This window comes from Acomys russatus, chromosome 1 (assembly GCF_903995435.1).
Source record: "Acomys russatus chromosome 1, mAcoRus1.1, whole genome shotgun sequence".
Classification (NCBI taxonomy): domain Eukaryota; kingdom Metazoa; phylum Chordata; class Mammalia; order Rodentia; family Muridae; genus Acomys; species Acomys russatus.
In genome coordinates this window covers 43,565,488-43,853,845 of record NC_067137.1, presented here as the reverse complement: position 1 = coordinate 43,853,845, position 288,358 = coordinate 43,565,488, and the positions used below count along the sequence as shown (strand labels likewise).

Here is a 288,358-nt window from a genome sequence, read left to right as displayed (position 1 = left end):
ATATGACTAAAATGTATAAAGGTGCTAAAGGCTACCCTAACCTCTTTTTAAGGGGCTCTGCCATCATGATCTAATTAAGCTTCATCTTCTGTATTGGTCATCCCCTTGTTGCTATGACAAAATATGAGAAAATCAGGAGGAAAGACATGTTGTCTCACAGGTGAAGGGTCTTTCTCCACCTGTTGGGCATCAAGCCTTAAACAAATAAGCTTTTACGGTTATCCTGATCCAGACCACAATGACATGATTGTATTATTAATAAGGTTTAATGTATAAGTTTGGGGGGGGACATATTCAGCCTCTAACCAATAATAACAGATTCTTTCCCATCTTTTCTCTTATATGGGGCAATACAAGGGTATTTCCTTACTCTGCCTTCTCGTGGGAGCTGGGCTTTCTGATGGGCTTTTGTGAATTTCTCTCCTGTGTATTCCCAAGACCCACATGCTGGGTTCTAGCACTCAGTGTGGGCTAGGGTGAGGGAGTGAAAACTAATGGGCAGTGACTGAGCCGTGTGAGCTCCATCCTAAGAAACGACGTGAAGTTGCTTAGAGAAGAGTGAAGGAGGAGCCTCTCTTCCCTTTCCTCAAGCAGATGTAAAATGCAGTTATACTTAAGCTACCTGAGTTCTAGATACGCAGCCATGGTTCCAAGCCCACCACAGTCTGCACCTCCCCTCCTGTTGGCCCACAGTGTCCTGACTTCCTTGAGCACTCCCTGGTCCCTGCCTAGGATGCTCTTTCCCCTGATTCCCTGCAATCTTCAATCCAGACAGACTGAAATGTGTAGATGCTTTTACAAACCGTTTGTGGCAGCAAGCAGTCTGTCTCACCTGCGTGCAGCCCGAGCAGGCAGCAGAGGAAGTGAGGTGAGAAAGTAATGAGCACAGGGCAGAAGCTCAGCAGAGCCTGTCAGAGTGACACCTCTGCTGTGCCCTGAGGCCCCTTCTGGCACTTGATGAACAGATAAGCGGACGGGGACAATCACAAACCTTCACTTGTTCCTATCACCTCTGTCCTTCAGTTCTCTCAAGTGACACTTCCTACAGAAAGCTTATCACATCCTGTCTTCTAGAATGTAACTTCAGTCCAGCTTCCCGCCTGGGCAGTGCAGATGTTTTCCTGGTAATGCACTGGATAAGAGTATCATGAAAAGACATGTCTGAGTCAGAAGCAGGTAGTGGTTTTAAAGGCTGCCAAATCCCCACTGAGTGGAAGGACCCGAGCTCAGTGCTTCACTGTGTGTGGAAGAAAAATGTGACAGCTACTCTACTCTCTTTGGGTTCAGGAAGTGCTCTCCACACTAAAGAATTTGCCTCCAAATCAGTATCTCCAAAACAATAAGACTCTTCTGCCCATGTCCAATTTACCCACAAAACCTGCAGAAAATGAAAGCATTCCACAGAAACCTCCCACACTCTCTGTCCAGACTGTCAATGGAAGAAGGGTTTCCCTTTAGCCATCCTCTCATAGCACCAAGAATGAGGTTTCAAGGAGAGTGTCTCGTTTGGAAATGTTAACTAAACATCGTCATCATGATGAGGTCTCTAATAACAACTGGTGAAATATGCAGAATGCAGAGGTATATAAGGCCTGTGTCTGGTTAACTGAAGCTCAGTGTGCTCACAGAGTCCTCCTTTTCTTCTTCCATCTCTCTCGTCCTCCTTCACACATGTTCTTGGTTCCCCTTTCTTTCCCATGGAGAGTGGGTCAAAGGTTAGTATAGCAGGAGGGGCTATCAAGAGCAAACTGCATAAACCCAAACACAATGTCCACACTTGTCCACAGCAAGAGCCCATTGTCTATAGGTACGTGAGGCCTCCTACATCACCCTCTCCAGAAATAAATCTCTAGAAGGAAACTGGGGCCAACTGTGGCATTGCAGGGCCCAAGCCCACAGGCACAGATCATGGCTTGGGTGTTCTACACTGTCACTTTAGTAGGTAGCACTCTACCTGCAGACTGCCTTCAGGGTTCAGGGTACAAATTTACTCTAATACGAATTCTGTATAAAACATCCACTTCAGCCACTGCTGTAGGTGACAAGGTAATTTGTGCCCTGCCCGGGCTGGAATTTGAATGCTGAGAGGAAGAAAAGATGAGTGTTTCAGTCAGTGTGGGGGCACTCACCTCTAGCAGGTATGAGGGGTATTTATGCATAGAAATGTGATCCACAAAAAGGTGAGGGTTCTCCTTATGCAGGCCTCTCAGGAGCCATGCTAATGTGAGTTTAGCAGGCACAGGACACAGTCCAGAATGGAATGATCATGTATACAGACTCACCAGAGATAAGCAGGAGAAACCTTGTCATTGTGACATGAGGTGAATAACCGTGAATGAGACGAGTGAAGAGGTGTCTCTTTAGCTAGGTCATTGTAGTTTAGGTGTTTCCTGGTGTTGTACAATATCATCTCCATACTGAATTGGAGCAGTTGTGAGACCCACAGGAGTCAGCATTCCCTCCTGGAAGGGAGTTCCATGAGTTTCATGAGACACTTATGAGACCCTCAACAGACCTTACCCTTTCTGTGGGTCATATAGAAACAAATGAATTCTAGGAGGTGGTACTCCCATATGCTGTAGATGCCTGAGAAGTGTCACACTCTTTTTTTTTTTAAATTATTTCTTTATCCATTTTACATCCTAGTAATAGCCTCCCCCGTCTCCACTTCCCAGTCCCACATTCCTTTCCTTGCGCCCTCACCCTATTCCTCAGAAAACGGGAGTCCCCCTACCCATGTACCTCAGCTCATCAAGTCACATCAGGATTCTGTTTGTCCTCTTTCCCTGTGGCCTGGCGAGGCAGTACTGTCACGGGGAAGTGATTGAAAAAACTGGCAACAGAGTTCATGTCAGAGACAGCCCTTGCTCACATTACTAGTGGACCCATATGAAACCTGAGCTGCCCATTAGCTACCTAGGTCAGTCCATGCATGGTCCTTAGGTGGTGCTTCAGACTCCACAAGCTCTGTTTGTCGTTTGTCTTCTTGTGGAGTTCCTGTCATCTCTGGGTTCTTCACACACACACACACACACACACACACACACACACACACACACACACACACACACACACACACTTTTTCACTGTTTGGCTGTGAATCTCAGCATCTGGTTCGAGGTGCTTCTAGGTGATGTCTCTCAAAGGATAGCTCTGCTAGATTGCTGTCTGCAAGCATAGCATAGTATCATTTATAGTGTCAGGGTTGGTTCTCTCCTATGGGGTGGGTCTTGGATTGGGACAGGCATTGGTTGGACATTCCCTCAGTCTCTGCTCTGTCTGCTCTGTCTTTATCCCTGCACATCTTGGAGGCAGCATGAATTTTGGGTTGAAGTTTTGTGGGTGGGTTAGTGTTCCCCTCCTTCTACTAGGAGACTTCTCTAATTAGAGGGTGTCCTCTTCAGTCTATGGCCCCTGCTACTAGGAGTCTCTGCTAGTATCTCCCTTTCATAACCCCCCAAGAGCCTACCCTGACTTAGGTCTTCAGGTTGTCACAGAGATGCCCCCACCCAGTTTCTTTCTTTCTTTCTTTCTTTTTTTCTGTAGTCCTTCTATCCTTCCGCCCTCGTTCTCCCCAGGTCTGGCCTCCACCTTCATATCTCTCTGTTTCCTCTCCTATCTTTTTCCCTCTCTTCAATAGATACCTCTGTCTATTCTATTTCCCCTTCTGGGTGATTGTAAGCATAATCACTTGGGTCTTCCTTGTTATTTATCTTCTTCAGGTATGTGCATTCTAGTATGTTTATCCTATACTATGTGACTAAAATCCACTTATAAGTGACTACATACCATGTGTGTCTTTATGGGTCTCGTTTACCTCATTCAGGATGATATTTTCTAGTTCCATCCATTTGCCTGCAATTTTCATGATTTCTTTGTTTTTAATAGCTGAGTGGTATTCTATGGTGTAAATGCATCACAGTTTCTTCATCCATTCTTTGGTTCAGAGACATTTAGGTTGTTTCCAGATTCTGGCTATTACAAATAGAGCTTCTGTGAACATAGTTGATCAAATGTCTTTGCTTTATGGTGGAGCATCTTTTGGGTATATGCCCAGGAGTGGTATAGCTGGATCTTGGGGATAGAGTTATTCCCAGTTTTTTGAGAAAGCACCAGGTTGATTCCCAAAGTTGTTGTACATGTTTGCATGCCCGCCAGCAATGGAGGAGTATTCCCTTTATCCACATCCTGGTCAGCATGTGCTTTGACTTGAGTTTTTTTATTTTAGCCATTCTGACAAGTGTGAGATGGAATCTCAGAGTTATTTTGATTTGCATTTCCCTAATGACTAAGGACATGAGCATTTCTTTAAATGTTCTTAGCCATTTGCTATTTCTCTGTTCAGAATTCTCTGTTTAGCTCTGTGCCCCATTTCTTAATTGGGTTATTTTGTTTTTTGGTGTTTAACTTTTTGTGTTCTTTATATATTTTGGATATTAGCCCTCTGTCAGATGTCCTTTGCTTACAGACACTTTCAGTTTCATGAGGTCCAATGTATTGTGTTGACCTTGTAGCCTGTCAGGAAGTTATCTCCTCTGTCAATGAGTTCAAGGTTCTTCCTCATTTTTTCTTCTAGTAGATTTAGTATATCTAGTGTTATGTTGAAGTCTTTGATCCACTTAGACTTTAGTTTTGTGCAAGGTAATGAATATGGATCTATTTGCTTTTTTCTACATGTAGACATTCAGTTAGACCAGTACCATTGGTTGAAGATGTTGTCTTTTTTCCATTGTATGTTTTTGGCTCCATTGTCAAAAAGCAAGTGTCCATAGGTGTGTTTTTATTTCTGGGTCTTCAATTTTATTTCATTGATCAATTAGTCTATTTCTATGCTGATATCATGCTGTTTTTATTATTATGGCTCTGTAGTGTTGCTTGAAATTGGGAATGGGTATACCTCCAAATGTTCTATTGTATCAGATTGGTTTAGCTATTCTGGGTTTGTTTGTTTGTTTGTTTGTTTGTTTGTTTGTTTTCCCTATGAAGCTGAGAATTGTTCTTTCAAGGTTTGTCAAGAATTGTGTTGTCATTTTGATGGGGATTGCACTAAATATTTATATTACTTTTGGCATGATGGCCATTTTTACTAGGTTAATCTTACCAATTCATGAGTATTGGCCGTTTTTCCATGCTCTGATAGTTTTTTCAATTTCTTTCTTCAGAAGCTTGACATTCTTGTCATACAAGTCTTTCACTTGTTTGGTTAGAGTTACACCAAGATATTTTATATTATTAAGGCTATTATAATGGATGTGCTTTCCCTGATTTATTTCTCAACACTGTCATAGGTAATTCCAAAAGAACTCACTGTCTCATTAAGCTGGACTTGCATAGAAACCTTGCTCTGGTCTCACTGGTCTCTATCTGAGATGACAGGGCATTTCTTTTTTTTTTTTTTTTTTTTTAGAATTAGTTTTTTTATCATTTAATTAATTTATTCAGATTACAACTCAATTGTTATCCCATCACTTGTATCCCCCGATTCCTTCCGCCCTCCCACTTTCACACTATTCCCCTCCCTTAGGTCTAAGACTGAGGGGGACCTCCTCTCTCTCTATATGGTCATAGACTATCAAATATCATCTTGGTAGCCTACTTATTCTTTCTTTGAGTGCTTTCAGGCCTCCTCACCTCTGATCTACCCAATGAACAGGACATTCTCCACAGTTATGTGGAGAGCGGAAACTGACTCTGACATGAACTCTGGTGCCCCATATTTGACAGGGCATTTCTTTAGCCCACTCCTATAGTGAGAATTTTATTTTCTTTAAAAATCCAGTTATTCTATGTAAATATGTTTTTGTTTTAATCTCAGGTGTGGGATATGGGGCTGCTTCAGGTAGACCACAGCCATTAATTATGTTTGTCTCCTGCTCTAGGAGGGGTGTAATTTTTGCTAGCAGCAGATTCTTTAATTATGGGGATTCTGGAGAGGGTATAAACTGGAGAACCCTGAGAGGGCCATGGCAGCTACTGCTGCCCTTGCTCCTGCTGGTCCCTGCTGTTTTTGCTTCCTGATGCTGTGTTTGCTGTTATGTTTGCTTAATTGCTGTGTTGATATTTTGCAAATGAATATTGGACTTTCCCCTAGGAACTGGACACCTGTAATGAATAGAAAGTAGTCTAAAGAGGTCTATACCCCATTTTACTCCTAACCTTTTTCTCCTACCTAGTATTGGTGGGTTGGAAGGGATTGGGGTGGAATAAGAGTTGGAAAGTAAACTAATAAGAACCCAATAAAAATAGGTTTAAAAAGTACACTAGAAGTGGCACCCACTAGGCATAAGGGAAAACTGGTTTCTCATGTTGTAGAGCAGATGATGAGATATGAAGGATACGCTGTTTCAAGACATCAGAAAAATGTTTATTGGAGCTTCTGTTTATTTAGCTTTGCTCCAAGAAAGGAATTCCTATTTCCTCTTCTTTGTTTTCTTCTTGTATTCCATTTCATAAAAGTTTGGGAGAATGACTGAGCAACTGGAAAAGTTATGAGTGGATTTGGAGGCCTCTGAGAAACAAAAAAATAAATCAAATAGGAAAGTCAGAAAGGTCACTCCATTCTCTCATTTTTTAAAGTGTTTCAGGGCTGCTGTGCAACTAGAGAAGTTATAGGTGGAAATGGAATTGCTTGGGAAGTAAATAGCACCAGAGAGCAGCACAAAAGTATTCAGACCTGGTGCCTGAACGCTGGCGCTTCCTGCAAGAAGAAGAAAAAGGGAAGCAGGCTAGACTAGAAGGCAGACTGCCACCCCACTCTGTGCCATGCACTTTAAATTTCAAGTCTCTGTAGCCTCTTGGTGGAGCTGGGAAGGGGAGGCTGAGGAGGGCAACAGGTTTAAAGGGGAAAAGTCAGCTAATCTTGAGCCAAGTGTGCCACCAGCAGAATGGCCTGGGATTAAGAAGTCACTATTGGTTTTCCCAGTAACTGTGCAGCACATGCTTGTTAACGGTGCTGACTGTGGTTATGATGAGAACACATGGCATCCAATAGAAATGATAGATCTGAGGCATTTTTAAGAGGCTGTTGTTTCCTGTGAAATCCACTCTGTTAAACAAATATTAAGTAACTGGGCTACCCAAAATAGAATTATTCCCCAAGATTGGAAGAGATTGGTGGCAGGTGTGCTAGAGGTCAATCAGCTGTTACAGTGGTTAATGTAGTGAAGGGAGGAAGCCACAAATATTGAACAACAGTAATAAATATTGGCAAATATCAGTTGCTTGATGATGGGCTGTATTCTGACCTACAAGAAAAAATTTGATTTGATGATGCCATTATAGAACAATGTCACTTGGTGGCTTTAAGAGCTTGGGACAAGGTTGAGGATCCAGAGAAAATATCCACCTCATTTACTAAGACAAGTTAGGGGGAAATGGTAGATGCTTTTGGGGAAAGTGTTGATATGTGTCAGAAAAATAATCACAAGCTGATCCCACTTTCCAAAGACAGGGTATCACAGGGATTGAATTTTCAAATTTATAGGTAGTCAGTGGGGGGAGGGCATTGCTGAAATACCAACAGCCCTACCCCTAATGCAAGGCTCTGGAGGAGTCTTCACAGATTTCCTGCAAAGATTGGTTTCAGCTTTAAACAAAGCCATTACAGAACCTGGTGCCAAAGAGATATTGATAGAGATCTTGGCATTTGAGAATGAAATTACCAAATGTAAGAGAGTAGTGAGACCATTAAAGGCACAAGCAGCATCAATGGATGAATGGATAAGGGATGCAACTGATATTGGTTCTCATGGGCATCATACCAATGTCATTGGACAAGATATAGCTAGAGGTCTCAGATATCAAAATACTTGGTGCTTTAATTACTGTTAATTCAGCTATTTTCAAAGAAATTGTAAGGCTTTTAATCTGAGGCTTTTAAGCCTCAGAGCTAAAAATGTCTGGTGTGGTAACTGTGAGGAATAGGTACTTTCCCCCAGGGAATTGAGACATTTCTGGTGGCAATGGAATACCTAGGCTTCCCAAGGTTTTCAGAAATTGAGGTGAAAGGAAACATTGGACTAATGAGTGCAGGTATAGGAAAGACATACAAAATAATCTTTTGCTGTCAGGAAACAAAATGAGGGGCCTGCTTAGGCACACAGAAAAAAAAAAAAAGAGCCATTTTCCTCTGGTCAGCCAGGAGGTAACAAGAAGGCAGGGAAAACATGACTAAGTATTGCCAATCTCATGCACACTACTGAAGGCAGTGTGACTTTTGATTTGGCCAGAGATATATATCTTGTCCTATCCCCCAAAGTTCAATGTTACAAAATAATCACTGGTGTTTATGGTCCTTTACCTTCAGGGACAGTAAGTACAGCCTTGGGAAGAAGTAGATTAACTTCCCAAGGATTTGTTGTATATCCAAGAAATTAAAATTGTGGCATATGTAAAAAAAGAGATGCAAATTAGCACAGGGGATAGATTTGCTCAGCTATTACTGTTTCTCTATATTAAGGGCAAAGCAACTACAGTAGAAAGCACAGGGGGATTTGGGAGAACTGGAAAACATGTGTTCTGTCAAAAGTAGTTAATAATCAGAGACAAAAATAAAAATACCAAGTGGGTGGTGTTGAAATAGTAGGTTTGGTGGATACAGAAGCTTATGTGACTATCATTTCCCCAAACCCTGAAATCCAGAATGGCCATTTCAGAAGGGTTATACACAGTGTATATGAATTGATAAGTTATCTCAAATGAAACAAAGTGAACAGTGGGTTAAGTGTGTGGGACTATAAAGGCAAACAGGGAAGTTGAGTGTGTGGGACTATAAAGGCAAACAGGGAAGCTGAGTGTGTGGGACTATAAAGGCAAACAGGGAAGTTGAGTGTGTGGGACTATAAAGGCAAACAGGGAAGTTGAGTGTGTGGGACTATAAAGGCAAACAGGGAAGCTGAGTGTGTGGGACTATAAAGGCAAACAGGGAAGCTGAGTGTGTGGGACTATAAAGGCAAACAGGGAAGCTGAGTGTGTGGGACTATAAAGGCAAACAGGGAAGCTGAGTGTGTGGGACTATAAAGGCAAACAGGGAAGCTGAGTGTGTGGGACTATAAAGGCAAACAGGGAAGCTGAGTGTGTGGGACTATAAAGGCAAACAGGGAAGCTGAGTGTGTGGGACTATAAAGGCAAACAGGGAAGCTGAGTGTGTGGGACTATAAAGGCAAACAGGGAAGCTGAGTGTGTGGGACTATAAAAGCAAACAGGGAAGCTGAGTGTGTGGGACTATAAAGGCAAACAGGGAAGCTGAGTGTGTGGGACTATAAAGGCAAACAGGGAAGCTGAGTGTGTGGGACTATAAAGGCAAACAGGGAAGCTGAGTGTGTGGGACTATAAAGGCAAACAGGGAAGCTGAGTGTGTGGGACTATAAAGGCAAACAGGGAAGCTGAGTGTGTGGGACTATAAAGGCAAACAGGGAAGCTGAGTGTGTGGGACTATAAAGGCAAACAGGGAAGCTGAGTGTGTGGGACTATAAAGGCAAACAGGGAAGCTGAGTGTGTGGGACTATAAAGGCAAACAGGGAAGCTGAGTGTGTGGGACTATAAAGGCAAACAGGGAAGCTGAGTGTGTGGGACTATAAAGGCAAACAGGGAAGCTGAGTGTGTGGGACTATAAAGGCAAACAGGGAAGCTGAGTGTGTGGGACTATAAAGGCAAACAGGGAAGTTGAGACCTTATTGAGCAACACATCCATACGTGTATAGGCAAGAGATCTTTTACAACAATGGAGTACTAATATCCCTGCAATCACAGAGACAGCTCATGATGAAATTATTAGGGAAATGATATAGGGGAAATGCCTCCTGGGGAAGGCATTTATATGTGTCATAGAAAACATTCATAAGCAGTGCCCATTGTCCAAACATAGGATAACAAACTCGTGTGGTAGATCAGTGGTCATTAACTAAGGAAAAATTAAAGGTGCTTGAACAGCTGGTACAAAAGCAGCTGGATGCTCAACATATAGAAGAGTCTAGAAGCCCGTGGAATTCCCCTTTGTTTGTTACAAAAAAAGAAACCAGAAAAAATGGAGGATGGTAACAGATTTAAGAACAGTGAATAGAGTAATTCAACCAATGGCTCCTTTACAGCCTGGAATTCTTTTACCTCCTTTATTACCTAAGTCATGGCCTATGATAGTAATTGATAGAAAAGATTGATTTTTTTCACAATCCCTTTGTGTGAGCATGATAGGGAAAGGGGTACTTTCTCCATATTTATGTGTAATAATGATGGTTTAATAAAGAGGTATCATGGGAAAGGACTTCCACAGGGAATGTTAAGTAGTCCAACTTTATATCAACATTTTGTGTGACAACCACTACAAATAATTTGTAGACAATATCCTCAATCTATTGTTTATCATTACATGGATGGTATTTTGTTTTGTGGTTCTAACTCAGACTTTAGAGAAAATGGTTGAGGAAACACAAAGAATTCTGCAATGCTGGGGGTTACAGATTGCTCCTGAAAAATACAGAGAGGAGATTCTATTAACTTATAAAATAAGTCAACAAAAAATTGACCACAGGAGCTGCACACAGACTACAACTTCCTTCATCCCCAACCAGAGCAGGTCTGCTGGGTTTTGAGCAATATTCAGTGTAGAGCCCTCCCGGTCTATTCCTTATCTGCCTGATCCACCTGGGGCACAGCTGTCAGTGGTGAGGTGTTCACCACCCTGCCCTCTATTGTCTGCCATCCTGAGGAGGTCTGTGGGGGGCCTGAGCAACATTCAGAGTAAATCCCTGTTTGCCTACTCTCTATATCCCAGATCCACCTGAGGCATAGCTAGCAGAGCCAGCAGAGGCCTGCAGTACCCCAGAAACATTCAGGTTCATCTGAGACACAGCCACCAGAGCTAATGCCAAGGACATCCAGATGGCTAAAGGCCAGTGTAAGAACACAATCAACAAGAGCCAGGGCAATATGGCACCACCAGAGCCCAGGTATCCTACTAGAACAAAACCTGGATATTCTAACATAGCTTAAACACAAAAGGATGACTTTAAATACAACCTTATAAAGATGATAGAGGCCTTTAAAGAGGAAATGAATAAATTTCTTAAAGAAATACAGGAAAACACAATTAAACAGGTGAAGGAAATGAATAAAACAGTCCAAGATGTGAAAATATAATTAGAAGCCATAAAGAAAAACAATCTGAGGAAATCCTAGAAATGGAAAACCTAGAAAAGAGAAAAGAAATAACAGATACAAGCATCACTTACAGAATTCAAGAGGTAGAAAAGAGTATCTTGGGTGTAGAAGATAAAATGAAAGAAATTGATGCATCAAAAAAGTGTTAAATGTAAAAAATTCCTGAAAAAAAAAAAACATCCAGGAAATCTTGGATCTATGAAAAGACTTATAGTAGAAGGCAAAGTGTCCCAGCTCCAAGGATCAGAAAATATCTTCAACAAAATCATAGCAGAAATTTTTCCCAACCTAAATAAAGAGATTCATATAAACATACAAGAAACATACAGAACACAAATTAGAAAAGAAAACTTTGCTGCCACATAATAAACAAAGCAATAAACCTACAAAACAAAGAATATTAAAAGCTGCAAAGGGAAAAGGCCAAGTAATTTACAAAGGCAAACCTATCAGAATTATATCCTACTTCTCAACTCTTAAACCTAGAAGTGCCCGGACAGATGTCTTACAGCCTCTAAGTGTCCACAGATGCCAACCGAGACTACTATAACTATCAAAACTCTCAATCACCATAGATGGAGAAAACAAAATATTCCAAGACAAAAGGAAGTTTGAACAACATCTATGCACAAATTCAGCTTTACAGAAATACTAGAAGGAAAACTCCAAGCCAAGGAGGTTAATTACATTGAAGAAAACACAGGAAATAAATAATATCACACCAGCAAAAAAAAAAAAAAAAAAAAGATAAAATATCTCAACATAAAAACAGATACACTAAATCTATTAGAAGAGAAAGTGAGGAATAGATTTTAACTCATTGGCAAAGGAGATAATTTCCTGAACAGAACATCAACAGCTCAGGCACTAAGATCAACAATTAATATATGGGACCTCATGAAACTAAAACTAAAAAGTTTATGTACAAAACAGCAGCCTACTAAATGTCAAAGATCTTCACTAACCCTACATCTGACAGAATGCTAATATCCAAAATAGATAAAGAATTCAAGCAATTAAGGACTAATAGACCAATAAAACCCAATTAAAATGGGGTATAGAGCTAAACAGAATTCTCAAGAGAGGAAAATCTAATAACTGAGAAACAGTTAAAGAAATATTCAACATCCTTATTCATCAGAGAAATTCAAATCAAAATGACTTTGAGATATCATTTTACACCCATCAAAATAGCTAAGATCAAAAACTCAAATGACAACACATACAGTAACGAATATGCAACCAGGGGAACACTCCTCCACTCCTGGTGGGAATGCAAACTTTTACAACCAATTTGGAAATCAATCTGGTGGCTTCTCAGAAAGTTGTGAACAGTTCTACCTCAAGACTCAGCCATACCACTTCTGGGCATGTATACAAAAGATGTTCCACCATACCACAGGGACTCTTGCTCACCTATGTTCATAGCAGCTTTATTCATAATAGCTGGAAAGTAGAAACAACCCAGTTGTCCCTCAAGTAAAGAATGGATAAGGAAAATGTGGTATGTTTATACTAATTAGCTATTAGAAGAAAATCATGTGAATATCAGGCAAATGAATAGAACTGGAAAAGTTCATCTTGAGGGAGATAACCCAGACTCATGAAGACATACACGGTATGTACTCACTTCATTTCCTGTACTGGAAAGCCACACTACAATCCACAGACCCAAAGAAACTAGGTAAGAAGGATGGTCCAAAGGAGGAGGATGCTTGAATCCTACTCAGAAGGCAAAGTAGAGTGGACGTTGAAAGTGAATGAAGAGAGGAAAATGACCAATTATTAACAGAAAATGTGTTGTGTTAGAAGTCTAAAAATTACATGAAAAAACACCACACCATGTTAACAGTAAATATTTAAAAGAAAAATTTTCTACCACTTGGCAAGAAGCCAAGGAAATTATAAGAAAATGCCCTACTTGTTCTCTGTATAAACAACTTTTGTTACCCACTGAAAGTTACCCTAAGGGTACCAAAATATGAAATCCAGCAAATGGATATTTCATTTTGCAAAATTTGTAAAATGAAAGTTTGTTCACAATACCATTGAAACATATTTGGGATTTCAATGTGAAACTGCTCTATGTTCTGAAAAAAAGCTGATTCCGTAATTACACACTTATTGGAGATAATGGCAAGGATCCTTGTACAAGTATCCTTGTACAAATTAAGACTGATAATGTCCCCACATATGTATCAAGTAAAATGAAACAATTCTTTGTACAGTATTATATAAATCACATTATGGGTGTACCACACAATCCTACAGGACAAGCAGTTACAGAAAGATGTAACCCCACTTTTAAAAAGATGGAGGCAGAGTAGAGGGCAGAGGGTAGGAAGGATGGACCAGCAGGAAAGAAGGGACTAGACTACAATTGGGATGTTAAGTAAATATATAAATTAAAAATAAAAATTTAAAAGGGACTAGTGAAGACCCCCAAGGACAGACTGAATAGTGCTTTGTTGCTCTAACAGTGGCTTGAAAGATTTAGAACTCTCCCTTTCTGTCTCTATCCCTGCCCCTCTATCTCACATGCTTGAACTTGTTTTACCTGCTCATAAGCATCTTTTCTCTCAGAATTTTTCAGCCCACAGTCATTAATAAAATAGGTTGTGTGTAGGAGTCCAAAAAAATAGTGCTTTGTTAACTTTAAATTTTCTTAAAGTTAATGTAAAGGGACAACAGCAGCTGAGAGACATTAGGGTTATAGAAAAAAACCTGTGGGATTAAATCAACCTATGTACTATAAGGATGTGCTAACAGCAGAACAGAAGTGTGCAATAGTTTTGCATTGGGGACACGATTTTGCTTTTGTTTCTACATGTAATGAAAAAAATATTTACCATCAAAACTTATTATGATTACATTTGACCAGGGAAGACCTCCTGCTAGCTGAGAAATGAATGTCCCTCCATAGCTAATTAATCTTTCTGTCATGCCATATTTTCATATGGCATAGATGGAGATTTATATTACAGTTTGGTACCTACTCAAGCATAGAACAAAAAATTATCTTTGGCTGATTTGTGCATATTGCATATTCCATAATATGCTAATGAAGAAATGCATATACAATATTACCTTTAAAAGTTTGTATATTCTCAGAGTAAAGAGACCAGACACCAAAAAGGACAAAGCAAGTATCCCAGGTGATCCTACCACACAGACTTCCTCAGTAAATTTCAAAACAGCTAGCTCAGATGGTCCAGCTTTACAGATTGTTTCAGCTAGGACTTCAGTTAAGCCCTGAACTCATCTATAGCACAGAAACTGGACAGCAAAAGGTACAGCTAGCTCTCCCAGGACTTGGCCAATATACTAATTTTTTGTTGTTGTTTTTTCAAGACAGGGTTTCTCTGTGTAGCCTTGGCCATCCTGGACTCACTTTGTAGACCAGGCTGGCCTCGAACTCACAGCGATCCGCCTGCTTCTGCCTCCCGAGTGCTGGGATTAAAGGTGTGCGCCACCACGCCCAGCATACTAATATTTTTTAGGGTCTCAAAAAGATGAATTTACCCCAGGCAGCAGAAAGCAGTTATAGGAACACGGCATCCCTATTCCCAAGAGGTGTAGGGGACGGTTTTGGTCATTTGGTGTTATCATTTAGGTGTTGTTATTCGTCATGATCAGGGAGGAAACAAAGTAAAGGAGGTTAGAATCATAGATCACTTTCTTTCTTTCTCTTTCTTCTCTCTATCCTTCTAGCTGGCACTAGGGGGAAGAAGGGGTAAGGGGATAGATAAATTTTTAAAGGGGGAGGTATAAGAATGATAGGATAAAAGGTCCTTTCAGACTAGAAAGATAGAAGTTGCAAATATTTTATATTGGCATCGATTATTGTATATTGATGGAAATTTAGAGTTATTTTGTTCAACTCTTCCTTAATGTATTGTACATATGCAACTCATTTAAAATGTAATGTAAAGTCCCATGAAAGCTGTTATTACAAACCGTTTAGAATATTTAGAAATGCAAGTTAGTGGCATCTATAAATAATCTCACTTGTAGTCTTGTTAAGTACTAGTTTAGTTAAATACAGAAATAAACTTTATTTAGTTTCCTGTATATGTTTTCAAAGTTAAGCAGAGAGTAAATAGCTTGAAGTAAGCAACCTTTGTCTATATTGATATACTATAGATAGATAGGTAGATGGTGTCCCAACACTTCAGAGAGCTACAGAATGTGGCATCTGAGACGTTTTAATAATAAAAGACTTTTCTGACAGAGAGATACATCTGCTCCTGACAGCATCTCCAATTTGCCTAAAAGAAGATGATGAGCACTGAAGAATGTCCACTTGGAGTTTGCTTCAAATGTGGAAAAGCTGGCCATTTGGCAAATACTGACTACCTCAACTGCTGACAGCAGGCTGTCCAGACCGTGGTCATGCAGGACACTGGAAACTTGATTGACTCAGTTTTCAGAAACAAGGTAAGTTAGTCTTTCCAAATTCCTGCTTCACAAATAAGTTTGTCAGATATTCTGGGTCTGTAGGCTAAAGATAGATAATACAACAACAACCTTCAGTGACTGTCCAGGCAGCCACCAGTCTGTCATTTCTATAAGTTTGCAAGCTGCATGCTCTGTACTTCCTGTTTTCTCAGGTAATATGTATCCTTCTCAAGTCTCTGATAGGGTTGAAGACTAGATAGTTATAATCTTATGGTTTCCCACATTAAATATTAAAGACATAAAACATTAAGTTGCTTATGATCTAATAAAATGATTTAGGAACTAAAAATATGTTTTAAAGGTGGTAAATGGAAGTAATGATATGAAATAATTCAGATACAAAACTTTGGACTCACAAGGGTAGGATATATAGTGAAATACTTTCTCCAAGGTTTCCAAATACATATGGACTGGACATTGTAAATATAGTTCTTGCTTGATAATTATCATAGTTGCTCTTATTGTATGTAGTTTATTAATAATAGAGAAAAGCCACTTTGGCCTAAAAGAGGAAAATGTAGTGAAAAATTTTGCTTCTTCATAAAAAGCCAGTTATGCTATATGAATATGTTTTTGTTTCAATCCCAGATGTGGGATATGGTGCTGCTTCAGTAGCCTACAGCAATTAACTATGATTGTCTCATGCTCTGGAAGGGGTGTGATTTTTCCATCTTCCAATTGTTTAATTCTGGGGACTCTGGAGAGCATATAAATGGGGAAGCCCTGAGAGGGCCTGTAGCAACTGTTGCTTCTCCTGTTGCTGTGTTTGCTGGATTTCTAGGTTGCTAGCATTCTTCTGATGATGGTTGGCCTCTAAGAACCCAATGCCCCTAATCAACAGGAAGTAATCTAAAGATGTCTACACCATCTTTTTTCCCTCTAGCCTTCTTTCTCTCCTACCTAACGTTGGAGCATTGGAATGGATTAGGGTGGAATAAGAGTTGGAAGTGTGGTAGATATAAGAACCCAATAAAATAGCTAAAATGTACATCTACATAGCCCAGAAAAGATCATCAAACAACCGTCTATTCCTTTAAACAGTCTGAAATGTGTAGCCATCATGCATATAAACAAGTGCTTCTTCTGAATACTATCTTATTTTTAGATGATAATACAAAATTGCTTTTCTTGGAATGTGCTATCAGGAGGAAAGGTGACACAGGGCCTTTGTGTTTTGAATAGTCACAATCGTCTTCTGAGGAAGCTTCCCTATGCATGTATTTCTGGCTCTTCTGTTTCTTTTGATGCTCACCTGTCTTGTCAAATTTGTAAGCTCTATGTCCTCCCCCATCACCTGTGCTAACACATCAGCAGATGATAGTAGTGCCACAGTCTCAGGACAGCATTCTTCTTTCTAGATAGTCTTGCAACCACAATGCTTAGGCTGACCTTCAGCTTGGGTGTAACCTTAGCTGGTTGCTACATGCTTTCTTACTGGGATATGTGTTTAATTTTAACCGTTCAATGTGTTAGTTGACTTTTGAAACTGCTTTTTGTTTTATTTTCCAGGGAAGGACTGAGGGGTGCAGTACAGAGGATGCTCTGGAGTTGAGGTAACAAGTAGAATACTAGGGGCACAGTAAGGTGGGACTTTCCATACTGTCAAAACACCTAGAACTGACAGATCAAGGGGTCCTAAGCCAGCCTGAGGACCCAGAAGGTACCAATGAAAATCATGCTGTGGTCTGTTTCCTTCACTGGCACTGCATTTTCCAAGACGTTTTCCTGTTTCGATGAGCAGAATGTATTTACTGTTAAAATGAAGGTTGAATGAATTTTTCCTGAGGTTTTCATTAAACTCCCAACATAACATGCAGTGTCTACAATTCACAATTACAAAAAACCAATTTCCTAGGATGTTGGTGTAATTTGACAAAAAAAAAAAAAGAGTTCACCTTACTTCATTTTCTTGAAAGAAAAATGTTGATATCACGTATGCTATCAACACCTTCTAAAGGAGATACAAGCAATGCTCCCCAGACAGCCACCTTGAATCAAATAGCAACAAGTTCAATTCTATTCTTAAGTGAAGATGAAGAAAATTCATTTGTGGCAAATGTTTGGAATCCTGTGTTCTTAGGTTAGGGATAGACAAACTATACCCAGTCGATCTGAAAAGTCTCCCAAGAGCCTGTGTGATCATGGACAGATTTTGAAGTCAAAGCCATCATCTGTTCCTGTCTGAACCCAAACAAGCCTCAGCATTAGAAGCCAGACTATCCCTCAACTCCAGGTTCCTTGTGAAGAAATTAAGATGGTAACATTTGTGCTCTGCTCATTGAGAGGTTCAGACAGCACTGTGAGAATGGTGTTGACCAGAGCGGGTACCCCATGCTAGTGATAGTCTGGGCCACGCTATTTACAGTCTCTCTTCTCTCTTCTCTTCTCTTCCAATCCAGGTCCAGTCTATTTGCAATCTCTCTTCTCTCTTCTTCTCCGCTTTTCCTTTTCACCCCATACTAATCTTCCACTCCCACAAAGATAGATGGATTCTTGGCAACTTATAAGCCAATATGAAGTCTGTCTCTGTAAATTATAATTGCTAAATCATTCATGAATCAGAAATAGTAAACTCAGACCTACTTGTGGAAGGCAGATGATGTTAACAGGAGACCTGACTTAATACCTAGGCCCCTTTCAAGAAAACCAGTGAAAGTCATTCCCTCATCATGGAAGGAAACAGTTGAGAAGCCACGCCTTCCCTGTGGGTGTGGAAAGAGGAAACCATACATCTTAGTTAGGGTTATCATTGCTGTGATGAAACACCATAACCAAAGCAACTTGGGGAGGAAAGGGTTTATTTGGCTTACACTTCCACATCGTTGTTCATCCTTGAAGGAAGTCAGAATAGGAACTAACTAGGGCAGGAACCTGTAGGCAGGAGCTGAGGGACAGATCATGGAAGAGTGTTGCTTATTGGTTTGCACCCCTTGACTTGTTTAGCTTGCTTTTCTATAGAACCCAGGACCATCACCCCAGGGTTGGCCCTGCCCACAATTGACTGGGTCTTCCCACATCAGTCACTAAATAAGAAAATGCTCTACAAGCTTGCCTGCAGCCATAGATTATTAAGGCATTTTCTCAATGAGGCTCCTTCCTCTCCAATTGTTCTAGGTTGTATGAGGTTGACATAAAACTGGCCAGCACACTACACCCTCTCTGTGTTGAGGTAAGGTAAGGAAGCTTCATTTTTTTTTCTGAGAGTAGGGTACAGGTGTGTAGGAATCCATGTCCTTACTGGAGTGGAAACGGGTGTTAGAGGTCCCATTCTCTTTTTAGATTGGGACAGACCATAAGGTAAAGGTGGGAGTCATACTCCCTGTGAGCAATGCAGTGACCACTCAACTCAGGGACACTATTCCATACCCAGAGGCCTCATGAAGACCAGATTTTCCAATTTTTGTTAGAAAAAATTTTAAAAATGAAAAAGGAAAACCACTGCTTTTATACTTTTTTAAAAAAATTCCAGTTTCCTATGAAAATGTAATGCAGCATGCAAGTTCTAAAAAGCAAAGTGCCATTGGCCCTCAGCTGCCAGGCTTCACTTTAGGACCCTTAGCCACTGATGGGTATGCTAACAAACACACAAAAGCAGGCACCTGCTTTTGTGTTCTCTTTCACTCTTTCTCCCAAATTGGCTTCAAGTGCAGAGATATACATGAGCCATTTGTGTGTTCAAATTCAGATTTTAGCACAGGATTTGTCAGAGGCCATAATCAGCATGTGAGCTACAATATAGCTGTCCCTGATGATGGTCGTGGTCCTGGGACACCTCCAGAACCTCGAATCTGTTCCACTTTGAAGGATTGTATTGGTCACTGACAGTGAAGTTTGCAAACTTAGCCATGGAAAAGCTTATTGTGCACAAGGCATCCATCAATGAAACATGCCACATTTTGAGGTGTCTCATTAAGTAATTTGTACTTCAGGCCAGAATCCTACTATGCCTATGTTATAACCACACAGAAAGACACAATCTATTTCCTTTGTCATGTAGGGAGTCTTTCATCTCCTGCTCAGAAATATGACCAGCTGTTCACTGGCAGTCTCAGAAGACACTAAGGAAAAATGTCTTCTCAAAGAGAAAATTATTGTAAGCAAGGGCTGTTATCAGCCACTTCATAACCAGTTAAATGGCTTACTGACTTACTTCTTTGTAAGTGAACAATGACAGTTCTTCCTAGTTGCATTCTAAAATTGGCATTTTTGAAGCAGTGGGTATTTGAGTGTGAAGTGACTCGGGCTGCTAGGACACATAATGTGTCTTGTGGAACTTTAAAACTGAAAAGCGCACTGTAGTTTCATTTGAGCATACACACATGCACACAGGAACTTGTCAAGGAAAACATAGTTACTATGGCTTTGACAGTTGCCATCTTCAGCCATCGCTGTAGAGAGACTTGTGTCTCCCCTTCAGGGCTAAGGTAACTAGTAGTGATTAGAGTGAGGACTATTGGCCAACTATAAGGATTCTTGATGTTTTTCCTCTAGGTTTTTCCAGTCTTCCTCTGACTAGGGAGCATGCTTTCCTCTCCTTGGTATCCTTCCCACAAATGTTGATACTAGAACATGTGGGGCCCCAGGCTTCATTCATGGCTTCTCAAAAACTCCAGCGGCTGACGCAGCCAAACAGAGCTGAGTGTCCTCATAAGAACACATTAGCTGGCAAAGAAAAGGCAGACTTATATAGCCCAAGCTTCCATGGCTGCAGTTCTTGAAAAAAAGCTAGTTCAGAAGTCCAGTGTGAGCTGCCAGAACCAGACAGCTGTGTCCTTGGGCTCAATATGCTAAGGTTCAAGCCTGTACTGGGTGAGGGTATGCACACGACCAGGTGATGATTTAGTCACCCATGCGGTAGGCCTTTTCTAAAGACCAAAGGTGGATTTAAAAGCACATCACAGAGGCAGTGTGGTGTCACCCAGGGATCCCTTCTGGGTGCACATACGATGGATCCATTTCAGCTCTACATCTCAGCTGAGCACACCAAACACACAAGACAGGGTTCCATCCCCCACCTGGGTACTGTTCTTATGGTGCCACAGCTCTTTTTCTCACTTCATAGGCATAACACTCGCACCTTTCACATGTTAGGTTATGTACTCATCTTTATGAAACTACACATGTCAGAGAGGACCAAGAGTGACTTGTGTATGTGAAGATGGGTAAGCATGGTCAATGATAGTAGTTTTTACATAGATAACCTGTTAATTAACCACAAACATCTAGAAATTAAGCTCCCAACATGATTTACATTCCAAAGTTGAAGCAAGAGGCATTTGAGAGAAGAGATCAAATGTTTTGCCATAAGCCTAGCACACTACAATGCTGCAATTCACATACCTTGGCTCTGCAATATCTGCGTATAACAATGATGGCTGTGCCTTCTGAATTCTGAGGCACCTCATCTCTCTGAGTCCTATTCTCCTCACCAAATAGGTACCTGTGAGGACACCAAGTGAGCTTGGATGTTACCTGCAACAACATGGTTAGATTACAGTCCTAATCCTGAGGTGTGTAGGTCTCCATTCCTAGAGAGTTATTCTTCTTGTCAGGGCTGGGGCATCCTAGAGATGAAAAGAACAGAAAGAGATGTCTATCCAATATTTGTAGGCTCTTGTTACCATTATAGAAAAAAACTCAGAGAGGAGACACAGTAAGAATTAGGAGGAAATGTATTACACCATGAAAAGTCAAGCTTCAGTGGAAGTATGGGTTCTATAGAGCATTATAATTTAGCATTATTCTCTTGGGGATTTTATACATAATGGGAATATGGCACAAAGTTCCATATGTTAATTTTGACTAAGAAAAGTTGGCAAAGGATATGTAATTGCTTTGTCAAGACAGTGCAAATTAAATATCAGACATGATGGTTACAGTTACAACCTTTTTCCCCCCTTAATTCTTAGTTAGCATACCAAGTAATAGGCTTCATTATGCCATTTTCCACATATGTGTGGCTTATACCTTAACATATTTTTTCCAGTTTCATCCATGCATCCATGTTCCTATAAATATCATTTTGTTTTCTTTTACAGATGAAGCCGTTTTTCTTCCAAGGTAAAGCCCGCTTGACTGTGTTGATCCCTCCTCCAGACACCATGTGGTTGATGGATGGTAAGTCTCTGCTGCTTACAGTAGGTCTTTTTTCTTAAATTCTTCCCTCCAATCCTTTTCTGCCTGTGGGTCAGCACTAATCGAAAATCTCCAAGGCAGATTGATCTGCTCTCATCTCTTCCATGCATCTGATGAACCTCTTCATCAAACATGGCTCTTTTTTTTTTTTAATTAAAAATCTTTTTATTTGCTTATCCTCTTTTCTTTTTTAAATACATTTTATTAATTTATTCATATTACATCTCAATTGTCAAACATGGCTTTTAAGGTGCATCATAGTGGTTGTTGCATGTCTGCTTCTACTTGGTCAAATATGCTTTAGTGTGAAGGAGTAAGTTAAATGCCTTTAACATTGCTGAAGTAGAGAAAGCTGGATAAACTGTGACCACAACCAGGACCAGGGGCAAGGATGGATAATGCCACATGCTCCAGGGCTAGATTGCAGGAAGTGGGTCAAAGGGTGTGAGCATTCTCAGGGTGAATAAGTCTAAAGATTTAATGTATAGTATTAATTGTATTGTATTGTGTACTGAAAATATGGTAAGAGAGTAGATTTTGGCTGTTCTTACCATACACCAAAAGGTGGTGGCTATGCCAACCCCAACTTGCTTGTCTGTAGTCATTTAAATATGTGTGTGTGTGTGTGTGTGTGTGTATATATATATATATATATATATATACATATATATATATATACACACAAATGAAAGCCTTAAATGCGTCTGAAAAAAAAAATGAAAGAAAGAGATAAAGAGCAACACATATAGAAAGACATAGAAACAGGACAGAGCCAAAAACCAGGGGGAAGGAGGATGCAGAGGCACAGATGGGGGGCTAGGGGTGAGAAGTAAGGACTCAAGCATAGAGTTTAATTTACAGAGTTAGAATTGAATTTAAGTGTTTGTTCTACCAAATTATCTAAATACAGCTAGAATAGTTCTTTTAAATCTCCTATCCTTTCTTAGAAATGCAGAATCATCTTCATCACATAGATATAGCATGGCATTACCAAATGTTACAAGGAACAATACAGTTTATCAGGGAATATTAACTGTCTGCCTAGAGACATTCCCCTGGAAAAGGCTCACCTGGGCTTATGGAAAGACAGAAAGGCTTCTGAGCAGTGGACCCAGAAACAGAAAACTGTCTCTGCCAGTAACCAGGAAGAAAATACAAGCATCAGTGGGCAGGAAGGAGAGAGACCAGAGGTCCACACAGAGCGGCTAGCCCAAGAGAAGAGTGGGAACATGGCCAGAAGCTGAGCATAGGCTGCACAGTTTCCTTAATCCTCTACACCCTCCTATTTTGGGTCTCCCTATGTAAGTAGTCAGGATGCTGAGAGCCTCCCATCAAGAGTGGCAGGGCCCAGCACCTCCAGGAAACTTGATCTCTCCATCACAGGGGATCTTAGCTGGAGAGAGGCAATCAGAGCTTGCTGCTCCTCCTGCCTCCTGCCCTTTTTCCCCTGGCTTCATAGCCATACCCTCAGCAGGAAGTTAAGGATCTCTTAATCTCACCTGGACCAAGACAGAGATGAAAGGCAAAGCCTCCAGACTGAATGCAAGTAACGTCTGGCCAGGAGCCATCTTTTACTTTCTTCTGGACTCCTCTCACAGAGGCACATCATCCTCTCTCAGCCCCATGACTTAACTGCTCACACACCTGTGAATAAAGGGGGGGGGGGCTTACTTTACTGCACACAGCTGGAATTAGCAGAGCTAAAGCAATGATATGTTAAGTGGTAAAAGCTGATGTGTTATCTTCCTAGCCTTTAAAGTCCTACTTTATTTGGTTATTTATAAGACAATTTAATTTCAGCTATAATTGTTTTATGGATTAATTATCACAATGATTATATGAATATTTAATACAAGTTTATGTGTTTACAGAGAGTATCTTGAAAATTAGTTGCCATGTATCAGTTGGCTAATCTTAATAATTTATATTCATAAATGCAGTTCACTTTCATTAGCAACAACTGCCGGAAAATAATGTGAACATATTACTGAAAGTACGACCACTGGGAGTTGCTGAAAGTAATTATTTATGCAAATATTCAAACAGTTTAAATGTCTGAGAATTACTTAGATAAAATCTTTTTCTTTGTAAAGTTGGTATTCTAGAGTCTTAGGAGTATCTAAAAAATTATAGTTACTGCTCAAACCTAGTGTAACCTGACATCACGGTGCCCTAGGACCTGAGTGACATCAGCCTTAGTGGCTTTCCACATTCTACTGTACTTTATTTTAGCATCATGATAATGCTTCCAGGAATCCAAGGAGTTTGGTTATGCACGATTCATTTCAGTGATGACAAGTACAAAGTCCAGGCTTCTCTAGTCCTCTCTGGAATGTGTCTAAAATAAGTGATGTTGCTCACCTCTCCACAATGCCCATCTGCCTGAGAAGCCTGCCTTGGGTTGCTTAGACCATGACTTCATCTGGTCCAGGCCACAGCTTCTCTGTATCTTCCAAGCTGGTTTGCGCAACCCTCAGGTTTCTGGACTGTCCTTAGTCTGTATCAGCAAAAAGGGTTGATGTAAGTTACCTGAAGCTAAACTCCTGGGTATCTTACTTAATGTAATCCTGTCATCTTACTTGACTACCCTAATTATTTTATTTTGTTCTAAAATCCATTGCTGGTGGGAGTGCAAACTTGTACAACCACTGTGAAAATCAATCTGGGGATATATCTCCCTCAAGACTCAGCTATACCATTCTTACATATATACCCAAAGGGTGCCCCACCAAACCCAAAAGACACTTGCTCAACTCTATTCATAGCAGCTTTATTTACAATAGATAGTAACTGGAAACAACCTAGATGTCCCCCAACTGAAGAATGGATAAAGAAACTGTGGTACACTTACACAATGGAATACTACTCAGCTATTAAAAACAAGAACATGATGCAATTTGCAGGCAAATGGATGGAACTAGAAAATACCATCCAGAGTGAGGAACCCAGACCCAAAATGACACACATGAGAAGAGCCTAGACCAACTGTCTTTTGAAAAGCTTCATCCAGCAGCAGATGGAAACAGATGCAGAGTCCCACAGCCAAATGATAGGCCAAGCTTGTGGAAGAGTAAGAGGAAGGATTGAGGAGCGAAAGAAGTCAAGAACACCATAAGAAAACCTCCAGAGTAAACTAAGCTGGGCCCATACAGGCTTACAGAGACTGAACCATTAACCAAAGAGCATGTATGGATTGGACCTAGACCCCCTACACAAATGTAGCAGATATCCACTTTGGTCATTAGGATCCCCTAACAATGGGAGTAGGTGCTGTCTCTGACTCTGTTGCCTACCTTTGGATTCCTTTGCCTTAGGTGGTCTACCTTGTCAGTCCTCAGTGGGAGAGGATTCACTTAGTTCTGTTGTGACTTAAGGTGTCAGGGTGTGTTGGGAACCCTTGGGAGCCTCCCCTTCTCTGAGAAGGAGAGAGGGGAGTGGGGGATGGGGCATGAGGAGAAGGGAGAAGAGGTGGGAGGGGCTGATATCAGGCTGTAAAGGGATTGATTACCTAAATAAATAAGTAAAATAAAATTTAAATAACAAATCAGAAACTTTAAAAAAAATTGAATACCTAATCAACCAGAATAAAAATAAAACTGTACAATTCAATAAGCTTTTATACAGTCAGAGTATGCATTTGAAACGGAAGCTGTGGAGCTTCATATTGGGTTTTATGCTTTCAACATTGAATATATTTTTACATACATATCTATGACCAAAAAAATGAAAAATCCTTAAGAGAGTATCCTGGTTAGTTTTTCGCGAACTTGAGTCATTTGAGAAGAGGGAGCTTCAGTTGATAAAATGCCCCACCAGATTGGCTTAGTGGGCAAGCCTGTGAAACATTTTCAGGATTAATGATCAACATTGGAAGGCCTAGTCAACTGTGGGCAGATGGTCCTGAGTTGTATAAGAAAAAAGTGCATTCTGAGCAATCCAGGAAAGCAAACCAGTAAGCATTATTCCTCTATGGCCTCTTCATCAGTTCCTCATTCCATGTTCCTAGGTCCTGACCTTACTCTGTTGTAGATGATGGGCTATAAGCTATAAACTGAAATAAGCCCTCCCCACCCAAGTTGCTTTTGTTCAGGTCTTGACCATGGCGATAGAAAATCTAACTAAGACACAAAAATTAGAATTAGAAAAATAATATCTTTATATCTTTTCATAACATATTCATTGGTTGTATTTCCATGCTCTCTCATCCCCTAATATATATTCTTTTGTGTTCTGTTTTCACATGTTATACTACATCTACATGTACATTTGTTCACACACACACACACACACACACACACACACACACACACACACGAGAGAGAAAACATGTATTTTTTTTCTTTCTGTTAGTGTGACCATTGCTCAATATTATGCATTCTAAGGTCATCTATTTTCCTGAAAATTTTGGGACCTAATTTTCCTTCCTTCACAGTTGAATAGTCCAAGTACACACACACACACACACACACACACACACACACACACGCACGCACGCACGCACGCACGCACGCACACACGCACACGCGCACACGCACACACACACATTTTCATTACCTGTTCATCTGATCTGTTGATGGACATCTAGATTGATTCCAATTCTCTGCTATACTGAGTAAAGCAGCAATAAGCATTGGGAGTCCAAATATCTTTGTGGTAGGATATGGAATTATCCTGGTATATATTCAGGAGTGAAATAACAGGATTAATAATGCTAAGTATGCCAAGAAGTTGTCTATGCTGTTGACTGCTCTGTACACAATGTATACTTTAGGACCCGGAACCCAGGAAGTATACAACTCAAGTCCAATAATTTAGTATTGAGACCAACTGCAAACTAGCACAGCCTCTACCTCACTCCCTCAGGTAGCTGTTGCTAGGCTAAGGTGAAAAGGGCAATTCCCACAATGACACTAAAGACTGATGAGGACCAAGTGTGGATGGTCCTGTGTAAGTTTCCTTGGCTCAGATGACTCTTGGTGGCATGGAATGTCTGATTGTCCTTTGTCCCACCCAGGAAGTGTCCCCAGATCAGCAGCTGCTAGCCTCCGCACTTACTGGGATCATTATGATGGATCCTGCAGCAGCCCCCTTACTCCAAGGCCTCTGCACACTTTATGCTACTGAACATTCCAAATCCCACACACACCATATTATCCTCTCCTGACTTCCAGGCCTAAGCTATACACTCAAACTGCAACTCGGCACATATATTCACATGCCTTTCTGAAGGAAACGAGTGAGATGTTGAGGTGACAGACCTAAAGTACCTTACCCCTTCTTCCTATGTTCAGTGAAGTTCACTAGGTCAGATCACTCTAGATTTTACTGGTAAATAGTTACAGTGTGACTTCTTATTCTAACATGAGCACTGTCCCTGCATGTGGCCCCACTTGACCACTCAAGGACACCATCAGGAATGGCAACAGAAGGTATAACGGACACTAAGCACAGACCTTCCAGATGGAAGACATCTTTAACAGGAAGCCAAAGGAAAGGCCTTTTTTATTTTCCCCTTGAAGAAAGGGTAATGGCGACACCTCTGCCACAGTCCGACTGCCATCACAGCGCCTTCCCTGCACCAGGGATTCATCAGAGATGAAAAGTATTTTTGCATCAACCTTTCTGAGTACACACAGCCACAATTCTTTCACTTCCCTGTAGCTGCTTCTTTATTGGTTTCATTTTGTTTGAGTGATGAAATACATTTACATTCTCTCAAAAGAACCCCAAGGAATTTAGAAACCTTTTTATGTGTAGGGGAAAGGCAATAAAAAATAAATAAATAAGGATTTAGGAAATTTAACAATTCTACTTCTACCATGGGAGAGCCTGCGAACAATAGGGTGGCATTCGGCTTCTTTGTAAGAGGCCGCTAATGTTTCCATTTTCATCAGGCAGATAATGCTGCTTACTAAACCCACAGGGAGGGTCTGTTTATCTTTAGCTGAAATACCTGCTTCCTTGTGCCTGTTGAAGAGAGCCCTGGAACCCCACGTATACACAAGCCTCATCAACATGCAGGTGAATTTAGCCCGAGAATCCTCCCTCTGACCCACCAAAAGCCCAAGGAGGTGTGCACCCTCTGAGAGGCAATGGCCCAGGGAAGAGCTCAGGAATGTGGGTTTCACAATCCCACACCCCAGAACAACTGCTCCCTCTGTCTTTCCCTCTCTTCCTGCCTCCCTCTGTCCCTCTGTTCCTCTGTCTCTCTGTCCTTTTCTCCCCCTTTCTCTCTGTTTTGGGCTCCTGCTCCATTCTAGAAATTGACTTGCAGAGCTGGTCTCCCTCAGAGACTTTGACTCTTGGCTATCTTTCAGGCTCTAAGCTGTCCTCACAGGACCCTTGAGGCCCATGCTGTCACAGGCTGTTGGATATGCTGCTGTCAACAGATTCTGTGACACCTCGGGATACCTGCTATTAGATGACTTCAAACTGACCACTGGTGTTCAAGACTTGTGCTCTAGTGGATGGTGACAGGACACTTCTCTCAGCCTGTGACTTGGGCGTCTTCCTCCCTTCCTCAGAATTAGCTTCCTCCTAAAGAAGGAAATAGTTCGCTGGGTTAAAAAATAATCTATGCATTAGATTATGTCTACACAGAGCTGAAGAGATGGTTCAGTAGCTAAGAGAGTTTCCTCCTCAATTGTGAGAAGCAGGTTTCAGTCCCAGTACCCAGTTAACAAACCAGGTGTTCCTACAATCCCAACCGCACATGTCCATACAGTCATACGACCACAGAGAAAAAGCAAGCAAAACAAGAAAGGATGAAAACCTTCTAACTTGTTGTTGTTGAGGCTGGAAAGATATTTGGGTGATTAAAGGTGCTTTAATCACCTGTGATTAAAGACACATACACATTAAAAAAAAATCTTGATAAATGCTGTCTATCTAGGATAGAAAGTAAAACAAAAGCAACCAAACAGCAAACAATTCAATGTGTGTGCGTGCGTGCGCATGCACATGCATGTGCTTGTGTCTGTAGGGGAACATCTATATGCAAGTACATGTGTGCATGTCATGCAGAGGACAGCATCTGGTGTTGTTCTTCAGATGCCACTCAATTTTGTTTCTGAGACAGGGTCCACAGCTTATAAAGAAGGCAGAGGGTCCCACTGATCCCATTATATCTGCCTCTTCACTGCTGGTAAGGTGTGTACCACCATCTTCATCTTCTTCTGCCCCCGTGGGTTTCAGGGGTTGAACTCAGGTCCACCGGCTTGCAGGAAGAGTATTTTACCAGCGGAGACACTTCGCCATTTCCATGCATGCTACACCCAACATTCCTTATGATTGGGATGAGAAGAGAATCAGAGGCTGTATCAGCAGGTGTAGACCCGAATGATCTTCATAGGCTGTGATCGGCCATGGACCCAAGCAGAGGAGCAATGTCTAGCTCCATCCACCTCCACACTGGCGTCGAGGGAAGCCAGCTCCTGCTGTTCCAGGCTGAATCTGCTTTTCTGGCCCCCTGAGCAGCAGCAGGCACCCCCATGGCCTCTTCAGCTGGAGTGGAGCATCTGAAGTGAGCTAGACCATGTTGGGCAGAACGAACAGCTGAGCACGAGTTCACATACGCACCTCCCATACCTGCGCTGCCACAGGGGGAGTGAGTCAGCGACACACTTCCTAGCTTTGCAACTGAGCATGCTGACTGTGTGCTGAGGCTCCAATTGAGAATGTTAGTAGGAACAAGACAGCAATCATACAGTAATGGGACTGGGAACACTAAGAAACAAATAAGAAAATAAAACACCTTGGGGAAAAAAATAGCTATGGCTGCAGACATAACAGCTGTGAGGTTAAAGGTCAAACTTGGGCTCGAGAGAAGGAAATAGAGAGTGTCCATCCAGGTCCTGATGGATAACAAGTGGACAAGCAGGCATTCAAGTGGGATGGGAAAACAATGGGTGACCAAAAGCTCCAGGACAGCTGGGAAGTCTTCTGCATATCAGTCCTTGAAGTACGCACTAGGTATTAAATGGTAGTCTGGTGTGGGGCCAGCACAGGCTTAGGTGTTCATCACTGTATGGAGCCCAAATGCAAAAGTTACACCTCTTCCTTGCTCTTGTATTCAATAAGTTCTTGGGCCTGGTTTCCCTAATATTATTTTAGTATACCATGTGCTCAATTCACCCCCCAAAAAACGTATAGGGTAGCCCTCTTTCCACTCACAGGAATAAGTTGTTAATTAGTCTGGTACCTTATTGATGTTTGTGGGCCCACCTCACTTGACTTCTCCCTCAAAATAAACCCACAGGTTGCTTGTAACAGGGAGTCTTCCAGTGTAAGGCAGAGCCCGAAAGCAACCATTTCATGCAACACAGAGTAACTTAGAGCAGGACGTAGCCTGCTGTCAACCCTCCTGCTCTTTTCTATACATCTCAAGGGTGCGGCATTGCACGCAGCATCTGGAACAAGCACTTCTCTCAAAGAGTTGATCCGTGCTGTGCTGTGGCCAAGCCAGTGTCCGTTCACTTAAGTAAAGCAACAGTGGAGTGTGTGCCGTTTAGCCTGCAGAGAGACTGGTCAGCATTAGCAGACCTGATGTGTGTATATACCTCACCACCACAACTGCCAAGGCCTGAGTTGCTGCTTTCCTGCTCTGAGTTGGTGTTCCTCCCTCAAGCAGAGCTGCCAGGGCCCAAAGACATAAGAATCCAGGCATAGCCTATGAAAAACATGTCACCTAGAAGCCATCTGGGCACCACCATATCCCCTGTCCCCGCCGCTGTGACCCTAATTGCCTTCCAACACAAAGCAAACAGAAAAGTGTTTCTGCCAGATTTCAAGGCCTCACCAGCCAGCATGTTGTCTACTGACCACAAAAGACCATAGAAGAAAATAAGCACCAGGCTCAATGTAAGCACAGAGTTCATGGTTTTAATGTTTTGTACTAAAAAGACCTTAAGACTTAGAGACGGAAGAGGAGCCCCCAAGTGTTTTGTAACCCAGTGCACCAACATCCAAAGTACCACAAGGCAGCCATTGTCTGCACCTAAGCAGTTCAAAATTGGAAGATTTTAATGTCTACCTCCTACAGAGACCCAAAGAAATACAGCCAGTACCCCAGGCACTCTTGGACAGCAGTTTCACACAGTTATTTTCTGCTACTAGTTTGGAGGAGCAGACAGCATAAGAAAACAGTGGTGGGCTGAGCCCCAGCACTCTGTACTTCCAACACCTCCTCCTCTTTGTGGTGGGATCTTATAAAAGCACTCCTGAGCCTTTCAGGACTGGCTGGCGTGAGCGCCGTGCCTCCCCACCCCACCCCCCTTGGTCCTTGAAGCAATGCCTTCCCTTCATCTCCAGAGCAAAGCGCTCATGGCAGGAGTAAGAGCATCTTGATTTGAAGGCACCTTAAAAGCAAGGTCATTTCCAGAGACTTGAATCTGAAATGCCTCAGGTGCCTTTAGATGGAAAACTCACCCTTTATATGCTAATCATGCCGTTCAAAGAATAACTCAGCTGTTTAAAGGGGATGAATACTTTAGAAGATTTGCATGCAGAAACTTTATGACTTGAAACAAGCAAGAGCCTGCTGTAAACTCAGAATTTTTGCTATCAGGAATGCCCTGGTCCTGCTAGCTCCTCCTTCTCTAGGTCAGCAGGAGGCAGAAGAGCCCTCTCTCATCTCTTCATTACTCATATCCAATAGACTGATACATGAGAGCCAATGTCCAGTGTCTAAGACAGAATTAGTCCTGAAACAACCACTTTTGGACTCACTCTTTACCTGGGTTTTTTTTCCTCTTGATGTGAGAAGATACTCTGATGTGTGGGAAGAATTGTAAGCTTTGGCACAGACTGGTGCTACTTAGAGGAGTTTGATGTGACTCTTAGCCCACCATGGTAGGGAAGTCATAACGGTGGGGCGGTAAGAAGCTGGTCATATCACATCCTTAGGCAAGGAGCAACGAGCTATGAGTGAATGCTGCTCTATTCTCATTCTCTGCTTTATTAGTCTAGGGTTCCCAATTCAGGAAATGGTGCCACCCACAATTAGGATGAACCTTCCAAAATTGATAAATGTAATCAAGATACCCCACCCACCCACCCACACACACACAGACAGATGTACAGGCTTCACATTATAATCATATTCCCTCATCCAGGAAGATCCCTTCCACTGACTTAGGGTCACATAACAAAGGGGAATGCAGTAATACGACACAGAGTATTAACAGACCTGAGAGCAGTAAGGTAAAGTCAACCAAACATGGGCAGTTCATGAGAACAGGCTAGTTTGCAGCCTGGATAGGGAAAGCTAATCTTCTGAAAATACCTAGTGGTACTTGTACTCGGCTACATGGTAAACAGTATGATGTGCACCATGGCCAATGTGATGGCAAAATTCAGCAGCTCTGTGTAAGAAAAGAATAGACAGCGATGCACTAGTCATCCCTGTGGGAGGAGAATATGAGCAAGCAATGAGCCCATAAGCCCGAGAGACAACTGAGTGTATACATGCTCTATGAGGCATAAATTCAACTGCTTGTTGCATTACTATTTAGTTTTTTGGTTGTTTTGTTGTTGCTGCTGTTGATAGGACTTGTTTGTTTGTTTGTTTGTTTGTTTGTTTTTCCCCAGACAGGGTTTCTCTGTGTAGTCTTGGCTGTCCTAGACTCGCTTTGTAGACCAAGCTAGCCTCAAACTCACAGCGATTCCCCCCACCCCTGCCTCCCTGAGTGCTGGGATTAAAGTCATGTACCACCACACCTGGCTGCATTACTATCTGTAATTGATAAATAGTAGAATTTACATGAATGCCACCAATCAAAAAAAAAAAAAAAAAGATGAACAAGTCTTACAGATCCATTTGCCATGCTCATGTGCAGCTGTCTTCTGATGCTTTGCCTGAGTATATCAGCCAGTGAGAGACAGCTCCTTCCCCTGAGAATTCACCGCCTGGTAGAGATATGAATTCAGAAATTAAGTACACTGCTCTTGCTGGTTGCTGAGGAGAGAGGAGTAACCTTGTCACATACACGCCAGAGTGGAGGTCAGCCACCTAGCCAGATGGCCATACATTTCTCCTGCTCTGCTTTGTTCTGAGCTGAGGTCTTTGACAAGGACCAGTGCAGGGCTAGCTAAGAGATGCTCCCTAGGCTTGGAGATGTGCCAGCTGCTCCTGATGTTCTATGTCCTGAATAGAGCGAAGGGTGAAAGGAATGGCGCATTGTCAGCAGCTCTGGTGACCCATGGACCTCAGCAAGACACCAGCCATGAGAGCCAAGATGTATTTTTTAATGCAGATGAGCTGATGTGGAGCACTACAAGGAACAGAAGAAATTGTTTCAATGTTAAAAAGATTCTGAAGGCTTAAAATGAAATTTCTAGTGAATTCCAAAGGTACACTTTAAATTCTTTGATACAATAAAATGTTTTTGAAAAGCATTTAAATTAATATAATAGCTATGATTGTTTTTATATTAATTTTTCATTTGAACTGTATACGTTTGTCCCAAAATACCTTTCTGTGAAAGCTGTCTCCATTAACACCTTCAGATAAAAATTTAAAAGAATCATAATGAATGCTTATTCAAATCTAAAATGAAAATTTATGTCTGGGATATTGTTATATCGTTTTTCTAAAAAACCTATATTTAGAGACATATCTGTCATTTATAATGCAATAATTATTTGTTTGATTCAAAGCTGAAATTCTTTTGCAACTCATAATTTTTGAGAAATATGGAGTCTAAATAGAATACTTTGTAAATTATCTATTCTTATACATAATGAAGATGCTTCATTTAGAATCTAAAACATGTGTTATATAATGGCTAATTGTCATGATGTTATTGCTTCTTGATATTTAAGTATGCATATTAATAATCCATCAAATGAAGTCCTTGTGGAATGGCACCAGACAGACAAGGAGGAGGGCGAAACCTGTTTCTGATGTTATGACAAGACCTGATGAAATTCCCACAGAAGAGCTTGGAGGACGCACTTGTCCCTTGTTGCTCTGACCTGTATCTATCTCAGCCATGACTTCCTGAAGTGTACACTCGTCTCTCCGTAGCCCCGCTGCTACCGTGACCTTCAGTGGCTCGTTTTACCCCCCTGGTTACAGGAAATTTTAAAGACCTCATAGGATCTGGTGTTCAAAGAGAATAAAGAAAATCAAAGAGCCTACCAATTTGGGTGTTTCTATGCAGTGGTAAATCCCAAGCTGTCCTGGTTTGCTTTTCATCTAAGTGACAAGACACTCACCAAAAATAACTTGGGGAGGAAAATGTTTAGTTGGCTTAAAGGTTACAGTTCACCCATGAAGGAACCCAAAGAAGGAACCCTAGGCAGGAGCCTGAAGGCAGCAAATGAAGAGTGGCCCTGGAGGAATGATGCTTACTGCCTGCTCCCCACTTTTGCATATACCAAGGATACAACCCAGGACCATCAGTCTAGAGATGGCACCAGTAGGCTGAGCCCTCCTCCATCAATTAGCAGTCAGAAAAATGACTGACAGACATTCCCATAAACCAATATGATAGAAATGATTCCTCGTTGAAGGTTCCCTCTTTCCCAGGCATGTTAAGTTGACAATCAAGAATACTTCAAGTCACTTTAAGAAATGTCATTTCTACTAAGACACCTAGATAAAATTGTTGAGCTCAAGTCAAATAATATCTTTCAGTGATATCTATTGACAATGTAGTGAGGAAAAGGACAAGAAAAAAACTATAGAAAAGCCATAGAACCACATGTATATAGAGGGAGGCTGAACTGTTAGATTGCTTGAAATTTAGTAAAGAGTTACTTACACTATCCCTCCCCATATCAAAGAAGTAAAAACTACTAGGTTTAATTTCCAAAGAATGTGTAGGTTCAACTTCAGGCCTTGTGTGGACTTCATGTCTCTAACCATTCGTTTGTGTATAGAGACAATTGGCAAAGGCAGCGTTAAGATCTACAAGAAGACAGGAAGAGTGTAGAAGCCCAGCTACCACAGTAGAGAAGACTCTTCAGTCAGTCACAGAGACGGCATTTTCCTCTAGGCAGGAAAATGAGTCCTGATTGATTTCTGCATCAGAGTCCTTGCAGACGCACTACCAGTACAGGCCCAGGCAAGAACGTAGAGGTCTCATGGTCACAGTTCACTGGCTGCTGCCCAATATACCCCGAATGTCTTCTAACCCTTCACTCCTATGTTCCGTTTTCAAACATGTGGCCAGTAGACTCCACCCTCTGCCACTTAGCCATGTGATGAGAACCCTGTTTTCTATCTCCTGAATTGTGAGCCTCCCTCTCACACACATTCCCCTCTGTTTTCCAGAACAGGCATCATGTCTGTAGGTAACTGACACATAAGAGCAGTTGGTGCATTGTAAAAAGAACAAGAAGGGAAAAAGAAAGTCAGTGATTCACAGTTTCTAAGTCCATCTACATCCAGAACAGACTACTGACAAGCTGTCACGCCCAGGCCAGCATGTTCTTGACACGCCCCCTGTGGTCTCACACAAAGACACACTGGATGACTGTACCCTAGAATCTTATCCTGCTTCCACCTTGCAAGTGAAGTGTCAGACTCTTCCAATGATTTACCTGGGCCACATCCAGTTTTTCTCCTAAAATTCTTTTTTTCTACTTCACTAAAATCCTGTGATAATATTGTGCACATTGCCATAAGCTTCTCAAACGTTTTCGGCACTATTTTTGAGGTCACTGCCATCAGAAAAATGACTACTTTATGTCATTCCCTCATGTTCCCTGGAGCCTTGGAACAAAGAACTGCCTGTAGTTGGCCAAAGTAAATATTTACTTATTTTTAACTGGTTACCCATCCATTCACATACTTTAAAGAAATAGATTTACTTGTTTTTTAATCTTTATAACATATGTTTACAAAGTGACAAGCATTTTAATATTCAATGGCTTCTCTTCCATAAGCGTTTCAACCACAAGTATTTTCATGATTTTATTTGCATAATAGATTTAGTGGCTAATAAATAAATGGGACTGTGAACAAACATTTCTTCCCCTCAGGGACAGAATTATGTGATTCTATTCTGGCAGTAATTCACCTGATTTTTAAATCAGGTTGGCAATGACTCAGAGCCCTTATCAACATGCAGTCGACCTGACAGTGAGGAAAGGGTGTCTCCTTGAGTTGCGTCCTCGTTTGTCATTGATGTTGAATTGGCAGGAATTCACTGACCCACAAACATTTGTTATTTCATTCAAGCTTTCCAATACTAATGAAGGTGTATCAATTAGTGAGCATCCTGTGGCTCTGGAAAACCCAAGGAGCCCAGGGTGGAGCCCATCATCACAAAATAAACAAAACAAAAACCAGAGTTCTCACTGTAAAAGGGAAATATGAGATAGTTCACTCTTGAGACAGGCTTAGTGATCATGGGCTGGGAACAAGCTTTAGGTTACCCCAAAATCCATATTCAATGTGGGAACAGTTTCATAGTTTTACAGAATACAGAAAGCCATAAATCCAGACAAATTTAAGATACATTGTTGGCTATATCATAAAGGAAGATGTAGCGAGATGAGGAAAGCCTTTCTATAGGGCTCAGATTTGATCTGATGACGTTTTTAGATTTTGGGTTGGTGAAAGCTAGTGGTATGCTAAATTAATAGATACCAAAATGCTTTTATCTATTAGTCATAGGATATTACTTCCCATACTGAGACAAGCAAGGAATGGCTATTCAAGGAGCTAAAGCTAGCCCAAGATATGGCAATTAGAGTCTGGACCTGGACACTCCAACTCTCCATATCACTGCATTTTTAATCAATTAAGCAGTCTTTGCGGACACAACTTTCAGGAATTCTTGTTTACAAGCCTTATATTCTAATCCAGGAGGATTTGTAAGGTTGGGCTTTTAGCCTCCCTATGCCATGTGAGGTGTAAAATTCATATCTTCCATTCTATTATTTAATATGCCAGCCACCCCGAACAGATCCATACATCTACAGATTGAAATAATCCTGACACCCCACCCGAGCCCAGACTCCATGCATTGTCCATCACATAGCCAATCACTTAAATATTCCTTTGTTTGGAATAACTTCACAGTTACCTTTAAGCTCGTTGGCCATTCGGTTTCATTTCTGGCTCCCTCACAAGTACAAGCTAACAGTGACATGAAGGGCTGTTACAGAGGTGACAGGCATTGGATGATACATGAACAACGTCTAGCATACAGCAAACTTACAAATTGTGTGGGTCATGATATTTTAGACCTTTTCTGTGAATCCTTTTACATTTTATTTGTGATGTATCTGATATCCCTGGACGTTCTAATGGGATTGTATGAATTTCTAAGGAGCTATTTGATTAACATTGCTCTGCTCTCAAGAAAAACCACTAAATATTCTATCATCTTAAGACATCAGTCATGATGTCACAGAATAGTCCATAGTAGAGTCATGTAGGGAAAATGATCAAGGGTTCCAGCTCATGCAGAGACATAGCTAAGTGGCCTTCTCTCCAAACCCAACTTGTAATGGGATTAATGTTGGAAAAAAAATATGATTTAGTATGAATCTCTTTTTCCATTTGATAATGGAACTGTAAGTGACTATCTTCAATGGCTTTTCTATTAGTGTCTTCACAGAAGGTTAGATATTTTTTAATGATATCTGATTTCTAATTGTGAGAAGAATTCTAGGAGCTTGGGGCTGAATTTCTTAGCCTTATTCTGCTCCAAATCAAAGTTTGTGTTGCATTATTTTAAACAATACTCATGCAGTGCTGAAACATATATATTTCAACAACTGTGGAATTAATTTTTCCAAATCAAAGTTTGTATGACATTATTGTAAACAATACTCATGCAGTTCTGAAACATACATATTTCAAAAACCGTGAGATTAATATTTCCTGGAATTTTCCAAAATATTACTTTATGCTATCCGGTACTGATTAAACTATGATTAGCATGTTATATTTCTGACTGTGGAAGATGCATGTTTGTAAACAGGTCCCTAGATTGATGCTGTATGAAGCCCACAGTACTTCATGGAAAATATCCAAAGCAATCTTTTGATTGTCTATTTTTGGCCATGAATACACCCTCAGTAAAATATTGTGAGTTCAGTATAGTTCTTGAAAGATTTTTAAAGGTTCTTCCTCTCTGGAAAGAAATTCATAAATATGAATGATTTCCTCCATTAGTGAGGCATGACATTTATCTTTATATATTAAGAAAGTGAATCAGCTGGCAACATGTCCCCAAGGAAGGATTGCAGCCACATCCTGGGAAAATGCCATTAGGCAGGACTTCAGCAATAGTAACTGAATCAGCACAGTCAATAGGAGGAAACTGAACTTCATTCTTTTCCCAGGGCAAAGCTATAGGAAGAACTACAGGCAACTAAGGAATGCCGAGAACAGGAGAAATTGTTTTCTGTAGGGAAGCACACACTAATTAGCTGTCCAATACGAAATGGTCAGCCCTGAAATCATACATAAAAGTAGCATTATACAGGCTGAATAGGATGTATTTAGAAATATATGTGCATGTGAATATACATATATGCATGTAATAACTATATATCAATTGATATACATCAATTTCAATATATACACACACACATATATATATATATATTAAACAGATGTATTACAAGCAATGAGATTGAAATTGTTATTAAATGCCTCACCAAAATGAAAATCTCATTACCAAATGGATTCACTGATGAATTCTATCAAACTTTCAAGGGATACCTTATATGAGCTCTTTCTACTTTGTTCAACAAAATAGAAAGTGATAGAATACTAACAAATTCATTGTATGAAGCCAGTGTTATCCTAATAACAAAACCATGTTTTAAAAAACTACAAAAAAGTAAAAAAGAAAGCAACAAACAAATTTCTTTGGTGCACATGGATACAAAAGTTCTTCATAAAATACATTCAGACTGAATTCAGAAACACATTACAATGATACATTAGAACCACATAAGCAAAGTTGAGGACAGAGCCACATTTATTTCAGTTGATGCTGAAGAGACATTTGGAAACAACCTTCATCAAGAAAGCCCTGGAGACTTTAGGAATAGAAGAAGTATGTCTCAAATAATAAAGGCAACATACAATCAACCTATAGGAACAGATACAGTGTGTCTCAAATAATAAAGGCAACATACAACAAACCTATCGCCAGGGTTAAATTAAAATGAAAGAAACAGAGAGCATTTTATCTAAAATCAGGGATGAGACAAGGGTTTCTTGCTTTCACTCTCTGCTTTCTTATTTGACATAATACTTGAAGTCTTATCCATAGAAATTAGACAAGAAAAAGACATAAAAAGGATTAAAAATAGGAAAGGATGAAGTCATACTCTATCCCTACTTGCAGATGACATGATTCTTTGCTTTAAAAAAACTATTGATGCTACTAGAAAACACTTGGACCCAACAAACACGGTAAAAAAGAATAAAATTAGGAAAAAAATATTTCAATCAAATAATTTTATAGATTAAGTATATAGAAATATATCTAACTAAGGAATTGAAGAACTTCTACAATGAAAATTTCAAGATTGAAATAATAAATCACAGAAGATACTATACAATGGAAAGGCATTTCATTCCCCTAGACTAGCAAAATTAGTATTGTAGAAATGACACTACTACCAAAACTAAATTATAGTTTTAATGCATTAACTATCAAAATTATGTTATATTTTACAGGTTTAGGAAAAATACCTAAATTCATATGAAATCACAAAAGAACACAAATAGTCAAAGCAGTCCTAAGGATAAGGCCAACAAATAGTGGTGTTACAACATGCAAGGCAAAATTATGCTACGTTAAGTTCCACTGCTTCCTTTCTGAATGGCTACCTCAACTGTGTAGAAGCTCCCTGTGTTGTATAGTCTGTAGTTAACTTTAAACAGAAAATCCTTGATTACCTTTCACTGAGGACAACACAGGTGATAGATATTACCACTTACTTTTAAAAATGGGAAAAACAATATAACTTAGAGCATAGAGTATCCACTGGTCCTTAAAAGGTTGTATCATGGTCAAAGCTCAGTGACCTTGATGTGGGCTTATTGCCCAGGATCTGGGCATTATGATGCCTCCCAGCTATCAGTGGAAGGAAGATGAGCTTTTCTTCTTTGTGCTCAGTTGTGGACTTGGCACTGTTCTTCTCATTTCCATGTGCGGGCCACACGCTGTGTGAAGCCCACACTATCTCTAGCTCCACGACTGGAGCAGGAGTCAGGGTGAACCTTCACAGTCTTTTTTTGTGTTTTAATGACTTCCTTTCCCTTGCCTCATTCTGGGTATGTTATACATGGCATATCCCCAAATGGTTAATAGTGTCAATTCACCAGGATCTAGACTCACTAAAACGACAAGCCTCTAGGCACGTCTGGGAAAGATTGTCTAGATCAGGTTAATTGAAGTGGAGAGACCCACCCCAAACTGTGGGTGGAGCTACTCCTTGGTTTGGGGATCCCAACCTGAATAAAAAAGAGAAAGAGAACTGAACACCACTATTTATTTGTCTCTGACTCCTCACTGCATGACCTTAGAGCTCCTTCCACATACCTTCCCCACCACGATGGGATATATCCTATTGATCTGTAAGCAAGAATAAACCCTTTCTTTCTTAAGTTGCTTCTTGTGGGGTATTTGGTTACAATATAAGACCCTGCTCTAACAACTACATCTTGTTAATTTGAAGTATGGGGCAGCTCTGCCTTCCAGCCCTGCTGTGCCATGCCATGACTGCATAGTAAGGACACACCCAGGTAAAATGTGTCACTGGTAAACTCTGACACTGGTCCATTCTTCTACATTCAGGAATCTCTGAGGAGTGAAAAGGCACACTGACCCTGGCGATCCAGCGTCACTTGTAAAATGGCGTGAATTCTGAGAGTAGAATCTGTTTGCATATGCAAGGGTCATTGTTTCAACATCTATCACTGGCATTGTCTTTGCTCACTTTGGAAATGTTTCCCAGGTTGCAAATGCCAGTTCTCACATGTGGCCAACAGCCAGTCTTTTCCTATCAGATTCCAGAACCAGGAGAGACCTTAATCCTGTCCACTGCAGAATTGCAGTGTTGGTGGAGACAGTTTAGGCTGGGACATAGTGGTTCAGTGTTTGACTCATGCCACTCTGGAGCAGTCTCTGCTTACCTGTGGTGTGTCATCATCCTGCTTCATGTTAGCATAGACAAAGCTGTTATTTCCAGGTGCTCCATATGTGAAGAACTGTAAGAATTGGTTAATTTTCTTTCAACTGTCAAAACCTGTACTTTTTCCACTTGAGTACTCCATGAAGCAATTGGTCAGCTTGTGTGTTTTGGTCAGCTTGTGTGTTTTGACAAGGTACCTAAGGGTGAAACTGAGCTAAGATGCCTTCTGAAGAGATCCCCAGAGAGATGCAAAGCTGGTTTTGTTTTGTTTTGTTGGCTTCTGCGATGATCCTACTGAAAACACAATGACATCTTTATACAGTATTCAAAAGGTAACAAGCAAAAGCCTGGTTAACACATTGGGAGCCTTCACCTGTGAGTACGGGGACAGTGGTAAGATACAGAGCCCTTTTGAATATAGGAAAGCCCTTCTGATGGGCCTGTCACACACAGAAAGACTTAGGTGGGGTGGGTTGGTAAGCATTTAAGTACTCAGTCCAGTAGTCTTGACTCGGCACTACCAAGTCCTGCTGACTTTTCTTTTAGTCTGAAATCCTTTTCAGTTCCCATCACCACTGTCCAAGCAAAACCAAGATGCCCAATAATGCTGCTTTGTACAAGAAAAGAAACACAATTCTATTCACTCTTTATCTCTGATCTTCCAATAATTGCCACAGAGCTGTTTTATGGTACCTCTGCTGTCAACCAAGCAGAACTATTTACCATTCTAGAGTTTGAATCCCATTTGTTCTTGGTTGGTAGAGTTATTATCTACTTGGCATATATTTGTATTAAGCATTTTGACATTGTCTTCTTCTAGTCCCCTGAGTTAAGCAATCTCCCAAATCCCTGAAGAGTTCATTGAACCTATAGCTTTTACATTAACATTCATCCTGCATATATACAGGTATGAATATACAAACACACAGGCTAACACATAGCCGGCCTTGGTGGGGAGGCCACCTTCTAGCCTCAGGGTATGGTGTAACTCTGGTAATTTTTCCATGTTGTGCCTTTGTCCCAAAGCCCAGTGGAACTATGTTATACCTCGGTCCTCTGAGGTTAGCTGTCTATGGCAATGTAAGCAAGATAGCAGAGTTAACATTGTGGTCATAAGTGTCTCTGCCCTTCTGGCCTCTGGTGGAACTCATCACAGCACTAACCCACACAATCAAGCCTCCATGGTCTCATCCCCCAGTCTTCAAATAGAACCATGAGTGGTCAGTGATGTGAAGTCTTCCTACCACGGCTCTGGAGACGGTAACTCTGTCTTCCTATGCCTGCTCTGTCTCGTCTTCCCTGGAGCACCACAGGCAAAGGGCTTGCCAAGGATACTCAGCACAAGCTAATGCCAAACCCCAAGGTCAGCTGAAGATCATCCTAGAGATGGCCAGTCCAGAAGAGCCAGAAACCAGAAGAAGCTCCAATTCGGCCTGACAAGAACTGGTCCTGCAGCAGAGACAAGAGAGACTAGACGTGGGAGTGTCTTAGTTTGAGCCCTACTGCTGTGAAGAGACACCATGACCATGGCAACTCTAATAAAGAAAAACATTTAGTTGGGACTGGCTTATAGTTCAGAGGCACAGTCCATTAACATCATGGTGAGTGGCATGGTGGCATGCAGGCAGACATGGTGCTGGAGAGGGAGCTGAGAGCTCTACATCATGATCTGCAGGCAGCCAGGACACTGTTCCACACTGTAGAGCTTGAGCACTAGGAGGCCTCAAACTCCACCCCACAGTGGCACACTTTCTCCAACAAAGCTGCACCTACCGCAATAAGGCCATACCTCTTAACAGTGCCACCGTTTATGGGCCATGCATTCAAACACATGAGTTTATGGGGATCAAACCTACTGAAACCACCATAGGGAAGAACCACAGAAGACAGTGACTTCTTTACATTGGCTCTGAGAGCCTCTGACACGTGGGTTTAGGACATTCTGCTTCTGCTATGGTCAATATGGAGATTAATTTTGTACTGTTTACCTGAACTAGGTAGCCACCCAGTCTATAAAAGATATATGGCTATACCAGCAGCTGATTTCACTATCAATTTACACATAAAAACTAGAAAGATTGAAACTACTTAAAAGTCAGTTTTCTACGAGTATGTATTGTAAAAATCTGGAAAGGAGTTCCAAGGTAGGAACTATTTTGTGTAAGGTTCAGCAGTGGCATATGGACAAGTTCAGGAGAAACCTTGCTGGGTGTGAATGGATACCCAGGAAAACATGGAGGATGCAACTCAGACACCCTCTCGCTCTTGCTCATGCAGAACAGAGGTTACAGAACTCAGCTGCTCTATCAACTGATTCTGAGCCTTCCATACCTCCCAGTCAAGAGCCTGGTAGGTGAGATAAGAGACCCAAGCAAAAGAAGAATTCGGGTGACCTTAAAATGTTCTTAAGTCTGAATTCAATTGTGTTAGAGGAGATTCACAAGAAGCCATTGGGAAACAAATTTCTGGAATCCATTAGGATACAGATCCCTTGAATCTATCAGAAAACAGATTGCTGGATATGAGTGTCACAAGAAAGAAAATGGAAGAAGTCACACAAAGAGAAAAAAATAGCCCAACGCTCTAGCATTAGCAAGACAAGACAGTCCTAAACCCTGGATGCAAACTCTGCTGATGGGAAGCAGGTGTTGGTACAACCAATGCCCTAGGAGTTTTATTTATACCCTGTGATGTAGTTCAAGTTCCACCAGGCTTGGCAGATCCAAGTGCCCCCAGAAACTGAGTGCTACAGACCACGCTGGAGTGCAAACAGGTTAACCAGCTTCTTGGGACACTATCAAGGGACTGTATCTCAGGGAATTACACTTCACATGAGTTCCTGCTTAAAATGCACAGCAAGCCTCCTCCTATCAGTCGGAAGAATAGACAGCCTCCAGACCAGCTATCCCTGAGCTGCCTCCCCAACCGAATAGATCTAAGCTGGGAACAGAACACTGCTTCTCCCTTATGTAGCAAGGTCAGCTTGCAAAGCTGTGGAATACACCCTATTTGATGCCTATAACTTTGACAGCAAGGAAATCTATTCACTCTGAATGTCTTGCCTAACCACACTGGAAGCCTGGCATTACAGTTGACATTTCACTTATGAGTTTAAATTGGAGCACAAGAACCTCTGAGCTCCTGAGAAAGACTAGCTGCCTAGGAGGGCCAAGTCTGAGATTTTCTCTTTTCTCCATCTATCTGATCAGTCTACATTTGGGGTAGATGATTGATGAAAGCAAAGTTGAAATGGAGGCCCTCAAGCAAGAAGCTGGCATTCGAATGAAAGAGCAGCAGGCCAGTTGGGGAGTTCCTTGTCAGGCCTATGGGCTGAATCCTGATGCTACCAAGTCCTCTCACATACTTACCTTTGTACAAATAGGCCCTGGAAATACTCACAGACCTTCATGTGTAACAGCTATATTCACTGTTATATTTCTGTATGAACATAGATTCTGTTTCCAGGGATCCTGGGACCTTCTGTGCAAGTGTTTCTGTTCAGATGACACAAAGCTAGTGCTATCGGGACACTTGTTGGCTTCTGTACAAATGAGCACAAGTTGAACCTTAAAGTCCTTAGTTAAACTGTTCTTCTATCCACCTCAGGGACACTCATGAGTACCAAGAAGCCAGAAACTGCAGCATGAAAAGTTACATGTTGGCCTGGCCTCAAGCTCTCCACATGGGGTCCCTCAGCAGGTCGTGTACCCCCAAGCTGGTGCAGACACCCACTCTACAGCTCTATACTTTCCTGCTGGTCTAACACCAAGACACAGCTGCTCACCATTACTTTTGCATCTGTGCTGTGTCAATAGCTTCTTTCACCTCAGTAAGAGTGCACATCACAGGAGTATACACACCAAGGCCACAAGGCCCCAGGAGAGCCTTCCCCATGAGGACAACAAAACACAGTGGAGCATGGTGCATCCATCCTTCTCTAAACCTTTACAGGAGGCTTTAGATATTATGGGAAACCCATGAGAAAGCCAAACTTTGTCTTGAATATATAGTCCTCCGTCTTGCCTCTGGCTCCATCAGACAAGGGCAGACATTCCAGGGATATCAACCAAACATGACTCCAAATTTGCAATAAGACTAGGTACCTCCCCTTATGTTAAGCGTGGATGAGGTAACCCAGTAGGAGGAGAGAGGTTCCAAACATAGGCAAAAGAGTCAGAACCAGACCCTGCTCCCACTGTTAGGAGTCCTACAAGAAGACCAAGTGCTTATTTTAATGTGAGTCTATGTTAAGAACTGTAGCTGCTGGTGCTCAGTTAGGCCAGCTTGTGGGGAATGTTGACTAAGGATAGAAAAATGAATCAGCTGCTTTGCATGTAGACTGTGTAGTTTTTACTTTCTTTAAGACTGAAGTCCATTCCTGGAGGCGGGAGATAAGCCAGGATCTAAAGAACAAACATCAACTATCACCTCAAGTGAGATACGAGGATAGCATTCATCAGAAAGAGGGCTGTAATATACTAATATCTATGGCCAAGCATTAAGGAGGCATGCCACTGGAATCAAGTTGCACGTGATCTCTGTATCTTGCCTTTCTCATCTTTGTAAAGCACATGGTACTGCCATCCACTTGGAAGAACCATGAAGTGAATGAAGCAAAGCTTCGATTTTAAAAAAGGGTAAGCTCTGCTCCAGTGTAAAGTAGTATCACCAGGAGGGCTTGGGGATTTGGAATGTGGGGGAGGAAGGCAGGGTCACAGGGGTAGATAGGAATCTACTAGGGATACAAGCTAAAAGCTGGTTGTCTAGATGCCTCACCTGCTGGCCACTGTGAAAAATGACACCTGGGGAGAACTCAGACAAGTAAGTAACTCCATGCTTTATAAAGAGCCCTCTATGATCATGTCATATTGTACAGTGACTACCTGATAAAAATGTCCTACTCATTAGAAATGTCCAGCGCATTAGAAAAAATTGACCAGATGATAGCTTTCGTGACACACATTTTGACTGTAATACCCATGCAGATTCTGCATGAAACACTCAGGCTTTGATTTTCTTTCTATCAAGTTGTAATTTTAAAAATAATTTGAAAACTTAATTTATTTATTCACTTTACATCATGGTTGTAGCTCCAATCCCTTCTCTTCTCCCAGTCCTACCCTCCCTCCCTCTTCCCCCATCCCCTCTCCTTTATTTCTCAGCTATAAAGGGAGCCCCCTTCCCATCCATCCCAGCTCGTCAAGTTGCATAAGAACTGAATGTGTCCTCTTCCCGTATGGCCTGGCAAGGCAGTCCCATTGAGGAAAGTGATAAAAAAGCTGGCAACAGAGGCCATGCCAGGGACAGCTCCTGTTCCTCTTACCAGAGGAGCTACATGAAGCCTGAACTACCCAGCAGATACATCTGTGCAGGTCTAGAGCTAGTCCATGCATGGTCCTTGGTTGTGCTTCAGTCTCTACAAGTCCCTCTGGGCCCTGGCTAGTTGACTTTGTTGGTCTTCTTATGGAGCTCCTGTCACCTCTAGGTCCCTTTTTCCTTCCCCCACTTTCCAACAAAGTCACCTATGCATTGTCAAATGTTTGGTTGAGAGTCTCAGCATCTGTTTCAAACTGCTGTGAGGTGAAGCCTCTCAGAGGACAATTCTAATATAAAGGCAGACCTATTTGAAATTTAAAATAATTTTTAAAGAAATTTTATACTTAGAAATGTATTTTTAATGTTTTTAGTATTTAGTGTTTAGTATTTTAGTCTTTTTAGTATTTTAATATTTCAATATTTAGTATTTTGGTATTTAGTATTTTAGTATTGAATGTGTAGTTATTTAGTATTTTTCAGATCATTTCAAAAGTAATGTGACTCAGTTAAGTGTAAGGAATGGTCTGAGTGAGGCAGTTTATAAACTTTCTCAGCAGAGCAAGACATACCCAGCTGAGACCAGTGCAGCTCCCTCCAGGGATGCTTGTGGTACTGCTTCCAAAGGCTCTGAAGTTAGGGAAAAGCTGAGCATGCCCAGTGCTGATATTTTTCACTTGGTGTTATCTCCTTATCTTGGACACTGGCATCTCCCGGAGTTCTGGTTTGTTTATTCTCCGGGCTTGTGCTCTCTCATGGTGCCCTGCTAATTAAGATGTAGATTCTCAGGCTCAGAGCCAAAGTTCAGTGCCAGAGCATTTGCTTCCATCCTGAAAATAATTAAAAAAAAATCTTCCTTTCTTCAGTTTCTGTTAACTAAAGCTTTATAAATATGTCACTATTTCATGACTTTCATTTCTGCAACAAAACTCAAATGTAATCACAAATGCCACAAACAAAGCAAAGTACAGTAGCTTTTTTTTTCCATGTGTGAAAGACTGGGCCAAGGTAGAAATACAAAGTCAGCATAAAAAGTGATTCAGGAAAAGTAACATATGAAGACAAATAAGGAACAGAAAAAAAATCCCCAATTAAATAAGTGTCCTCTGAGACTTGGTGCCTAGGGAACCTTGCTACAGAGCCTGTGGAGTCTCATGGAAAATAATATTTTTCTCATAAAGTAAACCTAGATGCTGGATACTCTGCTGGGTTCCTCCTGATTCCAAATACTGGACTAGTTATTCTGATAATGTATCTGGCCATGTGACAGTCAGAGATCTCAGACTAGAAGATTCACAACTGAGGTAACATTAATGAGGAACAGTAGCACCAAGCCTGTGCTGCTGACAGGCAGATGTTCGTGCCCTCTCATCACTTATTGCTATGGGAGAAAAACTGAGCAAACAAACAAATGAAAACCAAACATTTCCATGTAACCAGAACTTCACTATTTTAGCTGTCACCAACAGTGTAGAAGTCACACCAGAAAAGACACTGAAATTTACCCTGTGCCTGCCTTTAATATTTTTCAGACAGACCTCCTGGGAGCTGTATTTTTGGCTCACACATTACTTAAAATGTGGTAACAAATAAGATGCTATTCTGTCAAGGATAAATTTATTCAAAGGGAAATAACAACTCCATTTTAAAGTAGTCCCGTCTCTAGAGATATATCTTCAAACATAAGTATCTTTTTCATTTATCTCTGGTTCTATATGTCACCTTCTTACATTTCAGAGCAGGTTTTGTTCATCCCCTCAATAAATGTGTCTGAGCCATTACCATGCAGATAACTTTATTTAGCATGATGCATAAGAAAAACACAAAGCTCTACCTTCATGTTTCATAATGTAGAAATTCATGTTCATAAGTAATTATTTAAATAGACACAAAAGGATCAAGAGGTATCAGGGAAAGTTCCACTCAAAAAAGGGCAGAACAGAAAACGTCTTTCTGGGTAATGTGTGAAAAGATAGAGTCCAATAGGTTTTGCAATCTGCAGTGGGATTATGGTGGAATGTTCACACTGGGGCACATGAGCCGAGAAATCACATGAGTAGTGTGCACACAGGAAAGGCAAGCTGTATACAGGTTAGGACACAACATAGATAGAAATAATGGCCCACTAATAAGGTGAGAGTAATCTCAACCTCGACTTAAGGTTGACACAAATAAGTTAAATTAAAGATAAAGCACAGTGTTTCCCGAGACTGTAAGGACACCCCAGAGACCCAGGGGCAACACGAGGGACAGAGATCGAGAGGGGCTGTAGGAGAAGTGCTGTGCCATCTCTACTCTGGGTATGACCCTGTGTCTCCAACCTGCAAACATCCTGAGCATGGAGCAGCAATTTCACTTCTAGGAATCCCACCCAAGACTTTAGTCAAAGACTACATATAAACAAAAACAGTGAGGTGATGAATGTCTATCTACATATAGAGAGATTTTTATCTTTCTATATATTTGAAAAGATAATAATTATATAAGTATTGTAAATATGCAATGAAAGAGAGAGAATTGCGTAAATATTATGTACTTGTCTATTTGTGTAAACTTACTCTAAGATATCAGCTCGCATCACCAAGACAACTTGACAAGTCCCAAGACTTTCGGGATAACATACAGCCTGAGGGCCAGGAGGTGGTGTATGCTATAGCTTGTCTGAGGCAGCAGAATGCCCTCCTACATGGGGAGGACATGTTGTTCCTTTCTGTAAAGGCCTTGAACACCATTGAGAAGGTCATCAGCATTAAGGGACAATATTGAGGTGGAAGGTTCCAGGATTGATGCAATTCCTAGTCATCCTCCCAAAAACCTTGGTAGGATGGTTTGAATGCTAGACACTCCCTGTAGTTTTGGGTATTTGAATTCTTGGTCCCCAGCTGGTGGCGCTATTTGGGGAAGGCATGGCCATTTTGAGAAGTATGTCACTGGGGATGGGCTTGGAGAGCTTTAAAGACTTTCACCATCCCCAAAGTGATTTCTGTTTCTTGCTTGCAGTTTAAGATATAAGCCCTTGAGTGTTTGTGCCACCATGCCTGCTGCCTGCCACCACAATTTTCTGCCATGGTATACTCTTATCCCGTTTGAACCATAAGCCCAAATAAACTCTTTCTTCTATAAATAGCCTTGGTCATAGGGTTTTATCATAGAAAGGTACATAACTAATGCATCTGGTGTAACATTTGACCAAATATCTTAGCAACTAAAGGCTCAGCCAAGTTGAAAACAAGTGTTACCAATGATATACAGACAGTTAAATATCTCATGCTACACCCCAAAGAGAGTTTTATGGAATAATTAAACTGATGTAACATACAATTATTTAGATAAAAGTTTAATAAATTGCTACTGAGAAGACAGAGAGTAAATCACGATGTATTCTGCCACTCCTGTTATATATGGGTTATGTCTGTGCCAGTAACATATACACAGGAGGAAGATAAGAGAGCACTTTTAACACCAGTAGGTTATCTATGCAATGAAACCTTGTGAAACCTCTCTCCAGTTATTATGCAGGTGTTTGTGCACCTATGTGTGTGTGTTTGTTTTTGCTGGTGAGTGTGTGTATGCAGTTATGCATGTGTTTGGGTGAGTGTGGATGGACCCTCAGGAACACTGTCTACCTCTTTTGAGATAAGAATTCTTACTGGCCTGGGTCTCACTAATTAGTCTATACTGGTTGGCCAGAAAAGCCTGACAGATCCTCCCCAGGAGTGGGATTACAAGTATACACCATCAAACTCAGAATTTTTTTGTGTGTGTTGCTGGGGACCAAACTCAGATCCTCACATAGCAAGCTCTTTACCACCTGAAATATCAAACAAGTATTTCTCTAGATTTTTTAAAGTCTGAATTTCCAAAGTTTTCTTCCACTACCTTGGGTTATCTAAAGGGGGAAAAAATAGAGAATGAATTTATTATCATTAACAATAGGAAGGGTTGTATAAAGACAAACGAGTTCTAAAGAATTCAATTACATTCCTGCAGTACTGGGTATAACAAATGAAAGTGGTACCCAACCATAGCTAACTGTATCACTGAGCCCTTGTCGTGTTTCAAGTGAAGTCATCACAGGCTGGCAACATAACAACAAAAGGTAGCGAGTCCTAGGTCTAGAGTCTGGAAGCCTGCGACAGAGTGTTTCATGGTGAAATCTGGTAGCAGGCTCTCTTCCCAGGATGTAGGTGGCTGCCTCCCTGTCTGTCCTTTCATGGTGGAGAGAATGGTCTCTCTAGTCTCCTCTTCTCAGGGCACTAATCTCATCATCAGGTCTTCAGGTGCATGAATTCATTTAACCTGATGCCTTCCCGCAAAGGCCCTGTACACTGGGCTTAGCGGTTCATATACTGGATGAAGCCTAAGCGAAGCCACAGCACTGCGATCAGGTAAGGCTTAGCCAGCACATTTAATGCATGCTGAAATGGAACAGGTAGAAAAATCCACCTGGATGTTTACAGAAGGCCGAGACCCTTGTGGTGAGAGTGCTGTGAACATCTAGTGACCTGTGAGGAGCGCTGGAGTGAATACAGAGCAATGCACTGGTGTTTGTGCAGATGGGAAGATGAGCAGTGTCTCAGGGAATCCCAACCAGTCTCCCTCACAAAGGATAGGAAACTCCAGCTTCTTTCCCACGTTAATTTTCTAAAAGAAATATGAGTGTTCAAATACCTCAGAAGGATAGTCTAGGCAACTATGCAGGACGCAGGCCCCTACGCTCTAATGTACTGCTGCATCCTCTGATGAAGCTCTCATCCCTGCCTAGGAAGGTCAAATCACCCCATCACCCCATGTAGGACTTTGTGTCTGGTCTTAAGTTCCCAGACATAACAGATACTTCAAAAATATGTGACAAGTAACACATCATTTAAGTTCTGAATTTTTCTAAACATTTGAATATATTTATTTCCATTCTCTTAGTTTAACAGGGTTTAAGAAACTGTCTTAGCAAACTATGGGAGAGAAAGAAATTCCATCTGTTCATATTTAACAGATACTCACTAGGGGATTTTATCATGCCTGTACTAGACTAGTTAATATAGCTATGAAGATGTATGTATGGGCTGAAGGCCTTACAGATCTATAGGTTCTTGCAGAAATCAGAACATGAGGACAACCACAGTACAAGTGAGACTTGTGACCGTGTCCTCAGTAAGCTGTGAGCACACTGAACAAAACGTTTTGTTTTGTGTTTTTCTGTGCACACCTGGGGGCCTAGAAGAAAATACTCAAGTGTGTTTAAGGAGTGTGAGACCCTGTTGGTAGTACACCTGAAACCCTGGCTCTTCCAATCTTGAGTACAAGATGTGATGGTCACAGTCCAATGCAAGCCCAGGGTAAGCGATTAACCCTCCCAATTGACACATGCAGGATGGCTGTGTCCCCAACACAGGCCCAGTCTCTGGCTTCTGGGAATCCTTTAGAAGAAACAAGAAGCTGATGGTTCCAGAGGAATGTAAGTGGCAATGGATGCTAATAGTTACAAATAAGGAGCCCCCAACCTCTCATCAACTTAACACAAACCAGGGTCATCTGGGAAGTGACCTATGGGCTGTTTGTGGGGAGCATTTTCTTTATTAATGACTGATGTGGAAAAGCTCAGCCTACTCTGCTACCCGTGAGCAGGAGGTGGTCCTGGGTTGCATAAGAGAGCAGGTTGAGCAAGCCAGACAACAAGAAGCATTCCTTCATTGTCTCTGCTTCAGTTCCTGCCTCTAGATTCTTGACTTGGGCTCCTTCCTTGACTTGTCTTGATATTGAACTGTAGGGTCCCTAGGTTCAATGAGAGACCTTATCTACAAAGAAAGATACTCAATGTTGATTTCTGAGTTGTACAGGTATGTGTGTGCTCTCTCTCTCTCTCTCTCTCTCTCTCTCTCTCTCTCTCTCTCTCTCTCTCTCTCTCTCTCTCTCTCTCTCTCTCACACACACACACACACACACACACACACACACACTTCTATATTAGTTCTAGGTGATGGAAGGGGCGCCGATTGCTCTCCTATAAGCAATGACAACAAAAGCCTATTTTGTGTGAATGACAGTCTTTGAAATGATAGTTAGATAAACACAGTATTTGAACTCTATCAGTTAATTAAATTTAAAAAACTAAAATAAAAATAAAATACATTCTCAAACTACGAATCAGAAGCTATCAAGAGGCCTTGAAATAGTCAGTTCTGAGTAAATTTAACCATTTGGAAAATTGTGGCCACTGAAATGGAAAATCCATCCATCCCAGTGATTTGGAAAATTGAAGCTATTGTGCCTTCTAGTCGATAAAGCTGTTGCCAGGTCCAGCAAGTTCTAGTGCCCACTCTACCATCTCAGACTGCCAGAGACTATCTCCTTCTTCTTCCTGCAAAAGGAAATGATGCTTACACTGGAATCACTGAGCAGTAGTGATTTTTGACTAGAGCCAATATCAGTCACTGTTCTATTGTTGTGAAGAGACATCATGACCAAGGCAGCTCTTATAAAAGAAAGCATTTGATTGGTGAGACACTTAGTTTCAGAGGCTTAGTCCATTATCATCATGGAAAGAACATGGTGTCACCCATGGTGCTGCAGCATCAGCTGAGCATTAGGTCCTGATCCATGGGGAGAAGGAGAGGAAGGGAAATCATGTCTAGTGTGGGCTTTTGGACCCTCCAAGCCCCCACCCAGTGACACATCTCAAATAGTGCCATTCCCTGATGACTAAGCATTCAAATATATAGGCCTATAGGGGGCACTCTTATTCTTATTGACAAGCCCTAACACCAAGGAGAATTATCTAGATCACATACAAGAACAACTCAGTAAGATGAGCTCACCCTAGTGTCCTTGTGTGAAGGCAGCCCTGTGGAACACAGAACAAAGAGCATCATGTAACCGTGATGATATAACTTGGAGCAATGCACCTAGAATCCCAGAAGGCGCCCAAGACAGAAGGCAGTGTCCAGGAGCTCAGGACATCCAGCTTCAGAGGGAGCACATTGCAGACATCCACCTCTGACTTCAGCTACCCAGAACTATTGGAAAACACACTTCCATCTGGGATACAGAAGCACCAGCAGATACTTCCAAAGAAAGCCTCTAAAATTCCGATGACTTTGCCAGAAGCCATGGCACACACCGGCAATATCAGCACTAGGAAATCTAAGGCAGGAGGATTGCCATGAGTTCAGGTCCATCCTGTGCTAAAAAAAAAAAAAAAAAAAAAGAAAGAAAGAAAGAAAAAGAAAAAGAAAAGAAAGAGAGAGAAAAAAAAAGAGTAAGATGCTGTCTCAAACAACCAAACAACCAAAACCAAAACCAAACAAAACCAAAACCATAAAAATAAAATAAAGCCAGCAGGTGACTTTTAACCAAGACTCAGTGTGCAGGTACAGCAGCTTCTTGCTTTTTGTGAAAGGTAGCTGTGTGGTTATAGAGGTGACCCAGTCAATAAATGCCTGCTGCAAAAGATGAAGGCCTGAGTTTTGGATCCCAGCACTCACCTAAGAAAGCCCAGTGTGGCAGCTCACATCTGCAATCTCAGTGCTGGAGAATCAGATCGGGCAGATTCCTGGCAATCACAGGGTAACCAGGCTATAGGAACGGGGTTTGGGAGAGCAGGGGGAGCCCAAGTTCTTGTCTCAAAATAAAATAAAATAAAATAAAATAAAATAATAATAGGTGGGGAATGGTTGAGAAAGATGCCTGGTTTTGACCTCTGGCTTCTACACACCCATGTACTTGTACCTATCCGCCCCCCACCCACACAGAGATATAGATAGATAGATAGATAGATAGATAGATAGATAGATAGATAGATAGATACTCATATATGCACCATACACATACATATATATGTATACATATCTACACAAACACTTTTGCATATATACACTACAAATACACATATACGCATCTACACAAACACTTGTGCAATACATAGACTACACACATATCTTCACAAACACTTACACATATATACACCGCACATACCAACAAACTTTAAAAACTAAATGAAAATAACAGGTAAGTTGCAAAATCTCTAGAAGAGATTCTGAGGGGCTCAGAATCAAAGAAAATGTCTAACGCTAAGCACCCTTCTCTAGTTTAGTGTCTGCCACCTCTGGAACGGGAGAGCCCTCTGCTTTTCTCACATTTGCTATGCACGCTCCACAGGATGTGGGCGCTTTCCCTTTGATCCACTTACTATGTTTGATTTTGCTATTTAACTAATTTATGTTCTCTTCTTTGTTCCATCCTTTCATCTAGTTATTGGCTTAATTTATTCTTCCTTTTCTAACTGCCAGAGACAGATGTTTGCTTCATGAATTTTTTTTTAACCTTTTTCTTTTTGTAATTAGGACTTGAAGATTGTAAATTTTCTTCAAGGCGTAATTTAATGGCAACTGGTGACTGTTGATATGAAGGCTATGACGTTCCTACTGAGTTCAAGTCATTTACTAATTTGTGCTGTCATCGTCCAATTGTCCATGGGTCATTTAGAAATTGATCTTTAGTATCCAAATACATGAAGTTAAATAGTTAATATCTGAAATTTTATTTTGAACTTAGTCCTGTTGTAGTCATACAACAAAACTCATATTATAGTCATTTGAAAGACTTTTTGGTCTAGCATACTGTATGTATATAAATGCTCAATCTGCGCACAAATAAAAGTGCCATCCAGTTTTGGGATACAATGTAGTAAGCAGGTTGATTTTAAGACATGATTCAAACCTGTGGTCCCCTTCATGTTTCAATGACTACTTTATATATTAGGAAGATATTAGACTTTCTCACATTGAAAATAAATTTATCTTTTTGCCACATAATTTTTCCTAGGCTATGTAGCTAAGCTTATGAATGTTATTATGAGCTGTAAATAAACTATGATTGTGATATCACAAACTACAGTGTGTGATAAAGCACCGCTGTTGTTACGAAGCGGCCCTTTGATGTCTTCTCTGAAAGTCAGCTTTGCCTAATACTGACACAGATAGATATGGATTCTCTCAGGTGCATCTTAAAATTCTAACCTTGCTATTTTTCATTTCAACCTTCAGCCTTGAGGCCTGTGTGCTTTTTGTGAATATTATATACCTGCTGTGCTTATATCTCTCCTGAGAGACTGGTTTTCATTGGTTATATCAATTCCATTTTAATAAAATGACTGATAAACCCCACTTAAACCAGCAAGGTTAGTACATATTGTTTTATTTTCCTGCGTGTGTATTTTTCTTCCCTATATTTCTTGGCTTATTTAATGCTATGGTTAGATTTCACCATTATGTTTTTCTTTACTGTCTTTGCTTCCTATGGTCCTTATTTCCTCTCTTGGTGATTGTTCAGAATTGGCAGTGACCCATAGTTTAGCTGCCCATCTTTAACTTCAGTGCCTCTGAATATGCTGCAGACGCCAGACACCACAGCATTCCTGACCTGTCGGTTCTGGGCAGATAAGTACTGGAGGGCAGGGGCTGGTGGAAGAACAGATGTCAGAGGCCACTGTTCTGCCTCTTGGGGTCAAAGACCTTGGGGAGCTGAAAATGTGATTCTTCATGAGCGAGAGCTTAGAGAGTACAATGGCTGACACACAGTGCAAGTTCAACACATTGTTGAGTAAGAAGTGAATGAGACAGATGTATGGCCCCTAATTAAGTAATACAGCAAAAGAAGCCAACCATTTCCTTGGCTGTGACTGAGTGTTCTGTGAAAGTACTTCTTTTCAGACCATGGTCTCTGACTTAAAGCTTCCTATAAGAAAAAGCGAATTAGAACCTCAATCTGCTCAAAGTCCACCTACTACATACATTTCTAGCTCTATTTATTGAGACAAGAAAGTATCAGATCAGACAGCAACCTTGTAACTACTTCTATCACAGCACAAGTTAGGAAGAATCACACGAGACTGTTCAGATATTCCTACCGATTCTGTTTCCCAGGAAAACACCAGGGTTTTGTTGTCACCTGAGAACTTCTGTGAATGTCCCTGTCCTCTGAGAGCAGATCTGAGGTCTGGGGATGAGTCAGTTGCTGGAACTAATTCCTGGGCAGTGGGATTTCATTCAGAAAGTCCTTTCCTGTCCCTACAGCATGTAGAGTATTCTATATTTTTTCTTTTAGCAGTTTGATAGTTTATGTTTTACACTGAGGCTTTTGATCCATTTAAGGCTGATATTTGTACAAGGTGATAAATAGGGATCCAATTTCTCTCTTTTATATACGGACATCCAGTTTTTGGAGCAGCATTTGTTGAAGGTTCTGTTTTTCTTCCAGTGTGTATTTTGGTGTTCCTTACAGTTCTAATTGGGGGTGGGTTATTTTGAGAAGTATTGGTTGGGGTTCTTTAAATTTCTTATATAACTTAGCTGTGAGTCATCTGGACCTGGACTTTTTTAGTCAGGAGACCTTATTCGTTATCAGTCTTTCTGAAGTCTTCTTGGTTTAATTGTGGTAGTTTTGATGTGTCTAAAAGTTAATGTATTTCTTTTAGAGTTTCAAGTTTAATTGAGTATTTTTAAAGTATTCCTTATATTTTCCCCTGAATTTATTAATATATTTTGTAATGTTTCCCTGTTCATATCTAATTTTATTAAATTGAGTACCCTATTTCACTTAATTCAAATAAGGGTTTGTAGATCTTTCTGTTGTTGTTTTTTAAAAGGAGCTCTTAGAATCATTGATTATTTGTATTATTTTGTTGTTATCGTTATTTTTATTCTGTTAATTTCCCATCTACTAGATTTGGTCTTCTTTCTAGGTGACCAACCCCAAATGAATGCAAATAGCAAATCACTAATTGGACTCAGATACATCTATATCTCTATATTTCATATGTTATATGAAGTGGTCATAAGGCATGAAGTCAGGAGTGGAAGGAGAAAGGGGGTAGAAATAGTGTAAATGTATGTGTACTACTGTATAAAAATTAAAAACAAGTCAATTAACAGTGTTAAGGTCCAGCTGAGCACTCAGAGAATCTAAACTTCTGGAGAAAGCATGGAGAGCTGCTTTTTTGTTGCTGTTAATCTCTAAACTAAAACCCAGCATTTCTTCTTATTACAAGTAGAAACTGCAAACTACAGAGACTCAAACATTTCTGTAACACTGTCATCAGGAAGTTTCAAGAAAAATCACACACTTACAATAAATTACAGTCTCAAGTTCTGTGCCCGTTTTCTTTGTGATTGCCTTGTTTTTAATTCTGTGCATTTCAAGTATTCTTCTTCTGATCTACCTTCCCAAGGTCTTCCCACAAATCCCAAGGTAGCACCTGGAGGATGAACAGTGAATTTAATGGAAGTCCCAGGAGAAACGAGGCCAGCAGAGAGAGGGAGACAGAAACAGCATCAGACACACACATACACACACACAGAGAGAGAGAGAGAGAGAGAGAGAGAGAGAGAGAGAGAGAGAGAGAGAGAGAGAGAGAAGGGAGCGCATGTCACTGTGTGGATGGATCTCAACAAACTCTTTAAAAGAGCCACACTGTTGCTTTGTCCCTATTAAAGTTAAAACATAAGTCAATAGAAGTCTATATATGATGGGGAATAAATTATCTTGTTTGAAGTCTCAAAGACCCTCACTGCATTTGGGTATTGACAGCGGAACAAGATAAAGCCACTTTATGAAGATGAGCTGTAGGGGAAACACTTGAAATAAACAAGCAAGAAGTTTTGTATAAATAACACAATTAAAAATTACATAAATAAAATATGATTGGCTCAAAAGAAGACAAGATTTAAGAGAAACATAAACAGCTAGGAAAGAAGCAGTGAAATGCAAGACATAATGCTGCACGTTAGCCACATATAAAACATCAAGAAAGATTCCAGTTAGATTCAAAGAGTGTCAGGCAGGCTGAGAATGAGTGCACAGCAACATATGGATAAAGGAGACTGCTGTGGCCACTAGCCTGCAGCATCAAAAAGGAACGTCCCACAAGTGATGGACAAGAGGACTTGTGGCGTGAGCCCCTGTCCCTAAGGACACCCCTGACTTGAAGGATGTGCTATGTGTGTCTTTTAAAGTCTTCCTTCCTTCCTTCCATTCGTCCCTCCCTTCCTCCTTCCTTCCATTTTCGTGCTCTCAGCATTGCCCAGTTACCTGTAGTTCTTTGCCAATGGTTGAGGCCCCCGTGATCATTTTCTCTTTTATGTTAGCATGACCCTTGATTCAGGTCTTGATTAGGGAGCCATGTTGATGATGCATATAGCCTCTCAAAATCTCTAGGCCACAATCTCACTGCAAACTTCTCATCCCTCTAGTTCTTACAAACCTCGCCCCACCCTCTCTTTTGCAATGATCCCTGAACCTTAGGTGCAGGAATTGTGGTACAGAGTCACGAATTGGAACCAGGAATCACAGAATTTCTTGTTCTCTGCATTTTTTTTTTTTCAGTTGTGATTTTCTGTAATGGTTTTCATCTGCTGCAAAGAGAATTTTCTTTGATAACAGGTGATAACTACACTTATTTGCGGGTATAAGGATAAATATTTAAAAGGCTATTAGGAATCCTACCATCTTAGTAAGTGGTGATTGTAGGTCTTCATCCAAGATCCACTAGCTCTGGCTAGCTGGCTAAATTTCCAGTCCCAGACAGGTTTCCCTCTTTTTTAATGGGCCTTAAGACTAATTTGAGAGTTGCTGGCTACTGTCAAGGGATGCGTGGGTGCAATAAAGTTATCATGTCATGCTGGGCATTGTTGCGGTTCATGGATGTTATGCCTGGGTAGGACTATTGTTTGCTTCCTTCTCTTGAAAGCCTGCATGGCACCTTCTGCTACCATGAGAGCTAGTCCTCAAGGAGGAGGCTTTCAGGTCAGTTCCAGTTTAGCTCCTCTGCTCAAAAGTCCTGTGTCATGCAGCCAAAGTTCATGGTGTCTTCTGCAATAAGGACTTACTTCCCACCCCTGGGTGGCAACCAAGAGCAACAGCAATAGCCTACAATTTGGGGGGGTTTCCTTGGGTAACTATAACAAACAAGTAAAAAATGGCTTCTCTTTTTTTTAACTTTTTAATTTAATTTTATTAATTTATTCTTATTACATCTCAATTGTTATCCCATCCCTTGTATCCTCCCATTCCTCCCTCCCTCCCATTCTCCCCCTACTCCCCTCCCCTATGACTGTGACTGAGGGGGACCTCCTCCCCCTGTATATGCTCATAGGGTATCAAGTCTCTTCTTGGTAGCCTGCTGTCCTTCCTCTGAGTGCCACCAGGCCTCCCCATTCAGGGGACGTGGTCAAATATGAGGCACCAGAGTACGTGTGAAAGTCATACCCCACTCTCCACTCAACTGTGGAGAATGTCCTGTCCATTGGCTAGATCTGGGTAGGGGTTTGAAGTTTATGGCCTGTATTGTCCTTGGCTGGTGCCATAGTTTGAGCAGGATAAGACAAAAATGGCTTCTTAATACCGGTATTGAGACTTTTGTTCATCTATGGCTCTTATGGTGAACATTATCAACCCAGAAGAGAAAATGTCATTAAAACTATATATGTGTATTATTACACTGACTACATGCATTACTGGTATTTTTAGCTAGTTAGTGGTATGATTTCTTATGACTTGTGCAGACAGTCTTCCTGTTGTGGTACCCACGTTTCACCATCTTCTGTATTTATCCCTCCCCACAGTTAAAGCTCCCCTCTGCTTTTCCCATTTACTTCTTCAAAGCACTTATACTCTGATATTCTCCTCTCTCCTGTGCCCCCCACACTGCCCATTGGGTTGTTTTATTTTTCTGGTTTCTGCAGTTACTCCAGCTTATATATCTCCATCTAAGAAATTGTCTCCGCCATCTCCACAAGCTTGCTCTGAGGGAGATCGGAGGAGACAGATTGAGACCTGAACATGACCCCAGGGCCACCTGAAGCCAGGAGACCTTCATAGCCAGCGCCTCTCAGCTCCTGAACCACAGATGTGATGTGATGCAGTTGCTCCTTCTTGAGGTATTGCTCTTCAGGAATGGGTAACTTAACTCATGTTTATGATCAGCAGCTTACTACTTGGTATTTACAATATGTATTGTTTAGTTTTATAGTGGGTAAGTCTGGAGTTACTAACTTAACCAAGTGATTTGGTTAACACGATGGGAGTTGGGGCAGACTTGGCATCATGCTTCCTATTATGGTGTGCTGGAATAAAAGTATATATTAATGAATCAAACCAGGAAGAGAGTTCAAACGAACTCGAAATATCAAGACTGAAATAATCCCTGGCACAGGGACCCTGAGATAGACACACATGACCCTGAGATAGATCTGGGGCCAAAGACAGCAAAAGAGAATGGACCGTATTCAGAAATCTGTATAATTAGCATCAGTCTTTGCTACATTAGCAAAAATTCTGATATTTAAGCATAAGTTTCATATATGGGGGTGGGAGTACAGTTTGGTGTTGGATATTCCCTCAGGCCCATGTGTCAAAGACTTGGTCCCTGGGGTAGCACGACAGAAGGCACTTTCAGCCTTTAGTAGGCAGGCTTAGTGATTGGTCTTTCAGGCCTTTGCTATGTGCCTCTGATGTGGACAGTGGGTTCTAGGCCCTCTGACCTCCTCTCCTTGGCTTCCTAAAATGGCATGAGCATATCTATGGCTAACACTGACTGTTGACTTGGAAGGACGTAGAACAATGTCTAGAAGACACAACTCCAGGTGTCACTGCTCTGGAGACTGTGGGGCCCAGGAGAATAAAGCTGATAAGCGAGGCAGACTAAAGTCCCGTGCAGCAGCCAACTCTATTCAGAGCACCAGACAATTTATACTCTGGGGAGGTTAAGAAAAGTCACATGGGTAAAGTTCTCATGAGGTCAAGCTGTGTACAATCATAGAGACAAAGCTCCTGAGGCAAGAACATAGTTTTCTCATAGATGCATAAATCTTTAATTGACTAACAGAAGCAAGCTATAATGAATAATCTGAAGTAAACTCATTTCTATCGGCTACACCTGGAAGGAGCACAGAAACTCATTCCAAGAACAAGTCCTTGTTTTGAAGAAACTGAAATCACAAAATGTTCTCTTCCTCCTCCTCCTCCTCCTCCTCCCCTTCCTCCTCCTCCTCTTCCTTGTCTTCTTCTTCTTCTTTTTCTTCTTCTTCTTCTTCTTCTTCTTCTTCTTCTTCTTCTTCTTCTTCTTCTTCTTCTTCTTCTTCTTCTCCTATTGGTGTTTATTGTTTCCTTGTTTTTGTTTTGTTTGGAGTGTTCTCATAAGCACTCAGAATTCTCCTCCTAGGACTCCATTCCTGGACCATGTTGTGAGATGTGGGTATGTTAGTGGAGGAGTCTGTAGACTGATTGAAGTGGGATGGGAAGACTCAGCCTAGATGCGGGGTGACTCCAATGCAAGTACTAGAGTCCTGGACTGAATAAAAAGGAGAAATTGAGTTGAACACCAAGTGCTTATCTCTACCTGTTTCCAGACTGCTGATGCAATGTATCATCTGTCCTTAAGACCCCAGTGCTATGACTTCCTACCATGATGACTGTGTGCTACATTTACAATGTTTCTGTTAACTAGGAACTGAGTTAAAGGGTAAAGAGACACTGACTCACTTTGGGGAACATTTCAGAGAGAACTCTACATGGCCCACGCAAACTTCCAAGTCGAACTGCAGGAAATTCACAGCACACTGACCTTTTCAGGGTTTGGATAGTCAGCATTTTGCTGTTTACTTTTATGAACTGGAGTCCCACTGTTTTGGAAATGAAATAGCACAACTCTTATGGACAACCCTAGCACCAAATGCACAAAATCTGAGATACTACAGTTCAAGCCTGAGCTGTATTGCTTCCCAAGGCAGCCGCAGTCCATGTCAAGTATCCTGGATCATGGAATGAGTGCAGAAAGGGCTCCAGTAAGCACCAAAAATGATACAGTACCTACCAAATTAATTAATAATTAGTCTGGGTTTGAGTAAAAGATACCCATGTTTATTTACTTGGAAAATTTGAACTAATGTCCAGTCTACCCACTCTAACATGATAAATTACTACATGCTTGCCTCTCCTTCAGACTATGGGATGAATCTCACTTTTGTAATTTGGGTAAAAGTCTATCTTTAGACCTCTGACTTCTCAGGCATTGAAGTCATGTACTTTTCAAAATGCAACTTGAAATGAGTTGCATGATCTCATTCTTATGCTAGGCTTTTCTACAAACAAAAAAATGCTAAATATTCCTTGTCCAGTCATCTAAGGCATGTATTTTATACTGGGCAGTCATAAAGAGATGCCCGTAAGTCTCTTTGTCCCTAAACCAAAGCTGTAGAATTGCAGGCAGGAGATGAATAAAACTTGGAAATCTGGAAAGCCTTGTTTCTGTACCTCGGGGTCACAAACCCAGGGCTCCTCAGGTTTCATCTGTAAATGGTTTGTTCCACATTTGCTTGTCCATCGTGAGCCATGAAAGCCACATACTAGATTTCCCGGTTTTCCCTAATAGTGCAGCAATAAAGCCAATGTAAGTGTCTCAGGATGCTGTCCACTGGCACACTGATGCCTGTGAGTGATAGGGCTCAGGTATAAGACCTAAAAAGGGTGGAAAATACAGGTTTGCTTTTTACTCAAGTGTTGGCGAGGAAGGCACCGACTTTTAGCCCAGACTAGTTTTCATTTACATTTATATTAGGATGGTGCTAGTGTATAAAATCTAACGTCACTTTTATGGTATTCCTTTTGACACGAACCTGATCAAATAAAAGAAATTCTGAAACTGAGACTGGTGACTGAGTCGGAGCCCTTTTGGAAAGTGTGAGAGGCAAGGTGGAGTGAGGGCTCCAGTTCTCGAGTGATGGGGGATTGGGGCCTAAGGAGATGCCAAGAGAGGAAAAGGCATGGAGACCATAGCAGTTGAAGGTCTTGGTACTTGATTTGCTTTCTTTTTTTTTTTTTTTTTTTTCCCAGAAAATGGGCCCTGAGTTGTAGTCAGGTTATGGTGTGGAAATCCACAAACAACAGAGGGACCCAAGGCTGTTGTCAGGGCAAAGTACTGCCAGAGTTAAGTGATCTGTAAGTGCATCTGTACCAGGGATGGCATCACCAGAATCCACTGGGAACAGCGTCCTAGTCCCCAAGGGCCCAGGTGCCCTGTTAGACTTCCAGCCCCAAGAGAGACGCGCGTCTGACCCTGTCTAAGCTCTGTATTTTGCTGGCCAAGGTGAGGAAGTGATGGTCCCAGCAAGGAGGTGGGACCTGGCCTTATAGCTCTGATAATCCAGTCAAGCCATCACTGAGTGGAGGTGGAAGGGCAGAACTGATGGGCGGGGTTACCGGGCATAAGGCGGGGTTTGATGGTAACGGGCGGGTCTTGGTGGGCGGTGAGCAGGGTAGTAGGGGCCGGGCTGCTGGGAGGTGGGCGGGGTTCCGTGCCTGCCCTGCTCGCTAGCGCAGTGGCTGCTGGCTCTGTCTGCCCCAGCCGGTCCAGAGGGGCGCGGGCGCCTTGCTGGCGCTGTACTTAGGAGCTCCGGAGCCCGAAGCGCACGCCTAGCCGCGTGGGCGGCGATGAGCGCCGAGGGATCGCAGTCCCTGGCCGCCCCCCGCGGGCGTCCTAGTCACCTACTGGTGCCCGCGCGGGTGAGTGGGGTCCCCTGGAGGCCCTCTTCCTCAACCCCTGAGTCCCTTCAGTTTCCCTGCTTCCTCTCCTCTCCCAGGGCCCCCTCTTTTCTTGGAGTCCTTGTGTCCCCCATTCTGGGTGGCTCTTGTGGGCGGGGGTTGGCACTGGGCCCTGGGCACAGTGGATACCACTAGCCCCTGGGCACCGCAACCTCGTCTTCCTTACATCACAGCTACCAGCGTGCGCGGGGTTTAATTTTTTTTTTTTTTTTTTAATCTCTAACATCTGGGTCATGGGGCACAGGTGCTTTCCTTTACTGCGTGGTAACTATGGTCTTCCAGATCTTGGGGTTTGGGCTTTTGCCTAGCATTTCTTCCAAGGAGTGGTCTTTCTGGTCCTAGGCAGTGGCTCTTGCAGCAACTCAGGCACTATGCAGGGGTTCCTGCTGTCCCCTTGATGGGGTGTGGTGTCAACTGTCTGCCTATCTCTTGGGCTACCAGCTCAGTACCTCCAGAAACCAAGGGGACATTGATGGGCCAACTTTGCAACATTTTTAAAAGATTCTATTCTAGCTCCTATCCCCTGACAAACACACACACACACACACACACACACACACACACACACACACACACACACACGAGAGAGAGAGAGAGAGAGAGAGAGAGAGAGAGAGAGAGAGAGAGAGAGAGAGAGAGAGAGAGAGAGAGAGAGAGAGAGAGACAGAGAGACAGAGAGACAGAGACAGAGAGACAGAGACAGAGACAGAGACAGAGAGAAAGAGAGAGACATGCATGCACGCATGCACACACACACACATTTAAAAAAAAAATTAAAAACTAAACTATTGATCGACAAAACCCTGAAATGTTGGTTTAAATAAAAACGGAAAGTTCTTGGAAACCTTCAAGTTGCCACCCACACAGCACAACCAAGTGTTCTGGAAAAGGTGCAAGGCAGCCTCTGTTTGGCCTTAGGAAGCTGTGTGGCTGTGTCCTGGGGTGCAGTCATGCCTCCTCTTTAACTTTGCTCAAGAACCCAAACCTTCGGCACTACAGGAGAACAAGGTCCTTTTAGGGTAACAAAGGTTTCTGAGACTTCAGGCTGGAGTGGCTGCAAACCATCCTGTTACAATGCCTCAGAAACAGCTAGTGCACAGTGGTATGGTTAATGTGTTGAGACCAAGGTGTCTCTGCTTTGCAAGTTGTGCCATTCTAGAGATTCCCTTGACGTCTTCAATGTTTTGGTTGGTATGTTGTGGGACTTTCTTGTTGTTTTGTTTTGTTTTTAATACTTCATAATGTGAGTAATTACGTAAGTACAGCAGGTATGGGACTCAAACCTTAGAAAATGCACTTGGATTGCCTGGAAATAGCAGGAAGCAAGTGCAGAAGCTCAGCAGTCACTAGCTTTCTGTTGTTATTCTCGAGTCTGTAATAGGATGTCCCCCACAGTGCATTTTGGGAAATATTTTTGCAACAAGTCTTGTTAGTAACTGTTAATTATTAGAGGAAGAGTTGAAATGACGTGTTCTACTTTGAGCCTACTCATGAGTTTTAAGTGCATGCATACCCTAAAAGACTTAGAATAGGCTCACCGAACTCCTTGTCAATCGCTAAGTTGCTAAACAGTGCAAGACCTGGTCAGTGTCTTGTGTGTAACAGAAGTCTCGATGATGTGAAATGGGCCATCAGAACTGAGCTTGAAGGGCTGCCACGGTTGAGGCCATGCACTTCAGTCGTTATGCAGAACATACATGCGGCTTGCTATTATGCAATGCTAAACCCCAAGGTGTGAGGCTTGGGTTCAAAGTAAATCTGCCAAGTTTGACATTTATACGTTCTCAGCATCCCAACATTCTGTTAACTGGACTTCATGTGGGAGCCCTTGAACCTTTGATGGATGGTGCTTAACAAAGCCCTGGAGCAGAGGCATCTTTGCAAAATTCTTCAGTTTCTTACAATTACTATGCATAACATTATCAAGTTTGCAATGCCTAGCTGTGTAACCTCTAACAGAACCTAATGCATCGTCTTAGAAAAAAAAATTATAAAACAAAGATGACACGGAATGTATTGTAGTCCTACTTTTAATAATTTTTGTCTGAAGTCAAATGTATAATAACGTTTTCTTTATAATGACTGCTTGTTTGAATCATGACAGTCGAGCCAGATTTGGTGTCTCATACACTTTTCTAAGTTAGGTCAGTTCCTGAAGTTCTGTTCTGAGCATCAACCATTCCATCGATTGAGAGTCTGCAGCTCTAAGCAGGACTTGTATTTGCTGGGTACTTCCTGTTTTTAGGTGGTCGCCTTTCATTGCACAACAGTGTGAGATGGGTATAAGTTGCAGATTCATAGGGTGACCTGCCCTGCTCATGGGAAGGTGCGGATGTTCCTAGTCATTTTGAAGGCACACTTAGTAATGCTGTCACTTAGCCATTTTTAAAAAGCTATCATTGCTGCAGAGCTAAGTTAAGCAGGCACTGTAGGGCCCCCATGCAACACAACCCATTATTCCATGTTCTTGTTATTTGCCCTTCTGTCTGTCAGACACTTTTGATCTCACCTATGGAATTGGTGCCTGTGACATCATAGGCCAAACCCATTTATTTAACAAAACCGGGACTTACCTGGTTTTTCCAGGAGACATGTCTCATAGTGAACATGGAAACAGGACCTAACTTAGAAAACCATATTTATTTGTTAAAATATCAGAAATAAATACATTTGTTTTTTTCCTCTGAAATAAATGTGACAACCTGTTATATCTACTTATCTGTATAGTTTTCAGTTTAAACCTAGATATATATTCCAAGACTGCTCACACAATACATTTTATAGAAGCCAGAGGAGGGAGGGCATTGAAGCATAAGGTGAGAAGGGAGCCATTGCACCCAGGTCCCTTGTTATTAAATGATTACACTCTCTGAAGCCAGGGCTTTGTGCTCTCCTGTGAGCATATGTGACTAATCACATGAAGTAGGGTGAGTTCCACTGAGGAAGGGACTCCCCTTCCTTCCTTCTCACATGCTGTGCTGTGCTGTGCTGTGCTGTGCTGTGCTGTGCTGTGTTGTGCTGGTACCCAGGGGCTGTGCTGTTCTTACAGTGTGAAGAGGCACTCACAGATTCCCCAGTCTGGGAAGCCAATTTACCCGCTTCTCACCGTAAACTCTCCAGAGCAATTCTTATGGTCACTTGCATTCTGATACCAATCACCTGATAGCAATTTACAATCTCCATATAATGTATGTATCATTTCAATACACTGTGAAGCTATGATACATGCATGCTTCATGAATATGTTTAGGAAGTGTGGATCTCAGAAACTGGCTATTTAGTTAGACTGAGAAAATTTGCTGCATGAAATGAAAGAAAGAAGGTTTCAAAAGGTCTTCTAGGGAAAAAAAAAGCATTAGTAATTTCATGGAAAAGGCCCTTGGGTTTTATACTGGTGAGCTCTTTTCCTTGTGGTCCAATAAATTTAATGACTGTTGCTGGAGCTCACCATGGGATTGGAAAAGTTGCATTGTTTTCTGCCAACAGGAGGTGGCGCTGTCTCCTAGGCCTCCTGGAGTCCCATTCAGAGGGTGGAAGCCGGCTTATCCCTTCTATTTCTGCACTAAGCTCCCCTTGCAGACTTGATCCCCACTCAAGGCTGTTCCCTGGCTTCCTCTGGGAGCATGGGCGTTCTTCTCCACCCCCAAGGACACACAGGGCATCTTCGCAATCCTATCCTGTCCAGCGACAATGACTTCCTAAGACTACCATCCTGCACGCTTCAACACATGCTATTAAAAAGTGCTGCGAGGATTATGTGATTCTTTTTGTTTGAATTTCCTTGTTAAATATTTCTTTTCAGATCTGGTATTATTATTCATCCGTTACATTTTTATTAGGCAAATAATTAAGATTTAAGGAAAATGACTATGCCTTTTAGCTTATTTAAGGCTATAATGGCAAAGTTATAAAAATGTCAGGTTATATTTTTAACACATAAGGTATTCTAATTTCAGAGACTACTTACTCCAAAATTGCTAAATTTTCTCTCTGTATAACCTGTTTTATCTCCATTTTCTTTACTTGCCTAACACATTATCTGCTTTATAATTTACAGCAATATTTTTTTCTTGTGAAAGAACAATGCTGAATCCAAACTGTCAGCATTTTGACTTACCCAGCTTGGATAGACACCAAACTCCATTTGAAATTTGGATAGCATCCACTTGATTACAGCACAACTTGTATTACGATAAATACAATCACACGAGATATTAAAATCACTGTGTGTGTCACTGTGCTCATTGACTTTCATTTTTTGAATTTACTTCTCTCTTCATGGGTCCTTGGACCCCCAGCTCCAGAAACAAATGTACACTTCACTCCAGACAGTAGCAAATTCATTTAAGCACTGACCAATGAAAAAAATAGATGTATCTATTAGATACATAGATGGAAATGTGGATGGTAAATCACATATCACAGTTGAATCCCATTCCTAGAACTGACTCAGACAGAGGTTTAAATGGTAGTACTTCATTATAGGTAAAATATAACCATAGGATTACACCCAGTTCTATAATAAACAGCCGGCATTTGTGAAATGTGGTATAATTGTGATTTCCATAAAATTTATAATTTATTTTCCATGAGAAACAAATATTTTGCATCTGGGACCATTTCCCACACTGTTGGGTGACTCAGCCTTTAGAAGTTGAACAAAGAAATCCTCCTCCTCATGCCCTTTCCAAGACGAGGTAAAAGAGAGGGAGTGGGCCACCCCAACTTGTGCCCCTGATTCTCTGATTCTTCCTTCAGCAAAAGGTGTCGTGCAGTGCTCCACTTGCTGAGCATGTCCCCTGGCCCCCTGGGGACAGGGCTGACCCCACTGCCCCAGTCCCAGAGCTCCATGTCTTTGTCTTCCGGCCGATTCTCAGCTTCAGGATGTAATGTTGGCTGCTCCAGTTGTGTTTTCCCACTAGGGTATATGAGATAGCCCCTGGAGGCTATTTTATATAACCTCTTGTCCCATGCCTCTTTTAATTATGCCACTGTTGTATTCTCTGCACCCCAAAGTTGTCTACAGCTCCTTTGGTTGGACCAGCTCTGTTTGAGGGTTCATAGAAAACATTTGACAAGGCTTGCCTTCTACTAAACCCTATCCTGTGTTTCCTCTCTGGTGTCCACACGTCTGAGCCTCAACCACAGGCTTGTGTTGACTATTTAGACTGTGCCCTCTGGACTTCTGGCCTCGATTTTCCAACTTTTGTTGGGTAGTTTCATTTTCTGGACAGTCATGCTAGCCTGGTGTCCCCCTAGCTTCTCTATCACTGGCTCATTATAGTTGCTGTCCCAGCCAGGGCCTCCCACCAGCATCCACGGCTGTCCATGTGCTCTGCCCACATGCTGCCTGCCCTGTGTCATTCTTAGGAGCAGTGTGCCTGGTGCCTGACATTTAGGAAGGGACAGTCCCAGCTCTGATAACAATACTATCTCTAGATGAGTGGCAATTATGCCCCTACTCTTAGGAGAAGGCAAGGCTGGGTTGTCACTTATCATTGTGTTTATTCATAGCAGTCACTGCTGTCTGTGAATGAGAGGAGAAAGTTCCATTTGTCATTCTTGAACTGATCACTTATTTTACACTTTACTATTCGCGTATTTATGTTTCAATAACATTATGCCATTTTATTTTTATAGTAGCTAAATTTTAATTTTACACATTAATATAACCATTAATGGTTAAATGTAATTTATTCTGTTCCCAGTGCTGAAGATAGTCCTAGTGATTTCTTCAGGTAATCATGCTTCTCCAAATGGCTCTACCAGTTTGACTTTTTGCACTGTAATTACCTAGAGTGTTCATTATGTTCCTAGTGTTGAGAAATTACTTCTCCTACCTTAAACCTGGGATGTTCAGACTTCACAGGGGCCAGAAACAGCTTGCTTAGAAGTACATGCTGGTGTTGACTTTGTCGTCATAAGTTTCAGACTCTTATTTATTTCTAGTTATTTGGAGAAATGCCATCTTATTGTTAAAAGTACACCCTGTGTTTGGTACCACTGTCCCCATTCCCACAAAGCATTGTCTTTTGGCTGGCACTTGAGATTTGAAAAGGACATTCTACTTGCTTGTAACATTACTGGTTTCATAGTAAAACCTCAACTGTAGCTTTCTTTTAAGCTGTTGTGTTTGCAACAGGCTAGATACTATGTAATCAGAAACACTGGCTCTAGTACCTCCTGTGCAGAGAGAGGAGTGGAGCATGCGCACGGTGAGTAGCACCACCACTGTCTCGTGAGAGTGAGACTTTAGAATGCTGTATGTATAGAAAAAGTTGTGTGAATGCGAATGTGACAATATGCATACATGTGTACCTTACAGGACTTGCCTGAGCTACTTACGGTCCATTCGTGTACTAGAAACTAAAGACACCAGTACAGTGGGATGCAGCTACAGACCTGGCTTGGGACCCTGTCTGACCCCACAGCTTTCTTTATCTTTGCTAAGTGCTTTAGGACAGTGGATTTAAACATCCCATTCTCTTGCTTACGCCTCTCAAGTGTTGAGGTTACAGATGTAAGCCATTGTGTTTGGCTTCCTATTAGACTGAAGATTTAAATGAGCAGATACCTCACCCATGCTGTGACCAGTGTAATCAGAGACATAGGCAGAGGCTATTGAGAGAGGTTTGCCTGTAAAGAAAGGAAACACAGAAGCTGCGCACGCACACTTCATGGCTATGGTGAGGGAGTGTTTTAAGATGTAGGGACACTTCCTTTAGCCAGGTTAGTGATTGCGCTGATCAATGAGGCATGGAGGGAGTGGCTCCACCTCTTTGGTAGCCTCTTTTGTTTGGGTAGGGGAGTTGGTGAGCCAGTCAATCGCTTGAGAACCAGAGGTGAAGGATTAGAAGGAACAGCTGGTATGGAGATTGGGAGGGAGAGGATACCAGGCTTTAGAAGGGCCAGAGAAACTTCCCTGCTCAGGCTCAGGGGCAGTCAGAGAGTTGATGGGGTTGTGTGCCTCATGCTCCACACAGGTGCACATGCATGACACATGCGCTAGTTACATGTGTGCTATACCTGTACATCCCACACTTGCACGCTTCACATAATTGTACATGCTACCCATGTGTACATAATGCATGTACACAACATGTACACATGGATACACATTACACACATGTGTGTAACAGGCACATCTCTTTGTATCTGTGCCTGCCCAGCATATGTATCTGTGCATCTGCACAAGAGTATATAGTATAAACAGCATGTGTATCAGCATTCCTATCAGTCATATCCACACACAGCACATAGAATGCTCATGGACACTGCATACATGCTTGCGACTCATAGCACACATATGTGGGTAACACAGATGTGTAGCACACATGTTTAGTCAACACATATACCCATTAATTATGCAGAGCACATGTGTTCACAATACACTCATTTCTGTAAATTGGGGCTATTAGAGCTAATGCTTTTATTTTCCCTGTACATCCATAGTGGAAGAGATTCGGGGTTCTACTGCCTGCTAAGAAAGACGGGAGTCACAGAAGGTGGCACAGGTACATTTTAGGGACCTTCCTAAGCTGCTCTCAAGGAAGACCATTAGTAGCCTGCCTTGATGCTTCTACAATTTTGTTTCTCATTTTTTTTTTTTTTTTTTTTTTGGCAAGTTCCTAAGAGCATGTCTTATGCAGTTTGGTAGGTTTTGTCCTCACTGGATCATCTCAGAAAGGGTGGCCATTGTCACTCCTGTGAAACTGTAAGTGAAGTCACTGCTATGATTGTGCTCCTTAGTCAGAAATCAGCCCAGAACCTCGTGATTCCATGCAGTTATGCAAACCTAGAACCATCACTGTTCCTGCTAAAGCCAGCTGGGCTCTGACAAACTGAGGTAGGTTTTCCCATTGAGGCTTCTTTGGCAAAATATGTAATGTGTTTTGGAAGTCTTCAGCTCTGCCTTTCCATATATCTTCCACAGGGAGGTAGAAGTGTGGGCTCCTAAAAGGAATCCACATCTTAACAATCCATGAAATTGTATGTGGCTAATATTGCCATATTCAGAGAATGTGATTTCTTTAAAACTTTTAAGTATTAATTGAAAAGATGTGTATATACTCAAAGTATGCAGTATGCTCTTTGTTACATGAACACCATATGCACTGACTACAAAGCCAAATTATTTAACATACATCACCTCCTATTTTTCCCATCTTGTGGATGTGAGCATGTGTCTGTGTGTCCAAGGCACTTAAGATATGTGTTTTCCTCTCTCAGCTAATTCCTCTCAGCCTTTCCTCCAGCTCTCCAGTCCTCGCCTCCATTTGTTGGTACCCACCATTTCTTCTGTGAGTGCAGTTGGTCAAACTCCATGGCAGGCGGTCTGCAGTGCTTTACTCTGAGTTAAGGATTCTGAGAGGACCCACTCAGAAATCACCTGAGTGGTGTTCAAACAGCAAACATGGACTCTGGTGCTGGGCAGAGGGGAGCTTGAGGACTTGGGAGGCCACTCTGGGACAGAGAGGAAGATGAGAACACAGTTGTGATCCTTAGAGCCAGGAACCTTCCAGAGCTGAAAAAGGGACGCAGGATCCTCTGTAGGAGAGACGACAAGTTTGCTATTGATCTTCTGAATTTAGAACTGTGATTAAAACAAGGTTTGGTGGTTGTTGGACATATCCTCACAGTAACATTGTCCTAGTAACCCTAACTACACACATCATTTGTGGTAAGGAATACCTCCAACACCAAAATAAAAAACTCAAATAAAATTTATGAAGGAATACAATTTTCAAGGACATACATAGCTTTGAAAGCCTTTGAGCATAGACACCTCCCTCAAAGCCATTAGAAATATTTGCATGTGTGTCAATTTGTGCCTAGTGCTATGTTCTGAGGGCTCTTTGGAGGGCTTCATGACGTTAGTACCAGCCCCTCAGGTGGGCATGATTGATGCTCACCATTTATAGATAAAATAAGGATAAAATGTCCATGACTGTCCAGCCAGCAGCTGCATCCCCAAGGATTTGGCTACAGAAAGCCCCTTTCCTTCCTATGTGTACCTGAGAGACATGATTCTAAATATGCCTGCTAGAGGCCACTTCCTATTAGCCAGGATCAATAGTAATAAGAAGATCGGAAGCCAGAAGGGAGGGATGGATCCCGTTTTTGTCTTTGGGTTTGAATTATCCTCAGTCTCATGCTTGAATGCTTGTTTCCAGCGACTATTGATATTTAGGGAGGCTGGGAAACTCTTAAGAAATGGGCTCTAGATGCCGGAAGTAGGTCACTAAGGGTGGTATTTGAAGGTGACACCCACTCCTGCATCCAATTCTGTTCTGTCTGCTTCCTGGCTCATCCTACTACTAGTAACAACTACCAAATGCTCCCAACGGTTGAGGCTGGAGCGCTGCACACTGTGCCTTCACTGCTACGATGAACTGAAGGCTCTGAACTGTGAACCAAACCAAAGCTCCGCCACCCCAGCTTGTCCCTGACTGGCATACTGTTAGAGTGACACAAAAATAATGAAGCAACATTTGGAGTCACCTGTTTTCACTCTGGGTCACCACCACAAACTGGAGACAGCTGGTAGGTCAGGGAAGGTGGCCCCTGCTTCCTGGACACTGTGTGAGACCACGTGAGGGGATAGGAGGACAGCTGTGTGTCAGACTTTCTGTTTTATTTGTAGGCAGAATTTTATGAAAAAACACCAGCCATACAAATGTAAGAAATGTGAATGAGACTTCTAGAATTGTGTCTATCAATTTTGAGAAGGATTTTCCCTCTTGAGCTTACTAGGAAACAAAAAAGCTTCTAACATGCTTTTACATATTAGGAACTAACAAACATATAATTCAGTTATAATAACAAGATACTTGGTTTAATACATTTGTGACATATAATATCATCTTGGAGACTTTTTTCTTCTATATTAAGCTTTTTCTTATAACATATATTTTGCTGTTTATTTTACTTTGTTCCTTTATTTTGGTTTTGCTGAGATAGGCTCTCAAGCCTCACTAAGTGGCCCAGGCAAACCTTGAACTTGAACTCTTCCTGTCTCAGACTCCCCGCAGCTAGGCTTTCCAGAAGTGCAATGCCAGGCCTGGCTCCTTCTGCAGTTTGTATCTTACTTAGTATTTCTTGGTGGTTATAACTGCAGAGAGCAATGTTTTCATGTAAAAATGCCATCTTAAAAGTTTTATAAAGAAATGACATTTCTTTGAAGCTGAGTTGGCTGAGGCTTTATAAATTTTCTGTAATTGCTTCAGAAGGAAAAAAAAAAAAAACTAAAGTCAACACTGTCTAGATTGGTGTTTAGGATTTGAAGTGCAGTAGAAACTGGTTTATAACTCAAAAATGTTATAATGTAAAAGATGGTATTTTAAAAATAAGTTTGTTCATTTAAAACTCAGAGAGATGTGAAAAAGTACTGTGAATTTCAAAAAATGTTTTTATTTGAACTCTCATAAAGCCAGGGAAAAAATGTAGTTTCTTAAATCTTAAAAATATTTTGCTAATTTGAAATATTTTTCTGATTTTTTTTGTAGTCAGAACACTTAAAACCCATTTTCTTACAAATTTTCAAAATATGATACATTATTCAACTGTAAACAACAGCTGTGCAACAGATCTGCAGAGCTAAACTGAAACTTTGTGTCGTTTGACCAACATCTCTCAACTCCAGGTGGTTGTAGCACAGGCCTTTAATGCCAGCTCAGGAGTGTGTGTGTGTGTGTGTGTGTGTGTGTGTGTGTGTGTGTGTGTGTGATAGCAATATTCAATATACTGCTATTAATGTTAATGTAGTTGTGACATCAAATGTGCATTTAGGGTTTAAAGATAACAAAGTACTTTAAAATTGGAGGAATTAGATTCCAATTCAGAAACTGCTAATGACCAATGATAATTAAATGATTATTCACACACATAGGATAGCCCCTCTTCTTATGTACAATGGATTGTACTGGAAGAGCATCTAATACTATATTAAGGATGGTCATTACTTAGATTTAATAATAGCAATTAATTTCTGCTGGCCTAGTATCACTAGCTTATAATTCCTGAAATTTAGGAAGCTGAGGCAGGAGGGTTGTAAAGTTATAGGGAAGCCTGCACATCATAGTAAGACCCTGTCTCAAAGTAAAAAATAAAATAAAAGTAAAAAATAAAAATAAAAAGAGGGCTAAGAATAATAGGCCAGTAATGGGGCACTTTGCCTACCTGGGGCAAAGTCCCTAGGTTCTATTAAAGTATTTTTAGGGTGGGCAATGTTACAGCCCAAGTAGATACTTTGGTATGAAGACAAACCACACTATATGTTACAATTAGTCACAATGGTGGATGAGGAACTGGCAGATATAAATGGTGTGTGTGTGTGTGTGTGTGTGTGTGTGTGTGTGTGTGTGTGTGTCGGGAGATGAGATGGAAAAGCTTTCTGATTAGGGTGAAATACAGATCTGGCTAAAGTGGCTGTCTCTGAACAAGAGAACCTCTCCATGTCCTCTATAATTATTCTCGCCTAGGAGAGGCCAGGCCTGGCCCAAGTCTCTAAGTGTTCCCTTCCAGCACTTCTGCCAAATTCTCTTGTAGCCTCTGTGAATCTTGCTTTCTTATCGAGGCAGGAACACAGACTTCTAGGTTGACATTTTGCTGTTCGGGAGAAGACAAGACGGGGTGTAGGGGAATTCACTCAGAAGCCCCTGTGCCATACAATTACTTGTTCGCTGTTTTTCCATTAAGCCCTTGGATTGAGAAGCGGGAAAAAGATGGCAGGTAGGGGGTCCATGCAGAAGCAATGTGAAGATGGCCAGGCCAGCTGACCTGGGCTGGAGGCTGCTCTGAGAACTGCTATTCTGGGTAGAGTCCAGGACACCAGCCGGTGCTGCAAGCTGCGTTTTCCTGCCACCCTCTGTGGTCTGAATGCCTTCAAGCTTCTGAGGTCTCTGTGGGTAGAGCATAGCAGCACCCCAATATAGAATGTGTGTGACTTGTAGAAGAGTGTTGTAAAGAAAGAGAACTTGGTTTGGCTGGGATGCAAAGTGGTTCCTAAAATCTATACGTGCTCATCTATAAGTTAGGATCATTTTATTAAAGTACATCTTAGTTGCTTCCTGTTTAGATTGTTTTGGTTTATATCTCCCAAATACCTGTAATTTATGGAGCATTAGTTGGCCATTTACTGTATTGCACATATGATGACTGATCCCTCTTGGATAAACTGACTTCCTTATGGGTTAACTGACCTACACTTGTGTTAACTGATCCGCTGTAAGGCTGAGTGACCTGTTCTCAAATAAACTGAGCTGCTCTAGGCTTAACTGTCCCATATGAGAGTTAAATTTCCAAGTGGGTTTCAGGGGGGATATTCAGAACAGCCTATATTAAGTGTTGACACGGAACATTCACTTTTCCTACTGAGAAGGGAAGACTCGAGTTTGTCTAAGATCAACTTTCAGAAAATAGCTTCTCTTGTCCATATGACATTTTATGACATATTGGTGAGCTTTGAGAACGCCACACTGGAGAAGGTGTTTGGAGGGTGACGGATTTCACACTGTCCTTATCTCACTTATATCCTGGCTACAACCCCTGCTTTGCTTTGTTACTGGCATCTGTTGTGTGTAACTTGGATCTGCACAGTGCAGGCCAGATCGTGCTGGCCTGAGGATGAGTTCTGAGGCTGCCTTTGGCCTGTTTATCAAACACACACACACACACACACACACACACACACACACACACACACACACACACTGTCCATGTGTCCACGAAGCTATAAATGGGTGACTGATGGAAACTTACCTTGTCCTAGGCACCTTTGCTTTTCTTCTCTGGCAATGCCCAGTTGGAGGCCTTGACTACTTAGAATCCCTGGTGTGAATCAGGCCACATGTTTTCATTTGGGAGGTTTCTCAAGACAGCAGCTTTATCTTCAGGGTGCCCCTCATTTGCACTCAGAAATGGAATGCTGCCCGTGTCGCAGCAGAACAGACTGTCAATCTTCAAGAAGCCATTGTCCCACCTGACGACAGAAGGTGGCAACTTCAGGGTCTATATTCCCCTGAGGTTGTCAGTGGAGGGAGGGGGGCACCACCCCACCCATAAAACCTTTGCCCAAAATTTGTCTTGCCTACAAGAAGTGCAGGGATAAACATGGAACAGAGATTAAAGGAAAGGCAAACCAAAGGCTGACCCAACTTGAGACCCACCCAATGGGAGAAAGCCAACCCTTGACACTAGTAAGAATACTCTGCTATAATATACATACAAATTTTTTAATTAAAAAAAAAACAATCTGTTGTCTCTTCTTGGTGTCCCTCAAAATCTCCTGACTCAACAATGTTTACTGTTATACCTGCTCTACTGGGCTCTGGTGGAGACTGTAGTCATTTTAAACAGAGCTGATCATGGTAACCTAGAATAGTTTTTAGTGCCTTGCTTTCTGCAGGTCTACTGCTATTACTGGAATCTCTAGCTATTACTGTAATCTCTAGAGCGATAAATCCTTATGGCATGCAAAGGAGAAATTCGTGTTTTGTACTCTTAGATGAGCTAAAATGGAGTTTTAGGTTCTCGACTATTTCAGACATCTGTGTTAGGTTTGTTTTTGTATTTCCCTATCCTCATTTCCTTACCTCATGATTCTGGCTTAAGTGGCTGTCCCTCACCTCCGAATCAGGCTAATGGGTTACAGCCTGCCCCAGTTCTGGCTTATGGCCTCTGATTCCCGACTTGTAAGAAAGAAGCATCGGTCCCCTGCTTCCATCGCCACAGCTACAAGCCACTGTCTGCTTTGCCACAGTGGATGGAACTTCCTCAAGCCAGGGGCCCAACTGAATCCTTCCTTCCTTCTGCTGTGTCTATAAGGGGGAAAGAAAAATAACGGATAGAACTGGTGGGTCTGCCTCCTCACCATCAATCTGTTTTCATGTCTTACTCTCGAAGGAGGATTAGCAGATAGGATTCTGAGTTACAGCTTCCCAGAAGACCCTCCACACTAGCACTTCTTCTCCTTGACCCTAAGTTTTAGGGGTAGTCACTTTGTTTCCTCAGTGCTGTTGTGTCATCTTGGGTTCAGTTTACCTTGTTTTCCACTCCAGGCAAGCAGTGGAAATCAGTGGTGGTTGCAGAGCTGAGCTGCTGGCCAGGGTTGAGTGTATGTAGCAGAGGCTGAGCTGGACACCCAGCTGAGGGTGGCAGAGCTTGGTTTCCTCATCCCAGAGAAAACTTGGCTCCAAGGGGGCAGTGGGACACCTTGCTGCCTTGTAGCTTTGGCTTGTCCATGCTCCACTTAATCATGACCTTAAATTGTAGAACAGTGGGTTTTGGGTTCTGGCTTCTGGGAAACAGCATCAGCGACTGCAACAGAAACATTCAGTTGAGATGAGTGTCTCACCTGTGGCACAAAGCTCTGCCTCCCTGTGGAAGGAAAAGCTGTGTGCTTTCAATTACTTACAATGCCAAGTAATGAAGGCAAGTGAAGAAAATTGGATAATTATACAAAACAGATGGGAGGAGCATTATCTTGATTTCTGATCTGATTAGGAAGAGGAACATAAGTTAGAAAGCCAAAAGTTTAAGAAGGGGGTGTTTAACTCCAAATAGAGAATAAGGACATCTTCCTGCAAGCAGGAGCCTTACTCTGAGCTGGTCATTGACCTAACTCCTTCAGTAGATTTGGAAGAACAGAGGTGACTATTGGCTTTGAACATGATTCTCACTCTTTTGTTATCAGGAAATTGGGTTGAATGCCTGGTTCATGTCACTTTTTTTTCTTGAGCTCAGAGATTTAGAAGTTGCAACTTTTACCACCCTGTGTTTTTAGATTTTAAAACACCCACAGATACCTCATGATTTGAGAAGTGTTCACATTCAGCATTACCATGAAGCTAAAACCTCCTTTAAAAAAAAAAAAAAAAAAAAAAAAAACAAAGTAAGCAGTATTGAAGATGAAAAAGTGCTAGACATAAATTGAAATAGAATAATGTAATAAATTCCAAATTGCATTAAAATAGGAACAGATGCTTATCTTAAAGTAGATAAGAAAGGGAGAATGCTCCAAAGAGGCAATTTTTTTTTATTTACATGATACATAATTTTCTAAAATTTGAAAAAGTTAAACATTTGGTCAAAGTGCCAAGAAGGTGCACAGCTGGCTGTCACATTGCCTGAAGTGTGTGAGAACTTGTGTGGAAGGCATTTGGCCCTGGATATGCCTCACTCTGATTTTTGACAGCTGTGTCCACAACTGAATTAGTGTATTTAATTATTAATAATGATGTATCTGGATTGACTTCTGACACGTGTACAGTTGAAACACAAATATATTGGGCTTAAAGTATTTGTAGTCATATGTTCATTTTACTAAGCTGAGCCTTGGTGTCTCTTTCCAGTGATTTTTTTACTGCCTGAAATAGTGGGTGGTTTATACTAGATGGCAGGAAAGTATCTGTGGAAACAATATAATAAACTAAATTCTCTTCATTTGAACTGACTTCAGAATTTTCTGTTATGGTGGTGATTCTACAGGATTCCATAAGTCAGCTGGAGAGGGTTTTATGAAAAAGACTCACAGCCAAGAAAACTCACTGCATGTTCTTAGAAATCTCACTTCATTCGCTTTGTTTTATTGTTTTATTCTAACAATGAGTCTTCTTTTAACTGGGGAAGTATCAGCTTCCTTGAGTTCGGGGTGGCACACCCTGGTGAGGCTTTGCCCTCTTTCTTGCAGTATTCAGAGGCCACCATTGTGCCGGGACCCACACATTGCTTGTGCAACACCATCTCTCCATGGAGCTTTGAGTAGGTGAAAAACTGCATTGTGCCTGTGCCATGTGAGAAATAACTTACTCATTCCTATAAAAGGAATCTCCATTGAAGCAAGCCTTCTTGGAACTAATTGCACCCAAAGCTAATAAAGGTGCTATTTGTTTACATTTTCAAGTGTTTTGGTGAGAACTGTTTGGGGACTATCTGAGGCGCATTGATGTGGGCTGTGTGTGGCAAGACCTTACTTTCTCCCAGAACTACTTTATCCAAGGCATCTTACGTTGGCTTCAAGGGTCTTCGGGCTTTTTGTAGTCTGACTTGCCTTAGTGACTTCTAGTTTACTGTGACAGAAGGCCTGACTAATAAAACTTGAGGAAAGAAGGGTTTATTTCCATTTTTTTATTTTAAAGGGAATACAGTCCACTGAACTGGGAGCATGAGATAAGTGGTCATATTATAGCTAAAATCTGGAAGCAGAGAGGTGGGGAGGGGGGCAGGGGGGAAGAAGGGGAAAGGGAGGGAGGAAGTAATAGAGAGGAAGAAGAGGAGGCAGAGGAAGAGGAGGAAGAAGAGGGGGACAGAGGGGAAGGAGGGAGATGCCGGCTGGCTTTTTTCTTTGTCCCTCTTTATTTAGTGCTGTACCCCAGCCCGTAAGTTAGTGCTACTCACATTCAGTGGTGGCCGAGGGATCTTCCTTCCTCAGCTGAATCGCTCTGGGAACACCCCCACAGAAATGTCTCCTAGGTAATTATGATCCTATCAAATTGAAATTGAAAATGGACCATCTTAGACTTCTGCGGGAAGTATAAGGCAGAAAGTGAGTGAGAGGTTCAGGGCTGTCTGTCTACTCAGCTGGTCTGGCTGAACCTCAGGTCTCCCTCCTGTCCAGTTACCTGCTCTACTTGTTGTGTCACCTGCATCTTTGAGCCTGCGTACCTACTCATTGTCACAGAGTATGCTATGAGAAGGCTTCCTAGGGGGTCATGCCCTCCTGCATGTTCTGGATGCCATGTGCAATTCTCATAGCTCCACTGTGGAGCTTGTGATGTCCTCCCTTATAATGACCCAGCTAGTCAGCTGCAGACTAAAACTACTCTTTACAGATAGTCCCTACTCAGGAGTATGAGTGCCCAGCTCTGCAATGTATAAGTTCAGGTGGACATTCCTGTGTTTCTTTTCTGTGTGAGCACCCTCGTCTTCTCACCTGCAGTACTGTGTGAACAGTGGGTACATCCCTGAAAGGCCATAGGCTTCTGTTGTCTGGACTGCTTCATGTCCTAGAGACTGCTAAGATGCCACATGGCAGTTTTGATGACAGACATCTTCTGTAGGAGGCCAGCTCCTCCTGTCCCAGGTACACTTTCTAAGTGAACACATCACCTTTGGGCCTTGGCTGCTGTATCTTCTAGCTGATTTAGATGTTCCAGGTTGGATGGGCTGGGGCTGGCACACCACCTCCCTGCAAAAAGAATGTAAGCCTCTGCCACCGTGTATGTTGTGGCATCCTGTAGAAATGGAGCAGACACTATCAGTCATCACAGTGGTATCCTTCTTATCAAGTGGATCCTTAGGAAGGCTGCTTTAAGTTGGCATTGCAGATTGAACCAGACCCTCGCACAGGCTAAGCAAACATCCCACAACAGAGCTGCTGGATCTTCAACCTTTTTTCTTTTTTTTTTTTTCTTTTTTTAAATTTTGAGATAAAGTTGTATTCATTTTCTCAGGCTGGCCTCAGGTATGCCTTGAGATTACCATCCTCCTGCTCTACTTTCCAAGTGGCTGAGATGACAGGCATGATCACTCATCCCAGCTCCTTGGGGTGTTTCAAAAATATTTTTATAAGTATGAATGTTTTGCCTGAAAGTATATGTGTACACCATATGCATACCTGGTGCCAGAGGAGGCCAGAAAAGGATGTTAGATGCCATGAAACTGGAGCTACAGATGGTTGTGAGCTGGTATGTGAGTACTGGGAACTAAGGCCAGGTCCTCTGCAAGGTCAACAAGAGTTCCTATCCACTAAGCCATCTCTCTTGTCCTTCTATGGACATTTAAAAATGCAAGATCATTGCCTATGAATAAGGTATTGGTTTCTTTTTCCCCATCTTTTCATTTTTTGCTTTATTGCAGTTTGTAGCACCTCAGGTGTAGAATTGCCTAGACAAAATATGAGAGATCATTTTGCCTTATTTCTGATCTTAAAAGAGAAGCATTTAGTTTTTCACTGTTAAGTATGTATATTTTATGACATTTTCAACTAAAGGATATTTCCTTCTAGAATTTGCAGGAGTTGGTTCTCTGCTTCCACCATGTGTTTTCCTGGGATTGAGCTCAAGTCTCAGGTTGTCAGGCTTGGCAGTGAGTGCCTTTGTAGGCTGAGCTCTCATGACAGCCCTACTTCTGGGATTTGCATGAAAAAAATATGTTGAGTTTTATTAAATGTTTCTAGAATCTATTAAGATGATAGTATGGTGGGGTTTTTTTTTTGTTTTTAGTCTATTAATATAATGAATTATATTGATTTTTTAAAAAATCAAAACCATTTTATATTCGGGGGATCATTCAATCACAGCCCCCCTCCCTCTGTGTGTGTGTGTGTGTGTGTGTGTGTGTGTGTGTGTGTGTGTGTGTGTGTAAGAGAGTGTATGTGTCTGTGATACTAATGTGTTTTTCAAAATTGTCCTTCTCAGTATTCTTCATCAGAGTTTAAAGCCATGAGCTCTTCAGGGCTGTTATCCAGTTCCTCATTCCGTAAAGCCCTGTTTTCTTTTCTTTTTTCTTTCTTTCTTTCTTTCGTCTTCTTCTTCTTCTTCTTTCTCTTCTTTCTTTTCTTTCTCTTTCTTTCTTTCTTTCTTTTTTTTTTTTTTTTTTTTCTTTCTTTCTTGTCATTTTCTCTCTCATTGTTTCTCTAGTGAGATACTAGTTTCAACATTCTTTGTATTTTTATTTCTTATTTTGAAGTTTATTGGCTGTTTTTAAAATCATACTATTTTTTTATTACTCTTTTTTTTTTACCTTATTCTTTTCCTCCCGTACTTTATAAAGAATATCATATAATTGATCCAAGCCATCCATTTTCTTTCTATTGTAAGCACTTGGTAGTATACATTTCTACTAGGCAGTATATTCATTGCTTCCAGAAGCCTCTCAGTTTAGTTCCCTTGTTCTTTGCAAGAGCATTATCCTAGCAGAACACAGGCTTCTGTCTATTGTGGAAGTCTGTTTGCACAATCAGCCTGTGGCTGGACCCTGGAACTGTTTCTATACTTCTCCTTCCAACAAGGAGGCTGTGTGCACTTTGTGCAGATGATATGGTTTATGTTGAGAACCCACTTCTTCCTGGGACCTGGATAACGCCCCTGTAGGATGAGCCCAGCAAATGGCTATGCTGTTCTGCTGCAAGGCATGATCTTGGTGCAAATGTCACACCTGTGTCACATGTTACTATGATTCTTGGGACAACTGGTCACAGGAGGCCTGGCTGAGAGCTCCTATAGATTAAGTCAACATAATCCTTGCTAATTTTCTAGGGCACACCTCAGCTGAGTTCCTGAATCCCACAGTGACTCTTCCAGCACAGTGTTCCATCATGGGCTGTAGAAAGTCATGCCATATACTTCTGGCAAATCTGGGATTTCTGTCTATTTAAAAGTATGAATTGGGAGGGCTAGAGAGATGGCTCAGCGGTTAAGAGCACTGATTGCTTTTCCAGCGGTCATGAGTTCAATTCCCAGCAACCACATAGTGACTCACAACCATCTATAATGTGATCTGATGCCCTTTTCAGCACTGTCTGCATAATAATAAATAAATATTTTTAAAAGTATGCATTGGGGCATACATTCTGTCAGATTTAGCCCTTATGCATCTTCAGAATTGGTTTGATGGTTTTGAATGTGGTTTATCTTTGTGAATGTTTCAGGTGTACGTACTGGAGAAATGTGTTTTCTGTTTTCTGTTTGTTTTGCTGTTTTTGTTTTGTTTTACAGATGCCACTAATGAAATTGTATAGCAATATAGGGTCATACCTTCTGTATCTTGGTTGATGTTCTGCCAATTTTTGTTACACTGATTACTGAGAGAGAATATGAGACTCTCCACTGTAGCTCCTGTTTTCCTGTTTCTCCTTGCAACATTTACTGTTCCTTTCTGTAGTGCTATGTTAGATGCAGGGTCTTTGGCATTCTGTTTTTATGAGTGAATCCAGCCATGCCCTGAGCTGATAGTCCAAGAGGATGTGAGATGACGAGAAAGCGAGTGTCGGTCCCCACTCCTACGACTGTCACACTCAACTCAGGAAAGACCCTGAGAAGAGCACATAGAAAGCAAATATTTCCAGAATTACCAAAGGCCACTTTTGTAAGAACTGGGAAATTATTGCTTTTCTGCTCAAGTTTAGTAGACAAATGTCACCTGACGTTTCCTAGGAATTATACCGAGAACTTTAATTCTTATCCAATAGGTAACTCATCTTAAATTAGACAGAGTTCTTGTGCCATAAAGTGAATCAAGTCTGAGTTTATTCCACCTTCCATAATTTCTACCCACAAATAAAAAGATGCTCTCTCTGTGATCTGCCCCCATAGCTAGCTCTTTTCTGAATGGCACCTCCTGGGCAGTTGGCACTGTGAAAATGAAGTTGAACATCTCTTTCCTGGCATGTCAGAAACCCATTGAAGTGGAAGATGTATCCAAGTGCCCTAGTGGCTGTGAGAAGCACATGGCCACAGAAGTAGCTGCTGTCTCTCTGGGTAAAAAAAGCATAGAAGGCTTATGTTGTCTGAGTCAGTGTGTGAAGGACAGACAAGGTTCCCCCATGGAGGCAGGTGTCTTGATCCATGGTTGAATGTGCATGCTGTCCAGTAAGGGGCGTATTCCTGTTATAGAGCAAGAAAAGAAACTGTTCAACGACTCATAGAAACAATTTAAGGATTCCAATATGAGTGCTCTCAGCCTGGTTATTGTAAAAAAAATAATAATGGAGAGAGAGAGAGAGAGAGAGAGAGAGAGAGAGAGAGAGAGAGAGAGAGAGAGAGAGAGAAAGAGAGAATTGATTGATTCCTAGACTGATAAATTCTACTGCTCCTTGGAAGTTAGGACTCACTCCAAACAGCAGAATCTGAAAGCTTTTTCATCTCTCTCAAGAAGATGACATCTGCCAATATTTTGTCCAAAAACAACAAAACAAACAAACAAACAACAACAACAACAACAGCAAAACCTTAAAAAAAGAAGATAAGAAGTCCAGGACCAAAGCACCCCAAAGTTGGCATCTTATTATTCCATGTGTCCTGCAACATGGATGCTGTCATATCGTTTGGAAAAAAAACCAACTCACTAAGAGAAACAAGGAAGAAGCTTTAGAATATCCCGAACTTTTGGTCAAGAGAATGAAGGATGCCAAAGAAAAACACCAGGGACAGATTGCAAGAGACTAGGCTGTCCTCACTGAGAGCTGCTCTTTCTGAGTCCCTGGGTCCAGTCAACAATAAGTCTTCAAGAGTAAGAAATAATCAGACCTTTAAAAAGAATTTAGTAGACACATTGCCTTTCAAAACTTCTATTGGACGAATTCCCTTAAATGTTAGATGATTTTATATAACACTGCCAGCACAGCCCTCTGAGGCACTTCTGAGACTTCCAGATGACTTGTTATACAGTGGATTCTTAGTCCCACACCCCTTAACTATTCCCTTGTCAGTTCATTGAAGGACTTCTCTCTGTAGGTGGACAGGTCAAAGAAGATGGTTTCCAGTGATCAGTGGGAGGAAGATGACCTCCTCCAGGACATCTTGGGCATATGAGATGAATAATTCATGGATTCTGTTCTGCTTCCTACTATCTGGTACCAGTATAGGAAAGACTGTGTTTCCAAGTCTTAGAGACTGCTGGAAGCACACAGACGATAAATTTTAGATTAGAACACCCACATTTCCATCCCATTTTATATTTAAATTGAAGAGAAGGAGAGTCTTGGGTTTATCTCTTGTTTTGCTGAGAATACAATGGTTTCTACAAAGCTAGCTATTTGCTACTGATGTTTATCTGCAAGTGTAGCTCCATGTGCTAGCTAGCATGCATAGTAAATGTATGGGTGTGACATTAAACTATGTGCTTCAGAAAATGGAGAGATGGCTCAGTGCAAGGGTGAACATATGGTCCATGTGAGCACAAGGACCTGAATTGTTCAATTCCCTAAATCTACATAAATAATAGTATGGGCTTACAATCCCATGTCGGGAGGCTTGCTGGCCAGTAATCCAGAAAGCCTAGCCTACTTACAGGTGACAGGTCAGTGAAAGACCCTGTCTGAAAAAGAAGATGATAAAGAAGGAAGAAAGGAAGAAGAGGAGGAAGAGGGGGGATCTCCATGTGTACATATATACATATGTACAAATGGATATGCACATACATAAGCCCCACCACACAGAATACACATACAAAGAAAATGCACACAAGGAAAACATGCTTAATATTTGACATCACACACACACAAGAAGAAAAATACTTTATTATACTTGAAGCACATTAAGGCAATTGTGAGGTATAGTAGCTTATTTCCCAAGTGTAGCACTTCTGCAACTCTGTTAGAGACATTAAAGATTAGGGTTACCTCCATAGATGTTAACTGAACAATTTCTTTGACAGCCCTGTTAGGGAACTGAACTACATATGGGAAACTGAGGCAGCAGGAAATCGAATAGCCCAAGGTTAGACGATGGCTTTGGTTGAAATTTGACTCTCCACAGGCTCACTTGCGAAATCTGTAATATTAATTACTCCCCTCAAATGCTGAGTCCACTGCTGCTTGTCTAATCTCTTCTGTTGGAGGGGGAGGAAAAAGCGCCCTTCCCTCCCCACAGTAGACCACAATGCAGGAAGCAAAGCTTTATTTTGTTAACTAGTGTCCCCTTCCAAAGTGAATGAAGTCAAAACAAGAGGCAAACCTCTGACCAGTGTGTGGTCTTGGCTCTGAGGGGTTGGCTTTGTGGCATCTTAGCTAAGACAAGACTCCTCTACTTAGCTGATGTCTCCACAGTCAAACAAAAGTCCTGTTGTACACTGGAGGAACCTCAGTCAACACTTTCTTCCTCTAATGCATGTCACTAACCTGTCCCATTTTTCCTCTTCCCCTTCTACTGGAGGCAGGCACTCAATTTACTTGACCCATGAGGTTTACAACACCTTAGCACTATGCTGATTTGTCTGAATCCCTGTCTGTGAGGTGCCTGACCTCTGTTAAATCTCATGATGATTCGTCCTTCATCCTCATCTATGAGACTTCTTCTTTCTGCTAAGTCATGTGTTGACTAGTCCTGCCTCCTTCTCTGAAGTTCTTTGATGAGCAGTCTACTAACTTGTCCTGCATCATCCTCTGTAAGATTTCTGTCCTATGCCGAGCTCTGTGATGCACTGACTAGATTCCTTTGTAAGGTCCCCTGAGGAGCTCTGTGTTGACTTGTCCTCCATCCTGCCCTGTATGCCTTATGCTTTCCAATGAATCTCACACTTCCATTGCATGGGCACTGACCACAGCAGGGCTGAGTCCTTCCTGGGTGGGGAGTAGCACTAAGGATTCACACCGGACCCCTGCACACAAGATAGTACTGACTAAACACATTCTGAGCAAGGGCTGTAGGAGGTGAAGAACACAGTGTCACAATTGCTTTAATGTAGGAAACACCCAGAGCCACCACTTTGATTAGCAGGAAATAAAACATCCGCTTTTCAGTTCCTGCGCAGATACACAGTATGCAATATTCAGGGGGAGTGCACAGGAAGAAATGTTATTCTGTATTATACCAATGTAGATGTTATTATGGGTTGTTTTAATGTCAACTTGCTACAAATTAGAATTGCCTGAATAGGCAGCTTTAACTGAAGAACAGTCCTGATTGCCTTAATTGATGCAGGAAGATCCTCCCCGATTGTGGGTGGCACCTTCTGGTAGCAGTCCAGAAAGTAGAAAGTATGGCAGAGGAAGATTATCTGCCACTGGCTTGCATGGCCTTCCCTCTGGCCTATGACCTGATTTACTGTTGCTGCTGCTGCAGCTGCTGATTCCCAGCTGACTCCCGAGCCAGTGTTTCCAGACTTCCATCTCTCAGTGGCTCTTGAGGAACCTTGCCAGTTTTTGATGCTGGGTTTTAACTGCTAAGGCATCGAACATTGTGCTGAGCAGCTACCAGGTTGCTGGTCTTCAGGTGAGACAGCCACTGTGGGGCTGCTTTAACTACTGCTGTAGTGCCCAGCCTCCAGGATTGAATGACTACTGGGTTCTCAGCCTCTCAGGTGAGAATCAGCTGGTGTCATTATTTTAATATAAGATGGTTGTGTACGCGCGTGTGCGCTTGCGCGCGCGCGCACACACACACACACACACACACACACACACACACACACACACCTACCTCTCCTCCAACATCAGTAGAAATGATATGGTTACAGACTATATAATTTGCTTGGAGAGATTGTGTGTGTGTGCAGAAGTATGCTTTATGTCATTTTTATTCCCAAACTATTTTGTTCATTTCTATATTTTCAAAAACAAATATCTAAATTTTTGTCCAGATCAAACTCTTCATCATCAAGTGATTCTGGAAGACCAAATGTATTAGAGTCACTTTGATTCGTAGGTACAAAACCTGGTTTCTAAAGCAAAGGCAGCAAGCAAAGTATGCCTTCTGAAGAGAACCACACTGGCCCCCTGGAGTCTGCATGCTCACCAGGGAGTTTCCATCAGGTGAACTGAAGAACACCCAGCACACAGGCCTGCACTCATTAAACACAAAAACAAACTCATCTTTGATTATTTTTTTCATTTGGCAAATGTAGAAGTCATCAGAAAGCATGTCACACCGAGCAGCTTCTCTCATTACCTCCTTCCTTCCGCTGTATCTTTCCTCCCTTCCTTTAGTAGCCTCCTCTTTGTAGGAAGCCAGCAAAGCATCTCTGAATGTGGGCTTGGGGCATGCTGCTCTGAGCATCCTTTGCTCTCAGCCTGCCTCCCATGCCTCTTCGTGCTGGACCACTGTGGCATTAGCATTAGGGCTGATGTCCTTACCCTAAGGCCATTGTGCTATAACAGTGGAGGACCTGAATGCCATAATGTGAAGAGAGAAAGCAACTGCTCCTAAACAGTATCTCAGATGTCTGATCCCAGCATGGGAGGAGGTAGAGCCAGGTGGATCCCTGGGGCTCACTGGCCACCTTACCCAAACTACTAGGTTTCAGGTTGGATGAGAGACCCTGTCTCAAAATCTAAAGTGACCAATCATAAGAACCCCTGGCCCCTGAATGCACGTGCATGCGCGCACACATCTATACACATGCATATACAATATGCATAAAAACAAAGAGGGGAGAAGGGAAGTTTATTTTATTCTAATAACTGCTTTTATTATTTTTTCAAGGAGAACACTATTTTTCCATTATAAGTAGTGTGTCCTCATATAAGGGGAGAAGAAAGAATGGGTTTCATATTGCCAAATTCCCCCTTCCCTATATGTAGGCTGAGGTTGTGTCAAGGTGCTTAGCCCCTATGGTGCACGGTCTGAATCCCTTGCAGGGCCTGAGCAGAGCCACAACACCCTCATATGGACATGGACCTCTCCTCTTAGGCACTCTTGGGCTGTTGGGATGCAGTGACCCAAGTAACTTTATTCTTTGAAGAGGAAGAATCCCTGCCTAATGTTTGGCGGAGCATGGGGAATCTTATGGAAGAGGGGGAGGAAGGATTGAAAGAGCCAAAGAAGTTAGGCACAGGACAAGAAAACCTTCAAAACCAACAAACCTGGACCCATAGGGGCTCACAGGGTCTGAACCAAGAACTGAGGCATCCATGAGGTTGTTCTAGCCCCCAACCCACCCACACACACATATGTAACAGATGCACAGCTTGGTCCTCACGTGGTACTTCTAACAGCAGGAGCAGGGGTTGCTCTGACTCTGTTGCCTGCCTTTGGGTCCTTTCTCCTAATTGGACAGCCTTGTCTAGCTTCAGTAGAAGATGCACCCAGTCCTACTTAATGTTCCTACGAGGGTTGATACCCATGGGAAATTTCTCCTTCTCTGAGAAGGGGCATAGGAGGAAGGGAGAAGAGATGAGAGAAAGGGACAGGGAGGTGAGCTTCCAACTGGGATGTAAAATTAATTAGCTAATTAATTAATCAAAGAAGAAAATAAAGCTATTTAATTGAAAAAGAAAAAGGGAAACTAAGAAGTCAGTTTTGTTTCCCTTTTAATACTGAAGAGCCTGTCTTTTGTATGATAAACCATACTTGGCAGAAGGACAGGCAGTGTGAAGAAGCTGTGTGTCCCAGTGCAGAAGATGATGTCAGTATGATATGAATGAGATGCTCATGGCTGGTTATGAAAAGGGAAAACTAAACAAGCTGGGTGAGGCTCATGTAAGGAGTTTGCTGGGCTGAACACGAAGCTGGAACCTGCGTTAAGCCGCTTTAAGATTCTCAAAGATGAGACTCTGAAATCGCTAACCCAGGCTCAGTGGTTAGAGCATTTGCTGCTCTTGCAGAAGAGCCAGGTTGGATTCCCATCACCCAAATGACGCCTCACAGCAGTCTTACCTGCACGGGACTTGGTGCTCTCCTCTGCCCTCCATGGGCGTCAGGAACCACCCATCCATCTAGGCAAAACATTCATACATAAAATCAAATACACTTTTAAAACTTTTTAATATATTTTATTAATTTATTCATATTACATCTCAATTGTTATCCCATCCCTTGTATCCTTCCATTCATCCATCCCTCCCGCTTTCCCCCTACTCCCCTCCCCTATGACTGTGACTGAGGGGGAACCTCCTCCACCTGTATATGGCCATAGGGTATCAAGTCTCTCTTGGTAGTCTGCTATCCTTCCTCTGAGTACCGCCAGGCCTCCCCATCCAGGGGACATGATCAAATATGAGGCACCAGAGTTTGTGTGAAAGTCAGTCCCCACTTTCCACTCAACTGTGGAGAATGTCCTGTCCATTGGCTAGATCTGAGTAGGGATTCGAAGTTTACTGCACGTATTGTTGGTGCCATAGTTTGAGCAGGACCCCTGGGCCCAGATCCACCCATTACAATGTTCTACTTGTAGGTTTCTAGGACCCCCTGAATCCTTCTATTTCCCCATTCTCCCTTGCTTCTCTTACCTAGAGTTCCAATAGGAAGTCTTCCCCTCTGTCCCACTTTCCTGGTAAGTGAAGACTTTCATGGGATATGCCCCTTGGGCTAGTGTCCAGATATAAGTGAGTATATACCATTTGAGTCTTTCTGTTTATGGGTTAACTCACTCATTATGATCATTTCTAGTTCAATCCATTTGTCCACAAATTTCAGGAATTCCTTGTTTTTAATAGCAGAGTAGTATTCCATAGTGTAAATGTACCACAGTTTCTTTATCCATTCTTCTACTGAGGGACATTTAGGCTGTCCCCAAATATCCTCAGAACTTCTGTGAAAAACCCCGATAGATTCTTCATCAGTAGCCGCAGCACGTTTGTTCTTCATGAAATAAATGATTAAATCTTTTCATGGCAAAGACAGTATGTGGTCCTGGTCTAATTAAAGCACAAGTTGTGTTGTTTAAAGACAATGACCTCAACGTTCCAGAATGATGGACCATGCCAGGAAAATCACCTAGCAGGACATGTAGAGAGCAAATTTAAGGACATATTTTGATAAAATAGTCACAAACTACAATAACTTTTTGTTTAGAAGCTTTTTATTTAAATTGAATATTATTTTTTGCCACTACACAAATGAGTATTGCATATGTATATAGATATGCATATACTCAAACATACTCCCTGACCCACATTTTTGAGGAGATGATAATGCGTATAGCTCGTGCCAAGTGGTTGGAAGATGCAGATGTCAATACAAATATGTTCCCTTCCTCTAAGTAGTTATCATCTGCCTGAGCAGGAAAATATGGGAACAGAAATGTCAGTAGAAGGCATAGGACATGAACCAGTGAGATGTTCACCGAAGGTCCTGGTGTCCGGTGGCAGCTGAAAGGATGGAAACCTGTGCAGTGCAGGTCAGAAGGAAGTAGCCTGAGGGTACATGGCCAAATCCAGCAAGATGACTACGCAGCAGGCAATGAGGCAGTCACCATCCACAGAGACATCTGGTGATGGAAGCAGAGCTGCTGTCCCTAGAGACGGACACATCCCAATTCTTCAGGAAAGATAGCTAATGTTTACTCTTGTTTGGGGTAAGGTTTTTGTTTTTGTTTTGTTTGTTTGTTTGTTTGTTTGAGACACAGTTTCTTAGTGTAATCTTGGCTGTCCTGGTACTCAATTTTTAGCCCAGGCTGACCTTGAACTCACAGTAATCTGCCTGCCTCTGCCTCCAGAGTGCTGGGATTAAAAGTGTGTGTCACCACTACCCGGAAGTAGGATTTTGAAACATATAATTGCATATCTCTCTCTCTCTCTCTCTCTCTCTCTCTCTCTCTCGAGCTCTCCTCTCTCTCTCTCTCTCTCTCTCTCTCTCTCTCTCTCTCTCTCTCTCTCTCTCTCTCTCTCTCTAGTAGCTTTCCAGTCTCAGTGAAAAATACCTTTATGGAACACACATTTTGAAATTTTGTAGCAATGCAGACTGTCTTTGTTTCCTTTCTTCCTTACTCCTCCCTCCCTCCCTTCCTCTCTTCCTGCCTCTTTCCCTCCCTTCCTCACTCCCTCCCTCCTTCCCTTCTTCTTTCCCTTTCTTCTGTTTTTTCTTTATTCCTCCCTCGCCCCCCAAACTGCTAACTTTTTTCAGCATGCTTCTCCAATTGTTTAAACAACACTTTTAAAATACTGTTTCTCCAGTGAATTCCTTTAGTACTCTTATTAAAAGTCTCACTGTTTTCTGTTTTCTGTTGTTGACCCTGCGTCCCAGGCATATGACTGACCCTCTAACCTCCTGCTCAGCACTGAGTTTCTGTTGACCTTTGAAAGAGAGTTTTTCTGTTTAATCTGCTTTTATTGATGCCATCTTTTTGTACTGTTCTTTGTAAATACAATAGTTCATAGTTCTGCCTGCTTTCAGAGAGACTGGCCTTCATCAACAGATGTTGGAGGTCAATTTGGCGGTGCCATGACACTTAGCTTTCTGAGAGGTTCTAAACTGACAAGTTCATATTCTGTGATTTCTGGAGGCAAGAAGGTCAAGACTGGGGAGCTGGCAGGTGCTTCCTAGACCAAAAAGGTTCCCGTTATTGCCTCTTCCCCTAAGCAGAAGGAGAAAAGCATCCCACAGGGGCCCTAACCCTAATCCTAGCTTTTATGCACTATCCTCAAACCTCCCAGAGGCTCCCACCTTGTCCATCATCACATTGCAGCTAGAAAAATGCCCTGGAGGATGTGAGCCTTTGCCAGTAACAAATACCTAACTATAAATGGTGAACATCTTCCAACTATTGGTCCCATATGCCATCAATTTTCATGTGGATATTTGTATACAATTGAAGACAAAAGCATATAACTAAACTAATCAGGGTATAGCATTGTAACTGGGATACCAGCGTGCCAGCTCACACAGGTGAGAAGAGACAGGAATAGAATCTATAAGCTGCCTTTTGGTTAGAGAGCCCACTAGCAATCTAGGAAGACGGGCTTAACTCCTCTAAAATGTGCTTGCTTCCTCATTTCTAGCAGCAGACTTCAGAGGATGGAGATGATAGTAATTTATTATTCCAAAATTTAGTCTTGTCCTTCTAGTCCAGTGGTCAGCCTTGTCTCTGAGACTTGTGGTCTGGACCTGCTGAGCTGTTTATAACATGAGCTTCCAGATTTCCTTGCACAATATGAAGTGCCAATGTGCCTCTGTAATGTAAGGTTAAAATTGCCCCTCCTATCTCCAATCAGTATCTCTTTTACATGATATCTTATTATAAAACTAAAGGTAAGGAGTTTGTGCCCCTTTTCTAAAATATCAAGGAAGAGCTGGAAAGCTGGCTCAATGGTTAAAAGCACTTGTTGCTCTTGCAGAAGACCCAGGTTCAATTCCCAGCACCCAGATGATGGCTTAGAACCATCTGTAACTCTAGTTTCAGGAAGTTTTGCCCTCCTCCAATCTTGACAGGCACCAGGCAGTCATATGGTGTACACATATATACAAAGGGTAAAAAAAAAAAAAAAAAAAAAAAAAAATCCAACACATATAAACCTAAAATAAATTAAAAGAAAAAAATCAACAGAGAAATTTATGTTTAAGTCACCGGTTTTATTTTTGCAGGTTGGGAGGGTCATTTCAGAAGGAAGCATGAGTGGATTTCTTTCCTATTATGATTTGCTATTCTTCTTTTCTCTCTCCCATCTACTCAGTAATCATCATCCTTGGACCAATGAGCATGTATCCTAGTGTGCTCATGGTGTCTTTGCATATTACCAAAGGGAGAGCTGGCAGCTGGCAATTGATTTGCATCTATCTACTCTAGCTCAAATGGGGCAGTTTCACTTCTCTGTAGCTGAAAGGACTTTAGCTGATTCTTCCTGAAGCTCTTTCTCACATGTTAATTCCTAATGAGCTTCCAGGGTGATCCAAATTCCCATGTCATGCATATCTTAAAAATAGTATGCTAATTGAGCCGTGGGGGGAAGTGGAGGAGGCAGAGGGCAGATATTGAGTCCTGCAATGTTGAAAGCAAACCCTAAGACTGTGACTGGAATCAATCGTACAGTGACAAGGCATGGAAACAGCAATGCACGGGGCTTTCTTAACAAGTCTGGCTGACTGCTGTGATCCTATTTGAAATGAAGAACAGATGTATTTACTTAAAAATACATAACAAGTCTCAGGAAGAGTAGCAGTTATCGGGTGGTGATTGTGAAGTGTTTTGCTCATTAAAATGCACGCAGAAGAATACAGATGAGACATTTCCTAGGGAACCATAACATACCTCTTGATATATAGAAAGTGTGTAGAGTATAGGTGTGTGCTTTAACAGTAGCAGAGTCTGAAATCTCAGTCCCCCGTTGGCTTGGTGTCTGGGTACAGCTGTCTGCCTTGGAAGGGTTTCTGCTAGTCTTGCTATCTACACCAAGAAGACAGACTTTCAAAAGGATGAGGTTTTTACAACAGAGATGAGACATGGCAAACAGGCATGAATAATGCCTCTGTTTTATGATCTCATTTTCACTCCTGTCCCTCTGTTTCTCACATCCTTGTCCTGAACAGCAAACAGCAGTAAGCGCGGCTGTGGCTGCTGGATGCTTAGAACGGTGAGGGAGACATGGAATTGCCTGCTTTGAGAGGTTGCCAGCTCACATGATCTCTATGGACTGTGCCCAAGCTTAGGCATCCATCTGGGGATACAGCATAGCTTTCACTGTTTCAGAGATAACTCAGGGAGCTCTTAAGACATGAATGTTGACCCAGGCATAGTGGCACACAGCTATAATCCCAACACTCAAGACACAGATGGAGCAAGACTGATGCAAGTTCAAGGCCAGCCTGGACTACGTTGTGAATTCCATGTCATCCAGTATTACTGGGTGAGGACTTGTCTTAGGAAACAGAGAAAGAAAAATAAAACAAAAATGACTATGACTGTATCTCAGTGGCAAATTGTTTATCTAGCATTCCAGAGCCACCAAAATAAGAATAGTAATAATAATAATAAATATAAAAATTTGAGTTGAAGTGAATTTGAATTTTAGAGCCAGTGCTGTGTCATAGTGCCTATTTTTGTAGCTAATTAGAAGATTCTCTGAGCAGACATGTTTATGAAATTGTGGGAGAACTGTTTATGTGGCTTCTGTGGACCTCAGATGTTAGGTCACTTCGATTTTGGCTCATAATTATCACCTCACTTTGTAGCATGAGGTGGGTAATTGGAACAGCAACACTCATTCAGATATGGGGTTTATATATAGTGTAAGCAGATGATTACTGTCAGAGTCACATTTTAGGCTGTAAGTAGTAGGAGAGGAAGCCTGAAAGCAAACAAGTTTTAAGATGTTGAATGGTTTGTCTTATTTGGAGCTAAGTTTTCTAAGTGACTAGTGCTATAAGGCTAGGCATGTGTTTTCTGCCTCAAAGTATATGTGTGCAGACCCACTTACAAGATTTTCTCTTGAGCCCCACCAGAACACCTTCCTGACAGAGATATGAGGGAAGTTGTCTCCTTAGGATTTACTTCACCAGGGTCAACCACTCAGGAACTCAGAAGCTGCAGCCATATTTCAAATGCCCACCCATTTATTGAGCTGGTAGGGTCTTACCCACAGAGCGCTGGCTCTCCAAGTAGGGAGCATGCAGGAGTCACAGGTTATTAATGCATCTGCCAAGATTTCTAAGGAAGGCCTGTCAGGAGGGCAGATGATGTGTAGTGAGATTTGAGTCCCTGCAAGCATCCCGTGAGAATGCAGTAAGTAAATCTATGAAAGTGGCATGGATGATGTAGTGGAGGCCTCAGGAAGCTGCAGATGCCTGGAACATGGGATGGATGACCAGGAGAGCCCCAGACAAGGCGCAGAGCTACAGAATGTTCGACTCTGGGTTTTAGTCTAGTCCCCATTTCCTGCCCTTCTTTATCATATTTCTAATAGAAACACTGATAGCATCAGATACTAGAAGCATCTCTCTTGAATTTTAGGTTTAGCAGGCACTCAAAGATTAGATTGGCTCCATTGTTAGAGGATGTTTAGATGTAAAGTTATAGACACCGTTGGGCCTGTTAAGGTTATAAACTACCACATGGACAAGGGGCAGGCTTGTGAGGTTAATCTTGATTCTTAGCTCAACTGGACTGAGATGTGTCCAGGAGATCAGTGAAGTGTACCTGTGGTTCTGTCAGATGGAGTTTCCAGAGTGGGTTTCCAGCACCCTCTTATGGGCTAAAGGCCTAGATGGAGTACAGGGTTTTGAAAAGAAGAAAGAATGAAGCACAGGCATTCTCTCTCTGTTTCCTGGCCTCTGTGCTGTGAGCTGCTCTTGGCAAGGGCAAGTCATCACACACAGCTGGGTATCAGACACAGAGATTGCTCCAACCTTCAAATTCAGGCTACAGAGTTGATATTCTGTGAATAAAACATTGTGATCATGTGACATAGTGACACAGTATGTCTTGTTCTGGGCAGTTTGTGTTTCTAAATATGCTCGCTTAGGCCTAAGATCCTGAAGAGAGCCACCCACACCACCCTTGGCTGTGTCCTGGCTTCTCTACAAGGTCTGTTGATGTCTTCCTAACTTCTTGATGTCTGCACAATAAATGAATGGCTGTTTGTTGCCAATGAGTTTTTTGGCAAACTATACATTTCAACAAAGAGCATCTATTGATTCCTACTTGTGAAAAGTAGGTATATAATAACTCAAAAATGATTAATTCACAATGTTTTTAAAGCTCCCATTACTGTATCTCAGTAGCTCGTAGTACTGTTCATTTTACCAAGGAAATGGTCAGTGTTGCCAAAAGAGGCAGGGGCTTTGGGTTAATGATTCTTAGACCAGTCAGAGACTGCATCAGGAGAAAGCCTGGAAATCAGGGATGAATAGAGATGAGAGTTGTGCATACCCCATATAGTGGCGTAAGCTCCACACACATGTGCAGAAAACTGATCACAGCTTTCATGTTTCAGAGAGCTGCATCAGTGTGGGTCATAAAGCACACACATGGAGACAGAATTCTGTAGAAGAGTTGGCAAAGACCTAAGAGCAGTGTGCTTCTCTCACATTCTAATTGACTTTCCTGTCAAACCCTCCAATCGCCCACAGCTGGGCATGGGATGCAGGGATAGCAGCTAAGGAGACAGTTAGATCCCATCATCCCTCAAAGTGTATATAACTTACCTGTGTGGGGTCCACAGGGCCAGTCAGTACTTCAGGAAGTCAGTCTCAGAGAAGCGTATTTCAAGGTAACCATGGGCAAAATGTTTTGAGGGATGCAGAGACTATTGTACACACAGCCTGGTCCCAATTGGTTTGTCTCAGTGATAAGAAAGGAAGCTAAAAGCACAATGCCCAGGTCTCTAGTCTTGGAGGTTCTTGAAGAAACAGGACATAGTTTGATCTTTAGCCAGTGCTGAGCATGTATGGATCAGAGTCTAATGATCTGAGATGGACACTAACCTGACAGTGGTTGTATGACAGAACAGAAAGGACACCAGTTGTAGTTAAATAGAAAATTAGTTTACCTGTAAATTGAGAAATAAGGAGAGGTTAGCTGGGAAAAGCCACAGATATGCTACAAAATACGGAAAAATGATTTTGCATGTTGTGAATGGAGGGTAGGGCCTGAGTGACAGGACTGTGGAGTTTACAGACTTGGTCTGGGAAGCCATAGTAGACATACTTGGAATCTGACTGAGTACTCACAGACTGTTTACCATATAGACTTCTCTATTAGCAGTGCTTCTGGGACCACAGCAGGATCAGGCAGGCTCAGATGGGTGGTAGCTCCATTTAAGGAGGCTCTGGAGAGCTGCAGGCTGGCAGCAACATCCATACTCTCTAAAACACCACGAGCCATAGAAGGTATTGCATGTGACTTAGGTGTGAGTCTCTTCTCAAAACCAACAACTTATCAGGTGCCACTGTCACCATATCTATGGCTTTCTAAGTGTTGAGAGTGAAGTGGGAAGTCCAAGGTGAGGCCAGGTTATGATGGGATCCATATAGGTAGGTAGATGCAGGGCTATTTACTGGGGCAGAATGTTGTCGGTAGTAGAGAGTGGGATGTGGACCTGGCCCTTCTGAGCCCATAGGCTGTGTCTTTTCTCCTGCACATCCCACCCCCCTCCAGAGCTGACCATTTAGTGACCAACCTACCTCAGTTGAGTGGCCACCTGCAGTACAGCCTCAGAGTGACATGTCTGGGATTTCAGAGTTCCAAGAATGTCTTGGCATAAGAGCTTCGTTCCAAATCTGGTACTCACCTCTAGCCACACCGTTTGTGTGGAGCCCAATCCACTCACTGGCTCCCACTATCAGTCTCTCAATTTGTAGCAATGAATGTTTCCTAAAACACAGACATGAAAGAGTGTAGGCCAATAAACACCCATATATCTATTACTTACATTCCAAAATTAAGCTCTTATTCTATTTATCTGTATTTTGTTTTGTCTCTGCCAAACTAGTGAAAGTCATATGTAAATGTGATGCGTCTCATCTACATCTTTCTCAGGATGTACTGATGTTCACGTGCTGAGAGTCTGATCTGATGGGAATCACCCACAGAGTTCCCACACTTAACGAACTCTCTCTCTCTTCTCCTCTCTGTCCCGCTTCTCCGTGCCTTCCCTCTTTTCCATACCTCTTTGCATCCATGTCTTTATCATGTATCTATAATTTATTATCTGTATGTTGTTATCTACCTATCATCTATTGTCTATCACCCGTGTTAAGCAGTCCTTGTAGGCAGCATGAATAATGTTTATTAACACTCATTCCTTTATTGGCGTTAGCTTTTATGACCCTTTCTGAATCAGTTATTTCACAGAATCTGGTAGAAACACATTTTTCTATTATGTTTCAGTAGCATTCCTTCATCAGCTTAGGATTCCTGCAGTTTCTCTTTAAAATTCAAGCTTGGAGCTTAATTCTATGCTTTTGTGTGTTCCTGTGCGTTGCTGGGGATGCAACCAGGACTCACCCAGGCTGCTAGAATGCTTCACACTGAGCTTCACCCAGATCCAATTTTGTCTCCTTAATCATGAGTCACCATAGCAGAGTGTGGTGCCGGGCCCCCTACTGCCGTGGTAATCCTAAAGTTTGTCTCTCTGCCTTTCTCTTTACTTTGTGTGTATCAGTAAGTGTACACATTTTTTAGTTTAATAAACATGTTACCATTATAATCACCAATACCTATAATAATAAAACTGCCTAAGGCATGATTGGTAGGGAATTCTGCAAGCTGGCCTCTGCATCTTGTCTTGAAACTGGACTCTACAAAACATCAGGTCACAAGAGCAGTGACGTATGAGACACAGTTTCTGCCCCCCAAGGAGCATCTCACCAGATGATGCTCCCTACCTCTTTCTGGACCACAATCTCAGGCCAGAGCTCCAGGGAACTGTAATCTGTGTGCAGAGATTAAAATGCTCCTTGACTGTTTGTTTGTTTAGCACATATGAGTAGGTGTGTCCTGAGATTAGTCTCCCTGGTATGTCCTGGAATCAGGTGATGGATGACGTCATATGCTCTCCTAATGACCTTTAAGGCTTTTTAAAAGATATGTCGGAAACATTTTTACTTATGGGATGCCAAAGCGATCTCTTTTCTACTTGGTGGAAATTTCAGGGGCTGCTGAGGTGAGCACAGAGGGGTCAGATGACAGAAGCCGTCTGTCTTCCAAGATTGGGAGAAGGCTCCACAGAGATGCATTTCCCTACAGCCCACGTGCTTAATCATGTATTCCCACATACAGAAGACAACTGTGCATTACTGAATTAAAGAATAAACTTCTGAATGGGTTTAATACCGTGTACTATCAAGACTGCTACAATAAAAAGTCATTCCACACAGATAATTAACTGAGCAACCATATGGGTAATTTATGAACATAATTTACAGTCACTAAAGAGATGGAGGTACATGGAAGCAATTATAGAAATCTTCCTTAAAATATTAATTAGTACTAGGTAATAATTTGTCTACATTGAGAAATGACAGAAAATTAGTATAGTTCTTTGATTTCCACTCACTCCCTCATTATTTTAAACACCAAAGGACAACAGTAGGGAAAGACCATTTTCATAACTAAAGATTAAGATGCTTTGCTAATGCATATTAAACATGGGCAAATTCCATTGACTTTTGGCTGAATGATTTCTGGGTTTCTGTGTTGCATAAGATAATCATTAATATTACAGGAATCAACCTTCTGACACGGGGGCTTGTTTAGAAAACCACATTGGAACACTAGGCATCTGAGAAGACCCAAGCCCTTTGCCCTGACTGTGGAAAGGATGCCCCTAGCACAGAAATGTGTCTCCTAATGAAATAATGTGGGCTTTGATTTCACATAAGCCCTTTGTGATCGAGGAGCCATCTGTTCAGTTAACAAAATCTACACTCATTTCGCGTTCAGCTCAGTCTGTCTGTAACCGCCAGCAAGGAAAGCCACCTATAAGAAACTTGACATGAAGAGGAGGGAGGGTAGGAACAGGAAGATAAGATTGAGGGGATAACAATCAGGAATGGAATATAAATAAATTATAATAAATAAAATTAAAAAAGAAACTTGACATGAAGGAGTAAACAAATTCCCACAACCATCTCAGAGCCACAGGTGATAATCAGAGTTGCTGCTTTTTCTTTATGAAGCCTAAATTCTTGGAGTATTGTGGGTAGCACCTTGGTAGTTGTACAAGTTATTGGATGGTTCAGGGAAACATCAAGGAAAAGTGGTTGAGCTGTGGCTCTTAAAGTTAATGCTGAAAGGGGTTGGATAAAATTAGGCATGAAAAACAGATGTATTTTTGACATACAAGTTTTCCTTAAAACTAAAGAAAATGTATAGAAACTCCACAATTGTCTGTAAATATGGGGGAAATTCTCATATGTAACATCTCACCGAAAAAGCAAGTTTTTCCATGAGATTTTATTAGCTTGCTTTATGAGTGCTTCTATTCAGTAATGATCATAGCTAAATCAAGAAAGTGATAGGTACAGAAACCACCTGCACACATTTTATGTTCCTTCTTTGGCTCTGATTTTACAAATGAACTAATTGAAGTCTTGTTCTGTGTGTGCATGGTGTTTCAGCTACCTAATTGTGACAAAGCTTTCAGGGATGAGACAGGACCGTCTGGTCACCTATAGTTCTAGTGTCTGAAGATGCACCTCAGGTTCCCTTGGGTACATAAGTATGTCTCTCTCAGCCTCAGATGGAGAAGACATTAGTCATCCAGTTTAATCACCTGGATATCTTTTCCAGGCTGCAGGTAATACTTGGAAGGTGAGTAGTATGTGAGCTTTGTGGCTATTGGGACTTGCCTGATAAATGTCTAATATCAGAGACACTTCACTCTGTTTTCTTGGTGGCCAGGTGCTTAGTGCATGTTAGCACTTGACATGATTTAAAACCATACAGGTTAGAGTGTAAATGTGGCAGGTGATGCTCCAGATGAGCAAAGGGTTCTCAGAACTCTACCCCATGGCCTTGCACATGGAAATGGTCCTTCTCTTATTTTTTCTCACTCCCTTCCTTCCATGTAAGTGTCTGAGCTTTAGGCACAGTCTGCGTGGTGGTAGAGTTTTAGACCTTGAGAAACAAGAGCTGGGAAAATGAGTGATTAATATGCAGACAGGGAAGAGAAGAGACAAAAGATAAAAGGAGAAAGCCAAAGGTAATAAGGAACCAATCCAGAAACAGCAGCCACTGGTGAATATAAGAGCCTGAACGGGGGCTACTGAGATGCAGTAAAATGAAGTTTTCTGTTTTATGTTCCTCTTGTATGGAAATGAGTCATTTTCACATCATAGTTAAGCTATGCCCAGACAATTTTAAAGGCTTGTTTGCTTTGTTTGTTTGTTTGTTTTTTATTGTTTTTGTTTTTTGAGGCAAGGTTTTTCTGTGTAGCCTTGGCTATCCTAGACTCCCTTTGTAGACCAGGCTGGCCTCAAACTCACAGCAATCCACCTGCCTATGTCTCCTGAGTACTGGGATTAAAGGCGTGCACCACCACGCCCGGCTAAGGTTTTTTGTTTTGTTTTGTTTTTAATTAGAGTCAGGTATACAATGCTTGTCTAGCATATGCATGGTCTAGGCTCCACCCCCAGAAATGCAAAAACAAATCAAAGAAAACTGAAGAATCTTATTTGTTTTGCTTCTGGACTGTGTCATCATATGTAAACTGGCTGGCTCCACATCACTTCCCTCGATGGAGGTGATAGTGCCAGGCCTGGATGGTGGCCTCCACTGGGCTTCTTCTCCTGGTGATGGGGAGGGACCTTCTTATTCCTCCACTACTGCTCTAAAGCAGTAGAAGAAGAGGTAGAACTGCTGTGCCTATGACTGGCTGGCTGGAATGAGTTTTTGAGTCATGTGTGGACAGATGCTTTAGTTTTCTTGGGACCAGAGAAATAAAAAAAAGGCCTTGCTATTTTTCCCCCAAGGGAGCAGACACAGTACTAAAGGCAGCATTTTGTAAAAGTACAAGAACACAGTGGACAGTCAGTCATTCTTAGAAAAGCATCTATGTTCTCCTAGTCTGAACATCCTTATGGCCCCTCCTCCCTTTTGTCTTGGCCACCCGGCCTCCTGAAGCCTACACAGGCTGAGAACTAACCATTGCCTCTGGTCTCTGGACCATTTCTGCACTGACACAACCTAAGCCTGCGCAGTCAGTGGTCTTCAGTCAGACATATGACTGCGGGTAAACTTAGCATATTTCCACTTTCTCAGGAGAGCAGTTTGCTTCTCTGTGAAGGGATGATCATGAGACTAGTTGCAGCTCTGCTCCCTAACCTCCTTGTTAGGTGATCACAGGAGAAAATGCTCTCTAGTTTTAGAGTGTGAGGAGAGTGGCATAGGATAGCTGCAGGTGAGGGACAGCTGTAGGCTTTACACTGGTCACTCCTTAGAACAGGGGTTGTTTTGATCTGGAAGGGTGCAACTGTGAATAGTATAAGCTTTGGAGGTCTCTATGGAAACAGAGGGAGAGAGGATGAGGGAGGAAGGAGGAGAGGGAGAAAGATAGTGGGAGGGAGGAAGGTAGGGGAGACAGACAGAGAGAGAGAGAGAGAGAGAGAGAGAGAGAGAGAGAGAGAGAGAGAGAGAGAGAGAGAGAGAGAGAGAGAGAATGAGTGAGAATGAGAGAGAGAATGAACACTGGATGTCACAAAGCTTCACTTATGCCATGTCAGTGGCCAGATCCATGATCACAGATGGCAGAACCACACCTTAGAAAATAAATAGGAGAAAGTCCATCTCTGAATGATTTTGATGATAAAAGTGAAGATAAAATAGAAATATTTGACTAGATACAGAGTGACACATTAGATTAGTATCTACTTTCTCCACAAAGGTAAAGTTTAAATAGATTTCTAACAAAAAACACAAAGAATATTTTAAAACTGAAAAATGAATTCTGAGGTTTATCTATAAGAAGAAGATAAGAATGTGCAGCCCAAGCAACTTTGAACAATAAAGTAACATGAGATCCTTCACTTACACCAGCTAATGTTGACATTTGTCAAACGCTGCGTCGTCAGGGACTAGGCAGCACCAAACAATGTCAGGTAATCTTCCAGGAAAAAGCAACAGAGGCTAATCCTTTTGGGGGGGCAGATTTGGTTTTGCTTCACGCTTAGAGAACTTAAAACGTGTCTTTTAAATCCAGCCCAAAAGAAATACATCAATTTAATATGACTCTGTGTCTGGAGAAGCAAGCTGCTCACAATTATCATTGGGCCAATCTTTCTAAAATTGTGGCCAGAGTTGGAGGCAGCTGTACAAATACACACACACACACACACACACAGAGAGAGAGAGAGAGAGAGAGAGAGAGAGAGAGAGAGAGAGAGAGAGAGAGAGAGAGAGAGAGAGAGAGAGAGAGAGAGAGAGAGAGAGAGCTTTACCTAGAAGTTACAGCAGGCAGAGTGGGTCTTGTAACCCAAGCCCTCCCAGTAGATCCCTCTGCAGTGTGCAGGGTCATGAGCACCCACCTTGCTCATTCCTGGTCCGCTGCACTTGCCAGATTAGACAGCCCCTCAGAGAGGCTAGGCCCCATCTGGACTCATGGGCCAGCATTTGACAGGGGGCTGAAGCACCTCTGCTGTCACCCCTATTGTAGGGGGTTTAGAGCAGCCCCACGGCTTCTCCTTGTCTGATAACTTCAGATGCATCATGGTTTCCTCTGCATCTGCTTATGTCTGTGTCTGCTATTCTCAGAAAACCCTCTGACGGTTAACACCAGTGTGGGATATCGGAACAAGTAATTCTATACTTCTATTCTTTCCATGCCTCTTTTTTAAGTGTCACCATGGTGTTAAGGGGTTTTAGTCCCGAGCTTTAAGCAGGAATCCCGCAGTAGTGTGTACTGACCTGTGGCTTCTGGTGTGTATCTGTGACCACCTCCCATCAGGGCTACAGATTCTGCATCTCGGCGTTCTAACAGTGTGGTATGCAAGGTGCCACTATCTCTGGGGCATGGCTAATCTTGGGTGAGAGTACTGCCAATGATGCTGTCACAACCAAGTTTTATTTAGTAATGAATGAGATAAGGTACCAATGCCAAATGCTTCATCCTCTTAAAATGCAGATTTCTATTGCATTCACAGTTGTGCAACTATCATTAGAATGAAACACTTTCATCATGCTAGAGAAAACCTCATGCCAGTTAGAAGTCAGCCCTCATCCTGGAACATGTTGATATGCCTGTAGATGATTTATTCACAGAGGTTTTTTTTTTTTTCTATTTAGGAAACTTTTCCTTTTTCCTTTTTTTTTTCTTTTTTAAACCCATTGTTGAATTTTGAGTTGTATAATATCTTTATTGTATATTACTTGTAATTTGTTATCACGTACTGTGGGTTCTCTTTTAGAATTATTGACGTGGTCCTTTGTAACACGTAGGTTCTAATTTTGCTTTTCTGTTTATATTTGGCTTCTCTGCTTTGTCTTTTCTAAGAAACCAATGTCAGATCTTTGTTCCTGAGTCATCTTAGAAAGGCTTTATATATACTGCCTGTGGTGACTGATCTTGGTTGTCAACTTGATCATATCTGGAATCAACTAAAACCCAGGAAACTGGGCGTTTTCTTGATTGGATCATTTGAGATGGGAAGACCCACCCTAAATCTGGGCCAAGCTTCTTGTGACAGCAGAATTAAAGGACATGGAAGACAGAAAGCCTTAGCCTTTTGTGTGTTTACTCTCACTCTTGCTGGCATGTTCACCTACCATGCTGCTGAGGCATTCCTTCACTGGTACAAGAAGTCTTAATTCTTCAGTATTCTAATGAAGATTGAAGACCAGATGGGGACATTCTGCCTTGTAGAATGAATAACTACTGGATTCTTGGCTTTACTTTTGGGAGACAGCCGTTTTTGGCTATCATTGAGCATCATGCAGGAGCCTGGGCTTTGCTGGGGATGCTCCCAGGAAGCTCAGCTCCATCAAAGGGTGAAGCATCAGGCAGGGCCAAAGGAGCTCTGGGCTTCAAAACCCAAGTCAAGTGATCAGTGCCTGCTTTGTGAGCAGCTGGGTAAAGGAGGCTTGTTTGGGGCTCTGAAACTGAAAGAGACAGAGGCAGGAGCCCAGTTTTGTCTAGGCAGACAAAATGGCTGCTTCAAGAACGACCAGCACTTGATCTTGCAGGTGGGCCCTGCAGTAGGTAGAGTGGCACTAGAAAGATGGTAGCAGTGCTCCTTACTGAGTGGTGGAAACTCACGGCAGCCAGCAGCACATGGCTGGTTGACTAGCAGCCAAGCCCTAGGGGTCTAGCAATGAGGTTTTTGGGGAAAAGGAGAGCCCTTCCTTCCATAGAATAAATGACAAGTATCAGATGATCTTTTATGAAACAGATGGTGCTGGCCCCTTTATTTTGTGTGAAACAGGGACTTATAAACCTTGCACAATGGGAGGGGTTTTGAGAATGAATGTGTTTGATTTGCTGGGGCTAGTGCCTCCAGGGGTACTTGATACAGTAACACAATCCTATCATAAGAGTGGAAACACAGTACTTAGTTATGGGTGGGGGAAGAACTCCAGGTATGGTTAATGATCGTTGGTTGAAAGCCAAAACACCAAGACATCTCCTTAGCATAGGGTGGGTATTTCCAAGAATTCCCAGGTACTTGCTGAAGGGGTTTATTATCAGGAAAAGTTGAGCTTGTAATCTCCCTGAGAGCTATGTGATAGTCCTTAGCATCTGGGGTTCCCCAGATCAGTCAGAGGGAACCCGGCTCAGAGGCTCTCCAGAAATGCCAGACTTTGACCTCAATAGCAAGGTCCCACAGTTGGACTAGTGGGAGCATAGTCTGTAAACCACTCTAATGGATATACTTATTCATTCTACCAGTTCTGTTCCTCTAGTGAGCCCTGACTAAACAGACTAGATTTACCTTTAGTCTTCAGATAGTCTTGAACTTATCTCAGTGTAATGTAGGATGCAACGTATGACACATGTAGATTGTTTGCACGTGTGTCCATTTATCCTGGTATCTTTCTTCTCTGCCTTTATTTATTATATTTTTATTCAGGGTCCCACTATGTAGCCCAGGTTGTATCATCCTCTTACCTTAGCCTCCTAAGAAGTGGGACTATAGTCACATGCTGCTGTACTGTGCATCTTTGCACCATTTACTTGGGGCAAGGCATTCTCAAGGCCCTGGTTTCTGGGTTCCCTATTCTACTTAAGTCATCTAGTTTCTGGGGCTCATACCTGAACCATGCTGAATTTATAGGTCTTGCTATTTACCATTGAGTGTTCTGAAATTGATGACTGCGATTTCCAATTTTTGTTTATTTTGCAAAAATTATTTTGAGTATTCTAGAGACCTTGATTTCCCAAATAGAACTGAGAATTGATTTGTGAATTTCTGTCAAAAGATGCAGCTGAGATCATTTTAAAAGTTGGGTCTTTTTTTGGGGGAGGGCAATAATTTGGGTCTTTTTATTTTTGCATTTTACTGTTTTGTGTTTGTTTGTTTGGCTCTTTAACCCTTTAGTTCTCCCCCCCCCCCTTTTTTTCTGAGAATCTTTGTTTATATTTTTTATTTATTTATTTTTAAATTTTTTATTAATTTATTCTTGTTACATCTCAATGGTTATCCCATCCCTTGTATCCTCCCATTCCTCCCTCCCTCCCATTTTCTCCTTACTCCCCTCCCCTATGACTGTGACTAAGGGGGACTTCCTCCCCCTGTATATGCTCATAGGGTATCAAGTCTCTTCTTGGTAGCCTGCTATCCTTCCTCTGAGTGCCACCAGGTCTCCCCATCCAGGGGGCATGGTCAAATATGAGGCACCAGAGTATGTGTGAAAGTCAGTCCCCAGTCTCCACTTAACTGTGGAGAATGTCCTGTCCATTGGCTATATCTGGGTAGGGGTTTGAAGTTTATGGCCTGTATTGTCCTTGGCTGGTGCCATAGTTTGAGCGGGACCGCTGGCCCAAATCTGCCTATCATAATTTTCTTCTTGTAGGTTTCTACGATCCTCTAAGTTTTGAGTCTTGCTGCCTCAATGTTAACAATTTTACTGCTCTATGAACTTGGAACAACTAGTGGTGGAAAAGAATTTCAGTTGTAGAATGGCTGAGTCTGCGTGTGGGGCAAAACTGAGGATGTAGGATGGGGAAAGACACTGCATGAGTGGTATTACTGCATTGGCTAGGAACGTGGTGTAGACAGGAATACTGCAAGGACAAGGGGACATTCTGTGGACTCAGTGTAGGGGGATACTATATGGGCTGGAGTATGCTGCATAGAATAGACACTGCATGCACTCAGGACGATGTCATGTGTATTGGGGAACGTTGCTTATACTGGGGTGCACTGTTGGATTGGGGAAAGTTCTAATTACTCTCCTGCCTCTGGTCATATTAAGCGGTGTATAAATGAGCAGTTTTTGCTATTGTCCTTCATAATATTGTAATCTGACATTCAAAATTAATTCAATACATATGAGAAGGATTTTAACAATTAGCCAAGAAGGAGTATCCTCTAAAGAACTCATCCATAAAGTATGATTAATTTCACTGTTGTTTTGACACATGGCAGTTCAAGTTCAACCTTGTTACAGGTTTGCAGGATGTTCAAATGGATGTTGATGAGCCTGTTAAATCCAGTAACTGAAGCTGTTATTTTTTAAAAAGCATTAGAAGCTTGTGCCTAATTTAATTTTACAATCAAATGTGACATCTATAACATACATGCATTTTAGAAATGTTAGTTACATTTATTTATCCCTACCCTGTTTCTACATGCAGTTTATTCTTCCATTTTTCCCAAATGAGCCACATTTTATGTTTTTAGTTCTTTTTTAAAAGAACTTTGTGAACATCTAAGTCATATGGACTATGTAAAAATTTACATTGCCTTACTTGTAAAGCCAGCCCATCCCCTATACAGTAAAGGCAGGGAGTTCTTTAGTTTGGCTCTTTGCAGTCAGTATTAACACCCTAGTCAGAATATGCATTTTATGAGCAGTAATCCTCAGAAGACTTGACAGTTGGATCCTAGTGGCAATTCATTTACTTTATTTTGATTGTGTAGCTGCCTTTATAACTCTTGAATAGACGTACAATATTTTTTCTTTACATTTTTCTCACAAATAGATTTCATTCTTAAATCCAGTTTAGACTGGTGTGTGTGTGTGTGTGTGTGTGTGTGTGTGTGTGTGTGTATTTTTAAATGAATCTGAAATGAGGTGCACATCCAGTCCTGCCACTCAGTCACTGTGCTGCATATTGGAGAAGCCTTTGATCTGTGGCTTACTTTAGCTTCTGCTTTTGTAGAAATAGGAAGCATTCAATACCTCTAAGTCCTATCTATTGCTTAAAAAATGCCCCATAAGTCCAGTTACTTATGTAGCAACTGTTGGTTGCTAGTTTTCTTTCATGCTGTAATCTACAACAGAGATCTTTTTCTTAGATTTTATTTATTTAACCACTTTACTGGCTATGCATGCCCTTTGGTTGGTGGTTAAGTCTCTGTGAGCCCCTATGGGCCCAGGTTAGTTTACACTGTAGGTCATTTTGTGGAGTTCTTGACCCTTTCAGATCCCTCAATCTCTTCCATGGAACTCCAGAGCCTGGTCTATTGTTTGGTTGTGGGTCTGTCTCTGCATTTATTTCCATCAGCTGCCGGATAAAGGCTGTCAGAAGATGGTTATGCTAGGCTCCTGTTTGCAAGCCATGTCCCATGGGGTGGGTCTCAATCAGACCAGTCACTGGTTTGCCATTTCCTTAATCTCTGCTCCATCTTTATCCCTATACTTCTTATATCCAAGACAAATTTTGAGTTGAAGGTTTTATGGGTGGATTGTTGCTATCCCTCAACTGGAAGTCCCACCTGGCTGCAGGATGTAGCAAGTTAAGGCTCTAGTCCCCTGCTATTAGGGATCTCAGCTAGGGTGACTCCTATAAACTGCCAGATGCCTCCCATCCCAGAGATGCTCCTACACTGATTTCTGCACTCTTTCTATGTCCTCCCTTCCCCACACCATCACCACTCTCCCCCAACTAGATCCAAGCCCTTGTTACCCTCCCGACCCCGTCTTCCACACAGTTCCCTCCCTCTGTCTACTTCAGATCACTCTTTCTTTTCTTCATGAGATTCAAGCATCCTCTTTGGTTCCTTTGGGTCTCTGGACTGTACCATGGCTATCCTGTAAATTATGTCTAATGTCCAATAACCTACATCAAATTAAATGGAGAGAAACTTGAAACAATCCCACTGAAATCAGGGACAAGATAAGGCTGCCCACTCTCTTTGTATCTCTTTAATATAGTACTCGAAGCTCTAGCCAGAGCAATAAGACAACTAAAGGGGATCAAGGGGATACAAACTGGAAAGGAAGAAATCAAAATATCACTATTCACAGATAATGTGACAGTATACATTAGTGATTCCCAAAATTCTACCAGAGAATTCCTATAACTGATAAACACCTTCAGCAAAGTATCTGGATACAAAATTTACCCAAAAAACTCAGTAGCCCTCTTTATACATGTGATAAATGGGCTGAGAAAGAAATCAGGAAAATAGCACCCTTCACAATAGCCACAAATAACATAAAATATCTTGGTGTAACTCTAAGCAAGCAAGTGAAAGACTGGTATAACAAAAACTTCAAGAAAGAAATTGAAAATGACATTAGACGATAGAAAAATCTCCCATGCCAAATAAGACTAATTTAGACATTTTTCTTTGAATTCATATTAGACCTGATGGTGTATAACACTTAAAATTGAGGTGGAAAATATCATTCGTGAAGAGGCTGAGCAACAGTGGTAGTGTAGGCAGTGAAGTTCTCGTCTGCCCACCACCCTTGACATTAGATGTAAATTATGCTTCAAAAATATTCTTGTGTGACAGAGCCTGGGTGTGTGTCAAATGAGGGGTTTGATTTCTGAGTTTTCTTCTCATCAGTGTTGCCTGCTCTGTCAAGATCAAGTGACAAGGGTAGATTTTTAGGGAAAGTCGTGATGTCTGAGGTCCAGTGGCTTGTGCAGGGAACAGCATCTTTTCTCTGCTGAACAACTCAGAGAGTTTCTTCCTTATCACCCTTTCAGGGAGGATATGAAAGTCCACGTCCAGTGATCATGTGAGCCACATAGCCTGTCTTCTACATGTGATAGACTGTGTGGAGCTCCTGCATGTGTCACTCTTGAGTTCTCAGATAAGAACAGTTAGCTGAAGGTGTATTTGTTCTTTGCCCAATGTTTAATTAATTTATTTATTTATTCATATTACATCTCAATTGCTATCCCATTCCTTGTATCCTCCCATTCCTCCCTCCCTCCCATTTTCCCTACTCTCTTCCCCCTATGACTGTGACTGAGGGGGACTTCTTCCCCCCTATGTGCTCATAGGTTTTTGTCTTTTATAATGCAAGCCACAGCACTCAGGAAAATACTTTTTAAAATGGTTTTATTGCCAAAAGTTGTGGTATACAAGTATAATTCCAGCACTTGGCCAGCCTGGACTATATGAAGACCAATCTAAAAACAGGAGGCAGCTTTCAATTTAAATCATTTAAGATGTCCAGCATATCTTAAGAATCATATTTGTTTACTTTTATCATGGTTGGACTGATGTCTATTTGTTCGTTTTTTCTTCTTGGATAAATAACCAGTAGGCTTAGCCAAGTGTCTGCTCCTGGTGATTGGCAGGATCTGTGAGAAATGGGTTTCCATGCTCCAGGAATTCTTCTAAATATCTTTGATTTTCCTCACCTTAACAACATTGGGTCCTGGAGCCCAATGATTATAACTCCATGATACATTTCTTCAATTCCAAGAAACCATTGATAGCAACACTTAGTTATCTTCTGTGACACTACAAAGAAGAAATGAGGTACCTGTGCTCCATGAGGCAACAGCTATTGTAAAAGAACATTTCTACTTCATGATGATGCATTATGAAAAAAAAATGTAAAAGAAACTGCAGACAGTTTCACTGGGGGGGGGGGGAGGGATGTCCAAGAGGCCCCACAGTTCCCAGAGTCAGTTAACAGTTACTAGTGGAGTAAGAGACATTTCTTCAGTGGTATACCCACTATTAAAGTGCCCTTGATTTGTATGTAAGGCTCTTGTAAGGGAACCTAACACACACACACACACACACACACACACACACACACACACACACACACACACACACACATCATGAAAGGATGATCTTTTTTAGTTCTGTTCTTTTGCCTGTAAATTTCAAGATTTTCTTGTTTTTAATTGCTGAATAGTATTCCATTATATATATGTACTACAGTTTTTTTATTCATTCTTTGGTGGAGAGAGATCTAGGTTGTTTCCAGATTTTGGCTATTACAAACAAAGCTGCTATGAACATAGCTGAGCAAATGTCCTTTTATGGTGGAGCATCTTTCGGATATATGCCCAGAAGTGGTTTGGCGGGGCCTTGAGGTATCACTATTCCCAGTTTTCTGGGAAAGAGCCAGAATGATTTCCAAAGTGGTTGTAGAAGTTTGCACTCCCACCAGCTATGGAGGAGTGTTCCTCATTCCTCCACATCCTTGCCAGCATGTGCTGTCACTTGAGGTTTTTTTTATCTTAGCCATTCTGACAGCTGTAAGATGGAATCTGAGTTGTTTTGATTTGCATTTCCCTGATGACTAAGGATGTTGAGCATTTCTTTGGGTGTTTCTCAGCCATTTGATGCTCCTCTGTTAAGAATTCTCTGTTTACCTCTGTAATCCATTGTTAAATTGGATTATTTGGTTTGGTGGTGTTTAATTTCTTGAGTTCTTTATATATTTTGGATATTAGCCTTCTGTGAGATGTGAGGTTGGTGAAGATCTTTTCCTAGTCTATAGGCTGTCATTTTGTTCTGTTGACAGTGTCCTTTGCCTCATAGAAGCTTTTCCATTTCATGAGGTCCCATTTATTAATTATTGATCTGATCTTAGAGCCTGAGCTGTTGGCATTCTGTTCAGGAAGTTGTCTCCTATGCCAATGAGTTCAAGGTTCTTCCCACTTTTTCTTCAAACAGATTTAGTGTGTCTGGTTTTATGGTGATATCTTCAATTTGCTGGGACTTTAATTTTGTGCAGGGTGATAAGTAAGAGTCTATTTGCACTTTTCTACATGTAGACATCCTGCTAGACCAGCACCATTTGTTGAAGATTCTGTCTTTTTTTCCATTGTATGGATTTGGCTTCTTTGTAAAAAATAAAGTATCCATAGTTGTGTGGGCTTATTTATGGGTCTTTGATTTGGTTCCATTGAGCAACCATCCTATTTATATGCCGTTTTTTGATTGCTAGTGCTCTATAGTACAGCTTGAGATCAGGGATAGAGATTCCTCCGGAGCATCTTTTATTGTACAGGACTCTTTCAGATATTTGGGGTTTTCTGTTTTTCAATATGAAGTTGAGAATTGATCTTTCAAGGTTGTAAAGAATTGTGTAGGTATTTTGATGGGAATTGCATTGAATCTGTAGATTACTTTTGGTAAGATGGCTATTTTTGCTATGTTAATCCTTCTGATCCATGAGCACGGGAGGTCTTTCTATCTTCTGATATTTTCTTCAATTTCTATCTTCATAGGCTTGAAGTTTTTTTCATATAATTCTTTCACTTGCTTGGTTACAGTTATACCTAGATACTTTATATTATTTGTGGCTATGTGAAGCGTGTTGTTTCCCTAATTTCTTTCTCAGCCTGTTTGTGCTTTGTATACAGGAAGGCTACTGGTTTTTGTTTGTTTGTTTGTTTGTTTGTTTGCTTTTGGGGATGGTTTTTTTTTTAAGTTAAATTTTTAACCAATCACTTTGCTGAAGGTATTTGTCAGCTCTAGGAGTTTCTTGGTAGAATTTTTGGGGTCACTTATGTATACTATTATATCATCCATGAATAGTAATCCTTTGACTTCTTTCCTTCTGATTTGTATCTCCTTGATCTCCTTTAGTTGTCTTATTGCTTTAGCTGGGACGTCAAGTACTATATTGAGGAGATATAGAGAGAGTAGACAGCATTTGATTTCAGTGTAATTGACCTAAATTTCTCTCAATTTACTTTTATGTTGGCTATAGGTTTGCTATATATTAGCTTTACTATGTTTAGGTATGTGCCTTACATCCCAGATATCTCTAAGACTTTTAACATGAATGGGTGTTGGATATTGTCAAATGCTTTTTCAGCATATGGAAAAATTTCTTCCTCTCTCCCCACATCCTCGCCAGCAAAACCCCTTCCCAGATCTAGCCAATGGTCAGAATATTCTCCACAGTTGAGTGGAGAGTGTGATACGACTTTCTCACGTACTCTGGTGCCTCACATTTGACCATGTCCCCTGGAGGGGGAGACCTGGTGGCACTCAGAGGAAGGACAGCAAGTAGCCAAGAAGAGACTTGATACCCTATGAGAATATATAGGGGGACGTAATCCCCCTCAGGAACAGTCATAGGGGAGGGGAATAATGGGAAAATGGGGGGGGGGAGGAGGAATGGGATGATACAAGGGATGGGATAAACATTGAGATGTAACAAGAATAAATTAATAAAAAAAAAAAAAGAAAAATTTCTTTCAATTTGTTTATATGGTGGTTGACATTGATGCCTGAGATGAAGTCTGAAATTCTCTTTCTTTATTAGGTCTTTGTGTGGCTTAGATATCAACTGACTGTGGCTTTACAGAATGAGTTTGGTAATGATCCTTGAGGAGTATTGGTATTAGTTCTTCTTTGAAAGTCTTGTAGAATTCTGCACTGAATACAATTGGCCCTGGGCTTTTTTTTTTTTTTTTTTTTTTTTTTTTGGTTAGAAGTCTTTTCATGACTGCTTATATTTCCTTAGGTGATATAGAACTATTTAATTTGTTTACCTGATCTTGCTTCAACTTTGATAAGTGGAATTTATCAAGAAAATTGTCCATATCATTTAGATTTTCAAAATTTGTGCCATATAGGCTTTGAAGGAAGACCTAATGATTCTTTGGATTTCTGTGGTATCTGTGATTATGTCTCCCTTTTCATTTATGATTTTGTTGATTTGGATACTCTCCCTTTGCCTTGTAGTTAGTTTGGCTAAGGATTAATTTATCTATTGATTTTCTTGTAGAACCAGCTCTTGGTTTCATCAATTCTTTCAATTGCTTTCTTTGTTTCTAATTTATTGATTGTAGCCCTGAGTTTGATTATTTCCAGCCTTCTACTCCTCTTAAGTGTGTTTGCTTCTTTTTTTTCCCCTAGGGCTTTCAGGTGTTCCATTAAGTTGCTTGTATGAGATGTTTCCATTTCTTCATGAGGGTACTAACTGCTATGAACTTCCCTCTTAACACTGCTTTCATTGTGTAACATAGGTTTGGGTATGTTATGCCTTCATTTTCATTGAATTCTAGGAAGTCTTTAATTTCTGTCTTTATTTCATTCCTGTCCCAGTTGTCACTGAATAGAGCATTGTTCAGTTTCCCTGTGTGTGTGTGTGTTATTTCTACTGTTATTTGAAGTTCAGCTTTATTCCATGATGGTCTGATAAGATACAGGGCATTATTTCATTTTTCTTGTATCTGTTGAGGCTCGCTTTGTGACCAACGATATGGTCAACTTTGGAGAAGGTTCAGTGAGGTTTCAAGAAGAAGGTATATTATTTTGTGTTTGAGTGAAAAGTTCTGTAGATGTCTATTAGGTCCATTTGATTCATGACATCTGTTTTTCATTATTTCTCAATTTAGTTTGTGCCTCAGTGTTCTGTCCATTGGTGAGTGGGGTGTTGAAGTCTCCCACTATTAATATGTGGGGTTGAATGTGTGGTTTAAGCTTTAGTAATGTTTCTTTTATGAATGTGGGTATTCTTGTGTTTGGGGTATAGATGTTGATGATGGAGATGATATATTGGTGGAATTTTCCTTTGAAGAGTATGAAGTATTCTTCCTGATCTCTTTTGATTAATTTTAATTGAAAGTCTATTTTATTAGATATTAGGATGGCTACTTCAATCTGGCTTTTGGGTCTGTTTGTTTGGGAAACCCTTTCCCAGCCTTTTACTCTCAGGTAATGTCTATATTTATGGCTGAGGTGTGTTTCTTATATGCAACAGAATGATGTATCCTGTTTACATAACCATTCTCTTAATCTTTTTATTGGAGCATTGAGACCATTAATGTTGAGATACAATAATAATCAGTGGCTGTTAGAAACTTTTATTTTGGTTTTGGTTGCAGAGCTGTGTTTGTGTGCTTGTCTGCTTTTGATTTTGCTGTAGCAAAGTTGTTTATATCATGTATTTTTTTGTGGTATAGTTAACCTCCTTGGGTGGGAGTTTTCCTGTTAGTATCTTGTGTAGTACTGGGTTTGAGCATAGATATTATTTAAATTTGATTTTCTAGAGGAATATCTTGTTTTCTCTATCTATAGTGATTGAAATTTTTGCTGGTTATAGTAGTCTGGACTGGCATCTGTGGTCTCTTAGGGGTTTTTAAGACATCTGCCTAGCCTTTCTGTTTTTTATGGTCTCTGCTGAGAAGTCGGGTGTAATTCTAATAGGTTTGCCATTATATGTTACTTGGCCTTTTTCCTTGAAGCTTTTAATATTTTTCTTTGTTTTGTAGATTCAGTGTTTTGATTATTATGTGGTGGGAGGATTTTCTTTTCTGGTCTAGTCTATTTGGTATTCTGTAGGCCTCTTGTATGCTTATAGGCATTTCTTTCTTGAGATTGGGGAAATTTTCTTCTATGATTTTGTTGAAAATATTTTCTGAACCTTAGAGCTTGGAATCTTCTCTTTCTTCGAGTCCTACAATTCTTAGGTTTTGTTTTTTCATGGTGTCCTTGATTTCTTGGATGTTTCAGGGCAGGAACTTTTTAGATTTAACATGTTCTTTGATGGTTGCATTAAATTCTTCCATTGTATCTTCTACACCTGAGATTCTTTCCTCCAACTCTTGCATTCTGTTGATGCTTACCTTTGCAGTTCCTCTTTTCTTCTGTAGTTCTCTCTTTCCAGGATTTCCCCAGTTTGTGCTTTCATTATTGTTTCCATTTCCATCTTCAGCTCATGAACCATTTTACTGAATTCCTTCACCTGGTTGTTTGCATTTTCCTGAATTTCTTCCAGTGATTTTTTTCATTTCTTCTCTATAGGCCTCTGTCATGGCCTCCCTAAAGGCCTCCATCTGTTTTTGGCTCTTCTTGTATTTCATTACAGGTTTTACTTGTTTCCTACTTTGTGATCTTAGTAATGAAGTGTTTAAGGTCATTTTCTATATTTGAATTGTGTTAGGGTCTCCAGGGCTAATTGCTTTGGAATAACTGGGCTCTGGAGATGCCATATTATTTTGGCTTTTGTTGTTTGTGTTTTTACACTGGCCTTTAGCCATCTGGCTGTCTCTGGCATTGTGTGGTAGTTTCTGGCATCCTTCACTGACCATTAAGAGCAGCCCCTCAGGAGTACAGAGACCCTCATCTGGAGAAATGGAAACCCAGAGTTGGCCATATTGTTACTGGCTTTCTTGCTCCTAGGTCAATATGGTCCCACTGCTCAGCAACTGTACTCAGGTAATGTGTTGAGACCCTGTGCTCATTGAGTTGGGGAGCCCGTGGATGGATCAGAAGGTTTCCATTCCTCCATGGGAAGGGCTGAGGTACCTTGACCATCTCTGCCACCCAGTTGTGAGTGTGTGCACCTGAGGTAGGAGCTATGTGTCTCTTTCCCTGAACATAACTACTTCACAGGAAGCTCTGAAGTTGGGGCTACAGATAGGGTACCTGGAAAGTCTCCAATCAGTGATAGTGGGTTCCTGTCATTGGAATTGCACCTCCCAGGTACTGGAAGGCCTGAGGTTGAGGCCCTGTGGGCAGGAGCCCCAGAATTTTCCCCAAGTTTTAACCAAGTGTCCTGAGGTTGGGCATAAGATTTTCCCACACTGTGGGCTCCTGTCTCACCTGGGAAAGATATCCATTTGGAGTTCGGGGGTCTGCCAAAGGCCTCTTGGTCTGTTCTCAGTGTTGTTCTTCTCTTTAGTTAAGGTGCATACTGGATACCGCAATCTTGAATCTCTGTAAAGCATTTTCTCAATTGTTAATTGATATAGATAGCCCAGTCTATGTGTGCAGTGTTTTTCCTAGGAAGGTGGGCCTGGGCTGTATTAGAAATCTAGCTGTGCACATTGATCCAGTGAGCATCATCCCTTCATGGCTAGTGCTCCAGGTTCCTGCCTTGACTTTCTGCCCCAACCTTCCTCAATAATGGAATGGAACCCTTTATTCCCATAAGTTGTTTTTGGACATTGTGATTATCACAGGAACAGAAAGGAAACATGCACACTGATGCAGGAACGTTTTTTACACATCGTATTTATGAGGCTTTCAAATCTATAAAAAGAGACCAATTCAGGAGAAGTGTATATGTGTGTGTGGGGGGGAGGTTTGGGGGTATCTATCTCTTCCTATTCTTGTAGCAGTTTCTTTTATTGAACAGAATTTCTCTATTTCAATGTAGAGTAATTTATCAATGTCTAAATTACAGTTTAGAACATATTTTGTGATACTTAAGGATTTTTAAAATTTTTGTTTTACATGCTTTGTTGTAGTGCCTTTCCTAGTTGACAGCAAGGTTAAGCTACACTTGATTTTATGTGCCATGCTTTCATTTTTTCATCAGTTGCAAATATGTTAACGATTTTTCTTTCCATACTTCACTGCAATGGCTGTTTTAGCACAGTGAAGAGGGCACACATATGTAGATCCTTTCGAGGTTCTATGATTTTCTCTGTCCATTCTGGCTGTGTCCTTTCAACAAATTCTTCTTTTGAAAAAATTGTCCTAGGTTTACAATAGTTCTTGATCATATAACTCTTAAGTTGTTTTTTTTTTTTTTTTTTTTCAACATTTCCTTGACTACAGCTGGCCTTTTCAATTTAAAATTTGTAGTCACTTTGTTGGTTTAGAAAAAATAAATTCTTAGATTGTAATTTCTGTTGTTTAATGTATAACTTAATTTGGAGAGAATTGAGAATTTGGACATATTAATTCACCTAACCCATAGGCCTGAACTATACTTTTATACAAATCTTAAGATTTCTTCTATAATGTTTGTAATTTTTACTGTAGAGATCTTGCAAACTTCTGGTAGACTCACAATAATGGCAACATTTATTGTTGTTGCACATTTTTGTCTTTTTATCTCATGATTATTTATTATTCATATGTTGAAATGTACTTTTAAGTACCGGCACAATATACCACTACATGGTAACTTAATTCCAATGATGAATTGCTATTCTGTCTTTATTCTGTGAAGAGATACTTTAAGATGCTTAATCATATCATCTGCAAAGCACGCCAGTTTTATTTCTCATCCATAATGAGTATGCATGTGCCTTTTGTGTATGTTTCTTTTATTATACTGACTGGGAGCTCACTATGAGCCTTCTCACAGGCTCCTTTGTCCCTGAAAGACCATGCAAGCTCCTTCCAGTTAAGTTTTGTGGGGAGATGAGTGATAGCTGTTCATCAAGATTTTTCAGATTAAGAGCCCTGTAAATGCTCTGACTATTCAATGGCCTTGTACTCATGCCTTTATGTATCAGGCTGGTCTCTGACCACCCTGCGAGGCACGTGGGATGATGCCTGTGATATCATCAGTAGTCTCAGCTTCTACCCAGGACCAAGCTCTTTCCTGCCAGTTTGTTTCTGCCAGTGTTTGGGGCTGTGATGTTAGAAATGCAGCCTCCCTAACAGGCAGGGGGGACCTGAAGGGACGACGTGTAGAAGCTGCTCCAGGACCCACACCACGGGAAGACACAGCTGCGAATGGCCCCAGCACGGACATTCTATTATCTGGCTGGGTACCTGTTATATGGCATTGGCTATACTAATTTTTAAACAGAATTATGTTTTGCTTCCATTTCTCTAAAAAAAACACTACTCTTTTGGTGTAGAAGTGGGGATCTTTTCCTTGGGTTTTTGCAAAGGGTGATTGGTACATGATTTTATACATGAAGTTATATGCTGTAAGAACATCCTCCTTTTTTTTTTTTTTTTTTTTTTACTTTGGCCCCAGCTGAGGCCAATAGAGGTTCATGGTGTTTCCTAGTCTCCTGTCTTCCTTCCAGAAATGTTTGGAGGATTTCCTAATAATGGTATAGGGCCCTGGATTTTACTGTGTGAAAGGATTATAATAGTGACCCTTTAGCCAGATGGAGGAACATTAGTGTTTTTATTGCAGGCTTCAGAAGACTTTGGCTCTGGGCACTGGATGCTATTGTTCTGTGAAAGCACTTGGCAGCTATTGTAATCCTTGAAGGAGCTTGCTTCCAGATCTAGGAAGCCAGAACAACCAGGGCATTTGCACCAATCAAGACAACCTTCATGCAAATGGAGAACTATGTTTCAACCAACCACAGGCCTTCTGCTGCGCGCCCACCCCTACCCCGGGGAAGTGCTTCCTCCTCTGGCTTGAGGGAAAAATGGCTACAGGCTCATCCAGAGTCCACTTAGGCTTGTGATGGCAAAAAGTCAAGCAGGAGCTGTTTCCACTCTGTCATGACTGGTCCTGTGCCTTCGGGAACCAGAGCTGTGCTTCAGCATCAAGCTTCCTGGAGGCATCCAGGAGTGCCTAAAACAGGCAGTACTCCTGTGAGAATGGCACTGCTTGGCTGACAGGCCTACACTAGGGCAGCCAGGCACCAGGGGGAGGGTCTTAACAGCTGTAACCTAGGGAGTGAACTCACCCTGGCCTGCAACACTTTAGTTTATTTGAAAGAAGAACACTATAAAAGAGTGCTTCCAATAAAGGCTACTACCCAGCGTGATGTAGCAGCACTTAACCGTGCTCTTAAGATGTTTAACTTCTGCCCCAGTTCCCCTAGGGAGAGATAGGTCTCAGGAATTTTGAAAATGTTTGCATTTAGTACAAAATTCTACATGTGTCAATGAGTTGAAACTTGAAAAGAATCAGGAATATCAAATGTACTACCTATTAAAAATGAAAAGTCTTCTCGTTTTATTGTTCCTTTTCTCTTACAGTTCAGTTGCTCCAGAAAGATGTAATATGGTGTGTCACTGTTAGTGCCCCACTTCCACCCTCTTGGTCTCACCTTGCCCTTCTTGTGGGCACATCTTTGATCTTATATTTCCTGGTATGTCTATGGTCATTACTGATCCTTTATGTTGGAAATATCAATTATAAGCTGGTTCATCCCTTCTTGCTTTTTATATCTGTCCTCTTCTCTGTATTTTCATCTTTGTTTCATTTGTGTTAGGCACTAAGCTAACTCAGCGTGCCCTGGCTCTGATCGTGCTATCCTGTGGCTTAGTAATATTCTGCTGTGACTCTTCTCTCAATTATTTTTGCGTGTTTCTCATCTTCCTTACACTCCCCTCTGTTTCATTCCTGAGTTGTCAGTTCATCTTTTAGGCTTTCTGTTTTTATAATTTATCCTCTCCTGAGGAATACCTACATGTAATTTTTCTGGAGATCTTTGGGGTTATTTGTCTGCTGCCAAGGATGTATTTGATTCTTCCAGGATCTAGCATTTTTCATTCTAGCATTCTAATATGGCTGGAGTATTGAGGATAAATGTCATTTTGACTGAGTTTTGAGAAAGCAAATCTCTGCTGCTGTTTTTGTCCCTCTTTCTGACAGTACATAGATTCAATCCTAAAGGTATTATGGTTCTGATAAGTGTTTGCCATCAGAGCCAGCCTGAGCCCTGCTGTTTCAGACAGCAGTTCTGTGAACTTCTAAAGGCAGGCATTGCTGTGAGTCCTAATGCATAGGAAGAATTAACCCACCCCTGGAGTAGTGGAGACATCTTTTCCAAGACAAGTAGGTAACAGTGTCTCATGTTCTCTGGGTTACACAGAGTATTTTGATTATTCAGAGAGGTATGTTTTTAGGTGAAGAGTCTAAATAAGGAAAGCAAAGAGGGTAAAACTGAATTAGGTGATTGTGAGAATACAAAAGACTTCCGAGAAAGTCCGTGGACTCTGCTCCAGATGAGAATCTTTGCATTGTCCTCTTCTTCAAGTATTCTCCTTTGAGGGCAGCACTTTTATTTTGAGGTTAACTGTTTGTTTGGTTGGTTTTGGTTTTTGGGCCACTTTAAAATGTGGCCTAACATCTATGTGCTTTAGTTAAGCTTGTTGCATATTCAGACACACCTGTACATGACTGTTACTTTTCTCCCAGCTGGACTTGGTATGGTTCTTCGGGACGTGTGAGCTAGAGAATTTCATTCTAGAAAGTGTGTAGAATCATTCATACATCCACTCCAGGCTGCTTGTCTAGGGTCTCAAGTCTTCCCCAAGGACTGGTTCAGGAGCAACTGAGTTTGCAATGGCGGTAATGGAGGATCCTTCTACACCGTGGATATCACAAGGTCCAGACCTGAGCAGCATTTGTGACATGTTGATGAGGTTTAGAACTAGGTCTAGAGGAAGGGTTGCATATTTTCATGGTCCCAGGATCATAACAGATCCTTCTTGTTTTCTAGTCTTTCTGGTTTTACTTGTATTTCTCCACAGGACAGTGGGTTGATTTTATTTAAAATCTTTCCTTTCCTCCCTCTGAACCTTCCATTTAGTTCTCGTATCCCTCCTGTCTCTCTTTAAAATTTATGGCCTGTTTTTACTTTGCTATTACTGCAGCTGCTGCTGGTCCTGGTGGTGGTGGTCATGGTGTGCGTGTGTGCATGTGTTTTGTGTGTGTGTGTGTGTGTGTGTGTGTGTGTGTGTGTGTGTGTGTGTGTGTGTGATTTTAGGGATAACTATTTGATATTGGATAACCAATGGTACACTCTTCCTTAGGAAACACTATCTTTCCTGCTCTCAGCTTTCGTTAGTTACTTGTTTTCTGTTTGGTTGGTTGGTTGTTGGTTGGTTGGGGTCTTTGTTTTGTCCATTTTAGCATGTCTATGGGTGTCAGCCTTTTTCAGCTCATGTTTAGGAGGCCATGTTGCCTAGACTTTATGGATGTATCTTCTGACATTCCTAGGAAACACAGTCTCATAAAAAATTCATATTCCTCTGGCTCTTACAATCTTTCTACTCCATTTACTGCAATGATCCCTGGGCCTTAGTTACAGGAATTGTACTGTAGATGTATGCTTTGGGACCGGGAGGCACAACTCTGAAGTTGTGGATTTCTGCAATGATCTCAGGCTGCTGCAAAGAGAAGTCTCCTTGATGAGGGGTGAGGATCACACTTTGATGTAGGAACAAGAACGAACACCCAGAATGAAATTAAAGTTTATGTTGGTTTTGTAAAATGGTGATTGTAGGTCCCTTTCCAAGATCCATGGCCCAGTTGGCTAGGTCTCCAGCACTAAGCATGATTTCCCTTTTGTTAATCAGGTCTTAAGTCCAATTAAAGAGATAGATAAGCTAGATAGTTGATAGCATGACTTTTTAGTCAGCCTTATTGCTATTTGTACTTCTAACCCCATACTTCACGGCAGCACCACTCTGGTGTCCACAGAGCTGGGCCCTTTTTAAACCTGGGAAAAGTGATGCCATTTTCTTGGCTCTGCAGTTACTTTGAACACTGCTCGTTGTGAACAGAATTCAAAGAAAGGCCCATGTGTACAGAACATGTCTCTATCACCTACCCTGGGCCTGGGACAGATAAGTGAGTGTTGCTGCTGGAGCAGCCGAAGGCTGACTGATGATATTAGAGTATTTTCATCTCTAGATACATTCTTGAAAGTACAACAAAGAGATCTAGCTGAAAATAATCACTAATGTAATGAACTTGAATCAGATGCACTTGACTCATTCCAAGAAGGAAGGACAGAAAGTCAATGATGGAGCCTTTCTTACCCAGGGTGTGCTCAACTAAAAAACTCAGGTACTGAACAACCAATGGCCACCCAGAATCCATCCATCTGAGACCCTGGCTCTTAAGCTCCTTGTCTCACACTGATGATAATTAAAGCCTGGGACACACACAGGAGCAAAATGAGATTAAACTTTTTAAATCAAGAAAAGTGAGAGAAACTTCCAGGAGTATGAGGGCCCATGAGAGGGAGAACCCATTGCCCTGCTTGTTTACGGGGCCGAGATAATGTCTACTGTGACTGGCTAACTCTCTGGGGATACTGAGTTTGAGTATATTGGGGTACGTGTGCCCATACCCTATGCCTGTTTCCAAGGAGGTGATCAGAGCTGTTCATGTGCTGGTCACCCAAATTGGTGAGTAGTCACATGCTGAAGCCCCCCTCCTCCTTCTTTTACTTGTCACCTGCTTGTGGTTCTTGTCAGCCCCATGGGCATTGCCAATCACCAACATTGCTGATGGTGTGCTCAGTCTCCAAGCTTGGGATTGTCTTCCTGGCTGTTAATTAAAATACTGTCTCCTTGACCTCACATTTGCACGCCAAGTTAGCTTCCGGTATTCCTTTATTGACTATAGAGAGCTAACTCCTGTCAAAAGGAAGAAGAAAACAGAAGATGCCAGCAGGAAGTAAGGACCAACCATGGTATGTGTAAAGCAAATAATACCAGGTATTGCCTTAAAAGGCCTTGAAAAAGAATGACTTCTATTAAAATTCGAGTACTTAACTCTATGGTGTTTATAAGAAACATACTTCACAGAAAGACAAAACAAAAGGCATTCTGGGTCAAAACCAAGCATGAGAACCATTCCTGCAATTTCATACAGATGACGCAGCAGGTAGGAAGGAGATCGCTAAGGGAAACTTGCAAACAAGACCTATCTCTCCGGGAGTTTAATATAAAACCTTAGTAACCTGGTTACCTTAGTAACCTAGAAAAACTCCTTTTATTCCTGGGCTGAGAACAGTGCAGTCTCACAGAAGGGTGCTGTGTGCCTTCACCACCTATCCACTCGGAGGTGGGAGCCAGGTCACTCCCTCCACAACCCCTTACACAGCCCCACTCCTGTCTGGGTCACTGAGCCAACGATGGTTCCAACACCCAAAGGGGAGGCCATTCACAGTTCTGTTGAAACAAGATATAAATTGGCCTCGTCCCCAGCCACAGTGAGGTACAGTGTCCCCAGAGATATGCCAACACCACCTATGCAGTCTTTTCATGATGCCACCCAGGGAATCAGTCTTCTCCTGTCAAACAGGGAGTGCTGTTTGCTCAACAGTTACCTCCACTAGACGCTTCATCTTGTGTGTGCTTGCTTGATATAGATTTCGTGTAGTTTAAAAGTTCAAATTATCTGCAAAGAAAATATTTTTATCTCTAAGTTTGGCAGCAGTTTCCAAATCATGAAACTTATAGCATATGTTTCATATTATTCTCAGATGTGCATATTTCAATGTCTTTAGACAAATTTTATTCTGTGTGTTGAGGGTATTTCACACGAAGTTATATGAAAGAACTAGTAAGACGGTTACTAGAGTGAAGTGAGCTGATATTTCCACCATCTCATAGAGTAATTCAGATGTTTTGTAGGAAGATAGAATTTACTCACTTAACAGAAATCTCAAAAGCATGCTGTTGTAAACACAGTCTCTGTGCTGTCCCTTACCTGCCCAGTCTAGCTTGTCTTCTGACCTGCGTTGCCACATTTCCTATTTCCCACTCCTTATAATTTCTAATTTTCTTTCTGTGTTTGATCTATTTATTTTTGAGATTCCACACATAAATGAGACTGTGCCGCATTTGTATTTCTGCGTGTACTTAATAAAATTTAGCACAATGTCTCCCTCCTTATTAACTTTCAATACTTTTCATATATACATATATATATATGTATATATATATGTATATATATCTCCAGATTATTTTACCCATTCATCCATTGATAGTGACAGGTTGTTTTTACATTTTGAGACAAATGCTTTTATGAGCATGGGGGTGCAGCTGTCACTATGGTGGTGGCAGGGTTGGGTGACATGCCCATATGTTTTTAGTTTTTCTAAGACACTCACATACTTTTTTCCAGAATGACTATACTAGCTATATTCTCACACTCTTGACTTTTTTGTTTTCACTTTTCAGTCTTGGGGATTGAACCTAGCTAGAGTTTTGGGCATCCTAGGCAAATGCCCTACCACTGGACTACATCCTCTGCCCTCTCTCTTGACTTTGGTCATAGGTGTCCTGCTGAGCGAGAAGCGACATTTCACCCTGATGTTAACTTAAGTTCCCCAGGTAAATAATGTTGAGCATCTTTCTGCATACTACCCGGTGCCTTGCATCCTCTTTGCAGGGAACATCTACTCAGGATCTTTGCTCTGTATTTAGTCCACTTGTTTGTTTTTAGTGATTAAGATGTATGATTTGTTTGTGTATTTCATGTTATTCCTTATTAGTTATATGTCTTACATTGTTTCTAAGTCTATAACTTCTCTTTTTATTGTTTCCTTTTGGCTATAGAATATTTTCAGTTTACTATAATCACATTAATTATTATTATTGTTGTTGTTGTTGTTGTTGTTGTTATTATTATTATTATTATTATTAATTACTGCTATTTTATTACTTTTGCTGTTACAGCCTGAGGTTTTTTGTGTGATAGTCCCTCCAAAAATCATTGCCTGGCTATAAACTCTGATTCCGTTTCCCAACAGTGGATGCTGTTAGTGGAAGCATTTCCATTAATGTTCATATTGTTGAGGGAATGTTCTTCTATGTCCACGCTGCTGATATTTTTTTTTTTTTGCTTTGTTTTGTTTTATTTTTATTTTTTTATTAATTTATTCTTGTTACATCTCAATGTTTATCCCATCCCTTGTATCCTCCCATTCCTCCCTCCCTCCCATTTTCCCATTATTCCCCTCCCCTATGACTGTTCCTGAGGGGGACCTCCTCCCCCTGTATATGCTCATAGGGTATCAAGTCTCTTCTTGGCAACCTGCTGTCCTTCCTCTGAGTGCCACCAGGTCTCCCCCTCCAGGGGACATGCTGATATTTTTAAAATCAAGGATGCTCAATAAGATGATACTTTCTCTGTATCGACCAAGATGAATATGTGGCTTTAAACTTTTTTGCTATTTTGATATAGTACATTGATTTATATCTTGTATGCCAGGGATGTGTCCTACTTGGCAACCATACATACTATTTCTACTTTATTACTGAGTTTAGTTTGCTGATGTTTTGTGGAGGACATACGCTTCAGTGTTGAATATGCATGTGGTTTTCTTGTGGTGTCTTTGTCACTCTTTGGTGTGAGGGGATACTAGCGTCATAGAGTCTGTTTACAAGTGTTTGCTCCAGCTCTGTATTTTGAGAGTTTGGGAATGCTGACATTAATTCATCTTTGAAAGTTTGATGGGATTCAGCTGAGAAGCCATCTGTTCTCGGGCTTTCCTTTGTTGGGAGCTTTTAATTACTGTGTCAGTATTCTGTTTACTATTGTTCTGTTCCCGGTTCCCATTCATGTCCAATTAAATCATGTGAAGGGATATTATTCTAGGAGTTTCCTCACTTCATCTAGGATATCCAACTTGTTGGCATGTGGTTGTTCTTAGCCCTCTGCTGGTATTTTTATTTTTGTGGCATCTGGTGTGATGTCTCCACTTTCATCCATCGTCAGCTTATCACTATGTCATGAGTTCTTGATGGTTCATCCTTCCCTGTGCTGCTAAAGCAAACATTTGTGCTTTTCACTCAATATTTGAAAATCTCTCATTTTCTCCTCAGTCTATATAAAGGCTTTTTTAATTTTTTAAGAAAACTAAAATTGAGTCTTAGACTTATTGATTTTTTTTACTTGTGAATTTTATAATTTCTATCTTAATTATTTGTTCTGTGTTTCATTCTTTATATAACCTTCGAGTTTCGTTTGTCTCTTTCCTCTATTATTGGAGCATAATTTAAAGATTTATGTTTTTTTTCTTTTTAATATAGATATTTATTGCTGTGAAAGCACCTCTTAAAACTGTTTTTGGTGGATCAGTAAGGTGCCTCAGTGGGTTTGGTTGATATCCCTGGTAGGCCTACCCTTTCCTGAAGGAAAATGGAGGAGGAATGGGTTGGGCAGGGAGTGGAAAGGGCTTGGAGGAGAGGCCAGAGGGGAAACTGCCGTTGGGATGCAAAGTAAGAGAAAAGAAAAGGCACCTAACACCACCCTGCTGACCTAAGTTTGATTCCTGGAACCCAAGTAAAGGTTGAAGAAGAGAACTTACCCCTCTTGTCCTCTGGGATACACATGTACCATAACATGCATGTGAAAATACACATGCACACTGATATGATATGGTATGCTTGTAAAAGTATCCTTTACTAGCCCATCTACTTGTCTTGGAAGCTTACTGCCTCCTTTCACTAACCTAGTCCTGGAAGCTTGTAGCCTCCATACAATTTTATCTAGGCCTAGAATATTTTAGCCTCTGAAACTCATTGCTGAATAATCTCACCCTTTCTTGTTCTTTCTGAACTCTGGCTGGCTGGTCCAACTCAGCTGTTCTGGCTCAAACTCCTCTCCCAGCTGACTGATTCAACCTGGCTTCTCTCTCAGCCTCTAACTGAATTGCTTTGCTTGACCTCAGACTAACTCTATCAATCTGTTCTATTCTTCTGTCTCCTTCTCATTCTCTGGCTCATTCTGTTTTCACTGGTGTCTAGCTTGTTCTTTTTTTTTTTTTTTAATTTATTTATTCTTGTTACATCTCAATGTTTATCCCATCCCTTGTATCCTCCCATTCCTCCCCCCCCCCCATTTTCCCATTATTCCCCTCCCCTATGACTGTTCCTGAGGGGGATTACGTCCCCCTATATATTCTCATAGGGTATCAAGTCTCTTCTTGGCTACCTGCTGTCCTTCCTCTGAGTGCCACCAGGTCTCCCCCTCCAGTGGACATGGTCAAATGTGAGGCACCAGAGTACGTGAGAAAGTCATATCACACTCTCCACTCAACTGTGGAGAATATTCTGACCATTGGCTAGATCTGGGAAGGGGTTTAAAGTTTACCTCCTGTATTGTTCTTGGCTGGTGCCTTAGTTTGAGCGGGACCCCTGGGCCCAAATCTGCCTATCATATTGTCCCTCAGTAGAAGAGTGGATAAAGAAACTGTGGTACATATACACTATGGAATACTACTCAACTATTAAAAACAAGGAATTCCCGAAATTTGTGGATAAATGGATTGAGCTAGAAATGATCATAATGAGTGAGTTAACCCAGAAGCAGAAAGAATCAAATGGTATATACTCACTTGTATCTGCATACTAGCCCAAGGGGCATGTCCCACGAAAGCCTTCACTTACCAGGAAACTGGGACAGAGGGGAAGGCATCCTATTGGGACTCTAAATGAGAGACGCATGGGAGAATAGCAAAATAAAAGGATACAGAGGGTCCTAGAAATCTACAAGTTTGTTCTTTCTTTAGCCTGTCTGTAAAACTCTCCTGGTACAACTGCCTCTGAATTCCGTGAACTGAACTGTCATGAACTCAACTCTACTACACCGCCTCTTAACTCACTGACTCAGCTGAACTGACTAGAACACAGAGATCTACATGCCTCTGTCTCCTGTGTGCTGGCATTAAAATGAGTATACCACCAAGCCTGAACCTAAGCTTTTCTTCACCTGATTTGCTCTATACCAGGGGGCCTTGACTCAGAGATCTGCTTGCCTCTGTCTCCTGGGATTAAAGTGTGCCTAGATTCCAGCTGGGTCACACAGACCTAAAAGGTCTTTGGATATGATCTCTTCCTTGAGAATCCATGTTCTGAATTAATATTCCTCTGAAAATGACATGATATAATGATATTATGTGATAATAATGTGGTCTGGGCTATACCCTGCAGTTTCCGATTTGCTGTTTATCCCTTGTTTCTTTTTGTCTCCTCTTTATATAGTGGCTTTTTGCATTAATTAGTTAAACTTACAATGATTTTGAAGTCACTGTTGGAATGACCTTCAAATTCTTTGTAAGTTTCAGTCTTCTCAAGGTCACTGATGAGAAGTTTAGCTTGTGCTGAGAAATTCAACTTCTATTTGATTTGGTATTACCAGTTAGTGAAAAATAAATCCTATAGGTTGTAAAAATGCTTAAATTAAATTACATATATGAACACTCTTGTATTATATATTGTATAGTGGTCAATGGCTAAGTTGCAGGAATAATGTTTTTATTATAATACTAAATAAAAACAACTTCATCTGTTGAACAGCTCATCGTTATGTCAGTGCTAACACAAGGCACTTCATCTTGTATGCCCAGTGTTTTTGAAATATATTTTGCTTTTTACTCATTATTTGAACATTCCTTCTGTTTACTTTTTACACACACACACACACACACGTTGATTTGTATATCTGTATATAGTTTATGTATGTTTGTGCCTGTGTATATAAAAAAATCAGAAGTCAACCTTTGATGTCACTCTTCAGATATTGCCCACACTGTTTTTTGAGACAGAGTCTATCACTGGGACCTGGGACTCTCCAAATAGTTTAGTCTGGCTGGCCAATAAGCTTTAGCAAGCCAACTGTTTCTCCTTCCTAGGTGCTGGGATTACAAGTACTTGCTACCATGCCCAACTTTTACTTGAGTGGTAGGGGGGTCAAACGTTGTTTTAGCTTAATTGGTGAGCTCCAAGTCAATGAAAGGCCCTGTCTCAAAAAGAGGTGGGAAAAACACCCAAAGCTGTGCTGTGGCCTCTACACGCACTCACACACATATGTGTGCCCACAGAGATGCTAATATGCATACATATATGTATACACACATAAGATAAAAACCAATTTATCATGTCAAATTTTAGCAATATGGCCGGGGCTGTTATGTCCTCATAAGGACTGTGCCGTGCTGTGAGGCACGGAGATATTTGTGCCTCACAGTGAACACGTCAGTGTCCTAAACTACTGCATGCCTTAGCCCTGAATAGTAACACACAGATTGATCTCTGCAACAAAACTGCCACTTTATTGTAAGCTGAATGCTGTGTTGATACAAAACACAGTTCTCACCTCAAGGGGGAACAAGAGATCGTTTATTTTAGAGCCAAACATGAGTGATGATGGCCCAGGAACACATACTCAGCTTGTCCCAAATACCATACCCCAATGTGGTAACAGTTTCCTAATGTCTTTATAGTAACAGAACAAAAGAACATTATAAATCAAGGCAGTTTTCAAACACACTAGGGGTGCCATTGAAAGCCAGGAACCCCCTGCTATGACCTTCAGATGCTATCTGATGACATCCTTAGCGTTGAGATTGTGAAAGGTAGTCAGTCCAGTGACACATTAACCCAGCTCAAGGTGTTTCACACGGTAGTCAGATTCTGGTAAGTCAGAAACAGATGTGGGACATGAAGATAGCCCAGGATAATTTGGCTCTGGGCTTGAAACATCCCAACTCCTCACAATCACTGGGTTCTGATCAGTCAGTCAGCTCAGTAGTCTTTAACATAAATGTGGCTTTCCCGCAGTAACTTTAGTTCACAGCAAGAAAAGGCACCAAGTATACGAGATGAAGCATATGAGAAATCATTGTCACATCTTCTAATTTACATTCCCCAAACTCTCAAGTATGTGGGCAACAGGGACTTTATTCTGGTGGGACCCTGCACTAAAGCAGTAGCCGCGGCTGTGGACTGGGGAAAACTGCAGCCAGCCTGCGCGAATAGGAAAGATGGCAATGCTGAGTTCTCAGGTTCTCAGGTCTTTGCCAAGACCCTGAGAAGGGACTGTGCATGGGGTGAAATGGGCGAGGAAAATGATGTCTCTTAATCAGATACCATTCCTGAGGGAATTCTCATCCCACTGTCCAGTTTCTGAGGGAAACTGACAGAGTCACTGGCGAAAAGTGGCACTAGGCTAAAGGTGTGGTGTGGCCATAAAACATCTTTGTCAGTACCACAGAACTCCCATGCACTTTGCGGGTGGAGGGAGAGACTCAAGTAGGAGCAGAAAGCCTCCAGTGCACCCAGCTGGAGGATGGTCGCCCCTTCTCACTCCATCACTGTTGGATTCCTAGACACGGATCATTGGTTTAGGTTGAGCTTGAATGAGGAGATCATTTTTCTCATTATCATTTACTGTACAGGTGTCAACCCTCCCCACAGCTATAACTTGGCTGTAAGGCTGAAATTGGTCAGGCTGTAGGTGCTGAGTGGATCCATTGTGCTGGTGTCTAGGTTCACAGAGAGAACCTCTCAGATATTCTGGGTCAGGATCCAGTGCCTTGCTGATATCTGGTGGTAATCATGCTATGAAAACTAATGAGAGGGTTCAAGGACACATCATGGATCCTGGCTGCTACTTTCATGGGGACTGTGGCCTGCTTCACAGTTGGCAGTCTATAGGCCTCACACCAGCAAAAGGGATTGCTCGGACCTACGCTGTCTAGGTCAGAAATGCCAAATCTAGTGCTTGGGACTCAGAACTATCAAAACCTGAAGATAAACAAAAGACCAGATTGTGGTCCGTGTGTTGCCTCGGAGTGTGCACGTGTTGGTAAGCAACAGCTCATTCATCAGGCTGGCTACGCAATTGGCAAGCAGACTTCATTCATGAGGCTTTGACTTCTGGAGAGCTTTCTTAACCATGAAGATGGGATTAGGGCTTGGGAATTCTCTGAAACACCGCGTCACTTGACTTGCCTCAGCTGTATGCTTCCAAAATCACAACTAAACTAAAATGTTGTCTTTCCCTCTAACCTTGTAGAGCCTGAGAAGGTGACCAATTGAGATTTATTTTTCTTTCCCACATTTTAGTAAGAGTTGGATTTCAAGTTTCTCTTGGCATCTGATATTCCTTCTTTAATCACTTAATGCCAACAGTGCATTGAAGACATATGCAGTTCTGAAGGCACCAAGAAACTAATTTTGCAACATGTACCCATTTTCATGCCTGGACAACACAAAGGCCATGTGTGTTGTTTAATCATGGATGTCTTAGGCATCCATGTCTTCTGTCCAAATTACCAAGTGCTTCTGGTGCTCTTGTGACAAATACGCCCATAAGTGATCATACCCCAAAGATACTTAGAGGCATAAATAAATAACAAATCTATGGTGTGTATAATTTTTCTAAATTCATAGAGGCCTACTTTATATTACTTGAAGGATGATCAACTTCATGAGAATTGGGCATAGTGAGCTAGAACCCAGCAGATTTAAATAGGCAGTAGTAAATGATGCATGCTCAAAACTTAAAAATTGTCCACGTTTATAGAGGCTGTAGTTTCTGAGAAGCCTGTCTTTGTAAATTTTGAGCATACGTATCTTCACACACAAACTAGCATCTATACACAAATGTGACTTTACTCTGTTAACCATCATCAGTTATTGTTCACTGTCTGAGAAGTTAACTTTTAGGTCTCTTGGGAATTGTATTTCATGTTCTTTCATCAATTTAGCAGAATGCTCATTTTCTACCCTGATTAGTAAGACTATATATACTAACCTTTTGTCTGCTGTATGCTCAAATTTTTGTATATGGTATTTTATCATAGAAAGACTACATAGTTCTCTACAGAAAACCAACGTATTTTGGCCTTTAAGCCAGGCTAACCCACTACACTATACTATATACACACAAAGAGGGAGATAGGGGTACAGGTGGGGGAGAGGGAAGGTGTACAGAGAGGGGGATTGATTTTTTTCCTGGATCTCACTGGGGAGCAGAGTATTTGTTGGTCTGAGGCAATGCTGACTGGCTGCAGGAACAGGAGTCCAACCTCACACTCAATAAACAGGATCCTCTTCAAACATGGAGCTCACCTATTTCGCAGGTTCAAAGGAAGAAACAGAGTAGAGAAAGGAGCCAGGACGTGGGGGACATAACATGTGATGGTGCCAAGATTTTATACCTCAGGCGGTGATCCTCAGGAAGTGAAAGTGGGGCTGTATGGGGCTAGTGAAGACCAGGTGGGCATAGGACTGCAATAGCGGTAGCCCCCAGGGTACCACAATGGCTGAAGTGTGAACCAAGAGGGACACAAAGAAACCAAAGCTCACACACAGTGAAGAATGTGGCTTTTCCTAGGTCTTTCCCCCCCACCCCCAGAAGAATGATGCCATGTGGACTAGCTTTTAGCAGGCTTGCCTGGTCATGATAAAGAATTCCTGTCGGGGCATGGATGGCACTGCGAGTTAGTGGGAGGCTCAGAACAACACTGGGTCCTATGGCCACAGAAGGCTACGTGTGTTCCCATGTAGGGAATGCTTCAAGGGCCTTGAGCATTCAGACATGGAGCTCAGAGGGCCACATATAGCCTGGACAATGACACTGTCCGCCTCACGATAGAAATCCATGGGTGGGATAGGGGTTTGTTTTTATTAGGTTGTTAATTTTTTGTTCATGAATGAGAAAATCTAAGTTTACTTTTAAAAAGCAGGCTGAGGGACCTTGTATTTTGGGGTAGTGTGTGAAGGGAAAGGTCCATGGCACTCTAGTTAAAGGATGCAGAGGCTGGAGCCATGGTTCAGTGGCAAGAATCCTGGGTTGGAGTGAGGCAAGAAAGAGAGAGATTCCTCTTACACTCTGCCTGGATTTGGTGCTGGCGGCAGTTTCCTCACAGCCTTGCATGTAGACTATGCTAGTAGCCTGTGCTGGTGGGTTTTCTGAGGCTAGTGGGCAGTGTCTGCAGAGGTGTAATAAGAAGCACACAGCACCGTCCCTGTGTACATCATATTTACGTCAAAGCACACAATTATCTCTGGCAAGCTAATTGTGGTTGGGTGTGAGTGAACGTTTTCATAGGCAAAAAGTGATTAGAATGAAATTATAGTTTTGAATTAGAAAGCTTAATTATCTCCAAATTGGTTTTGTCCCTGACTTTTAAGTTTTTTCTTTTTATACATTTGAGGATCTGAGTTTACTGATGTTACATGGCTCAGATGGCAAAAGAAGGGCCACAGATGGCTCATGGCAGGTCTTTATGGAGTCCTATTTGGTCTCCTTAGTAAACTTTCAAATGGATGGTATAAAATGTTAGAATGTGTGCTCCTCAGTCTCTCAGTAGCTGTGAAAAACCTCATGAAAGCATTCTGAGGCAGGAGGATTATATTGAGTCACAGTTCTAGAGGTTTCCATGTGTCGTGACATCGCTGTTGCTTCAGGCCATGGCGAATCGGATCATGTTGGAGACTGTAGCCTGTGGATGACCTCCTGGCATCAGGATGCAGAAGATAGCAGGAAAAGGACAGGACAAGATGCTCCTTTCAAAGGCAGGGCCTCTGGGAGCCACTTCCTCCAGGGAGGGCCTGCCTTCTACAGTCCCATGCCTCCCCCACCCTACACCCTGTAGCCTTAAGTTCTGGATCCGTCAGTAGATGAAATCACTGATCAGCTCAGAGGTGGTCGAGTAGAGTCCTCCCTAGAAACTCCCTTAGGGACTCCCCAGTCTGTCAGTGGTCTCCTAAGTACTTGTCCATGCAGCCAAGTTGGCCATAAAGGTTAAGCATCACAGGATGTATAATTAGAATATCAGTTGTTGATGGGCCTGCACCTTCTCCTTCATCCTAAACAACTGTTCTCCCTTCTGAGTGAATTCCAGTTGTTTCCATTTCTGAAGTCTCTGGGCCCAGGAGTTTTCCTCACCAGGTTGACCCACTGGTACAAGCTGTCTGGCTCAATGGATTTGTTGAAAATTAGCATCCTATGTGATTGTATGCTTGACATAATGACATTATGTGAATTGGTACTGCACATTTCCATGTTGGCTTAGAGCCCTGCTCATCCTCATCGACATGAGCCCTCTCCTCTGAAGGCAGTAACCCGGTGTGACTTTCTTTGGTGACAGCCCCTGTGCCATGGGCTGCCACTCCTGGAAAGATTCTTACACTTCTGTTGTTGTCTTTCTGGGTACTGATGCCAACGGACTCCCAGCATCCTGCAGTTCCCCATTTAGAGATGGTGAGGTAACCCTGCTACCCTTACTACCTGCTGCAAGTGGAGACAGGGATTAGTGGGCACCTGTGGTCTGAGGGTGTGGAAACATGTCTCAGGAAGTCAGGGAAGTCCCAAGCAGCATTTGTAGGGTACCACGAAAAGTGAGCTTTCTGGAGAGCTATATCTGTAAATCAATTGGATGTCTATTATCAATGAAGAGAACCGTGCGTGCACAGGCTAGAAGGCTGTAGGAAAGGGCCTGCCCATCATCTCTCACCGCCGAGGGCTCCTGCACTCACTTGATCATATCACCGCTTCATATCCACAGACAAAAACTGCTCTGGCCTTGCTGTATGACGAAGGGCTAGAAAATGCCTATGACGTCCGGCTGAAGCTGACGAAAGAGGTGCTGACTATTCAAAAGCAAGATGTGGTCTGCATCGGGGGAGCTCCTTCTGGTGCTAATGTAAGTGCTCCTGCTTCCAGGACATGGCTCGAACCAATCCGCTTCCAGGAGCCTTAGGAAATACCTTCAAAAAGTTCCATGAGAAATTGGCATGTCGCAGTTCACCATGTCACCCAGCTGGTGACATCACAGAATTAAATAATCTTTTTTTGGGTTTCTATCTCATACCTTTTCCAAGTTTTTTTTTTTTTTAATGTCCTATGTGGGGGTGGGAGAGGTTTGGTGTATGCATGTATATATGTGTGTGTGTGTGTGTGTGTGTGTGTGTGTGTGTGTGTGTGGTATAGTCACTTGTATGAGTGTGTGGAGGCCGGAGGTTGACATCAGGCCCTCCTCTGATTTTCTCCTTATTTTGTGAGACAGGGTTTCTTACTGAGCCCAGAGCTTCTTAGTTTGGCTAGGCTGGCTGGCCAGTGAACCCAGCAGACCTGCCTATCTCTGCACACCGCTTAGCATGGGTACCTCTGGCTGGAAATGGAGTTCAAATGGTATCACACATCTTTCATTCCAGCTCTCGGGAGGTAGAAGCAGTCATATAGCTCTGTGAGTTTTAGGTTAGCCTGGACTACATGGCAAGTTCGAAGCTAGTAAGAGATACAGAATAAAAAAATCTATGTAAAAAATCCAAAACAATAAAAAGAAAGTGGCCTTGACTTTTATTTAACCAGAGTATGGTTTGGAATGAAGTGTCCTTCGCATAGCTCATGCATCAAAGCCAGGTGTCATTTAGAAGAGATTGGATTTTTGAGAGCTCTGGTTTCATAGATCTGGTTGCATAGTTCACACGTCGTGTCTCTAACCAATATTATGACATCTTTGCCTTATAATCCAGGCATCTGCCATAGATATGAGAGCATGCCATATTTTTCTTCTGTGCCTGAATTGTCTCAGTGTGTTAATACTACTCTGCAGTTTGTGCGTGTTGTCACAGATGAGTAGCTTCCCCTCCTGTTCACGGTTGACTGGTATGCCACTGTAGAATCTCAATCCATTCATTCATCCTTCAACGCTTAGCTTCTTGTTTTCAGTCCTGAATATTTTAATTAATGCTGTGATGAGTATGGTTTGGAACTGGGCTGCTGCTGCTGCTGCTGCTGCTTTCCTTACTGCAGTGTGGATGACAGCACTCCTGGCCCCTCGCATGAGTACTGACAATGTTTCTGCAATGGGAGCCAGGTGCACTTGAATGTAGCCTAGATGAGGAAAATGAAAATGACTATTCTTACAGCAACGTTTCTCAAATGCAGCCGTGTGTGTGTGTGTGTGTGTGTGTGTGTGTGTGTGTGTGTGTGTATGCACATATGATCTATGCACAAAATATAATGCTTCTGGCTACCAGGTTATGCAGGGCATTCCCTCATGGACTCTGTAAAATGTGCCTATTTTCTATCTTTGTTGTTGTTCCTTTATTCTGAGTTTATGATGTATTTAAGGTAACAACCGTGTGGGGAGTGATGAAGTCAGGCCTCTGTGTCCTGCTGTTCTGGGAAGCTCTTTTAGAGGCACAAACATGTGCCACCACACCCAGCTACTACATAGCCATCTTATAACTGACATACTCCTTTTTTTTTTTTTTCCTTTTTTATTGAGGTATTTTATTTTATTTTTTAAACTTGTATCTCTCTTTCTTTATTTTACATACTCCTCCCTAAGAGTATACTTACAGGTCAGTATTGCTTGTTGTGGAAGACATCACACATGCCAAGGGCCACGGCAGCTTTTCCTACTAGCCTGTGATTTCTATTGGTACTGTTGTGGTGCTGAAACCCCAGGACAAAGCAGGGTCCCTGAGTGTCCTTCCCTGACCTTCAGCCTCTGTCCTTGCTTTTCAAACATGGATTATTTGCAGCCTGAATGTTATTATTTTTCAGCTAAAGTATGATGTTTATTGTTCCTATGAAATACTATAGGGAATAAAATATTTTCTCTGCTTATTATTGCACCCTAGACACCTCCCCTGTCCTTTCCAGCATGGCGTCTGCCTGACTTGTCCCATGCCTACATGCAGATGTGCAGACTCTTTTCAGTCAATTTAGACCACAGCATAATGAATGCCCATGATTTCATATGTAAGAGATAAGTTTTTGAGTGTTGCCGATTATAAGTGTATTATGTTTTTCGTAGCTTTTATCACCACATTGATTTAAATGTTATGAGACATCTGTGCTCAGGAGGCATGAAAAAAACTGATTCTTCTGGAATGCATACTGATGACCACAGTTAGACTAGACACAGCGAAGCTACAGAGATGTTTGCTGAGGAGCTGCCTCCTAGGGCTGGTGTTAGGAGAGCAATTTTAAAAGGGAGTCAGCTTCCCCACTTGGAGAACGGACATGGGCATTGTCCATGTGGGGCTCTGTAGTTGCAGAAATATGAGGGTGGGACAACAAGCTAACCAACACTGTAGCAATTCTGTGTGAATTCCCAGTGGCTTCCCCAGCAACTGTGTCCCCCTGTGATCAGAGCACTGGTTGAAAGGTTGGCTATGGCACTACTACCACAGAGCGTCAAGCCGGAAGTTTGTGTTAAGAATCACTTAAATTTTGATTAAGAACTTAAGTATACATTCTTTTGCTCATTCTCTGATAATGCATTGTAACCTAAACTTATTTTTTTTCTAAACCTTTTTAAAGCACAGAACTGTTACACTTCGCAGACAACCTGTGGGTGGCCTGGGCCTAAGTATCAAGGTATGAGCTGGTCTTCTTTCCACCTGTGCCCTTCAGGTCCCTAGGCCCTCAGTGTCAGTCCTGCTAACTGCTTTCTTCTCACATCTCTGCCTTCTAGGGAGGAGCAGAGCATGGGGTCCCTGTCGTCATATCTAAAATATTCAAAGACCAAGCAGGTAAGACTGATCCCAGGGATGGGCATGCACATTGTAACCACTGTAAGAAAATGGTAGAAAGTAGCACACATTTATTTGGCTGCATTCTATATGTACTACTTCACTGCTATAACTGTGTGTCTTTACAAAGGGTGTGTTTGATCCCCTCGTATATGCTAGCTGTCCTTTCAATTAATGATCAACCTGCCAGCCCATAAGAGACTATTTCCTATGTGATATGTCCAATTCTACAGAGAGCACTTCATATTACAGGTCTGCGAAATGACTTTCTTACAGTTGGTTTAAAGCTGAGGACACTTAAATGTAGGTTAAAAACCCTATAGTGTCCACTGGCATCTCCAGGAAGAGCCCGTGGGCATGAAAGTAACACACCCATTGTAGAAATCCAGATATTCTCAGGAGTGACCCAGAAGAGAAGTGAAAATCTACTGCTTAGAACCAGGGCACATGGTCCTCATGGCCTTGAGTAGTAAAGACAGAACCAATGGGTTCTGAGAGGACACAATCACACAGGAAAAGGTGAGGGCAGGACTTCCTTAAAGGGAAGGTAATTCTCAGAAAAACAGGGTATTTCTTGACATCACAAAATGACTTCGTTTCTGGACACACTGAACTCGGCTTCTCATAACAACCTCCTCTGCTCCTTCAGCTTTGTCAGCCTAGCCCAGCCATCTGCCTGGGGATCTCAGTCCCTGAGGACTGCTGTGCTGGGTTAATATGGACAGTCTCCTGCAGTCTGGTGTGCTGGGACTTAACATGCATCCTTAGGCTTCAAATTGAAAAGGAAGTCCAGACACCCAGAGGTGGGGTCAGTCATGTGAGCACCCACACCTTAAACTGAGATAGAAGCTAGGGGTGGCCAGCCACCATGGACTTCTGTAGCCCCACCTCTGAGCCTATCAGAAACAAATGGCTTGGGGTGTGGAGAGGAAACAAGTTGGAACTGTCTCCTAAAATTTCCTCATTCATTTCACCTGACTATATGAGACCCAACTTGGTCTGATATAATTAGCCTTGGTCTCGACCAGACAGAACACTGTAAGTGGAGAGCTTTAATGGCAGAGATTGCAGGAAGTCTGTGTCATTGACCCATCCCAACAACTAACAGAGGTCACAGAAGGCATGGAATTGTGTTGCAGAGACAGCTCAAATGAGAGGTGAATTTCCCTCATGTGGACCCCCATGATACCTTTAAATACACTTTGGGGAAGGAGAGGGGTGTCTACATGTTTCATTATAAAACTGGAATCTACATGAGAATTTACCTTCCTCTAGGACACTTAGGAGTCAACACAGGGGTGTACTTTCCTCCTTTCTGAGCAAGGTGGCAAACCCTGCTTGCAATTAGACAGGGTATCTAATTAGGACTGAGAGCCCGTGAGCCTCAGAATGCAGCTTCCAGTGGCCCCAGAGGCAGGAGGATGGAGGGCTTCACCTGTGGGTCAGGATAGGCAGGATGGGAGCACACATCTTACTGTATATATTCCTCTTGGTGCACCAAGGAATCTCATTTGCTCAGAAAATATGAGCTCAGTTCTAACCTTGGCAAGCAGGAGAGTGCAAGTGTTGCATAGTTCTCGGAATCAACTAGGCATCATTTTTGAGGTTTTAAAAAAGCATTTAGAAACCAATGCTGTGGTGAAACTGGACTGCAGAACCTGTGTTGTTTATCAGATGTCATTGTGGAGCTAACATGCTTTGCCGAAGTGTAAGCTCAGGTGCGTTGAAAGCGAAATTCCATATGCGAGGAATAAATCAATTCTCCTGTGTGTTAGCTGTTTAATTACTTCTGCGCCCCTGTCAACCATCTGCTTGGCTGATTAATAATTGAAGGCAGACTGCTCGTGTGCATTTATCTCTCTATAGATAATCTTTGTAAACATTATCAGTCCTTTTTCATTGGTGCATTCTTTTACTTGTGGCTATGAAATGCTTCAAAGAGGAATGAGACTAACCAACAGATAAAAATCCGTGGAGAATTTGACGCTCAATTGAGAAAGAGAATCGTGGTGCAGGTGGCCACCTCAACAAACTGGAAAGTGGAGCCACAACTGTGGTTTTGAGAAGGGAGCCCCATGTGAGCTTATTGGAATCCCCCTCTGCCTGGTTACCTTAATTAGATGTGTATGGTCAGAGGGCATAGGACCTAGAAGGTTCAAATGGAGCTGTCTAGGGGCTGGGTGCACTGACACAGTGCTCTTAGTGAGGGGACTCTTTTCTTCAGTTCTCTGGAGGCCTCTCACTTTACTCACATCCAGCAGGCTTGACATGAAGTTGGTGTCACCTTGCACACCTCTCTCCGCCTGACATTTACCATTATTGGAAACATCCAAACCTGAGAATCTGTTGGTGATGTTACCCCTGCCCCAGTCCCTTTCCTACAAGACCCTCTTTGATGGAGTGTTTCAAAGACACCCTTCTTCGTGCCTCCATTGTGTCTATCTTCTATATCAGATATTGCATAAAACATCTGAAGGAAATATAAGTGTGATAGTTACCGGGATGGTTGGGGCTCATTTCACTTGCTCATGCCTTAATGTATTACACAGGCTCGGGGTCATAGGCAAAGAAGGCCTGGCTCACTCTGGATCTCTATGTGAGGCTGACTGAGAGTTATGCCCTCGACATGAAGAAGATGCTGGGGTGTATGGTACTTAATTCTCAATGCTGCTGGAACTCTGGAGGAGTGGCCTCACAGCAGTAGGTACATGACCACTAGCACACGAAGGCATCAGACACTTAGCTATTCCCAGACATAAGAAACAGATCCTACATTTCTCATCCAGATGTGGACAAGCGGAGCACACACAATTAAATATAGAGTCTCCAGACAGCCTAGAAAAATCAGAAACCAGAATGAGACATTGCAGCTGTTTATTGCTAGAGAACCGGCCTATATCCCAGGATGCTCCAAGATACCCATCCTGGCTTTAATGGATGTTGCAGCATCCCATCCCCGTCCCATCCCTGTAGAAGGAGGTCATTCCCCAGCTCTCACTCTCTGAGCACTGCTATCCCTTCGGCTATTTCTTGTGCCTCACTCCTAGGAAGAAGGCTAATATAACCTTTTGGATCAAAGAAGATTACGAAATCAGAAGTTCTGTTATGTTTCCAAGAATTCGTCCAATGTTGTTCAACAAATAGCTCTCTGGGGCATTCAGTGAGGAGATAGCAGTTGTCTGCTTCAGGACTTCTAAACAGCTGGAAGGGCTGGCAGTGAACACGTCTGTCATGTTCACTCAGAGCCACGTGGCATATATAAGATGTTAAGGATGAGAGAGGAAGAAAACACGGATGTTTTAAATTTTTTTTATTTTGCTGTATAGGCGATGATTTTGTTTGATGATTAAGGGGTTTCACCTTAAACCTCTTGAAAGGTAAAGTGGTAAGGCTTGCTCTGCACTTTCAAGACACACAGCTGCTGTGTGGAGAGTGCGTGCAGGTGCAGGCGGTAAGAATGTCACATGTAGGGAGAGGAGGCCCAGAAGAACTACGCAAAAGTGCTCTGCTGAGCTCGAGGGCAGATGGACAGAGTCCAGATGCCCTCTGCAGATGGCGTGTCAGGCTGCTGAGGTTGAGCTATGGTAACAGGAAGACAGAGAGTGAGCACTGTGTACAGCTTCTAAAGCCAGTGAGTGACAATTACCCTGATAAAATGACCTGACAAGCCCTGTGGAGTTAGGTGAGAGCAGGGACCAGAAACTGGTATCCCACGCCAGTGGTGTGAGCTGTGCAGAGGTGCTCATGCTTGAGTTCACAGACAAAAGCAGAGATGAGGAACCAGATAAAGAAGGATTTAACTTGAATCGAAGGAACCGAGGCAACTCCCTAAGGACTCATGTGGATAGAGCAGGGCTGGAAGAGAAAGCTGCAGTTGAGAGGGAAAGAGCTCTGACTCAGCTCTGGCTCTCCTACCATTTGGGAAGTAATCTTTCTCACCTCCACAGCCACGGAAGATGAATCCTAGAGGCAAGTCACAGATTGCAGATCTTGATGGCACCATATGGGAAGGTCATAATATCTTAGAATTCAGACCACACACTTAGAACCCACACTAGGGGTTCAGGTGAAGACCACCTTGGCCCCACTATGATCTCAAAGGCCCAGAGCCTTATACATCTGTCCCCACTGTGGCTAGGGGACAAGAAGACCCTGAAATTGTCTGCAGACCAAATGCTGGGCTAAGAATATCTGTCTCCAGATCCTTTTTAATATATGTTGTGATTTTTGACATCATGAAGGGAAAATTTATCCTCACATGTTTTATTAAAGAAATCTTGACAATAATTTAAGAGCATTAGAACTGCATGACAAATTTTAGTTCCTTTGATTCCTTGCCTATTTCAAGTCAATTTTATACATGTCTGTAACTGATTCATTTGGTAATTTAAAAACTCCATCAAACAGGCAAAACATCCATGACTACTCTAATTACAGCCCTCCCTCCATTCATCCCTTCCTTTACACTCTGATAAGCATTGGTGTTGATGATGAGGATAGCGGAGAAAGACTAATCTGCTTTCACAGGCCACCTTACAAAGGCAGAGGGAGAGCACAATAGCTAGGTATGGCTCCTGTTTGAATAAACATTAAAATTCAACCTGGAACTTGTGTGTTCCACCCATCATCAAGTGACTTCTAAAGACCCCATGAGTTCCTCCTGGGATCTCCCCCATATTTTAGATGAGGATGCTGAAGCTTAAATACCTGGATAAGTTTCCCTAAGGATAGACAGCAGCAACTAGAGCGGAGCCATCCCACGCCCTTGCCTCCATGTCTACTCCTGGTGTCTGGCTTCACTATGTGCAGTCTTATAGCACTGCACGGTTGATACAATAGTAAGAACATCTCTGCTTATTCTTCACTTTCTCCTGAACATCCTTTGTTATGCTCCTGTTCCAGGTTACTGTTTTGTAAGGTTGTGTGATACTTAGCTTAACAATGTCTTGTAGTAGCAATGGAGAAGAGGCTTAAAATGGCATTTTAGATAAACTTGGTTATAAGACCAGAAGTATCCATACATAGATTATTCTGATTATTGGCTGTTTGAATGAATACATAAATTTATTGACTATCTCAAATTGATTTATAACTAGATCTCGGGTGGCCTGAATCAGAGTGGCTCCTGTAGGGTCATACATACATCTGAATGCTTGGTTCATAGTCAGTAGAACTATTTAGAAAGGACTAGGGGGAGTGGCCTTGTTGGAGGATGCACATCACTAGGGACAGAATTTAGGCCTCAATAGCCCATATCATTCCTAGTTATCTGTCTCTCCAACTTACAATTGTTTATCAGATGTAAGCTGTCAGCTATTACTCCAGCACCATGCCTGTTTGCTGCTTGCTGCCTGCTGCCATGCTAGCTACCATGATGGCCTTGGACTCTAACACTCTGAAACTGTGAACGCAGATTAAACATTCCTTCTACAGTCTACCATTGTCATGGTCTCTTATTACTACAATAGAAAAGTAACTAAGACAATCATTTATCTCAAGTACTTTTTAAAACTTCCCTTTTCAAGAAGCCAAAAGACTTCCAATGTGCACATATTCACTATGGTTTGAGTTTTCCCTATCATGAACATTTGGAAAGAAATGGTACAGTAGCCTTATTAGTGCTCCTTGATCCCAGACACTTGATTCTGTGGCTGTAGCTCTGGGTGTATGCTTTGGGATGCATGTAGTTTATACAGTAGAGAAGGGTATGGTGGTAAAATATGATCAGTCTTTAGTGTCTCAAAGAAAGATGGTTTGCTTTTCCAACCAAGGGGGACATGCACTGTGTACTGTGATGCTGACATGTGTCTGCCTGCCCTTAGCGTGTATGGATACCTTCAGGCTTTTGTCTCATGCATGCAGTAGGCCAGCTGTATTGAAAGATGGCAAATCTTCATTCCAGATTTAAGAGGGAAATGTGGGTGATCACCAAGCAGGTCCCACTTCCATCTCCTGAGAGGGAAACCTCACCAATATTCTTTCCTTTGTGTCTCTGATTAGAGTTGGACACCAAATTCACCCTCTGAGAAGCTGAAGTAACTTATCTCCCATGAGTCGCTAGGAGAGCTTTCTTTCCACTCTGAGCTTCAGGGTATATTTTCCTTTCAGGAGCCAAAGACTCTACCTCCTTAGTGTGGAGAACATAGGGGTTTGTATGTGAGGGCAAGGGCCTTGCCTGACTCGTATGCATCCCCTCCAATTATACCACCCAAAGCCTCCCTTCCTGGAGATAGGATGTGCTCTGCCCATTTAACTAGGCTCTCTGGGATACATGGCCACCTTGTCCCATGTGCATCACTGCCCCATATACACCCTTGAGGCACCTTTTCTTTGCTTGTGTTCATGAATGGCTCTTCCCATTTTGATAGATAACTTACTTTGTTCCCAGTCCTTCAAGCTATCCTACTCTCTGGTCTTTTTGTTCTTATGTTAACATGTAACATAGAAGACTCGCGACATGGTGTGGTTTTGTGCCATGCATGGGTTAGAAAAGAAGAAAGGAATTGGGGAGCAGGTTCCAAGCTCGCCTTCCTCAGACTGTGGCTCAGTAGCAGGCAGATGGTCTTTGTCCCTGACTGGGCACTATTGGGGGCAACATGAGAGGCATACCTGGGAGCTGAGAATATGCAATCAAGTAAGAGACAAGCAAAAGAACTGCTGACACACTGAGATAGGAAATGATCTTTCCAGGTTGCTGCACTATGCATCATAGCTCATTTTATTTTAAAAATGTGTAGTGGTAAATAAAGATATGGCAGCACTCTGTTAACCATAGTCACAAGTTGTTACTAGCTAGAATGAAAATGCTAGAAATAGCATCATAATGTTCTCCTTGCTCAGATTATAAAACTACAGTACCTCCTGTGCAATACACCTCTATAAACAGAGGTCCTCAGAAGCTTCCGTGCCTGTCATGATTTGATCTCCTTCCATACAGGAGACACTTACCCTATAGGAGTGCCTAAGTAATGTGAGAGCTCACTAGGTTTCTAGTGACATACAAAGAATGACGGCAGCCAGCAGAAGCAGTACAGGGCAGTGGGCATGAAACATGCAGCCAGAGCAGCCTGCAGAAGTCCAAATTCCTTCCCTTGTTTCTTTCTGTGTTTGTGAAATTCCATCATGAGTGTCTAGTGTCTTGCTGGTTCTCAGGACACAGAGTTGGACAGCACAAGATCCTTAGTCTAGGAAGTTCATGGCATGAGGAGGAAAACTGTACTGAGTCACAGATGAAAAGCTATTCATCTATCATTAAGTTGTCCGTGAATTTATTTTTACTCTTTCACTCTATCTTTCCATTTATCTTCCCACCCTCTATCTGTCTGTTTATCTACTTATTGTGACCTATTTATCTAATGTTTGCAGTATTTGTATATATAAGTATACATGTGTACATTATAGTTTTTATCTTTATACATATATGCATATATACACATATATGTTCATCTCAAATATGTATTTTGTTAAATAGCCTCAAGCATGTAATCACAAAAATATAAATTTAGCAATACGGGAGTGTATATATATATATATATATATATATATATATATATATATATAGAGAGAGAGAGAGAGAGAGAGAGAGAGAGAGAGAGATATCTTTAATTGCAATGTGCAGTGTATTTGATTGGCCTTTGATTCTTGTGTGAGGTGTGCTGGACTCTATCAAATGCCAGAATGACCTCTAGAGGGCCAGGGAGAACGTTCATGTCCCTGGGAAGACACACGGAGGACTCACCTGGGTCTTGAGAAAGTTAGTGTCCTGTTTTGTTTCACTGTCCTCACTGCAGAAGAGGGTTGAGTTGAAGAGTGCAAATTTCTTGTTCAGTAAGAGCCAGCAGCACTATCTCCCACACCTGTCTGGAAAGCTGTGGGTTGGGTTCCTGGTGGCTACACAGGCTCACAGAAGTTCCTCAGTCCTTGACCAATTGGTTCTCTGAGAGTCTGGGAGTGATTGCATTGCAAAGCCTTACTCCCTTTGATGAGGACCTTACTTTTTCTTACCAACCTATCATTCTGATGAGTGGCATCCCCCTGTCCTGCCCATGCTTTCTCGCTTCTCTGCAGGAATGCTGAGCAGAGGAATGCTACAGGCAGGCAGCAGTGAGCGTCTGACAAGATCCAAAGCTGTGCATGTAGTGTATTAAAAACCCAAGGGAAGAGTAATCTCTCGTTCCTCCTAACACCAGAGCAGCCACCAAATAGCAAGAATTAGCCACTTAGAACTAAGCAGAGTATATGGCTGTCATCCTGCAAAGTGGCCACGTCAGAAGAGGGAAAGGACATTGAAACTTGGACACTTGCTTTTCCATCCAGAGAGGCACCGAGAGTGCATTAGGATTCCAGGTGTGCTGGCTGCCTGTGAACACTGGTCACAATTAGAAAAAGCCACTAAAGGCCCTGCTTCCCCAATGGCAGCAAATTTAACTCCACTCTATGAAGATCCTGTATACATTTTAGGAGAATAGGATTTTTTTGTGGGAATGAGATGCTAACATTGAGGATGTAAATTCCTGTTCGTATTCATTTACCTTCTTTGCACCTACTTCCGCTATGTGCCCCCTGTTGCCCCCTTGCCCATAAATAGACAATGACTCTCAATTGCTATACATGTAGACTTCTGAGGCCATCTTTGTATCATCGGTAGTAACCCAACTTCTATCTACAGCCACACTGGCATTCTCTCAGGGGAGTCTTTCTCTTCCTCCTCATCCACATCCCATCTACTATGTAAACACTTCCCACCCACTACACAAATCACCACATGTTGCTTTGTAGTAAACATGTAACATGTTGGGGGAGGCTATTGTGATGCAGGCACCTGGAGCTGTGTGTGCATCTTAGTGGAAGGTTATATGTCACTTAGCTTACTAGGACTCCTGTAACTATCATAAGAACGTTTTGTCACCCACCTGATGTTTCACAGTGAAGAAGAATTGTGACTCGCGTTACCGTCTCGCCAGCAAGAACGACGCTGCACACACAGGATCCTTCTGCAGTAAAGCTTTAATGCGTCTTAAGAGGGAGAGCATAAGCTTACGACAAGTAAAATGGAGACCCCAAACAGCAGAAACCCATCCCTTATATAGGAAACTGTTCTCCGCTTAGGATGTGTCAGTCCCTGATTGGCTGTTACTCATCAGGCGATATGACGCCACGGGAGAGGCAGAGCACAACAAGTGGAAAGTTCCTTCGCACATGCGCAGATTACTTGTTTTACCAGTTTGGGACACAGGATGTCAGCGCCATCTTGTAATGGCGAATGTGAGTGCGGCCTCTCACAAAGAATGATGCTTTCCTCAATAATATAATGATGATGCTTCTGGATTTTTCAATGTTTTAGAATCTAGGACAAGCCATACGCACATCATCAAGAGTAAGTGGTAGGAATCTGCAAGGCAGAAATGTTTTCAAAGTTAGAAACTGTGCTCATAGCTTCAATTTATGAAAAGAACATCTTGAAAAGCTATGAAATGGCATGTAGGCTTCTGTTCATTTTACAGGTCAGGAAACAAGTAGACATGGTGGCTTACCCCATCTCTGACCACTAGTACATAGCAGTTTAGTAAATTCAAAAAAAAAAAAAAATAGTTCTTTGCACTACAGAAGGTCATCTCAATGTGTATTAATAAAACACATGGCCACAGCTTAAACTGGTTAATTAAATAAGTTGATAGCAATGGTAACTTAATATTTTTTTAAACCACTACTATCGTTTCTTAATAACCTGGATAGGTGTGGCTCCTGCACTGCTATGATGCCTGTATTCAGGAGACAAATGGAACAGTTAGAAAAGACACAGAGACCTGCTCTCAGACAAATGGGGAATTAATTAGGATGAGTTTGACTTCTTTAATGGGATATTCAGGTGAAGTGTCAGTAAAAGCCTCTAGCTAGAAATGGAATTTTACAAAGACTGACCAGTAAATTGAACTGTGCTTTAGTGTCAGGCTGAATATTGGCCATGGTGTGACACACCTGAAAATGTTTGCACATGGACCCAGGAAAGCCATTTCTGTAACTTTGGTAGACAGACTGATGAGTGGGTGGGTAGGGATGGATGGATAGATAGATAGATAGATAGATAGATAGATAGATAGATAGATAGATAGATGATACCAGTTGATTGATGAGAAATAAATGCTAAATGCTAGTAGATTGATAGATTATAGATATATAGATGGTATGTGATAGATGGCATATTGACAGATGAAAAATGTCAGAGGGACAGATGATCATTAACTGATCGATAAGCAGGTAGAGAGAAATATACTGACTTTGCCCACAACCCTCACCTGGCGTCAGTGCCCTGCCGCTCACTCCAGGCACATTCTTGTCATTAGTTCCTTTTCCCATCTGATAATTTTTGTTTATATTGCTGAATGTAATAGCACTTGTACCTATTTGATTCCAATATTTCCATTTAAGTATTAAATATGATTAAGTTAAATAGCAATCATCTTCAGTCTCTTGGGTGAGTTCATGACGGTACTATTCACATGCCCATGAGCCTCCATCACAGTCACCACCTACATCTGGGCTGCAGGCAGCTCTTTCTCTGGCATCCAGCTTATCTTTTTTCTTTTTTAATTAATTAATTAATGTATTCACTTTACATCCCCATCATAGCCCTCTCCCTCCTACCCTCCTGGTCTCCCCCTCTCTCCCTCTCCCCCCCAACTCCTCAGAAAAGGGGGCCCCCGCACTACCAACCCACCACAGTACCTTGCTTTTCAAATGAAAGACTTTTCCTTTAGTGTGTCCCACTCTCCCCTTGATTTGATGCTAAAAGGAAATTGCTCTTGAAGTTTAATATGTGAGTATTTGGTAAAGACAGTTACTATCTTCTCTGGGGTGTGTGGAGCCATGTGACACTGACTTGTCTCAGTGTCTGGATGGACTTTTCAGAAGTAGATTACAAGGAACCTGCTTGCCCGGCAAGGTAGATGTGAAGATTTGGGATTTTTACGTTTTTTTGTTTTGTTTTGTTTTTTTGTTTTTTTTTTTTTTTCCTTTTCAGTTTACTGTGCCAAAGAAGCTTTGTTCTGGTCTCAGGTTAGCCTATACTTAGGCCCAAATAAGGAATACTCTGTTTTCACCCCTGGATTGGACTACAAGTCAAAGGGAGAATGTGCCAACTTCTCTTCACTGTTAAGGCGTCAATGAGAGATACGCTTTTAAAGCTATCAGAGTAAATAGAACTTGACAAGGATAATCAAATTGACTGCATAGCTGAATAAGAAATGTGAAGACTTCAAAAAGAATTGTGAGATATTTCAAGAACTCAGAAGCAAACGTTATCTATTGCAAATTTAATTTAAATTCTATGTAGGAACCTCCATCTCCAGTGGCTGAGTTAAGGCAGAACTAAAGAAAGGTGGGCAGAAACACTATAAGCTGTTGTTAATTAATGTCAGAGCCAGACCACAGTATGGAGCTGGTGGTTATAGCTACTTGGGTACCTGGACAGGCTACTCATAGATCCCCAGGCCAGTATCCTGGAGCCTTTGCAAGCCTAGCCAGGACACACAGATTTCCCAAGAACATGATATTTAACCTCCTAGTGCCTAGCCAGGACCGGCACAGATCCCAAGGCATGGAGTTTTGGGTCATCTGTTTCTGCTCTCGAAGTCACCCAATGTCACTGGATCCTTGGCTTATGCTCCTGGGTTCCCTCTGGGAGGTAGAAAGTACTCTTTAAGTTTGCATCACACTTAAAAGTCTAGCCTCCTTAAAACTACAATAAGAGTATAGATGGCCTTGGTAGCAGTAAAATACATCTTTCTAGAAAGCTCTGGCTGTAGCTCTCGAGTGTAGCCCTTTCGAGTATGTGGGGAACCTGGGTTCTCTGGCCAGCACTGAACAAAAAAGTTCAAACAATAAACACTAAAGTATCTCTACCCTTGGTGGTCCCTGGCATAAAGAGGAAAGCATCCTTGCTAGCAGTTCCCTCACTTGCTCCATCCTTATAGCCCTTTGAAAGAGGTGAAATCTGTCTCCCTTGCTTTGGTTCAAGAGTTGAACATTTTCAGGCCATGAACCCTTAACAGAGGTAGGATCTGGGAAGTGAAGTGAGTTGGGATCTTGACCTCCCATGGTGAGCTCCCTGAAATAGGTGGTACTGAGCCACCTGCCCAACATGAGGCCACCTGGTCCTCCTCAGCCCCATCTCTGATGGAAATGACATAATTTTCCAACTTACTTGATGTCTTTTTTTGAGCCAGGGCTGTTGAACACATGACTAAATGGAAAATAGCCACTGTGGCTGGGTACTTACCCTAGTCCTGTGTGACTGGACAAAATGTGCTGAAAGTTTCAGGGGCTGTAGGGAACACCTGGGGCGGAAGATGATGGCCTAATTGGTTACTATTTGTGAGGCAGAGCTAGCAAGTCACAGCACAGGAAAGGTTGCATAAGACGGTGTACTTCTTTCTCTGACTCACCAGAACAATGAACATGCATGAACGTTTTATTGCCATGGCAGCGTTGAAACAAAAAGTAAGTAGAAACTGCAGAGGTATGAGGTAAGGACAGATGTTAGATGCATCGACCTGTGCTGTGCTTCCATCTGCTCGAACGCAGATGTTCTGGTTGCCTTGGGCTGTGGCCACTGGGGAGGTAGCTCAGGGGTAAGAGCTTGGGTTTAGCTTGCATGAGGCCCAACATGACAAAAAAGAGAAAAAGATAAGAAAATGATAGAGGATGTTTTGTATATGGGTTTATTCTGAGAAAATTATATTTTAAAATCACAGACTGACTGTTCAGTCATCATGGAGCCGTTTTGGTGTTTTAAAGCCTGGATTATCTCAGGGATGGTACTCCAGCATTTATTCTAGAAACACTAATGGATCCAAGAGGACTGATTATTTGAATAGATTCCCAATGATAATATGTTATTTGTTGTTTACTTTTGACAGAATCGAATTTTAATAGTGTCTCTCTCTTTTATCTTTTTTTTAATTGAAGAGTTACATTTAAGAAAAAAAATAGTTGTGCTCCTATTTGGGTCCAGGTTGCTTGGATATTGTCTGTTGTGCTGTGTGGTAGATACATGTCTGCCACACTCATGCAAAATGTAGTCATGAGTACATCACGTTTCTAGTGGAGGAAGCTTAGAGAATAGGCCCTGGCACTGTGGGAAATTACCTACCTGTGCCTGTACTGTGAATCCAAGGATACAGGGTCTCAGATAGCCCACGCTGACCTTGAACTTGCTATATAGCTAAGGGTGACCTTGAGCTCATGAGTCTCCTTCTCACTCCCAAATGCTGGAATTCTAGTCACATACCACCATGCCTGGCTCAAAGGTCTCAAAAGGAAAACTGTAAATAAAATTCTGACTGCTAAAAAGTGTACTATTCCCACCAAAGTTGTGCTTCAGAAATACATGAAAAATGAAGTCTGAGACAAGCGAAAGCTGCAGGTGTTCATCTCCGGCAGACCTACTAGTGAGAGTTGCTTGTGTGGATTACAGCACACCCTGCTTTGTTTATTACATAATGGCTTTATTCCACAGAGATGAGCTAAAATTCACAAATGTATTCCAGTGTGATGAAACAAATTATCTTATTTGGGAGTATTGAAATTAAGATCAAACCCACCTCATGTTTGTTCCTTATAACAGATCATATCACTTTCAAATTGCTTTGGGTTTGTCTGTCTGTCTGTCTGTCTGTCTGTTTGTGATTCAGGAAATCAAAAGCAGGGCATTACTCACTGTAGGTGGGTGCTTAAACAAGGTCTCACTAAGTTACTACAGTTTGCATTGAATTTACTCTGTGGTCCTGACTAAGGCCCTAGCCCCAAACATAAAATCTTTCTGTTTCAGCCTTCCTAGTAGCTGGGCTTACAGGCTTGTACCACCATACCTGGGAATTTGTTTAGTTGCCTTTTTAAGATGAAAAGATTGCTCGGTTGGACTTAAGCTTGAGGGCAATTTTACTAGACTTTAAAATCTGTACATCTCAGCAGCTGCCTAGGAGAGAATGGAGAAAAGAAGGAAAGAAAAAGCTGTGCTGAGTTACGCTGATGTGAAGCTTGGTCATGGGATGGGGAAGCGTGCTTCGGAGAAAGGTTAAAGAAACCCTGAGTACTAGAAAAACCACATATTGGTTCTGGGCAGCATCTCAAGAAAGAGAAAGGAGAAAAGGGGAGAGTTGTAGCTGTCTGGGACAGGACTCAGAAAGATGAGCAGATCCAAAGGGACCCAGTGGGAGCAGGCAGGGACTGGCTCTGCAAATTACTTCTAATTACTTTTCGTTCAAAGACTGGGCCATTTCCTACATCCACATGCTGTCACCAGCCAAATCCCTAACAACTTCAGCTTAACCTAGAGCTGAGCAGGGTCCTGACTTGTGTTTTTATATTACCTTTATTCTGAGATGTTATTAATGATGTTACATACATGTAACCATAAGCCAGGCAGCTTTTGTCTTTATTTAATGTTTTTGGTTTTTTTTTTTTTTTTTTTTTTTTTTTAGTTTTTTAAACTAGAATTAAATTTGCACCAATAATCATTTGAAGTTCGGTGAAACCATGGATAACACTTTAACGAAATTGCCTTGTGACTATTTTTTGCATCTGTGTATATAGGAGCCTTGCTCACTCTAGAAATGAAGCTTACAGTTTGCCTTGAATTCAAACAGCCACGTTCTAGTAAAGCTGGTTATTGCCACAAATAGAACAAAGTGGCAAACAACAAAGAAACCATGTGGGAAGGGAGACTGCCTGTGCCTACATTTCCTTCCTGAAGGACAAATAAGCAAGTGCGCATCCCTCTGTCTGTCCTTCAAGAATTTCCCTCCACTGCCTCTTTCCCTCCCAGTGGAGGGAGAAGAAAAAGAAAAGCATTGGAGACACAGGTCGGTCAGCAGGCACTTACCACTGACTTCTGGTCTTCTGACTTCCACTTAAAGAATGGCCTGTTCATTTTCTTTAAGGGTCTTAATTCGTTCTCGCAATCTTTTGAAAATTTTATTCAAGTGCTTTGCTATTTACCTAGGTGGCTGCTGACATTCTAAATTTCATCACTCGGGAATTTATAACACGGTGTCTGTGTGCACATCAAAACTGTACAGTAGTTTCTTAGGGCTGGTCCTCTTGCTGCCCAGCTGGCATGGAGCAGCTGGACCCAGCACATCCTGCAGAACAGCTGGACCCAGCACATCCTGCAGAACACAAGCCCATCCACTCTGGAGGATATAGGAAGTAGCTGCTGCTCCCAGATGGAGGTCCTGATGGCCTGTGATCTGAGTCGGAACAGGAAATGTGTTATCAGACATGCAAGTCTCATGGCCTGAGATAAGTTTTAACAAACTAGACTTCTCTCCAATCAAACATTATTGCATGCAAGATGCATTAGGAGAAAATGCTTTGCTGCTTGCCCTGCCCCCACCTAGCATTCACTGTCATCTAACGAATCTTCAGTTCTACAGAGACTATTCTGAATCCAGAAAAGGTGGCACAGGCACAAGTACAGGCCATGGCATAGTAGGAAGACACATTTGGAGCTTAGTTTAGTATGGGAAGGCAGGTACTGACATGTCATGGTAGGATGTGACAGGTGTAAGCATCACTCAAGTAAAAGGAATGAGGTTGCAGGCATGGCACAGTGTAGCACGGGCATGCGGGTGTGGCAAGGCAGGAAGGGACAGATAAAGCATGGCACAGCACGGGGTGCATTAAAAAACATGACCCAGCACAGGAATATAGATGTCAGCATGGCTTCACATCAGCTCCTACCCTCTCTGCCTACTGAGGGAATCTCTTGATGTCAGCTGGTGGCTCTGGACAATCACTGGGAACAAAAGAGATGTTGACCGGAAGACACAGACGCACACCCCTGAAAACACGCACACAGCCTGTAAATACATTTGCTGTAATGTGTGCAACATCTTTTGATGGACTTTGATTCCGTGAAAATTTGGGGTATTGATTCCCATTGAGCCTCCCCCCAATCTGTTACAGCTGAAGGTAAATGCTATGCAAAGCCACGAACAGAGAAAGGCTGAGATGGCATGGGCTGGGGATGGCAACAGAGGCAGCAAGGACTGAGGGAAAGGGAATTTTGAGCATCTGAAGTGATCCAAAGGGAGACCTGGAGACTGGTCACAACAGGGCATGGTCTGTGGGAGCGAGCCTGTTGTAAGCCTGAGTGGGTAAGAACCAGATTATTTAACATCCTCGCATTAAGACTCAGACATGTGGGGATATATTTCATTTTCAGTCAGATTTAATGTCAATGAGTAGATATAATATTGACAATTGTCTTTCTATATAAGATGTGTTTTTTGTTTGTTTGTTTGTTTGGCTGGTTAGTTGGTTGGTTGGTTGGTTAGATTTTCTGAGACAGGGCCTCACAGTATAGCTCGGACTAACCTGGAATTCACTATGTAAACCAGGCTGTCCTCACAGAGCTCTACTTGCGTTTTTCTCATGAGTGCTTGGCTAAAGGCATGACTCACCACATCCAGCTATACATATGGCTTAGAGAACTCCAGTGTAGAAAAAAACAGTTTGTTCTCTTTAGTATTTAATGAAAGACCTTTACAAATTCAAACAAACCTATAAACAGGCTTCCCTCTAATCATACATGAAAGAAAATGCTTCGTGTGGTACAAATTTGTTCAGTCTTATAGAATCATCTCTTGTCCTGGGACAGGGAAAATGTTGAGTGAAAACGTGTGTGAGATTTCATTCAGCTTTATAATGCAGTCCTTCCCTCGGCAGTGATGGCAATCTGCACATCCATACCAAGGAGAGGGGTATGCTGAATGACTCCTAAAATCCTTGTTTATTATCTGCGTTGACTTAATGAAAAGTATGAACCAAACTCTCCATATATTTTGATCAAATCCACCATTAGAGGAAGTGTTCATTGCATTTCACATCACAAGTCTCTCAACAGGCTTAAAAAGCAGTCATCTGTTTAGCTCACTGGTATCTTACATTTCCCAGCACCCACATGCAATCATGCCCACACAATATACAAACAAACTCATGTGCACATACAACACACAAACATGTAGCGTAGACTGACATACATAGGCATGCACACATATGTACATGCATGTGAATGAATATTTCACACTTACCTACAAGCATGCATACAGCGCACACACACGTTCATCATTGTTTTCTCCCAATCACAGTAACACTGATATACACACACATCAGAACATACATGCTTGAGCACACATGCACAAATATGCACAGCACATGGATGTCAGCTCTTACAAGCATAATGTTGATTAAAGACTGCCATAAAGAAAGGTTGCTTAAGATTCCCTTAACCATGTTGCTGCTCTTGCAACCCTGCAGCTGACCAGACAGAGATGTTGTTCATAGGAGACGCTGTGCTACAGGTCAGTACCTTAAACTTTAATCTTTAACTCTATTCCATCTTTAAGTTTTAAACTTATTCCAATCAACCATTATCCTCAAAATTCTTCATTTGTCATCTGTTCAGGTTAATGGCATTAATGTAGAAAATGCAACCCATGAAGAAGTGGTAAGTATTACATTGGGGGGGTCTGTTTTTTATGTTATTTTCTTCTAGATATATTTTTCTATTAACCCATATTTATCTGAGTGTGTTCATAGACATAGTCTTAGAATTGGAAAGGAGAGTTTGAATTAGCTAGTTACAACACACTAGGGACCTGCCGGTCTTCACGAGCACTGAAGAAAACACATCTGAATTTGCCCATTTTAAATTCAAGGGCACAGAAATTTGGGGAGCATTTGAATTACTGCATTGTCTAGAGGGTCACCTCAGGACAAAATTCAGAGTCTCTCAGCCTTTCCTCAAGGTCGTTCTAGTACCACACAGGCTCCCCGCCCCCCCCCCCCCCCCGACACACACACTGTGCAGTAGGCTTCTGTTTCGGACACATTGTCTTGCTTTAGCATCTTAGTGTGTAAAATGTACAATGTGTAGGGGTCAAGTGACAAGCACATTTGGTGGTTGACTAAGATGAGGTGAGTCAAAGGTATGCATAAGCAGCTTACCCCAAGAAAATGAGCTCAGGCCATGTTGCGCTTTAAACGGCAGAGAGGGATGAAAGAGGCATCTCATCTTGAGGCATAAAGTCTAGTGTTTGGGCAGCGAGTCCTGTAGTGCAGCCATTCAGAGAACAGGGTGCCTAGTTGCCTGTGAAAGAGGGAGCAAATATGGAGATGCCATTAAAGCTGGATCTTGAGAACCCAGATGAAGGAGGAAGGGAGTGGAGCACTAGCAGAACAGGCCACATGCTCAGGGGCTGAGCCGGAACAATGGATGTGTGAAAACAGAGCAAGGAGGAGAGGCAAGGGATCTGAAACAAGAGGCAGACATGAGACTATGAGACCCCCCTGAGAGTCCCCTTCTGGATTCCTTCTGTGTTGCAGTAAAACTCAAATAGGCTCCTAATTAGTTAGCATTCTCCCAATGGGCAGTTCTTTCATTCATCCTTTCACTCTTACGGTGCCTTTTCAGTAAGTCATCTCTATTCCTAGTGAAGGCAAAGCCCCCTTCCCCCCACCCCTGCCTGGAGCTGAATTCACATGGAACCAGATGGAGTGTTGGCAGTGATTTGTGCCCAGATGAAGACCTGCTCAGCACAAGCAGCTCATTTATTTATTAATATCCTCACACAGGGGATATTTATTACTGTTTTCTGTATGCCAGGCTACAGAGAGGTTCACATGGGTGGGCATGTTTCTCAGTCTCCAGAGATGTGCAGTTGGGGGCTATGGTCAGCTGAGGAAGCACGCTCCTTATTGGTTTCCCAGACTTAGTGATAAATACTGCTGTTTGTCTTCTGTAAAGTATGGGGGCGGGGCTTGTTACAATAAGAAAACATAATTGAGAGAAAGGCCATGCACCTTTTAACACTGTAGTTTGTAAATAAAATTAGAAGCATTTATCCAAGACACAATTTCTTGAGTAAATGACATGTAGATTTTATAAATGTTGTTATAACAAGATTTATTTGCTACTAATATACTTTTATCAAATTTTATGTATACATTATTTTGTGATGAAAAAAACAATTCCCAGAGCCCTGCAAATTATATGTGTAGACTGTTTGTCAGGATCATAAGCTTCATAGAGATGTTACATTTGTAAAAGACTTACAATAAATTCTGGTTTTAGTTCTTAAAGAAAATCACCAGTTATTCTCAGAGTAACGAATCTTTCTGACATCAATCTGTCTTCAAAGTGACATGTCTGCAAAGTGACTCTTAATCTGTGGATTTGAAGAATCTATGAATTGAGGTTGATAAAAATGTTTAAACATATAAATGTATGCTTGAACAGGGAATTTTTCTTTTTAGCGCAGCCGTGTGCTTCTTTCATAGTGCTGTATAGTATTTATTACAGTAGCTGTGGGAGACAGCAAGGTGTCCAGACACTCACTGAACAGATTTTTAGATGTATGACCACTCAGAGAAAGAAAGTTCATGGTTGTCATCAGTCACTCTTGTAGCCATCCCAAAGCACTGTGTTACATGTGATAGTTATATATTTTTTAATTTATTAACTAAATGTAAATTTTTAAAAATTTTAATAAAATGATCAGCTGTTTTCCTAAAGAAGTAAGCAGAAAGAAAATGAATAATAAAAGCTAAGGCAGAAGTTATTGAAATGGAACACAAGAAATAATGAGAAAGATAAAGAAAAAGAAAAGCTTATGCACAGGAGCTGACAATCACGCAGCCATGTTTCTCACCATTCCTCCAGCTGCAATCAAGATAACTGGCTGCTTTAAATATCTTACAACTGCTTGGGGAGACTTGGATCGAGACACAGATGTTTCAAGACAGTTACTAATGCTAAGGAGGCTTCATTTCAGGCACAGCTGTTACGCATAATACACAGCTCACAGCTTTGCTTCAGGAGACTCTTCTTAAGTTGTGGCTACTTCAAATAACCTGCCAGGGCTGCTTGACTTAGCCATAACAGATTCAGAAGACCCCCTAGACAGCTCAGCCTCCCTGATACCTGTTGATCCAGTGACTAGTCTGTAGCTGTTCCCAGTCTGGAGGGGAAGAACGCCTCCACAACTCATGGCTGCTAATGGATATGTGTAATTGTCTATGTAAACAGTTATCCTCTCACCTCTCATGGTAGCAGTCCACTAGACCTCGCCCCTCCATTGCTATTCCTAGCCCCACTGGAGTCTTTATGATGGGTAACCCAAGCTGTGCTGGGCTCAGCCTTCCAGCCCAGACATTCCAGTAACTGCTGGAGGCTCAGATAAAGAGTTTCTGAGTGGTTGGAGACCGATGTCAGAGAACCGAGATTTAGAATTTGGAGTGCTGAGACTATAAACACTAGACATGTGCTGAGAAGAAAAGAGATAGTGGGAAGCTGACCCTGCAGAAGGCCAGCAGCTAATGAAAGCCAGGAGCACGGAATCCTGCAGGCCCCAGAGCTGGAAGAACTCTAGCAAACACTAGGAATTACATCCTCTGGCTGCCACAGAGATGTGACACTGAGGACAGAGGACTCTGACACACCCTGAGCTCAGACTTGGATGAGCTTCTCTTTGTGTGTCTATGATTTCAATCTGAATAAAAGAAAAAGGAAAGAGAAGAATCCTCCAATGAATGGTTCCCACTGCCAGTGAACTCCAAGCATTGCGCTGCTAATCGGTTTTGCATTTGATTCTACTAGACACTAGGAGAGGAGAAGACAGGTATATGTGTGTTTACTTGTGTGCAAGCATGTGATATGTGTACACTGTGTACATGTGTGCACCATGTGAAATATGTAGCAGAGGACCTATGTTTGAAACTCCTGGGAGGAGCAAGGCTAACTGAAGAAACCAACCACTACAGCCAGTTTTGAACTGCTGTGCTATGTCATGCTTGTGTCAAACTACACAAAAGAAAATAGCACACTTGAAATTTGTCTCATCTTTTTTGAAAGACACAGAAAAGGACCCACTTCTTTGAGTTGTAAAGAAAACATGAAATTGTTAAAAATGTAAATTCGAACATAAAAGGTCACAAATGGAACTATTTCATGGCTGATAATGATGAATACTCCAAAGCATGACTTCTTAGAGAATTAAAGTTCAATTGTCTAGGCACATGGGTAGATGGAAATTGTGTGATGCAAAGAAAATGAGAAGGTGGGAACTGCTTCAAAGTTTATAATTATTCACTGAAGATATTTGATTTTCCTGTGGCTAGAACTTGTTTGTGTTCTACTTATAATCTATTTAAACACAGTACCTGAGTCAAGCAGTCAGATGCTCCCAGTTGAAAGCCACAAATCCTGGTGGGTGCTAAAACGGATTCTGTTTTCTAATGCAAATGGCTAATGATTCAGTATCACAGGGCAGCGTGTTAGACTCAGTGCCTGCAGCAGCTAATATGAAGTCGGTAGCTACTAAAGCAAGGACTTAGCTGTAGCACGCATGTGGCTTCTAAGCAGAGGCCCATGCTTCCAATAAGCCAGGGTGAGAAAAGCTGAGTGAACCCTAGGAACTAGCTATGAAAAGGTATAATCTTGGTTCTGTTATGGAATCACTCAAGGTAATTTAAAAAAAAAAAATACTCCTTATTTAATCAAACCCAGGAAGTATTCCCAGTTGCAGAGGTTCTTGCTGGATACAGTGGTGTGAACCAGTGGGAAGGGTGGGAAGGAGGGTGGCTGAATCCACAGGAAAGCCAGCAGAAAACACAAGGAAGGCCTGGAGTATGGCTTTTTCTTTCTTTTTCTTTTTCTTTCTTTCTTTCTTTTTTTTTTTCCCTTGGAAGACACAGACATCTATTCATGCCAGCCATTACATATCAAAGAAACGATTTCACCTGTGTGGTTGGTGAGCCAATGAGCTTCTTGGAGTTACGTAGAAGAATGTGAGTGGCTCAAGAGAAACTGCATCTGTGTCATGGAGGGCCCACCTCAGAATGGGTGATGACTCACAAAATATAAATGCCCAGCCCTCAGGCAGCTCCTCCAGACAGTTTCTCTTCCCGCTACTGCTCTCAGGAGAAGACTTGTGAGTCCCCTCTCTTTCGGAACCTGTCAGGCCTTTCTTGAGTCCTAGAGGTTCCTTCTTCACCCAGGAGAGAATAGAGAATAGTTACCTTAAAGGAAATAGCTACAAGATGGTAGGATGTGTGGGAGGGTACCTGAAAATCAGGCAGCATCAGCCAGTCCAGAAGGGATAACACAAAGAGCAGCAGTGCAGCAGCCATCCACAGAGCATAGAGCAGGCAGGCAGAGGGGCAAGACTTGGCAGGGCTTCCTGATGATGGGGACAAAAGTAAGTGTTGCAGATAGATAGATGGATGGACAGGTGGATGGATGGATAGATGAGTGGGTTGTTGCATGGATGAGTGCATGTATGGATGGATGGGTGTGTGGATGGATGGGTGTATGGATAGATGGGTGTGTGGATGGGTGGGTGTATGGATAGATGGGTGTGTGGATGGGTGGGTGTATGGATAGATGGGTGTGTGGATAGATGGGTGTATGGATAGATGGGTGTGTGGATGGATGGGTGTATGGATGGATGGGTGTGTGGATGGATGGGTGTATGGATGGATGGGTGGGTATATGGATGGATGGGTGGGTGTATGGATGGGTGGGTGGATAGATGGATGGATGGATGGGTGAGTTGGTGTATGGATGGGTGGGTGGTAGTGGCTGTGGATGGGTGAGTTGGTGTATGGATGGGTGGGTGGGTAGATGGATGAGTAGATGGATGGGTGGGTGGATGGATGGGTTGGTCAGTGTTAAATAAGATTGATCATATATATCCAGGTGTGGCAGTGCACACCTTTAATCCCAGCACTCAGGTTCGAGGCCGGAGCGCTCTGCGTTCACCCAGCTTAGTCGGGGGCAGTTTCCAAGAGGGCCATGGCTACACAGAGAAAATTTGTCTTTAAAAACCAAGAAAAAATAGATCATATAGAATTAAATTAGAAAAGTAGATATATTGTTGTAAATGTAAAGTTATGCAAGTCAGTAAAGCAAACAACCCATACAAAATAAACAGGGATGGTTTATGACACTCTGGTTAGTCTACACTTCATCAAAATTAAAGTACTGGCGCATTAAATGAAAATTAGTTTACTTCTCCTTGTGTAAAAAATGGATTTCCATATTTGCTCAGAAGCTCAGTGCTAACCTCCTTCCTCCCTGCCAATATACTGCTCTCACACCATACTCACATGTGTACATACCTGCACAAGAGCATGCGCGCGCGCACACACACACACACACACACACACACACACACACACACAAACTGATACACACTGCTCCTGCATGATCATATGAAACTCTGAAGATAATAGGCTCCAAATGTTAGTAATTTAAGGACAGTTTGAGTTTTGCCATAAGAGACTCTTGGTTGAGAGCACTGAGTCCCAGTGCACATGCCTACCAACTTCTATAGTTTGTGTTCTTTGTCCACAGTAAGTGCAAATGGAGGATGTCTCAGCCACAGCCACTTTTGACCTACTGCTGGGCTGGGCTGCAGGGAGACAGCCATATGACTGAGTGTGTGTTTGAGGAAATGGTTTTGCAGAGGTACAGTGCTTTGGGATTAGGAGTGGAAGCATGAAGTGTGTATCTGGTTTCGAAAGCCAGAGCTTGGCAGTGAGTATTTGAAAAGTGATACTCACGATGGTGAAACACTAAATGGCTTCTCTTTCAGAATGCAAACATTCAGAAATTAGCAAGGATGCAGGGGTAGCCAGGCAGATGGCTGGGGAGGCAGGAAAAGGATGCTGGGGAAGGAACAGGGATCAGCCAGGGTTGAAGGTGCCTGGGAGGCCAAGTTTCATGAACTAAAGGTTAGGAGTTCTATTTACCTAGACTGCAAAAAGTGAGGAAATCTGAGAAAGGCAGACACGAGAAGGAGTTGGAGGGCAAGCCAAATTTTAGCATTGTTTTGCTGTGGGTGGAAAAGTAGAAATGCCACAGGTGTACACACAGCACACCTTGGAGACTGTGTATCTGTCTCAAGGTACTTTGGCATAGTGCTGGTCCATGTGGAGGAGCTCAGCGTAGAACGAATGGGATGGATGGTGGGGGATATGTGGTGAAGCTTTCACAAGGCTGGGTGGGTGACTCAGTCTGAGATGAAGCAAAGGCAGATGTCTTCTTGGGAAAAGGGGGGGGGGCGGGGCTGGATTCTGAAGTGTCTGTGTTTCAAGAGCCTAGACACTCAGAGCCACAACTTCAGACCAGGAGGAATCCGAGGTATTTTCTCCGGATGGGTTACACAGCCCGGATTACTCTAGTGTCTCAATTGGCTGGGGGTGGGGGAGGGCAGAGATTGACATCATGAAAACCATTGGATTTCAGTTGTTGTGAATCAGCTTGGAAAGTGGGATCACATAGAGACGGTTCACAGGGAGCACGCCCCTCCCACACTCAGGGGAAGATGATGTGCAGGGTGAAGACACAGTGAGGCTCCATGAACAGAACTTTATAATAAGCCCTAGTCTGGGTAGCGTGCTGCTCTCACTTCCGTAAAGTTGCTAATTCTTGGTTTCTATGCTCAAAGAACACAGGCAACTGGAAAGGGGAAACACTCAAATTAATCTAATGGACTGGGCTCTCCTATCGGGAATGGAATGTGTTTACAAGGAAGTGAGCTAGGGTGTTTTCCATGGAGGCTCCACACAGCTTTGTTTGTCTGGATGATAGGATCTCCCAGCCCTTAGAGAATCTGGTCTTATACTCAGAATGAAAAGAATAGTATTGTGGGTGCCCCCTCTGCCTCCTCTACAGGCGTTGAAGTTCATGTTGCAATGCTAGGGGTAAGAAGTGGGAGAGACTCAAGGTTTAACTCTTTTAGTTAGACTTTCTATGTGTCCTTTAATTAGAGAAAATGCAGATGTTTTTCAAATCCTCATGACTGTGTATACAATTAAACTTGAGTATCCAAAACTAAACTTTATTTAGTTACATTTGTATGAAGAAAGCAATTGAAAATATATATGGGAAACAAGTAAATTTTATTAAAATCCTATGATCCGAAATGTGTATGTATACATGTATTAGTGTGTATAAGGGTAAATGTGTGTACAAGAGTTTAAGTGTGTAAGCATAAGTCTAGGTCTGGATATGTGTACATGTAAGTCTGTGTATTTATTCATCATAAGACTCACCTTCTTCCAAGAACACATGGAATAATTGAATTAGTTTAAGCCACAAAGGAAGCTTAGCATAGATTTGCCCAGTCAGCAAAATGAACCTTGTTTGAAAGGTTTTAACATTTCTATAATATAAACTGTCATAAAGGGTAGCACAAACATAGAAACATTTCTTATGACAGAACGTATGAGACATAGCTAAGCTCCAGTTCTGGGTAGGTAGTAGCTCTTAAACATGCAGGAAAGTGAAAAAAGCATCCATTTTCCACATCAGATATTTAAAGCAGAATTAACACAGGAATTTAAAGAAAGACGTGACAAAGATGGCAGAGCAAGTTTATAAAAGAAAAACAAGAGACAGTGAGGGATGCACAGTTAATAACAGCAGCCATTAGCTGATTTCCTGCTGAATAGACACCAGGCAAGGCCTGTGAACCGAGAGCCAGTGAGTAAACCCCTGTGTCAGGCACTGCAAACCTAAACCGGGACATTCCTGAACCACACACAGGCGTCCAAGAACCAGGAAATCATGAGCCTGTAAGGTTTGTTTTAGGCAAAAAGACAATCTGACAAAGTTCAGGGCATGCATCTGTTAATGTGAAAACAGCAACACGATAGTGAACAGCCTCCAGGTGCATCACTCATGAATGCCACAGGTACTGATAGATTCACTTGTATGATCACTGAGAAAATGTGTACCAGTGAATGTTTACAGATAAGGACAAACTGCCCTTGAGATCAGAGATAGGACTTTACTGTCACTATTTTTGGAAAGTGGCCTAGAAGATTGAAATGTCGGTGAAAGATATGAACTCTTTCATTGCATTTTTAAATACTTTTTGTACCCAAAATCTGTGCGGTGACTCTTCTGAGACTGCCTCGTGTCTTCTCACGTTGGGCATCCACTCTTGTCTACAGGATTCTAGAGGACTACAGAACACTACACTGAGGTCCCGGAGCCCTTGCTTTGGGTCATCAGTCCTTGCAGAGTGTTTGTGTCTCTTGGGAGGTGGTACCTTCAGAAGATGGCCATATCATGAGAGTGTCTCTCTCAATGGGTGAACATACAGTTCTCCTGCTGCAGGCCAGTGTCTCATGGGAATCAACAGTGCTGACAGGCTGATCACCAGCTCCAGGACCCAGACCCTGGTGTTTGTTTGCTGTGGGTTGAGATATTTGGGTGATCACAGGTAGGGAATGTCCCAGATGGTATATAAAATGTGGAATCCTCTTTAAAGAGGGCTTACCTGTGAGGCTATGGCTAGAAATTAGAGATGAGAAGAGCAGCCTGCACCAATGGGCCCAGAGCGGTATGCACTATGATCAGGGATGTGGCCCAAAGTGACAGTCTCCAGGGAACAGCAGCAATTACAAAAGGCAACTGTGATTGCTACTGGCAGAAGCAGCTGCTTCCAGCTCCTGTCAGTACAAGGCAATGATCTGCCAAGGGAGGAGGAGCTGCAGGTCATTGCAGACATGGCAACATCTGTGGCCAATACTGATTTTTTTTTTTTCATGCTCCACACACAGACTTTGATCTGGTATAGAAGGATTGCTAGTGAGTCAAGACCTTTGGCTCATCCATATATTGCCCTGAAAGATCAGGGTAAGATGAGTGAGAAATGAAAAAAAAAAAAAATATGTCACTAACCTTTAATTAAAACAAAGTTCTTGAATATTTCAAGCCACACTGTCACAGTCTTCCAGATGGCTCTGTTACTCAGACAAAATTATACGTATAAACTCATATAAATATGTGATCACAGATTTTAATGCTTCAAACTGCACTTGTTCTGCTGAAGGGCTTTAGAATTCATTAAGGAGATTTAAGTTTTATTTTATTTAATAATTCAACAGGGAGGTGCACGCGCACATGCGCATACACACACACACACACACACACACACACACACACACACATACACACACACACGAAGAGCAAACTGACCAGGGTGCCAGATCCACAGGACCACTGTAGACTGGCCATGCTGTGTGGCAAGCAGAGAGCTGTTCAAGGGTGCGATGACGTGGGTTTCACACATCTCAAGAGTTCCTGTCCCTGTCCTTTGGAACTAACCTGCACTGGGTTCTCATAACCAGGGTATCATTATGGATGTCCACTCACGAGCCCTTGTGGCCGTCCCCTGTCCAGAGATAAGACATACTGAGGTGAGATTTATAAAGCAAGCTCTTTGCTGCAGCAAGACAAGCAGCTACGCTGTGCTCTTTCCACAAACTCCTGGATTTTGCTTGCCAAGGAAAGACAGTCACAATCTCTTGGACTGGCTAAGGAGTAAGTGCTGACTGGTCACCTCCTGAGATATGTACTAAGCAAGGAGGCTTCTCTTCTCTGTTCAGTTCAGTATAGTCCTTGCTTGGTGTGAGGCCCACTTCTGATTGTATTAGTAGTTCTTTGAAGACAGGGGCTGGACATTTAGGGGATGGTACCTGGGGTTTTTTTGGAGGGGGTACAAGTAATGTGTCCCTCCTTTTGCTCAGTTTGTGTGCTCTTATTTGAGCAGCAGGTAAAGGGATACTGTGGGGATAGGGCGTGGGATCAGGTTGGCTCAGCCTTACCTTTGGGTGGAATCTTGCAAGGGATGAGGCATTTAATACTAAGAACCACATGGATACAGGGAGAACATACACCTGACATATCTGTAGCGTGGATGCTGTAAATACCTGGTCACTACAGACAATAAAGGGAGGGACATCCAAATTCTTGATGAGAGTGGGCAGGGGCAGGGTGGGTGGGGTTTCAGTAATTCCAGTGGAAAAGGAAGAGGATGTGAGGCCAAGGTCCATAAAGGGCCTAAAGTCAGACAGGACAGTCATGCCATGGAGGTGGTCTAGAGCAGGCTCTATTCAGCATAGAGAATCTGGTGGGCACAGGATGTCTGTCAGTTTAGAAGGTCTGGCCAGTCAGGACCTGGTCAGCTCAGAGGGTATGGCTGATAGAGCTGAGTGGGGTAGCCATGCTTATGAAAGACAGAAGAATTTTAATGCTGAGGCCAAAGAACCTTCAACTGTTTCTGTTCACACTTCAACCCATTCCCCCACACCCTGCCTGTGTGAAACTCATTCTGTAGGCAAGGCTGACCTTGAACTCAGCGATCCGCCTGCCTCTGCCTCCCAAGTGCTGGGATTAAAGGTGTGCACCATCACTACACAGCTAAAGTGTTTTAATAAAATCAGCTTAAGCAACAAATACATTATGTACAAAAAGCTGACATCAGGTTCCCTAAGAAATGGATATGAAATGTGTGACTAACACCAAGCCCACACGAATAGTTTGAGATTTCAGTGGAGAGTGTCACCCCACAGTTAACAATGTCTATCATTTTCCGGAACTAAGGTGGTATTTGACCCTTCAAATTATATGGTTATGTCACAGTCATGTCTTTTGCCATGGTCTGACATTTGGCTATTTGTACCAACAAATTGACTTCTCATGCACAGGGTCTTGCTGTCTGGTAGGTTAAATCACCGAGCATGCACTGTGGATAAACATGGATGCTTTTGATACCCACACATTCACAAACAAAGCACAAGTCCTGTGTTCCTAGATGTTCATACCCAACTGTCTTAGCCTAGTTTAATCCTATAGCATCTCAAAGATAACTCTAAAACAAATTCTTAAAAAGTAAGAACGATCCATAGACTATTTTTCACTTACATCTGGTTCTTCTGTGATGGTGAACTGCTATTCTCACCTTCTGGACAGGTACATCTTCTGAGAAATGCTGGCGACGATGTCACCATCACTGTTGAGTACCTCAGGGAAGCCCCCTCATTTCTGAAGCTGCCATTAGGTAAGTGTGAAAGGGAGGGATCTTAGGGTGCTGTGGGGTTTTCCTGCCTCTCATTTTATTTATCCATCTTGGCACAGTGGGTATAGATCATTTCCCAAGCACATGTTTAGGGAGAAGAAGGACTCAGAGAGGCACAGGTCTGCAACTGGTTCCTAAGGCACTCCAAACCTTCCTAACAGAAACAACTATGTGTCTTCCTTCATATTAACTCTCTGCTAGTGTGTTTACATTCTCTCTCTCTCTCTCTCTCTCTCTCTCTCTCTCTCTCTCTCTCTCTCTCTCTCTCTCTCTCTCATACACACACACATACACACTCAGATACTAACACAGATACACACAGATTCATACAACAACAGTCACATACTAACACACAGACTCACACATGCACACACACAGTTATCTACATATTCATCCATGTGCATATATATAAAGTGGTTTATAGTCATCCTATCTAGGTTGACCTCCTATTAAGTGTACAGCCCAGCCATGCTAATGTACATTTGAGAGTGCCTACCATAATGGGGCAGAACTTGAGATACTCTGCTGCACTTGATCCAGCAAGATCATGATAAATATCAAGCCCAGAAAAGCACTTTACTGATCATTGCTTGTGACTTTAACTTTTTCTCCATAGCTATTACATTTAGCAGAAGGTCCTGCCCTTTCTTTGGGTAGCAGTGCAAGTGTGGGCCATCTCTTGGATGCTGACTTTTACTTCTAGGATAACTCTAAAGGACAGACAATGCTCAGCCTCTATAGAGCTGACTTTTTGCTCCAGTAAGTGCAGGAACAGCTGCTGACAGCAGCAGGAACCTGCCTGGCCTTGGACAACCTTCCTTTTCTGTTCCGACTCTCTCTTCCATCTTCTTGTAAGAAGGAAAAAGCATCTCCTTCTCCCTAGTCCATCCTGCGTGCTCACTCGCCCTCCTCTTTCATCACTATAGCCCTGTTGTCATCTCATTTATTTACTGTATAAGTGGCCTTGGTGCTGCTCCTGGGGCTTTGTCAGGTGCTGACTCTGACCATGCACCCATGTCATGCTCTGTCAGAAGAGTCATTGAAGCTTTACCTTCCTTCTGCCCTCTTTTCCCTGGGACCCTTAAGCCTATCATCTCCAAGAGATGGCAGTGGCCATGATTTTTGTTATTCTTAAAAAAAAATGGTATCCACTGCTCTACAAACTCATGGATAATTCATGGATAAGAGTTGCTGCCTGCCTGGTGTCCATGGGGACCACACCTCTGTGAAATGGAGAAAGAACAGCAGGTGACAAGTACTTGATCCAAGGATGACATGGAAGGGGACATGGGAGGATCCCAGAGTAAGAAAATTAGATATCAGAAACAGATCAAAGAAAAAAAAAGGGTGGGCGATCACAGCTGTCACTGTGGAATGCTCCCTTGTGCACAGAGACAGGGATGTGGTGATGCCTGTGACCCACCACTCAGAGATACCAGGGGATGCCAGCTTCCCTGTGTTACCACATGTCAGGAGGAGCATTCTGTCAGCCACTGAGATGATGTGGGAAGGACATGAGGAGGTGATGCAAGACTCAGTATTTTATCAGTGTTACCAGGGAGGTTTGAAATGGAAGAAAGGAATGTGTTAAAATGAGAGGAGGGCACACACACACACACACACACACACACACAGAGAGAGAGAGAGAGAGAGAGAGAGAGAGAGAGAGAGAGAGAGAGAGAGAGAGAGAGAGAGAGAGAGAGAGAGAGAACAGAAACACCACAAAGTGATAAAAGAAGGCTTATAAATAATATTTTTCAGCATTTCCTCTTCTTGACCAATTCCATCAACTCAAAGAGTAACACCAGGAACAGGTGTTGGTAGTTGCAAAGCTGAGTCAGGACACATGGCCCATTGGATGTAGACAGAGGTTCTTTAACAGGATGTGAAGTAGCATTGAACCTATCCAAGTGGGATGTAGTGATGGCCAATCCCATCGCTATGGATGTAGTGACACGTAGACCATAAGGGACAGAAAACGTCTGCCCTCTCTGAAATTTTGGGGGAGAGGGTAAGTTTAAAGAGGAGGCTTTTGTTTCTCAGTGCTCCATGGCTGTAACAAAACACTGAATAACACTATAGAGGATTTCTGGTTGGTTTGTTTGATTGCAGTTGAAGAGGTTGCAGTCATTGCCCTTTGACCCTGTTGCTTTGGGCCTGTGAAAGCCCAGTGTATCACAGCAGGCCTGCATGGTAGAAGCAGCTGCTTACACTGGTGGTCAGGAAACAGAGAGGAAAACAGAATAAGGGCTTAGGGTGCCAAGGACATGTCAACTGGCGCCTTCTCACTAAGTGCCACTTCTTTTTGGTGGAGGAAAGGCCTCTATGAGCACATTTGCACCTTGCATGGTTGATTTAGAGGGCCTGTCCCCTGTGTCCTCCATCCTTCTGTCTCTTATGCTCTTCCCACCTCCTCCTCCATGGGGATCCCTGAGCTCCGAGGAGAGGGATTTGATGGAGACCTTTCATTTAGCCTATTTCCCTCTCTATATAAGTGCCCCTTCTTAACAGATCCGCCACCTACCAGTAGTGGCACAGGCTGAGACTGAGCCTTTTAGCACATGACCTTTGGAACATGTGTATCCACACCACATAAGGAAATTTCCTAACTGCACCTGATGGGTGTTTTTAAGGTTGTGTACAAAAGAGGTTGTACCCAAACCCCCAGCACTGTTCCCCAAATATAGGAGATTGGTAATAGTGCTAAACATTTGTTTCTGTCTTGTTTTGTATATAGTAGCCTATTCCCAGGTGAGTGTGGTCCATGTCCTGCATGGAGCTAGCTGTGTGTTCTGAATGTGCCTGTGTGTTGAGATTGAAAGTCAGGAATAGTTATGGCCTGGCCCAAGGGAAAGCAGGGACCACATAGATGACACACAGCTTTTCCTACCTCCCATTAGAGGTCTGTGACCGTGCTGACTAGAGAGAGCTGGTGAGTGTTTGGTGGCTGCTAACCCTGGTGTAATGGGACTGAGAGCCACAAGGATTTCAACATCTGTTTCTTGGAAAGGAAAAGTCACCACAACTCCAAGGCCACCATTTCCCTTGAAGGATAGAAGAGCCTATCAGACTCAGAAACGTTAAAGTAACTTCCATTCATGGGCTTGGCTGGAATCTGAGGCCTTGTCGCACAGTTGTCAGTCAGCTAGGAACTCCTGCGAGCCCCCTTCCTAAGGGCCTGTGGAGAGCTCAGCCTTTGTGGATAGGCTCACATCAAACACCTGGGAGCCCCATTGCTCAGGGCCAATGCAGAACAACACAGATGGTTGATGAGTTTCCCATTCATTCTATAGATTTCCATTCTCCTTTTATTTTGTTCTTTACAAGCTAAAACTATTAAACCCTAATATCTATTTAAACACAAGGACCATAATCATTCCATAAATCCATACAAAATGGCCTCTGGTGAATACATGTTACTGAGGTAAACTTGCTTCTGCCTAAGCAGACTCTGTTGGGTTGCTTGTTTGTATGAAGCCAACATCTGCCCCATAGAGGTGATTGCTGACATGGAAAAAAATCCCAATGGGCTTGTAAAGAAAGTGTCCATTTCATCATTTCTTAAATTATTATTAATGGGAAAATAAATACCCAGTAAGATTGGGTAAACAGACCTATGTATTTTTTTCCAGGCTCTCGGATGCTTGATGTTTTTATATAGATAGATGTTGCATATTATTAAATATTTCACTGCATCTTATGCCATCACCACTGATTAAGTTTCTTGATGTTCTACTGTCCAAAGAGATCCTCCACAAGCTCGCAGTCAGCCCCCTGTCCCCAGCTCCAGTCACTAAAAGCCACTGCTTTCTGCCTCTGTGGATTTTCCTTTTCTGGAAATGTGTATCAATATAGTCATACAATCTGTGACCTTGGCCTTCAGTTCCTTCCACTTAGCGGGATGCTTTCCAAGTTCATTGGTAGTATGAGTCTGCCCGGCTGCATAGCTCTGCTTTATATGGATGTAGGGCATTTCTCCATCCACTCTTCAGCTAATGGACATTTGTTTCTATTTCTGGGCTGTTATGAATTATGCTGCTGTGAACATTCATCAACAGGCTTTGTTTGGACATCTTTGTTAATACTCTGCTTAGAGAAGGGGATTCTGGGTCCTGTGGTAATGCCATGTTTGGCTTAGAGCATCTGCCAGATGCTTCCCTCTGTGGTCCTGTCGTGTTGTGTCCAATCAGTGTAGCCATAGAACTTTTGACAGAATATAGTTTGGTCCTTAAAGGAAGGAATTTGTAACTATTGATTCTAAGTAGTTATTTTTGTTTTTTATAACAACTATTTATAGAATTAATCATTGCAAATAGCAGGTTGGGGTGATAGCTTAGTCAGTAAGTTGCTTGTCTCAAAAACGTCCTCCAGAACCCACAAAAAGGGCTGAGATGGATGGACACAGTTGCAATTCCAATGCAGGAGAGGCAGAGAAGTGAGCTTCCTGGGATGCCCTAGCCTACTTGGTGAGCTGCAAGCTAGTGAGAGAGCCTGATTCAAAGTACAATGTGGACGGTGCCTATGGCAGGACAGATGAAGTGGTCCTTTATCTTCAACACACATGTGCACATATGTGCATGTATCCCTTAACATATATAGATCTGTTCACAAATGAACATGATCCTCTACACACATGTCAAACACACATGCACACCACACACACACACACACACACACCAGTTAGCACTGACCACCTTTTGAAAATGGATATGCTTGTAACAAACAGAACAGTATTGGGACTATTCAAAATTTTTCTTTGTGGATACAGAAGAAAAGCTGTCAGGCACTGAGAAATTAATGAATAGGAAACATTTTAAATTTCTTCATTTACTACTCATAGCTTCTTCGGACACATGTCTTTTGGTGTCACTTATTACATGTCACCTAGAACAATAGTGTCACCTGACAGCTTTAGGGGGGCAGAGGCAGCTCAAAATGTTTTCATACTTCTTTGAAGTAATGACAAGTTGTTTCTGGATATAAATGAAATACTTTGGAAGGGGTTCCATGGACCATCTTAAAGTGTGATTGGAAATGCAAAAAGGAAAAAAAAAAAGCTGGGCACGGTGGCATACACCTGTAATCCCAGCACTTGGGGAGACAGGAGCAGGTGGATCTCTGTGAATTCAAAGCCAGCCTGATTACAAAGTGAGCTCAGGGCAGCCATGACTACACAGAGAAACCCTGTCTCGGAAAAATAAAACAAGAACAACAGACTATTATGTCCTACTGCAAAGACAGCACTCTGTAATGGAAAGTAACAGAAGCCTGGGCTGGGGTAAATTCTACTAGGCAGCAACTATATGTATCTGGGGGCATAAATGAACAGAGATACACTCAGTTGTTAGTATGATTTGTTTAAATAGAGGTCAACACTTCTCATGGCTCTCACCACACGTAGGAAGATGGCAAAGTGTTTTGTAGTGCTCGTCCTCACAGATATGATGTGGGTAGAAGAGGGACACTGGCTTGCTGCACTATGTATGTTGCAAGGTGCAGAGATGGACTGGAGACGAGCAATCAGCCTCAGAGCCTTCTTGTCCCTAGGTACCCGATGTCCATGTACACTGAGGAAGACTGACTAGGAATGAGATGGCACAGTCAGGTCCTGACATGCAGGATGGTGTCTTGCTTTTCTGTTCCCTTCTCAGTGTCTTTTCCTGCAGGTGGCTAGTGGGGTAAGGGGCAAGGACCTGCCTTCCTGTTTCATTCTTGAGAGCATTACACCCTCACCATGATGTGTTGTAGCCAGTGTACAATAAGCATGCCACTGTGCAGTCCTCGGCACTTCCACTTGCTTTCAAGGCCTCAGAAGACCCAGTCTCGGGGCTGTCTCTCTGCTCGTGGATTCTAGAGGGTTTCTTATGTGCTGCCAGATGTTCAGTCTCTGAGAGTCTGTCAGTCAGGCAGTGGTGCTTAACCATCTGCTTTAGAAGACATCACCACAAAAGACGGAGGGACTGACACACAGGCTCTGCCCACACTCATGTCTGTGAAGGAAATAATGGGGCTGGAAGTAGTTACAGAATATAGTCTTTTTCTTGGACCTGCCCTCGGAACCTTGAATAAATGGTTTAAACAGCTTTGGGGATGCCCCCAAGCTTCCCTTAACTATTCTTAATGAAATTACAAGTTGAACTTGATTGTCGAACTTGTGTGGTGGCAAGGTTGTTCTTAAAGAGAGTTGTGTTTATTGGGCACACATTGTCTCTGGGCTGGATTGGATGCATTGAGGGTGAGCCTTCCTGTGTTAGCCCCAGGAAAACCTTGAATCAGACTATCTCCCATAACAATGAGATACTTATCTGCCAAAAGACACAACAGGAAGAGCTATGGATCTCCCGGTCTGTAAAACTGTGATGGTTACAAATGATAACCCTGCCACATGTTTTCTCTTTACACAAGCAAATTCACTGCATTTGTTAAAAAAAAAAAAAAAAAAAAAAAAAAAAAAAAAAAAAAAAAGCACAAATGAATTTTAACCCAGTTCTTCATAGATGGTTATGATGGTGGTGATGGTCATGTTGCAGGGTTGCCCCTTCTGTGACTGTATTGTCTACATTCTCACACTGCGTGACGGCAGCAATGAGAGACCCAAGTGTCACCTACCAATCAGCAACTCTGAGGAAATACGCTGTAATAGTGGAGCAGGATGAGAGACTGCAAGGGCTCCTGATCCTAGTGTAGGCACTGCCCTGCTCTGTATCCTGATAGTGCCTTATGACATGACAGGCAAGTGATTGCACTAGGAGCACTGATGCGGAGACCTGGTCCTTGGAAACACGGTGAAACCTCTGTCTAATGAGAGCCACCCTCCACTTCCGTTCCCCATCCCTGAGAGGGACCTAGGAATCCACTGGAAGCCCCTGTGCTGTGCTTAGCCATCTTGTAGTCCTATAGTCACACATGATGTAGTTGAAAACTACATCTGCAATGAATGCCTCTCATTTTGTTTCAGGGTCCCCAGGGCCATCCAGTGATCACAGCAGCAGGGCCTCGTCGCCTCTCTTTGACAGTGGCCTGCACCTGAATGGACACTGCAGCCACACAGTAAGCACGTGCAATCCCCTGACCTCATAACTTGGGAACCCCAATCCCAAGGGCCCTGGGTTGTGGGGAAAGTGATCCATGACCCAACAGAGGCTCCTGCAGATGTTCTGAAACAGTGAAAATGGGGATTAAAGTCAGTTCTGTTGGCATTTACTTCCATGCACGTTTTTGTCCTTAGACCCACTAAGATGCCATTAACCAGCAGTTTGTAAGTACATGGAAAGTGAACACTATTCTTCATTTTGAGTCAAAATTCAAAGTAGCCCCTAGGGTTTAAGCAACGTTAACAATGGGGTCTCATGTTGTCTTTAGGAGACTTCCAGAAGACTCACATGAAAGGGGAACAGTGTGAGTTTATCCCCAAGTTCATAGAAAACATCAAGGAACCATGAGCACTCTATATTTGCTGAGAGGCTTAACCCTGTGCCTTCTCTTCCCCATCCTGAAGCCCTAGAACTGAACAAAGGAAAGGAGCCACCACCAGTGTCTGCTGCCCTGGGTCAGCCTCCTAAGGCTGAGACCAGTCTCTCTCTGGGCAGGGGGGACTTATTATCCACAACGACAATCTTAGTGCAAAAGTAAAATCTTAGCATCCCACAACTGGTTCAAAAGTGTACGTTATAGTAGTTCCTATCACACTCCCACATTCAGGTAGAACCCAGGGGAAAAGAGTCAAGTTTCTTCATTCAATTACAAGATGCCGTAACTTCTCACTTTGGTAGTTTAAATAGCTTTCAGTAATTAAAAATATGGCTTTTTATAACTAACAAAGAATAAATAACTTACTTACAAGTCATATCTCCTAGTCTTGGGCTCAGAGAGGCCTATCCTAATCTTCACAGCCATCACTTGATTTTAAAACTTCATTTTGAACCAGGCACATTGCCATACCTCTATAGTCTCACCTACTCAGGGACAGAATCATCACCTGAGCTCAGGAGTTTGAAGCCAGCCTGATTACATTATTGACAGTCAGCTGAGGCAAGTGGTCCAGTGGCTGTTTTTCTGTTACCCTAGATACAGGATGATGAACCAGGACAATCAGAGCATCAGTTCTATATTTCCAGCATCTCCAAGAAGCCAGCATTCGTCAGCTTTCACAATAGAAACTCCGCTACTGTCCACAGAGCACTGCGCTTAGGTGTTTGCACACTTTGCTGCGCTGTGACATAGGACCTGAGATAGACATCTTAGTCCTGCTTCTTATGAGAGAAGGTAGAGAAGACACCCAGCTAGGAGCATGCTCTCTGTGAGGGACGACAGGGTTGATGACCTATTTGGAGACTTTGGATCACAAAAACAGGGAAGGAAAAGTGAACTATGGCTGACAGTGGCATGGTGGCTACATTCAACAAGGCAATAAAGCCAAGAGGCGAATGAATAGTCACTGTCGTCAAATCTACCATAGCATAGTCACTAAGGAAGCTGAGAGATAAATGACACGATTGACAGAGTGAGGGCACGCCTCTTCCCTGAAGTGAAGCAAGGAATCTCTGTTTTCCAAATAAGAAATATGTAAGATGTACTGTGTGTGAATAGTGCTTAAAGGGGGCCGCGGTGCTTCCGTCAAAATAACCCATCATCTCTGACACCAAGCAGTTACCTTAAATTACATACTGACAGCAGTCTTCATTACCTGGTTATTAAAAAGTGCTTCCTCTTACAAAGCGCTCCTCCTAAGCTGGGGGAGTCAGCGTCAGCTTTTGAAGTCTGGCTTGTATTCATCTCTCACTCTTATACCTTTGATTCCTGAAAACTGTTTGTAATTTTTTAAAAGAGTTTGAAGTTCAGAGGTCCATATTCTATTTGGATGGCGATCTAAATTGAAATGTGACTATGCCTTATCGATATTTGGATCTTGTAGGAAAAAAAAAAAAAAAACCACTTTCCTCATAGTGCATTGGAATCTGGTTTTTTCTTTTTAAACAACTACAGATGATATATATACCTTTTCCCATAAGAAGAGACCTACTTATAAGAGTCATATGAACAATTATATTCTAAACAAATTAATTAGTTACTTTTCTCTCTCCTAAGACAAAATACCCCAGGGAAATAACGCCAGGAAGGAGGGGGGGGGGGTTGTTTGGCTCGTGGTTTCAGAGGGGTTTCAACCCATCATGATGGGAGGGAGTTTGTGGTAGACGAGCATGTGGTGGAGGCTCCTTACACCACAACAAACCAGGGAGCAGCAGCTGTGGACTCAAGCCTCAGATGCAACCTTCAAATACTTCCTTAGTTTCCCTCTTACCCAGCAAAGATCCCAGATCGTTCGGAACCCCATAGGCCAGGGACTCAGCATTCAAAGCAAGAGATTTCACATTCAACCTACAGCACCAACTCACATTTAAAAACCACTGCAATGTTTATTTAAAGACCGTGTTTTAGTAAGATAAGGATAGTTTCCAAAATCTGTGTGGTTTAGCGGAGTAGAGTGCAGATGTCCAGATAAATCTGCTGAGCAAAGAGTACTTCCTGGCTGCCTTTCTACAGTCATCCTCTGCATTCTGAGTGTCCCCCCCGCCCCCCACCAGGCATCAGAGGTGGGGGAGGGGCAGTTCCCTCTGACTCTCAGAGCTTCCTGCTTTCTCTTCTCTGTGTGAATACATGGGTGCAATTATGTTTGAATTGATCCCAATCCCTCCAGCTGTTAAAATCACCTCTATCAACGTAACTGTCCAGCTTGCTTCCTGTTCTGAATGGTTTTCCCCAGATAATAGTAGGTACTCAGGTGGTTTAGGAAGTCAGGTCGGCTACCTGGCATGTTAATTCAGAATGACATTGTATTTCTTGACACAGAGTATCCTAGCCTAGCTGTCTTCTGCCTAGCTGTGCCTCTCCAGAAGGGGAAAAATCACAAACTTGCCTTTCACAGGAATGCTGGGAGGAATATTCAGACTTATCTCTCCTGTATCCTAGCTCCCCAACAGGAACAGAGGAGGAGTGGTGGGGTTCCTGCCCCACACTGGAGGTTTGTGTTTGCTGCCTGTCTTGCAGCAGAGATGCTTTGAAGCTCTGTTTGCAGACTCAGCAGCTTGCTGTTACTCAGGACAGCTCAGGGTCTGCACACTGTTCTATGGCCGAGTTGCCATGGCACTAGTGGGCAGCTTCCATGGCAAGCAATCTCCTGTGCTGGCCCATGTGAAGTAACACTTCATGGAGGCTGGGGACAGTACCTGTCTAAGAAAGGCCTGTACTATGAGCAGGCTGCCCAGGGTCGATGCAGAAACACACGCAGACCCCACAGAGAAGGAAGTGTAATATTCTGAGTTAGATGGCACCAAGCTTGGGGTCCAGATCCTAGAAACAGTGTAAGAGAGTGATGAACTTTCTGGGTAAATAGTATTGACTTTCACATGGTACGTGCAGGTGCCCCCAGAACCACTACCATCTGCAGAGGCTCAGTCTCCTGCCTATGTTGGTTTTCTGGCTGCTCTCACATAGTGCCTCATGCTAACATGTTAAGATAGAACAGGTGTGTTTTATCTCCCTGCTTCAGAGGTTTCAATCTTCATCACAGCAAGAAGCCTGTGCTGGGCCTAAGCTCCTCACCTCACACCTACAGAATGCGCAGAAGGGACACCTGAGTTCATTGACTGTGTACCTTTACTCTATTACGCCATCTCTGCCCTGCCTATGGGTTGGAACCACTCACATTCAGGACATATATCTCCCGCCGCCTTTAGGTAGCCCTCACTGGGAAACACAAAGAGAGAGAGAGAGAGAGAGAGAGACAGAGAGAGAGAGAGAGAGAGAGAGAGAGAGAGAGAGAGAGAGAGAGAGAGAGAGAGAGAGAGGGAGGGAGGGAGGGAGGGAGGGAACCAGAGACAGAGACAGATGGAGAGAGAGATAGAGAGACAGCGAGGCAGAGACAGAGACAGATGAGAGAGACAGAGATAGAGAGACAGCGAGGCAGAGACAGAGACAGATGAGAGAGACAGAGATAGAGAGATACAGAGAAAGAGACAGAGACAGACAGTGAAGACAGAGACACAGAGATAGACAAACAGACGGATACATGCACAGAGACATACAGACATACACACAGAGACACATAGGCACACACAGAGACAGAGAAAGAGAGACCAAGAAAGAGACACAGACAGACACATACATGCACAGAGACATATAGACACACACACACAGTGACACATAAATACACACACACACACACACACACACACACACACACACACACTGTGGTATGCTTTACTTAGACCTTATCAATCCAAATAAGTTAACAGTCAAGATTAGCTTTCATTCCAGGTGATGTCAGAGCTGTGTTTTCAGGTCGGTAAAGCAAGAAAGGTGATACCAGTGCAAGCTGTTGCCCCACCCTGAAATCTCAGGGGTTTCCTAGAAGGTACCAGGACTGTTGGGAAAGCTTCATAAGACAGAGAACTGCTATCAGCAAAGAATCTCACAGGACCTGAAGGCCCTTCTGTGACTTGCTTTCTCAAGTGAGCAGAATGCACTTTAAGTGTTGGTTCTCGGTCGTGAAATGTGAATTGTGGCAGGCATCCATGCCAGTTGACACTGCAGAGCTACTGTAGAGTTGTCTTGGATTTATGGAAACTCCTGCCCAGTGTAAAAAACAAACAAACAAAAAAAAAAAAAACAAAAAGCAAACAAACAAAAAAGCAAGGAATTGGCTTTTGTTCTACACTGTATTTCAAAGTGGGCTTCACTTCCCTGTTATGGTTCAGGTGTGAAGTATTCCTCAAAACAGTTATATGTTAAAGGAAGGTTCCCAGATGCTGGATCCAGTCGATGAAGGGTGGTTTAATCGTCACTGGAACAATAGGTTAGTCATTGATGGAGTCGGAATTTGATATTATTAGGAAGCCGTAGAAGCCGAAAGGTGAAGACTGATTGAAAGTGGTAGCCGTGCCTTCGAGGTATAGATCTTATCCTGGCCCCCTCTTGTTACACGCTCAGCTTCTAGGATGCCCTGGGGCCAACAATTCTCTTCCATATTATGGCTCAAATGTGAAACAAAACCAACATGCTTGTGTGTTTGAACACTTGGTCCTCAGATGGTAGCACTGTTTGAGGAAGCTGTGGAACCATTTTACCTGACTGGCAGACACAGGTTTGTACAGTTCTAGCCAGGTCACTGCTGGATGCAATGGGCCTGCTGCTCCAGTGGCAAGCTGTGCCTGTCACCACCATGGACTGCGTTCTCAAACTGTGACCCAAAATAAATCCGCCCTCCCATAAATTGTCAGGTATTATTCACAGTTATAGAAAAAGTAACTAATTTTCAACAACTACGGTCTTTCACTGTAGTGTTTTAGTCACCTATCCCCTACCCCCCCCAAACCCCACCCCCACCTCCAAACCCCATCTCACCACCACCACCTTTCAGGCCCACAGTGGTAGAGAAAGCCATGAACCATAAGCTCTGAAACAGCCAAAATAAATTATTTCTCCCTTTTCTGGGGTATTTTATCACAGCAACAAAACAGCGGATACCCTCTCAGCTGAGGAGAAGAAGGCTCTGAGAACTTGTTGTACCTCCTTAGTCCTCCCCTGCAGCAGCGCATAAGAGTTTACTAAGGCAGGTGGAGATCCAAGCAAATCCTCAGTTCACAGCATGGTTCCAGTCCAGCATGGGTTATAGCTTAAACTTCTATTCACAAAAAAATACCTCTAAGGGCAGAACAGCTCTGTGCCTTTTTATTAAGACCTTGGATTTGCAGTCACTCTAGTTTGCTTTTCTGCAGACTACAGGTATGGGGACACAGAGTCAAAGGGGCAGGCAGAGCTAGGTGTCCAAGGAGCCAGGCCTGCAAAGGGCCAGTGTTGGTGGAATTTAGGCCAGCTATATATAGGGTCAGGCTTGATGTCCATAGGCCAACGTGTGTACAGAGTTCGGACTGACGGGGCAGGAATCCCGGCAGCTACCTCTTCCATGGCAGTAAATGTTTTTGAACGTTTTTTTTTTTTTTTTTTTTTTTTTCAAATTTAGCAGAATAGTGTTGCCACACTCTGCATTGTTTTTCTTTTCTTTTCTTTTCTTCTTCTTCTTTTTTTTTTTTTTTAAATCAACTGTTATTCTCTCTTTGTCAGATGCTATAGCCCAGACAAGTAGACGTGGATAAAGCTAGAGTGGGCTGTGCACACGTGAAGTAAAGGAAGGACACAGGCTACGGGCAAAGTGATAGGCATCTCCTCTATCTGCTCTCTGGGGGGAAGGCGTCCAAGCCAGACCTCAGACATTGCCACCTGTAATCTTGCACAGAAATAAAATATACCATAGTTGGGACTTTTCACAGAAAAAAATCTTTAAATACTTCTTGGGTGCTTATAAGTGGCAGTTTCCTCTAAGGACAGTCGACCGAGTCCCCATGGGACTGGCCCCTGTGCACATGCAGAGTGTCTTACAGCTTTCACCTCCCACCAGAGCTTCCCTGGGGTCACCATTTTCTCTCTGCTGTGCTCACATACTGCTCTTTTTTATCGTGTTTGTGCAGTTTTGTTCTCTGAAATCACATTACCAAGGGCCCACAGCCCCGGCAGGGTTTGTGAAGATGGAAATTGCAAGCTGAGACCCACAGGCAGCTTTTTGTCTGCCGAGCAGACATTATTATTTGAAATTGAACATGAAGTGTCCACACAGCTAGAGACAGACTCTTACCCTAGGTTTAGTGATTATTTATTGATCAAAACGTTCTTTAAAAACTGAAATCATTCTGTGGCTGCCCACAACAACATCAAGATATGGTAGCAATTCATAATGAGCTTCATGCAAGAAATACACATACCACATCAAAATCTCTGTTGGGTATTTGTGTGTGTGTGTGTGTGTGTGTGTGTGTGTGTGTGTGTGTGTGTGTTCAAACTGACACTTTTCATGCTCTCTTCTTGGTAATCTCGACTGAATAATGAACTTTAAAAACATATTATGTCAGAATGTCCACAAACCATACCTTTAGTGAGTCCTCAGACACTTATCTGGTGCTTTTAAAAATTGATTTTTAGGGAAATTAGCATTACAAAAAAAGAAGTTATGGAGCATCGCCTGTGAGTGCTGAGTGTTTTTACCAGCACCTGGGTATGGCAGGAAGTCACACCGTGCTCAGATGAAGGAAGGACAGGACATGGCTTAGGGGCAACGTACTAGATGCTACCTGGCTGGCTCGATTTGCTTGTGGCTTTACCAGCCAGACTTCAGGCAATATAACTTGGTGCACATCTCCAAGGTGAAAATATTTGAAACATCGTTAATGACTGCATTTTATTCTAATGAGTGGACCACTGAGTTAAAATTTGTTTATAAAATTATGTTAATGCTACACTAATGGATGGTTATACAACTCACAAACATGGAAAGGTGGGAACAAACTTCTTCCTCATGGCAAAGCAAGGTACAGAAGGAGTAGAGGGCCCCACTTAGAGTCACAGCTGCACCAAGGCAGCATTCCACAGTGCTGGACAACACTGTAGTGTCACAGTAACACGGATACTTAAAGCAGAGTCCAGGGTCACATCAGTGTCAATAGACTGAATTTCACTGAAACTGCCCTGAGGGGCTTGTCTTTGAGAACTTGCCTGTGGGTTCATATGTACGGTGAGGTTATAAAGTCAGTATGCTACATGCTGTCAAACATAGACAGCCACCCCAGGCTTCCTGTGTAGCACAATTCTCAGACAAGAAGATTCCAGATGACAGGAGGTAGCAGATTAAAGAGCACTCAGCTGCGTAAGGCGTGCGTTTGCCTTCAAGCAACAGGAACAAGGTGTTGAAGACTGCCAGCAGGTGATAGGAAAGCCTCCCCCACTCCCAGGGTCAGGGTCAGGGGCCTGTGGTGGTGTCTGTATTGGGACAATGGAATAGAAACAATGTTCTATTCTGCTGACTTCCAAAGGCAAGGGGACAGGTGCAGACATCTGACTTAGCTGGACTGTGTGACAAAGCAGGAAAGAAAAACCTATCAGAGTGACAAAAGAGAGCCAGGAAAGCCAGAATCTCCATAGTCTAGCTGAATCCTCAGATACAAGTGCACAGCGAAAAGGCTGCTTAGGGCAATGGTAGGGGAGGGAACCAAGGCATCAGAGACAAACAGATGGTAGCTGTGCAGCTGGATGACTTCGAGGCTTCTCTGTGCTTGGAGTGGAGGCACAGCTGACTCTCTCGACATCCAGCTGAGTACCCAGAGAGCTGGGGCCTTAGAAACTTACCTTTCTCATCACGGTGGCAGAATGCGTCAGGAGTTCTTGTACTGTCACATCTTCTGATGTGAGGTTTTGATGTCAGCATTCATCCTCCCTGGTAGATAAATGTTTCTCAAGTGCTTATAAAAGCCACTGTCTCAGGATGAAGAACGTGCCTTGGCCAACTAGGAAGCAGGTTCAGGGGGTACCATCTCGTCTAATATTCATGAGTGTTGCTGGTCCAGCCCGATGCACTTGGACATGAGACTTGGATGAATTTGCCCCAAAGAATCATGACGCTCAGCACAGTTTTCACTCTTTTGGATTTCTGGGTTGAGAAGAAAGTCTAAAACATTTCCGTTAACCCCTACGTGCTAAGAAGAAAAGCACACTTGTAGCAGCTACCATTTTTGCTAACACATTCTTCTTTTCACCAACAAAGCCTGCTTCCTATTTCCTGAATAATTATCGGGGCATAGTAGCTGATTGAGAATGCAGAACAGGAAGTCTGGCAGGGCCCCTCCACCGTGTGACCCTTTTGGATACAATGCAAGGAGGCAAATCCAATTGTTCATTCATAATTATTGTATCACAGCTGCTGTGCCTGGTATTTGTGGATTTGTACCTCATCCTGGTCATCACTTCCCTAGGAAAGTGTTTTATTTCATTAAGTAATCTGCACACTGGGGAGGGCTGGAGGGGTTCAACTGTCTGCTTGGTGTGGTTGGCCCCAGAGGCTCTTCAGAATCTGTTCTTTGAAGAGTGCCCACTCTGCTGACATCTGTCCACACTGAGTCCCTCAGGGTTTTGTTTTTGTTTTGTTTTGTTTTGTTTTTTGAAGCTTCCTTGCTGTCTGTTAGCAGTGCCCAGGGGTGAGCTTCTAAAACAGTGCCATTTCACAGTCTATGAGGTACACCCCCATGGGATAGGACTTGTGGGCACAGCCTAGGGTAATTGGACTTCTCCATAAACTCACAGCCTGCCTCCCTGTTGGCAGTATTCTTGTCTTCTTTCCACATCTCCAAAGATATATCTCTTTGGCCTCAGGACCAGGCAAGTGGACCAAGTAACTTCACCAAAACCAGTCCTGTGTGGTAAGGCTCCTGGCTCAGGTTCCCAGTGTGACCCTCAAGACGGTTCTTCATTTGAACACCTGAGACCAGTGGAGAAGACACAGCACATGTGCCAGGTTGATCACAGTGAATACTCTCTCACAAGGGGAGAAGGGAGAATGTCCTCTCCACAGTGACTCTAAAATGGGTAGGCATAAATGGCCCTGGATTAGAGTGTGTCCCAGCCCTTGAGAGTCCTGCTCTGCTCCTTTCTCATCGGAAGTGCCTCACACTTGCAGTTAAGTGGCTGTTCTGGCTTCCTACCCTCTCTAGACCCAGGGACTTGATTATTTTGTTGATTATGCTCATTGGGCCAGAGACTGCAATTCTTTTAAAACTTGTATTACAAGGACATTTTATGAGTCAGCGTTTACCCATTTCCATTAGATAAAGTTTAGCTACAGTTCCCTTCAAAAGTACCTATTGTCTGCGGCTGAAATTAAGTGGAAAGACCTACAGTCACTCCCTTAGGGACTGTGTGTCCCTCCCAGGTCAAGAAGAGCTATGACTGCACATCTTTCTGAATGTCTAACAAAGAAACACAAGACCTACCATGCCTGATATTGGCCTAGAAGTATGTCTCACAGCTGGGATTCATTTGACATTGGCAGAAGCAATTTCATCTTTGCCCACATTACCTGGTCTGATATCCCTTAGCTCACCTTGTTTTGACCAACTTCCTCTTAAGGTTCCATATTTTTAAGCTAAGGAAGATCTGTCATAGTGTGAGGTCCTCCTCCAAATGAAGCTCCCCCGCCTGCCAACACATACACACACACACACACACACACACACACACACACACACACACACACACTGTAGCCTTCTTCCCTTTTACACAAAATGTTATGAAAAACATATTTTAAAAAGCTTTTATATTCAAACATGACTTGCTGCTTTCTCAGTCTCTGAGAACTTATCTTGAGCGTTTTCATCGGTTGAAGTGGGCTGATGTGAGTTTTGTGGGATGGGTACCCCAGCAGCCTGTAAGCCTCTCCAGAGGACAGTATGGTGCCTGGACCTGTGATGACTGACTCTTGCTTATTTTGCACAGGCTCCATCATCACCTTCCTCACCCATAGCTAATGAACCAAAGTATGAGAAGCGTTGGCTAGACACCTTGTCAGTCCCTTTGTCCATGGCTCGGATCTCCAGATACAAAGCAGGAACAGAAAAGCTCAGGTATGTGACCCACAGTGGAAGCAGGGGAAACTGATGAAACTGGCATTTGGGGGGAAAGGCAGTGAACTCAGTATTGTGGGAAAGGCTGGCGAATCCCATTTTGTACCCGTTCCATCCATTATTTCGGTGTCTTCCCACACTGTCTCTGCAGGGTAGTCTTTGAGGAAGTATTGACCGCCAAGAGGAAAGGGATACAGAAGCTGTTGGAGTGGCTGATTTAGCTTAAAAACAAAACAAAACAACAACAACAAAATACAAGAGCAATTGTCAATGATCAAGGAATCGTTCAAGAAGACAAAAATCTGTCTTCAACTTTAAATAAATATCAACAGAATAGGTTCAATTATAAAAGAGTATATGCTTCTCTAAATTATAAATAGATACTGCAAAGCCATTTAATCTTGGAGATTTTGAGTTTCCTTATTATGATAATCTAGTAAGAGACTTAGGCCAGCTCCTGTATTCCATAAATGCTACTAGTTTGGAAGCCCTGTTAGTTATGCAATTTCAGGATGCACCTGTGAAGGTTCGTGTACCCTTCTTCTGGGTAAGCTGAGAGGCCAGGGCTCATTGCTTGAGTTTTGAAACAGCCAGATACAACAATGACCAGCTTCAGTTAGAAAAAGCATAGCATAAGCATCTTGTAAATTAAGCTTTGTCTGTCATGAACTGTGTGTGTGTGTGTGTGTGTGTGTGTGTGTGTGTGTGTGTGTGTTTGATATGTGATATGAGTATAGTGTATGCATGGAGTTGCACTGTGTGATGAGTGGTGTGAGCATATATCTGTGTGATGAGTGGTGTGAGCATATATCTGTGTGATGAGTGGTGTGAGCATATATCTGTGTGATGAGTGGTGTGAGCATATATCTGTGTGATGAGTGGTGTGAGCATATATCTGTGTGATGAGTGGTGTGAGCATATATCTGTGTGATGAGTGGTGTGAGCATATATCTGTGTGATGAGTGGTGTGAGCATATATCTGTTTCCAGGCTTCTTTTTTATTGATACATAATGATTTATGTATTTATGGAGCTCAGTGTGATAGTTCGACACATATAATATGTGGTGACTAAATTAGGATAATCACCTTAATATTTTTTGTTAGGAGTGGAGAGACAGCTTAGTGGTTAAGGACCTATACTGCTCTTCCAGAGGAATAAGTTTGACCCCCAACACCCACACTGAGTATCTTATAAGTAACTCGAGCTCCAGGTACTGGCTTCTGGCTTCCACAGGCAACTGCACTCACTTACACATGCCCCCACAGACTCTCCACATGCATATGCAATTTAAAATTAAAATGAATCTTTTATTATTTGGTAAGTGTGGGTGCAAATGGGTGTAGGTACCAGCAGAGACCAAAAGAGGGTGCCAGACCTCCTAGAACAGGCATTACAGGAGTTTAGCACCTAATGAGGGTGCTTTTAGTAATGTAGACATTTCATAATATTAATTTTCCTAATCCACGAAAACTCAGTGTAATTGCATCTATCTCAGACTTTTTTAATTTCCTTCATCAGTGTTGTATAGGTTTCAATAATTATATCCTGAACTTCCTTAAACTTACTCCTATTTTATTATTTTGCAAAGGGCATTATTACAAAGGGGATTAGTTCTCTTAATTTCTTCCTATGCAATTTGTTCCAAGTGTTCAGAAACACTACTGAATTATGTATATTGATTTTGTATCTTCTAGACATTGTGAATCCATGTGTCAGTTTGAATGGCTTGTGTGGACTATGTGCGTGTGTCTGAAGTCTTTGTAGTGTTTTATGTGTATAAGATCAAGTAATCAGCAGAGACAATTTCATTTCTTCCTTCCTAAATGTATGTATGTAGATTTCCCTTTTTTTCTTACCTATTTGCTGTTCAGTACTTCCAGCACTATGCCAAATAGTGGCAGTGAGACTAGACGTCCTTATCTTGTTCCCTACTATAAAGGAATTTTCATCATTTCATTAGTGAGTGTGTGCTGTGGGTTTTTTGTTTGTTTGCTTGCTTTTGTTTTTGTTTTTACTTTCCTTGGTTTTGTTGAGGTATAATCCATGCCCAATTTTTTTTTTTTAGAAATTTGTTTTGAGATGGTTTTGAATTTTGTCAAATGTTTCTTCTGTCTCCATTGAAATGGTCATGTATTTTTACCCTTCAGTCTTTTGGCCTGATGTGCCCTGATTATTGTGTGTGCTTAACTATCCTTTTGTCTCAAGGACAAATTGCAGCTGGCCATATAAATGGTCATTTATTATTCTGCTGAATTTGTTTGTTAATGTTCATGTGTTCCTCATAGTAGTTTTCCTTCCTTGTAGTGTCTTTGTCTGGCTCTGGGGTCAGACAAATGATGACGCTAGTCTCTTGAAATTACCTTAGATGTGTGTATTTTCTTCAGTCGTTTAGAAAAGTTTGAGAAGTGATGGTGTTATTTCTTTTCTGAGAGTTTTGTAGAACTCAGTAATGCCACCAGACCCCCTCATTTTCTTTGATGCTCTTGACCCAGCCTCCTTACTGGCTCACTAAAATTTTCTGTCGCACTATAACTCATATCGAGTCTTGGTCATCTGTGTGTTTCTAGGAACTTATCTTTTAGATTATTTTAATGTTTGAGATTATCCAAATCATTGGTATAAAATGTCCCCAGTTGCCGCACATGGTCTTTTCTGTTCCTATAGCCATTTGCAATATCTTCTTGTTCATTTCTGATTTGAAACTCCTCTCTTTTTTAAAATCTTTCTAAATTTTTATTAATTTTATCTTTTCAAAGTACCAAGTTCTAGTTTTATTATGTTTTCAGTTGCCTTTCCTTTATTTGTTTCTTATCTATTTTTATTGTTCTTATTTGACTGGGCACACACACACACATGCACACACACACACACACACACACATTCACACAAGTGATAGTTTTAGTTTCTCTTCTATGTAAACTGAGACATGTCTGTCTGCACAAACAATTGTGGGGAGAATGACCCACAGTGGCCCCTGCAAGTTCTCATGTTGACATTGTTGCTGCTGCTAAAGATCTTGAACATATGTGATGTGTGCATGTGTGTGAGTGTGTATGTGTGTGTGTATGTGTGTGTTATAAAGGGAATTTATTAGGTTGGATCACACACTGGGGACAGGATATTACAGTGTCTTTCTGCACACTAGAGATACATAGGGCCTGGTAGCTGCACAGACCATGAAGCCAGAGGCCTCAGAAGTCCCATGCAGTATAAAAAGCCAGGAGTTCCCTGGAGAGTCGCTGGCATTTAACTTACATGAATAGAATGAAGAAGCCGGAGTTCAATGCCAATGGATGGCCGTAGCAGCAGTGGTAAGCACACCCCCATAGGAGGAAGTGAAGGCAGACATTTGCTGCTTTTCTCTCAGACCTCTTCTTTTATCGAGGCCACACACTGGCAGGCACCGTCAACCCTGGAACAAAGCTGGCAAGCACTCACGTTCATACATTTTGTGCATTATTTAGCGTTTTGTTCATAACACACTGACGAATCTTTTTAGTACAATTGTGGTTGTCGTGGTGATAAAATCCTTCAGCCTAAGTCTAAAGGACAATCTTGCCAGGCATTGTATTCCCAATTGGCATTTCTTTTCCTTCTATAAACTCCCTCCTCACATGCGCGGTTTCTCCTGAGAATCTGACTAAGAATTTGAGGGCTATTCCCTTATATATGATATTTACCTTCTCATTTGCTGCTTCCGAATTCTCCTTTTTGAGAACTTGATTAATATGGCTGGCTGGCTGGCTGGTTTGAGTTAATTACTCTGAGGGATATTTCGAGATTTCTGGATCTGGATTTCTATACATCTCCCAAGATTCTAGCTATTTCCAGACACATTCTGGCTGTTGCTTCTTTCCTTCAGGAATTCCTATAGGATTTATCTGAAGGGTTCCCTGCTGTCCATCGTGAGCTACTCTTTTTTTTTTTTTTCCCCTTGCTTTCTTTCCCCTCTAATCATCTTATTTAAAATAACCTGCATTTGACTTCACTAATTCTGTCTTTTGCGCAATGAAGTCAGCTGTTTAAACTGCCTCTGCAGTAGAAGGCACAGTTGATGGACATCTGAGGTCTAAGGAGCGTGCATCCTATTTTACCATGGATAGGATGTACTTCCCCAGAACTGACTTCTATGGGGCTGGTGTTAGGCATTTCATACTGCAAACTTGGTATTGGGTTCATCAAATGGAATGTCTTCTTCTGGGTTTCTAGGTGACACTGATGACATGCTAGCAGGGTTCCTGGATGGGCCACCACCACTCTGTTCTGTGGCTGAAAGGAACTGGAGCCTAAGTGTAGGGCTATCTCAAGATTCTGGAAAGCACTATGTGAGATATTTCCTTCCAGTCTTGCAGAGGCAAGCCTTTCAGTGCATAGCCAAGAAGAACTAGAACTAAGATCCATGTCTTTGAATCACAGAGGATTTACCATAGGATGGTGGCAGGCAGGTCTGCCCTAGAGACTTCAGAAGTATCACCATGTGGAACTTTGGCTGGATATAGATGCTCCCAGACTAAAGATGGGAGGTGTTCTCCTGAACTCCAGACCTATCAAGATCTTCTGGGAACTAATATCAACAGGCCTGACCCTGTGTCAGAAGTTGGTGGGTGTCCCATGTGGGTTGCTTTGTTCCTGGGCCATAGCCAAAGGAGGATACTCAAGGACCACTCAGTATCTGCTATGAGAAGGTCCCGGTATGGCTGTACATGTCTCCCTCTAGGCCCATGTGTTTGTAGGACAGAGCTGGGCCCATAGCTAAGAGACTGCACTGAGTTATGGGGAAACTCTCAGATGATCAGACCTTCTCTAGCCCAGGTGGGAGACCCGTATCTTGCTGGGTAGTTTCAAAACAGGCTTTGGGCCAGGTATGAATGCAACCAAGCCCTTTAGGGAACAAGACTTTTTTAAATTATACCACACAAAAGAAAAATTGGGTGTCCAGTAAGAATATGAGGGCAGAATATGGTGATATGAAGCTAATACATCACCATACACAGCATGTTCTCAGAGGGTCTCAGCAGAGGACAGAGCAGGATCATCTCTGTGCATACAGGAAGATGCCTCTGGCACTACAGCAATGCTGTATACTTCAGACTTCTCAGCCCCTGATGCAACTCTGAATCCTGGATTATCTGCCACGATGCCTCTCTCATAGGCACAGTTTGACTACTGATGCAATCAAGAAGGCAAGCTATTTGTGGAGTGAATAAGACCAACCTTTTACCTAGCTTTACCACACTGCTTTTCTACTGTGGAGCAAATCAGTAGAAGCGTGGCAGCTGACATATGACGGTCACTGTCTCTTAGCTGGAATCCATCCTGGCTTACATGGTCACTGTTTGAGTTCATCCTAGGCTAAGATCAAGGCATGGGTCTAGCTGGTTCACCATCAAGGCTAAAAAGCAAGAGCGATATGTATACCAGCAGACCATCAACAATCTTTCTAACAATGAAGAAGTTTAGAACTGAGCAGAGGGGCTGTAAAGCCCAGAGGGAGGTGGTGTGAGAAGAGAGCTATGAGCTGGGCTTATGAGAAGAGAGGCACGCAGAACTGAGACCTGGGGTTGCCCACAGGTGCCCTCGGGGGCTCTGATGGGGCTGCCTGCAGAGGCTCCCACCCACACTTTGTTCTTGCTGAACAGAGGGAATCAGAGGCAAGATGAACACTTGTCTGTTTCCTGAGAGGGTTTGTTTTTTGTTTTTTGTTTTTTGTTTTTTGTTTTTGACAGCGACCAGAAGCCTAACTAGATGCCAAGGAGCTGAGAGCCGCCTTGAGCCAATGAGGGGTGTCAGGAACTTAAAACCAAAATGAAGGAAGGAAGTTCAGATATGAGTGATGGTCCCCAAATCAGATCAGTTAATCTTCATTGTCAACTTCACTAGATCTATAATCTGTATGTCTGTAAAGAGATGTGCCACCTGGGAAGGTCTGTTATACAGCAGAGTAAGGCATCCATCTTCATGAGCTCAGTAGTGACTTGGTCCTCAGCCTCTTCTGAGTGTAGCCATTGCTGGACTACCTAGTCCATAGATTGTAAAGCAGTCTAATAACTACCCTTGGTACCAGATATACATTTACTATTATGTACACACATAGCATATATCTGTACATATACATGTATATACACATGTATACACGTTCCTTTTATTGGTTTTCTTTCTCTGGAGAACCCTAATACCCTAAGCTCAACAGTGCAGGAGCCCACACTTACCCACCACCCTGTGTTATATGACCTTTTCAGGAGGCACAGTCTCTATCCTCCCATATAGAGGACCCGTTTCCACACCTCTTGCTTTATGCTGGCCTTGAAAGAGATAAGGAGTCATTGACCTTGGTCTTTCTGCACATCAGGGAGGGGTGGGGGGTGCAGAAGGGAAAGGAGGAAAGAGTGGAAAGAAGTAAAGACTACAGCTGTGGGTCCTTGTTGCCCCATCTGTCCAGATTCTGAAAATAACAATGAAGTTTTGTTTCATAACTTAGAGTGAAACCCCATTTGTTTTGAAGTGCTCACCTTATATAAGAACCAGTGAGGACCAGATGGACTTTGTGGAGTCAAAACGGAACTAGACATGTTGCAGATAAAGCACATGTTGTGAAGTGATAGTGCAAGTTACAATTATCCTGATAAATGCTTTGATCTGTTTTGCAAAGGATGGTGCCATGTTTAAACACTCATTCCAAAAATAAAAAAAGCTTCTCCATAGAATGTGTCAGGCAGTTAAGGCCTCCCACAGTATAGTGTTCTCAATGCCTGTGAACCATGGCTACCAGCTTCAGGTAGGGTGCAGGAGAAGAGCCCTACACACCACACATCTCAGTAGGAGGAGAGGCCTGCTGTGAGATTAAGGATTGTTGTAGGGCAACCGTGAAGGTCAAGTCTGCATGGGGAGTTGTCAGTACCAGGGCCCTGTGGTCCTAGTCTAGCAGGATGTTTATTCTGGAGGTTGGCAATGAGACGAGAGAAACACCAGGCTTTATATTCCCCAAGACCGTGGAGTCTTCTGTTGTTGCCAGATAGTTGTGTCGCATGCCTTGCAGGTGGGACAGCTGTGTGGCTTTTCTTCTCCTCCCCTGCACTGTGTCCCATCCTATCGAGGAAGGGCTCTTCTCTGCCTGGGTACCTCACACCCTTGCCAGCAGCAAACAGGTGACAGAAATGTTGTTTCCTTCCCAGTGAACTGTCTAGAAATCCACAGAGAACCTCATTTTATAGACAGAAGACTGACAGAGATAATGCCTTGCTACATGGGCTCCTGACACCCACTGTGCTACAGCTGCTAGTGGGCACTTAAATGAATCAGTAGTCTGTGGAAGCCACGGACTCCTCCGCTGGACTCCATCACTACTGCCGTGGCTAGTGACTGCTTGGGTATAACTGTCCTAAGTTGAGTCTATATTGACTTGGGGTTAAGTCCAGAAGCAAAATGTTTCTGCAACCGTCCCATCAGCCATCTCCACATTCCTGCCTTGCTGCCCCAACCAGTTGTCTTTCTTCCAGATGTGACTTGCACATATCTTTTCACTTCTCTGTCTGCCTCTCCCCCTGCATCAAATGTCAGTTTCTCCTGTAGAATCTTTCATTTCTATCTCTGAGGATTGCTCATCTTGACTCTGAGGGATTAGTATTAGCGCCCTGTGTGTTGATGGATACAGAAGCCTCCACTTTTAGACACAAAGATGACTCCTTAGCTGAGCAAGATAAACGCATCACAAGTCTTCCCATTTGAGCGCTAAGTTGATTCCCCTTTCCTTTGTGTGTAGAGATTTAATAGGCTCTCAAGATCTGAAATGAAAATAAATAGGAAGAGGTTTTAAAGTTGGAAGAATTGAATCATAACAGATGAAAGAAGCAAAACAGTGTGCATGCCTTTCTCCCCCAGAGCGTGCTCCTGGCTGCCCGCTGTGCTCACACATCTTTTGTCTCCATCAGTGGCGGAGGCATCTGACTTCTCTGCTCCTGACTCACTACTGTGGGCAAAGTTGTTTTATCTTGATGGCCTGTCCTCAGTTTACCAGCGCCTTCATCTTTTCAGTAAAATGGAGAAACCACAGAGTCGGGGGGTTTTCACAGCAGTAAAGACAAGATCCAGTCACTGGTTCTTATCCAGGAAAATTAACACCAGGTACAGAGCTTTGTCTGGGAAAGAAGATGGAGAAGGTTCTAGAGGCTCTGACTCCCCAATGTGGCTTAATCTGGCTCATTAGATACAGTCTAAACCCCCAGGGCTGGCTGCTGTGACAAAGCTTCACAGGCCAGGTGTCTGACAGCATCAATGATCTGCCTCTCACCCTGGAGTGTTGAGTCCCAGGTCAGGGATGGAGACTGGTCCTGGTGACCCTCTGCTGGATTTGCCATCTTCTCACTGTGATCTCACGTGTAGAAAGTGGTAATGGAGCTCCTTCTGGGTAAAAGTACGCCGATGATGACACATCTTTGGCCTGTCACACATGAAGACCAAGTCTCCCTCAGGGACTTTCTACCCAGGTTTCTTCTTTAAAGTGAACTGTCTTCTGCGTGTGGAGCTAAGAGGAGACCCCTCAAGCTGTCCCTTGCAAATGCACTCTGCTTCCTGATCAGTGTAGATGTGGTCCTCAAATAGAGGGTTCTCCCAGCCAAGCAATTTTCTGGCATAGAGGGTTTTTGTTTTTGTTTTTTTGTTTTTTGTTTTTTACTTAGGTAAGACAGGTTCAAACGCCTGCCAAATTTTTCCATGTTGCAGCATGACTACCATTGCATCTTCAGTCTACAGCTGTGGTCCTGTCCCAGAAGGAAAGAGTAAAATGACAGCCACTAGCCATCATAGCCAATGCAGCTATTATTCCAAACCCAAATCAGAAACCAGGTTCAAATGAATAGTGAGGTTGTGGAAGAGTGAGCCATGTGCTCTTGGAAACAGCAGTTGCCATGGTTTCAGAGCACAGGGATCTTAGAGTTTCTCCAGATCAGATGTCTTTAATATCAGGCGCTATGAGAGGGCTGGAGCCAACATCTCCTCCTTTCTGCTGACAGTGACTGTAGGTCCTTGCCTTTGCTAGCCAGGCCCTATGAGGAAACTTGGGTACGTGGTTAATAGTATGAGCTCAGCTTCTGAATCTCAGTAATAGCAGCCCTTTCCTCAGAGGGTGAAAATAACATCATTGCAATGTTTGAAAACTGCCCCACTATGTTTATTACAAAGAAAGGGTATCTGCCAGCTGCCTCTTTTTATTGTTTATTTTAAATACCATTGTTTGTAAGATGTGTAAAATATCTTCAATTGTCCCTCTCATATTATTAAATCTATTACTTCAAAGACTTATGAAGAAATACAAAGAGAATTAATATACTTTTATTTGAAAAGCATAATAATTATTTGTACGTTGTTGATCTGTTTGAAAATACACAAGAGAGGTGCACCTAACTCCATATACACATGATCCAATACCCACTTCTAGCCTTTAAGGGTACCTACCCACACATGTGGGTGATCACATGTACATACTCAAAATTTTTAATTATTTTTTAAAAGGCAAAAATAGCAGATGGGCATAGAGTTTTGTATCCTTGCCTTTATTATTATTATTATTATTATTATTATTATTATTTTATTTTTTTATTTTTTTAGTTACCTGGGAATTCCCTCGAGACAGGGCCTCACATAGCTCCAGCTGAGGCTGGCCTTGAGCTGATCTCCCTGCCTCTGCCCACTGCACCCAGTGAAATTCTTTACTCACTGTCTCACCTCTGTAAAAATCAATAGAACATTAGCCGGAACACATTGCCCAAGGCTCCTTGGAGCAGAGTTTAAGCATCACATGGACTAAGAATTTGTTTTCAATTTCCTTCTAGTATCCAAATGAAGCAGAAAGGCACACACGACAAGAGGGTTAGTTTCTATGTTGGGCCAAGTGCACGGTGTGAACGAATCATAGCCTGTCCCAGCTCCATGAGCATCTGGACAGTGCACTTCCCTGGTACACAAGGCCCTTTAATAAGCCATCATATTTGTTGATGAAGTTTTCTCAGATAATGTTCCAGTGAAACAAGTTATAAAATAACAGGCTTAGGAATTATGATGCAAGTATGGATGAAGGTTTAAAAATGAATTTGGTTGGCAGATTAATTCATATCCCATCACCATTACTGAACTACGCTGTATTATCAATACATTCCATTCAACTGGCTTTGACATAATCTAACAGGTTTTCATTTGATGAAGGCACAATCAGGTTATGTTGCTACTAACATGGCTGTGGATGTGGCAGTAGTATTGGATGATCAGCACTAGAGAACACAGAAAAAGTTGCTCCTTGAAATACAACTATTCTTTCATCCTTACATGGGCTTTACATGGGCTCTCAGTGAGAGCAGATGGCAGTCAGCCACTGACCATGCAGGTGGATGCCATAGCTTACTTGGAAGCAGCCCTGTCCTTGGAGAGGGATGTCTTGGAATGTACAGCCTTGCTTGAGTAGGCACAAGGCTTTGGGTCTCAGGAAACCTGGATGCATAAGGCTCTGTAGTATTCTATGACTGATTTCCAGCCATCTCCAATATCTGTAATCAATAGTTTTTCCCTGCTGTGTAAATATATTTTGCATAATATTTTCATAAAGCATAATCAAATCCTGTCCAAATACTTTTGGTCCCATTACTACTATTTACTGAGATTCCACTCGGATCCAGACAAAGGGCTGGACTCCACTCTATCATCATAGGTCTTCAAGCACCACCCTCGATGGATGGTACACTCCCCACTGACAAATGAGGACCAGAGCCCTGGAGTCTGCTTGTTTTCTTGTTTGTCTGAAGGATGAATAGAGCCCAGGTCCATTTCCCTCTGTTTTAGACTGAATTTATCACCACTTTCAGGCTCTTGACTATTTTTACCAGAAAGCTTTAGAATATTGGTCTGGCATGTTGCTTACTTTAATGTCTGTGTGTTCAGTAGTTGCAGCTCTTTGGTATTTTGGAAGAGCCCCATTGCCTTGCTTCTTCACGTTTCTTGTGTTCTTGTGTTGTGATTTACACATCTGTTGGTTCGAATATCTATTCTATTTTGGGTGGCAGTAGGAGTCTTCAAATCTGGTGTGCAGAGAATGTCAGTGTACCAACACTTGTTTCTGTTGCAGAATCCTTTCTTAGGGGGCTGGATTTTGGGGAAGCATGCCAGGTTAGCACCTCCCACTTTGCCAGTCAGTCCGCCTGTTGTTCTCTCTGCTGGTTGCTCCTTTCTCCAGCTGCTCCACTGTCCAAGTTGCTCCTTGGTGAGATTTCTCCTTCACACAGCCTGACGCTGCACAGTGGACAGCTCAAATTTTCTATTTCTAGACAGGACGTGTCATGTCCCTGTCTAGAACATTGGACTGTTCCACCACCCACTCCCAGCTCTACTTGGGAAACATTACAAGCAAACAGATGGCCCGAACTGTGTCCCTGCTCTGGCCTTCCTCACATGCTGGGTCCAGTGACTCCAGCACAGCTGCGAAACAACACAGCTGTACTTCTGTGCATTCAGCTAAACCTCGCATTCACTGCTGATTCCTCTTTGTCCTGTGATCTGAGTCTAAGCTCTACACTAATTTCCACTCCTGAGCCACCTACCTTCCCCGGCAGACTTCCCGAAGCACTCTCCTTGCCTAGCTACTCCAGCAGTTAACAGTCTTCTCTCATATTTCACACTGTCTCTTTGTCCCATTTACAACACATTTTATTTTTGTAAATTTATCATCCATTTCTCATTGTGTCATTTCTTTGCTCAGAGCCTCTCGGTGACCTCTCAGTGCAGTTACAATAAAAGTCTATGCCCTTGCAATGTCCAAAATAAACACAAGGACGAATTTTTGATGCTGTCCAGCACCACATAAAGTAATAATTTGTCATGCAGAACACACTGGTCTAAGGAAGCTGTACGGGGAACAAGAAACCTTGAAATGAAAGAGTTAGAGACAAATGGCTCTACCAAGAAGACACAACAGAAGGAAGCAACTAGGAACTCAGGTGTGGAGGCAGTGATGAGCATGCCTGGCCCACTCCCTAAGTCATCCTGTCAGCCGCCTACACCTTTACTCTTAAACTCACCTTCACCTTAGCCTCATCCTCTGGTGAAGCTTTCAGAAGAATCACCCTTCATAGTCCACCAGGCTGAAAAATCAGCTGGAAATGACTGAATGTTTCAGTCTCATTCAAGAAGTGCTAATTAACAGGTGGGGACAGTCAGGATTATCTGGTTTTTTAAAAAGAAAGATGGCTCACTCACGGGAGGCTGGCTTGAGAGCCGCTCACACATGGAAAGTCTCAGAAGCCTTCCTCCTCTTCATCCTATCAAGTTACAAAGGCCTCTTAGTGAGAGACTTCAGCATGGATCTTCATTTTGGTAAGGCTGGCCTTCTGTGCCTGTTGACTAGAAGATTAGGACTGTCTGCTTTTCCTGAGGGGTGTCACAGCTGAGCTTCATCGCACAGCAGGTGCTGCAAGTGCCTGGGCCCAGCTGCGGGGAAAGGAGCAGGTGGCATTCCCCTCCCAGCTGACTGCCTGCCTGGCTTTTTCTCTCCTGCTGCAGGTCCAGTGCATTTGAGGTACTGGCGCTGGATGGAGCCAGCACAGGGGTTCTTCAGTTCTCCACCTCCCAGGACTGTGCTGACTGGCTGCGTGCAATCTCAGCCAACATCAGTGACCTGACACTTCAACATGTGAGCATAAGGCCCAGGACTTACTCCCACTTTTGTTTGCACTAGCAGCAATGGTGAAATTTTTCCAGGTGTAATTAACCCACTGAAAGATTAGGTATGCACACAGAACATACTTGTCTGAACAGATCAAATATCCAACTAAATGACTAAAACTTAAGCTATTAAAATGTGTCCAGATACAAATGCTTGGAAACTTCCAGACCAATTCCTTCCCTGGATCTCTCTCCATCCCTTCCCTGCCATTCTGTTTCTTGCCACACACACACACAGGAGTGTGTGTGTGTGTGTGTGTGTGTGTGTGTGTGTGTGTGTGTGTGTGTGTCCCCAAATGTCTTAATACAATGTAGCATTTTTATCTGGATAAACGACTAGTTGGTATAAAACTATGATACATACACCCTGGTTTTCTTCTGCCTCCCCAAGTATGTGCACACATATACAGGAGCACAAACATTCACACACACACACACACACACACACACACACACACACACACACCAAGCATGAACATTTATTTTTTTAAAAAAATAAAAAAGAGCATACCTAACCATGTCTCACTGTAGGCGTCTGGACCAGAAAGCATTCTGTGCCCCAGGTGATGTGTTTAATGTTCAGAGTCAGCAAGATTTGTAAAAGAAAGAATAACCAGAGATGGACTGGAGAGGAGAGCATCAACCCTTGTTAGTCTCTCCTGAAGTGCTGAAGGCCATAGCGATGGAGCTATGGCAGGATCGGCCCATAGCCAAAGAGTCGGCCTGTCTTCACTCACTCCCAACACCCATGCTCTATGTTGCTCTACACTCCAATATCTGCTCTTGGCAGCCTGGTGCAGCCTGTGATACCCTGTATCACACAGCCCAGTGCCTGCTGTGCCCTCATTCCTCATCTCCTGCCTTGTCCTGGCCATTGCTGGACAAAAGTTGGCCGAATAAGCCGAGACATTTAGGGATGCAGTGACATGTGCACTTTCCACTCTGACGACACAAGAGCCATATTCCTGCTACTTTATAAACAAACACCTGCCTTCCTTCTTAGTTTTAATACTCCATACTTTGAATCCCTATGGTCTGGGTGGATAAAGGAATTTTTTTTTAATATTAAACAACTAAATAGATAAACAAACAAACAAAAGGGAGAGACATGGGGATGCATTGACATCTGAAGAAGTGCCAGTGGGTATAGGGTTCTCCTGATTGGGTGACTTTCATGGGTGACCCCTGGGCAGCATGGTGGAGCAGAGATGTGGACTCACAGTCTTGGGCATACATTCCTCTGCACTTCCAGCTCTTCACTGGTCAAAGTACTGAAAGTGACACCTACAGGGTTTGGAGGGATAAGTAAAAGATGGACTGCCCACCGTGGGTATCAGTCAATGTAGTTCAGCATAGAGGCCACCTGCCTTAATTTTTTTTTTTCCTGCAAGGTAAAGTTTAAGCGTCATCTGTCATCTCACAGCTGCCCTCACTTCAAGGGCTGGCATTTGGGGATGGCAGCCTTAGTGCCTGTGCTCTTTTTTGTTTGTTTGTTTGTTTGTTTGTTTGTTTCAGTCTTCTCCTGCTTTGAGAATTACTGTGATAAACTTGTGTTTGCTCTGATCTGAGGAAAAGCACGGCATTAAGGAAAGTCATTTCTGGTCAAGTTTTCCTGGGCTGATTAATTTCAGCTGCCATTTAGACAGGCTGAAAAATGAAGGCATTAATGTGCATGGCACACTGACCCCTTGCTGTCTTCCCTCTACAGATGAAAATGGCAAATAAATGCTGCTCTCCCTGTGACCAGGTAGGTGTGTGCACCTTCAGCTCAGGAGGATAACAGACCCCCCCAAAGTGCCTGCTTCCTTATGTGAAACGTAGATAGAACGCCAATGAGAATCATACTGAATTGGCTAGACTCTGTCCCATGTGTGAACTCAAAGCTTATTTATTTGGGAACGCACTGGGGGACTGTTCCGATTGCCCGTGTTTACTGAGATAAGTGTTGTCTGTGGGTTGTGTTCAGTAGAAAATGTGATCTGAAGAGGGTTTAGCGAGAACTGTGGAGGCCAGAGGGGATTTAGGATAGAGAAAGGAAGGCCTGTGTGACTGCGGATTATTTTGTTTTATGATGCTGTTGACTCGACAGCATCGTTCTCCTCTCAAAGGGGAGATGAGGGTGTATTCTGGAGCCACATTGCAGGAGTCGTCACCCACAAACACAGGTGGAAGTCCCACACCCTAAATACCATAGTCCAGCTTGCATGAAATTTTTATAGTAACAGAACAGAGAAATTCATAAGTCGAGGTACTTTTCAAATACGGTGACATAAGCACCAGGTAGGTTATATATAGCAGAGTTGGAAAATCTAAACTGTAGGTTTCACGTGTTGTCTGGTGGCATTATTAGCTGTGGAGATGGCGCCAGCCGCAAAGATCAAACACAGAGGGAGCCATGAATGGTTATTAAGGAAGCTAAAGATAAATTAAGATAATTTGGCTCTGGAGTTGCAACATCCCAACTCCCTATGACCAAATCAGCCTTGCAGAGTCGTCAACACAGAGGTGAAATTCAGTTTCCAACATCCATCTCTGTGTGTTGCTGTGGCTATGAAGAGATGCTGGCCTGACAGGGGAAAATGCTGGTGGGTGAGATTCTGTCACCCCACTCCAGGCAGTGACCTCACATGGTGCCTTACTGAGGGCAAGGCTCCCAGTGGCAGGCCCCTCTTAAACATCAGCTTAGTGAGTACTCCTGGCCCTCCCTCTCCTGGAAAGCTTACTAGCCACGTATTAGGCTGAACATATGAGGGGAAACTCATTTACAGTCTGCGGGTATCTGAACTCCATCTTTCATAGTTTTTCAGAAGCATGTTTATAGCCTCAAGAAAACTAATACCAATGTATCCCTCTTATTTCAACTGGTGCTTATGAATGCTCTTTAAACACTGGTTAGCATCAGAATCCAAATTCAAGGCAACGGCACCCAGGAGAACATTCCTCTCTCAATTTAGTGTTGACTGAGAAAGACAATTAATTCAGCCTGCGCTTTAATCGGGCCTTTTAGTCAACATTTTATATACTGACTTCTAAATAAAAGTTACTACTTTCAATATTTCATAAATTAATCATCAACTGTTTTGTTTTACATAGCTTAATGAGGGGTTAGCTATTTTATGAGTAATACTTCCATAAATGTCTTCAAACTAGAATAGCATTCACTCTGTATCTTCTCACATTAAAATATTATATACCTGCTAAACTTTGCAGTTTGAAAATAAATTTCTTATAAGTGTTTCCATTAAAACACCTCCACTTGGTTCACGGGTAACAGTTTTCTCAATTTATCTGGTGCTGGTGAGAGGTAGAACTGAGTTTGTGTTGTTGTTTTTCACAAATGACTTGCTGTTTTTGAAATTGAATTCTATTAGCCCCTCAGAACCCTGAAGCATCTCTAAGAGTCTGTACTCGGGAAGTCAGCCCCCATCAAAGACGGCAGGAAGTGATGTGGTCCTTGCTCCTCAGCTCCTTCAGCCAGTCCAGTGGGGGCTACAGGGCTCTGCTGCCTGCTTTGGTCTCTAGGACCACAGGAGAGATTGTTCATGATAAACAAAGTGGAAACCACAGGTCTCCTGGAGTGGAGAGGCTAGTGAGTTCCAGGGAGCCACCGACAAGTGGTGTGTCCAGGACACGAATCTGGATTGCTTCAGGGAATGGTGGCGTTTGCAGGTGGATTCAATGTCTTGCCTACACAGAAAGAGTACTGGTCTATCACCCAAATACATTTCCTTTACTTTGGAAATCACCTCTTCCTGTCACAGGATATCAGGGGCCTACAGTGAGATGACAGCTCTGGGGACTGCAGGTTCTTTGAGGAGCCCACAGGTGCTACATGGTTTACCTTTCACCTCAGAGGCATGAGCTTGCTCTGATGATTCAACCACGTGTCACACTTGGCTGACATGACATTAGACTTACCCTGCTTGGCCAGCTATGACCTTTTGTTGCAGAAATGTCGAACAAACTGGTACCTGGGCCTCAATTTCTTCATCTGTACAGCAAAACAAAGTCATGTTGGGCAATTCAAATCTGAAGTTTTATTTTCTGTGATTTTATTTATGCATACTTTTGCTTCTGGACTTAAATTTCTAAGAGCTATTGCAGAGGCCGTGGAGACGTGGACTTACTGGCTTGCTCCTCATGGCTTGTTCAGCCTGCTTTATTATAGAACCAGGACCACAAGCCCAGGGGTGTCACCAAGCACAATGGGCTAGACCCTCTCCCATCAATCGCTAGTTAAGACAGTGCTCTAGAAACTTGCCTGCAGCCGATTTTATGGAGGCATTTTAAAAATTAAGTTTCCCCCCCCTCTCAGACAACTTCAGCACCTGTCAAGTTGACATAAAACTGTGCAGCATAGCATCTAACAGCTGCTAACACTGAAATAAAAAGGAAAAAAGGTACAAAAGAAGCCGGTACAAAAAGCACAGAGCGTAGATTCTTAGACCTGGATTTAACATTATAAATTGTTGCTCAAAGTGGAGGACTGTTATCTAAAGCAAAGAGCAAGCTGGGCTGAGGAGATGCCTTCGTTTGTAAGGTGCTTGCCTTGCAAGCATAAACACATGAGTTTGGTCCCCAAAACCTACATTAAAAAAAAAAAAAAGCCAAGCATGGTGAATTGTGTTTATATTGCAGCATTAAAGAGGCAGAGGCCAAAAGACACCTCCCACCCACCCCCGCTGATCACTGGCCAGCCAGTCTGGTCTTAGTGAATTCCAGACCAATGAGGGACCCTTTTTAAAAAAACAAAAAGATGGACAGCCCTGAGTAATGACACCCATTGTTGACTTTTGACCTGCGTGCACACACTTCCATGTGCACGTGCGCGCGCGCATGCACACACACACACACACCATAAACCTAATGACAATAAGCACAAAGTATGAACTCTCTCAGCAAAGTGAGAGCCAAAGTGCGTTCACCCCAATACAACTACAAACACCTTTATTTCCAAAATAAATTTCTTCTAAAATTTCTAACTTAGACTTCAATTCAGGGAGCTGGCAATGCCTTGACTTGATTGACACTCCAAGGATAGTGTAAGTAGCAGAGGAAACTGGCTTTTCAGGCAGAAGACAAAACAGGTGTGTAGTCACAATCTGGTGTAGGCTTTACCAAGTATCCACACTGAGCCAGCAAAAGCCAGGAGTTTGCACGGAAACGATAGCGGAAGAGAGAGATGTGAGAATGTACTGCTCTGTGGAGGTGGTGAAGCCCTGGGTCCCCAGTTAATTATGCCGCATAATACCATCAGGCCAGCATTCGTGAAAGTGTCATGTACACTTCTTACAACATGCAGCAAGTCATTAAAACATCCATAATGTAAGAGATAAGATTAGCTACCCGTAGATTATTTATGAACTAGCTACGCATGCATTAAAAAGATTCACAAGGCAGCCAGTGCTCTGAATAGTGGCAATGCTATAACTTCTGTGCTAGCTAGGCAGAATTAAATTACACATGGGATTTAATTAAGTTCATATCCAGCTAATTGGCGAGTCACAGTCTCACTAACCTGAGCTGTCACCGTGGCTAGAGCAGCAGCGTCTTGGCCACTCCTCATATGGAACTCTTGTTGAATTATGTGCCTGGCATGGTACTGATCAAGTGCGGAGAGACCAGCATCACCCAGGCACCGATGGAGTGAAGGGCAGAGCAGTCAAGGAGAGGCAAATGCTGGTTACAGCACTTCCAGAGGCAGCTCTGGGTTCCCAGCTAATATCTGTAGCTCTCACGACCCATGGTGGCCCTCAAATGAACTGGAATCCGAGGGTAGTTCAGCCTTGTCTGAATTCTGCTGCTGAGGGAAGGTAAAGATCACAGCGTTTCTGCGTCAGCCGGGAATCCCGAACCCACACCTGCAGCCTTGACTTGCCGTCCAGCTCTCCACAGTGCCCGTTCGTCTCCTGTGGGCTTGCGTTTATCTATACTCATTAACGCACCTGTGAGTGTCAGCGTCCTCTCTTCTGTGGCTGTGCGCCACATACCTACTCAGAGCTCAGTGCTATGTATATGGCCATATGAAGAGGAAGAAGACAGAAGACCCTACTGCTATCGCGCTTTCTATCTGGAATGTCGCCAAATCCAGGAGACACTCAAGAAGGACAGAAATTTCAGCAGTTTCCTCACAGTACGAATACCATTTTGCTTCTGTCTGCAGACTGTGCCAGGGGCGTTTCTAAGACTGGTATTAAACTCATATAGTTATGAGATACTGTGGGTTCTATTTCCATTCATAATAGTGCCCAACTGTATTAAAGGCATCCCAAGTTACACATGAAATTTTTGAAATAATATTATTGTCACCTTATCTTATCACATTGAGATGACTCACTTTGGAACACGTGTAAGACAGAGTTAAGGCTGGGGAATAGCTCAGCTGGTGAGATGCTTGCCTCACAGGCCGTAGAGATTCATTCACGTAGCTGGTAAGAAGTAAACTTGACATTGTGTACGTGCTTATAACCCACTGGGCTTCAGAGACAGGTAGAATCCTAGGGCTTGCATGCTAGTCAGTCTACCAGACTTGACTTCTAAGCCAGTCTGAAACCATGTCTCAAAAACCCAAGGAAGATAGAGCCTGAGAAATGACCAGCCCAGAGAGTCTACTGGACTTTACATGCACGCATAAACACAAGCACTGCACACCCTTGAATATCCATGTGCGTTGCTTAAATATGTGTATGCAAATTCTAATAAACTGCAAACTTACAGATCGGATTGGCAGTTATTTGTATTCAATATATATTCAGCCAATGCTACTATTCTCCAGAGCCTGTCTTGCTTGTATTTTATCTGCCAGCTGACATCTTGACCTCAAGGGCAGGTCTGTCACATGTGAGAGTGAATATTGCCGGGAGCTGGGGGATAAACGTTGATGCAGGGCTGCTCTTCTTCAGCCTATAGGGATTGCTAGTGAGCTTTCTGCCCCTGTCCTAAAATGCTGGACACAAGGCCCTCAGCCCTGAAAGACCCTGGGAAATGTGGTTGAAATAGTCCATACGATATATCATTAAAAGTGCTGAGAAGCCAGACATGGTGGGGCATGCCTTTAAGCACAGCACTGGGGAGACAGAAGCAGGCAGATCTCTATGAGGTTGAGGCCAAGATGGTTGACACAGCAAGTACTGGCACAACCAGGACTACAGAGTAAGACCCTGCTAAAAAATAGTGAAAGAAAGTGGGGGCAGTTGGGAACTCTATCTTAGTTTAGGATTTTCTTGAATACGGATTTATTTGTTTGTTTGTTTGTTTATTAGCTAATTGGTTTTCCTTGAAATGGCAAAATGGAGAGATGAGAAAATTAAACTGAAGTTACTCATAACATTTACTACAAAGTATGTGTCATCTCTAAGTTTTGGTAGTATGAGGGTTGTTCTTTCCCATGGTGACATCCCTCACTGAGTTCTCAGATTGCATCACTATTCCCATTACACGCCTGAGCCACATTCTGATACTATAGTTTACGTTTCGTGTAAGGAGACTGAAACTATCTGAGTTGTAGGAATCTTGTGTTTTGTATTATCTTCCGGGTTAGAGAGTTACCTCTAAGGAAAGCCTATATCATTTTTTTACATTGTATGATGCTATATATGGTTATTACATATAATATATATTACTATATATGATACATATATACTAAGTATAATTAGCTATTTTTCCATCTATATAAGAGAGTCAGGAGTACTAACTCCTCATAGAGTGTGATTCAACACTGCACTTCTGCCCTTTGGGTTGTGGTCCTTTTTACCTTTAATAGCTGAGCCATCTCTCCAGCCCTACTGTAGCACCACATTTTAAAGAAATACAAGAAGCCCACAGCTCAGCTGCTGTGTAGCACCTTACCCTACAAAGGTCTGAGTATTTGCCACAAATTGCCTTATACATCTATCCTGCCTACTTGAGTTAGAACTTGAAGATTTACCCGGACTTCTTTGATCTCCCCCATTTCTGGGCATGCTGTGCTGAAGTCAGGGAACCTAGCATGTTGAGTGCGGCTAGTAGTGTGCTCTTGGGATGTTCTCATTAAGGTTTGGCTTAGTTTAATGTTGCAGTTTCCCTCTGCAGGTGGTGCACATGGGCTGGGTAAATGAGCGGCTCCAAGGTGCCACCGACAACTCTCAGACCTTCGGATCCAAGTTCTTGGCCCTAAAGGGACCATCGTTCTACATTTTCAGCAGTCCTCCGGTAAGGGTGCCTCTACATCTGGTGGGTGCAGGGGCCTGTTCCTGTAGCTATTCATGTGAGACGGGCAGCAGATAGAGTGGGCCCTGGAAGAAGGCAGAGGCAGCTGGGTATCCGTGGCCTTCCCTAGACATCAGTGGTTAGGATGCACAAGTGACCTACTTTGAACTCATAAAGGATCCGTGTCTGTCTTTCAGTTCAGCCAGTAGGATGCGGCTGTAGCATTTTGTGCTTCAAATATATCAGCTGGTGCGGAGGTGGGATGCAGACAACTCTTGGGTTGAGTTATGTGGTTCAAGAACACAAAATGCAGTGAAAGCAAAACACAGCCCCACTCTTTAGATATTTCCCACTAAATGTCTGAGTAATAAAATCTCCAGAGCTATTCCTTTGTCACGTGGTTTCCAGGTTTGATTAAAGCGAACAGCCTGCTTTACTGGGACTCATCAAATAAATGTAAGAATGGGTGCTGCTGTTCTATAGGCCTGCTTTCCACTTCCTACCCACACCAGTCTCAGGCTGAGCAAATGGGTTGTAAGCGCTCTGCTTAAAAACTCACATTTTTTTTTTCTTTTCCTTTTGGGAATATGACCACCATAACTGCAAACAAGCTAGTTTCACGTCTCTGAGAAGTCAGAATCCACACAAATAGTAACATAAACTTCTACCATTAATAGGAGATAAAAATAACACAAATGCTTGGAACAATTTTATATTTGCAGAAGCTGCACCCTTAACTCAGCTTCCCTTGGGGTGTGCATCCTGTATAAAATGAAAAGCTAAGGCTGGGAAATATCCTCACTAACGAACACTGCTAGCTTCACTGGTTTTCTCAGGAATGAGTTTCTCTTTCCCCAGGACCAGATTAGGAAAACAATATGTCTAATTACAAGTTTGATTTTTTACTTTAAAACATATTATGTTGTAAACTTACTCTATTACAATCACCTACATTTTTGCATACACACTGATTAAATTCTTCTGAAAGTAAACTAATGTTCGTTAAAGTTGCTAAATTAATTTATATGGTTTTTGTCTACCAGAGTAAGTGAATATTTTTGAGTAGCCTTAAAGCCTTCGCTCATACTCAGCTATGATACAGGAATAGGGATGTCAGCATCATACAGGAAATATCAACACTGGGGACCACATGAGCATGTTGACCATCTGTCTGAATCTTTTATTGTGATGGTGTTGCATGCTTCCCCTAGGCCTGGGGAGTTACCTTCTTCCCTGTGGTAATTATGCTGAAAGATATAAAATGGTGAAGGCTGTGTGATGCATGAATAAACATTTCTTCCAATGTCAATCCCAGTTTCATTTGGACAGCCCTTATGTCTTCTATAGTTTTCAATTCTCTGATGTCACTGCTATCCCTGTGAAATGATAATAAAGCCACAGCTGGTCAGGAGGTGAGGTGACTTACACAGACACTCTCTGATGGGTGAATGGTCACTGGCTGGGTAATCACTTATGTAGGAAGACAGTAAAACTCTACAGCTGTACTCAGTGAATTAGAAATATCATAAAACTCCCTAAACGGGATATAAAAGGAAAAAAACAATCCTTTGGATATTTTTAGGTAGGGGCAGCTAGCAAGTTTCAAAAGCATTTTGTGCTTTAAGCCCTCAAATCAACATGAAGCAACTTCCAGGAGGAAACAGAAGATGTTCCCAAATGTTGGACTCTAAGAGAGGGAAAGAGGATGTATGGAGGAAGCCTATCCACACTCTTGGCCAAGTACACTGGCCCCATCAGACAACGGCTCCACTTAGCAGGAAGGTCCAGGACAAAAGCTATCATAGGGTAGGGCAGTGTGATGGCAGCTATGATGTCCAGCTGCCACCATACTGCCCAGCCAGCTGCACCAGTGCAAGTAGACATAACAGCTGTTTCCCTTTCTAATGAAGGGCAGCAAAGGACAGGGGTTAGAGCTAATTTGTGAGTAATTTGAAAGCCTTAATTCCATAGTGTACAGCATCAACAAGAAGTAAAAACAAAAGTTTAAAACACAACAGCTTTGAAGCCGGACCATCAAAGCAGGGTTTTCATATTTCAATGCCCATCTGTTTCTAGAGACAGAGACAGACTTGCAGTGCACTCTAAGATGGACAGCCTTTTTTTACTAAATCAAGATGGAAAAAAGCTGAAAGCAGCCTAGACAACGTGTTAAGCAGAAAGATAAAATTTTACCTTACATAATAGAATAGTGTTGGACAAAATGAAATGTTTCAAACAATCCATCTTTTGTCCACAATAAGCAAAGTATATTTTAAACCAAGATAGGAAAGATTGTATGGTACAATGAAGAAGAATGATTCCATGTCTCAGTGGAATTGGCTGCAGGTTAATAACTTGAAGTTACAGGTTCTCTTCATAATTGTTCCGCTTACCAGCCAGGTACATGGGGCAACTTATTTACATTCTTTATCCAACAATTTCCCCAGTCATATGTCAGAGATAATAACACTTGACTGGAACATCCCACTGGGCTGCAGTGAACACAAGGTGGCTTTCTTATGTGAGTAAATTTGAAGACTCTGAAGCACATAAAATTCGAAAGACAAAAGTCATGCTTTAAATATTAGACAGCTTTTTGTTGCCATAGCAATGCACACAATATGGCAAGGGAATTTATACCTAAATATTTATATATGTTTCCTGGGCCTTGGATTTATATTTTGGCATTGCTAGTAATTTCCAATAACAGTCTTCACTTTGCACAAATTTAAAGCATTATGTTTTAATAAATATATTATTATTTATTTAATCTTTCATGAAGTTTGAAGCTCCTGGATAAGAGATAAGCCATTAATGACTTACAGAGCATCCAGTGTCAGGTTCCCCAGTGCGTGAGCCCAGCAGTGCTCATGGTACCCTCAGATGCAAAGATCTGAGTTCTAGATGGGAGCTCCAAAGTCACTCATCTCTAAGTAGGGGACATACCCATCTCTCCATAGCATAGACCTCATCTCACGAAAGTCAGCACATCCCCTCTAGAGGAAGGAGATGGGGGTCTCCTGTGCCAGGAGTTTGAAGCTACACAAGTGACTTCTGGGGAGGAGAAACTCTGCAAATGGTCCTCAATGGTTGTCACTAGCTTCCCTGAAGTGGTTACAGAATGCCCAGCCCTCATCCCAAGGGACAGTTAGAAGCATTTAGGAAAGGTAGACAATGCAGAAAAGTCAAAATATTCACTTAGCTGTGGTTCTCAACATATCTTGTCTGAGTTTTGAAATGGAATCTGGAAGGAGCTAAAGTTTCTCATTACAGAAAATTTAGGAAGAGTTAAAACATAATGCCCTTCATTCAAAGATGCTTGGTTTCTGTACGCCTTTGGGGAGAGGGTGGGTGTGGGGAAGGTATGGGGGCTAGCAGCCTTTACAGTGAGGTGTCCTGCTGAGGAAGAAGTAGGGTCTAGCATGGAATGCACCTCACCATCCATTCTCCGCCCTCCATCGCCGAGACCCTCAGCCCCACTCCTTCACTCTGTTCACCTTCATTGATAGAATATTTATTTCTGACTTGCAAATAGGAATGTAAAAGGTGATGCTTCAGCTAGTCATGTTTTCAAACATCATTAAAATGTGTTAAAACCAAGGTTGTGAAATCGCTTCAACAGCATCATGCAGCATTAGTGTATAAATTTTGTCGTGAGGGCCCTTGTGCCTGCAGGAAGTGTTAGCAGTGATTTGAAGAATGTCAATTAGGCAGATAGTTTCTATCATTTGGAAAAGTTTATCTGGAAAGAACTGAATTATGTTAAACCTGCAGATGAGGATATAGCCAATATGGGACTGCCGAGTCATTCTGATATGACCTGTATCCCACAGTAACCATAAAAGATACCAATATAGTGTATCTTATAGTCCAAGATGTCTGCTCTACAGAAAGCCACATAAGGCCAGACAGCTAAGAAAGTCATCAAGTGCCATTGTTTGGAGGAGCAAGATTGTCACATGATTTAGAAATCTTTAGCTCGGCTCACATGAATGCCTCTTTGTGGACCTCTCCGCAGGCACTTTTCAGGAGACCTGAAGAGGTTGGCTTAGCCTCTGCTTGTCTTGACTCTGCATCACCAGGCGAAGTCACTGTCAGGGCCAGTGACTGCCATGTGAAGCCACTTCCTAGAGAAGCTAGCTAGATGATAGCTCAGCGGGTGGAGCTGAGCACTCCTTCTCTGTTTGCATCTCATGCCTTCCCTGAGAGAAGCACCATGGAAGCAGCTTCGTAGCAGAAAACAAGTTGTGCTTGCAGTACAAGGGACACTTCCACTTAAGGAAATGACATCATAGAGAACCTCATTTGCAAAGCCAGCAATTCTCTTGTAAAGAGAGCAATAATTAAATGCATATCTGCCTGTAAATACAGTAGTTTTATCCCTTCAGTCTTCCTTTCCTTCTCAAAAGCTTGGGGGGGGTCTCAGTGTTCCCTCACAAATTCAGCAGAGGGGAGGAACACTGTGGCCGTGCAGCTTTAGAGCAGTGGGCACTAAGGATTAGTTCTGGGGTCACCTGAGAATCTAGCATTCACGGGTGTCAAGAGAAGCTGAGGGGGTCACCTCACTTGCCCCACTAGAGTTTTTCCCGATGCACTAATGCCAATTTACTTAGAAATTAAAACCCAGGTCACTGGGCTTCATCTGAAACACAGACAGGGCTAAGGACCTCTGTCCTGGAGAGCTTGGCAGATGCAGCAGCTGTACTCAAGACATCAACCCTGGGCACTAAGGTGGAAACTTCAGAGTCCCCACGACCTTCACTTTTGTCACAGCACTGTTGACCAGGAAGATCTGAGACCCTGAACTTCACACTTATATTCTGGTTGTGAATATTTAAATAATATCTGTCAAATAGCTGCTCATGTCAGCTGTTTCCTACTTGAGCCATGTGGATATCGGGATATGTACCTAAACGATTCACAAACGGTTGTTATGTTAAGAATTCAGGATTCACAGCCAGGCTCGACAGCTATATATAACTAATAAAAAGTAAGACGGGCATTTTTACTATGTTGCTCCTCCCAATCCATGAGCATGGGAGATCTTTCCATCTTCTCATATCTATCTTTAGTTTCTTTCTTCAGAGACTTGAAGGGTTTTTTTTTTTTTTTTTCATACAAATCTTTCACTTGTTTGGTTAGAATTACATCAAGATATTTCACATTATTGTGGCTGTTGAGAAGGGAGTAGTTTCCCTAAGTTCTCTCTCAGCCTATTTGTCATTTATATATAGGAGGGCTACTGTTTTTTGGTTTTTTTTTTTTTTAATTAATCTTGTATCCAGCCACTTTGCTAAAGGTGTTTATCAGCTGCAGGAGTTCTTTGGGGGAATTCTGGGCATCACTTATATACACTATCATATCATTTTCCTGGCTGGCACACAGAGGAAGTGGAAGCAGGCTATCCGGATGAGACCTGATAGGCTGTGGTTGTATGGTGGGGGAGGAGGTCTCCTTCTGCCAGAAGTCTAAGGGAGGGGAATAGGGCAGAAGAGGGAGGGGGTGGGAATGGGAAGACACAGAGAGGGGATAACAATTGGGATATAAGCTGAATAGATTATAATCAATTTTTTAAAAAGGAAAGAAAAAAGTGAAAACCTGCAGATGTGACAGATATTTTCATGATAATCTTCTGCAAGGAGCAACTGAAAGACTCCTCCTGTTTGCTTTTCTACTGGGGTAGAAGCATCCACACCACAGCCATGTGGGGAAGGGCTGCTGGACAGGCTAGAACCAGACTGGCTGCGAGCTATCAAGTCTGACTACTGGTTCAGCTCACACTCCTCTCTGCACAGGTTGCCTGTGCCCTCACCCAGGGCCTGCTGGGTAGCAGACCAGGGTGCACTAGGTGAGCAAAACCCAACAGTGTTAGATGAGTGAAAGGTGAAAGCTCAAGTACGTGGCTACTGAGGCTCTTCTCCGGATATGAGGAGAGACTTCACGTCTGAGTCTCTGCGAAGCCTGCAAGAGACCATGGAATCCAGGCCACCTGAGGGAAGGGAACAAAGAGAAAGAGCTGTTTTTTTTAAGCAGTCTGATTTTAAAGAGTCATAGGTTTACAGAAAAAGCAGGAGATAGAGGGCAGCCACATTGCCCCCTGGCTCCCCCATTTGGGTCATTCTGCCTCTGTGTGACATGTTGTTATAACAGAGGAATCAATGTTAAGAGATTGTCAGTAACCAAAGTCTTTGAGGCCTGCTGTGACTTCCAGCAATGCTCAGGTGGTGCATTTGCCCCAAGTCCATTGATGAAGTGTTTCTCCTCAGAAGTCTGAGTGTTTTCTATCTCATCTCTATCTCTGGACAAGGTTTCTCCCCTGAATCCATCACAGTGACTGAGATGAGGAGCGACAGGCCATGATCTATGCATAACACAAGCTGGGAGCATCAGTGGCATGACCTCCCCGTAGGGACAGTAAGAGAAAAGGAACTTGAGTAACCAGACAATACCCTGAGTCCAGCAGAGGGAGGCCTGGAGTTGGCCAACAGTAAGAAGCACTACCTCTCCCTCCCTTACCTTAGAACATAGAAGGGAGGCTATTCTGCCATCTGCTGATGACGAGCTGATAATGAAGATGCCTTGGATGCAACAGGGTACCAGGACATGACGACCACAATGTGATAATCATGGCACTGTTAGAATGATTAAGATGTAACCGCAGTCTAAAATGTCCAGCACAAAGGTCAGGCTTACAAACATGATGAACCTACACACTGAAATTCTGAGCTACCATTCATATTTTGTTTCCGAAGAAAAAAAATAACAACATGGGGAAAAAGCTTCTTTTACAAACTACTTTTTGAAAAGGCAAAATTATGAATATGTATGACGCATAGTTAAACATCACATCCGCTGCTAAGGGAGCGTGTCTCTGAATCGTGTATTCAATCATTTTCTGTTTTAATTCTCTCATAATAATCAGCGCTTCTCTAATGGGAAAGTTGAGCATGCTGCCTGCCCATGTGTGACTTATTTTTGTGCAGTAATACCAATGGCCCTGAGGCTCTACCCTGAGGAGCGTCTGCATCTCCCTGGCTCAGGTGAACAGGACTATAGGACAGGAAGACAGGGGCAGCTCAGGCTCAGTGGGCATTGTCTTTGAGTTAGGGCAGTGCTGTCTTGGGTACCCGGAGCATCTTGGCGTTGGGGAGGGGTGCGAAAATCGTAGAGGTTTTGAATCTGAATGACACAGCAAAGACTACCATCTGCCAAGTCCAGAAGCCATGCCAAGCCCAAGTGTTGATCCAAAGCCAAGTTTCATGTTAACACTTTTATCCTACTTGCTTTGTATTAAGCTTTAATTTTTCAAATATTTGTTATTATTATTGTTCCGTTCCAGAGGCAGAGAGCTGTCTCTGGAGCAATGACAAGTTAAATGGTAACATATCAATGTGGTTTCCATGTCAAATTTACTGTTAGCCAGGGCTCTGGCATCAGTGGCTTTGTGTCTAAGTACCTTGGCAGCATTTTTGTGTGGTGGGATGATTGCTAGGAAGCCACCAGCTGATGAAACACATGTGGATTCAGCATCTCAAGCCAGCACAGAAAACCCCTATTCAAGTTTACTGACTGGAAGACTAAGTGCATGGTCAACAGAAGAGACTGTTGAGAATTGTATATATCTTTACCAGAAACATTTGAATTCAGAAGTCATATGTGTGAGTGTAAAGTATAAATCATAACACATCATCCAAAATGTAATAGTTATGAGCTATGGTATGCCAAACTGACAAAAAAAACATATTAAAGTAAGTTGATTAGGTAAATTTTCTATTCATTTCTGAAGCATAAAAGTCCAGGAAGTTTAGTGCCAAGGAACTGAGGAGCAGTCAACAGTGTGTCTGCTTGATTGTCACACTGATCCATCTCACGTCCATACTCATCTTACATTTTCTGCATTTTAACTGAAATTTAATTGAGTTAAACCTGCATTTAAACTAAAATTACCGCCTAGGAGTATAACTTTCTCATATTACCAGTTTGGTCTCAATAAAGTGTTCTTTGTATTCATGTGTTTGCGTTGCACACCAGGGCAAGACACAGAATCAGAAGCCACAACAGACTGTAAGGTGCATTGTCAGCCAGGGCAAGGGAAGTTGAGCATCTAAGTCAAGACATGTAGGATTATTCCACACTGGTAACTGCTTGAATACTTAGCTGAAGCAGCTTCCTCTTCCTGCACAAATGTGTCTTGTTTGCCTCCCTCAGGTAAGCACACTGGATTGGGGACGAGCAGAACGTGCCTATAACCTCTGTGAGGTGCTGTTTAAAGTTCACAAGGTAGGTATCCTTGGCAATTGATGCTTTGTAGAGATAAGATGCCCTTCAGAGTGGGAGGGGCAATATGGCCATTGAGGGATATTTTGAGATCATAAGATGGCTTGAACCTTTCTTGTTCCACTAGCTCTTCCAGGCCAGTGATGTTGCCATGCTATTGCTTATTGAGGTGATGGATGGATGGTGGCTGAATGATGAAAAGATGGGTGGGTGTTTAGATGGATGGATGGACAGATGGATGGATGGATGGATAGATAGATGGGTGAGGGGGTGTGTATGCATGTTTCTGTGTGTTTGTGGGTGCCCACACCCTTTAATTTGCAGAGACAAGGAGAGTATATAGGTGTCTTGTTCTTTGCACCTTATTCCCTTAAAGCAGGGTGTCCACTGAACCTGGAGGTAGACTGACTGCAAGCTCTTGCAATCCTCCTCTCTTGCCCCTAACTGCACTGGGATTCCTGATACAGAGTCATCCTGGCTTTTCCCCAGGTGCTGAGGACTTGAACTCAGGTCCTCATGCTTGTGGAGCAATAACTCTTCTCTGCAACTCTGGTGCCTCACATTTGACCATGTCCCCTGGAGGGGGAGACCTGGTGGCACTCAGAGGAAGGACAGCAGGTTACCAAGAAGAGACTTGATACCCTATGAGCATATACAGGGGGAGGAAATCCCCCTCAGGAACAGTCATAGGGGAGGGGAATAAGGGAAAAATGGGAGGGAGGGAAGAATGGGAGGATACAAGGGATGGGATAACCATTGAGATGTAACAAGAATAAATTAATAAAAAAAAAGAAAAAGAAAAAAAACTCTTCTCTGCTAAGCCACCATCTCAGCCCTGTTGAGAATTATTTTAGTAATCAAATTCAAATTTGTGACCTGGACTGGGCAGACCAGAAAAAGAAGTAAGGCAATTCCATCCGATGAGAGGAAAGTATTCAAAATTAAGGAAGAGGGAGGGTTACCCACAGCGGTCACATAAAGCTGTCAGATTGTCCAATGTATTTAACAGTTCTGATGTAGTGGAGCCATAGCCAGGATGTCAGTCTCCCCAAACTGGAAGGTGTCATCACTGACAAGGACTCAGTGTAAGGGACATCTGTCTGTTTCCACTGTAGTACTGACATGCTGAGAATATGAATGGAATCCATAAATACAGAGCCCACCAAGGTGAGCCACTGGACACACGGGATTCCACTGAGCTCCAGGGGCCTCAGTTTCAGAGGGAAATCTTTTAGTTATGTTGTTGGAAGTTTTATTTTATCTTTGCTTGGTTGCTTGGTTGCTTGGTCTGGCTCAGTTTTGTTTTTTAATGCAGCCTTACACCTCCCAGGCTGGTCTCAAATGCATTGTATAGTTGAAGGTGGCTTTGTACTAACCTCCCGCCTCTGCCAACTAAGTGTTGGCAGGATGATGGCAGGCCCCTGACGTGGGGAAAAGCTTGCAAGATGTGCCACCACCACACCCTTCTTGTCTCCTGTGACATGAGCCAAGGTTTCCATCTCTTCAAGGCCTGAGCAGTGCACTGCCGAGACTCTCAGCCTTCTCTGGTTGTGGTCATCTGGAGGAAGCTTTACCAAATGCTAAGGGTCTAATTTTACATGGTGTGAGATACGACTCAGACATCAGAGCTCACTTTACTTAAAGGTCCTTAGGAATGTTGCTATGTGGCCAGATGTATAAATTACTGCTTAGTACTTCATAGTCTATTCAGAAACAATTCCTTATAAATAAATGATATTTTATTGTACCAATTATTTAAAATTATTAGATAGCCAACTAGTTGTGTTGTCTTAGTGATCAGAGTTCCTGTCATTTTATTACTGTTAACAAGATGGTATAAATGCATAGTTCCTATGATAAATCCATTAATGTCAATGACAGTGGTCCCCACTTATACCTCTTGGCTCAGTTTCTTCTTTAAGTGCCATCTCTTCACTGTCCCCGTCTCTAGTTAAGGTTTATTCATTTAATTGTGAACTAACTCCTTTGCTACAATTTGTGGTTGAAAAAGAGAAAGAGCAAGAGTACCCTTTGGGCTCTGCGTTAGATAGGTATCATTGGCTGTCAAGTCACCTCAGAACTCAAGAGTTACAACAGCAGGTATCACTCTGCAACTTATCATTCTGAGCCTGAACTCCTCCCTGGAAATGCAGAACTCAGCCCCTCTGAGGAATCGGTGTAGGCAGAAAGTTCCTTTGGGCTTTTCCTCAGTTTGTTTCCTCAGTTTTCTCTGAATAAGAGTCTCAAAGGTTTTTTTTTCCTCTTTAAAAAAAATATAAAAAATAGTAGTTACCAGAGTTCTTGGAGGAAAGGCTCACCCTCAGTGATCAGAGTCTGAGCATAGCTTTTGAACAATATTTTTGTAGATCATTTTTATATCTGTGGATGAGGGGGAGACTGTTCCAGAAACTTCCTTCAGGATTCCCTGTTGCTTGCTTCCATACTACCATCTGGAAGTCGTGACATCTAGGTCCCTATAACTAGCTTCGACAGGAGGAGTCCCAGTAGGGGTATGGCTGCTCTTAGCAAGCACATCAGAGACACATTTTGGGGATACCAGTTGTTAGATGGGGGCAGGGCAGCTGAGTGAGCCTGGCAGATCATCAGGATATATCCAATGCATTTCTTCTCCTTTGTTCTTCTGAAAAATCTCTAAAGCACTCAACTGTACCAGACTAGGCAAATGCAACCCTCTTCCCACATTTTGGGCTGGGTTCTATAGTCCAGGCTCAACCTTTCAGCCCTGATTCATTTCCAATCCAAACTGTTTTTCAGTTCTGGATTTCAGACAACTACTGGCTTCAGGCAAACTTGTATCTTGGTCTCCAAGATTTTGACTGTGAAGACCCCAGGCAATACTGCTTCAGTGTCCTGGCCAGCCATGGGAAGAGCCACGTCTTCAATGTGGAGCTGGGCAGTGAGCTGGCTGTGTGGGAAAAGTCATTCCAAAGAGCAACTTTCATGGAAGTTCAGAGAACTGGGGTGAGTATGTTGTGGGACTCAGCTTTTCTCACTATCGGTTTGTGGGCAGTATCTTACTCCTAGGGGTTAGGGCATAAATAAGGGTTGATTTCAGGAACGTGAAATTTGAGAGGTGAATGGCTTATCTCTGAGTCACCACATCAAAGCAATCTTCCATGCTGAGCAGGGCCTTCATTAATACAGGGAGCCACTGTCACAGGGTCTGGCACCTCAGTTCTTAACTGTATTCATATTTACTATGAGGAATAGGCTGAAACTCTTTCCTCTGCGGGGACTCACCTGCAGCTGTGGGAGGAGTTTGCAGGCTGCAGAGCAGTCGACTTTGAGACAGTTATAACCTGCTCCTTATCACCTGCATGTGCAATATTTTAAGACATGTAACAGCCTTTCTTCTCAGACTTAATGGCCCAACGGAGAATATGATACAGCAATGTGTCTGAATTGCTTCTCTGTTCTTCTAGACAGCAAATAAATCATGCACAAATTTAAATGTGTGTCCACTAAGTGGATAAGGAAGGGTGCATTGTGGTCTCTGTTATCGTAAATATGGGCCTTTCACAGGCTACATCCTGTGAGAGAAGAGTGACAAAAAATAAATGGAGCAATGCATCAGACGAGGTCTGTCTCCTTGCCAAGGTTCTGGGTTCATGACCAGCCTGGTGGTAACTCTAAGAGTGTGAACATAGAAACTAAAAATAATTGCTTCAATTCCAGCATGAAAAGAATTGTTTCTTTACCTGTCACTTGGCTGCCAAACATGCACACGGCTCTAGGCACTGATCAGCCCTGGTTCTTCATTTCGTGTGACGTCTGTTAGACCACTAAATGCCCTAACATCCACAGAAACTGATATCATCCCCTGGACTGGCCATCATTCATGGTATGGGGTAACTGACTCCTAATCCTCATTAGCATCTTGGAGTTGAGACACTGGCCTGGTGTCTCACTTTACAGAATATGACATTGGAAGGATTGTTCACAACATTCTCTCTCCTTCCTCAAGCTCTAACCAGACTTAATAGCCACCTAGAAACCATAGATAGTCCACGCCACCAGAAGACAACATCAAGACGCCCCTTGTAGGGAGGGGATTTGGGGGCCTACATTTGCTCTGATGACAGCAGCACACGTTCTGCTTCCAATATGGAAGCAGGAGATACATGGATGGTACCCATCTGGCCGCTGCTATACAGAGCTTCAAGATAGGGACCAGAGACAAGATAGTCAGGTGGATACAGTCGTCCTGAAGCACAAGTGACAGGCAACCAGGAGATGTGTGAACATAAAGAGGAAACTCAATCCTAGGACTTAGTGTTGAGGGAAGCTCCTGGGCACTGTGCACTAGTCAGTCTGATAGACATGCCTGTCTGTAGTGTTGTTAGTAAGGAGGGCTTTTCCTCACAAAGGACAGTACATCCTTCCTTATGTTCAGAGGCAACTGGGGGACTGGAGTCATCACAGTCACAGCATCTATTCTCCAGAAGTTGATAGACAAAAGTTCAGGAGGTGTCCTTCCTTGCTAAGGGAGTCAAAGAATCAGGATGCAAGCTGATGGAGGGTGGGGGGAAAGAGACTGAAAGAGGAGAGGAGAGGAGGAGAGAGGAGAGGGGAGGGGGGGGGGAGAGGAGGGGAAGGGAAGGGAGGGGAGGGGAGAGGAGGAGATGAGATGGGGAAGGAGAGGAGAGGCGAGGAGAGGAGAGGTGAGGAGAGGAGAGATGAGGAGAGGAGAGGAGAGGTGAGGAGAGGAGAGGTGAGGAGAGGTGAGGAGAGGAGAGGAGGGGAGAGGAGAGGAGAGGAGAGGTGAGAGAACTGAAGATTAAGGTTGAAAGAGAAGAGGCAAATTCTGAAAATAATACTGTCATCATCCAGTCCTGAGCTTGGAAGGTCTTTCATGGTTGGTAAATAAAGAAAGGAATGAACATGTCCCACAAACTCTGGAGTGTCTGAAGGGTCTGTTTTTACTTGATACTCCCTTCTAGAAACCTAGGCCTGGCCCTGAAGCTATTTCAACAATGCTCTATCCAGCAAATGGCATACCATCCCTGCATTGCTGTGGTCCCTCTGGGAAACAAGTGGATAGGAGAAGTGGTGACTTTCTGATTTTCAGTCAAGCTCAAGCCTAGACTTCCACTTCCTCTTCCAGTGACTCGTTCCAAGTAGTTCTTCAAACTGCAGCATGATACCTGGAAATGGTGTATTCTAAGAGATGCGTCACAGACCATCCTAAAACTCCACATACACTTTACAGCAGGCCTCCTGCATTCCACACACCATACTTGACTTTTAAATGTGCTGCAAAGGAAACATTGACTTCCTTTCTGCCTCTTCTCATAAGCACATAAGAACGTTATAGATTTTTTAAGGCCACCTAGAAATTAAATTATAGGAGCATAGTCTAAGTGTTTCTATGCCATATTCCCTATTCTAATAAGGCATACAGCCTCCCCATAGACAAAATGAAATTATAGAAAAACACCTATGACTAGTGTTTTCAAACACAATAAATACCAGCCTTCTTAGCTGGCCATGGTGGCACATGCTCTTAATCCCAGAATTCAGGAAGGCAGAGACAGGCAGAGTGCTGTGAGTTTGAGGTCAGCCTGGTCTATAAAGTGAGCCCAGGACACCCAAGTCTACACAGGAAAAACCCATATCAAAAAACCAAACCAAACAATCAACAACAACAACAAAAACCAAAGACAATCTTCTTTGTTGCTTAGCAAGTTATATTTATTTCATCCATGTCCCATCTCTACTCTTTCTTGTTTTCCTGGTTTTGTGTTTACTGACTTGGATCCTGTTTGAACTCAAGGATCCCCGTTTTAAATCTGGATGACATACATTATTGTAATGTTGATAACATTAGTTCTTCTTTCCAGTGGCAGCTGTGAGCTCATTTTTCTGCGTGCTAAAGCTAATGGATCACCTCTATAGAAAGGCTTTTGAACGATGCCATTTGTGTCTCATAGACTCAGGAAACCTTCCTATAGATACAATCCTCCATATATTGCCCACACGGACAATGCATTGTACAGACAAGCCCTAAGATGCCAGAAAAACAAGTCAGTGCTTCTGACTAAACAGTCCCCTCAAGTTACATCATCTTATGCAATGTTGGGTTATTTTTATTTTTTAATTAAACATTTTTTAAAATTTTACATATACATTTATATTATTACACATATATACAATAAACTACCTATAGCAAGAAGAACCGTGACACTATCAGGAATTATATAAATGTTACATTCTTAGTGTTTTGGCTTTGTGTGTTTGACAGTTTGAAGAAAAAAAATTTTTCTATCTTGTTGCATCTAAAATTCTGAATGTAAATCAATCTCCATCACATATTGTCATTATCAACTTAAAACATCTATCTAGACCTAGAAACATCTTAAGCCCTGAACAACTAAGCTTCATTGTAAAACTAAGCTACCTGGTCTTCAACTACATCAGAGACTTGAGAAGGAATAAACTTGATTTCCTGGTTATGCTAGGAGTGCAGGTTAGTAACTTTCCAAATGAAAAGATGGCAGAGACAGTTTGCTAGCTGAATAGTCATCCAAAACCCTCTATAATGTTAAAGCATCTTCTTCAGCCTTCTGGCCCCATATATCTGACAGAAATATTTGTGAAACAGGAAATATTGAGGACTTGCTTACCCTGTCTGGGCAGAGTTTGGCCATCAACTCTGCCTATATTCAAGCTTAGCCTTTTTTAGACAGAATTTTGTCTGTAGTAGAAATAAGGACATTTTGCCCAGTGGCTTGTTTGCCACATTTGAAGCCTTTGATGCTCATCATCCTCTTTGAGGTAGTCTGGGTGTTGCCAGGAGTTACTCTGTCTCATTGTCAGTGAATCTTTAAAATAATGAAAACATGTTTAAATGCCATATTCTGCATGTCTCTGGGGTTTTTGAAGACCTTATCTAATTATCCTACCTTATCTTTCTATAAAACCATATCTCATTGTCGCACCTATGGAGTATATTTTTATAATAAAAATAGGCTAGTAATTGACATGACCATGGTTTTATCAACTAACAATTAACTTGTATAACTTATTTATCCTAAACAGCCTGCAATAGCACTTTCAAAGTATTGGAAGTAAACCTTGTATTATAATTGAGTTATATGGGTACAATACCTCATATTAGAGTAGAAATATAAATGCTGGAGAGATAGCTCAGTGGTTAAGAGTGCCGCCTGCTCTTCCAAAGGTCCTGAGTTCAATTCCCAGAAACCACATGGTGGGTCATAACCATCTGTAATGTGATCTGATGCCCTCTTCTGGCCTGCAGGTGTGCATGCAGATAGAACATTGTATACACAATAATAAATAAATAAATATTTTCTAAAAAGGGCTGGATAGAGTAGAAATTATATATATATATATATATACACATACAGAGAGAGAGAGAGAGAAAGAGAGAGAGAGAGAGAGAGAGAGAGAGAGAGAGAGAGAGAGAGAGGTGGGAGGGGAGAGGGGGAGAGGAGAGAGGAGAGAGGAGAGGAGAGAGAGAGAAGAATCTTACATTTGAATTCTGTACCACTTTATATGGAATTAAACTTATTTTGTATCTATATACAAAATTCTATACCACTGAACTAAAAATAACCTTGTGAGTGTCAATCAAGGTATTAAATTGAGGAGTAAATTGACTAATCTGCTTTATGATCTATCTTTCCTATATATTTTTATATTCTTTCTTCTTTCCTTTCAACCCCTATCTCCAAACCTAAGAGTGTAAGATAAAGGAAAAGAGAGTTATTGCTGAGTCTAAACTTGTTTTCTCTTTAAATAAGGCCAATAATAACTTGTAGCCAACTCCCATTGATAATAACCATCTATAGCCCAAGAAAGCAACCAAAAACCTACCCAATCCCCCATAAGGGAAATGGGGCCTCGTTCTCTTAAGATTCCTTCCAGCTGATTTGAGACAAATATATCTTTGTAGGGGCCCAAATAAAATTGAGTTAAATAGTTAAACAATCTAGGAATAGCATTTGTGGTCCAGTTCCTAAATTTTGAGAAATTCCAGGTTTAATTAGAGTCCTTTGTGGACAGTCTGAAAGGCTGGACCAATGGGATTGGAAGCTTTCTTTGAAAGTGCCCTGGGAGCTGTCTTGTTCTGATGAGGAATAGCAATTGAAGTACTTGGTGCTGGAACATGAAGGATACAGGATGTCAGTGTCCAGCAAGCTGAGAGGAATGCATCCTGAGAGGTCTGATCCAGTGTCAGTGTCCAGTTCTTTTATTCTGAAAGCATATAATCTTTCACAAGCATTATACAGTCCTAAAATTATAAGTGTATAAGGTGTGCACGATGCACAGAACAGTTGAGGCTGGTTTTATGCTCTTTGTATGAGCAGGAAAAAAAGACATCTGTAAATCTTCATTCATGCCATATGAAGAATGGCATCTAATAGTACTTCATAGGGGTTCTGTAGCCAACAAGAAGCATTATCTATGCCTAGACATTCATGTCCCAGCCAGTCTCAGAGCAAGTCCCATATAGTGAGATTAGCAATGTAAGTTACCTGCTTGTTCTGCAGTTTAAATTCTTTACATCCCAATTGTATCCCCCTCCCTTAGTCCCTCCCATTCCCCTCCCTCCTTCATCCCCTCTCATTCCCTCTCTTAGTCCTCAGAAAGGGGAGCCCTCCTCCCCTAACATCTGACCTCAGCCTATCAAGTCTCATCTGTACTACCTGTAATATCTTCCTCTGTAGCCTGGAAAGACCATCCTGCCACAGGGAAGTGATCTATGTTCAGTAGCCAGAGTACATGTCCGAAGTCGTACCTACTCTCCACATTTTGGGATCCACAAGGAGACTGTGCTGCTACATCTGAGCAGAGGGTTTAGGTCCACATCACACATGGTCCTTGGCTGATGTTTCAGTCTCTGAGTTGTAGTGTAGTTATCCTGTATTATGTGTGTAATATGTGCTTATAAGTGAGTATATACCATGCATGTCTTTCTGGGTCTGCATTACCTCACTCAGGATGATCTTTTCTAGTTCCATCCATTTGACTGCAAATTTCAAGATTTCCTTGTTTTTAATAGCTGATAGTATTCCGTAGTGTAAATGTACTACAATTTCTTTATCCTTTCTTTGGTTGAGGGACATCTAGGTTGTTTCCAGGTTCTGGCTATTACAAATAAAGCTGCTATGAACATACTTAGCAAATTTCCTTATATGATGGAGCATCTTTTGGGTATATTTCCAGGAGTGGTGTGGCTGAGTCTTGAGGTAAAGTTATTCCCAATTTCCTGAGAAAGCACCAGATTGGTTTCCAAACTGGTTGTACAAATTTGCATTCCCACCAGCAGTGGAGGAGTGTTCCCCTTTCTCCACATCCTTGCCAGCATGTGCTGTCACCTGAGTTTTTTATCTTAGCCATTCTGGTAGGTATAAGATGGCATCATTTTGAGTTCCATTTCCCTGATAACTAGGGATGTTGAGCATTTCTTTAAATGTTTCTCAGCCATTCGATATGCCTCAGTTGAGAATTCTCTGTTTAGTTCTCTGTTTTTTAATTGCATTATTTGATTTGGTGGTGTTTAATTTCTTGAGTTCTTTATATATTTTGGATATTAGCCCTTTGTCAGATGTAAGGTTGGTGTAGATCATTTCCCAGTCTGTAGGCTGTTGTTCTGTTGACAGTATCCTTTGCCTTACAGAAGCTTTTCAGTTTCATAAGGTCCCATTTATTAACGGTTGGTCTTAGGGACTTAACTGTTGGTGTTGTGTTCAGGAAGTTGTCTCCTGTGCCAATGAGCTCAAGGCTCTTCCCCACTTTTTCTTCTAGCAGATTTAGTGTGTCTGATTTTATGTTGAAGTATTTCATCTATTTGGACTTCTGTTTTGTGCAGGGTGATAGATATGGATCTATTTTCATTTTTCCATGTGCAGCCGTGCAGTTAGGCCAGCACCATTTGTTGAAGATGCTATCTTTTTCCATTGTATGAATTTGGCTTCTTTGTCAAATATCAAGTGTCCATAGATATGTGGGTTTATTTCTGGGTTTTATTCCATTGGTCACCAAACCTATTTATATGCGGTACCATCCTGTTTTTATTACTGTTGCCCTATAGTACAGCTTGAGATCAGGGATAGAGATTCCTCCAAAAGATGTTTTATTGTACAGGATCATTTTAGCTATTCTGGTTTTTTTGTTTTTACAGATGAAGTTGAAAACTGATCTTTAAAGGTTGGTGAAGAATTTTGTGGGTATTTTGATGGGAATTGCATTGAATCTGTAGATTGCTTTTGGTAAGATAGCCATTTTTACTATGTTGATTTTTCCAATCCACAAGCATAGGAGATCTTTCCATCTTCTGAAATCTTTTTCAAATTGTTTCTTCATAGATTTGAAGTTTTTTTCATACTAATCTTTCACTTTCTTGGTTAGAGTTATACCAAGATACTTTATATTATTTATGGCTATTGTGAAGGGTGTAGTCTCCCTAACTTCTTTCTCAGCCTGTTTGTCACTTGTATATAGGAGGGCTACTGATTTTTTGTGTTGATTTTGTATCCAGCCACTTTGCTGAAAGTGTTTCTCAGCTGAAGGAGTTCCTTGATATAATTTTTGGAGTCACTTATGTATACATCATATCATCTGCAAAAGTGATAGTTTTACTTCTTTTCTTATGATTTGTATCTCCTGATCTCCTTTAGTTGTCTTATTGCACTAGCTATTAGTTCAAATACTACATTGAAGAGATACATATACACTATGGAATACTACTCAGCTATTAAAAACAAGGAAATCCCAAAATTTGTGGACAAATGGATGGAACTAGAAATTATCATAATGAGTGAGTTAACCCAGAAGCAGAAAGACTCACATAGTATATACTCACTTATAATTGGGCACTAGTCCTTGGGCATTTATTCTTTTGTTTGTTTGTTTGTTTTGTTTTGTTTTTCGAGACAGGGTTTCTCTGTGTAGCCTTGGCCATTCTGGACTCACTTTGTAGACCAGGCTGGCCTCGAACTCACAGCGATCTGCCTGCCTCTGCCTCCCGAGTGCTGGGATTAAAGGCGTGCGCCACCTTCTTTTTTTTTTTTTTTTTTTCCTATATCCATATGATCTTTCTTATTGTGGTGTACACCTGGGTCTTCTCCTTCGGCTAAACGTAGAGTTAATATATTTCCCTGATTTTTAATTTGTTTCAATCTTGTTTTCCTTCTCTGTATAATTGAAGTCTTCACAGAGATTTTAGCTAATTTGCAAGAGAGTAGAAGTTACTTGAATCAATTCAGAATCATCATCAGGAATTATCAAATCATCTTCATAAGATTCTGCAGGAAATCTGCCCAACAAAGTGAAGAAAGAGGCAGTAAGGATCTCTGTCGTGCCAGAGATGAGACAAGCATGGAAAGGCAAATATAAACAGTAAGCAGTCTTGAGGCAAAATCTCTGGGGCTTTCCATAAACCAGGGATGCACCCATTCGTTAGCCAGGCAAAAACAAGTGGGCTGCCTGCAGGAATGTCACTTGCTTGCTTTTGCCAATCCCGCAAGCAATTGCTCCCAGCACAATAGCATAGAGCCAGCAAGTATAAAATATCTGTCTAATAGGTTACTATTGGCTACAAATAACAAGATGCATAATGCCAACAACAATGAGAGGAAAAAGTGGCCCCAGTAACTCCACTCTGGTAGGCTTCAGACTTGGATGTATTTGTCTCCTCATAACAGGTGACCTTTCAGAAGCAAAATGTTTTCTTACGAATGTTTAGTAGACAAAGAAACATAGCCAGTGATAACATTCAGGTCTCTTCTTTAGACTGATTGTGTCATCTTAGAGCAGACACTTATCAGACCACACAGCTAGATAGGGAACACCATCTGCTAAAGGATCTCTGCCACCAGCCTCCACTTTGGGGCCTGGAAAGGCATAAGCTCCCCTGAAGCATGGTGGGAGGGGGCTGCAAGCATATCAGTTATGAGAGCCCTATAGGAAGAGGACTAAGCATTAATGTCAAACAGACAGCCAGATCACTGCAGACTTCCTGAGTACAAGGGGACTTTAATAATCACATTTCATCTCAGATCCTATGGGAAAACAGTATTCTGTCTTTCTCTCTCTACATCTCCTGTACCTTAAAGCTCTTTGGTTATTCTCCAAGGCCCACAGTGGATACCAAATACCTTGGATGTATTGAACTCTGCATACAATGTTTGCTTCTGCATGTTAAGGTAACTATCTGTCTTAAGGTATGATTCACAGAGATTGGCAATAACATGAACATCAAAAAACATAGCAAAACAATATAGTATGTTATGGTTATGTGAAGGAGACCCATTTCTCTTATAATATCTTCCTGTACTGTCTCCATGCCTCTGCTAGTGACAATGTAAGATGATGCAGCACCTACCTGATGAAAGGAAAGGCACCAAGGTAGCCATTGTAATGCATGGTGTCAGCCCAAGCTCCTATAAAAGAACTATACAAAACAAGATTTGTGACCTGTCAACAGTGATGGGAGGATCGTGACAACTTCTAAGTAATTAATGGGAGTGTGGACATGCTGGACAAAGAGTTGCATCCTGTGTTGACCTGAGAGAGATGAGGCAGGAACTCACTATACCTCTCAGAACATAATCTAAACTCAGGAATTTTTTCAAGTATTTTCCATTTACTATTTCCCCACCACGGGTTCCATAGCTAACAACTAAAGCTATGGAAAAGAAAATGGAAGAGAAGAAGGGAATTATTTTTAAAGCACTCGAAAGCAACTCAAGAAGAGCAAATGACTTAGATAAGGGTGAGGTGAATAGCCAGAAAGGACACTGTTTCACTGGCCAGTAACCATAGGCGAGCAGCATGGTCTGGAGACTCAGGCCCAAGAGGTTTGTCTGAAAAGTGCTGCTTACACCCAGCCTCAGGCCTCCGCTCACAGAGCAGAGACTCCTATGTGTGTATCCTGTCTCCACATCAGTGCCCTTGTGGTGGAATTTCTTTTCTGCACCACTGCTGCCACCCCCACCACCCCACTCAAGCAGATGAAACAGACTAATCCCCAGATCCCCCTCATAGAGATTACCCCTCACCTTTGAATGAACAGAGGGGGGCAGGGCTCTGCGATGCCTTTGCTGGGAAGTGAGCAGTGAGGCTCAGAGTGAGGGAAGATCAAGGCCTTAGCTTTGACATTTGATGCTATGATAGTGTTTTTCTTATGCTTCGCATCAAAGGCCCTCTGCTGCACGTAGGAACTGACCGCAGGTTGTCTCTGGGATTGAAGGATGATTTTCTGGAAGAGGCACTGTGTGTCTACCTGATCTCCAGTGCTTTACAAAGCCTCACTTAGATAAAGCTCCGTTTTCAAAGTATACACCAGGGCTCATGTGACTGGCAAAGGTCATTTCTTTTACATGCACTTGGCCACTCTCAATGGTCCCTTATAAAACAGGAAGGAAATAAATAGCCACAAAGGAAAGGGGTGTAGCCTTTGTGATTGCCATCATCCAAGGTCACATATTTTCCAGAGCAGCTCAGCCTCCTCTGAAGAGGCAGCTGACTCCGGGTATGCAGGAGAATGATCTTCCCAGGCTGCCTGCAGATGGGAATCTGGGAGGACATGGAGACTAGCCAGCCCCTTGGTATCCAGGAGAGGCTTTGGGGTGTTTTTCCTTCATAAAACCTAGCCCAATGTAGCCAGGGTGTCATCCATAGCTGGTCTACAGATGAGTTAGAAACTCAGCATCACTTATCCTTGTATAAGGAGAACACACAGGACAAGGACAAGCCATTGTGGCTGTGACACGATGTATGTTCTATCTCTAGAGATATTTAAAGGCAGGGAAGGCTGGTTTTGGACAGTGATCACCAGCTCCCTTGTCAGGAATGCTCAGAGAGTGTGTGGCAAACGATTGACTCAAGAAGAGGCAGATGAGTCTACCTGTAAGATTGAAGGTCTTCAGTATGGACCAGTACCTACCACAGGTCAGTGGTGCACTGCTCACCTAGATGGTCAGGAAAATGCTCAAACCAACTGCATTTATAACAATGGGAATCTGCAACAACTCCAAAACCATGATAATCAATTGATCTGTATTGAGGAATGGAAAGGGATCCATGTTTTGATGACACATGATAACAAAGACAATGGCTAGTGTCTCGTGTGGGCTCTGTGAAGATACCCTTCCTGGAATGGAGTGATATCTCTCATGCCTCTCATGTTGAGTGCTGCAGCATGCATTTTGCATGGGCGCTGGCTACAGCTACACAGTGGAGTCCTGGAGGGAGGGTCCCCCTCCACTGAAGACATGAGGAAAGAGCTCAGCAGCAAGGCAAGCACTGGAGGATCTACTGAGGATATGTGACTGGCCCACTTTAAGATTTCTGGTTGGAAAAAGATGGAGAAAATGTTGGCATGGCTTCCAGGAAGCAGAATCCTCTCCAACACCAAGGTATGCATTAAATCTACTGGATGTGATTTCACTTGTCAAATGTCATCAGTTGGCCATCAAAACTTTCTGAAATTGGAGGACATTTAACTCCTGCCTAAATAATCCTAGAATTATATTTTTATGAATAGTTTCCAAATGCTGAATGTTCTTCACCCTTTTAGAATACTCCAAGTATCTTCAATTAGGGCAAATCCATAAAATCTCCAGAGTATCATAGGTATTGAATACACATTGGGCATATCTGTGACATCTGCTCTTACCTAACATTGCATGTCTTATCTGCTCTTGCCCTTCATTTCTTGGATTTTCTAGGTCCTCATTCATTCTTCAAACATTAGTTGTTTTTTTTTTCTCTTGCTTACACCCTCTTCATCCAACTCAGGTGGCTATATCTTCTGTCACCAGAGGAAAAAAAACACTAACAGCCATCAGTGTTCTTCAGCAATGAGCAAATAAACCCAGCGAAGAACTGAGCATGGATGATATACAGGGCTTGACGTTTAATGTGCAAGCGGTTCTGCTTCCTCTGCAATCTTAACTTGTCTAGTTTGCCTGTCTGGTTTGCATTGTCTTAGGTACAGTGGTAAATCTTTGATCCTTTCTGCCTGATGGCATCTCTGGTGAGCTACCTATTGTTGAGGGTGCCAGTGGGCAGCAGCTGACTGAGACCACCTCCTCCTGAAGGTATTCCCCACCTTGCAGGGAAAAGGTGCAGACAGGAGAGGGCTAGTTCTGGTCACCACAGGTAACATGAGGCTACAGAGCAACATAACTTTCTGCACATTATAACTGTGAATATGTGAGAGCATGTGCTATGGTGGTACGTGGGGGAAGTGGACGTTTGCTGACCTTACTTAGTTCATTTGAGCTTATTAAATAACGGGAAAGCAAACTTGCCCTTCTTTTTGCATGCTGTTTCTAAAGCAATTACTATTCTATCCCTTGCGTGATACCATTAATTTAACTAATTAATGTTTAAAATACACATCACATCGAAATACGTAAAATATAATTCCCTAAATGCTTCAGTTAATTTTCCAGATAATTTTTAGAGAAATCTCAATCTTGGAGTTATTTCAAAAACCACTGTCAGTAAGAGAATTCCAATACCATGTGACAATGACAAATATGTTTTATAGTTTCTTCTGGAAGAAAAAAGAACCTATGAGACATTGAGTGAAATACTAAATAGTGGCTGGGCTAGATTAATGGGGTGATTACAAGATCTTCTCTGCTTCGCTACCAAAAGCAATTAGTGTTTAGCTTATTTTACTTTTGTACACAAAGACAAGCACCACAGTGCTGGTTTACTGAGCTTATTAGCCAGGTTTATTTTCATTTAAAACCATCATCATAGTGCCCATTACTCTTAAAATGGTACTGTGTTCCTCTCCAGCATTCTCCTATCGCTTCTCTGAGCACAGAGCAGACACTTGGCTTGCCTCCTTCTTGAAGTTCCATAGAAATCCATGTTAACATGGGCTTTTCCTGTCTTTTGCTTACTTGAACATTCTCTGTGAGAAATTTCTAGCCATAAAGGGAATATCGACTTTCAATAAATTCACAGGCATCTTCATATGGATGTTATTCAGTATATTCCCTTAAATTTTTCTTTAAAGTCTGTGCTGGCTAAGTGGCTCAGGGAATAAAGCACATACCACGCAAAGCTTGAGGACCTGAGTTCGATTCCCAAAACTTCCCCAAAGATGACAGGAGAGAACTAACTACCCAAAATTGTCCTCTGGTCTCTAAATGCAAGTCTCTGTACATGCACTTCTACACACAGATCATGGCTATACCCAAATAAAAAATTTTAATTTAAAAACACAATTGAATTAGATCACTAATTCTATTAGTATTTTAGCTCTGTTATGCATATTGCAATATTATACAACCCGTCAAACTCAGATATTCCCAATTTGCGGCTATCTACCACTGCTTGCCCATAGAGGCTCCAACTCTCATGAAGGTGGAGCTATGTGGGAGGTCATGTTGACCACACCTTTAGCACTACTCACTCCCTCTCTGGGCTTAATTCATAACCTCCAGGCATCATCAGATATGGCTAGTGCTAATGGTTCCTGGAAGGAGAGCACAGGGGGGATGGATCCAGCTCAGCTCCTCCTGGCAGGGTGGTGAGCAAAGCAGGAGTACATGCTTATGAAGACATTTAGCAGTGGCGGCCCCCTCTTAGTGTTTGCACATAGGAGTTTGACTTGAATTGTGTTTATGTTTGCCCAACACAAACACCTCCTAGGAAACTATTTGGAAAAAGCAAATATGAAATGTAAAGTAACAGAGATCAAGACTGGAAAGTGGTGTATTTCCAGTCAACCTCAAGAGTGAAATAAGATAATGGATTTGCTAACAATCCCAGGGAAAATGGTAATATCCTGACTGGCTGGGCACGGCAGCTTTGGTGTTATTGCCACAGGAGTTACCATGTGTTTAGGGGCTTACCAGGCACTAGAGCCTTCTCTCCCATGGCTCTGTGGGTTGGAGGTCTGGATGGATTTGTGGAGCCACATCCAGCTGCTGGCTGAGAGGCTCCACCGAATACTCTGGCCTGGCTCTGCTTTATCTGTAAAGCCAGGCATAGGTCTGTTCTGGCACAAGGTTTTCCATGGTGAGAGCTCATGAGGCTTTACTGATGACCCAGATTCTTTTCCTGATCTGAAGATCTTCTGTTTTGTAATCATATCTGCAGAATCCCTTTGGCTATTTAAGGAAACAGCCTGAAGTCTTAGGCATTACAAGATGGATGTTTGGAGGTCATGATGCTGCTGACTGTGGTCTCTGCATCTTGTGAGGCTAGCCTATCTCTGTATGGAGAGCTTTGGGCTGGACTAAGGCTAGTCAGTGTGTGTGCATGTGTGTGGCTAGCCAGTGTGTGTGTGTGTGTGTGTGTGTGTGTGTGTGTGTGTGTGTGTGTGGTACAAGCTCACAAACTATATGTATACTGACTCAGTTTGGCTCCTGTTGCCAGCAGCTGTTTACAATATTTTTTCAAGAAGACCTTGGCCCTTGAGCAAAGTTACTATGTTAGAATATTGATTGCTGTTGCTGTTGCACTCCCATGGGAAGGTGAGCCTGAGGAGAAGAAGGACGTACATAGCAGTTTTAACTACTCTAAAACTATTCACTTCTGTGCTGATTTACTACCTCTGTTTAAGCTTTGTTGCTTTCAGACATTAATTTGTAACACAGACTAAAGCTTGGCTGACACTTCCATCTTCTGTGCACTCCCATGTGTGCACACACTCAGCTTACCAAGCAAAGGACAGCGGAGAATCTCCTGTAGTGAGCTAGTCACTGACTATAGTGCATACACTCCATCTTCAGGGACTCTCCTGTAGTGAGCTAGTCACTGACTATAGTGCATACACTCCATCTTCAGGCACTCTTCTGTAGTGAGCTAGTCACTGACTATAGTGCGTACACTCCGTTTTCACGTTTCCTAGCCTCCTCTTCAGCCTGTCCCGTGACTGGCCACAGCCAGAAGACGCACAAACTCCTCATACCCTAGCAAGCTGTACTTGTGTAGTGTTAGAACACACTACAGCTAAAGGCATTTTAGCCCTCTGTGTCAGGCCCAGGATCCCTTAAACCTTGTCACCTCTACTCGCTCTGCTGCCTTAGCCCTTCTCTGTCCCTCCGCTGCCTAAGCCACCGCCCCACTCTGCCTCCATTCTTTATGCATATAAGATGCATGCCCCTTTCCCCAAATGTAGGAATATGTAGTCTCTGGACAGAGCCCTGTTGAGCCTCCTTGTCTTCTCTAGACTACTGATTCCCAACCTCTCCCTGGATGTCGGCCCAGTACTCTGTGCCCCAGTGCCTTCTGTCTGTGCGGTCTCTGCTCCGAGTGAGTCCCAGGCCTTCTTTTCCCAGCACCAAGTCACCTTATTCCACTCTTGATTCCATTGTCCCACTTCCCTGTGCATCTGAGTTGTTCCACGTCTAATATCCTCTCACTGCCATAGAGCAGGCCCAAAGTCAAGCTTCATAAAATGAACTACTACATTGAAAGAGAGCGAGAAGAGCATCTGGGAGAAAAGCATATGAAGCACCTCCTCTCGGGCCTTCTCCTTCCTGCAAGAACTCCCGGGGAGCACCATGGTGGTGCTCTTGAATAGCTGGAAGCTGAGTTCAGTTATCCTTCAAGGACCAATTACAGAAGGATGTCATTGTCCTTTACATGAGACGTTAAAGTCTGATGACAGGAATTCCTGAGAGGCCCTTCATCCAGAGATGAGAAATCTGGGAACTTAAGAGTTAATTTCAGATGCCCAGGATAGATAAGAGACATTTTGTCAAGCAGCTTGACATGGCAGTTGGATGAAAACACACCACAGGTATCAGACTGTGGAAAGGCAGGACGACACATGGCCAATAGTCCTTAGGGAAATAGGGAAGCTCACCTGCCTTTTACTAACATGTGACACTCACACGTTTCCAAGGTTGGCAGGATGCTCTTGGCTGTGTGCTACTGAGTAGCCTAAAAAAGCAATGGAGTCTGTACTGACTCAGACATGTTCTTGAGGCTCTTACTCAAACCTAGGCACAGATTTAAAAAAAAAAGAAAGAAAGAAAGAAAAGAAAAAAAGAAAGGCACACTGGGCTGCCCTCATCCTCAAGTATCTCATGAGGGTGTCCCTGAAGCCACAGGCCCCTAGGACATACATTCAGACAAGAGGAGTGAAAAGATACCATGCTGGGAGCAGACAATTGCATGACCAGTAGCCTCTACAGCCCGACTGAGGACAGTGTGCCTGCTTCATATTTGCTGTGTTTGAACATAAGTTGGTTTTCCTTTCAGTGTCTTCCATCTGTTTCTAAACCTTCTTCTAAGAGGTAACAGGGTGTTTTCAGTAGGGCATGCTTTCCTTACAGCAGACACTTACTATACCATCACCTTGAGCTGCAGGGTCTGCATTTCTCAGGGGCCACATGTCAGGATGAAGTCAGACAGCACACTGTCAGCCCAAGATGGCACCTGAACTGAAAAATTGGCCTATGACCATTGACCCTTACTCTTCTCTCCTAAATACAAACATGAACTCACTCTTGGGGTATTTAAATGTTCTCATCTGAATGGTGTCACATATGGTCCAATCACAGCAACAGAGGCATGTTAGGGACTCTGCTGCTGGCTGCCTTATTTTGTATCTGTGACAGTGTGAGGTAACAGCACACAGTAGTTGTTTGAGAATACCAGAAGGTACCCCTAGGACACCCGAGGATGTAGCACTCACAGCCTCATAGTTAGTGTGAAATCAAACACATTCTGAGTAAGATCGATATGCACTTACACAAGAGGAAATTTTAGAGAAGAGTGTTTGTTTGTTTGTTTGTTTTCAAGTGTTTGTTTTAAGTGGAGATTTAGTTCTCAGGCCCAAGCCCTGACCATACTAGGGTCTTTGCTTATCATGAGCAAGTGTGTGGACAAAATGAAGTAATGTGTGGCAGGTGTGCAGCCCTTCGTTTCTCTCTATAGCCACGATGTTCGACTTCCAGCACAGGACAGCTCAGCCTTCTGACTTTGCTATCATTTCTAATATTATTTTTCCAGGAGAAAGATTTCCAGCCACTGCAGAACAGACTTTCATACACACTCCATACACTATGCTCTTTCTGGAACTTTCTGTTTCTGGATAATTGTTGCTGGAGTTAAAAATGTATCTTGAGTGTATATCGTCTCTTTGGCAGGTGTTAAGAAGGCAGACCAAGAAGGGCACTTAAAAGATGATGGATGGAGTTACAAGGATGCTGCTTTAGTTGGTAGATTCATTCATAGATTAATAAGTTGATAGGTTGATGGATTTATGAACTTTATAGAGTTGGGGCTTTTGGGAAAGCCAGTTAGACTGCCTCGGTGTCTTGTATGCTCTTATGGGACTCCGTGGCATCCATGTCACTGAGATAACCTTCATTGATGGATCAGCAGATCTCCAAAAACATGAATTTAATAAGCCTTTCTGGGTTGAGGAGATGGCTCTGTCTGAAAAGTGCCTGCACTGAAATCATAAGAACTTGAGTAAGATACTTAGAACCCCCTTAAAACAAAACTAGGTGTGGCAATTTACTTGTAATCCCAGCCCTAGGGAGACAAAGGTGGATCCTTGGGGCTCCATGACAGCAAGGGAGCTTTCTGTAAGACTGCTTGCTAAGTTCCAGGCCAGTGAGACCCTGTCTACAAAGAAGGTTGCTGGAATCTGATGGGTGCTGATGAAGTTGTCCTCCGGCCTCCATACACACATGCACGTGGATCTTCACCCATGAATGTGTACACATGTGCACACACAAACAGAAAATAAAAATAAATGCATAATCATCTTTATTGGTTACTCAGTCTATAGCATTTAGCTAAGACACTGAGAAATGCACTATAGCAATTACCTAAGTGCAATGAATATGATTGTAACAGGTACGTGCAGTAGAGTCATGTATACCCAACTTACTCACTGGAGTGACACGTCTTCAGTAGCTTTCCTCCACACCCCATTTTAGGCACCATAGAGGAGCCTGGAATCCTATTTTACAAAGACATAAATGTGCATCTATTAGAAAAAAGTTTTGGTGTATCTGAATTACATTAAAGTATAAAACTCTCATTTTTCATTGAAAACTACCGTAGCACTATGTGTCTTCTCTTGTATCTTCCCTTGTACTCCTTTTGGATGAAGGATTCTTCTTACTCTTCATTCAGCAATCTTGAGCTTGCTTACTCTTTCAGTTGGAAACAGTGTCTAAGAGTGCCGCACGCACACTTTGAAATCTGAAGTCTATCAGTGTTCTCAGAATGCTGAGCTTCAAGCTGGCTCAAGGCCTCTGAGTTGGGTTAAGTTTTTCTTCTCAGCCACAAGCTGATGTCTGGCCATGCTGGAAAATACGTAACTGGGAGCAGATTTTGAGGCTTCACAGTCACCCATCATTCCCAATTCCCTCTCTCTACTTCCTGCTTGAAGTCCAAGGTATGATCTCTCAACTCTCCTTTCTATCCACTGTGCCTGATACCTGTGCTCTACCACCATAGACTCTAGAACCAGAAGCCATGAGCCGTAAACTGAGCCTTCTATAAGTTGCCTTGTTCATTGTGTTTTATCACAGCGGCAGACAAGTAACTAATACAGCCAACAAGAGGGTCCATCTATTTCTCTTACGATCCTTTCTTTTCATGATATACATCTTCAAAAGCATCTCTTGTCCTTTATACTAGACCAACACATTGCTTCAAAAGTATTGTTCTCTTCATTTTTAGCACCACTAACAGAGCCAGATGGAGTTCTAGATTTCCAATGCTCCCAGTGCTCTTCTTTGTTGAAGCCTTTTGCACTCCCCTTGTACATTATGGCATCCTGCCTGTGCTAAGTTTAAAACATCAGCAGGAGGCAGAGAACACAGGCACGAAGACAGGAACAGTTACAGAGGTCAGATTCAAAGCCAACACGCCACACTCACTATGGACCCCACATTCTCAGGAATGCAGGCAGGGTAGTCGCTGAGTGCCCTCTCAAGCTGCTGGGATCCTCCTTTGCCAAGGAGGGACACAAGTTTGTACCTGTGTCCTCTTGGCCACTGCTTTACCCTGAGTACTCCAGCTACTGTCCTGGCTCTGGTCTGGTGTGATTTGCCTGTGTCCATCAGCATTGATGAACAATATCTAGGAACCAGGGGTTTGTTTGTTTTTTTTTCTGTATATGTCTCTCATCTACTCCACACTGAGTTTCAGTGATTCATGTCACACATCCAAGAACCAGGATTCCTGAGGAGCAGCCAAACATCCTTCCATGAGGCTCTCTTCTAGGATCAAAGCCAGACCTGAAGAGTGTGTTTGTTCTCTGATAGACACCTCTACCATGATGCCACTGGGAGTTCTGTCCTGTCCTGGGTCCCAGCGCACTAGATGCACCATGCTTTGAATACAACCATCTTCTCCATCTGTACAGGCCCCTGTTGGGCTTCCTGACAACCCACCAATGTTCAGGGCCATCATGTGCTGTGTCGCCACTCCAGGTACCCACAGCTGCTGTGTGGCTCTTCTGTAAGTTGAGGTCAGTCTAGGATAATGTCATTGTATGAGGGCTCAGTGATTAAATCTAGAATATATCTTGATGTGAGGTGATGAAGGTTCTTACATAGTATTGTTCTTGGCACAATCGCTTCTCTGAATATTATCCAAAATGATGTTGGAACATAGGTTTGGCAAGGCATTTCTCTAAAGCCCATCATAGCTTAATTTAATGAGATTACTGGTGGTACTATTTTTATTTCTGCAACTTAATATATTTTAGGGTTTAAATCAACTTTTCAATTAACATTCCCATCTCCAGAAGAGCTTGCAAAATTAGATTTTATTAATTGCTTTCATCTTGAGGCTTCTGCTGTCCATTTTTTAGCACTTCCATTCTGGTGGATGGTGTGGGACCTGGTGATGTGCCTAACAGTCAAGACCAGATGGCCTTCCAGAACACACACTCAGGGTAACCAGCATCCTGGTCACTAGAACCCCAAGTCTTCAAGTAACTCTTTCACAGATCAGCTACTCCCAAAACTTACAAAGCACCCTAAAAATGGGTTGCATTATAGTTTGTATATGGATCTTTTAAAAAATATGTCATATATTCTCTGAATAAAGAAAATTGGTTTGCTTTTATTTTTTTTTTACTTAAAATAATGTTTTTACGAACAAGTAGAATGTTATCTCTAATAACTCTAGCTTGTGTCAAGTTGGCAACAACAACAACAAAAGCCCAAGCAAGAAAACCAGCTTAAAAGACAATTTGTCAACAAATGGCCTTTCTTATTGCTATTGTTCTTTTTTATTTCCTTCTTCCTGAGCCTGTTCCCTGGCTCTCTTCTCATTCAGAGCCAGGGGCTTCAGAGATAAATGGGCCTTGGGGAAAGCACAGAAGCCATGCCTTCCAGTGGATCTTCTCACTGCCCCACACCCAAACTGTTGGGATCCACAGATACTGGTGGTGGAAATAATATTTGAAGCCACCCGTGGGACAAGAGAACATTGACACCACCATGAGACTTTCATGCTGAGGACACCAAGGAGAGCCCAGAGCCTCTGTGAGAGATTGTGAAGACTTAATATTGTGAATGGCTTCTAACTTTCTATTTCTGAAGACTACTGCTTAGAACAGATAGTGGAGTTGCAGGAAGTGAGGGTCCCTGCTGGCACAGGAGGTACTCATTAAGTCAGCAACAAGAAAGGTTTGAGATCCGCAATGGGCCTTGCCCTCTGGGCTCCTCCTGAGATGTACTGATTACGATATATCCGCAGCAATGTTATTTGTTGGCAGACAATGCTGGAGCACTCAACTTTACCCATGAAGTTCAGAGTCCCAGTACCCACAATGCCAGTGGGCTGAGGCAGATTCCTGGTACCCACAATGCCAGTGGGCTCAGACAGCGAGAGAGGAGCAAGCAGCTCTGGACTGAGCAACCAGTGTGAGATGGAAAATTGAAGCAATAAAATACCATTGATTGGGAAGCCAAATGAGAACACTATTAATAACACCTTCCTTGCAGACATCGTTCAGAAGACTCAAGAGAAGGCCCAAGGTCACAATGCGCAAGGCCATACATACACACATAGTACCATCCTATTGTTCTGAGCCTCAAAGGTCAGGCTATAACGTCTGTGACGAAGGTCTCCCATGACAGTTCCACTGTGAGGGAAAAACGGCAGCAGTGTTGCTTTCTTTGATGGGATTTTATGGCTAAAAAAGATATGGTCTTAAGAGTTTCTATTCAGTGGCCCTGCATTACTCACTGTATCACCAGGCACACCCTGAGATGCAAAAGGATACCAGGCCTGGGCACTGGCTTCATTACCAGCTGGAAAACTGTGACCAGGTTTTTCTTTTCTTTTGGGTTTTTTGTTTTTGTTTTTGTTTTTTGTTTTTTGACACATGGTTTCTCTGTATAGCCTTTGTTGTCCTGGACTCACTTTATAGACCAGGCTGGCCTTGAACTCACAGAGATCTGCCTGCCTTTGCCTCCTGAGTGCTGGGATCACAGGCGTGCACGACCATGTCTGGCTTGTTGACCCAGTTTTAAATAATGTCTTTGCCTTGGTTTCCTTATCTATAAAATGAAAGCAAGAGAGTTTATCCCTGGGGGTTGTTTCAATGTTGGTAACTGGTTGGTAACTAGAAAGTTTAAACCAATTTCTAGAGTGTGTAGATGGGTAAAGTTTAAGTTCATAGCAAGTCCTTCTGCCTCTCTGTGTTTACACTCAAGTTGGAATGAAATGCTGCTTTTAAAATGAAGTGTCAAAAAATAAAAAAATAAAAAAAAAATAAAATAAAATGAAGTGTCTTTAAATCAGGCATAGTTCCCCCCCCCAGCCCCCCCATCCCCGCAGGAGGCAACCGCAAGAAGCAGGAGTTTACATAACTGGGATAACTTAGAGCACAGCCTGTTTGCAATGGTTTTTATAATCGCATGAAAGTATCTCACGCTTTTAATGGGGTCTCCAGTAACTCAGAGTAGAATGAACCCTTTAGATTAACATATTAAATCTCCTGATGTAGGAACACAAGATGACCTAAGTTTTAAGTATATGACTCTTCCAATTCCTTGGTTAAATATTTTATTTTGAATGCTTTATTCATTGGTCAGTATTTTGTTACTTAGTTCTATTCTACTCCTATGTGTTTTATTTATTGTGATGCACTTACAGATGAGATCATTTCCTTAGCACCCTTTTAAGGCTATCCATGATTGGCATGTAGAAGCATAATCGACCTTCATTGCTAATTTTCTATGTGAACAATACTGTTCAGTTTTGTTTAATTCTTAAGACTTTCTGCATATAAGTTCCTGTCATTTGTGAGCAAAAGTTATTTTATGTTTTCTCTATTTCCAATTTGTATGCCTTTTGTTTCTTTTAGACAAAACCTTCATGGTCCTTCACCACTGATGCTAGCTGTGGGATTTCACATACAGCCTTTCTTTCATGTGGTTGTTTTATTATGTTTATATCTGTGATTTTTGTGGCTTTAATCACAGAATAGTGTTGGATTTTGCCAATACCTTTTTTAACATCAGTTGAAATGATTACGTTTCCTCCATCCTTTTTTAATATAATGCAGGGCACTGATGGATTTTCTGATGTCACACTCTCTTTGTTGTGGTATAAGATGGTCTTGATGCATTGTTTAATTCTGGCTGTGTATGTTTTGTGTTAAGCTTGTACACCCATATCCATTAGAAACACTGATCTTTACTTTCCTTGTCTGGGAGGGTCTTTTCTTCTGCACCAGGATGATGTAGATCTCGGAGGACAAGTCTGGAAATACCAACCTTTAGGTTTTTAAGAGATTTTCATTCCTCTTTAGGTGTTTGGTAGGATTTATCAGTGAACTTGTGGCCTGTTGTTTTCCTTTGGGTTGGGCTAGTAGCTTTGGCTCAGCACCTTTACTAGCTAAGTAAATGTCCCCACTTTCAACCTCTAACGGTTCGATCTTAGAACATTGTGTGTCTCATAGGAGCATACCCATTTCATCTAATTTATTTGTGTATAACTTTTAGTACGTTCTTCCAGTATTTTTATTTCTGCAAAATCAGTAACTATTTGCCCTGTTTGATTTCTGACTTTGGCTATTTGAGTATTCTTTGTATTTCATCAATCTAGCTAAAATTTTGTTTTGTTTTGTTTTTTTAATCTTTTTTAAAGATTAAATTTTGAGTCTGTAAGTGACCTCTGTTGTTTTTCTATTTTCTTCTTTACTTACATTTCTTCTTTTATCTTGCTTATCTTCTGCCTTTTTCTAGGTCTTGATTCCATTTTTTTTTTCTAGTCCATCAAAACATAATATTGGATGACTATCTGTATTCTGTATTTAATGTTCACATTCATCACTGTAAGCCTCCCATTTAGCACTGTGTTCACTTGGTGGACAATCACAGCATACTTTCCAGGGGAGCACATTACAAACTAGAAGAGATGTGACCAGCTGAAGACCATGTCTTTGATCTCTTGTGGTATAGGAAGCCGCACAGTGAAGAGCCTGCCCTAGGACAAGGAGAGCGAGCACCTCCTTATGCTTTGGCAAGCTGTGCATCTCAAAATGTAATTAAGGGGCCCACCTCCTAGGCTACTGAGAGGGCATAATCTGCAGAACTTAGCTTAGTTCTCCCACTGTAATGAGGAAGTGGTTAAAATGCATGCAGGCTTGAAGGCTGCCTGAGGTCTGCACAGAGAAGGGCTGCTGCTGCAGCTGCTTTTCAGTGTCATCCCTACCCTGGTGTCTCCAAACAGCCCCTGGCTTCCCGCTCCTCTCAATGAAAAGAATTACCTCCTCAGATCCTTTGGTATTTATCAGCCTCCATTTAAACATTCTGCCATGTTCTCTATGATATTTCAAAAGCTAATATTCATGCCTTTGTTTATTTAATGGTACCAGAGTGTGAATATTTTTTAATATGTGAAAATGAACCCAAATGTGCTATTTAAAACTACATTTTCGCACAGTCTGATTTAGTTCACAACCCACCATCGTACAAAGAGCTATTTTAATCTTAATTATCTTGATTTTCCTGCTACTACCACACATGTAATTTTCTGGAGTGGTGTTCAGAGATGAAAGCAAAGGCAGGTATTCAGAACCTTTCTGATTGTGCCTTCCCAGGCCCTGGAAGTCTTGATTAGCAACAGGCACACTGTGCCAAAAGTAGCCAGCAGATGAAGCCTGCAGCTCTGCACAGTGGGCAGTACAAGATCTGCTGTTCTCATAGTGATCTGCTTGAGCCTGGGTCTCTCTCTCTCTCTCTCTCTCTCTCTCTCTCTCTCTCTCTCTCTCTCCTCTCTCTCTCTCTCTCTCTCTCTCTCTCCTGTGCAGTCTATGGAAAAGCACCCATACACTGGGTTCTCCACAGCCTTGGCGAGCGATCCACACTTAGTAAGGATGACATGTCTGTGAACGGGCCAGCTGCAAATCCACTCTTTCCATTTTCTTATGAGGACAGGGTCTGCCCTATCATCTCGAGTGTGACAGGATCTCTGTATGTCCTTCCCTGTAACTAATAATTAAAATATGCTTGATAAATGGAAGCAGGCAAAGGGCTCACTCACTTCTCAGGATAAGCAGAGGTCGAGATGGTCCCTCCCCAAATATAGCTCAGACAGAAGCACGCAGAGCCCACTGGCCCCACAGCCCACCATGCACCCAGCTGCAGTGTGCTCGCCTGTGTTCCTGTGTAGACTTGCAGTAGACAGAACCATGGTGGCTACACGGAAGGGAGGGAAAACCTTGCCACATGCTTGTTCTCTGTTCTAGATTGAACTGCATATAGAACTAAGAATCTTGTTGGTTGTCACAGAAAAACCACAGAAAATTTTCAATAGCAGTAAATTTGTTTTTAATTTTTTTTAAATTAAATCAGGACATTATGCCATGACCAAGAACTAGAAATAAAATTTTTGTAAATACTATTATAAAGCTATTACTTCTAAAAAGTAACACAGGGCCCCTTTCTGGTTCTAAGTAGCATAAAATCCTAGACGTTACACATAATGCACAGGGTAGCTCTGAGCGGGGACATGGGAAAGCATTGGTAATTTCTGTGTGACCACCATAGAACACCTGGCAGAGCCACAGAAGGGAAATGTTCTTTAGCTCTCGGTTTCAGGGGAGTCAGTCCATAGTCATTTGAGGCGGAGCATCATGGGGGAGTCTGCAGGCAAAGCTGCCTAGCTCATGACAGCCACAGAGCAGGCAGAGAGACTGGAAGTGACAGGGACAAAACATCTTCCAATCTAGTGATCTGCTTCTCTAGCTAGGTCCTACTTCATAAAGTATCTGTACCCTCCCAAAATAGGGTCCCCAGCTAGGGACCAGATGCTCAACATATCCTTTTCTAGGGACAGTTACATCCAAACAATAGCAGAAACTGACTAGCCAGAGACCTTGGGACAGAAACAGCCAAGTGATTCATTCCTGGCTTTCCTTCTGTCTCACCTTCTCAGACTTAGAATTGAAGAGGCCATGATCACGAAACCCAGGGACTGGCAACAGGCAGACTCAGAAGAGCGCAATGCAAAAGGTGCAACCTAGTAAACAGGAAGTCATCTATGTGGCAACTAGTCAACTTAAAACAGCTAGAATAATCTTACTGGTCTAAGAGGTTGATGAGCACAGGCCTGTAGCTCCGTATCTGAGTGTACGTGAAAGTGGCCCATGCAGGACCTGAGAAGAAGTTTTTGTAGTAGAGAATAGGGCCAGGGAGTTTATCAGATGCAGATATTGTTATAATTATTTTTAAGTTATTATTAATTTGTAATTACACATATATGTCTCAAGGTAAGAGATAGGCTAGGTTGTTTTGCAACCCATGGCTCCAGGCATATGATGGGTATTGCCTGCTTACCAGGATTCTATGGGCCATGGTGTTCTCAAAGCCCTGGGCCTGTTTTATAGTTCTGGTTTTGAGGTAGAAAATTTTCTTGAGCCAGGATTTCCACTTTAACCAGCCACAGGGAAACACAAATATCCCTCCTAGGTGGGTTCACAGCATACAAGTGGATGGTCGGAATTTCTACCTTCATCCAGGGGAAACAAGGAAGTCATAGCATACATAGAAGCCAAGAGGGGAATTAAGTGTCTAGCATACTTGACACACACCCACCCCTGCTGAAACAATGTCAAGAAATTGCTTAAAACAGAACATTTGCCTAAGATTGGTCTCATAATACAAAACTCCCCAGATTGTAAAAGAAAACCACCTGTCATGCCAAAACCCAGGAAAATCTGAGACTGCCAGACAGTCCTCAGGTGCCAACATTGAAATTCAGAAATGCGAAACTTATTTGAGAAAGATTTGAGGGCAGCTGTGGTTTAAAAAAATACATACTTCAAAAAGCAAGTGTGAATATATTCTAGCTCATAAAGCATCATAAGCATAGACAAAGAGATCTAACAAACAAAAGAGAGAAAGAAAGAAGAAATGCAAAATGGAGATGTCGAAACTATTATGACTGAATTAAAAGCTTAGCCAAATAAAGGCAGAGGGAGGGCCTCGGGCCAAATTTGTGACAACAAAACCTGCATATCTGGGTAACTGAGAGAACATATATTGGAGGGGAGGTTAGCTCAGGACACAGCCTGAGCTTTGGTGCTTGCAACTAGAGACCTGAGAGGAGAAAGCAGGAAAGACAAATGTACTCGAGGAAATTATGGCTCAAACTTTCAAAGATAGAAGCCTGTGCATTTAAGAAATGTGCAGAGGAAGGCTCTGGGGGATGAAGGAGGGAGGGTGGGACCAGAAGGACATGAGGGAAGGGGGTACAATCGTGATGCAAAGTGAGTAAATGAAAAAAAAAAAAAGAAAAGAAAAATGTGCAGACTCTATACAGAAAAAAAGCCCACACCAAGACCTGCCATGATTAAACCTCAGAAAATCAGATAAAAACAAAAATATCTTGAAATAAGGTAGAGAGAAGTAACAGAGGATTGCAGAGTAAAGTAATTCAGATTTTATGAAATTTCTTATGAAAAACGATGGCAGAGGAAGGGCTCCAATATTTAATTGTCAGAACAAAGACATTGTCTTACAGAATCCATAGCCACTGAAAATACCTTTCAAAAATATCTTTCAAGCCATTTCCTAATTCAGGGGGAATTAATATAAATTGTCTTTGGCAGACATGCCTAAAAGGAATAGATGGAAAATGTCTCTAAACAGAAAAGTAAATGGCAAACACAGGAACCCAGAGTGTTGAGGGAAAGAGAAGAGAGGGGTAGAGGTTGTCACATGTCATGGTTGAAGTAAAATCCATTCCACTGTCCAGTCTGAGCCCAAATGTACAAAGACAAAATCCTTAAACCATGTGAGCACCAGTAGGTGGGGGAGGCCTTGTGAATGCAGGTGGAGTGAGCCCAGCCATGACAAAACTCAAAACCCGTCAGACAATTAAGAACAGGTTGCTAACAATGTCCCAAATAACATGGCACTAAGGAGACCGGAAGCAAGCAGGAGGTAAGAAATGACAGGTGAAACCTGATGCATCACAAATCCCATCAATTGGAAGCTGAGTGAGTGGGTAAATAAACGAATGAATGAACAAGCGAAGTTTGTTACACAGGCAACAGGTACCACCCAGCCTTATGATGTCTACAGAAAGGCTACGTCAAATGTCACCACACAGTTGGACGTGAAAAGACATACCACATGATCTATACTGTGTGTCTCAGGCCAAAGGAAAGCAGGAATAACTGTCAGATCAAGTAGACTTGAAAGCAGAGAGTGCTACAACAGGAGGGACTGTGGCGGCTACCTCTCAGGCCAATGAGACTTGGCCCATGCGTGTGTGTGTGCTCACCAGGCACAGAACCACAAAATCTATGAGGTAAAAGCTGATGGAGCCGAGAGAAACCAGGCAGCACAAATCACAAGAAGCGTGTGGAACATCCCACTGGACAGTAGCTTATGGAGTTTAATTTAAAGGGTTATGGGACCTAACATAATGCCAAAACAAACCGTACCTGGACTATGAAGCAACCACAGCAAACTGATAAGAACTGAAATCATTCAAAGTATGTTTTCCAACCAAATTGGAAACAGTAGTCAGCAGGGCGTGGTGGCACGCACATACCTTTAATCCTAGCACTCAGGAAGCAGAGGCAGGTGGATCACTGTGAGTTCGAGGCCAGCCTGGTCTACAAAGCGAGTCCAGGACAGCCAAGGCAACACAGAGAGACCCTGTCTCAAAAAAAAAAGGGGGAGGGAAACAGCAATCAATTACTGAACAATAACAGAAACATATTCAAATACTTAAAAACAACAGTCTGTAAGTCATCAATGTGTCAGAGACGTGTAAAAGCAAATCATAATGCTGGCTGTCTGTAAATATCATTAACTTTGACAAGCCTGTACATAAACTCCTGAGGGGAAAAAAAGAGAAAAGGACATAAACTGCCAGAACTGGGAAAGAAAAAGGCCATGGCCAACTTCTTGCAGAAGAGCCCTGTGGAGCTCTGAATACAGAGAGTGGGGGACAAAAATCAAGGGAACTCCATCAAGGTGAAGCTGATCACCTTCCCCAAGAAACAGATATTTGGACCAGATGCTTCCACTGGAGAATTCAACCAAATATTTAGAGAGGAATTGAAAGCAATTCCCCATAATCAAGGGGAAGAGAAAGGGAAGGATAGAGAGGAAGAGGAAGAGGGAGACAGAGAGGCGTGTGCACGCACGCGCGCGCGCGCGCGCACACACACACACACACACACACACACACACACACACACACACACAAAATGTGAGGTGGCACCAGAAAGAACACCACAGGCCACATTCTTCACAAACACAGATAATCCCTGCAAGATAAATGTGATCAGACCTGCTCCTTTCTTTTCTGAGTTGGTGTCCAGGACTTTTTCAAGTTGCTTGTGTCGATGTCTTTATCATGATCATCAGTAGCACCATTATTTTTGTTGTTATCATAGACAGGGTTGACTGTGTAGGCTAAGCTAGCCCACACTAATGGTTTTCCTGCATCAGCCTCCTGAAAGCTGCCATTACAGGCAAGTAGTACTGACCCAACCAGCTGTCCCTTCTTCCAGCGTGGTTTCCTCCCATGGACACGCGCAATTGCACAGGGTTGGTTCTGCACCATCTCTAGGCAACAAGGCTCTCCTTCAGAACAAAGTTGAGAAGGCATTTTTGATCACTAGTATTGTCATTTGGTTTTTTTCTTAGGATTTTTTTTTAATAAACTCCCCAGGTGACTCTGTGCTTGAGGTTTTTGATATTTTTCTTTAACATCGGTTGCTCTTTGTTGCTGCCTTTGCTTTTGTTCTGAAGCTGACCTTCACAGCCATATATTTTGAGCTATTATTAAGGCCTCTCTGACATTTTCATATAATATGTTCTAAAATGCTCTGGAAACTTGTTTAAAAGTCAGGGCATTTGTAGTGGGAGGCATTTAGTACATCTCTCCTGAGCACAGTAATTTATTCGGAAAGCTTTGTTAGGTGCCCAATGCCACAGTCAGCCACTAAGCATTGTTTCGTGGGCCGTTGTATGACACGCTGTAGACAGTGTCTCTTAAGATAAGGCAGGCCTTACTCCTCTGCCTAGTCAGTCAGTGGTCTGTGTATAAGCTTTACCCATGCTTTTAGCAGTAGATCTAATAGCCTCTATAGCTATACAGGTGTTATAAAAATTCCCCCCATCAATTACATTAAAAACATTCAGGCTGCTGGTTTTAAATGAAAGCAGTCCACAAGGCTGCCTTTAACGTAGCCATGCTTGTGACCACTCCTCTGATACCCTGGTCCCACTGGATGGACCAGGAGACCAGTTCTTCTCAGAGGACTCGGGAACAGAAGACAACTTGAGGTTTTTACAACATATTAAGGAAAAAGAGTAAACAAACAGCACAATGGGGAGACGGAGATTTAACACACATATGCACACATCCACACTGTGCCCGATTCTGAATATTTGAATAGGGAGAGGCTCTGCGTCTGGCAGCCACTGGCTGACTCTGCCGTGAGGTGCTGCAGGATGGAGCCTCTGGAAATGCCTTGCATGTCTCTCCCTGTCCTGCCTGAGCCAATGTAAGGGTGGCTAAGCTCGTGACTGTGTAACATTCTGCACCAATATTTTCCTGCCCTCCTAAGAGCAGGCAAGTTCCACTGGGGTTCACAGTTATCCTGCTCTCATAACGTCAGGGACGTAGGCTATAATGCAGGCTATAAGGGACCAATGCAATGGTCCCTTAGAACTCTTTTCTCATAGCTTATAATTACTACCTTTAGATTCTAGAAATGCCCTAAACTATAAGGACATAAATTGCCATGGACCTGCAAAAGGAAGCCCATCACTTATGCTCTGCGTGGTTAGGAAAGGTGAGCGAAGGGAGCCACTAAACTCATTACTGGAGCTTCCATTTCCTACCAGCGTCAAAACACTAGTAGCCTGCAGAGCATGTAGGGGGCACCTGCTGCACAGATGACTTTGGTGAGCAGCTATGGATGCCTGATAGTGTTAGGAAGCTGGCTGAGTGAGAACAAGAAAGGGTTGTAGAGTCATATTGGATAGGGTCCTAGTTTCATGGGCCTGCTCTCTGTCTTCCTGTGAGAGGTGAAGGAGAGAATGGAACCAAGATTTGGTGACAACCTCACCAGGGGCCTATGACCTATTTTAATGCTACACAAGGTGTTCATCTGGTTGCTGGGAAAAGAATGTAGTGTGAGAGGATCGTGGTAACAAGCAGTGACCATGCAGAGAATGCCTAGAGCACCTGCTGATAAGCAACAGTGCGGACATGAGGTGGGCTCCTCCTGACTTCCTAGTGTTGGCCATTGTAAGCACATATGTCAGAGAGATGAAATTAAGTCCTCCCCCCCCATCATCATCACTAATAAGACCTTCATCCCTATCCCATGAAAAGCACCCCAGTTTTCTCCCATTCAAATGATGCTTTCAGATCTTCTGTTGACTTGGGGTAACTTTACCTGCAGATTAATTACTGAAGTTGACAAAAACAACATTTCCAGTTTTAGACTATTCCTTTGTATGCCCTAGACTACTATGAAACATTTACACCACACATACATTCCAGTGAGTGTTTTTAAAAGTACGTTGGAGAACAGATATCTGTTGAGATGTTTTAATGATTTGCTTTTGTTTAGTTGCTGTCTTTAAAGACATCCTTTGTCTAAAAACAAAAGGCAAGAAAGATCTCCCTGCCTTCAGGTATCCCTGCAGTTCCCTGTGACACCCTCAAACCTGACTCTTCTTCATTCTACATGGTTTGTGTGTTCAGACTTGAAACAGTGGACTTTGGCTTAAGTAGCTAATGTGCCAACTGCCTTTCTATAGTTAACTGGAACTACTACAGAGCTCTCACTCAAACTTAATACTCTTTTCTAGTCAAAAACATATCTGTGCAGCTGGCAAGGAGAAATGCTGTGCTTCACGGTGGATTTTGCTCTGGGATTCACCTGCTTTGACGGTAAAACAAAGGTAAGATGCAGGGAACCCCTGTGGATACTAGACGTGTCACATTGCACTTACTCAGAGATGTCTGAGAGCAGACAGCTCCCAGCAGCTGTGCATGGAGCCCAAGGTCTGACTATATAACTCACCCTCCTTCCTGCTAGTTTGGGGTCCCTGGGTGTTCACACGTCCTAGAACCAATGCAGCAAAAACTCCAATGAAATGGTGTTTAACAACTGTGATTCGGAAAGAGAAAGAGAGAGAAGGATGGAGGGAAGGAGGAATGGAGGGTAGGAAGGAGAGAGAGAGAGACAGAAAAGGGGGAATGAGACAGAGGAAAACACAGGATGGGTTTTCTTGACGCCCCTGAAGAAAAAAACCCACAACAATAAAATTCAGTGAAAAGAATCCTAACCATTGTTTAAAACCTGAGTAGTTTTAGTGACTTTAAGCTCTGCATGTTGGTAGAGCACATCCAGGAATGGAAAGCTGCCCTCGATTCCAGCCTTATTGATTAAAGCTGCCTGCGTAAGCCGTGGAAATCACTGGATTATTTCCATCATCATCTCCTAATGACATGTGTTAAGAAATTGTTGGCCAAAGTGAAGAGCCAGTGCTTTGTCATACAATATTTATAAAAGCCTACTTAGCTAATTAAGAATGAGTGGAGACTGAGAAAGCATCCCTCTGATGAGTGCAGCTGTGAACACGGGGTGCCAGTCGATTTAGTTTAGAGAGCTCACGGGTTGGGACAACACTAACAGCACACTGCAGACTCACAGGGCAGAAGGACAGTTTCTGTGGGTGGGTTGCGCAGGATCAAGGAGTCTCATGCTATGGAACCCTATGGCTCACAGGGAGCTGCTTCCTGTTGCGTCTCTTCCAGAACAGAGCAGAAAAGATGTCCTTACTGTCCACTCAGGCTAACTTGGTCCCTTCAGATAGATTGCTGCCAGTCTGCACTTAGGGAAATCTGGACTGTCGGGGATATTCACAGTGAGCAAAGCTTCAGAGTGATTGATGCGCCACTAGGCACGAGTGATGCCAACCTAGTCTGGTCTCTGGGGCCTCATGCTTAAGCTAATCCATACACAGGGATTCTAACTAGATAGTGTCTTCATTTCTGTCGCTAGGCATAATCAGACTTCCAGAAACCTGCTTTCCACACACATTCCTGTGTAGGCTCAGCTTCAGCCTTCCACTGTTCCCAGAGCCCACACTGAAGAAGTGAAGGCTCCCAAAAGCCAGGCACCGTTCTCTCATAACTGTTCCCAAACTGCCATATCTGAGCCTCTTGTGCTAGGCTCCTTTGTGACCCAGGCTCTGCAGCCAGTTCATAGTACTCACAGACAGCAACTTTGCCTAGACCTCTTCCCTTTGCCGCTCCTTCTGCCTGAAGAAAGATTTCAGCCAGGACAAGTCTGCCCTCTAGGGGACACGTGGAGGAGGTTTTTTATTACCAGTTCCTGGAAGGGCACTTCTGCCACTTCGGGATGTCCATGATGGGGGGACGCACTGCTGCTCAGCACCTGCCATGAAGAGGACAGAGCAGCACATGTGGAATTAGCATATCCGAGCAGCCCGTGTGCAGAGGTGGAGAAACCCTAAGACACAGAAGGAAGCTGCTTCTGTTACAGAACCCTGGCACCTGAAGACGCACTAAAAACGCTGTCACTTCACTTCCTCCCAGGGAATTTTCAGGATGGTTCCCAGTATGTACTCGCACGGTGATTGTAGTAATAACTAAATGCATGAAACCAATTGCATACAAATTTAATATCAAGAATGGATTTCAATTCTGCGTCCAACATCAAAGGCTTAAAGCACAGAGTCCGTGAGCAAATGACTTCCTGATCCTCATCAAGGGTCCTTCTCGCTGTCCCTTTCTGCTGACCATGGCAGCTGCACAGGTACCAGACCTGCACTTACTGTAATATGGTTAAGAATCCCTAGACCTGCATACTCTTGCTGTGTGTGTCCTGGATGTGTGTGGTGTTACAGCATCTTCCATGGAGAAAGGAGTGCACACCACATGGTTTCTACCCCTTGCTTTCATGTGGGGGGCTGGTCCCATAGTGCACACACTTTCCCTCCAATGTTGGGCTGAGTGCTTTGGGATGTTGAACACTTGTGGACGGTTGGAAGTAATGATGTTACATTATCAACTAAGTCATGCATCAGCCATATTCCATCACTTTTGAATCCCTTTCTGCCCCCTGACCTCCTTTTCACCAGGGGATGTCCTTAATTCTCATGACAGGTCCCAGATGGAGCTCTGAAGACATGTCTTGCTATTTAATCTAGTATCCTTCCCTTAAAACTAATCTTAAAAGTTTGTAAATGGTGTCATTTGTTTCATAATGCTGTGCATGACTGCCACGAGCCCTTGGAAACTGGACTCCCTGGTGAGAGACTAATCAATCTGAACTTTGGCAGTTAAACATTAGAATGTATGTCAGGCCTCTAATGCCTCCTTGGGCTAGACAAAGTTGGCTGCTCTTTACCCAGAATGCCCTGCGCAATGATAGGGTAAGACTGTGGTTTCCCATGGAGACCCAACAGGTCCTTATCTCAGCTCAGTTCCCCCAGGTTCTCTGCTTTCCACCACCACTGTGAGCCTCGCACCTGATTGCTACCTCATCTAGTAGATGGCAAGTTTTCCTGAAGTTCTGGTTATAGTGTGTTTTGCTCATCTGACCCTGAGCTTAGGCCACAACTTCCTGACTGTGCCATCTGTAAAGGTGAGCTGTCACTTCCCTGCCTTTGCAACTTTTTCGTAGCCACCTCTTCAATTCTATACAGAGACAAGTTTCCCCAAGTGAGCTGTGATAGGTAGACAGGGTCCTGAGTCCACATGGCACTACCCACTTGACATTAATGACAAGTGTCCCCGACTGAGCTGTGATAGGTAGACAGAGTCCTGAGTCCACACAGCACTACCCACTTGACATTAATGACAAGTTACGTTCCCAAAACAAGTGCTGCATTTCTAAGCTCCATGTAGGGAGGTTTAAATTATTGCTGTAAACTCTGAAATGACTGTGAATCTAAATGACAACCAATCATGAAATATTGATGGATAGCTGTACTTTTCGCTCAAGTCTTTGTGGGGAAAACCAAATAGACTACCGGGCTAGCCACGTTGAGATTTGGGTGTGTAAAACTTAGAATCACTGGAGCTTAGGAGATGGCTCAGTCAATATAGTGCTTGCCTTTCAAGCATTAGGTCTAGTCCCAGAGCCCACATAAGGAAGCCAGAGAGGGCAAAGACAGGTCAATCTCAGGGGGGTTATTGGCCAAGCAATTTTATCTGTTTGGTGAGTCCCAAGCAAATGACAGGGCTGTCTCAAAAAAAATAATGTGGATGACACATGAGAAACAACTGAAGTTAGCCCTCTGGACTCCACATGCATACATATATGCATGATTATACCAGCACAGACACATATACCTACACACACACACACACACACACACACATGCTGTGCTGGGGTTCTGATAACTGCTCCTGTTTTTTGTGGCTATCCACACAGCCATCCCTCACACACTAATGACTCAATCCTGTAATCAACATTTCTCTTTTACCAAGGCGAGACAAGCAGTTGTCTCCAAGCGTCATCCATTCTTATTAGCTATCTATTTCACCAACCTAAAGAATATCTAAGAAGAGCCAGAAACATGGCCAAGCACATTTCCTGTGCTGACACTAAGTGAGAAGAACAGAGTCTAGCACACCTTTGTTCATTTCTAGAAAGATATTTTAAAACCATCGAAGTGCGAGTAAGAAGGACACCATTTGAGGTACACCGCCCTAGCCTAGCCCTAACCCGGATGCAGGCTGGCTGGCATTAGAACACTGGTCACCACAACTTTGTTCTCTCCATGGCTTGATGCTAACTGATGTTCTGATCTTGTCCTGGCACATGGAAGCAGGGGACGAGCTGGAGATGCAGAGGAGATCAAGCAGAGAGTGACTGCTACTCGTTGCTCTCTAAGCTCCAGGCTCACATGTGCAGCCAGATCCCTCAGGGAGCCCTTCCTCCTTCCCCAGCTATTGTGAGCAGTTTGAATGCCCAGCCTTGTCTCTAGTGGGATTACAGCAGCAACCAAGGGCCAAGGACTCATCCCTCGCTGGAATAAGCCACACCCTGGAGTTTTCTACCACTTGGGACTGGAAAGGGTAAATATTCCTGGTGCCACTACTGGAGAATCCCTGGAATGGTGGGACGGCTTTTCTCACCTCATGGGCACTCCTCGCTCACAGCAGCAATACACCAATTCACTCAGTGAAGATCTCCTGGTTGCTCAGTGCTGTGCTGGTGCCTATGAACCCTGATCTCCAGGCTGGGATCCCATAATTCTGTGAGGTTTAGATGGTGGAGGCACAGAGAGACCAAATTCAAAAGAAAAAGGAAGCGATGAAGGTACGGAGGTCATTCTGCCAGAAGCGAAACACCACCCTTCCAGTGACATAGCCTCTGTGGACTCTACAAGACCACCTAATTAGGAATCAGTGTCACTTTCTATGTTCAACACCTTAAAACCCCAAGTAAGTTTGAAGGAGCAAGCAGTGACTGACAACAAAACTGTCAATGATGAAAGCAAAGCTAAAGGCCACTGTGTTTCATATATATACGCCATGTAACTGGAGACCTGTGCTTTGGCTGCTAAAACCAGACAAAGATGCTTCCTGCTCCATGATTGAGAGCTGAGTGGTGAGATGTCCCTCAGCCTTTATTACTCCAGTGACACCCAATGCCCTTTGAACTCCATCTCCTGATGCCTGAACTAAAGGAGCACTATCTGTTCCCTGCTCTCTAAGCCTCCGATCTAGGCTCTGAGTTCCCAGCTTGCAAACCCAGACCTGTGTACAGAGTCTCGATCACATATCTAAGAAGGGCTCAGAGTCTGGAACTTAAGTAGCTTACTTAGACCACAGGCAGAAATAGCATTCACGGTTTTCAGAAATAGTTTTCTTTAAAAAAAAAAAAAAAAAAAGTACATTGTAAGTACACAAGAGAAAACTGAGGTAAGTTACTATTGGTCATAAAAAACAACTAGGTATATAAGTGTCAGCCATCCAAGGGTGCTTATGGCATCACCTAGCTAAGGACATCAGGATCAAACAAGAAAAAAGGGAATAACCCTGCCCCACTCACCATGTGGGCCTGGATGTTTTGTAACACATCGCAGACCAGGAGAGTCAGAAGGACATCATTGCCTTACGTCACCCCAAACAAGGGCTACATGATAAAACAGGCCATCTTGAGCAGATCATGTTCTCATCCCAAGCCTCTGGTAATTCCTGCTCTGAAGACACCCTGATCCCTGGATCTTCCAGAACAGACAGAGGCTCAGCCTCAGCACCAAGGGAATGCAGTGATGGCGTGAATGGTTCTCCAGGTACCATGGACCCCAAATGTCTTGAAATAGAGACAGAGCATGAGCTTCGAGACTTTTCCATTGACCTGTATCTTCAACCCAACATGAAGAGTATCACACGGAATCCTGAGGCCCGTGTGGATGGTGTGGGACATGGCTTGCCATCTGAAGGGACAAAAAATGTGTTGAGACTTTCCACTCCTGCCCCCCCCCCCCGCCTCCTTTTCTGCCTGACACTGAAAAAGGCTTTGCTGATGATTTAGAAAATCATGTTTGCAATAGAAATTTAACCTGAATGTTGCTAAAACACTGCTAGTTTCCATGGGTGTTTTTCTAGGGCGATAAGGATTGTGTTTTCTTGTTCTGCGAGGCAGCTTCTCCCCTATAGCCCTTGCTAGTTTGAAGCTCACTGTGTGAACCAGACTAGCCTCAGACTCATGCTTGACCACCCTTCCCAGCCTCCTGAGAGTTGAGATTACATTTTACTTCTGAAGCACCTGAGCAAGTGCTAAGCAAACTGGAAACAGAAGTGGAAGACAGCGCTTCCCATGGTATCCTGTTGGTTCTTGGGACGCTGAGGGTGTAGTCCTGCTGGGGTGATATAAGCCAGGATCCAAGCTCTTCATTTTAACTGCACTATGATGGGTATCCTCCAGGCCAGGAGACCTGCCTTCAGTGGGCTTTATAGTTCTGTAAGCTACGAAGGAAGCAAAGGTCTTAGGAAACATCTAGGGTAGGCAAAATCAGGGTAAGCATTAGAGAGGTTAGTATGTGGCATGAGCTGGCTAGGCGCACACTGAAGGTGGACATGTCATAACAAATGGCATTTACCCGGATAGGTGCTTTAAGTTATTAACAGGTAATAATTAAATGAATGAATGAATGAATTAAGTGTATTCATTTGTTTCATTTCTTTGCAGAACGTACTCTGGAGATTCAAGTTCTCTCAGCTTAAGGGATCTTCAGATGATGGGAAAACTCGAGTAAAGCTGCTGTTTCAGAACCTGGACACCAAACAGATTGAGACGAAGGTAGTGCCTGGGCATCCTGCACCCAAAGACACATAGGGAGAGGGGGTCAGCTGATAAAAAGGTGGCATGAGGGGGGGCGGGGCAAGCGCACCCAAAGCTGGAAGTCAACTTCACAACTTCAGGGCTGATATTTTTTTCCACTGAGAGTTTGCAACCTGAAATTGTGACAGATAAAGTGAAGTATTTAATTCTATAAAAATCCACTAGCTGCTTGGTAAATAGCAGCAGGAAGTTGGTACTTTAAAATGCTCTGGAAGCCACAATCTGATTGAAGAGTTCGGCAGGCTTCATTGTCTGATGGAATGTCTGTGGTACTAAATGTAAGAAAAAGTCTCTTGTCCCTTTCCAAAGCACTATCCCAAGGTATCTCTTTATTATTAATATGCGGGCTTTCGTCATGTCTTTACATATGTATCGTCAACAAGCTAGCTTTAAGGCAAACTAAAGCCAAATGCAAGTATAAATTTGGTACACTAAAGGGTGTTTTGTTGGGGGGACACACCCGTTGTTTAGAAAAAGAATGTTACCTCTCCCCTTGCATTTCTTTCTTATAAAATTGATCTGAGCAACACGACCCACCTGACGTTGTTATGTGTGAAAGCTTAGGGTCTCTTTTTATCCTTCCCTTGTCTCACTCCATGGGAAAATGTTTCAGAAGTGCTTTCTACAAAGAAGAGAAATTGTATAGTTACTTGGCTCTTCTATGTAGAGAACTGACCAAAGCGAGTGGTCGAAGTATTCTGCGTGGGCTGTGGAGATTTCAGAGTGTGGAGTCCTGAAGGGAAGTGGGAGACTGTGGGTTCCTTAGATGGGCCATTCAGGCTCTGGGTTCCTGAGCTGAAGGCAGTCTATGGAGGGCTTAGGTGGTAAGTTAGGGGACACATGCTGTGGAACCTTGAGTTTGCGGGAGAGGGGAGCTGTGGCGCCCTGAGCTGGAGGAAGGATGTGCCGCTCTGTAGTGGGTGGGGACAACCTATGAAGCCCTAAGGTGGGGTAAGCTGTGGCCTCCATGTTGAGGTTAGAAGTCGGCCAGGGTGGCGGGGGTGGAGAGGTGAGACTCTTGGCACACCAGGCTGTCTGGGGAGGCTGCATGCTGCCAGCCATGTCCTGTGGTCTGAGTGGAAATTACTCAGTGGGGAGAGTGGGGCAGAGAGTGATTTGTAGCACTGTCAGGTCATGATGTCTTCTTCCCTCTGGTCTGTTCACTAATGGGGTGCCTGTGGCAGGGCAAGGAGGGACCTGTCACATTTCTATGCTTCCATCCTGTCAGTCCTTCAGCCTGGACAGGGAGGGGCCTGTCACCTTTCCTTGCATTATTAGTCCTATCACTTCCTCAGCCTGGAAGTCACAGGGCCTGAGGATTTTGGCTCATGGTATACTTGAGGCACCATTGCTTCCTGGAACACAAGCTGAAGGAACAGCACATGCTTGCCTGGCACAGGAGATGCCCCTTAGCAGGCGGTGCTGTGGGATTTAAAGGTATATATAAGTTCCTATATTTTAACCATCAGTCAACTGAAGATTAGCTGTGCTGATAAAGGGGAGGATGTGTCCACATGAGACGAATGTGAATTTGAAATGAATGCTCATTTTTCTGTGGCCCTTAGCTTGGGTTCTGTGGTTTTCCATCCTAGTTGGTAGAAAAAAGAAAGACTCAATATTAACAGAGGCACAGAGATGAATATTGGGTAACTAATCGTAAAATCTTAAACAACCTGTGAGCATCTTTTTAAGAAAAAAATGAGATAGTTTATGAATATATATAAACATGTCTGAGAGGGGGTGTAGATAATCTCAAGAAATTCAAATGCATCAACTTGCAGCCCAACCCCAATCCTTCACAGTTCTCAGACTACCAGGGATTCTCTTGGAACACAAGCTGGGGATGGACAAAAAAAGGCCGAGGCTTTAACTGAAGTGAAACCAGGGCACGTCCCGGCCTTCGAGGCCTCTGCAGGCACAGCCCAGAGCTCATCATGATAAGGGAAAGATACAGGGGTGAGGCCTCACCTCACTATCCCTGCCCATCTCACTATCCCTCCCCAGCTGCATCTGCTATAGCTTGTGAAACAGGAAAAACATTAGACCTCTGGGTGTTCTTGGAGTCAGCTCACAGCCTCAATCAATCAATCAATCAGTCAATCAATCAATCAATATCTCTTTCTCTGTGTGTGTGGTATATGGGTGTTCATATAAATATGTGCACATGTGCATGTGGGTGTATATACATACATATATGTCTACTATGTATAGAGGCCAAACTTTGATGTTTGATTTCTTCCTATCTTTTTAAAATATTTTTTTAATTTTTACATATACATTAATATTTTTACACATATGTAAAATACACTACATACAGCAAAAAGAACCACAAAACAATCAGGATTTATATAAATGTTATATTCTTAGTGTTTTGGCTATTTGTATTTGGCAACCTTGAAGAAAATATCTTTTCTCTCTTGGTGAGTTTAAAATTCTGAATGCAAATCAATATCTATCATATCTCATCATTATCAACTTAAAACATCTACCTAAATCTAAAAACATCTTAACCCCTAAACAACTAAGTTTAATTGTAAAACTAAACTGTCTGGTCTTCAACTCCATTAGAGACTTGGGAAGGTATAAAATTAATTACCTGAGTAAACAGGAAGTGCAGGTTAGCAGCTTCCCAAGTGGAAAAAAAAAATGTCCTTGTTTCGGCTACAGAAAGAAGTCTGTCTGAAAATGGGCAAGCTTGGATGCAGGCAGAGTTGATGGCCAAACTCTGCCAAACCAGGGTAAGGCAGGTCCTCAATAGTTCCTGCCTCACAAATACGTCTGCCTTAATTTTTGAGGCAAAGCCTTTCTCTGGCCTGGGCCTCACTAATTCTGCCTGCCTGGCTGGCCATGGAGCCACAGGACTCCACCTGCCTGTGCCTGCCTAGGGCTGGGATGCAGGCACTGATGTGACTGGCTGCTGAGTATGTGAGTTTAGGGCTTCTTGCTTGTATGGCAAACACGTCACCAACTGAGCCATCTCCCTCACTTCCGAAATCTTCACAAATGAAAGACTGACTTTGCTGGATTTCTATTCAGCTGCCTGGTTGTATGACTTACCATGAGATTATGAGGAGGCACAGTATGGGGTAATGGTGGAAGAACTGCCCCCACCTCCGCAGCTAGCTCCTGCTGTGATGTGGTGACTCCCAGCCTTATTTCTCGGTGCAATGGATATATTTAAATTTCTTACGGTTTCCACTGTTTCTGAGATTTAGCTTCACGGGGCAGGTTTAGATAGGTTATTTTTGCAACATAAAGTCCACTGCACATGTGTTTAATAAATACATTTTAAATTAATATGTTAACAGTGAAAGAGAGAAGTTTCATATAGAAAGTACTGTAAACTGTTAGGTGCGGTGGTACATGCCTGTAATCCCAGCCGTTGGGAGGCAGAGAGATGAAGATGGCAGATTGAAAGTCATCCTTGGCTACATAGCAAGTTCAAGGCCACCCTGAAATACATGAGACCCTGTCTTGAGGAAGAGAGAGAACAGGGGAGGATAAGAGAGAAAAAGGACGAGGGGAAGAAAAGAGAAGGTCTTACCAAACATACTCAGAGTTTTCCGGTTTCTCAGGAGAAAATTCTTCTCATTCCTAAAATGAAATGCTTCCATCACTGCATGCCAACGCAGTCACCTTACTCCTAACATCCCCATCCGTATCCCTGTAACAACGCACAGTCTAATGAAGAATAATCCCGACTATGGAGGAAACAATAGCACATAATTTTCACTCTGTAAGGGTGGTCTCTGTATCATCAGGAAGTCAGCAAAGCCTGTCAGATGCAGAGAGGAGGACTGGCTGGGTGTGGGCAACTACGCACTAAGAGCACACAGCGGAGAACTCCACTGCCGAGTCTCCCCGCAGAGACCAATGCTGGGCATGCATTGCTGGTGCTGCTAAGGGAGTCACACTGGAAAAAACACTTCAGAAGGTCAGAAGGAGCAAAGTGGAGTGGACAGCCCAACCCATGCCATTAGACAGCTTGTTGTGACATTGCTCATGAGGAGGAACCAGGAACAGCTGAATGACCTGTGCAGCAGCAAGAGTAGAGGCAGAGATACAATGCCCTCAGATGCAGTGCCCAGTTCCGGTGTGGCTCCGAGTCCTTTGAGAGTCTGCTCCCACACAAGCTTGATCACACAACTTAGTCATCACACCATAGCAGATGGCCTTCTTTGGCTATGTTTTGTTTTTTTAGTATGTCTTGTCTGTTTCAGAATTAGAATTACCATGTCCTGTCTGACCATGGAATTAGAATTGCTGTATTAACAGAAACACATCGTTAAATGTAACCTCTAAGCATCAGTGTAACTCTTCTTCCAGCAGGAAGACACTCAAAGTAGTGACTTGATGATAGAGTTACCCCATATAGGATGCCACTGGGCTGGGGCTAGTTTCTGAGGCTCTCTGGCAACTCGTATCCTAAGCTTCCTGAACAAGCCACCCTTGCAGTGAGGCAAGCAAGTATGGCGCCTATTCCCTAAAACAATCTCTGAAGCTTTTGCTACCAACTCCTCTTAGGCTAGAAGAAGGAAGAAAAAGAGGCCAAGGCAGGAAAAATCAGCATAATTAGACACTGGGATGCTCTTTCTGGGGTGGAACAGGTAGACACCGGGTGGACATCACCATGTAGCTGCAGCTTGCAGACAGGTCTGTTCATAGTCCTGGGAGCTTCAAATCTTAGTTCCAACCAGACCTGGTCTCTGGCATCTGCGAGTTCCTAGTGCACAAATGCCACCTTCTCTGTGTCCTCCCTTGGTGGAAGAGACTTTTAAACAAGAGCACAAACCCATGAGGTGTTCTTCACTCATTATGATCCCCACCATCTTCAAAAAGTTCTTTTAGCACTGGGGACCAGGCTGTGGCATGACTTGGGGGTGCACATGGACTCTCAGCTGATAGCTTTGTTTTCTATCTGCATGGATAGATAGATTCACTCTTGCTGAATGTGCCTGTCTTCCACACTCGGCAAGGCTTGTGCAGATGCTTCTACCTGTGGGCAGGCACGGGATCTGCTCCTAACCATCACCAACAGTTCCACTCGGGATGGCATCCATACAGTGTGCATCAGGGCCAGCTCACCCCAACCTTTGGAAGCAATTCTTTTCTTTTCTTTTTTTTAATGAGCTATAAGCTTTTTGACGGTAATAATAAATTGTAGTGTCTATTTAAATTTTAATTCTTAATTAAAATTTAAAGGTTTTATTAGTGACAAGTAAATGCTACCCAGATAGATGATCAGAAAGCTCCAAGAGGTCCCCTATTCATATCCTATGTCCAGGGTTCCTTCTAGAATACATACACCACTCTCTGGGTGCCACTATTTGGAGAAAGGCAGAGAACCCCCAACCCTTGGTAGTGAGCATGCTCTGAAACATCACAGAGATAAGACTCTACCTGGAGAGATAAGATATCCAGAATGCTAGCTGAGTTCCTAGGAACTTTGTCAAAGGAGCATCTCCACATAGGAAGAAGACACTGTCCCCACAGCCAGGCATCACATGAGTGTTGGATACCCTGAGGCACCGATGGCCTGGCTGCCCCTGCAGACACGTGTTGTACACTCACTTTCTCTGTATCCGAGGCAAATGCCTACATTGTTTCTTTTACTCCCCATCCATTTTGTTCACCATTTTGCTTCGAATTACAGCTTATTAAATAACAGATTCTACAAGCAGAGGCAGGGACCTGAGTTCTGTCTATGTTTCAGAATGTGAGTGGACTCTCATTATTCACTCTCCCTGGATATGAGTGAAGTCTGGAGATTTGGATTCAAAGAAACATAACTAATGTTAATGACAGAATGAAATTAAATCTGAGCACCGTGTTTTTAAAAGGGGCAAACAGAAACACAAGCATGAATATGCCCCTAAACAGGGAGATGGAAGTTATCACCCTGCTGTCCTCACTGAGACAGGAAGCAAAGCCAGGAGGCTACACTGGGCAGCCTTGCAGAGGTTAATAATACTCTCGGTGGCAAAGTACATACTGTAGTGAGCCAGTGCCAGTTTTGTGCATTTGTAAATTATTTGTACAGCATGATAACCTGAAGGTATCTTTACAATGCATCACTATCAATATCTTACCCTTCACCGTTAAATTAAAAATGAGGAAAGTTCTATACTGTCCTTCAAGATATTGACCTTGGTTGAATAAAATGTGTAGAGGTTATTTATCTTTGTCAGAATGTGAAATTTTCCAAATAAAATATTTACCAGCACTGGGGGAAGGGAGTAAAACTACACAGGTGCATTTGTGGCTTTCTCACTCTCAGTGTGTGTGTGTGAGCTACCCCAGAGCCAGTGCAAATTACAGAAACTAAATTAGTTAGAACAGCTTTGCCAAAAGTTGCTGTTCATCGTAAAATATGTGGAAACGGCAAAAGTGGCAGAATCGTTTGGAGAAGTTGGCCTTTTTTTTTTAACAGCCTGCCAAAGTCAATAAAATGTATTAATTTGCAATTCTGTTATTTACCCAAGGAGAAAGATTAAGAGTGTGAACCAGAGATCCTGGGGAGACGGCTTAGTGGTTAAGAATGCATAGTGCTCTTGTAAAAGACCCAAGCTCAATTTACAGGACTCATGCCCTGCAGCTTGCAGTGCTTATAATTCAGTTGTAGGGAATCTGATGCCTCGTTTTGGCCTCCACGGGGACTTGAAGTCACATGTATATCCCTGGCATAGACATACAGCCATACACATAATTTTTTTTTTTAACTCCTTCTTTTCCAAAAGAGTGTAAGCCAGAGAAAATATAGATCTCATCGCCTAACCCAGACCACAGCCTACAGACATATTACAAAGCCAAATTTGAGGGTGGCAGCAAGCATGTTTAAAACAAAGTATATACACCATCAAATCCTGCCCAGCACGGTGGTGGTTTGAATAAGTATGGCACCTATGCCCATGTATTTGAATGCTGAGTCACTAGGAGGTGAACTATTTGAAAGGATTAGAAGGCTTAGGGGGAGGTGTGTCCTTGTTGGAGGAAGCGTGTCACTGAGGGTAAGATCTAAGGCTTCAAAAGCCCATGCCAGGCTCAGTGTCTCTCTGTCTCTCTGTCTCTCTGACTCTCTGTCTGTCTGTCTGTCTGTCTGTCTCTCTGTCTGTCTGTCTGTCTGTCTCTCTCTCTCTCTCTCTCTCTCTCTCTGTGTGTGTGTGTGTGTGCGTGCATGCGTGCGTGCGTGCATGCGTGTGTGCGCGCGTGCAGATTAGGATGTGAAGTTCTCAGCTACTTCTCTAGTGTCATGCGTGCTGCCATGCTCCCCGTGATGATGATAATGGACTAAGCCTTTGAAACTGGAAGAAAGCCTCACCTTGGTCATGATGTCTCTTTACAGCAATAGACCGTAGACTAAGACAAACATAAACTTGGTAGAAAAGATGACAAGGTTTCCATTTCCAGAGAACTTGTTCTTAAAAATGCCCGACCTGGGGGTTACTGGAAGCCAAGACAGTACCTGTTTTGAGTTGCGTCTGAAATGTTCGGCACATGTGTTTGAACCCTTGATCCACAGCTGCTGGTGCTGATCTTAGAGTTCTAGAAAGTTTAGTGCCGGGGTCCAGCTAGCAGGCCTGAGTTGCTGAAGGTAGGGCCTGAAGGTTGCATATCGGCTTCTGGTTCTGGCCTGAGGTCTCTGCTTCTTGATCTGTCAAGGTGTAGAGAGATGCTGCCACATGCTCATACATTTCCCCCAACCGTGAGCAGCTCTCATCTGGAGCCACCATGATGACCTGCAATCCCCTGAAATCTTGAGCCAAAGCAAAATCTCCTCCTTTACATGCCTTCTGTCAGATGCTTTGTCACAATGATATAAAAGTAACCAACTTAACACTGAGACCCGTGCGTCTCTGCTTCCTCCCGTGTATGCCATAAAATATTCCTATACAAGTGTATGATAAACTTAACTCTTTTGCTTGAGGGAAGCACTAAACCCTCTCATTGTCATATCTGAATTGACATTATCAATACTCTTCTACTTTGGGGGTCATCCTTAAGTAAAATAACAGTCACTGTGGTGCCAAGGCAGTTGATCTGATAACAGATCGCTCCTAAATGACTAGCAGCAGGCAGCCTAGTCCAGTCCTGTACACACTGGACAAAAGGTTGTCTCCCATCATGGGTAGAACAGAGGGGACAGTGTATGGCTCCATCAAGCTACACGAGGTAGTGGGTAGCTTAAAACTTACATATTACTGACTTCTGGAAATTTCTAGTATTTTCATGTTGCAGCGAAAGACTCAGAAAGTAAAACCACAAATAGTCTACCCCAACTGATGCAAGTAAATTCCGAATAAAATGAGAAGAGCCTCCCGCTTTGAGGAGAGCAGTTTACTCTCATCCTCGCCTTTAGTCCCCTCCAGCTCCAGACAGTACTTTGAGTTGATCTTCCCTTCTTGTGCTTCCTCCTCTTCCTCTCTCTCTCTCTCTCTCTCTCTCTCTCTCTCTCTCTCTCTCTCTCTCTCTCTCTCTCTCTCTCCCCCCCCCCACCCCCTGCTGATTGTTTCACCATTCCTGGAGAACACATCCCACATAGATGCAGTCCTGATACTTTTGGAGGTCTTTTATCTGGGTTGTAGCAAGAGGCCCAATCCTGGCCCTGCATATACCTTCACTCTTTCAAAGATGACATTGCCTTTCCTTTTTACTTTAACTCAAGCCCTCACCTATTTTCACAGACTCTTTGTCCTTCCCCATAGGCCTTTCCATCCTGTCTCATGCTGGACAGGTACCCTTGCCCCACAGACATGACTCTGTCTTTCTCCTACACAGCCTCCATTCACAGCTCCCGGCACTTCCTGAAGGGCCGTCCTTAGAGTGGTGTTTGTGGCTCTGTGCTGTGACCTCAAGGATCTCTCAGATCCTACTTAGCATTGTTCCTGCTATGGGGTTACAGTTTCACTGACAGGGACATTTCCCCCAAGATACACAGTCTTCTGCCTGCCCAGCTCAGCCCTTTTCTATCACAGTTCCTCATGATCCCCATGCACAGACCCACAGCTACAAACTGCTTTTTGCTTTGGGTCCTTGGCTCCCACCCTTCCCCTGACCAAATGCAAAAATGCTTTATTTGGGGATTGATAAACATAGGAGGTACCATCAAAATTACCTTCTCCTCCATTCCTTGACACTTACTGTGGGGTTACTGGCCATGTCCCTCCAGTATGATGGCACCTGGCTTACCTGGGTGCCCCTTCAACAGTACCACCCAGCTGTCAAGGTTTGCCCTGGACAACGACAGCTGAGGACTTGGGAGGCTGGGTAAAGCTGAAATTCTGCACATTAGGGAATTTCAGGAATCCTGATGGTGCAGGATTGCTCAGGGTAGCTCTCAACATAGCTACACTATTGTACCAAGTTCCTAAAGCTCTAGCAGGGGAAGCTGGGAAGCCCTGTGGGGCTTCCGGGATCCCTGACTTCAAGTGACATTTCTGCAACTAATTGGCCTTGTCACTTTGGAAGATTGCTTTGAACTCCGTTTCCTCATTTTAAACCTGGAGCTGGCAGCCTTTGACTTTTATCTTACTTTACATTGTAATTTTGAGGCTAAGGAGATGTTATTAATTTGACAAAGCTCTGTTGATAAAGAATAAGATCCATCTCACACTGATGTTGCTGCAGCGACTGTCCCCTGTTCCCTGTTCTCGGCCACCTTAATTAATCCCATGGGGATGCTAAGGGAGCTGCTGTGGGGTTACAATTTCACTGACAGAGAAATTTCCTCCAAGAGACAGTCTCACAGCTGCCCGCCTCAGCCCTTCTCTGTATTTGATCAGAACCACACCTGATTCATGGAGTAAATTTTCAGAAAATGACTAGCCATGTGGTAAGCCATTAGTACTTTAAAGACAATCGTCATAGGACTGTTGGTACAAGAGAAAGGAACAAATGTTAAAAACATTGAGGTGGCAGTTAACAGTGCCCCACTACCTCACTACACAGCCAGTAAATGGAGGAACCAGAGTCTGAATTGCAGTGTTACAGCTCTGTGTCAAAGACAGTAGCCATCAACTCAATTCCAACCTGGCCTGGCCCTGGGTCACTGGCATGGCTAATTTCCACATTTGCTTTCTCCACTGATCTGAGGCTTTACTGACAATAAGCTCTGACTAAATGTAGAAATACCCTTTTTTTAAAAGCAGTATACATAGCACCCCTACCAAGAATCATAATATTTTCATCCTAACCTGGGCTCCTCATGCCTCCATTACATTTGTGGCCAGTGGGCATCAGGAGGCCTCAGTCTCAAAAGGTCAAATGTGTTTGGAAAACACAGCACATATCACTTTTAGAGAAGCCAGTGCAGCTGACATGGGAAAGGGGAAGCAACAGTCTACAGTTACACATATTATATGGCTTGCTCAGCTTTTCTTCAAATTTGTTTTTAAAAGAATTGTATTTATTAAATATACCTCAGACCCATGAGACAAATTTGGAGGAGGTTGCTGTGTCCCTACTGTGTGACTTCCTGCTCAAGGATACAGGTCCTCTTTCTCAGCTGGCAGCCCACCACCTCCTGGGACATGTGTTTGTGAGCCCATCAGGGAATGGCAGGCACAGAGATGGCTCTGGAATCACTGTGAATGTCCAGTTCCAACAGAAGCCAAACATGGCTTTGCCTCATAACACTTGCAGAGGTGCAGTTCAGGGTGGCCCTGCTGGCAGCATCTGCTTAGGAGCTAAGCGGAGCAGCAGGGTCATGACTTGGCCGAACTGAGGATGCTCTGCAAAATGTTCAGATTCTGTATCTGGATCAGGACTGACTCCTGCTTCTGAAGCTTGCACTTGACTCCTGGATGGGAACACTCTTGGCTGAGATGTTGCATGGAGTGACTCTCTTGTGATAGTCTTTTAAAATATATATTTTTTGATGTGGCTTCAAATCACCATGCCAGGAAATACCAAGGCTGTTTTGAGATGTGTGCCTCAATGCCAGTGGCCAGCTGGCTTCTTCTTCTTCCAGTGTGTCACGCTGTTATTGAGTAAATCATAGGAATTTGTAAAGCAATTTTCAGCCTTTATACATAAGGCACAGCTGCTGAAGTGCACGTGATGAGGGCTTTTTGATTTTGTTCTTCCACTTGTCCCCTTGAGAAGGTGATTACTGCCAGGAACGTACAGACTGAAGTAGAGTTTTGTTAAGCTTGCAAGAACCTTGTGTTTGTTTGAGAATTCTGCTTGGTCTTCCTCTCTTCTGGAGAAAAATCATAGCTAATAAACTATCTTGGCTATCATCTCAGGGTGTGCAGAAAACAAGTGGCTCCTGCGTAGGTTGACATCTGGCAAAGGAGCTAGGTAACTCAACTCGCAAATTCTACAAACCACCAGGACGGAGGCGCCTGTGTAGCAAGCAGATAGCTTCACTATGAGATCCCTTTAGCAATGTGGAGAGAACCCTAAGCATCTACAACATCTTGTTCATTGCTCACACACACAAAAGTCAAAGCAACACATTCTTCCATGCAGGTATAATCAAGTATAAGCTCCACCTGCATACAAAAGAGCATCTTGCATTGGCAGAAAGAAAAGAGAGCCCTTTGGCCACAGGCATAAGGAAGTGGAGGACAGCTTTCAAGGGCAAGGAACCCCATCCCCGTGTCTTTTCTATCTCTGGCCAGGTAGGACTTCATGGCATTCATTTTCCAGCTGGCTCACTCTCCACGAACTAGCAGCCAAACTTCTTTGTCATTGCAAAGTGAAAACACCTGTCCCCCTTTCCTGTATCACCCTCCCATGGTACTCTGGTTGGCCCTAGGTCCCAAGCCCCAGTACAGGAGCAGTTTCTGAAAAGACAAGAGGCTAAGAGGTATTTGGGTGGAGTCTTCTATAAAGGAAGGTAGAAGGTTATTGACAGACTGGAATCCTTCGCTTAGGAAGAAAAGTGCCTTAGTAAAACCAACAGGGCTTCTGGAGGACTTCAGCACCTGCCACCTGGGGACAGCTTCCATCCCTCCTGTAGGCAAGTGGGCTGACATCCCATCCCAGAGGTCCTTCCTGGCAAGCTTCAAGGAACACAACTGGGGACTGACAAGCCTGAGCAGGCTGTCCTAAAAATAATGAATCTTTCTCTGTGGTGTTGTCTCGGCAGTTTAGAATATGATAGAATTTTGCTCAAATTGAATAAGTGGGGTGTCAATGAATGAACAGTCACCTCAAAAGGAACCGTGCTGTTCTGCACCATATTTTGAAACTTCACCATGTTGAAACAACATAGAGAAGAAAAAAGTCATCAGTGATGTACTTCGATCACCTCTCCTGCCTATGGGTTGGGTGGCAGGTTGTGGTGGATTTGTATTCCGAGACACTAAGCTCACTCTTCCCAAAAGGACCATGATATTTGAAGATGGCTCAACTTAGGTTTAGTTTTGCGGGCTCATTGCCAGTCTTTGTTGGTCAGGGCTAGGGACTCTGTCTGTATGGGGAAGTATGGAGGAAAAAAGAATAGTCCCAGAGACCAGTGAAATGCCTCTGAGGCTGAAGGCCTATTGGAGGACCCAGCTGTTTGAGGTTGCAGTCCTCCCTGTCTGGATAGCCTTTCTGAGCTCAGCACTAGATGGAGTCTCCCTCTTCCCAGAAGGGCCTCTGCCGGCTCTCTGCCTGACCTCACCTGGAGAGTGTCTTTAGGCATAGATGCTTCTGATCTTATCTAGAATATGACATTTGGCACAATTCCCTGCTAGCACTCCCCTCTCCCTGCTGCCCATAGGATAATTAGGTACCATGTTCCCACCCATATGATAGGACCATGCTGCCAAGTGCAGATAAAGCATTCCTGGAATTCCTAGGTATAATTTAATCAATTATGTACATCTACCCTGTAAACCCCCCTCCCCATCCACTCCCCAAGGACCATACAAACTTTGTTGAGCTGTCTCGCTGTAGTGGCTCCCAGTGGTCATTCTGTTGTTTTTATGTGCCATCCAAACCCTCAGTTTGTCACTTCTGCTCCCTTGTTCCTGAGGACCGGTGGCCAGTGACCCTAGGAACAAGGGAGAGCCACAGTACTAGAGGCCTGAATTGGATCCCCAAACCCACAGTAGAAGAGAATTCGCTTCACAAAATTGTACTCTGATCCTTACAAGTGTGGTGAATTCACAAGATATGTAAAAAAAATAAGAAATAAAAATAAACAATAATAAAACGATTCTTGTGAAAGGATTACTACAGCTTATATAGGTTTTGTTCTTAAACATTAGTGTTTGAGAGTTTTAAGGTGGAGAAGTAAGGACCAAGGAATTTAAGCTATGTTTTCCTATAATCTGTACTGGTGAGGTGTAACTTTTTCTAAAGGATCGTGTTCTTCAGCATCATTTCTTCCTTTTGTTGACATGACAACTGGATGAGGAAGAGCCAAGGTCTCTCTCTCTATCTCTGGGTGTCCTGCTCACACAGCAGTACTCTGACTGTCCTTCCAAATGTACCCATTATGAGGCACACATGGAAGAGTGCACACATGCAACCAGGGCAAGCAAGTACCCAGCCCCGGTGCCATGAGATGCTAATGTCAGCGCCACCACTAGCCCTGGCACTTCTGCTTGTGGTGAAGACAAAACATACCTCTCATCTTTAGGTCTGATTAAGATCTAGAACAAACTAAGGAGGAGTGCCAAACAAAGGGCATGCCTATCAGCCGGGCGCACAGTAGCACATGCCTGTAATCCCAGCATTCTTGGAGGCAGAGGCAGGCGGATCCTTGTGAGTTCAAGGCCAACCTGGTCTGCAAAGTGAGTCCAGGACAGCCAAGGCTACACAGAGAAGTCCTGTCTCAGATAAAAAGAGGGAGCATGCATGTCACCCTATGAGGAGACCAAGGAAACACAACCTACGTAGGCTGAGTAGCAATACAAACAACAGTGTACCCATCTTTATAAACACATGGTCATTGTGCTGCATGGCCTTCATTTTAACACTACCTGTTTCAATGTGAATTTGTACTTACCTGGAGGAAAAAGTCTTGGAGCACACAAAAAACTCAACTTGCTAAAAGCTGCCAAAGCGCATCTCCCCAGTGACCACAGTCCTGTCTCATTTCCCCTCAGGAGCTGGAGTTCCAGGACTTGACGGCGGTCCTCCACTGCATCCACTCCTTCATTGCTGCCAAGGTGGCCTCCCTGGACCCCGTATTCATGGACAGCCAGAGCATGGCAAGAAGATATATGTGCAGCAGCTAAAACAAATCTGGAGAGTGCTGCAAGCAATTACATTATTTTCTTAAGAAGCAAATCCTTCCTGCACAATGTTGCAACTTTGTGTGGTTTTATAATGAGCCTACAGTTGTGATACCAATAAAGACATCACTAGTTTCACAGATGGGTCAGACTGTTGAATCTGACAGTTGGGGTACGAACCTGACCAGGCACAGTGGAGGTAGGAACTCAGGGTCTTCTGAAACCATCCCACCTCAGCCTGTCGCAAACAGCCAGAGATGCAACACCACAGTCTACTGCTCTCATTCGTGAAACCCAAAGTTTATTTTTGCAGAATACCAGATAGGAGAGCGAGAAGCTGCCATTTGTTCTCTCTTAGGAGAAATGGGCTTCCCACAAGCAGGTTGGCAATGCTCCCTTTTGTCATGGGTGGGACCAGCATTTGGTGAAATGAATATGGGGATAAATGAATAGGGGGATGAAGGTATTTTAATTATTTAGTTTTATATTAAATGCTTACGTGTTTATTATGTAATTGAATTAAATATCATTTAGATGTGAATTCTATTTTTTCCTAATTAATCAAATACAGCACATTCTTTGGTTTCCTTGTCTTTCATATTGTTTATAACTTCTAATCTGGGAACTTTTCTATTTTTCCTATTAAAAGCAATTTAATGGAATTTCTTGAGTTTCCTTTCAGAAATTCAGGCTGTGGTTTGGAAAAGCAGTGATCACGTTCTCATTTTCTAAGGCTTCTCGAAAAGGAGGAACATAGACCATCAAACTGCAGAGCACAGGAGCCTAAGGAAGCACAGGGGCCCTGTGGGAAGCAGAGCAATGACTCATGGCTGGGGCTCGCCATCCTTCAGACCTGAAACAGAGCAACACACAGCCGAGGCTAGCCATCCTTCAGACCTTGACACAGTGAAGGTTTTGGCCATCAGTCACAGCTCCTTGACTGCCATCCAGCCATGCTTATCTGTTATCTGGAAGGAAGGAAATAGTTTTCACATATCAAATAGAGTTTGTGCTTCTTTTGTTGAAATTACAACCTCCTTCCATCACAGTGTTTAGCCATCAAGTATATAGAACATCTGTTTTACCCCTCTGAACACTTTAGGTTCCTCTCAGACTCCAGTGGGAGTGGAGTGCTCCTCTGATTCTATCCTACCAACAGTATCCATGGAGGACCTGACAGCCTTGTCTGTGTTGGGGTTGGTTCTCGTGTTTCTACATAAACTTCCGGTTTAAGCTCCTGTCTGTAGCAACAGGAGTTAATAGTTCTGTGAACTCAGGAAAATAAAAAGACAGAATGATAAGATTTCCTCTCTCCAAATCCTCTTTTGGGACATATTTGAAGATGTTCTGGACTAGAGTTGAGGAAATGGGGAAAGTTTTGTTTTGTTTTTATAAAAACACTCAATATTAAATATGGACCTTACTGGATACCAGAGAAGGTCATGGCATTTCTCCAGAAGACTAAACACTAAAGTTTATTTTTACATTAGGGTGAATGCACAGCTCTTCCTAGAAGATGAACATTTTAAAAAACAACCAGATGCCCACTGCCTTCTGCACACGACACAGGTTCCAAGAATTGCACCCCGAAATGCTCTCAGGCACATTTTAAACCATGCTTCTCCAGGGTGTCACCATTTTTAGAACAAGATATCTCCAAGATCTCAGCATCTTCTCCTACTTAGTTCTCCACAACAGGGATTGGGTCCGAAATTCCTTTGTTTTATTTGGGGATATACAGCTAAGATTGTCACAGTTCTATATTTCTGTTGTGAAATAGCCAAAATCAGCTGTGATCTCTGTAGAGGCCATTTGTGGACCCCCACAGGGTCCTTGCGACTCACATCTCACATAGGTAAAATCAGTCTTGAACTCTCACTCCCAGGTCGAAGATCCTGGGGCTTAGGAGGATCCACATGAAACTGGCAATGAGCCAAGCCTAGGCCAGCATCCCTAGTGCCAATCACATCCCACTTATTGTTTGTACTTCCACCAAGCATCCTGTAGACTCCGAAATGGTAGGGGTGAGTATCTTATAAGCATGAACATTCATGCATATTATGCCTCATTTGAATACTAAGAACAGAAAGCTGTCTGTTAATGAAGGGTGAGTAATGGTGAATCTCATTTTGGAAATTATTTTAATCCAAGTTACCAACCCTCATTTAATTTACAATTCAAATATGGGTAGAAGATTATTCCAAGTAGATAATTCCCATTGGTTGTCTTTCTTGATAACTGTAGCTCTTGATATTTTATTCACGACAGTCATGAGGAAGACTAGGAATGCCAATGACCCTAAAGGGCAAAAAGTGAAGTTACAAGGATTTCAGTGTGTGTGTGTCATGAAGTACCACCCCAACCCATCTGTGTGTCTTTCCCTCAGAGTGGGCTTGTGGGGCTCCAGAACAGCACCTTGGATTTTAACAAAGAGAAGCTAGCTGACACAATTGAACTCTGTTACAGAGGGGGGGAAAGAGCCCCATCTCTATTAGAAAAAGATCAGTTGAGACATAATACTATGGTCTCGAGAAGAAAAAAAAACTGGTTTCAAAGAATGTAAACTAGATTTAGAAAAATAAATATGCTGTATTTTTTTGGACTATAAGACACACCTGACCATAAGATGCACCCAGTTTTTAGAGCAGTAAAACAAGAAAAACAGCAATCAGACCATAAGACACACCCTAACTTCCCCCCCACCCCGCCACTTTTGGGGGGGAGTGTGTCTTATGGTGTGAAAAATATGACATTAATTTGGTAGTGGGCTTTAATAGCTGACATCTTGCATATCAGGGCTAAATTTTAGTAAGAATGGGATGCATAGCGAATAGTTTTGAACCCTGGGAATGTTATAGAGCAGTGGGAGATGCTCCCTCAGGCTGGAACCCCGCGCTTTGCTCATGCTAGGAAAGCACTCTACAACTGAGCATCTTTTCAGCTCTCTTTTTGCTTCTTGTTTTGAGGCAAGCCTTACTGACTTTCCTAGGCTGGCCTTGAACTCTTTCATCCTTAGTGGGCTGCCTTATTCCTGCCTCAACCCCTCTAATAGCTGAGTCTATAGACCTGCACTATCAGATTTGACTTAAGAGATAGATTTTAAAGTTACATTTGATTTTACTCTGCTTTTGTGATCTGAATTTTGGTGACCTCTAGGTTCATTTTGGTATTTCCACTGCACTGGACTGCAGATAATAAGAACAGACTCTTGAAGATATTGGCAAGTCACTCAGAGTCTCCTTTGATATTGGTTTTACCTCCTTTTTGAATATGCCACTCAGCTGACTAATAACCTTCAATGAGCCTTGAGTTCTGACACACTGATATACCGTTTTATTGTTTATACTTAGTTTTCTTTCTAGGTATCTTGGTTCTGCTTATTCCTCTCTCTGTTCCAGTTTTCTTCACAATGTTGTTTTGGTAAACATGATTTTTTTAAGCCTGTTTTATAGCATGGAAAGTTGTGTCTTTCTCCTTCAACTATGGCAGAGAGTTTTAGTTGTCACAGTTTAGTCATGACAGCCTAAGCCAAGAGGCATGACCCCTTTGGGCCTGGAGTGCATTGCGATAGGCTCTTGTGGCTTCTGGGGTTTCTATTAAGAAATCAGATAACCGGGCATGGTGGCACACATCTTTAATCCCAGCATTTGAGAGGCAGAGGCAGGTGGATTTCTATGAGTTTGAGGCCAACCTGGTCTACAAAGGGAATCCAGGACATGCCAAGGCTACACAGAGAAACCATGTGCCCCGACCCCCACCCCAACCCAAAAAAGAAGCTATCCTGATGTATTTTCCCTTTCACGTGCTTCTTCTTATCCTCTTGCAGCTTTCAATATACTTTCTTTGTTCTGTGTACTTAGTACTTTAACTATGATATGCTTTGGAGAGGTTTGTTTATGGTCTTTTCTGTTGGTTGCCCTTTGTGCCTCTTGTATCCATGTGGCTGTGTCTTTCCTAAACTTGGACATGATTTCTCCTATTTTCTTGTTGAAGATCTGGTCTATGCCGTTGCCCTGGGATTCTTCTCCTTCATCTAGGCCTGTCATTGGAAGGGTTTGTTTGTTTGTTTGTTTGTTTTTTGTTTTCATGCTGTCTCACAGTTCTTGTGTGTTCCTTTCCTGCATTGTTTCATACCTTTGCCTTGTGTGGCCTCATCCCTTTACTGTCCCTCTTAGGCCTGATATTCTGTCTTCTGCTTGATCCCCCGCTGAGTTTCTGATTGGTTTATTGAATTTGTCAGTACTATCTTCAATTTCAGCTTGAGGTCCCTTCAATGTTCCTGTCTCTTTTATTGGATTCGGTTTTCTGCTTCTAGGCTGCTTTTCTGATTTCATTCAGCCTTCTGGTTGTTTTCTTGGGTATCACTCAGGTATTGCTCGAGTTCATTCTCTATAAGTTCACTGAGTTATCAGTGTTTTCTTTAAACTCCTCTGATGATGTTTGTGATTGTTTCCTGAGTCAGGTAATCTTCACTGAAGGCCATTTCTACAGGGCTGATAGATTGGGAGGAGATGCGTACCTTTTTCTACTTTCCACATTCCTATATATTGGAGATAAGACTTAGGCATGTGGATGGTTCCTGTGGGCACAGCAGACGGAATCAACTCACAGGATGTGTGCATCCTGACCCAGACTTGAAGCTTGGAAAGGAGCAGGCAAAGCTTCTAAGGCTGGACAAAGCACTGTGCTCCTGGGCCCCACCTGAGGGGCCTTAGGGATAGCACCGTGAACTCACTAGGCTTGAGCAGAGCGCAGGAACTGTGAGCTGAGATGGCCTGGAAGATGACTATGACATAGGGGTTATCAGGGTAAAGTATTGCTGACAGAGTGTGCAGGTCAGGAGCAGATGTGCACTTTGGTCCAAGCCTGGAGAGTGGGAAGGCACAGACACCACTTAGACTAGGTTGACCCACTGAGTGTGGGAGAAGAGCTCCATCCTGTGACTAGCTTCTTACAGAGTGACCAATATAAAGTGCCTACACCTACTGTAGAAGCCTTTTCCCTCCTCAAAAAGGACAATGATATTTGAAAACTCTTGGGGGCTGGAGAGTTGGCTTGGCAGTTAAGAGCACCTGCTGTTCTTCCAAAGGACCAGCATTCGGTTCCCAGTACCCACTCGCCTATAAGTATAGTTATAGTGATCCAAAACCCTATTCTGGTCTCTGCTGGTAGCTCAACAGACATATGTGTACTTACACAGGCGCGCGCATGCGCGCACGCGCACACACACACACACACACACACACACACACACACACACACACACACACATGTTCTTATTAAGCCTGATTTTTGTCAGTATTTTATCAGCAGCTAAGTCCAGGAACTTCTGTTTGAATCATGGAGGAGACACTTGTCCCCAGTCAGCTAAGATGGAAGCATAGAGAAGGACAAAACAAACGAAACCTATGTGGGCCCACAGTCCTGAGGGAAACTCAGAGAGATCATTGTGGTACAGTTGCTGCCAACCTTTGCTAACGTCAAACCCCAGATTCTTCATATTCCAACCTGGACTGAAGACCAGTGGCTCTCTAGAATCTTCCAGTCCCTCAGGGCCAGATTAGGACTGTTGAGGCACCAGACTCATGGGCTGAGCATCTGCTGGCTTCTCAGCCTCTCCAGCATGCAGATTGTCATTGCTGACCAACCCAGCCCCGTGTGAACCAAGCTAATAAATCCCATTTGTAACATGCACTTGTTCCATTACTGCTGTCCCTCTAGAGAACCCTGACTAATCCTGCAGTGAAGACATCTAACAGAAAAACTACATCTCTTGACAGAACAGCATCGTTCTAAAAGCTGAAGAAACTTAAATGATGCTGGAAGTGAGTGGAAAGCCAAATTCATATCTCTAAATTTAAAAATAAATTCCCCAACAGCTTTGGCAGTATGACAGCAGTATTAAAAGAACAGTGCATGGGGAGGCAGCGAAGACAGCTTTAGTGAACACTTGACTTTAAAAAAGATACTATTTTATATTTGGAAGTGGCAAATAGATTCCACAGGACTGGCTGGATGAAGGATGGATGTTTTATTGGTTTTGAACTCTTACGTTTTCACAAGAGTATCAACCGGAAAACTTAAACAACATATATTTACCACCAAGAAAAATATTTCTCTTATGAGAAACTGATCATTTAAAACTGGGATGCAGAGCAAATGTGAGGCTTGGCATACACAGTGAGGAGGGAAGACGGTTCCCTTTGAGGTAGGTTTGTGGCTGTTCTTTAGCTCAGCCTTCTGACCCGGCAGGGGGGCGGCTGCACACAGAGCAAGCTTCCTGTGCAGGTTGTTCTGGGGAGGATGTACAGTTCCTAGCAGAATCCCAGGGCAGGAGGAGAAAGGTAATGACTTTTGCATAGCCATGACCAAAATGTTAGATGTGAACATCACAAAAGCAGGTTGTTATTTTGTTTTGCTTTGTTTTTAATATATACTTTTATTTTATTACACATGTATAAAACAAACTACACACTGCAGGGAGAACCATGTGACACTCATGAGAATACTGAGTACTATATGTGTTACATTCATAGTGACTTGGCCATCTGCATTCATCTCCTTTGAAGTAAGTGTTTTTCCTGTCTTTTTGGGTCTAGATTTCCGAATGAGATTCAATATCTATCTTATCTCAACTCTAGTAGCTTAACTTCTTTATCTTGATCTAAAACGATCTTGTCCCCTAACCAACTAACCTTGGTTATAGAACTATATTATCTTGTCTTCATAGCATTCGGTCTAGGGTGGTCTACCATATGCTTTTGGGCATGGCACCATGTCATTAGGAGTGTGTAATGGAGGAGCTTCTCCATCTGGCGTTAGCTCACAAGCTGCTTCAAGCTCCTACTACATTGCCTTCCCCGCCCCTCATGATGACCTGTGAGCAGTGAGCTGAAATAAACCCTTTCCCCATAAGATGCTATTGTCAGGGTATTTTATCATGGCCACAGGGGGGGAAACTGAGACAGCCACCAAAGGCTTCACTTCCCTGGATCAGTGTGTCCAGAAGGCAGAGCAGGTATGAGAGCTGTACATACAGGGAATGGTGGCCTTGTTTAAGTGCAGTCACTAAGAAAATAATGAATTCCTCTGGACCCCTCCCCACTGACTTTAAACTTAGGACAAACAGAACTTACGTGGCTATCTCTACTATTTTTAATTGGTCAGTGTCTTTTAGTGTGGAGGGACTAGAAAATATCAAGTGCAGCCCTGTGCCAGCTCTGCATCTCTTTTCTACTTCTGTGAACCTCTTCACTAGACCCCCGCTGTATTCCTTCATGTCTGAATCTTCTAGATGTCACTGCACCACCGTGGACCAGGCAGATTTGACTAACACTGTGCACTTGAAGGTCTATCAGCAGGTGCGCTTCCCATTGATTTCCAAATGATGGCATCATCTTCCATTTACAAAAGGGTTTCCCTGGCAGCTTTACTCATGCCAATGAGGAAGAGTCAGAGATGATGACATCTGACCCTACTTATGTGGTACACTCAGGTTTGGAGAGAGGATAGGTATTTGTTGAGGGAAAAAATGATGCTAGTGACCAGTGTACCTCAGAGAATAGTATCAAACTCCACAGAGAGGGTGTACCCAGCCAAGGGGGTGAGGGCAAAAGAGAGCAAAGATCTGGAGATAGGGACAATATACACAGGACATCAATGGCTGCCTCTTGCTGGAATCCAAAGCTTGGATGCTAATGGAAGCCATAGCAGTTAGCAGGAGATAGGGAGTCAGGGCCTTAGGTGTCCTACATCTGCATCCTATCTCATGACCGGTCCTCCTCCTGCATCCATCTGTCCTTTCCACACACATATGTCCACTTTCCGGTCCAAGAATTCCAAGTTGTAGAAAATTCTCTCACTAGTTCCTTGCCCCTGCTGCTGATTTCTGCCACTACTGTGTGAAGCCTTCACGAAGTTTTCATGAAAATGTCCCTCTGGTGAGGACCCTTCCTGTTGCAGTGTTTATCACTCTGCTAACTGTGCTGTCTGAAATACTGAATTTGAAATTTATTTATGTTAAATAGATCATTATAACTTTGTCCATAAGAAGACTTTGACCTTGTTAGATATTCATTATTTATTAAACTTGGAGAAATGTTCTTTCCTGAGCCCTTAGAAAATAATTTTGAAACCAGGCATAAAAAAATAGTTTTCCAGCCGGGTGTGGTGGCGCACGCCTTTAATCCCAGCACTTGGGAGGCAGAGGCAGTCGGATCGCTGTGAGTTCGAGGCCAGCCTGGTCTACAAAGTGAGTCCAGAACAGCCAAGGCTACCCAGAGAAACCCTGTCTCAAAAAACCAAAAAAAAAAAAAAAAAAAAAAAAAAAAAAATCAGTTTTCCCAAGGAAAGCCTCATTTATCCTATTGTTTCCTAAGGATAGCTGTATAACGTGACCATAGTTTGCATTATCAGGCTTGCCATCACATGACACAGTGCCATAGCATCATCATCATTATCAGGGATTGAAACATTGAATCTTTTGAATGAAAAAAAGGTAACCAGTAATGACTTTATGGACTGTGTATTTCTAGTTCGTCTTGTCTAGTTCAAAGAATTAAAAAGTACACACAAAGTCCAAAGTAATAAGAGGGTTTATTCAAAGGCAAAATGAAAGTATAAGAAATATACTGCAATAAGGCTGCAAGCCCTCTAGATTACGTCACAGGGCTGCTTTCCATCGGCCCTGGAGGAGTTGGTCACTAGAAGCAGCAGTTTTGATTGACAGGTTACATAAGCTTTTATTCTCTGCTCATAGTCTTTCCCAAGATGCATCTGATTTTAATAATGTGCATGGCCAGTCATGCATAGGCATAAGATGGTAAATAGAGGACTTTCTCTCCCCTAAAAGTTCATTTTAGGATATAGTTTGCCTTACTGTGCACAAACCCCAAACCAGTCTAAGTTTGAATGGTATAGTGATATTAAGCATGTGGTCGAGAATGTATTTGGCAAGATGATAGATAGATAGATAGATAATAGATAGATAGATAATAGCTATAAAGATAGATAATAGATAGATAGATAATAGATAGATAGATAGATAATAGCTATAAAGATAGATAATAGATAGATAGATAGATAATAGCTATAAAGATAGTAGATAGATAGATAGATAGATAATAGATAGATAGATAATAGATATAAAAACAGATACATAGATAGATAGATGATAGATAGATAGATCGATTGATAGATAGAATGGGAGGGTGTCTAGTAGAATGCTAGGAAGACACTAGGGAAGAATGACAAGTTGCTTTGTTTGGGCAGGTGTGTGTCTGTATGTGTGTGTTTGTGTATGTGTGTCTGTGTGTGAGTGAGAGAGAGAGAGTTAGTATGTGTGAGTGTGTGTATGTGTGTGCCTGTGTGTATGAGTGTGTGTGTGTGTGTGAGTGTGTATGTGTGTGTGTGTGTGTGTGTGTGTGCGTGATTATAGGGTCCCACGTTGCTAAGCTATCACTGTAAACTACTTGGTTCAAAATTAACATATCATTAAATGTGTTAATGAACATAAAATCTATTAATTCTCAACATGAAACAATTAAATTTTCAAAGAACTAACTTGGGTAGGGTTAATTTTTTTTCCAGGTTATGCAGGACTGTCTCCTGCATTTAAGTGAGTGTAGGTCATCTGTTCCAGCCTTGTTGTGTCACCTGAGTGTCCAGTGCTGAAGCAGACATGCAGAACTTAAGGCTATAAACCTCCTGAACACATTTTGACCTTAATCCCTAAAAGGAGGCCTATCAGGGCCATGCACGGAATTCAGAGACTCCCAGAGTCTTGGGGATGGTGCTCACGCAGAATAACACTGTGTTTGGACAAATAGCCCCAAGTGGAAGGGATACAGAGATGTTCTCATTGGATAGCTGCTTACAGTTCCTCTCTTCCTAACCCTTGATGTAGCTTTCCATTGTCTAGGATGGCAGCAGCTTCCATGCAGATCATAAGGAATCAAAGAAGTGGCATCCATCCACATCCCATTGGCAAAAGAGCTCGCTTCCGGCTGAACCCAAGCCCAGAAACTGTCCCTATGTGCCCAGCAGAGGAACAGCATCCTCTTCTCACCGAGCATCATCCTTGCCACAAGTATGGATAGTGTTGAAGTTGATTGATCCAAGGGTATAGGCAGGAAGACTGTTCTGTGGCTTGTTAAAGACCATCTGTTACTTAATGACGCACAATTCTGGGCAAACCTGAAATACAGATTCACAGGTGAGAAAGGCTATCTGCCTGAGTGTCACGTAAAAGGCAAAAACTGGTGTTGGAAGGACAACTCAGCAATTAAGAGTGTGTCCTATGTACTCTTCCAGAGGATTCAAGTCCAATATCCAGAACCCACAGCTCTTGGCTCACAACGTGTGACTTCAGCTCCAGGTGATCTGATGCCCTTTTCTAGCCTCCTCGGTACCTTCGCTCATGTGCACATACCCACAGACAAACAGATACACAGATAGACAGACAAACAGAAACACACACAGAGACAGTAAAATAAAACTTTTAAAACTTAGATTTATTTATTTCATGTACACAAATGTCTTAACTGAATGTATGTCTGTGTACCACATGTGTGCTTGGTCCCCAGGGAGGGCAGAAGAGGGTGTCAGATGCCCTGGAACTAGAATTATGGAAAGGTTGTGAGCCTGGGAAATGAACCTAGGTTCTCTGCAGGATTAACAGGTACTCCTAACCACTGAGCCATCTCTCAAGCACCGGTTTAAAAAAAAGAATTAAAGAGAACCAACAATAACCCATTGCGGAATCTTAATAAAGTGAATGCAACTCCTTGCCTATGTAAAGATTGCACTCCTAGCAAGTTGCCAACTCCCACTGGGAAAGGTTAGAAGACTACTAAGTAGTGCAAATACAAGAAATCTATGTCAACACGAGCCAGCTGCTGTGTTGTTTTGAGAAGGATGAAAATGAAACCTAGCTGCTCAGCATCCTCCACCCAGAGGAGAACCACAGCACCTGTTGTGCTGCTTCTTGTGAAGACGCCAAGCCTGATCCTAGCTCTTGCAACCACGAATCACCCCAAACCCTTACCAAGAAGCAGAGCCATGCACATGTACATACGTCCATCCCAGGTCCTGAAACCAACACCAGAAGAATTGAGTCAGGCCGTCTGTCTGACATATACAAATGAACTTAAAATAACCTTCCTCCCTTCAGTCTCTGGGCTTGAGGAAGAGCCCCTTTCCTAAGTGGGACTTAAGTGGTCCTTCTGTCACTGAATGCCATACTCAGAATCAGCATCATTCTGCCATTTGCAGGAAGCTATTCAAGAGCAGGAGATTAAAGCTGTGTGGAGTCATATACCCAACATCCATAAAGTCTGTCTTCAAGTTATCTTGGACCACACTAGGGATTGTGTCAATCAAACCAAATGTATGAGAAGGTATAAACTTTTCCTACAAGGCTGGGAGGAGACCAGTAATTTCTTAGGAAGGAGCTATGCAAAAGCTTCTTTCTAAGTTCAGGTGAGTTGGATCTTTATGGAGCTTGAGTTTTCACAACTTGTATGCCACAGCATAGAAGTGAGGCACACCCCCTTCCCCAACATAAGCCAAAAGCATCACCCAAGGAGTTTCATCCCTGGACTCTTGTCATGGGCAGTGTTGTGACCTAAAAGCCACGTAGGACAGCAGCTGCCCAGGAAATGCTGGCTCAAGGACAGGAGTTTCTCTTCCTTGAACGAGGTGTCCACCTGCAGATAGTGTCTCTCTAAGAGATAAAGACTTTGCACAGCTCCGCTCAGTGCGGAGGTAGTAACTCTAATCTCAAAGCCATCTTCCTAAAGGACGTTGTCCCACATCTGTCCAAGTCACCCTCCCACAGCCACTTCCCCTACCAGCAGCATGCATCCAAACTTCTACTTGTGTTTCTCCTGCTCCCTGGCTTCCATTCCCACTTACAGGAGAATCAAGGAGCTGTGGGAGGAGTAAGAAAGGTGTTTCCCCCCTGTATCATCTGCATTCTAGCTATACATTGCCAGAAATGACAGACATGATGAAGAAAGTGCATTAAAAGGGAGGAAATTAGAATTTTACGTTCACTGCACAATGTGTGTGTTGGGGGGGGCAAGCGCACACACACATGTATGCATCCTTACTCTGTAATATGGCTCAATATTCCCATTTTAAGCAAGGCAAAGCTTAAGTTATGTGTCGTTCAATACAAATTCAGAAACCCCCAAAGTATTGGGGCTTTAGGATTAGCAACTAGAAGATAGGCAGTCCAACAAAGGAAGGCTGGAAAAGAAGCCCTCTCATGGGCTTTTGAGTGCTGAGGACAGAGGTGCCTTAACAGTGGACAAAGGAAACAGCCCATAAACAGAATGGAGATTAGCTTGACAGCATCCACCGCTGGCTGCGCACCATCCTGAGCTCTGCCCTGCCCTGGCTCAGCGTGCGCTGTGTCTCATGGCCTGCTGAAGGCTCACACATGCATGATTCATGCTCAGCGAACTCTTGTTTCAACTTACTATCTTTGATCATTTCCTTCTACTCTGACAAGCATTTTAAAAACTTCCTTCTCTTCCCCTCTTGGGTTTCATGGGGACATCAGCTAAGTACCTCACCCTGTCCATCCCAGCCCCTTGTGATGTAAGGATGAGCAGAGATCACCGCTGGCTCTGAGAAAATAAATTTAACGTGGCAATTCCAGCTCCACCGAAAGAGGTTTGGAAATGAGGCCTGAGGGCGCTGAGCAGGCAGAGCTCAGGCAGGCCTCCAGCTGCTGGCTGGCATGGTGGAGGCGAGCTTTGATCTTCATCTTTGACCCTAAAAAACCACGGACACATAAAAAGCAAAAAGTTCCTCCCCCTGCAGTGTGATTGAAGCCTCCATCTCTCTCCAGCTAAGAATCGAGAATTGCAGCACAATTAACTGAATTTGCCGTAGAGGTTGTTGACACGGAGAAGAACGTTCTTCCTTTTACATAGAGAACATTAAAATAGCAATGCAACCAACTTAAGGCCTGAGCCTGTACAACCTACAAGCATGGCCTCATGGCTTTCCTGGACTTTTTTTTTTCCAATCTCAAAAACAAGACTACACCTTGTTTGTAGTAAAAAGAGTCTTAACTTCCCTGCAGGGTTTTACATCATCAGCTGTAACCCAGCAATCCTAGGCCGTGAACAGCAGGAGTCAGCCTGAGATCTCCTTTACATGAAAAGAGTAGGTCCTTACCCATGGCCACTCTGGAGACACTTAACCCTGGCCAGTGCTCTCAGAAACACCTTTCTTCCATAGAACCTCTCTTCCTGCCATCCGCAGGCCTAACATCTATATTTAAGGGTCTGGAGAGATGGCTCAGCAGTTCAGAGCACTGGCTGCTCTTCTAGAGGACCCAGGTCAATTCCCAGCACCCATGTGGCAGCTCACAACTGTCTATAACTCCAGATCCAGGAAATCTGACATCCTCATACAGACATACACGCAGGCAAAACATCAATGCTAGTGAGATACAAATACTTTTTTTTTTTTTTAGATCTATGTTTAAACTGTCTTTAGGTAAATTTTAACTCTGCTTCCTAATCACTGTCTTTATCAAAGTAGGGGTCTCTAGGTTAATAGGAGTCTCAGGCTGCTCCTGGAGGCAGTACAAAGCTGAGTCTCAGTCCCCACTGCTGCTGGCAACAGGATGGCAGCACAGACTTAGTGAACCCTCCATCATAGATGCCCTGCCCAGGCACGGGACAATGGTTCTCAGAAAACACCTGAACTGTGGGCATGTGTATTCAGACTAGAGGTCCCTGCAGCAGGTCTGCCATGTGGGAAAGTTCTTTCAAGTTCATCAGCCTCTGCTGGAGATGAATTCCATGTATCTGTCCTGAGAATACTGACAGACAGGGAAGAAGCCCTAGGAATGCCCTGTGAACACCTCCAAGCATTTTCTCTCTCACCCACCTACATAGTGTGCCCACACAAGATGCCAGACAAAAGTGGATTACTTCTGAGAAGTTTTCTTAGAAGGAACAGAATGTGCTGGAACATGGTCCTGGCATAAACACAAATAAATTCTATTTCTTAGGCCACTTTCAAGTAAGTGCAGTGCAACCCTAGGCTGGGTTCATGGCTCAGTGTGCATATGAGAGGCTCTCAAGCTGGATACTCCCAACTCTTGTGGTTGTTACACAGGAAGATGCTGGCTGATGTCAGGGGAGGGTGGGGGAGCCTCCCACAGTGATGTGCTCAGTCACAGCTCCACAGGGATGGTGTTGCTAAACCACAGGACTGACCTCATCCTGAAGTGTCTTCCATAGCCCATAGCCTCTGTCTTAGTTAGGGTTTCTATTGTTGTGATTTTTAAAAATCATGATCAAAAGCAACTTGGGAAAGATTTATTTCATCTTATATTTCCAGGTAACACTTCACCACTGTGGGAAATCATGATAGGAACTCAAGCAGGCCAGGAACCTGGGGGCAAGAACTGAAGCTGACGTCATGAAGGAGTGCTGCCTACTGGCTTGCTCATCATGACTTATTCATCATAGTTTGTTCAGCCTACTTCCTTATAGAACCCAGCACCGCCAGCCAATGGGTGACACCACCCACAGTGGGCTGGACCCTCCCACATAAATCATTAAAGAAAATGCCTTCCCAGGCTTGCCCACAGGTCAATTTGATAGGGCTATTTTCTCCAATATGGCTTCCAAAATTACTCTAGCTGGTGTCAAATTGACTATCCTATATCCCCTGTTTAATATACTAAAAAGATGGTCTTTAACCCAAAGTATGACAAGTGATAGTTTGAAAAGTTTCTGGTGTGCCTTGTTTCATCTGATTTCAACCTGTGGTAAAAACTCAGGTGGCAGAAAAGAGGCTATCCTTATGTTATATATACATATATGTGTATATATGTATGTGTGTGTGTGTGTATCACATATAACACAGGGACAGAAGCCCCCTGAGGAGGACTCTCTGCTTGTTTAAATCCACTCAAATTTGTACCAACACAAATCTGTTTATATAGCCCACTACAGTGGCCTTTACCTGCTGTGCTATCCCAAGGACACCCAAAAAGGTGCAGCAGAGTCCCTGTCCTTCATGTACTCAAAGCCAAAGCTTGCTTTTACACACAAGTACTTAAGCTCACAGCAAATGCTCATCACGTTCCCAACAGAACATATGCATCTTGAGTCTTATCGCTGTTACATAAAACCTGCACGTTCTAATAGATTGTGCAGCAAGGGGTAAAGGGAACCTTTTCCCTCTCTTTGACGAAAGAAACTTTTAATCCAGGACAAGGGACAATGATAAAACAATCAAAGAAATGTGCGGCACAGTATTTCATGAAAACTGCTGTGGAGGAATGCCCCAGAAGCCTGATGAGGTTGGCTACCTCTTCACACATCCAGGCAAGGTGACAACATTTGGGAGCACTGCCTGGACAGAAATCCTGGGTGGAGGGAAGGACCAGGGGAAAGGTCACTGGCAAGATATGAGGTCCAAGCACTGGTAACAGACCAGCAGGTGTTTCATGGTCCACAAACAGGATTGTTGTTGTCATTGGGAAATGGAGGATGTGGATAGGTCTGACCCTGGATGAGAGCATTTATTCAGGCTGCTATAGTGAGAGGAGATAACACAGGCCTCTCAGGAGGCACTGTAGGGACTCAGACGTAGGAGGTTGTTTTCTGGGCCATCAGCCATGTACAGATGGTAGGAATGGTCTGTCAGACCCAATGCTGGGTGAGATGCTGGGTTATAAGCAGCTGTTACAGAGCCAGAGGCTCATGAGAAGCAGGCTTGGGAAATGACTGGAAATTTACTTTTGAAATTGACAGAAGATTGATGACAAGAGCAAATCTAGTGAACATTTCTTAAGGCCGGTAACAAAGTCCAGATGGATCCTAGAACACAGAGCATCGGCTGCAGGAGGCATTTAAAATTCTAAACTTGAATCCGACCGCACACCTAGTAGCACACTGAACTGGCATGACATGGCAGCCATGCTGGGGGCTACCTCAAGAGTTAGGAGACCAGCTAAGGGCTCTAAAAACAACACTGCAGGGAGAGTGGAAGAGTCGGGAGAGTGTGGTGCCAGGACCATTGTATTGGAAACAAGCCCAGGAGCAAGGACATGGTTGACTGTGTCAATGCTACTTGAAGTAATCTTGACCATGAGCCACATGGCCTTGGCTGTGGATTGTATCCCTCAGTGGTAGAGAAGAAAGCCTGGAGCAGATGGCTGAGAACGGTAAGGTTTATGTCAATTGAGATAAAAACTCATAGCAAAGCTTGCAGTGTGGCAGTGTGTACAGCCATCACCCACTCAAAGCCAGAATCCTTTTTATCCCAAACAGAGATCTTTCTGGTTACAAGTATCTCCCCATCACACCCTCCTCACAGTCCTCCAAAGCTACTATCTACTTCCTGGGCCAATGAAGTCCACCATTCTAGGGACATCTTATAAGTTGGATTGCACAGTGTGCACCCCTTCTTAACTGGCTTATTTCACTTTGTACAATACCATTGAGGTTCATCTATGTGGTAGTTTGCATCTGATTTTTTTTTCCTAAAGCCAAATAGTCTGTTTTACATGTTTCCATGTGTCTGTATACACATTTATATGCACCTGTATGCATGTGCATGTGCACATGTGTGCTGAATGTGGGGGGGGGGGTCCTTCCTCGTTTTGACTACTGTAAGCAATGCTCCCACGATGCTGGGTGTACACACATCTATTGTACAAATGCCTGAATCTTTGTGTTCAATTCTTTTGGATTAAAAACCCAGAAGTGGAGTTTCTGGGTCTCACAGCCATTCTATTTTTAGTTTTTGAGGACCTGCCATACTGTTTTCCATTAACAGTCCCGTCGGTGCTACACAGAGGTGCTAGCAACTCCACAATAACTTTTGATTGCCTTTTTAAAAAGTTTAATTGCAAATCAGATCAGAGAAAGTGGTAGGTCCTTTGGGAATATTCAAAGGTGTGTTTAAATAATTCAGTACAGAATAAAATGCTGACACAAAATACAAAACCAACTGCCTGACGGCACAGACCTGAACAGAGAGACCTTCATCAATGACCCAGGTCAGGAAGAGGAACAGACTTAGGCTTTTTAAAAAAAAAATTTTATTCACTTTACATCCCAATTATAGCCCCCATTCCTCTTTTCCTCCAAGTCCCACCCTCCTTTCCTCCTCCTCCTCTCCCCTCCCCTATTCCTCAGTAAAGGGGAGCCCTCCCTACCCATCCACCTCAGCTTATCAAGTCATATCAGGACTGAGTATGTCCTCTTCCCTTGTCATCTGGTGAGGCAGCCCCACCAGGGAGGAGTGATCAAAAAGCAGGCAACTGAGTCCATGTCAGAGGCAGCCCCTGTTCCCCTTACTAGCCAAACATTGTATAGGGAGTCTTGTGGGAAAGTGGAGGGGGAGATAGATAGAAGTGCCTGAAGGTGACAGGAGCTCCGTAAAACCAACAGACCCAACTAACCAGGTCCCAAAGGGGCTTGCAGAGACTGAAGCCCCAAGAATGATGAATATAGACTGGACCTAGCCCCCCTACACAGATGTAGCAGACAGGCAGCTCAAGCTTCATGTGGGACCCCTAGTAAGGGGAGTGGGGCTATCTCAGACTTAGGCTTCTATGCAAGCAATGCTATAGGTGAGATATAGCCTGCAGATCAGCAGAAGAGGGGTTCATAGATAAGTCTTTTAATCCCTGCTCTAGCTAAAAGAAACAAATTTCACCAATGTGGTGTGAGGTATCTTAGTCACGGAAGAGCTACGGGCTTTTATTAAATTTATTCAGGAGCCTTTTAAACCCACTTCTCATGAGCCAAATAAGGCTGTATAACTGGCCAATACCTGAGCAAAATGAGTACACATTTCCCCCAACTACTGCAGACAGACAGATACAAAGCACCTCCGGAGAATATTGGCACTCTAAGGAACACATCAAAGTGACTTATCACTGCTCCTTAACATTTCAATCGTAAGGCCCTGCTTCAGGTTCAGGCAGTACATGAACCTAAGAAGTACGGCTCCATCCTTACCTGGGATCTGACAGCCTGGTAGGGATTCCCATAAGAGCTGGAGCCCCAAACACAGTGCAGAACCAGAAGAAGGGATGTGAGCAGTGATGCCATCTGTAGCCTCTCACTGCTGCTTTTGTTCCTGGGTCAGTAAGAAAGGAACTTGGCTGTGAGGGAAACGGAGGATGAAATTTTAGAGTTTGAAAAGCTAAGGACTGTGAGATAATAGTCCATAGAAGGGAAAGGCAACCCGGAAGGTCAAATGAGAGTTGCTGGGCAGTGGCACAGCCTTTTAAGTGGCCAAGCACTTGTGAGGGCTGACAGTGTGGAATCTAATGACCATGGCCACTCTTCCATGTGAGGACTAAGTGTGAGGGAACTGAGTTACCAAGCGAGGTGTAGACACTATAAAGGAGATGAGTTGCCATGGAGTTCCTCTTGGAGTTGGCAAATATCTATTGTGGATAATATAGACCAGTAAGCAGCAAAGTCAGAAGAGCTCTAAACTTTCTTCTCCAATAGGAATTCAAAGCATCTTTCCAGGAAGTGGGTTTTCTTCTTTGTTGTCCTTTTGTCATTTATGCCAATGCATAATTTATATAAAGTATAGCTTTATCAGGCTTACACACAGTCCCCAATTCCATGGTGCAAAAGTAATGTGCCTCCAATTTAAACCACACTTCAAAGGTTACGTTTGACCTTTCCCAAGGCTAGTGATACATATTGTGACACTTTTTCATGATTCAGGACCTTGTCAGCTCCAGGCTGCCTCTAGGTCACAAAGGAGCCCACAGATGTTGCAGTGTACTGTGCAGCTAGGCTGCAGTGTTAGGTAGCTCATGTGTATTCGATCACATAGTGTGTCCCACATGAAAACTATCAAATGTGGAGGAGTATCTATATAAATAATATAATCCTGGATGCTTCTTGACATTTGAAACTAGGTATGCCTGTGGGTCAAGATCCCTATTCCTACAAATGGAATCACTGACATACAGTCCTCAAGCTGAGACAGTGAGGGCAACTTTGGAAAAATCCTTCACCCCTGTCGCCAGTCATTGGTGAAAACACCAATCACTATGTCATGTCCTGCTTCCAGGCTGTCTTTTTTATTTTCATTTATATGGCCATATTTCTGTA

The 288,358-nt window shown here is 42.7% G+C and overlaps 1 protein-coding gene across 4 annotated transcripts; it reads left to right on the top strand.

Annotated features, from left to right (window-relative positions):
- The first annotated feature begins 63,530 nt into the window (after nt 1–63,530).
- On the top strand, nt 63,531–269,570 carry Sntg2 (syntrophin gamma 2). 4 transcript variants are annotated; one of them, XM_051144464.1, is made up of 17 exons: nt 63,531–63,729; nt 135,653–135,790; nt 138,424–138,480; nt 138,578–138,635; nt 155,955–155,998; nt 156,103–156,144; nt 167,464–167,551; nt 174,528–174,619; nt 184,943–185,070; nt 197,613–197,742; nt 199,483–199,521; nt 205,845–205,964; nt 214,170–214,241; nt 217,014–217,220; nt 248,543–248,635; nt 254,911–255,021; nt 269,106–269,570. In XM_051144464.1, the coding sequence occupies exons 1-17, from the start codon at nt 63,658–63,660 to the stop codon at nt 269,235–269,237; spliced, it is 1,623 nt and encodes a 540-aa protein (XP_051000421.1). In that variant the 5' UTR covers nt 63,531–63,657; the 3' UTR covers nt 269,238–269,570. The 4 variants fall into 4 exon arrangements, with proteins under 4 accessions (XP_051000421.1, XP_051000429.1, XP_051000447.1 ...); XM_051144472.1 differs by having other exon boundaries at nt 63,588–63,729; nt 138,429–138,480; XM_051144490.1 differs by lacking the exons at nt 63,531–63,729; nt 135,653–135,790; nt 138,424–138,480; ... (2 more) ...; nt 156,103–156,144; nt 174,528–174,619 and having other exon boundaries at nt 167,470–167,551.
- Nucleotides 269,571–288,358: the final 18,788 nt, after the last annotated feature.

What these genes read in the sequence shown, in the direction of transcription:
- Sntg2 (XM_051144464.1), top strand. Translation starts at nt 63,658, where the DNA reads ATGAGCGCCGAGGGATCGCAGTCCCTGGCCGCCCCCCGCGGGCGTCCT. An exon ending in ATTTCTGAAGCTGCCATTAG is followed by an intron (nt 167,552 to 174,527) that starts GTAAGTGTGAAA and finishes ATTTTGTTTCAG; the next exon opens with GGTCCCCAGGGCCATCCAGT. An exon ending in TGGAAGTTCAGAGAACTGGG is followed by an intron (nt 217,221 to 248,542) that starts GTGAGTATGTTG and finishes ACTCTTTTCTAG; the next exon opens with TCAAAAACATATCTGTGCAG.